This window comes from Manis javanica, chromosome 13 (assembly GCF_040802235.1).
Source record: "Manis javanica isolate MJ-LG chromosome 13, MJ_LKY, whole genome shotgun sequence".
Lineage (NCBI taxonomy): Eukaryota > Metazoa > Chordata > Mammalia > Pholidota > Manidae > Manis > Manis javanica.
This window is the reverse complement of record NC_133168.1, coordinates 28,088,679-28,377,036: the sequence shown is the minus strand read 5'-3', so window position 1 is coordinate 28,377,036 and position 288,358 is coordinate 28,088,679. Positions and strand designations below refer to the sequence as shown.

At 38.0% G+C, this 288,358-nt stretch overlaps 2 protein-coding genes and 1 long non-coding RNA gene across 16 annotated transcripts; 1 reads left to right on the top strand and 2 right to left on the bottom strand.

The window, feature by feature from the left end:
* The first annotated feature begins 46,674 nt into the window (after nucleotides 1–46,674).
* On the top strand, nucleotides 46,675–67,696 carry PRSS35 (serine protease 35). Of its 4 annotated transcripts, XR_005057728.2 has the most exons (4): nucleotides 46,675–46,814; nucleotides 47,404–47,440; nucleotides 48,555–48,597; nucleotides 49,432–50,269. XR_005057728.2 is itself a non-coding variant. In XM_037004954.2 (2 exons), exon 2 carries the CDS (start codon nucleotides 65,017–65,019, stop codon nucleotides 66,259–66,261), a length of 1,245 nt encoding a protein of 414 aa, XP_036860849.1. In that variant the 5' UTR covers nucleotides 46,682–46,814; nucleotides 64,998–65,016; the 3' UTR covers nucleotides 66,262–67,696. The 4 variants fall into 4 exon arrangements, 3 of the variants coding, with proteins under 3 accessions (XP_036860849.1, XP_036860848.1, XP_036860847.1); XM_037004954.2 differs by lacking the exons at nucleotides 47,404–47,440; nucleotides 48,555–48,597; nucleotides 49,432–50,269 and adding an exon at nucleotides 64,998–67,696 and having other exon boundaries at nucleotides 46,682–46,814; XM_037004953.2 differs by lacking the exons at nucleotides 46,675–46,814; nucleotides 47,404–47,440; nucleotides 48,555–48,597; nucleotides 49,432–50,269 and adding exons at nucleotides 57,426–57,635; nucleotides 64,998–67,696.
* On the bottom strand, nucleotides 64,002–66,124 carry LOC118969918 (uncharacterized). Its single transcript, XR_005057730.2, has 3 exons — nucleotides 65,986–66,124; nucleotides 65,298–65,525; nucleotides 64,002–64,719 (listed from the first exon to the last, which is right to left on the bottom strand). It is a non-coding gene; the product is annotated as an uncharacterized lncRNA (long non-coding RNA).
* Nucleotides 67,697–88,923: 21,227 nt separating the features above from the next.
* On the bottom strand, nucleotides 88,924–262,556 carry SNAP91 (synaptosome associated protein 91). 11 transcript variants are annotated; one of them, XM_073219395.1, is made up of 30 exons: nucleotides 261,899–262,115; nucleotides 261,687–261,752; nucleotides 260,934–261,093; nucleotides 206,133–206,275; nucleotides 205,393–205,468; nucleotides 204,530–204,632; nucleotides 202,650–202,743; nucleotides 200,167–200,278; nucleotides 189,287–189,393; nucleotides 185,234–185,275; nucleotides 179,600–179,670; nucleotides 173,924–173,951; nucleotides 170,996–171,105; nucleotides 168,760–168,884; nucleotides 158,513–158,527; nucleotides 158,200–158,367; nucleotides 152,292–152,399; nucleotides 151,452–151,679; nucleotides 151,140–151,220; nucleotides 150,908–150,979; nucleotides 150,479–150,562; nucleotides 149,154–149,237; nucleotides 142,320–142,454; nucleotides 140,553–140,702; nucleotides 118,316–118,346; nucleotides 117,372–117,483; nucleotides 96,327–96,407; nucleotides 95,676–95,780; nucleotides 92,135–92,237; nucleotides 88,924–90,311 (listed from the first exon to the last, which is right to left on the bottom strand). In XM_073219395.1, the coding sequence occupies exons 3-29, from the start codon at nucleotides 261,061–261,063 to the stop codon at nucleotides 92,145–92,147; spliced, it is 2,688 nt and encodes an 895-aa protein (XP_073075496.1). In that variant the 5' UTR covers nucleotides 261,064–261,093; nucleotides 261,687–261,752; nucleotides 261,899–262,115; the 3' UTR covers nucleotides 88,924–90,311; nucleotides 92,135–92,144. The 11 variants fall into 11 exon arrangements, with proteins under 11 accessions (XP_073075496.1, XP_073075497.1, XP_073075498.1 ...); XM_073219396.1 differs by lacking the exons at nucleotides 261,687–261,752; nucleotides 261,899–262,115 and adding an exon at nucleotides 262,424–262,556; XM_073219397.1 differs by lacking the exons at nucleotides 261,687–261,752; nucleotides 261,899–262,115 and adding an exon at nucleotides 262,180–262,376 and having other exon boundaries at nucleotides 140,553–140,687.
* Nucleotides 262,557–288,358: the final 25,802 nt, after the last annotated feature.

Genomic DNA, 288,358 nt, shown 5'->3' with positions numbered 1-288,358 from the left:
CATTTTCTGCAACCTATGGCAGCTTGTGCCTACACTCCTGCCACTTGCCTAAAACTACGACTTTCAAGGCCTCCCACAACCTCTTTGTGGAAACCTTGTAGTCCTTACCTGTCCGGAGTATAGACAGCACTTTACCTTGTGGGCCACACCCTCCTTGGTTTCAGGGACACTATAATCCTTTGTTTTTATTCTTGATTAATCAGTTGCCCTTTTAAATACTCAACTTCCTCTACCTCATAGCTTCCTGAAAGGCAGGAAGTAAAGAGAAATAGATTGCCTCACCTAATCAGGGCATGGAATTACAGAACCTCCTAGCTGACGGCCATCGTTAGAAGCCTTTTTATTCTGTTCTCCTATGAGGGCCAACTAAGAAGGTGGATCTGAAAGTGTGCCTCTCTCCTTCCCACAACATACAGAACCCACTGCTTTGTTGAAGAGCTTTGGGAGAGGTCGAGTTGCACATCAGTTAATAGCCTGGGAAAGGATTTCAATCTAAAATGGAACCAGAGAATATAAAGTGAAAAATCCATGTGTACTCAGGAAAACAAAATTTGAAGACTGAGAGACTGATTTCCTGTAAATGCCTGATTTAGAGAAAACTGATAGTACTGGAATTTTCTTAAATGATAGGGGTTGCCTCCTATCAACTGAGGGAAATTTTACCTACAGTTTCCAGAGGCATTAACAAGAAATGACTCAGGTCGGGCTTGCTTCACAAAATAAGCTGAATTGAGCTTTGCTTGTATGACTGGATTAGTTTTGTCTGCTTGGGAATCTCAAGGCTGGTCTCTCTTTGTTTTTTATTTTAACAGACTCTAACTGAACCCTTCCCTTGCCCATCAATACAGCCTACCCCAGACCCTCAACAGCCTCGCCTGTAGCCTGCTACAGTCTGTGTATCCCAAGTGGCAATTCCTCTATTATTTCCAAATAAGCTCAACTTTTTGACAAAATTGAGCCTGCCTCAGTATTTACCACTTTATTTTTGTCAACAGCCAAAATAGGAGAGTGCACAGTTCAAGATACAGCGGGAAGCAGTGGTGAAGCCAAGTCGGGATTCCTTTCTATTGGAGCAACGATCAGAGGATGGGATTGTCTTCAAATATATTAGTAGCAACTACACTTTTAGTAGTCTCCAAGTCCACTGCAGGATGATTATCCTTACAATACATGCTTGTTCATCAAGAGAAAATTTGCATTGGATTCAAAAACAATTCTCATCTTTGCAAGAAATTTGCTATTACATTTGTCAATGAAAGAAAAAGGAAGTGCTGATAGATTCTTTGAATATAATTTCAACTGTCATGAATTTTTGAGTGGTTACAAAAATGTTCTTACATTTTTTCATTACCTATTTGTGTGACTTTTCTCACCAATGATAGTAGTCAAGAATTTAGAATCAGATTTCCCTGAGCAGGAGAAATCATGTATATTTTTAGACTAAAGCGCACATGGATACACCCAGAACCCTGATCCCGCCAAGCAGCAGCTGAGAGGCCCTAAATCCACTAAGACCCCTGTCTGCCTGTTACTGATTTTGATTCTCAAGCCAATGTGCCACAAGTCACAGAACTGGCAGTGTTCAGCTCCAGCAGGTCTGTGCGGGCCATGTGGACAAGGGGTTCCAAGAGAACCAGGACCCTGGCCTGGAGTAGCAACACTGAGTTTAGATGCAAACGCACTTTCAACCAGACCTTCTGCTCCAGCTCAGAAATTCCCTGTAATGCCAAGTTGGTAGAGAAAAGCTTGGAAACAGACATGAACCTAAACTTTCAAAACCTGTCAGTAATCGGACTGTGCATCCTCCTCCTGAAGGTGGCCAGTTCACCCTGCTCGTGATGCCTCAGCTGTGGTCCAGCGGAGACCGCTGAAATCGAGAGAGCCCTGGGCTCCCTCACTTCTTGCTCCTCTCCTCCCTTTTCAAGCAGAGAGGCGCCATCTTTCTGCCTCCCTGGCACCACTGGCAATGCCACCCACTGGATACTACGAGATACTTGTGATAAAGAGGCAGGAAGAGCTGCCGAGCACTGCCTCCTCTGTCCTGGCACTGCGGCTTGGTGCTGCCTGCCTTCCCCAGCAAAGGCAGGAGCTGCCGCAGCCTCTCCTGGCTGTGGGGAAGCTCTCTCCTTCCCTAGAGACCGCCTCTGATGTCCCACCAGATGAGGTCTCCCTAGTGGCTTCTCTTGGGCTCTAGCTCCTGGAGAATATTGTGAGGCATTTCTATTTAATGTTCATAAAGAAACTTATTTCACCCTTTTCCCCAAGATGTGAGAAATATTATCTTATTATCTGGGTCCTCTTGTGCTGTATATCTGAGCCATATTGTCTATTTTTTTGCCCTTGGCTTCATTAAAACCAATTTGGGAGAGAAAAGAAACAGGAATTTAAGAAGAATTTGGAGAGATCAGACATAATTAGAAAGAAGGTATATCCATTTTAAACATAAATTTTGACATTGACAAGTCAGCTTAAATATTATATAAATTCAACATTTAACATCCCTACTACTTTCTATTTTATTTTCTTATTACTGTTATGGAATATAAAAAAATTTTATGGATTGAATTATGTTCTCCTCAAAAAACATATATCAAAATCCTAACCATCAATACCTCATATTTTGTGATCTTAAAATAGGGTCATTGCAGATGTAATTAGTTCAGATGATGTCATACCAGAGTAAAGTGGACCCCTTAATCCAATATGACTGGTGTCTTTGCAAGGGTGAAGTCAGAGAGACACGTGGGGAGAACGCCAGTCGCTGGTGGTGAACCGCGAGAAGCAAGGAGGGACAAAAGAAAGGTTTGCTTCATGGCTTTCAAATGCAGCACAGTGCTGCTATCACCTGGAATCTGGACTACAAATGACCCTCCAGAACTGGGAGACAATCCCATCTGCTGTTTTCAGCCACCCAGCTTATGGAACACCCCTCACATACCAAAGAATGTTATTTCAGTGAGCTTCATGTATATATGCATTCATTCTCAGACCTTGCTTAAAATCTTTCACGAGTTTCCACTGCATTTACAATAAAACCCAAACTCCTCATCACTGCCTATGGAGTTCCGTGTGACCTGGCTCTCCTCCTCTGGCCACATCCAACCACTCCCCGCTACTCACTATGCTTCACCCACTCCTTCCTGTTCTGTAAATTCACCAAAACTGTTTCCACATCAAGGCATTTGCACATGTGCCTTTTCTCCAGTATGCGCTTCCCTAGGTCTTTGTATGATTTCGTGATCATTCAGGTCTCAACTCAGATGTCTGTTGATTTGAGACTAGGAGACTAGTCTCAGGGAGACTAGGAGGCAGAGGCCCTGTCTTTCTTAATGATTACATTTCAAAGGGATGGTTCCCAGATCCTTGAGAAAGAGATTCCTGGATTGTAGAAGATATAATCTCAAGGAGACAGAGAAAGGATTTATGACTGCATATTTTCTAAAGTAAATGCTCCAAGAAAAGGGAGGCCAGGGACCTATAGTCAAGTTTTGTCTGGAACAAACAGTAAATTCTGTAGGAAACATCAAGCTTTCCCAGGCGTGGCATGTTAAGGGGGCTGGGGTCATCGTTCTAGGAACACAGCCTTGAGATGACAGAAGCTGTGTTCATGTTTGCTCAGGTCTCCCAGTGTGGAAGGTGAATGGAATCTTTTGTGCTGAAAGCGACCACCCTCTGAAGCAAAGGCTGAGGTCCAGTCAGGAATGGGGGTCAGAGGAGGCTCACCAGGAGTTCGGCGAAGGAGAGAGTGTCTGCCAGTGGTTGAAGAATTAATATAAAGCTCCTCGTGACACCAGTGTTCTTAAGAATAAAGTGAAAGCTATTGATTTTCCACTGTCTTAAAAATACCTAATAGTCCATACCTATGTGAATGTCCAAGAAGCAGAAATTTAATTCATATTAGTGGACTATGAGGCTGAGAAGGAGTTTATTAGAGAAGCAAACTATGAAGCCTCTAATATCTCTCTGTCTTTGGGTTGTATTGCTACCATAAGGAAGCAAATGAACTCTGCATCCTACCAAGATGTCTTACTCGGAATCATGTTTTGTGCTCTAAGGAAAAGCCAAGTACTCACTGTGCTACGCATTGAAGATACAAAACAAACGATCTCAGCCTTTTGGAGCCACATATTTCAATGGAGGGAGACAGACAATGAATTAGTGAATGGTTAAGATATTTTAGTTAGAACATTGTATAGAAATTACTATAAAATAATCCAAACAGGGAGATGTGATAAAGCTGGGAGGCACCTGCTTCAGAGGCAGAGGTCAGGGAAGCTCTGTGAGCATTTTATATTTTGTATGTTCAGTGTGCCTACAGGCACACCCATATATATCGTGGGAGAAGGGAGAGTGACAATGCCATTACGTTTTATCTTTTATGGTGGTGTAATCCTCAAAAGCATATATGAATTTTTCAAGTCAGCAGTGCTCCACATGTTAATAATAAAAACAGCACATCCGTGGGTATACAGGCAGAGAGTAGAAGTACAGGTAATATCTCCTGGTACATTCCTGCATTATTATGCAATGATTGTAGTGAGGGCAGTGACTCATAGATGTCACTCACTTCTAGAGATAGGAGGGTGGGGCAAAAGAGCTCTAAATAAAATTGCTCTGAAGCAATGCCACATTGTGTCATTTATGATTACTGCATAATTGAAGCAAGTTTTTCATGGCACATCCCCAAAAAGGGTCAGGGCCTGTTGCAACCAGACAGTTTGGCCATGGTTTGCTAATGCCTAATCTCCATTACTCATATACTCTGATAAATTCTTTTTATGAGATTGCATATTATCTCGCAGCAGGTCAAACTCCAGAATTCAGCCAACACTATTCAGCTATTGGAGACACTCATTTGGAAAAGGGGTTTTTCTTCCCTGGCTTGTGTTCAGCCACAGAATAATGACACCCAGTTTCCATGGTAGTCAGCATTACTGCAGTTTCATCAGTATTACTGTGCACTCAAAGATTAATAAACATTTTGTGGAATTAGAAGGAAAAATTATGTTTCTGATTCATGGGTGGTTGGATTAAGTGATTATTTCCTTCAGGCTTAATTGTACTTATTTGAAATGAATGCTACAGATTACTGTACAGTAGAATCTATCTTGGCCAAATGGTCTTCTCATCTTGTCTGAATGTATCTGGTGACCAGGAATTTTCAACTCTCTGACATAGTCTACTCTAAAATAGCATAGTGGTTTAAGGCTGATGTATTCCTAGTGTACAGTGCAGTGGATAGAACATAGAACTAAAGATATTAACTCACAAGCTTTGGATCAGGCAGTTATGGTTTCAGATATTGGTTCTACTTTAAAGCTGTAATATTAGAGATGTTAATCTTATAAGACTCACTTTCATCATCTACAAGATGCAATTAAAATACTTACCTCTTTCCGTTGTAAGGATAAAATATAAAGTATGTAGAACAATGTTTGGCAGTACTGGGCTTAATAACTGGTATTTAGGTAAACTGTGCCCCCTGTGTCGGGCTGTCCCCGGTACCTCTCACTCTATGACTCACCCATTTGGGCCACTAGAAATGCAGTCGGAAGCTTCAGTTGCCTCGAATAAAACAAAACTTCAAATCAAACAAGACTTCAAAATGTCAAATTCAAGAGGAATCTGGATGAATAAGTGGCCCATTTCCTCCCTACCTTGCCTCTTCTTATCCTCTGAATACATAATGATCCTCTGAACCCAGGGAGGGGAGAGGGAGAGTTTGAGAAGAAGGAGTGTGAGACAGTAAGTGTGGCCTGGACCTGCCCACCCGCCTCTCCCCTGCCCAGGAGCTGCCACAGACAGCTGGCAGTTCGTGCCTGCCAGCTTGTGACTCCCTAAGTCCTGTGCCCTGGTGTGCCGTGTTCTTGTAGGAAGAAAAAGGTTCCTGTTCTGGGGAATCTTGAACTGACCTCATTTACCCTGAAATGACTTTTTTTTCCAACTAGCCATAGGAACTTTTATCTTTATATTAGTCAAAATGTTTCTCCATTGTAATTTATTTCTCATATTTCTACCCCCTGGTGCCATAGAAATACAATTTATCTTTTATCCAGCAACTCTTTACATATTTTTAAATGGGAATCTTGTCTCTCAAATTTTCTCTAAGTTACTATCCTTAGGTTCATTAATCATGTATCATATTTGTCTCTCTTAAAGACCAATGCTCAAAATTAGGTTTTCCATTTTGTTTAAAAATGTTATTCTACTTAATGGGATTAATTTTTCATGACACTAAAGTGAGAAATAACTTTTAAGATAATGGCAATAACTGCCTTAAAAAAAACCCCACAAAAACCCATAGCAACAACTCTGAGAGTGTAGCAGGAACTCAAGTTTTAGTCACTGAAATGAATTTCTCATCCTTTCATTCTGAGTTTTGTCATCTCTCTTAGATTGTTCATAAGTGCTATTTATGTTTATAATAAAACAACTTCAGCAGTATGAAAAACCATTACTGATCATATCTGTTTATAAAATTTTAAAGTTAAAAATATGTAATAAGGTGAATTACATACTATCTTATTATGTCTTTGAAGATTACAGAGTGTCCATAAAATGTTACGAGCAAATGGCAGATGGCACAAACCTTAGCAAAATCCAAATGGATAATCAGTCCATGCAGGGGTGTAAAACCATTTTCCAAGGGTTTTGTAATTCTCATTTCCCTGTGTCCTCACACCTCAGGCAATGACTTTTGGTTTCTGATGGATGTCAGACATGATTGCATGTTAGGCAACATAATTCTAGCATTAGGAGTATGATTTAGTGCATTAGCCACCGCCAGAGTAACCACCTTTCCAGATTGTCCAATTTGCTTGAATAGTTTGTAAGTTGACATCCTTATGCTGTTCTCATTACTAACTTAAGTACAACGCTCATTAGAATCCTGCTCCAGTCATTCCCAAAGGGAACTATCCTGGCACAACAGTAGCAGAGGAGCCCCTAGGCCCCTAGGGATGCTTCTTGGCATCGATCTTGAAGTGCATTGTCTGATTCTCAGCATTATGCAGCATGGCCTAATGAGCGAAGCCTGGGGAGGAGACCAAGATTTACAGAGTACTCTCCTGCCCTTTCAGCAGATTTCTGGGAAACCAAAAAGGAAACACTTAACACATATGTTTGTATAAGCAAATTTAGTAGTTTAAAACATCCCTGTTCAGTAAAAAAGTAAAAAAAGAGTTTAAAACGTTCCACTTGTTTATTCTCATTCATCCCCTTACCTAGCTTTTCACACATTTTCTGATGGTTTCCTCCTGTCAGCTTCATAGCTCTTTTTTGTTTAATTTATTTTTAGTTGTAGTAAAATATGCATAACATGAAAGTTACCATTTTAACCAGTACACAGTTCTGTAGTGTTAAGTATATTCACAATGTTGTACAACTGATCTCCAGAATTCTCTCAATTTGCAGAACTGAAATTACATTAAACAACAGCTCTCCATTCTCTCCTCCTCCTCCCACCCTACCCCTGGCAACCACCCTTCTACTTTGACTCTTTGAATTTGCCTCATATGACAAAATCATACAGTATCTGTCTTTTTTGTGTAGCTTATTTCACTTTGTGCAATGTCCCTCAAAGTTCATCTATGTCATAGCCTGTGTCAGAATTCCCTTCCTTTTTAAGGCTGACTAATACTCCATTGTATGGCTATACCACTTTTGTTTATCCATTCATCTCTCAACAGACACTTGGGTTATATCCACCATTTGGCTATTGTGAATAGTGCTGCTAAGAACATGTGCACGCTAATTTTTTTTTTTTTTTTTGAGAGGGCATCTCTCATATTTATTGATCAAATGGTTGTTAACAACAATAAAATTCAGTATAGGGGGGTCAACGCTCAATGTACAATCATTAATCCATCTCAAGCCTAATTCTCGTCAGTCTCCAATCTTCTGAAGCATAACGAACAAGTTCTTACATGGTGAACGAATTCTTACATAGTGAATAAATTCTTACATGGTGAACAGTACAAGGGCATTCATCACAGAAATTTTCGGTTTTGATCATGCAATATGACCTATAAACAATCAGGTCAAATATGAATATTTGTTTGATTTTTGTACTTGATTTATATGTTGATCCCACATTTCTCCTATTGTTATTATTATTTTTATTTTTAATACAATGCTGAAGTGGTAGGTAGATGCAAGATAAAGGTAGAAAACATAGTTTAGTGCTGTAAGAGGGCAAATGTAGATGATCAGATGATCAGGTGTGTGCCTATGGACTAAGTATTAATCCAGGCTATACAAGGGCAGCAAGACATCCACGGATGCAGAAGATTTCTCTCAAAGCAGGGGGGGGTGAGGTTCTGAGCCTCACCTCTGTTGATCCCCAAATTCTCACCTGATGGCCCCCCTGCGACTGTGCCTGTCTTAGGTTGTTCCTCCCTTGAGGAATCTTACCCGTCTCTGGCTAACCAGTCATCTTCCGGGGCCATACAGGGAAATGTAAAGTTGGTAAGTGAGAGAGAAGCCATATTGTTTGCAAAGGTTAGCTTTTTTACTTCTTTGCAGATTTATGCCTTGTGGCTTCTATGCCCAGCACTTGTCTCGAGGTATCTTTACCACCTGGAGGAATTATGATACTCGGTAAATTCGATATGAGGCACGAATTCTATTTAAGGGTTGTAATTAGGAAGGAAGAAGAAAAGCTATAGATGTAGCATATGAAGGAAACATGGGAGGATTGATTATTTCTTTGACATATCTTCTTGTATAGTACCTTAAGTATGTATAGGTTTTAAACTACTAACTAATTTGCACACACACATATTAACATAATAGGAATACGGTGACATAAACAAAGCAAATCTATAATTACCATCCATCTCCAGTGAAGCCAAGAAAACCATTTAGGCACCCTAGGCATTTGTGAAAATTTATCTATGATATGATGGATATTGTCCAACTGTACTTGAACCATCAGACAAATTAAAGCAGCCCATTTCTGGGATCTGTTCACATCCCATATGTTCTTTTAACCATAGATAGTCTATAGTCATGAGATTTTGGAGTGCTACAACTTGCACCCCTCCCCACTCCTGGTTGAGTTCCAACAGTACAGATCCGGTCAAATTCGTTGTCTCACTGTATGCACATGCCAGCCTAGACATCTCCCTCCTCATTCCTATGGCAAGTCCAGGAGACGGTGGGCTGGATGCAGCCACAACCGCAGCATCGTCCGGATCCCTGTAGAGGCAGTTTTGATGATCATCCCCCAGCACAAGTCCTCCAGAGAGTGCTGATGCCGGAAGCTCCTCCTCATATCGTATCTTAGTTCATTTTCTGGGTGTCCAAGCTAGGCCTTGATCTTCTGCATAGAAACAAACAGACCCTTTGCCCACACTTTGACATGCCCTCTATACCACTGTGCAGAACTCATTGGAGGTCAGCACACAGTAACTGCTTTTTTTTTTTTTTTTTTTTAATTAAGAGAAAGGAATATTATCAGAAAAGAGTACCTCCATAGCTGATCATCTGACACCCTTTAAGTGAACAACATTAAGGATATTTAAAGCATGCGTTGATCTTTGATTTACCAATAGTTTTATCCTGTTAAGGAGTAATCCCCCTTTTCTTTCTTTCTTTCTTTTTTTTTTTTTTAATTTTTAATCTACACTTACATGAAGAATACTATGTTTACTATGCTCTCCCCTATATCAGGTCCCCCCTAACAACCACATTACGGTTACTGTCCATCAGCTTAGCAAAATGTTGTAGAGTCACTACTTGTCCTCTCTGTGTTGTGCAGCCCACCCTCCCCTTTCTCCCTCCCCCCATGCATGCTAATCTTAATACCCCCCTTCTTCTTCCCCCCCCTTATCCCTCCCTGCCCACCCATCCTCCCCAGTTCCTTTCCCTTTGGTACCTGTTAGTCCATTTTTGGGTTCTGTAATTCTGCTGCTGTTTTGTTCCTTCAGTTTTTCCTTTGTTCCTATACTCCTCAGATGAGTGAAATCATTTGGTATTTCTCTTTCTCCGCTTGGCTTATTTCACTGAGCATAATACTCTCCAGCTCCATCCATGTTGCTGCAAATGGTTGGATTTTTCCACTTCTTATGGCTGAGTAGTATTCCACTGTGTATATGTACCACATCTTCTTTATCCATTCATCTACCGATGGACATTTAGGTTGCTTCCAATTCTTGGCTATTGTAAATAGTGCTGCGATAAACATAGGAGTGCATCTGTCTTTCTCAAACTTGATTGCTGCGTTCTTAGGGTAAATTCCTAGGAGTGGAATTCCTGGGTCAAATGGTAGGTCTGTTTTGAGCATTTTGATGCACCTCCATACTGCTTTCCACAATGGTTGAACTAATTTACATTCCCACCAGCAGTGTAGGAGGGTTCCCCTTTCTCCACAGCCTCGCCAACATTTGTTGTTGTTTGTCTTTTGGATGACAGCTATCCTTACTGGTGTGAGGTGATACCTCATTGTAGTTTTAATTTGCATTTCTCTGATAATTAGCGATGTGGAGCATCTTTTCATGTGTCTCTTGGCCATCTGTATTTCTTTTTTGGAGAACTGTCTGTTCAGTTCCTCTGCCCATTTTTTAATTGGGTTATTTGTTTTTTGTTTGTTGAGGCGTGTGAGCTCTTTATATATTCTGGATGTCAAGCCTTTATCGGATCTGTCATTTTCAAATATATTCTCCCATACTGTAGGGTTCCTTTTTGTTCTATTGATGGTGTCTTTCGCTGTACAGAAGCTTTTCAGCTTAATGTAGTCCCACTTGCTCATTTTTGCTGTTGTTTTCCTTGCCCGGGGAGATATGTTCAAGAAGAGATCACTCATGTTTATGTCTAAGAGGTTTTTGCCTGTTTTTTTCCAAGAGTTTAATGGTTTCGTGACTTACATTCAGGTCTTTGATCCATTTTGAGTTTACCTTTGTATATGGGGTTAGACAATGGTCCAGTTTCATTCTCCTACATGTAGCTGTCCAGTTTTGCCAGCACCATCTGTTGAAGAGACTGTCATTTTGCCATTGTATGTCCATGGCTCCTTTATCAAATATTAATTGACCATATATGTTTGGGTTAATTTCTGGGGTCTCTAATCTGTTCCACTGGTCTGTGGCTCTGTTCTTGTGCCAGTACCAAATTGTCTTGATTACTATGGCTTTGTAGTAGAGCTTGAAGTTGGGGAGTGAGATCCCCCCTACTTTATTCTTCTTTTTCAGGATTGCTTTGGCTATTCGGGGTCTTTGGTGTTTCCATATGAATTTTTGAATTATTTGTTCCAATTCATTGAAGAATGTTGCTGGTAATTTGAGAGGGATTGCATCAAATCTGTATATTGCTTTGGGCAGGATGGCCATTTTGACGATATTAATTCTTCCTAGCCATGAGCATGGGATGAGTTTCCATTTATTAGTGTACCCTTTAATTTCTCTTAAGAGTCACTTGTAGTTTTCAGAGTATAAGTCTTTCACTTCTTTGGTTAGGTTTATTCCTAGGTATTTTATTCTTTTTGATGCAATGGTGAATGGAATTGTTTTCCTGATTTCTCTTTCTATTGATTCGTTGTTAGTGTATAGGAAAGCTACAGATTTCTGTGTGTTAATTTTGTATCCTGCAACTTTGCTGTATTCCGATATCAGTTCTAGTAGTTTTGGAGTGGAGTCTTTAGGGTTTTTTATGTACAGTATCATATCATCTGCAAATAGTGACAGTTTAACTTCTTCTTTACCAATCTGGATTCCTTGTATTTCTTTGTTTTGTCTGATTGCCGTGGCTAGGACCTCCAGTACTCTGTTAAATAACAGTGGGGAGAGCGGGCATCCCTGTCTGGTTCCCGATCTCAGAGGAAATGCTTTCAGCTTCTCGCTGTTCAGTATAATGCTGGCTGTGGGTTTATCATATATGGCCTTTATAATGTTGAGGTACTTGCCCTCTATTCCCATTTTGCTGAGAGTTTTTATCATGAATGGATGTTGAATTTTGTCAAATGCTTTTTCAGCATCTATGGAGATGATCATGTGGTTTTTGTCTTTCTTTTTGTTGATGTGGTGGATGATGTTGATGGATTTTCGAATGTTGTACCATCCTTGCATCCCTGGGATGAACCCCACTTGGTCATGGTGTATGATCCTTTTGATATACTGTTGAATTCTGTTTGCTAATATTTTGTTGAGTATTTTTGCATCTACATTCATTAGGGATATTGGTCTGTAATTTTCTTTTTTGGTTGGGTCTTTGCCTGGTTTTGGTATTAGGGTGATGTTGGTCTCATAGAATGAGTTTGGGAGTATTACCTCTTCTTCTATTTTGTGGAACACTTTAAGGAGAATGGGTATTATGTCTTCTCTGTGTGTCTGATAAAATTCCGAGGTAAATCCGACCGGCCCCGGGGTTTTGTTCTTGGGTAGTTTTTTGATTACTGTTTCAATGTCTTTGCTTGTAATTGGTTTGTTTAACTTTTGTGTTTCTTCCTTGGTCAGTCTTGGGAGGTTGTATTTTTCTAGGAAGTTGTCCATTTCTTCTAGGTTTTCCAGCTTGTTGGCATATAGGTTTTCATAGTAGTCTTTAATAATTCTTTGTATTTCTGTGGAGTCTGTCGTGATTTTTCCATTCTCATTTCTGATTATGTTGATTTGTGTTGACTCTCTTTTTCTCTTAATAAGTTGGGCTAGAGGCTTATCTATTTTGTTTATTTTCTCAAAGAACCAGCTCTTGGTTTCGTTGATTTTTGCTATTGTTTTATTCTTCTCAATTTTGTTTATTTCTTCTCTGATCTTTATTATGTCCCTCCTTCTGCTGACGTTAGGCCTCATTTGTTCTTCTTTTTCCAGTTTTAATAATTGTGATGTTAGACTATTCATTTGGGATTGTTCTTCCTTCTTCAAGTGTGCCTGGATTGCTATATACTTTCCTCTTAAGACTGCTTTCACTGCATCCCACAGAAGTTGGGGCTTAGTGTTGTTGTTGTCATTTGTTTCTATATATTCCTTGATCTCTATTTTGATTTGTTCATTGATCCATTGATCGTTTAGTAGCATGTTGTTAAGCCTCCATGTGTTTGTGAGCCTTTTTGTTTTCTTTGTAGAATTTATTTCTACTTTCATACCTTTGTGGTCTGAAAAATTGGTTGGTAGAATTTCAATATTTTGGAATTTACTGAGGCTCTTTTTGTGAGCTAGTATGTGGTCTATTCTGGAGAATGTTCCATGTGCACTTGAGAAGAATGTATATCCTGTTGCTTTTGGATGTAGAGTTCTATAGATGTCTATTAGGTCCATCTGTTCTAGTGTGTTGTTCAGTGCCTGTGTGTCTTTACTTATTTTCTGCCCGGTGGATCTATCCTTTGGGGTGAGTGGTGTGTTGAAGTCTCCTACAATGAATGCATTGCAGTCTATTTCCCTCTTTAGTTCTGTTAGTATTTGCTTCACATATGCTGGTGCTCCTGTATTGGGTGCATATATATTTAGAATGGTTATATCCTCTTGTTGGACTGCGCCCTTTATCATTATGTAGTGGCCTTCTTTATCTCTTGTTACTTTCTTTGTTTTGAAGTCTATTTTGTCTGATATTAGTACTGCAACCCCTGCTTTCTTCTCACTGTTGTTTGCCTGAAATATGTTTTTCCATCCCTTGACTTTTAGTCTATGCTTATCTTTGGGTTTAAGGTGAGTTTCTTGTAAGCAGCATATAGATGGGTCTTGCTTTTTTATCCATTCTATTACTCTGTGTCTTTTGATTGGTGCATTAAGTCCATTTACATTTAGGGTGACTATTGAGAGATATGTACTTATTGCCATTGCAGGCTGTAGATTCGTGGTTACCAAAGGTTCAAGGTTAGCCTCTTTAGTATCTTACTGCCTAACTTAGCTCGCTTATTGAGCTGTTCTGTACACTGTCTGGAGATTCTTTTCTTCTCTCCCTTCTTATTCCTCCTCCTCCATTCTTCATATGTTGGGTGTTTTGTTCTGTGCTCTTTTTAGGGGTGCTCCCATCTAGAGCAGTCCCTGTAGGATGCCCTGTAGAGGTGGTTTGTGGGAGGCAAATTCCCTCAGCTTTTGCTTGTCTGGGAATTGTTTAATCCCACCATCATACTTAAATGATAGTCGTGCTGGATACAGTATCCTTGGTTCAAGGCCCTTCTGTTTCATTGCATTAAGTATATCATGCCATTCTCTTCTGGCCTGTAGGGTTTCTGTTGAGAAGTCTGATGTTAGCCTGATTGGTTTTCCTTTATAGGTGACCTTTTTCTCTCTAGCTGCCTTTAAAACTCTTTCCTTGTCCTTGATCCTTGCCATTTTAATTACTACGTGTCTTGGTGTTGTCCTCCTTGGATCCTTTCTGTTGGGAGTTCTGTGTAATTCCATGGTCTGTTCGATTATTTCCTCCCCCAGATTGGGGAAGTTTTCAGCAATTATTTCTTCAAAGACACTTTCTATCCCTTTTCCTCTTTCTTCCTCTTCTGGTATCCCTATAATACGAATGTTATTCCTTTTGTATTGGTCACATATTTCTCTTAGTGTTGTTTCATTCCTGGAGATCGTTTTATCTCTCTCTATGTCAGCTTCTATACGTTCCTGTTCTCTGGCTTCTATTCCTTCAATGGCCTCTTGCATCTTATCCATTCTGCTTATAAATCCTTCCAGGGATTGTTTCACTTCTGTGATCTCTTTTCTGACATCTGTGATCTCCTTCCGGACTTCATCCCACTGCTCTTGCATTTTTCTCTGCATCTCATCCCACTGCTCTTGCATTTTTCTCTGCATCTCTGTCAGCATGTTCATGATTTTTATTTTGAATTCTTTTTCAAGAGGACTAGTTAGGTCTGTCTCCTTCTCAGGTGTTGTCTCTGTGATCTTTGTCTGCCTGTAGTTTTGCCTTTTCATGGTGATAGATATAGTTTGCAGAGCTGGTACAAGTGACCGCTGGAAGAGCTTCCCTTCTTGTTGGTTTGTAGCCTTTTCCTGGGAGAATAGCGACCTCTAGTTGCTTGTGCTGGGCAGCTGTGCGCAGACAGGGCTTCTGCTTCCTGCCCAGTTGCTTTGGGGTTTATCTCCGCTGTTGCTGTGGGCTTGGCCTGGCTGGGGCTGTTCCTCCAAAATGGTGGAGCCCCGTTGGAGGGGGAGCGGCCAGGAGGCTATTTATCTCCGTAAGGGGTCTCTGTGCTCCCTGCTGCCCAGGGGGTTAGAGTGCCCAGAGATCCCCAGATTCCCTGCCTCTGGTCTAAGTGACCTGTCCTGCCCCTTTAAGACTTCCAAAAAGCACTCTCCAAACCAAAACAACAACAGCAACAATGAGAGAGGGAACAGAAAGAAAGAAAAGCAGGACTATCACTGGTCCTGCTGCCCTGTCTCCCTAGCACCAGGGTCCCTGTCCTTTCAAGGCTTCCAAAAAGCACCCACCCACCGGTCCCGCAGGGAAGGAACGCTCGATATTCTTTGTCCTCAGGCACTAGTCCCAGGCACCCGCTCACCAGTCCCGCCGCCCTGCCTCCCTAGCACCGGGGTCCCTGTCCCTTTTAGGCTTCCAAAAAGCACTCGCAGAAAAGAGAAAAAAAAAAGGGGAAAAACGAGCGATTTCCTCTGTCCTCAAGTGCCGGTCTCAGGCACCCGCCCACCGGTCCCGCAGGGAAAAATGTGGGATATTCTTTGTCCTCAGGTGCCGGTCCCAGGCACCCGCTCACCAGTCCCGCCACCCTGCCTCCCTAGCACTGGGGTCCCTGTCCCTTTAAGGCTTCCAAAAAGCGCTCGCCAAAAAGAGAAAAAAAAAGGGGAAAAACATGCGATTTCCTCTGTCCTCAGGCACCGGTCTCAGGCACCCGCCCGCCGGTCCCGCAGGGAGAAACGCGGGATATTCTTTGTCCTCAGGCGCCGGTCCCAGGCACCTGCTCACCGGTCCCGCCACCCTGCCTCCCTAGCAACGGGGGCCCGTCCCTTTAAGGCTTCCAAAAAGCGCTCGCCAAAAAAAAAAAAACCGCTCCGGTTTCTTTCCAGTCGCCGGGAGCCGGGGGGAGGGGCGCTCGGGTCCCGCTGGGCCGGGGCTTGTATCTTACCCCCTTCGCAAGGCGCTGGGTTCTTGCAGGTGTAGATGTGGTCTGGATGTTGTCCTGTGTCCTGTGGTCTCTATTTTAGGAAGATTTTTCTTTGTTATATTTTCATAGCTCTATGTGTTTTTGGGAGGAGATTTCCACTGCTCTACTCACGCCGCCATCCTGGCTCTGCCCCGCTAATATTTTTTTAAGAATGTGTTTTCAATTTTTCTGGGTATATACTTAGAAGTGAAATTGCTGAATCATAAGGTAATTCTCTTTTTAATTTTTTGAAGATTGACATATTGGTTTCCATAACAGCTGCATCATTTTACATTCCTGTCAACACTGAACAGTGTTTCAGTTATTCCATATCTTCAACAACACTTGTTATTTTCTGTTTTTTCTGATAGTAGTTATGGACTGAATTGTGTGTGTCCCCTGCCAAATTCATATCTTGAAGTTCTTACCCTCCATAATTCAGAATGTAACCACGTTTTGAGTTGGGGCCTTTAAAAGGTAATTAAATTAAATGAGGGCATTAGGGTAGCCCTAATCCAGTCTGGTGTCCTTATAAGAAGAGATTAGGACATATAGAGAGAAGGCAGGGATTTCTTGGAATCCTGGGAAATGGAGACACAGCACTCCACACACAGAAGCCCACCCACTTTATCAGGAGCAAGTCTTAGCTTGCTATCTGTCTTATGATGTCTGTCCTAGCCTGGGTTCCCTGGAAAACAGAGCCTGAAACCAAAATTTGTGTGATTGTTTATTTGAGAATGGAGATTCGATGAAGCAGCAGGGCAGACAGGTCAGTCAAGCAAATGGAAGTATCATTAGCCTGACTACCACAGAGGAAAGGCCATGTGAGGACATGGAGGAAAGGCTGCCATCTGCAAGCCAAGGAGAAAGGCCTCAGAAGCACCAGACCTGCCAATACCTTGGGACTTCTAACCTTCAGAACTCTGAGATAATAAATTTCTGTTGTTTAAGCCACCTATTCTCTGCTGTTTGCAGAGAATAGCATACTAATGGCGGCCCTAGCATACTAATACAGTAGCCATCCCAACAGGTATGAGGTGGTATCCCACTGTGGCTCTGATTTGCATTTTCCTAATGATTGGTGATGAGCATCTTTTCATGTGCTTGTCGGCTATTTATTACCTTCTTTCGAGAAATAGCTCTTCAAGTCCTTTGCCCATCTTTAAACTGAGTTGTTGATGTCTTTGTTGTTGAGTCGTTGAAATTCTTTTCATATTCTGGATTTCAATCTCTTATCAGATACATGATTTGGAAGTATTTTCTTCCATTCTGTGTCGACTGCCTTTGATGCACAGAAGTCCTCAATTTTTAAGTAGTCCAACTCACCTTTCTCTTCTGTTGCCTGTCTTCGGTGTCACGTTCAGAGGTCATCGCCAGATCCAGTGTCACAAGTCTTCGCCCCTGTGTTTTCTTTGAAGAGCTTTGTAGCTGTAGCCCTTATGTTTAGGTCTTTATTCAATTTTGAGTTAATTTTTGTATGTGGTATAAAAAGGGCACAACTTCATTCTTTTGCATGTGCATATTCAGTTTTCCAAAGCTGGTTTTATAACCAGTTCTTTTTTATACCCAAGTTGAGTATGAGAAACTAACACTTGGAAAAGAGTCTGAGTCCATAATTCTGAGAGTAAAGTTTCCAGACTCTTCGCCTGGGCCTGGCTGTGACGAAGCAGGGTCCCAGGATACAGGGTGGAAGTATGGCTTTCAGAAAGGACAGCCCCACAGCAGACAGAGCTTCTGCTGATCATGCTACAGACACTTCAGGTGGATGTTTCTGTTTCCCAGGATTCCAGGAGCTGGTCCGAAGAGCCCATCCGGAGCGCCCCCAGCCTCCCACCCCAGTCTCAAGGACTATTACCTTTCAGGCACCGCCTAATAGTTCACTCAGCCTCACCTCTTGCTCTAGTGCCCCCTCACAGATTCTACCTGACTCTGATGTAGTGAGGTCCTTCGGGAGCTCTGGGCACTTGGATCTGCAGTCCAGAAGGTTGGGGAGTCACGAGCCTTGGGCCCACCCTTGACAAATGGGGTACTGGAGGTGATGACTAAATCTGTCTTCCTTCCGTCCTCCCGTTAGAGCAATCAGGTGCACCTCATGGGGCTTCCCGGACGGTCCAGGCAGACTCCAGCACCCATGGCAGTGGTCAGCTTAATAGTGTGCCCTCGCTGGGCTTCCCCTCATTCTTTGCTTGACTGTCCTGTCTGCCCTGCTGCTTCTTCGAATCTCCATTCTCAAATAAACAATCACACAAACTTTGGTTTCAGGCTCTGTTTTCCAGGGAACCCAGGCTAGGACAGACATCATAAGACAGACAGCAAGCTAAGACTTGCTCCTGATAAAATGGGTGGGCTTCTGCCTTATTTCTTCAGCTGAGAAGTCATGGAGTGAACCAGAAAAGATAATAGAAACTAGAGAGCTGATTTTCTATAAACACTAATTGAATTCTCTTATATCTCATTGTTTTATCACCACCAGATTTGGCCCTGTCTCAAAATCTTTCCCACCAACACACTTCCAAGTGACGAGGATGGAAAAAAAAAATGACAGCAACTCTGTGGGAACAAAAAATATGCCATTTGTTACATGCTGCAAGGATTCTCAACATTGTGCTTCAAACAGGAAGTTGATCCATAAGGAAACTTCTTGCTGAAGCACAGTGGGTGGCAATTTCCTGATAAGTTAAATGGATGTACTGAGTGACACATGGTTCCACTGAATGGTAGGAACAGGAAGGGAACAAGAACACAGGAGACTGCGGAGATCTCTGAGCAGGGAGTCAGGAATCACTGGCTCTGCTTGGCTCTCTCACCAGGACAGACTGTGGCCCTGGTCTTCCCCAGCCCCCACCCACCTCTGCCCTTGGTTTTGGTCTCAGCTCGGCTTCCAGGGACTGCAGCTGAATAGGTGAGGGCATAGACCACAAGGAAGGACCACACATAAAGCTGGGCTCTGGAAACAAAAAAACAGTCTGTGCAGAGCAGCAAAAACAGCTTTTGCCATCAGGTCACCCAGGAGAAGGTGCAGATGAAGGCAGAGTCCCCAGGGCAAAGCCAGGGCAGATCTCCTGAGAAGCTCATACATAGAGAAGGTAGTTTTGTGACTTCTGTGGCATTCTGCAGCCCCAACTCTGGGTGGAAAATGAACTGGGAAGGACACCAAGACCGTTCCAACATCCTCTCAATTAGGTCCCTGGCCCGTTACTACTCAAAGTGGGATCCATAAATTAACAGGCTTGGTACCACCTCTAAGCTGGTTAGTTCAACTCTAACCTAGACGTACTGAATCAGAGTCTTCATTTTAAACAAGATTTCTGGTTGATTCTCATGCACAGTAAAGATTAAGAAGTGTTTTCCAATGGAAACAGTCACAGAGACTAACCCTAATAAACAAATTCATATCACTTCCTGTTAAATATAACTTGCCCATTCTAGTTAGAATTCAAAGAGCCTTTTTAGTCAATTTAATGTATTTGTCATTATGATGCTGATGACACAAAATAGTGTAGAAATATTACGGTCAGCAAAGTCTTTTACCAGTTAATAGATAAAGCAATCATTGCACTGTCCCATATTAGCTGAAGAGGCTCTCTCCACTCTCACAATCTCAGTCTATTTGGATTAACTGAAAGCCTTGCTGGGATGGTATCAAAGTAAGAACACTGGTGGAGATGCAATTCTCCAGTAGCTGTTTGACATTGCCTTTAAAGAGAGAGCAACAGGCAGTGAACACATGGAAGGTCGTAAGCAGGGCCTGGCCCACCTGATGGTGGGCTTGGTAGAGGAAATTAAGTAGGACTGGAACTGGTGAATCATAGGAGAATCTGAGCAAACAATTGGACAGCTCCTGGGTGCCATGGCATACCTATTTGAAAATAACATGAATTAACTGCTATTTATCCCATTGTAGTGCCATCAGAACAAAGGAAAGCATCTATTGAAAAATGACCTTCTTGACAGAAAAGACAAGTAATGACTCTGTAACATCCTACTATGCTGATAGACAGTGACTGCCAATGGCGGGGTGAGGACTTAGTGACATGGGTGAATGTCAAAACCACAGTGTTGTGTATGTGACACCAGAATAAGATTGTATATCAATAATACTTTATTAAAAAAAAAAAGAAAACTGAGCTTCTTGAATGAAAGGTAGTGTCCACCTCCAAAATACTATTAGGATTATCATTGTGGTTTACTTGACACACACTATAGGTACAAAGCTTAAGAAATTAAGGTCCCTTTAATCACTACAGCTTAGGGAAAAATTTTTAATCCTAGGAGAGGTTATTTTCCTAGGATTGTTTCCCCTGGGATTCTGTGTAGTAGTATCTGTCAGTGCACTTACCACGTTATCTTGTGGCTTCAAACATTAATGGTGTGGATGAAAAGCACAGCCTTTTGATAGTTGGCGCTTGACGTACCTCCTCTCTTCATACATGTTGATGTCTGGCTACTGAGCTAAGTAAACAAGAGAGACAGTGTTGAAGAATAGAGTTTTGTCCATGGCTTAGACTCTAAATCAATCTTGTACTAATTATGCCCAGAAATAGCCCTGGTCAGCAGTATAAGTTTTTTGTAAAATGATTAGGAAAAATAATTGGGTGCTAAAGGCAGTTAAAAATAATAAAAATATGCCTTAACATTTTATTTTAATATAAAATATATAAATGCACATGATGTGCCAGCCCTTATTAACTATATTCCTTGAATCTGCCTATCTCAGAGATTTCATGACCATGTGTTTTCATACACAATGTATATAATGCATTTCTTACAGTATCCAGTTTCGGTTTCTTTAAAGCGAAAAGGGTAGAGGAGGAGAGTGGGAAGGAACAGAGAAAGATGGCGGAGTAGAACAGCAAGGCAGAAACCTCCTCCCATGCACACACCAAGGAATCAACTACAGTAAATGCAACTAACCTTGAAAATGACCTGAAGGCTGTAGATGAGACCATCTACACCTGGTGAAGAAGAGAAGACCACAGTGAGAAGAGTAAAGTGGTAAAGTCTGGATTAATAGGTATCTAAGCCCTTTCCCCATCCAGCCCACAAATGGGAGGGAGAGGAATGGAGTAGGGAGGGGATAAGCATGCAGGAATCTGGCACACCTGGCCCTGGAGATCTGCTGCAGGAACATGAGTCCACATTGCACTGGGCTTCAGTGATTAACCCTGGACACCAGGGAGAGTTGGAGCACTGGGAGAGGCTGGGACTCCTGCTGCTTGTGGAGGAAAAGAGCGCTCCTTCAGTCCCTCTGAGACCCAACACAGGCAGTGGTTCAAAAGATTCACCAGCAGCAGGAAGTGTGCCAGAGGGGTGGGGGCTGGAGGGAGCTTTCTCCAGATGAGAAAGGGCAGGGGAACAACACTTTCCTAGCCTTCTCTCAACACAACTGGTGAGTGCTCACAGGAGCCAGTTATATGACACTCTAGCTTTCTCACTGACAGCTCAGCCCTGTGGAGGCATCCCCTGCACATGTGTCCCTCCCTGCCTGCTCAGCCACCAGCGGTCTGATTTTGCTGATTGGCAAGAGGAGGGTAGATGACACTTTACCAACATTCCCAGCCCTCCCTTGGCCCAACTGGTCAGGTGCTTGCAGAAGCCAGCTCTAAACTTTCCATCAACCTCACTGAGCTCAGCCCAGTGGCAGCATTGCCCTGCATACTCACCCTGCTCAGCCCCTGCTCAGCACACTTGCCCAGCAGCAGTCCAATTTTGTTGACTGCCAGGCAGAGGGCAGATTACACTTTCCCAGTTCTCCCTGCCCTCTGTCAGTTCAACTGGCCAGACACTTGAGAGAGCCAGTTTACACACTCCACCAGCCCCATGGTGTGCCCATCCTTCCCAACACACTCAGCCTAGTAGTGGTCTGCCACAGCTGATGGGAAGGCAAAGGATGACCCCACCCATGACAAATCCCAGAAGAAGAGCATCAGGTCATGTAGAAAAAACATGCAGAGGCTCGCTGTGTGGACGGCCACTGTCAGCAGGCTGGCATAATGGCAAGCACTGCCCACAGCCCAGCAAGTGGAAACCACAGCTCAGCCACAAAAGAAAGACCAAGCATTGGTAGTCAAAGAGCCTTGAGCTTCTGGGCATTACAGGACAGCCATTTCATAAAATCGTTACTTTCAAGAACCAGAGCAGAGCTGATCTATCTACTACAAAGGAAGAAACACAAAAACCCAGGCAAAATGAGGAGACAGAGGAATGTTCTGAGCAAAGAACAAGATAAAAAGGGAGCTAAATGAAATGGAGATTAGCAATCTACTTGATAAAGAAATCAAAGTAGCAGTCATAAAGATACTCACTGAATTGAGGGAAAGAATTAATGATCTCAGCAAGAACATCAACAGAGACAGAAAATATGAAAAAGAGCCACTAAGAGCTGAAGAATACAGTAACTGAAATGAAAAATACAATAGAGAAAGAATAGCAGTCTGATAGAAATAAAGGAAAGAAGGAACAACAGAGTAACCAATCTGAAAAACAGAGAGAAAAAAGAATTTCTAAAAATGAGAAGATGCTAAGAGAGAGCTATGTGACAACAACAAATGAAATATCAATCACATAATGGGGGTCCCAGAAACAGAAGAGAGAGACAATGGAGTAGAAAGTCTCTTTGAAGAAATAATAGATGAAAACTTTCCCAACCTGGGAAAGGAAATAGACATCCAGGTCCTGGAATCACAGAGAGCCACTGACAAGATGAACCCCAAGAAGATGACACCAAGACATATAGTAATTAGAATGGCAAGATTAAAGATAAAGAGAGAAACTTAAAAGCAACAAGGGAGGCAGACAGTTACCTGTAAGGGAAACTCCATAATGCTATCAGCAGACATCTCAGCATAAACTTTAAAGGCCAGAAGGGAGTGGCATGAAATATTTAATATATTGAAAGGAAAGAACCTACAACTAAGAATCATCTACCCAGCAAGGTTATCATTCAGAATTGAAAGAAAGATTAAATGTTTTCCAGATAAATAAAGGCTATAAGAATTCACCAACCACAAAACCAATCTTACAGGATATGTGAAAAGAACTTCTGTGTATGGAAATATTATGAAGTCTAAATACTTTTCATCAGTAAAAATAAACCACAGTAAAAGTAGTAGACCATTTACTACCTAAGCAAGTATGAAGTTAAAAAAACATGAAATTAGTCAAGGGATACACAAAAGATGTTAGATCATAACTTCTCATACATAAGGAGTGTAAGAGGAAGAAGAATAAAAACAAGTACTTTTACATTGTGCTTGAAGTACAATTACTTCAAATTAATATTGATTGCTATAAATTTTGGAAAATACCTATGAACCTTATGGTAACCACAAACCTAAAGCTTATATATAGTAGGTGAACAAAAAATAAAAAATGGCATCCAGCATAACACTAAAGAAAACCATCAAATAACAAGAGAACAGTATAAGGGAAAAAGAAAGGAACAAAGAGGAACTACAAAAACACCCAAAAAATAATAAAGTGTCAATAAGTACATACATATCAATAACTACCTTAAATGTAAATGGATTGAATGCACCAAACAAAAGACATAGGGTGGCAGAATGGATAAAGAAATAAGACTCATCTATATGCTGCCTGTAAGAGACTTATTTCAGACCTAAAGATACACAGACTGAAAGTGAAGGGAATTGGAAAAGATGTTTCATGCTAATAATAGGGAGGAAAAAAGCAGGAGTTGCAGTAGCAGACAAAATAGACTTGAAAACAAAGAAAGTAAGAAGAGACAAAGAAGGACATTACATAATGATAAACAGGTCAGTCCAAAAAGAGGATATAACAATGTTAAATATCTATGCACCAAACATAGGAACACCTAAAAATGCAAAACAAATGCTAACAGAATGAAATGGAGAAATAGACTGTAACTTGTTCATATTAAGTGACTTTAACACACCACTTATATCAATAAGCAGAGCAAACAGAAAGAAAATAAATAAGGAAACAGAAGCACTGAATAACACATTTGATCAGATGGACTTCACAGATATTTACAGAACATTCCACCCAAGAGCAGCAGATTAGACATTTTTCCAAAGTGTACATGGCACACTCTCCAGCATAGATCACATACTAGGCCACAAAAGGAGCCTTAATAAATTCAAAAAGTTGAAATTGTATCAAGCATTTTTTCAGACCACAATGGTGTGAAACTACAAATAAATGATTTGAAGAAAGCAAGGAAACCCACAAACACATGCAGTCTAAACAACATGTTTCTAAATAATCAATGGATCAATGGAACAAATCAAAGAATAAATCAACCAATACATGGACACAAATGAATACAAAAATACAACAGTTCAAAATTTGTGGGATGCTGCAAAAGTGGTTATACAAGGGAGGTAGTAGCAAAACAGGACAGCCCTAAGAATGAAGAACAATCCCAAATAAACATTCTAAACTCACAGATAAAGAAACTAGAAAAAGAACAAATAAAACCCAAAGTTAGGGCAGAGGGAATCTCCTCCCAAAAACATATATATTTTTGAAAATACAAAAAATACAACTATTCCTAAAAGAGAGACCAGAAGACACAGGACAACAGCCAGACCACATCCACACCTGTGAGGACCCAGTGCGTCGTGAAGGGGGTAAGATACAAGCCACAACTGGTGGGACCCGAGCGCCCCTCACCCCATCCTTCTGGCAGGAGGAGGAGTTGGAGCGGGGAGGGAGAGGGAGCCCGGGACTGCTAAACACCCCACCCCAGCCATCCGCACCCAGAGTGCAGACACATAGTGTGAGGGGCGCAGGAAACTAGTGAAATGGGACAGTAAAAACCTGCGAGCAGGTCCCTGCAGTACCCCAAGGAGAAAGAAAAGCGAGTGCTTTTTGAAAGTCTTAAAGGGACAGGGACCCCACAGCTGGATGGAAGCATTGCGGACACGTAGTACAGCTGCTGGGAATCCTGGGGAACTCCGGGTGCACTAACACCCTGGACAATAGCTCTGAGATCCCTCATAGCGATAAACATCCCACTGCCCCTTCCCCCTCTGGGGCGGCCCCACCATAGCAGAGAAGCTGCCTGAGGCTGGCCATGCCCACAGCAAGGGAACTTCCTCCATAGCGGCCAGGCAAGAAAGAGACCCAGTCTATGCGCAACTGCCAAACACAAGCCGCTAGGGGTCACCGTTGTCCCAGTGGAGAAAGGACAGGAGAAAGTGGAAAGGGTCTTGGCTTTTCCAGCTGAAAGATGAGTCAACAGCATACCACTGCATCAATCAACATGAAAAGGCAAAAAAAATTTGATACAGATCAGACTAAACCAGACATCCTCCCCTGAGAAGGAAACTGGGGAGATAGATATAACCAATTTTCCTGAAAAAGAATTCAAAACACAAGTCATAACCATGCTGATGGACTTGCAGAGAAATATGCAAGAACTAAGGAGGGAAAATACAGAAATAAAAGTCTCTGGAAGGACTTCAAAGTAAAATGGATGAAATGCAAGAGACCATTAAAGAACTAGAAATCAGAGAACAGGAATGCAGAGAAGCTGATGCTGAGAGAGATAAAAGGATATCCAGGAATGAAAGAATATTAAGAGAATTGTGGGACCAATCAAAATGGAACAATATTCACATCATAGGAGTACCAGAAGAGGAAGGGAGACAGAAAGGGATAAAAAGTGTCTTTGAAGAAATAATAGCTGAAAACTTCCCCAAACTGGGGGAGGAAATGGCCTCTCAGACCACAGAGGCACACAGAACTCCCATGACAAGGGACCCGAGGAGGTCAACACCAAGACACATAAAAATTAAAATGGCAAAGATCAAAGACAAGGACAGGTATTAAACGCAGCCAGAGAGAGTAAAAAGGTCACATACAAAGGAAAACCCATCAGGCTGTAATCAGACTTCTCAACAGAAACCTTACAGGCCAGAAGAGAATGGCATGATATATTTAATGCAATGAAACAGAAGGGCCTTGAAGCAAGAATACTGTATCCAGCACGATTATCATTTAAATATGAAGGAGGGAATAAACAATTCCCAGACAAGCAAAACTTGAGGGAATTTGCCTCCCACAAACCACCTCTACAGGGTATCTAAGAGGGACTGCTCTAGATGGGAACACTCCTAAAAAGAGCACAACACAAAACACCCAACATATGAAGAATAGAGGAGAAGGAATAAGAAGGGAGAGAAATAAAGAATCAGCAGACAGTGTTTATAATAGCACAATAAGCAAGTTAAGTTAAACAATAAGATAGAAAAGAAGCTAACCTTGAACTTTTGGTAGCTACTAACTTAAAGCCTGCAATGGCAATAAGTACATATCTTTCAATAATCACCCTAAATGTAAATGGAATGAATGCACCAATCAAAAGACACAGAATAAAACAATGGATAAAAAAGCAAGACCCATATATAGGCTGCTTACAAAAGACTCACCTCAAACCCAAAGCCATGCACAGACGAAAAGTCAAGGGATGGAAAAAGATATTTCATGCAAACAACAGCGAGAAAAAAGCAGGTGTTGCAATACTAGTATCAGACAAAATAGACTTCAAAACAAAGAAAGTCACAAGAGATAAAGAAGGACATTACATCATGATAAAAGGATCAGTCCAATAAGAGGATATAACCATTCTAAATATATATGCACCCAATACTGGAGCACCAACATATGTGAAAAAAATACTAACAGAATTAAAGGAGGAAATAGAATCCAATGCATTCATTTTAGAAGAGCTCAACACACCACTCACCCTAAAGGACAGCTCCACTGGACAGAAAATAAGTAAGGACATGGAGGCACTGAACAACAAAGTAGAACAGATGGACCTAATAGCCATTCAAAAGCAACAGTATACACATTTTTCTCAAGTGAACATGGAACATTCTCCAGAATAGACCACATCATACTGGGCCTCAAAAAGAGCCTCAGTAAATTCAAAAAGATTGAAATCCTACCAACCAACTTTTCAGACCACAAAGGTATAAAACTAGAAATAAATTGTACAAAGAAAACAAAAAGGCTCACAAACACGTGGAGGCTTAACAACATGCTCCTAAATAATCAATGCATCAATGGCCAAATTAAAATGGAGATCCAGAAATATATGAAATAAATGACAACAACAACACAAAGCCCCAACTTCTGTGGGATGCAGCGAAAGCAGTCTAAAGAGGAAAGTATATAGCAATCCAGGCATACTTAAAGAAGGAAGAACAATCCAAAATGAATAGTCTAACATCACAATTATCAAAACTGGAAAAAGAAGAACAAATGAAGCCTAAAGTCAGCAGAAGGAGGGACATAATAAAGGTCAGAGAAGAAACAAACAAAACTGAGAAGAATAAAACAATAGAAAAAAATCAATGAAACCAAGAGCTGGTTCTTTGAGAAAATAAACAAAATAGATAAGCCTCTAGCCAAACTTATTAAGAGAAAAAGAGAATCAACACACATGAACAGAATCAGAAACGAGAATGGAAAAATCACAACAGACTCCACAGAAATACAAAGAATTATTAAAGACTACTATGAAAACCTATATGCTAACAAGCTGGAAAACCTAGAAGAAATGGACAAATTCCAAGAAAAATACAACCTTCCAAGACTAACCAGGGAAGAAACACAAAAGTAAAACAAACCAATAATGAGCAAAGAAATTGAAGCGGTAATCAAAAAACTACCCAAGAACAAAACCCCTGGGCCAGACGGATTTACCTTGGAATTTTATCAGACGTACAGAGGAGACATAATAGACATTCTCCTTAAAAGTTTTCCAAAAAAAATAGAAGAGGAGGGAATACTCTGAAACTCATTCTATGAAGCCAACATCACCCTAATAACAAAACAAGACAAAGACCCCACCAAAAAAGAAAAACTACAAACCAATATCCATGATGAATGTAGATGCAAAAATACTCAATAAAATATTAGCAAACCGAATTCAAAAATATATCAAAAGGATCATACACCATGACCAAGTCGGATTCATCCCAGGGATGCAAGGATGGTACAACATTCGAAAATCCATCAACATCATCCACCACATCAACAAAAAGAAAGACAAAAACCACATGATCATCTCCATAGATGCTGAAAAAGCATTTGACAAAATTCAACATCCACTCATGATAAAAACTCTCAACAACACGGGTATAGAGGGCAAGTACCTCAACATAATAAAGGCCATATATGATAAACACACAGCCAACAACATACTGAACAGCGAGAAGCTGAAAGCTTTTCCTCTGAGATCGTGAACAAGACAGGGATGCCCACTCTCCCCACTGTTATTTAACATAGTACTGGAAGTCCTAGCCATGGCAATTAGACAAAAGAAAGAAATACAAGGAATCCAGATTGGTAAAGAAGAAGTTAAACTGTCACTATTTGCAGATGACATGATATTGTACATAGAAATCCCTAAAGACTCCACTCCAAAAGTAATAGAACTGATATCGGAATACAGCAAAGTTGCAGGATACAAAATTAACACACAGAAATCTGTGACTTTCCTATACACTAACAATGAACCAATAGAGAGAGAAATCAGGAAAAGAATTCCATTCACAATTGCATCAAAAAGAATAAAATACCTAGGAATAAACCTAAGCAAAGAAGTGAAAGAGCTATACCCTGAAAACTATAAGACACTCTTAAGATAAACTAAAGAGGTCACTAACAAATGGAAACTCATCCCATGCTCCTGGCTAGGAAGAATTAATATTGTCAAAATGGCCATCCTGCCCAAAACAATATACAGATTCGATACAATCCCTATCAAATTACCAACAGCAGGAACTGGAACAAATAGTTCAAAAATTCATATGGAAACACCAAAGACCCCGAATAGCCAAAGCAATCCTGAGAAAGAAGAATAAAGTGGGGGGTGGGCATCTCACTCCCCAACTTCAAGCTCTACTACAAATCTACAGTAATCAAGACAATTTGGTACTGGCACAAGAACAGAGCCACAGACCAGTGGAACAGAATAGAGACTCCAAACATTAGCCCAAACATATATGGTCAATTAATATTCGATAAAGGAGCCATGAACATACAAAGGGGAAATGACAGTCTCTTCAGCAGATGATGCTGGCAAAACTGGACAGCTACATGTAAGAGAATGAAACTGGACCAATGTCTAATCCCATACACGAAAGTAAATTTGATATGGATCAAAGACATGAATGTAAGTCATGAAACCATAAAACTTAGAAAAAACATAGGCAAAAATCTCTTGGACTTAAACATGCGTGACTTCTTCATGAACATATCTCCCTGGGCAAGGGAAACAAAAGCAAAAATGAACAGGGAGACTATATCAAGCTGAAAAGGACAGCACAGGACACCATCAATAGAAGAAAAAGGTACCCTACAGTATGGGAGAATATATTCATAAATGACAGATCCAATAAAGGGTTGACATCCAAAATATATAAAGACCTCATGCACCTCAACAAACAGAAAACAAATAATCCTGTTAAAAAATGGACAGAGGAGCTGAATAGACAGTTCTCTAAAGAAGAAATTCAGATGGCCAACAGACACATGAAAAGATGCTCCACAAAGCTTGTCATCAGAGAAATGCAAATTAAAACCACAATGAGATATCACCTCACACCAGTAAGGATGGCTACCATCCAAAAGACAAACAACAACAAATGTTGGCGAGGTTGCAGAGAAAGGGGAACCCTCCTACACTGCTGGTGGGAATGTAAATTAGTTCAACAATTGTGGAAAGCAGTATGGAGGTTCCTTAAAATGCTCAAAATAGAAATAGCATTTGACCCAGGAATTCCACTTCTAGGAATTTACCCTAAGAATGCAGCACTCCAGTTTGAAAAAGACAGATACACCCCTATGTTTATCGCTGCACTATTTACAATAGCCAAGAAATGGAAGCAACCTAAATGTCCATCAATAGATGAATGGATAAAGATGTGGTACATATACACAATGGAATATTATTCAGCCATAAGAAGAAAACAAATCCTACCATTTGCAACAACATGGATGGAACTAGAGGCTAGTATGCTCAGTGAAATAAGCCAATCGGAGAAAGACAAATACCAAATGATTTTACTGATCTGTGGAGTATAAGAACAAAGAAAAACTGAAGGAACAAAACAGCAGCAGAATTACAGAACCCAAGAATGGACTAACAGTTACCAAAGGGAAAGAGACTGGGGAGAATGGGAGTGTAGGGAGGGATAAGGGCATGGAAGAAGAAAGGGGTTATTATGATTAGCATGTATAAGGTGGGGGTGGGGGAAAAGGGAGGGCTGTGCAACACAGAGGAGACAAGTAGTGATTCTACAACATTTTGCTATGTTGATGGACAGTGACGGTAATGGGGTTTGTGGGGGGCACTTGGTGTAGGGGAGAGCCTAGTAAACATAATATTCTTCATGTAATTGTAGATTAATGATAAGAAAAAAGGGGGGAGTACTCCCCGATAGGGTAAAATTAACTGCAAATTAACCATTAATGCACCCTTTACATACCCTTAATTTTGATCTTTTAAAGGGTGTCGGATGATCAGCTATGGAAGTATATTTTTCAGATATTTCTTTCTCTTAAAAAACAAAAAAGTAGTTCCTGTGTGGTGGTCTCCAATGGTATAAAGGTCATATCAAAGTGTGGGCAAAGGGTTTGTTTGTGTTTATACAGAGGATCAAAGCCTAATTTGGCTACCCAGAAAACGAAGTAAGATACAATATGAAGAAGAACTTCCAACATCAACATCCTCTAGAAGAGTCATTCCGGAAGATGATCATCAAAAAACTTCAACAAAGATCCTGGCGCTGTTGCAGTTGTAGCTGCATTAATCTCGCCGGTTCCTGGACTTGCCATTGGAATGAAGAAGGAGATATCTAAGCTGGCCTGTGCATACAGTAAAACAACAAATTTGACTGGATCTATATTGTCGGAAGTCAACCAAGAACCAGGAGAAGTGCAAGTTGCAGTGCTCCAAAATCGTGCGACTATAGACTATCTACTGTTAAAAGAATGTATGTGATGTGAACAGTTCCCAGGAATGTGTTGTTTTAATTTGTCCGATTTTTCTCAAACTATTCACATTCAGTTAGACAATATCCATCGTAATATTGATAAGTTTTCACAAATGCCTAGGGTACCTAACTGGTTTTCTTGGTTTCACTGGATATGGCTGGTAATTGTATGTCTGTTTTTGTTATGTATCTGTATTCCTATTCTGTTAATGTGTGTACGCAATTTAATTAGTAGTTTGTTAAAACCTATACATGCTTATGTTACTCTACAAGAAGATATGTCAAAGAAATAATCAATCTTACCATGTTTTCTTCCATCTGCTACTTCTATAGCTTTTCTTCTTCCTTCCTAATTACAACCCTTTAGTAGAATTCATGCCTCATATCGAAAATTACCAAATATCATAATTCTTCCAAGGGGTAAAGATACCTCAAGACAAATGCTGGGCATAGAAGCCACAGGGCATAAATCTGCAAAGAAGTAAAAAGCTAACCTTTTCAAAGAATATTGCTTCTCTCTCACTTACCAACTTTACATTTCCCTGTATGGCCCCGGAAGATGGCTGGTTAGCCAGAGACAGGTAAGATTCCTCAGGGGAGGAACAACCTAAGACAGGCACAGTCGCAGGGGGGCCATCAGGTGAGAAACTGGGGATCAACAGAGGTTAGACTTAGAATCTCACCCCCCTGTTTTGAGATAAATCTTCTGCATCCATGGATGTTTTGTTGCCCTTGTCTAGCTTGGATTAATACTTAGTCTATAGGTACAGACCTGATCATCTACATTTGCCCTCTTACAGCACTCAATTACCTTTTCTACCTTTATCTTGTATCTACCTACCACTTCAACATTTTATTTAAAAAAAAAATAAGGGAAAAATGTGGGATTCACATATAAATCAAGTATAAAAATCAAATGAATAATCATATCTGACTTGATTGTTTATAGTTCATGATGCATGATCAAAACTGAAAGTTTCTGTGATATGACTGTCCTTGCACTGTTCACCATGTAAGAACTTATTCACTATGTAAGAACTTGTTCACCATATATGAACTTGTTTGTTATGCTTCAGAAGATTGGAGACTGTTGAGTATTAGGCTTGGGGTTAATTAATGATTGTGCATTGAGTCCCCTACACAGAATTTTATTGTTGTTAACAACCATTTGATCAATAAATATGAGACATGCCCTCTCAAAAAAAAATACCTAGGGATAAACCTAACCAAGGAAGTGAAAGACCTATACCCTGAAAACTACAAGGCACTCATGAGAGAAATTAAAGAAGATACCAATAAATGGAAATACATCCCGTGCTCATAGCTAGGAAGAATTAATATTGACAATATGGCCATCCTGCCTAAAGCAATCTACAGATTCAATGAAATCCCTATCAAAATACCTACAACATTCTTCAATGAACTAGAGCAAATAGTTCTAAAATTCATATAGAACCAGAAAATACCCCGAATAGCCAAAGCAATCCTGAGAAGGAAGAATAAAGCTGGGGGGAATTACGCTCCCTGACTTCAAGCTCTACTAAAAAGTCACAGTAATCAAGACAATTTGGTACTGGCACAAGAGCTGACCCATAGACCAATGGAACAGAGTAGAGAGCCCTGATATAGACCCAAGCATATATGGTCAATTAATATACGATAAAGGAGCCATGGATATACAATGGGGAAATGACAGCCTCTATTATTATTTTTTAGTTTAATTTTTTAATGCTTACCTTGAGCCCAGCATGCCTAATGCTTCAACAGGATTCTCTCTCTCTTTGATTTCCTGTTATTTTTTGGTTCTTGGAAACATTTATATTCTGTTGAGATTGATTTTTGTGTTTGTCACTGTCTCTCCACATTGTACAGAATTTCTGTGCAGAAATCTTTGCTATCTTTTAAAAGTACATATTGACCATCAAAGCATTAACTCATTGCATAACCTGGAGTGGAATTTAGCCATTTAACTATTCCTTCCTTACACTACAAGTTGGAGATCCTTTATTTTTCTTGCCCTTTTTATTTTAGGTAACAATTTCTCAGAAGTCTATATTTACATAGTTTTTACATTATTTTTAATATACCACATATCCAACATACAATTTACTTATTATATTTTATATATAGTAAAACAAATCTTAAAAACACAACTTGATAAACATTTACATACTTATATATCCTTATAATTACTACCACTTAAGATGTAGAACATACTCATCTCCCCAAGAGTTCCCCCATGGTATGTTCCCAGGAGGTAAAACCAATACAGAGGTAACCATTAGTCTAACTTTTTTCACTATGGAATGGTTTCTCTGTCTAGAACTTCACATAAATGGAATGACAGTTTATTCTCCTTAGTATCTGTCTCCTTTGCTTTCAACATGTTTTTCAGTATCATCCATGTTGTATGTATCAGTACATTTTTTATTGTTGTGAGGCATTCCATTGCATGAATATACTATAATTTATTCATTCATTCTTAAGATGAATATTTGAGTGGTTCCTAATATTGTAAAGCAATATTCTATGAGCAGTCTGGTATAAGTATTTTTTGTGTACATAGCCATGTCATAGAAAAGACACTTGTTATACCTTTGAAACAAACAGACCAAGAGTGATGTATAGGAGTCTCATTTACTCCGTATCTCATCAACACTAGAAACAGTCAGTCTTTTATTTACATATAGCTGGCATGTAATATATTAGTTTCAGGTATATAACATAGTGAGTCAATATTTATATACATTAAATATAATGTATATTATATGGTGGTGTATAGAAGTATCTTACTATGTTTTTTTAGTGAATTATAGTTCATACACAGTATTTGTTTCAAGTATTCAACACAGTGGTTTAACAGTTACACACATTAATAAATCCTCAGCCCAACTAGAGTAATTACTATCTGTCAACGTAGGAGGATGTTACAGAACCATTGACTATATTGCCCATGCTGCACTTGTATCCCTGTGACCAACTTATATTATGATTGAGATTTTGGGGCCCCTTTGTCCCCCAAAACCTCCCCAAACACCATCCCAATGCTTTCCCCATGGTCACCCCCAGTCACTTCTCAGTGTCTATGAGTCTGCTGCTGTTTTTGTTCATTTTGTTTTGTTTTGTTTTTGGATTCCACATATAAAGCCTGGCTTATTTCACTTAGTTTAATGCCCTCTACGTCCATCATGTTATTGTAAAAGGCATTATTTCTTTTTTATGGGTGAATAATATTCCATGGGTATAAGTAACACTTATTTATTCACTCATCTATTTACAGACATTTTGGTGGCTTCCATATCTTGGGTATTGTAAATAATGTGGCAATAAACATAGGTGTTTATATATATTTCAAATAAGGAATTTTGCTTTCTTCTCATAAATTCCTAGAAGTGCAGTTATTGGGTTATATGCTATTACTATTTTAAGTATTTTGAGGAACCTCCTTGCTGCCTTCCAGAGTAGCCGTACCAATTTACATTCCCACCAACACTGTAAGAAGGTTTGCTTTTGTCCACATTCTCACCAACACTTGTTATTTCTTGTCTTTCAGGGAGTGATCATTCTAACTAGTGTGAGGTGCCATTTCATTTTGGTTTTGATCTGCGTTTCCCTGATGATTAGTCATGTGGAGCATCTTTTCAGATGACTGTTGGCTTTATGTACTTCTTCTTTGGAAAAATGTCTTTTCAGGTCCTCCTTCCATTTCTTTATTTTTATTTTGGTATCATTAATCTACAATTACATGAGGAACATTATGTTTACTAGACACCCCCATCACCAAGTTCCCCCACATACCCTATTACAGTCACTGTCCATCAGTGTAGTAAGGTGCTGTAGAATCACTACTTCTCTTCTCTGTGTCACACAGCCCTCCCCGTGACACCCACCCCACATTATACATGCTAATCATAATGCCCTCTTTCTTTCCTTGCCCCCCTTATCCCTCCCTTCCCACCCAACCTCCCCAGTCCCTTTCCCTTTCGTAACTGTTAATCCATTCTTGGGTTCTGTGAGTCTACTGCTGTTTTGCTCCTTCAGTTTTTTCTTCTCCATCCATTTCTAATTGGGTTATTTGTTTCATTAATGTTGAGTCGTATGGGTTCTTTAAATATTTTGGATTTTAAGCCCTTATCAGGTAATCATTTACAAATATATTATCCCATCATACTGTAAGCTACCTTTTGTTCTAATGGGTACAGAAGCTTTTTAGTTTGATGTAGTCCCATTTTTTAATTATTTTATTTACTTTCCTGAAGAGATGTATCCAGGAAAAAATTGCTCGGGCTTGTGTTCAAGAGATTTTTGCTTATGTTTTATTCTAAGAGTTTTATGGATTTATGTCTTACATTTAGGTCTTTAATACATTTTGAGTTTACTTTTGTGTATAGAGTTACACAGTACTCCAATTTCGTTCTCTTGTGTGTAGCTGTCCAGTTTCCCCAACCCCAGCTATTGAAGAGACTGTCTTCTCTCCATTGTGTATTTATGGCTCTTTTATAGTATATTAATTGACCATATATGTATGGGTTTATATCCAAGCTCTCTATTCTCTTCCATTAATCTATGGGTCTGTTCTTGTCCCAGTGCCATACTATATTAACTACTGTAATTTTTCAGTATAGCTTGAAGAAAGGGAATGTGATACCCCAAGCTTTATTCTTCTTTCTCAAGATTGCTTTCACTATACAGGGTCTTTGTGGTTCCATATGAATTTTAGCATTATTTGATCTAGTTCATTGAAAAGTGCTGTTTGTGTCTTGATAGGGATTGCACTGAATCTGTAAATTGCTTTTGGCATGGTGGCCATGTTGGCAATATTAATTATTCCTATCTGTGAGCATGGGATGTGTTTCCATTTATTTGTGTCTTCTTTAATTCCTCTCATGGGTGTCATATTTTTCAGAGTACAGGTCTTTCACCTCCTTGGTTAGGTTTATCCCTAGGTATTTTATTCATTTTAGTGCATTTGTAAATGGAATTGTTTTCCTGATTTCTTGTTCTGCTAGTTCATTGCTAATATATATGATTGCAACAGGTTTCTGTGTATTAATTTTGTATCCTACAACTTTGCTTAATGCTGTTATTAGCTCTAATAGTTTTTTGTTGGAGTCTTTAGGGTATTCTATACATAGTATCATGTCATCTGCCAAGAGTGACAGTTCTACTTCTTCCTTACAAATTTTGATGCCTTTTATCTCTTTTCTTGCCTGAATGCTGAGCTAGGACCTCCAGTACTATGTTGAACTAAAGTGGAAAGAGTGGCTGTCCATGTCTTCTTCCTGATCTTAGAGGAAAAGCTTTCAGCTTTTTGCCATTCAGAATGATGTTAGTGTGATGTTAGCTGTGGGTTTGTTCTATATGGCCTTTAGTATGTTGAGGTGCATTCTCCATATACTCATTTTGTTGAGAGTTTTTATCATGAATGGATGTTGAATTTTGTCAAATGCTTTTTCAGCATTTATAGAGATGATCACATGGTTTTTATCCTTCTATTTGTCAATATGGGTGTGTCACATTGGCTGATTCACAAATATTACACCATCCTTTCATCCATGGAATAAATTCCACTTGGTTGTTATTGATGATCCTTTTGATGTGTTTTTCAGTTTAATTTGCAAACATTTTGTTGAAGATTTTGGCATCTATGTTCATCAGGGATATTGATTTGCAATTTTCTGTTCTTTAATCATGTCTTTATCTGGTTTGGTATTAGAGTGATGCTGCCCTCATAGAATAAGTTTATAAGTATTCCCTCTTGTTTTTACTTTTTGGAATACTTTAAGGAGGATCGATGCAAGCTCTCCTTTAAATGTCTGGTAGAATTCAGCTGTGAAGCCTTCTGGTCCTGGATTTTGTTAGCTGGGAGCTTTTTGATTGCCAATTCAATTCCATTAATGGTAATTGATCTGTTCACATTTTCTGTTTCTTCCTGGATCAGTCTTGGAAGGTTATACTTTTCTAGAAATTTTTCAATTTCTTCTAAGTTGTCTAATTTATTTGCATATAATTTTTCACAGAATTATAATTCTTTGAATTTCTGTAATGTCAGTTGTAACCATTCCTTTTCATTTCTGATTTTGGTTGGTTGTGTACAGTCTCTTTTTTCGTTGGTAAGTACGGCTGGGAGTTTGTCTATTTTGTTGACCCTGTTAGAGAACCAGTTCTTGGTTACATTGAATTTTTCTATTGTTTCACTTTTCTCTATGTTGTTTATTTCTGTTCTGACCTTTATTATGTTTCTCCTACTACTAACTTTGGGTTTTATTATATTTATTTATTTATTTATTTATTTATTTATTTATTTATTTGGTATCATTAATCTACAATTACATTAAGGACATTATGTTTATTAGGCTCTCCCTTCACCAATTCCCCCCCACATGCCCCTTCAGAGTCACTGTCCATCAGTGTAGTAAGATGCTGTAGACACACTACTTGTCTTCTCTGTGTTGCAAAGCCCTCCCCATGCCCCCCCACTATACATGCTAATTGTAATGCCCCCTTTCTTTTTCCCTGCCCTTATCCCTCCCTTCCCACCCATCCTCCCCAGTCCCTTTCCCTTTGGTAACTGTTATTCCATTCTCGGGTTCTGTGATTCTGCGCTATTTTGTTCCTTCAGTTTTCCTTTGTTCTTAAACTCCACATATGTGTGAAATCATTTGGTACTTGTCTTTCTCCACCTGGCTTATTTCACTGAGCATAATACCCTCTAGCTCCATCCATGTTGTTGCAAATGGTAGGATCTGTTTTTTTTCTTATGGCTGAGTAATATTCCATTGTATATATGTATACATATAGCACATTTTCTTTATCCATTCATCTACTGACAGACATTTAGGTTGCTTCCCTATCTTGGCTATTGTAAATAGTGCAGCGATAAACATAGGGGTGCATCTGTCTTTTTCAAACTGGAATGCTGCATTCTTAGGGTAAATTCCTAGAAGTGGAATTCCTGGGTCAAATGCTATTTCTATTTTGAGCATTTTAAGGAACCTCCATACTGCTTTCCACAATTGTTGAACTAATTTACATTCCCACCAGCAGTGTAGGAGGGTTCCCCTTTCTCTGCAACCTCGCCAACATTTGTTGTTGTTTGTCTTTTGGATGGTAGCCATCCTTACTGGTGTGAGGTGATATCTCATTGTGGTTTTAATTTGCATTTCTCTGATGACAAGCTTTGTGGAGCATCTTTTCATGTGTCTGTTGGCCATCTGAATTTCTTCTTTAGAGAACTGTCTATTCAGCTCCTCTGTCCATTTTTTAACAGGATTATTTGTTTTCTGTTTGTTGAGGTGCATGAGGTCTTTATATATTTTGGATGTCAACCCTTTATTGGATCTGTCATTTATGAATATATTCTCCCATACTGTAGGGTACCTTTTTCTTCTATTGATGGTGTCCTGTGCTGTCCTTTTCAGCTTGATATAGTCTCCCTGTTCATTTTTGCTTTTGTTTCCCTTGCCCAGGGAGATATGTTCATGAAGAAGTCACGCATGTTTAAGTCCAAGAGATTTTTGCCTATGTTTTTTCTAAGTTTTATGGTTTCATGACTTACATTCATGTCTTTGATCCATATCAAATTTACTTTCGTGTATGGGATTAGACATTGGTCCAGTTTCATTCTCTTACATGTAGCTGTCCAGTTTTGCCAGCATCATCTGCTGAAGAGACTGTCATTTCCCCTTTGTATGTTCATGGCTCCTTTATCGAATATTAATTGACCATATATGTTTGGGCTAATGTTTGGAGTCTCTATTCTGTTCCACTGGTCTGTGGCTCTGTTCTTGTGCCAGTACCAAATTGTCTTGATTACTGTAGATTTGTAGTAGAGCTTGAAGTTGGGGAGTGAGATGCCCACCCCCCACTTTATTCTTCTTTCTCAGGATTGCTTTGGCTATTCGGGGTCTTTGGTGTTTCCATATGAATTTTTGAACTATTTGTTCCAGTTCCTGCTGTTGGTAATTTGATAGGGATTGTATCGAATCTGTATATTGTTTTGGGCAGGATGGCCATTTTGACAATATTAATTCTTCCTAGCCAGGAGCATGGGATGAGTTTCCATTTGTTAGTGACCTCTTTAGTTTATCTTAAGAGTGTCTTATAGTTTTCAGGGTATAGCTCTTTCACTTCTTTGCTTAGGTTTATTCCTAGGTATTTTATTCTTTTTGATGCAATTGTGAATGGAATTCTTTTCCTGATTTCTCTCTCTATTGGTTCATTGTTAGTGTATAGGAAAGTCACAGATTTCTGTGTGTTAATTTTGTATCCTGCAACTTTGCTGTATTCCGATATCAGTTCTATTACTTTTGGAGTGGAGTCTTTAGGGATTTCTATGTACAATATCATGTCATCTGCAAATAGTGACAGTTTAACTTCTTCTTTACCAATCTGGATTCCTTGTATTTCTTTCTTTTGTCTAATTGCCATGGCTAGGACTTCCAGTACTATGTTAAATAACAGTGGGGAGAGTGGGCATCCCTGTCTTGTTCACGATCTCAGAGGAAAAGCTTTCAGCTTCTCGCTGTTCAGTATGTTGTTGGCTGTGTGTTTATCATATATGGCCTTTATTATGTTGAGGTACTTGCCCTCTATACCCGTGTTGTTGAGAGTTTTTATCATGAGTGGATGTTGAATTTTGTCAAATGCTTTTTCAGCATCTATGGAGATGATCATGTGGTTTTTGTCTTTCTTTTTGTTGATGTGGTGGATGATGTTGATGGATTTTCGAATGTTGTACCATCCTTGCATCCCTGGGATGAATCCGACTTGGTCATGGTGTATGATCCTTTTGATGTATTTTTGAATTCGGTTTGCTAATATTTTATTGAGTATTTTTGCATCTACATTCATCATGGATATTGGTTTGTAGTTTTTCTTTTTTGGTGGGGTCTTTGTCTTGTTTTGTTATTAGGGTGATGTTGGCTTCATAGAATGAGTTTCAGAGTATTCCCTCCTCTTCTATTTTTTTTGGAAAACTTTTAAGGAGAATGTCTATTATGTCTCCTCTGTACGTCTGATAAAATTCCAAGGTAAATCCGTCTGGCCCAGGGGTTTTGTTCTTGGGTAGTTTTTTGATTACCGCTTCAATTTCTTTGCTCATTATTGGTTTGTTTTACTTTTGTGTTTCTTCCCTGGTTAGTCTTGGAAGGTTGTATTTTTCTTGGAATTTGTCCATTTCTTCTAGGTTTTCCAGCTTGTTAGCATATAGGTTTTCATAGTAGTCTTTAATAATTCTTTGTATTTCTGTGGAGTCTGTTGTGATTTTTCCATTCTCGTTTCTGATTCTGTTCATGTGTGTTGATTCTCTTTTTCTCTTAATAAGTTTGGCTAGAGGCTTATCTATTTTGTTTATTTTCTCAAAGAACCAGCTCTTGGTTTCATTGATTTTTTTCTATTTTATTCTTCTCAGTTTTGTTTGTTTCTTCTCTGACCTTTATTATGTCCCTCCTTCTGCTGACTTTAGGCTTTATTTGTTCTTCTTTTTCCAGTTTTGATAATTGTGATGTTAGACTATTCATTTTGGATTGTTCTTCCTTCTTTAAGTATGCCTGGATTGCTATATACTTTCCTCTTTAGACTGCTTTCACTGCGTCCCACAGAAGTTGGGGCTTTGTGTTGTTGTTGTCATTTATTTCATATATTTCTGGATCTCCATTTTAATTTGGCCATTGATGCATTGATTATTTAGGAGCATGTTGTTAAGCCTCCACGTGTTTGTGAGCCTTTTTGTTTTCTTTGTACAATTTATTTCTAGTTTTATACCTTTGTGGTCTGAAAAGTTGGTTGGTAGGATTTCAATCTTTTTGAATTTACTGAGGCTCTTTTTGAGGCCCAGTATGATGTGGTCTATTCTGGAGAATGTTCCATGTTCACTTGAGAAAAATGTGTATGCTGTTGCTTTTGAATGTAGAGTTCTATAAATGTGTATTAGGTCCATCTGTTCTACTTTGTTGTTCAGTGCCTCCATGTCCTTACTTATTTTCTGTCCAGTGGAGCTATCCTTTGGGGTGAGTGGTGTGTTGAGCTCTCCTAAAATGTATGCATTGGATTCTATTTCCTCCTTTAGTTCTGTTTGTATTTTTTTCACATGTGCTGGTGCTCTTGTGTTGTGTGCATATATATTTAGAATGGTTATATCCTCTTATTGGACTGATCCCTTTATCATGATGTAATGTCCTTCTTTATCTCTTGTGACTTTCTTTGTTTTGAAGTCTACTTTTTTCTGATACTAGTACTGCAACCACTGCTTTCTTCTCTCTGTTGTTTGCCTGAAATATGTTTTTCTATACCTTGACTTTTCGTCTGTGCATGTCTTAGGGTTTGAGGTGAATTTCTTGTAAGCAGCATATAGATGGTCTTCTTTTTTTTCCATTGTATTACTCTGTGTCTTTTGATTGGTGCATTCATTCCATTTACATTTAGGGTGATTATTGAAAGATATGTACTTATTGCCATTGCAGGCTTAGATTCATGGTTACCAAAGGTTCAAGGTTAGCTTCATTAGTATCTTACTGCCTAACTTAGCTTGCTTATTGAGCTGTTATATACACTGTCTGGAGATTCTTTTCTTCTCTTCCTTCTTATTCCTTCTCCTCCATTCTTTATATGTTGGTTGTTTTATTGTGTGCTCTTTTGTGTTTCCTTTAACTGCTTTTTGTTGGTAGTTGATTGTACTTTTTGCCTTTAGTTAGTATTTGGTTCATCTGCTTTCTTTGCTTGATTTTATTTTCTCTGGTGACATCTGTTTAGTCTTAGGATTGCTCTCGTCTTGAAAAGTCCCTCTAAAATTCCCTGTAGAGGTGGTTGGTGGGAAGCAAATTCCCTCAACTTTTCCTTGTCTGGGAATTGTTTAATCCCTCCTTCATATTTAAATGATAATCTTGCTGGATACAGTATTCTTGCTTCAAGGCTCTTCTGTTACATTGCATTAAATATATCTTGCCATTCTCTTCTGGCCTGTAAGGTTTCTGTTGAGAAGTCTGATGATAGCCTGATGGATTTTCCTTTGTAGGTGACCTTTTTCTTCTCTCTAGCTTCCTTTAAAACTCTTTCCTTTCCCTTGATCTTTGCCATTGTAATTATTATGTGTCTTTGTGTTATCCTGCTTGAGTCTTTTCTGTTGGGAGTTCTCTGCACTTCTGTGGTCTGATCAATTATTTCCTCCCCCAGTTTGGGGAAGTTTTCAGCAATTATTTCTTCAAGGCACTTTCTATCCCTTTTTCTCTCTTCTTCTTCTTCTTCTGGTACCCCTATAATGTGGATATTTTTCCTTTTGGATTGGTCACACAGTTCTCTTAATATTGTCTCATTCCTGGAGATCCTTTTATCTCTCTCTGTGTCAGCTTGTATGCGTTCCTGTTCTCTGGTTTCTATTCCATCAATGGCCTCTTGCATTTTATCCATTCTGCTTATAAATGCTTCCACAGATTGTTTCACTTCTGTAATCTCCCTCCAAATGCCATACTTTAGCTCTTGTATATTTCTCTGCATCTACGTCAGCATGTTTATGATTTTTATTTTGAATTCTTTTTCAGAAAGACTGGTTAGGTCTATCTCCTCAGGGGTTGACTCTGTGATCTTTGTCTGCCTCAAATTTTGCCTTTTCATGGCGATAGAGATAGTTTGCTGAGCTGGCATGAGTAACGGCTGGGAAGACGTCCCTTCTTGTTGGTTTGTGGCCTTCCTCTCCTTGGAGAACAGCGACCTCTAGTGGCTTGTGCTAGGCAGCTGCACGCAGACAGGGCTTCTGATTCTTGCCCAGCTGCTAAAGAGTTTATCTTTGTTGTTGCTGTGGGCGTAGCCTGCCTCCGGCTGTTGCTCCATTATGGGCGATCCACATTGGTGGTGAAACGACCGGGAGGCTGTTTATCTCCATGAGGGGCCTTTGAGCTGCCCTGCTATCCAGGGTATTAGGGTTCCCGGAGTTCACTGGGATTCCCTGCTGCCTGGCTAAGTGTCCCGGGATGCTTCCGCCCAGCTGTGGGGTCTCTGTCCTTTTAAGACTTTCAAAAAGCACTCGCTTTTCTTTGTTCCCGGGTTGGCGGCTGCAGGGACCCATTCACAGGTCTTACTGTCCTGTTTCCCTAGTATCCTGCACCTCACACATGCACTGTGTCTGCACTCTGTTGCGGATGGCTGGGGTTGGGTGTTTAGCGGTCCTGGGCTCCCTCTCCCTCCCTGCTCCAATTCCTCTCATCCTACCAGGAGCTGGTTTGAGGGGCGCTCAGGTCCCGCTGGGTCAGCGCTTGTATCTTACCCCCTTTGTGAGGCACTGGGTTCTTGCAGCTGTGGATGTAGTCTGGCTATTGTCCTGTGTCTTCTGGTCTCTCTTTTAGGAGGAGTTGTCTTTGTTGTATTTTCGAAAATATATGTGATTTTGGGAGGAGATTTCCGCTGCTCTACTCATGCTGCAATCTTGGCTCCGCCCTCCTCCCTAGGTACTTTATTCTTTTTGATGCAATTGTGAATGGAATTGTTTTCCTGATTTCCCTTTTGGCTAGTTCATCATAATTATATAGGAATGCAACAGATTTCTGTGTATTAATTTTGTATCCTGCAACTTTGCTGAATTCAGATATTAGATCTAGTAGTTTTGGAGTTGATTCTTTAGGGTTTGTTATGTACAATATCATGTCATCTGCATACAGGGACAGTTTAATTTCCTCCTTACCAAGCTGGATGCCTTTTATTTCTTTGTGTTGTCTGATTGCCATGGCTAGGACCTCCAGTACTATGTGGAATAACAGTGGGGAGAGTGGACATCCCTGTCTTGTTCCTGATCTTAATGGAAAAGCTTTCAGCTTCTCCCTGTTAAGTATGAGGTTGGCTGTGGGTTTGTCGTATATGGCCTTTATTATGTTAAGGTATTTGCCCTCTCTACCTATTTTGTTGAGAGTTTTTATCATGAATGGATGTTGAATTTTGTCAAAGGCTTTTTCAGCATCTATGTAGATGATCTTGTGGTTTTTGTCCTTTTTTGTTGATGTGGTGGATGGTGTTGATGGATTTTCAAATGTCGTACCATCCTTGCATCCCTGGGATGAACCCCACTTGGTCATGATCTTTTTGATGTAGTTTTGAATTTGGTTTGCTAATATTTTGTTGAGTATTTTTGCATCTATGTTCATCAGGGATATTGGTCTGTAATTTTCTTTTTTTGATGTCTTTGCCTGGTTTTAGTATTAGAGTGATGTTGGCCTCATTGAATGAGTTTGAGAGTATTCCCTCCTCTTTTACTTTTTGTAAAACTTTATGGACAATGACTGTAATGGGGTATGTGGTGGGAACTTGATAGTAGGGGTTGTCTAGTTACCATAATGTTGTTCATATAATGTACATTAATGATAGAAAAATAATAATAATAATAATAAAACTAACAATTGAAAAATAAACCTTATCTTCTAAAGTTTCTGAGGGCATAAAACATATATAGAAAACTTTACCACTTAGTGAGAACATGGGAAGAGGAAAAAGGAATTAAAGAGCATATTAAACAGAAAACCCAAAATAAGAGTAGATGTAAGAAAACTTCTAATAAATTTTAATGGAGTATATTCACCCATTAAAAGATAGAGATTATTGTATTGACTGAAAAAATAAGTTTTGGTATATGCTGTATACAAACCAACAAAATTACTAGAAAATGGTCCAGAAAGTTTGAAAATAAAGTTATGGAAATAAATATACTCAGCAAGTACTAACCAAAGAATGCTGATATAGGGATGAAGAGGAATACTATATGGAAATTAAAGGATTCAAGGAGATAGAACAATTATAAACTTCTATATATATTACAACAGAGCTTCAAAATACTATATATAGCCAAAACTAACAGAATATTAAGGATAAAATGACAAAATCACAATAAAGATAGAATATTTTAACTCTCTTCAAGAACATTTAAACAAGTAATTAACAAGAATGCTCTTTCAAAGGACTGACATTATACTAGAGTGACTTACCATTCTGCTTTGCCAGGGACCAAAGGGTTCTTTGGGATAAGGTATTTTCAGTGCTACCCTGAGGACTTCCTCACACAGAGAAAGACAGAGTGCTGTTGTCTCCTCTCTCATAAAGACACTAGTCCTGTGGAATTAGAGCCTAACATTTATGACCTTGTTTAACTTAATTACATCCCCAATTGGCCTTTCCCAAATATAGTCAAATCAGGCTCTAGGTTTTCAAATTATAAATTTTGAGAGGGTCACAATTCAATCCATGACATACCATATGTAGCCTTTTCAAACTGGTTTATTTCACATTGCAATGTGCACTTTTCTCATCTTTTTTCATGGTTTAGTAGTTCATTTCTTTTTATTGATGAATAATATTCCATCATTTGGATATATAAGAGCTTGTTTTCCCATTCCCCGACTGAAGGATATCTTGGTTGCTTCCAATTTTTGGTGATTATGAATAAAGTTGCTACAAACATTCATGGGCAGGTTTTTGTGTGGACATATGTTTTCAACTCATTTAGTTAAAGAGTTAGGAGCTTGGTTACTGGATCTTATGGAGCATCTGTTTATTTTTGTAAGAAATTGCTGCACTGTCTCCCATTTCACATTCCCACCAGCATTGACTGAGACATCCTGTTGCTCCACATTTCCACCAGTATTTGGTATTTTCTGTGTTTTAGGTTTCAGCTATTTTAACAGGTGTGTAGTGACTATTTTAGTTTGTCATAGTTAATGACATATGATGTTGAGCATCTTTTGACATGCTTATTTTGCTATCTGTATATCCTTTGGTGAGGTGTCTGCCCAAATTGCTTGCACATATTTTAATTGGTTGTTTTCCTATTACTGAGTTTTAAGAGTTCTCTGTTTATTTTTGACACCTGTTCTTTACCAGATATGTGCTTTGCAAATATTTTCTCTCAGTCTGTGACATATATTTTCATTTTCTGAACAGTGTCCTTCACAGAGCAGAAGCGTTAAATTTTATAAAATACAACACAAATTTTTTTCTTTTCTTGATAATTCTTTTGGTGTTGTACCTAAAACTCATCACCAAGCCCAAGACTACCTAGGTTTGCTCTTATTCATCTTTAGAAGTTTTATAGTTTTGCATTTACATCTAAAATCCATTTTGAGTTCATTTTTGTAGAGGGTGTAAGATCAGTCTCTAGATTATTATTATTTTGCATGTGGATATCCAGTAGTTCCAGCACCGCTGGTTGAAAAGACTCCTTTCTCCACTGAATTGCCTGTGTTCCTTTGTTGAGTATATTTATATGGTTCTATTTCTGGGCTCTCTATTCTGCTCTGTTGAGCTGTCTATTATTTCACAAGTAGCTCACTGTCCTAGTGTAGTTTCATAGTAAGTTGTGGAGTCAGGTTGTTGTGTGGAGTCAGTGTTTTCTTTGAGTGAAATGAGAGAACAAAAAACACAGACAACACAGACAGACAGACAATGGCTGCAGCCCCAATGTGGCGCAGCACCTTTATTTTTATACTGCCTTTCTCGGACCTCAGCCAAGTGCTATACTCATCTTTCTCTTCTCAGGGGGGACAGGCCAGAGCACTTTGTCTATTTTCTTAAAGTCTACCCAGTAAGCAGGGGCGGTGTTTTTACACATCCTCAAGGTCTCCCTGTTTTCAGAGTGAGGCTTCCTGGCTTGTTTTCAAAGACAAGATATGCTTCAGTGGGCAGATAATGTCCAAGGACTGTACCAGTTGTTCTCAAGCTGGTGCTTCCCGTGCTGCATTCAGACACAGGGGAAGGTGCTTTCCCATTCTGCCTTCAGATATTTGAGAGGACAAAGGCCGTCCCCATCACAGGTAGTGTCAGTCCACGGATTTTATTCCTCTTTAGTGTTGTTGTGTTGGCTATTACGGGTCTTTTGCCTTCCCATATAAACTTTTGAATCAGTCTGTTGATATCCACAAAACAATTTCCTGGGATTTTACTGAGAATATGTGGAATCTATAAATTAAATTGGGAAGAACTGAAATCTTGACAATATTGAGTCTTCCTGCACATGATCAAGGAATACCTCTCTATTTATTTAGATATTATTTGATTTCTTTCACTAGGATTTTCTAGTTTTCTCATATAGATCATATACATATTTTGATAGCATTATATCTAAGTATGTCTTTAAAGTTTTTTGGTGTTAATATAAATGATGTTCTTTTAACTTCAAATTCCAATTGTTTATTGTTGGCATATAGGAAAAAAATAGACTTTTCATTCTTCACCTTGAATCCTGCAACCATGTAATTGCTTATTAGTTCCAGCAATTTTTTTATTTTTGGTGTTTCTTTGGTATTTTCTATATTGATATTTGTGCCATCTGTGAACAAAGACTGTTTTATTTCTTCCTTTCCAATGTGTATACTCTTTTCTTTTCTTGTCTTATTACATTAGCTAGGTCATCCAATATGATGCTGAATGGAAGAAAGAGGTAAGAAGAATCATCCTTGTCTTGTTCCTGATTTGGGGTGAAAAGCATCTAGTTTCTCAACATTAAGTATGATTTTAGCTATGGGTTTGTTGTAGATGCTCTTTATCAGGTTAAAGAGGTTCCTCCATATTTCTGGTTTCCTGGGAGTTTTTATCATGAATGCTGTTAAATTTGCTAGGCATCTCTTCAGTATTTATTGATATGACATGATGTTTTTTCTTTAACCTATTGATATGATATATTGCATTACTTGATTTTTTAATGTTGAACCAGCCTCAAATACCTGGAATAAATCCTATTTGGTAATGGTGAAATACACTGATATATGCAACTTTGAAATGTATTTAAAAAAAATAAAATGGATAGTGATGTATTTGAAAAATTTCATAATAGAATGTTGGATAGAATAATAAATCTGTATTTGCAAGGACTATAGAACTACAGACAAATTTTAAAATGAAAGTGATTTGACTTGTGGTGTTTTTGTTAGGGTGTATAATTATTTTCTCTCTTCAATTCAGAACATTCTGAATGTTGCTGGAAAGTTTTTTAAAACATCAGTTTTAAAACAAAATCCCCACTGAGTTTTTAAAAGCTCCTTATAACTTCCTAAAAACATGTTTCTGTTTTGAAAACCACTTTGGTTTTCAGCCTAAAGGTCAAAATTCCATCCAATATAATTGTTTTTCACTAACAACAGAAATACTCCTTCTCTGAACCCTGTTGTGCTTTTTCCCTTAATGACCTTTTTAAACGTCTAATTAAACACATAATTCAATTTTTTCTAATTTTCTAATATTAGCAGAGCATACTAGGCCTTACGGGCAGAAGTGAAGGAGTTAAACTTGTAGTAAAAAAATTGTCTGCCAGTTACTCACCACATGTCTATTTATCACCACTTGGATTTAGGAAATGACTTCTCTGATCTTGAAGTTTCATAAACAAAGTCAGAGTTCTGTGTTTGGGTTGATCTTTTAGTACAACTCTGAGAAACATTTTTTAAGAGAAAAGAGGACTAAATCACCCAAAAAAAGATGTTTTCATTGACAGTTTAAATTCAAACATTTAAATCCAGAAATATCAAAAAATAGCTTATTGTTGCCTATCTTTTCAGATGTTTTTGCAACCTTATTGAGAGAAAAGATTTGACATTTCAAGTGAGTAAGTTTAATTATCGACATTCAAGTTATATTTTAGAAACATAACAATAAAATAGATAACTTCCTTGTTTCGCAGTGTAGAAATCCCAGCATTTCAAATATCTTCTTATGAGCAATATCAGCAGAAAAGGGACAAGAGGAAAGCAGAGTTGACTTTATGGAAAAGTTGAACATAGATGCAAAACAACTTCAGGGCAAAGGTTTTTTAGGAAAGGGGGGTTTATAATGGTTCTCCAGAGAAATAGAACCAATAGGATGTGTGTGTGTGTATATATATATATATTTATGATTGTGGAGGCTTTCTTCAGGGTAGGCTGACAGGTTAGAGACCCAGGCAAGAGTTGCAGTTTGAATCCTGCTGACAAAATTCCCTCTTCTGCCCGAGATCAACCTTTCACTGACTGGATGAGGTCCACCCACGTTATGGAGAGTAATCTGCTTTACTCAAAGTGTACTCATTTAGTGTTAATCTCATTTTAAAAAATACATTTTAAAAAACACAGAAATATGTAGATTAATTTTTTACCAAATACCTGAGTACCATAGCCTAGTCAAGTTGACACATAAAATTAGCCATCACAAAAGAATTTTGAGGTGAAGAGAAAAAAGTCAGAAAATACTCATGTCAGATGATTTCTCTCTCTCAGAGAAAAAGGAGATATTTGTTGGAAAGGAGGACTGGAGATTGGTGGCAGCTAAACTCATATCTTGGGTATAAGGATGGGGTTTGAGTATGTAGAAAGTATAAGGAATAGCACTCAGAATACCCTTTGTATTTTAAGAAATGTTGAACCTAAGTCAGGTTTCTTCCTTTTCTTTCTTTCTTTCTAGCATAATATCTAAAAAAGGAGGGACTGTGGAATTATACCAACTGGAATTTGGATCCCAGAAACCAACTCACTAACCCACTATGTGACATTAGGAAAATTATTAGTAAACTCTCATAGTCTGTGTTGTAAAGAGTAAATAAAATTACCTGCATAAAAGTGGCCAGAACAGTGAGTGGTACTTAACTGGGGAATGATTTTGCCCCTTCAAGTATGTCCAGAGATGAGCCCTTGGTCTTGTTGTGAGAAAGAATTCAAGAATGGATGCAGAAAAGCTGTTGAGTATTAAGAGTTTATTTGGAAAATAAAGTTCAGAAAAAGACAAGAGTACATGCCCGAGGGTTGGGGCACCGGCATACACAGTGTGGGTTGTGCAGAGAACAATAGCGAGCCTTTTTTATATGAAGGAAGATGAATAGTCCCTAAGTGAGATTAGGTTTTAAAGGAAACAGATGGAATCTTCCTGAAATTCAGGCTTTCTCCACCTTCACATTGGGCAGAGGAATTTTTTTTGAGCACCCATCATTACACCAGGCCACAGCTCAGGACATTTACATACATTTTCACATTTATGCCTCATGACCACTCAGGTCATGGCAAGGTTTACCATGCCAACTTTTCAAGTGGGAAACAAGGACTCTGAGAAGTTGAGTGGTTTGCATCATTAGTAGGTGGCAGTGCTCATCTCCAGATCTTAGTCTTCCAACCCAAATACATCTCCACTGGGTGCACTGCTGTCACAGGCCCAAGGCAGATTCCGTGCCACATGCAGGAGGAGGAGGAGGAATCATTTTCAGCCTCCCTGATTGGATACATAATTGAAAGTGTGTATCATTTAACTCTGGAACATTTGACTCTGATAAAGATCTTTATTAAAGGCTTGCTGATGTCCTCTAGTTATTTATTATCGCTTCCCGCCACCTAGGGCGACAGCAGGATAACGATCACCGAAGGCCTGGTTCGTTAGGAATCTTTATTATGGGCGTCCGAGCATCCATCTAGCGAAAGGCAAAGCAAAAAACAACCACCACCCCCACTTCCTTCAGGGCAGCAGCTTATATAGCATATCCCAACCAATCAGCTGACTGATCACATGCCAGTCTTATTGGAAACATGTGAAAAGCATGCTATGAGCACGAGCACCGAAATGGGGACAAGCTAATCATGGAGACTTCCTTATGCTCTGAGCTGTAGGGCCAGGAAGGGTGGTGTCTGACCCGACCTGCAGGACTATCAACGGGGGTCGACAACCTGGAGGAGAGAATTGAAAAATAAAAAAAGAATGGGGCAAGGGACACAAAGAACGACCAGCAAGACAGGATGTCTGATCAAGCTGGCACAGTTTATTGTTTGCAGGCTCAATTTATACAGGTAGCAAGTAAGGGGTGGGTCAGGAGATAATTGGACCTTAGGTGGCACCAGCAGGGAGGTGTAGAAGGGTGATTGGGTCTTGGTTGGCGCCAGCGGGAACGGAGGACCCGGAAGAGAAGCGGCGAGTTCGCCATTTTGGGGGTGGGGGCCCTTGGGAGGGAGGTTTTAAGGGAGGGGCTTTCCCCTGGGGCAGAGGGTGTTTCTTGCTTAACAAAGGACAGAAAAGGCACATGCTGCAAGGTAGCCTAACCACTAGCTCTAACTTAGAAATGCATATGTTGCTAGGTAACCTAACCCCTAGCTCTAACCTAGGAGTTCACTAAATGCACTTCTTGGTAATAGAGGAAAACTTGTTTCTGACGCGTGGATGGGTTCATTGTTGCTGACTTTACAGGAAAGATTTTTAGCTGACTTTACAGGAAAGATTTTTACTCAAACGTTGCTGTTGTCTTAAGGCTTTTGTGACCGAGTCTGCCTAAAGGCCCACAGATTTGCTCCCAACAGGTGTCTAGGAAGCAGGCGCCATCTTTAGGGCGTTGTCCAGCTAGAGTGGGGCTCAGCCTCGGCCGTAGGCTGGGCCCCCACAATTTATCACTGTTTCCAGACCAAAAACTATGTAATAATAATGGACAAAACGCTATCATGGGCTTCCAAGTTTGGAGCATAAATAATTCTGCCCCATCAGCCTCAATTTAAGTTCCTATAAATCTAGCTTTACAAGAGTCTCCGTCCTCCAGCAACGTGCTGTGAGATCCCATCTGTGGGAGGGCCCCTGGGGGCCGGTGCTCCGTCCTGGCCGCACTCCTTGGCGTTCAGGCCTTCCTCGGGCTTTTTATTAGCACTTGTGACGGTTCTATGTTAAGCCTCAATGATTTCTGTGGAGAATCCAGTTTTTCCCGATGACCTCTCTACTTTCTCTAAACTACAGATGAAAGGGGCAGAGAATCTCTGAATTCTGGCCAATTTTTGGAAACATTTTTGTTTTTCCCAGTAACATTCATCACACATCCTAAATTTCAAGTAACGCACTTAGTGCTGGAGATGTAGAAGTTGTTCTGCCCTTGATGCTCTCACAGTCCAGTTTGGGGAGCAATCATGGAAACAATTCCCAAAGAGTGTAAGTGCCCAGGTCCAGTGCTGGCACCGAGGAGGGAGAGATCCACGCCGCCTGCCCGGGAGAGCAGGGCCACCGCAGAGAAGGGGCTCCAGCGCGGCTGCCATCAGGGGCTCAACTTGGATTTCTCTTGGGAATGCATCATTGCTTCTCCTCAGGTCTCACAGAAAGATGGAGAAAGGCAATGGTTCTGCAGCTCTGCGGAAAGCCAGCAACTGTTCCTCAAGCGAACTAATCTTAGGTGGCTTCTGTCAGAGCAAATTTCATGTGAGGACAAATATCTTTTTATTTTTTAATTTTTCTTATCATTAAACTTGCCTAATTGTCCCAGTTTGTCTTAACCAAGAAGCTGTGGGTTTTTAAACGTGCAGGTCTATACTGCCTAATGAGTAAAGGGTTTTGATGAAACCTTGAAATTAAAAGTTACCAGAAAAGATTCCAGCCACAGCCAAGCCACGCCCCCTCACAAGGCTGAGTCACCACTCAGACCTTGGCCGCAGGGCAGGGGGCATCTCCTCCCGTCCTTCCATTGCTAAAACTTTCCGAGTACATTTCCATGAACAATACAATTTATCCTTGGAAAAGAAGCTGGTGTATTTTGGTCTCAGTCACTTGGGAAATAAATTCTAGGAAAAAAGAAGAAGCTAAGTGGTCTTAACTATGGCCAGACCCGACAGGGGCCACAGCTTTTCCTGAGGCCACAATATCCCTAATGACCTGAAGTGTAACAAGAGATGTGTCCAGGTCTCTGGGTCCATTTCTAAAGAGGTGTATAAATGTCCCCATTAGGCAAGGGACCCCACACAAGAAGGCAGGTATCAATCCTATTGATGCATTAATGAAGACCTTGGGTTGTATTAAAAAATAATTTGATAAAATCTTTAGTCATGATTGTCACACTATTGGAAGATCAAGTCTAGGAGTACTGGAGAAAGAAAACTAGAAACTTCATTATTTTTGTGTGTGTCTTTAAACTGATAACATTTCCTACAATGCATGTTTACTAAAATGGTAGGAATCATATTGTTCAAAGTGTTCATTCTTACATAGAAAAATGGTTGAGGAGCACTGGAAAATTGTAGGATCAGAATGGGGAACTTGAGAGAAGGGGGCCTTTTGTGATGGGTATGGATTCTGAATTGCTCATACACAGTCACCGAAAACCTGAGGGACTGACTGCACTAGGCTCAGACAAGGAAGCCTAGCTGAGAGAGGAAGCCAGAACTCTGGAAACACAGAAACAGTGATGGCCAAGCATCAGGGTCAAGTGATGTGGAGGTACAAAGTAATTAATTAGTTAATTAGTTTTTAAAAGTCATTGATGATAAGACAACTCAAAAAGACCCAGACATAGAGTGCAGTAGGGCTGGGGTAGACTGGGGGGTGATGGCACCAAGGTGGTGGAGTAGGAGGCCCTGGCCTCTGTTCCCCACAAAGATCAGTAATTAGGCAGCTGTTCTTGAGCAAAGACACATCTGGAGGAGCTCTGGTTTCCCCTTTAACTTCAGTGACAGGTGGAAGAAAAAACTTGAAAATAACAAGGCAAGAAAGGAAGGACAACACTTCACTTTGCCTGCATCATCCCACCTCCCAAGTCGGCACTGCTCAGCACTGAGAGGGCACCTCCCATCTAGAAAGGATTATCTTTACAGGGAGAGGAAGAGTGTGGTGAGTGAGCCATTTCCCCAGCCTTCAGGGAGACACTGGACAAAGGTCCTGCTTTGGTTTCACCCCACCCCTTGGCCAGCAAGCCGAGATGTAGAGACCTAGAGAGACATACGGAAATATCTAGGAACAAGGAAATAAAGCAGTGGCTGCATACAGCATCCATACAGTGGGAGTAACTAGGGCTCCCAGTGACCTTCTCTATAGACAAACCAGTAGCTTTCCCTACAAAAGAAACCTCACACCCTCTGCAGACCACCTGCAGTGTTCACCAACGAGGTCAATGCTGTAGACCCCAGGGGCCTGAGCTGCTGAGCCACCATGCCCCAGCAGACCTGGAGCCCCCACACACCTCTGCACTTGACCCTCGGGGGATTTCTCAGCAGAGACCTTGCAGACCAGGAGAGAATGGGATGATATTCTAAGGCTGAAAGAAAGAAACTGCCAACCCAGAATCCTTTACTTAGCAAAGTTATCCTTCAGAAGTGAAGGGAAGATAAAGACTTCCCCATATGAACAAAATCTGAGAGATTTATTACCATTAGACCTGCCTTACAAGAAATACTGAAATGAAAGGATGCTAACTAGAAACATGAAAATATATGAAATGGAAACACAATATGCCAAAACCTATGGATGCAGCAAAAGCAGTGTTAAGAGGAAAGTTATAGAAATCAATGCTTGATTGATTTATCAAATAATCAATATCTCAAATAAACAACCTAACCTTACACCTCAAGGAACTATAAAAACAAGAAAAAACCAAGCCCAAAGTTAGTACAAGGATAAAAATAAAGATCAGAATAATAGAAATAAAAGAAATAGACAATAGAAAAAAATTAAAAAGGTCAGTGAAATGGAGTTGGTCTTTTTAAAAGATAAAACTGACAAACTTTAAGCTAGGCTAACCAAGGAGAAAAAAGAAGAGAAGACTCAAATAAAATTTAGAAATGAAAAGACATTACAACTGATATCATAGAAGTATAAAAGATAAGACACTACTATGAGTAGTTACTGATATACCAACAAATTGGACAAGTAGAAGAAACAGATAAATTCCTAGAAACATATGACCTACCAAGTCTGAATCATGAAGAAATAGAAAATCTGAACAGATTAATAACAAGTATGGAGATTGAACCAGTAATCAAAACTCTCCCAGTAAAGAAGAACCCAGGACTAGAAGGCTTCACAGGTGAAGTTTACCAAACATACAAAGCAGAATCAATGCCAGTTTTTCTCAAACTCTTAAAAAAAAATTGCAGAGAAAGGAAACACTCCTAAATTCATTTTACAAAGCTAGCCTTTCCCTGATACCAAAGTCAAATAAGGATATACAAGAAAAGAAAATATAGGTGACTAACCCTAATGAATATGGATGCAAAAATTTTCAACATAATTACTAGTAAACTGAATTTAATAGCACACTAAAAGTATCATACATTATGATCAAGTGGGATTTATTCCTGGAAAACAAGGATGGTTCAACATATGTGTATCAATACATGTGACATACCACATTAGTAGAATGAAAGACAAAAATCATGCAAGAGATACAGAAGATTTAGCAAAGTTCAACATTGTTTCATTATAACAACTATAAAAAACTTGGCTACAGAAGGAACACGCTACAATATAATAAAAGACATATGATAAGCCCACAGTTAATATGCTCAATGGTAAAAGGTTGCAAACCTCTAATATTAGGAACAAGACAAAGATGCCCACTCTCATCACCTCTGTTCATCATAGTACTCAAAGTTTGAGCCAGAGAATTAGGCAAGAAAAAGAAATAAAAGGCATCCAAATCAGAAAGAAAGAGATAAAATTGTCTGCTGATGACATGATATTGTATATAGAAAATTCCAAAGACTCTATCACAGAACTGTTGGAACTAATAAATAAATTCAGTAGTTTCAGAATCCAAAATCAGCATAACAAATCAGCTGTGTTTCTATACACTAAAAATGAATTGTCTGAAAACAAAATAAAGAAAATTATCCTATTTACGATAACATCAAGAACAATAAAATACTTAGGATAAACTTACCAATCCAGTGAAATATTTATACACTGAAACTACAAGACATTGAGAGAAGAAATTGAAGAAGACAAAAATAAATTGAAAGATACCCGTGTTTTTGGATCGAAAGAGTTAATATTGTTAAAATGTCCATACTATCCAAAACCATCCAGATTCACTGCATCCCCATGAAAATCCCAATGGCATTTTTCACAGAAATAGAAAATATGATCCAAAAATTCTTATGGGACCATAATTAAAAAACCCAAGTAGCCAAAGGAACCTTGAGACAAAGCTGGAGGCATCATAGTTCCTGATTTCAAATGATAGCACAAAGCTATCATTTGAATGGTGTGGTGCTGGAATAAAAACAGGCACATATTCCAATGGAACAGAACTGAGAGCCCAGAAATAAACCTGTACATATACAGTCCACCAATATTTGACAAGGGAGTCAAGAATACTCAGTGGGGATTGGATAGTCTCTTTAATCAGTGGTGCTGGGAAAACTGGATATTCACAGGCAATAGAACAAAATTGGACCCTTACCTTATACAACTCACAAAAATTAACACAAAACGGGTTAAGGACTTAAATTTAAGATCTGTAACTATGAAACTCCTAGAAAAAAGAAAACATAGAGAAAAAGCTGCTTGCCATTGGTCTTGGATTTAATGTATGACATGGTAAGTATGGTTAACAATATTGTAATTTTGAAAGGTGCTGAGAATAAAGCTTGAATGGTCTCAAGGTAACAACAATTTAAAAATGGTAATTATGTGAGGTAAGGGATGCATTCACTAACCTTATTGTGGTAAACATTATATACCTGTTAGAAATCATCACATTGTACACTTTAAACTTACACAATGTTATATGTCAATAACATCTCAGTTGATCTGCACGGGTTGGGGGGTGGGAGCTGGGAGAGCGGGGCAGTGCTTGGGGTAAAAGGCTCAGGAAGAGGACCCTGATAGTGTGAGAACACTTGAAGTCAGCTTTACGTGGTCCTGGTGTAGGGTGTGGAATGTGCTAAAGGCTCAAACCTGGGTCCACACTAAATCCTTCTGCATTTATGCAGTGTTACAATCCCCAAAATGTTTGAGACATACAGACTGTAGAACTCTTCCAGCTCAACCTTACTGATGAAGAAGGTGAGGCCCAGGGAACAGCTTCTTAGTGTTGGGGGAATTTCCCATTCTGAGGTTCTGGCTTTCTCTATGACTTCCCCACACTCCGTTTCATTGGCAAACTTTTTTAGTACAATACATAGTCAATACCCATTATGTACCAGATCCTATGGTGATTCAAAGATGCATATAAAGGCTATGATCTAATTAGTGAGAAAGAGAGTTTCAGAACTAATTATATAATAACAGATAAAAATGATCAATAGATTTTTTATGATTAAATACACATATGAAAATGCTAAGAGAAAAACACAGGAGACAAAATTGAACATATCATTGTTTTGTACATTGATATACAGTGTTAAAAATATCATTTAAAAAAAAGGTATCATTGTTAAGGAAAAAAAAAAACAGGACCTGAGAGATGCGGCAACCCAGTAAGGAGCCGAGTGCTGTGGGACGTGCGAGGACCTTGTGTTACGAACACCCGTGCACTTGTTTGAAGTCCCCTCCTTGAAGTCCAGGACAAAGGGTGTGTTTTCATTGCTGTGTCAGGGCATGCAGCCCCAGACCTGCCAGTAAGAGTGCACTACACGTTGAATAAATGAAGCTCCCTTCCTCACAAGGCAGCCACGCAAAAGGGGCACCTCTCCTACGGAGGAGAATAAAGGAGAGCGAGAAATTAGAATTCGGGTGGGAGTGAGGAAGGCGAAGATCCTATAGGACACTCCCGGGAGGCACAGCAAGCCACCAGCCCCGGGACCGAAGGAAACCGACGCCCCGTGGAGGCGGCACGGGGTGTTGCTCCCAGGGAGCCGGCGGTTCGGCTGTGGGGTCAGCGGGACGAGGGCAGCAGGCGGCCCTGGAGCTTGGCACTTGCACAAGGCTGCTTGGCCCTGTGGCAGGTGAGATCCCCGACAGAGAAGGGCTGTGGATGGGGTCGGGGACGCGCCCCCGGCTCTCCTAGGTGGCTGGGGTCTGAACGGCGTGCCGTCGAATGACACCCAAAAAAACTCTCGCGCACCCCATCCTGTCCCCCAGACACACTGCGATCTCTGCCTGAGACTGTTGAGGGGCGCCCGCTCTCGCAGGGACGGACACGCTCCGGGAGCCCACTCACAGTGCCCCCGGGCGCAGGGCTGCTGGGGCCAGGGCACACCCCTCCCGCGCCCCCGCCCCGCCCCGCCCCTCCGCCCCTCCGCCCCGCTCCCGCTCGCGCCGCTCGGCCCCTCGGCCGCAGTCCGAGCCGCGAGCTCTGGGCCGCTGGGCAGTGCGGCGGCGGCCGCTCGGGCTCTTGGACTCCAGCTGGGCAGCGCCCCGGGACCGAGTGAGCTGTGCAGGTAAGGATGGAGCCCCGGGACGGGCAAGACACTAGGGCCTGGACGCTCCCCCGAGTGAGGCGGGACCCACGAGGACAGCCTCTTGGAAGGCTCTGAGATAGACTTTACTCCTTTAGTCCTTAAAGAAACGAACTACCCCTTCAAACAGGCCACCGTGTGCCGGCCTCTGCAGTTGAATATTAACAGTAAAAATGTTTGCATTGGAATACCAAAGGCATTCTTTCTACTTCAGCAGTGCCAGGGGGGACTCTTTTTATTTTTATGATTATTAACAGATGTCATTGAAAAAGGTGTAAAATGCATTCCTGGAAAGTCTACTTTTGTTGAAAGCCTCTTTGGCAGGGTTACTAGGAAAGCTAGGATCCCCTCCTTTCTTCTTCCCAGTACCCCTTCTCTCACCAACTTGGCTGCACAGGGCAGCAAAAGGAGCGGTGTAAACATTTTTAAAATGAAAAGGGGAAATGAAATAGAAAAGTTTTAGACTTACTTTAAGATACTCTAGCAAAAAAAGGGGATAGATGAAACAAGATTGGCAAAATATTGATCACTGTTGATGGGCACATGGGGGTTATACATTTTTTCCCCTATGTTTTTATACTTTTCTCTCTACTTTTGTGTAGTTGGGAAATTTTCAATAATAAAAAGTTTCGAAGCTGTAGAAACACTTCCGCTAGATTCATCTTTTTACACTGTCGTTGATTTGAAAATAAGCTGCATGTCCTAAGTGTTCTTCCCTTTTATTAATCCTTCTCACTTCTAAAGTTAACCCTTTTTTTATCCCAAGTGCATTGGTCTGTACAGAGGACTCTGAACGTCATATTTTGCTGTTTGGAGAATTATGCGTAGAATCTGGTTTATAATGTAGAACAGAGAACGTTAAAACTCCAGCCAAATAAGACGTCTAGGCTTGAAAGTAGTGGTCAAGCATCACAGGGAATTTTATTTTTATTAGGAAATGTTAGAGGAGCTCCTTTAGTGTGAGAAGAGCCTGAATGTGGATACTTGCCTCACTCTTCTGCCAGACAAATTGGAAACCTGTTTGCTTTTAAGAATCTTTTTCATGCTTTTAAATGTGAGAATGTTTAGCCTAGTGCTTGGCACATAGTATGTGCTCATTATACGTTAAAATAAACAATTGCTAAGTTGACTTAATTTTCCCCGAGGAAATCTTTCTCAGCCCAGTGCTCAAATACCCAAGGCAAGCATATTGTGTTTTAACAGTAGGATCAAAATCAAAATTTTGGAGGCTCACCTAAACACTCAGTTAACTTTGCAGATGAGAAATATGAGGTGCAGGGTTAGGGAACAGCCCAAGTCAGATCAGTGGCACAAAAGTGTTATAACTTTGTTTAACTGAAGTTGTTTCAAAAGCTTCAAATAGGTTAAACTGATGTGATTAGCTAAAAACATTCTGATCATAAAATACTTTAAAGGCTGAAGAGTGGCAAACCTAATACATATACAGATATTCTTTGCTTTCAAAGGCCAACTTGCAAGATAAAAAATAAGTCAGGAGCCGTATGCTCTGCACTTCCTAAGACTGTGTGAAAGAGCCAGCGGACAGTCCCCTTGGGGCTTGCTTAGTGCCATTCACCCCAGAGTTGGTTTACATACAGGATATCCATTGTGAAAATGGAAATATACCTGTCCTGGAAAAATAGCTAAAAACAAAGGGGGGATTCATTTTTTACTGTGACGAGAAACAGAAGTGGGTTACTGTAAAATAATCAACTGTGTGGCTTTACCATCTTCCTTTCCCTTAAGCACTGCCAAAAGTTTTAAAGCAGACATTACTTTGTCTCCATTCCTGAAACTAAACTTGAAAATAGTGCTGAGGTATGCTATTTTGAATAGGAATTGGCACATTGTCAATGAACTTTCTTGCCATTTATTTTCAACATGGAATCAGTGGAGACTTTATCCTTTGGTAATAGATAATGAAATATTTCATACACATGTGAAACATTTGGCAGGTTTAGGATTTTCTTTGTGCTGAAATGAATTGCAGCACATTTGGGGGACTCTTTAGCAGTGCTGTAGGTCATAGTGGAAGTGTGTTGGCACTAAAATGGTTTTTGGAAAACTACCTGCCAGAAAATTGTCTGGCTGTAGACAGCATTATCAACTGTCAGTTCATCAGGATGGGCTCTGTGGCCTGTGGGTGGGTTTTCTAAATGTGACAAATTCCATATGTGACAGCCATTTAATATATTATTAGCCAGTTAGGCTTCTCTACTGTTGATCTTACATGCTTTGAAAATAAATTGTATTTCATAGCTCAGTGAATGTAAACAATTTAAATGCAGAAACCTAGATTTGCAGTCCCCTGGCTAGCTTTGCCATCTAGTGGTAGCAATGTGGATAGCAGGCAATTTCCTGCCTCCATCGGGCTAGGAATTGAAGCTCTTGAAGATCAATGAGTTAATTACTTGTGTTTTCTCATTTGTGGTTTAATCTAGGACTTTACAGCTGAAAGACACCTTAGAAATTTTCAGGGCCAACACAAGACAGGAGCACCATCACAGAGATTCTTAAATAAGGAAAGAGGCTTGAAAGTGATGCATAGGGTAGTAAGCACTCGGTATGCATTTGTTGAATAAACAAATACATTTATCTGCCGTGTTTAAGCTCTCTCATTTCTCTCCAGCAATACTGCTCCACGCCACTGTGAAGTTTTATCATGATCTTCTATTTTTAGTCCTGAAATTGTGTGTCTATATAATTTTCCTTCAATGAAACTTTCATTTATGTTTAGTCTCTGAATCAAACATTCTTTTATGCTTTATAGTACTCCCTGTTATTTTCTTTCATTGTAAATATCCAGGGAAGAAATTTGGAAAACTAGATTCTTACCTTTCTAATATTTTTTGTTTCATATTGCTGTTGTAACAAATTATGGGACTTAAAAAAATTACTGACTTAAAACAGCACATTATCTTACAGTTCTGGAGTCCAGACGCCTGAAGTGAGTCAAACGAAAAAAGTAACAGTATGTAGCTCTTGTAACTATTATCTCTGGTCATTTTTATTAATATAGCTCAGGTACCAATATGAAATAATATCTGCTCCACAAGGAACAGTTCATCTTCAGGTCCTGATATTCTTGCTTCCTCATTTGTCTCCATCACCCAGCCCGTACCAGCCATGTGTGCACTGACTCATGGTGGAGCGTGATGGCTGCAGCCGTGCTTCCATTAACCAGGACGGGAATCTGAAGCCCCAAATCCAAGCCATCTGGAAAGTGACAGTGAAGGTTACAATTATAGTGGAAAACAGGAAAAAGGAGGAGGAGGAAGGAGACAAGGGGCATTAAAGCTTTCAAAGTATCATAGCTGCCCCACCAACGGGGACGGCCTCTCTCCATCAGTGAGTCAGTACTTTGCGGATGACAGGCCTGAGCAGATGTACCCACTAAACCATGGCCTACTGTTATCGGGTGGGCTGTCATTTACATTACAAACTTAGATTTTCCAAAAGAAAGTGCCCTTAAACGTTTGTCCAATTTAAAATTACAGTCCGAATTTGACAGTCTACCTAAATCCATGTCCTCTTATTACTGTGATTCTGAGGTTGAATTACAAGGCTCTGCCCTTGCCACGCCCCGGGGTAGCTGTGGGCATGACTTTTGTCTGTCGTGCACGGCAGCCAAGCTCCCTCACAGGGCACTGGACAGAGCTGGCAGACCGATGCCCTTGCCTGATCTGTGGCATCAGATGTTGGAGGCATTACATACAAGCCTACTGAATTTGAATCTTTTCAAACATATTACTAAATCTTTTTTATGAAAGAAAGTTCTGTTTTTTTCTTTACTAAATGGCCTAACCATTCGATATTAACAGGTGCTAATACAGTAAAAGCAAAGTTCAGAGTAAATTTATTTTGTACACAAGGATGAAACAGAGGTCACTTGAAACCCGATTAAGGAATCATCTCTGGAAAGAATGCCTTGTAGGGTATGACCCCAGGGCCTTGGCTGCTGCAGTAGTTCTCAGACTGTACTGGGAATCAGATAGCCTGGAACGCTGGTTAAAACGTTCAGCTGGAGATGTGGCCCCTGCCTTCAGTTTGGGATGGTAGGTCTGGGTTGGGCCCCAACAATTAGAATTTTTTAACAAGTTCCCAGGAGACACTGATGCTGTTGATCTGAGATGAGCGTTTGGGCATCCCTCAATATGACAGAGTTAATCTTGCCATACATAAGCACAGAATTTTATTAACAAACTAATAACATTCTTTCGGGTTGTTCAGGTTTCACTCTGAGTTTTACATTACTTGGTAAAGTGTAAGGGAACTTCCATATTTGCAATTCATATCCTAATTCAATGATTTTTACAGTAAAAGATCACCTTGTCAATTACTATTTAATATTTGCATTCTAATCCCTAACTAGCTAAAAGTGACAAAACTACATTAAATAGTACTGGAGAAAAAAAAACCTAATTGGGAAAACAATATCACAGTACCATGATTTAGACATCCTCTGTTTTCCTAGGAATGCTTTTCATACATTTATTACACCACAGATCATTAGTAACAAGTGTTAAAATGCGTAAAGTGATCCTATGTGGTTCTCAGTGTGGAAATCTGGCTGACTTTCAGTCTTTGATGTAGTCATATATTGAGTACACACTATTGTCCATAAAGGGCTAAAAGAAAAAAAATCAATTAAAAAAATTTTGTTTCCATCACCAAAAAACCCCCTTGATTGAAATTTTGCTAAGAATCAGGTAGATAAAAGAAATACATATATATCTAGATATAGTAGATAAAAGAAAATACACATATATATTATGTATCATATATATTATATATATAATCTCTTTTGGTCTGTTGATAACCTAAGAGGCAGCAAATAACTCTGATTTTAGTAACTTTTTTATTTTAGGCAGACATAATTTTTCATCTTGAGAATTACTCACCTAAACATACAATTTCAAAGTTTCAGTAGAGATACTAAGATGTTATCGTTTTGCACTCCAACCCAACTGAACAAAATCAATAAAGTACTCGTGAAAAAACTGCATAGAAAATAACAAAAGATACCAAGTGGCTCAATAAAATCATTACCAATATAATTATTGCTTTGTATAAAGTGAAATTTTTCATGGTGATGATTAGAAAATATTGTGATCTGAGTGTGTATTTTTCTGAACTAGTTCCTTATTTTTTGACAATGTCCATCATTTTCTACAGAAGAATGCTCCAAAGTAAAACAAACTACAAATTATTTAGCAAACAAAGCAGTCTATTATTAACCAAGAGCACCATCACTCAGCATTTAAATGTGAGCAGTTGAAAAAACGGAAACTGCAAAGCTTCTATGTAATTTTTCTGATGCCAAATCATGGTAAAGTTATTCTAAACTTGCTTAATATGTTCAAATGCATGATGATGTTTTGGTGGTATATCATGTCTAAACAATAAAGAGGTTAATGTGGTATACATTTTTATTAGAAGAATGTTATTAGTTTGTTAAAAAAATTCTGTGCTTGTGTGTGGCAGTGAACTCTGTTGTGTCACTGAGATGCCCATATTCACCTCTGCATCAGAGGCAGGGCTTGCTTTGTATGCCAGTACAGGGAGTCTTACAGGTGTGCCCTGGGTTGTGGACCATTGCTGACATTCCTCATTAGCTTTGTCTTCAATGCAAGAAAAGCTAATCATTAAAAATTGGGCGTAAAGGTATTTCAGAACTAATCTAACCTTAAGTTGTCTCTGCTCTCTATAAAATGCGTATGATTTGCCAAGCCTTGATACGTTAACTAATAGTTAAAAATGGCTTGGAGCATAGCCCACAAGTAATTGTGACACAGAGGTTCAAAATGCTGCTGTGAAGAGTGCCGCCATTCCTCCCCTGGCCCCCCACTACAAGGCAACAACGGACAAACATCAGTTCTACGAAGTCTAGACTAACAAGAGGCAAGAAGAGTACACAATAGAAGTATTTTATTTATTGAGTAGGGACAACTTTAAAAATATTTAACACAAAAGCACTGTTCTCACATGATAAAAGCCATGACGAAAGGGACTTTATTTAATCGTGATCATGTTCCCCCAAGTGGCAAATCAAAACCATATATAATCTTAAATTCTTAGAGCTAATTTTAATATACAGTCAAATCTCACTGTGAAGTATTTCTGTATGTTGTTTTGTTTAGATGATAGTTTCAAGCACAAGGTTGTTTTAACAAAAATCTATGGTACCTTTTTTTTTAAACATAAACATACCTGTTTTAATATTTAACATAAAATGGGCTGTGTTGTATATTTTCTTTTTATGATAAGGAATTCTGCTTATAAAAAAGCAGATCAATAGCAGATCAACTCATTTATTTCTAAAATTTCTAGTGCTTTTAGAATACTGTCTGGTGATTTCACCTCCACCATCAGTGAGCTTGGTCAGCAAACCACGGTTCAGGGAAATTCACTGTATCCCAATGAACATTTTTTGAGCTGTGTGCTAGCATTTATGCTCTAAAGATGATCCCAGATGTTAAGAAGCTGAATGCCAGGAAAGCGCAGGTCATCTGCTGCTGTCTTTAGTTCTGAAATGCCTGGAAGTAAGGTTGTAGGAGACCTCGGAAGGAAATGTGTGACCCCAGAGGACCTCAGTTGGCCCCCCATCCTCCTCTTCCACTCATTGGGGCATCTGGGGAGATAGAGGATGCTGATGACAGGTGGGTGGGGAAGGTGGGTTAGGGCTGGTGGAAGGAAGGTTGGGTGAAAAATAATTTTCAGATTTGGCAAGTCTGTATGAGCCTACTTAGCAGGGTGTTAATCTAATCTCAGTAAAATCTAAGTACAGTGAAAATAAGGGCTCCTAGTCGTGCTGGATACATCTGGGACCCAAGGCCTAAGTGAAATGGATACGAAACAGATTTAAAAAGAAAACATTGTAACACTTCTCTCTGTTTTCCTATGTTTAAGGGCAAAATAGAAGAACAAAATGGAAAACATGCTATTTTGGTTGATATTTTTCACCCTTGGGTGGACCCTCACTGATGGATCGGAAATGGAACAGGACTTTTCGTGGCACTTGAGCAAAATACCCCGGCTTGTCAGTGAAAGGACCTTCCATCTCACCAGCCCCACCTTTGAGGCAGAGGCTAAGATGGTGCTAAATGGAGCGTGTGGCATTGAATGCGAGAGAGAACTTCCAGCTCCCAGCCTCGCTGACCTGGAAGACTCTCTTTCCTACGAGACTGTCTTCGAGAACGGCACCCGCACCTTGACTAGAGTGAAAGTTGAAGGTCTGGTCCCTGAGCCAACTCAAAATGCCACGGCGCAAGGAGCGCCTGCTCGGAGGAGGAGGAGGCAGGTATACGGCACAGACAGCAGGTTCAGCATCTCGGACAGAAGGTTCCTGACCAGCTTCCCCTTCAGCACGGCCGTGAAGCTGTCCACGGGCTGCAGCGGCATCCTCGTCTCCCCCAGGCACGTCCTCACGGCCGCTCACTGCGTGCATGACGGCAGGGGCTACCTCCGGGGCAGCAGGAGGCTGCGGGTGGGGCTGCTCAAGGGGAGGAGCAAAGGCGCGGGCAGGCGGCGCGGGGCCTCCGGGAGGGGCCGGCGGGGCGCGCGCGGCCGCGGCGGGGGCGAGGGCGCCGGAGGGGAGCCGGGGGCGAGCGCGGAGGCCGCGCGAGCAGGACGGGGGCCGGTCCGGGGCCGGGGGGTCGCCGAGGGGATGCCCTCGTTCCAGTGGACCCGGGTCCGCCGCGCCCACCTGCCCAGGGGCTGGACCGCGGGCGGCGCTATGGCCGCTGCCCTGGACTATGACTACGCCCTCCTGGAGCTGAAGCGCGCCCACAGGAGGAGATTCATGGACCTCGGGGTGAGTCCGGCCCTCGGGAAGCTGCCCGGGGGCCGGATCCATTTCTCGGGCTTCGATCGGGACCGGGCGGACCAGCTGGTGTACCGGTTCTGCAGCGTATCCGACGAGTCCAGCGACCTCCTGTACCAGCACTGCGACGCCGAGCCGGGCTCCACCGGCTCCGGGGTCTACCTCCGCCTCCGCGAGCCCGGCGGCGACAACTGGCAGCGCAAGATCATCGCCGTCTACTCGGGCCACCAGAGGGTGGACGTGCGCGGCGCGCGCAGGGACTACAACGTGGCGGTGCGCATCACGCCGCTCAAGTTCGCGCAGCTCTGCCGCTGGGCCCGCGGGCCCGACGCCAGCTGCTCCCGTGGCTGACCGCGCCGGCCCGGGGCCGAGGCCACAGCCCTGCGTAGGTTATGCCCGGGCTGGCACCACATCCGTAGCATTTCGACCTTCTTACACATTTACTTTTTCAAAATGAGGAGCTTTTCATACGTTTAAAAACCGTTGGGGTGCAGATGGGAAACTAGATGGGCACTTCAATGCCAATTATATAGTCTTTACATGGTGATAAGTTTCGTTTGTGGGAAATTTTTTATTTCTTTTTGTCTTCTTAAAATTGGACATTCCTTAAAACTTCAGACTGGTACTATAAATAATACCTAATTTCTTAATGACTTATTCTCAGGGTCCTACTCTAAGAAGAATCAAATAGGCTGCCAGTTGCATTTTAATGTGAAACTGCGTATATGGAGGTAGGCAAGAACACTACAGAGAGAGAAGTCTACGACCCAGTTTGTACTACTCAGACCCATTCACCCAATGCCCTCTGTTTATATTGTGTTTTCTCTTGGATCTGAGAAGCTAGTTTTTGGGTTTTTTTTTAAGAATTAAAAGGAACAGCAAGCTTTGTAAACAAAACTATCAGTGATTTTGCTGCTTTAATCATTTTAAAATGGGAGAAACACTTTTCTCGTGAAATAAATTTAGTTTAAAAATGAGGAGACAGAAACATTTTAAGACCTCGTCCTAATGTTCAAAACATGGACTTATCATGTATGCATAGAGAAGACAATTCAAAAGTTGTAAATGACGGTGTACCTAAAGCCACATCATTTTTGCTATCCATTATGTATGACGTGGTATAGTTTTAGGAAAAGGAATTCTAGTCTTTTTCAACAGAGAGCTATTTTACCCCTTGACAAAGTTCAATTTCTTAATAGGGACATGGGCATATTATTTTGTATTCTCTTATTAGTATAAATGAATATAATTTACAAATGTATTTTTTAAAAGAAAGTTCTGATTATTTTCATTAGAGGGGAAGGCTGTGCATTCACCTTGGCCATCGTGGCAGCCTAAGCAGAGTCCACTGGCTACCCTGGCGCAAAACACAGAGTAGATACTCAGTACATATTTTTTGAATGAACAGATATTTGCTGAATAGGGTTAGTTAAGGCCATTATGTTTAAAGGGTTTTAGTGATTTGTAATTGAATGCACCATAAAATTCAGCAAATGCCGGCCTAAGGTCTGCTCTTCCTGGCAGTTTCTGGGGCACACATTCTCTTCTCTTAGGGACACATTAGAGTCACTGATTCTGCTGGCGTTCAAATTTATTTTACTTGTTATTATTATTTTTAAGCATGGGGAGTTATACACTTGACAAGTATGCAAAGGAATATTTGATTAAGTTATAATAAAGGATAATTTTGTAAAATCCAAAATAGCTGAAATTCAACAGAAGTATACATTCTTTTATAGTGTGACTGTCAAAAATCAATCAATAAAATGAAAAAAATCAACTATAACTTACTGTATCTGCAGATAGGTTTTATATCAAATATTATCTGTGTTGTTTAATTTTAAAAATGATTCTGTTTAATTCTAAATACATTTCACTGAGTAGTATTTTATCATTGGTGCTGGTAGAAGAGGGCTATTGACTCAAAAGTTTTGATCGAATCTTTTTTTGGGAAATATGTATATGACCACTGCAGCTGCGAGTGTTTCAGTGTTAATTTTGCACACTTACTGTACTGCAAGCATACACATATAATCTTAGATTCTTAGAAGATGATTCCTGGGATTTGAGTAAGTTCAGAGTAATTTAGGGTGTTGGGGTCAATAGTTTGGAGCTTAAAGTTAAATTATGAATATAAATGATTTCCTTAAAATCATTGTACTTTTCAAAAATATAAAATTTAGTTCATTTTATTTGATGAGGTTTATTTGACTCTCATTTTCTTCTCTCTCCCAAATGAATCATGAATCTTATATTTTGGATGACTAAAATGTGCTGAATTACTCAGAAAGTTTTACTTTATAAATTTTTTTGTTATGTTTATCAGATTTGAAATAAAAAATTATTCACTTAGATAAACATACTCACATACATGATTTCTACAGTGTGCAGAAGCCTACTGACTTACTACTTAAAATTTATCAGTGGTTAAATACAAATAACTAAAAGACAATTGACATTTAAAAGGTTTCTTTACTCAAATAATCTATTTCATTTTATTTATGTTTTTTCTTGCTCAAATGAGTAAATGTATAGGCATAAGAGACACTTCTTATTCCCTTTTTGATGTGCTTCTTAATTCTTTTATTGAAGTACCAGTGATACACAATCTTATTTTGGTTTCACATGTACACAATGGCTCAATAGTTATCCATATTATTAAGTCCTCACCACCTCTAGTGTGGTTACTATCTATCAACAAAGAAAGATATTACAGAATCACTAACTCTATTCTCCGTGCTGTAGTACTGTCCCTGTGACCAACTTACATTGTGACTGTAAATTATTGTGCCCTTTTATCCCCCTCAACCTCCCCACACACCTGCCTCAACCCCTCCCCCTTGGTAACCACAAGTCACTTCTCAGTGTCTATGACTCTACTGCTGTTTTGTTCCCTTTATTTTGCTATGTTTTTATATTCTACAAATAAGTGAAATCATATGGCATTTGTCTTTCTCCACCTGGCTTCTTTCACTTAGCATACTACCCTCTAGATCCATCCATATTGTTGCAAATGGCAGGATTTCTTTTCTTTTTATGGCTGAATAATATTCCATTGTGTATATGTACCACCTCTTTGTCAATTCATCAATTGATGGACACTTAAGTTGCTTCCATATCTTGGCTATTGCAAATAGTGTGGTGATAAACATAGGGGTGCATATATCTTTTTGAATCAGGGATTTTACTTTCTTTAGGTAAATTCCTAGAAGTGGAATTACTGGATTGAGTGGTATTTCTATTATTAGTTTATGAGGAACCTCCATACTGCTTTCTACAGCAGTTGCACCAATTAACATTCTCAACAGCAGACTAGGAGGGTTCCCATTTCTCTGCATTCTTGCCAAAATTAGTTATTTCTTGTATTTTGGATGGTGGTCATTCTAACTGGTGTCAGGTGATATCTCATTGTGGTTTTGATTTGCATTTCCCTGATGACTAGCAATGTGGGGCATCTTTTCATGTGCCTGTTGGCCATTTGTATTTCTTCTGGAGAAATGTCTGGTCAGGTCCTCTGCCCATTTTTAATATGGTTATTTATTTACTTTTGGCTGTTGAGATATATGAGTTCTTTATATATTTTGGAAGTTTACCCTTATCAGATGAATTGTTCACAAATATATTCTTCCATACTGTAGGTTGCTTTTTTATTGTGCTGATGGCATCCTTTGCTGTAGAGAAGTTTTTAGTTCGATGTAGTCCCACTTGTTCATTTTTTTATTTTGTTTCCCTTGCCCAAAGAGACGTGTCCAGTAAAAAATACCTCGTATTTATGTTCAAGAGATTTTTGCCTATGTTATCTTCTAAGAGTTTTATGGTTTCATGACTTACATTCAGGTCTTTGATTCATTTTGAGTTTACTTTTGTGTATGAAGTTAGACAATAATCCAGTTTCATTCTCTTGCATGTGGCTGTCCAGTTTTCCTAATACCATTATTGAAAAAGCTATCATTTCCCCATTGTATATCCCTGGCTCCTTTATTGTATATTATTTGACCATATATGTGTGGGTTTATATCTGGGCTCTCTTTCTGTTCCATTGATCTATGGTTCTGTTCTTGTGCTAGTACCATACTGTTTTGATTACTATGAGTTTGTAGTAGAGCTTGACAGACAGGGAGCATAGCATTATCCCCCCAGCTTTGTTATTCTTTCTTAGGATTGCTTTGGCTATTCAGGGTCTTTCATGGTTCCATGTGAATTTTAGAACTATTTGTTCTAGTTCACTGAAAAATGCTATTGGCATTTTGGTAGGGGTTTCATTGAATCTGAAAATTGCTTTGGGCAGGATGGCCATTTTGACAATATTAATTCTGACTATCCGTGAGCACAGGATAGGTTTCTATTTATTGGTGTCTTCCTTAATGTCTCTCATGCATGTCTTAATGGTTTTCAGAGTACAGGTCTTTCACGTCCTTGGTTAGATTTTTTCTATCCCTTTGTATCTCTCTTCTCCTTCTAGTACTCCTATTATGCAAATATTATTTTGTTTGGATTGGTCACACAGCTGTCTTACCATTATTTCATTCTTGAGATCCTTTTTTCTCTCTGTTCCTCAGCTTGTGTTCCTGTTCTCTAATTTCCATCTCACTGAAGATCTCCTCAACTTGCAGTAATGTACTCTTTAATCCCTCCACTGTATGTTTCATTTCAGTTACTGCATTTTTCAGCTTTGAGTAGCTTTTTTCCAGCTCTTCCATCTCTTTGTTGAAGTTTTTGAGATCTCAAATATTTTTCTGTAAATCAGTGAGCATGTTTACATCTTTTACTTTGAAATCTTTGTCTAGAAGAGTGGTGATCTCCATTTCATTTAACCCTCTTTCTGGTGTCTTGCCCTATACCTTTTTTTGGAACACATTTCTCTGCCTCGTTTTGTCAGGGTTTCTGTGTTTCTTACTTTGTATTAGATCGATCAGCTCTATGGCTTTATGAAGGAGCTGTCCTGTGGTGCCCAGAAGCTCAAGACTCTACTCTCCAGTGCCTGGTTCTACTTTGCAGGAGCCCCAGCTGCTGTCAGTCGGTGTGCAGTGGGCAGCACCTCCTTTCTGTCTGCAGCACCAGCATTTTGCCTTGGCTGCCTTTGCGATCAGAGCGGAGCCTCTGCCTGGAATCGCTTGGGGCCGGGCTGCTCTCTGTCTGCCCTGCAGGCAGGGTGTGGCTTCAGGGTGACCGATCTGGGCAGCGGTGTGCGGCTCCAGGGCAGGGTGGCACAGGAGCACCAGGCTTGGACGCCTGTGGGGAGGAAGGGACCCTCAGGCTGGCTTCTGCAGGCAGCACCCCAGTAGGGATGAAACGGGGCAAGAAAGCTGGGAGAGTTCCCCTCTGCCCGCCAGGCGGCCAAGTTGCTACTGCTGGGCTGAGCGGATGGGCTCCTAGCGGTGCGCGCAGGGAGGGCTCTTGGGGCTGCGTTTCCAGTGGGAGAGATGGAGCCTCAGGGTTAGATATATTTGCTGTATTTTCTTCATGTATGTGATTTGGGAGGAGGTTCCTGCCTTGCCTTTCTACTCTACCATCTTCTCTTCTCTGCCCCCTTTGATGTGCTTCTTACTTAAATTCCAAATGTCCCTTTTGAAAAGATTTCAGTGTATGTATGACCAAGATCAGTGTTCCAGGCAAACCATTTTCCTTTTAATTTATAGATAAGGGAATTCTTTGAAATTCTTATATCATAGAAAGAATCTCAGGGTTAGAAGAGACCATAGAAACCATTTAGTTTAACTCCATAATTAGATTTTAATTTTCCTTGATATCATTCCATTTAAGTAATTGTCCCATGACAAGAAAAACTTCTCACCACTGTTATTCAGTTATGTTTATAAATGTAGTTGTATTAACTATAGTTATTAACTCTACTATATAATTAATAACTATAGTATATTAAATATAAATATAGTTATTAAAATTAATTCAGGAATATACTTCATTTTAAATTATTAGTTCAGTTTGCTACACACTGTTTTGCAGTTTATCCCAATGTTGACATTTTTATTATTCATAGTTCTTTGGTCTTATATTAGTAAATCAGATGTTTCCTTTCATCAAAAATGAACTGTGATCAAGAATATTGGGGTAAAGCAATTGAACTAAGCACTGGGCATTACAAGGATGTGGATGTATAGCCATAAAAAGAATGGAAATAGCATCATTATTCTTTAATGTGGTGTCCCTATACCAGTTAAATACATTATGGTTACTAAATTTTAAAAGTACCTGCCAAGGCTTCATATATAGTTTTATAAAAACTGCTTTCTAAATAAGAGAAGACTCTCTAATAAAATTTTTCCAGCTTGAATTGTTCATTCTTCAATGGTCAAGTAATAAGGTTCAGAGATATCTAGGAGATTTGCTCTAATTGGTGAAATCACGTTCTCATCAGATGGAGTCAGTATACAGGCAGATTCACAATTTTTTATTGATTCACTGTTCAACCGGGGGAAAAAAACAGCCTCAGATAGTTTTCTTTTCTACTTCCAAATAGTCTAGGAAAGGAAATTCTCTGTCGACTCCTTTCTGTATTAAGTAATCGGCAATCTGACCAGTTAGCTTAACTGTCTATAGCCCTATCCGAATGTAAGGCCGTCTGCTTTCCCCACAGGTAAGGTGTCTTAATCCGTTCGGGCCACCATGGCAAAGTGCCACAGAAGGGGCGGCTTGAGTGGCAGGACTCTGTGTTGCACAGGTCTGGGGGCCTGAAGGCTGGCAGGGCAGGTCCCACCCGAAGCCTCTTCTCGTGGCTTGTTGGTGGCCGTCGTCTTGCTCTGCGCTCACATGATCTCCTTTGTGCATTCTCAGAGGTTGAGCGAGCCCTTGGTATCTGCTCTTAGAAGGGGGCTAATCCTATCACGCGTGACCTGCCCTTGCGCTCTCATCCAACCCGTAACCTTACTAAGCCCCCATCTTCAAATACTATTAAACCAGGGCTAGGGCTTCAACAAATGAATTTTGGTGGTACATAATCAGTCCGTGACAGATCTGTATTATTAATTCACAAGTCATACCTTGTGCCAGGCCCAGGAAACCTTGCAAACACCAGTCACATTAAAATTAGGCACCTGGGTGTGAATGGTAGCTCAGGCCAGCCGACTCCAGTCTTGCCACTCCTGTCACCACTGTCTCAAGAGCGGCTGGCCCTGGCCCAGAGGACGTGATCAATACATGCTAAAAAAAATCAAGTATTGCTGGAGGGCTTACTCTCTCAGGGCATTACTTATTCTGTGCTACATTATAAGGCTCTGAGATGGTACAGGTGTTGTCTTAATTGTACATTATGTTAAAGAAAGAGGTACATATTTACTTAATAGGAATGTTTATTAAAAATGAAAATTTTATTACTGGAATACTGTAGCATGGTGCTTGAACAGTCAGATATTTGCCATATTCCCTACTGACATGTGTGTGTGTTTCTGAGAAAGGAGCCTACAGATTGACAGGTGCTCAGCCCCTGTAGTTACTTTTCATCCTTTCCAGCTGCCATGTAAACCTTTAATCAGATTATCTCTGCATCAAAATTTGCCACCAAATCTTTTTGCTTTAGTAATATTTAATATTTCTCCCAAAGATCTTAAAATCCATTTACTTTTCTCAAACACTGGGCTACTTAGAATATCTAATTCAACTTACATTGCAATCAATGTGACTATATGATCGATTATCATCTTCCAGTGTGGATTTTACCAAACTGAGACTATAACATTGTGATCCATATTTGTAAATGTTTGCTAAAACTCAAGCTCGCACTTATGTTATTGAAATCCTCGATGTATTCCTATACTAAAAAGTGTGTATACTTCACACATGTGGCACAAGTAGAGGGAGTACTTTGGAAACCATTTGTACAAATGAATACAGGTGAGTTTGGAGACCCCCCTAGGCTTTTGCTCAGCCTAACTACCACTCATTTCCTTACTCTTCTATGTATTTTACATTTAATTTCATCAGTGATTTGTAATATACCGTAGATTTAACATCTCACTTATCCAGAATTTCCTTTGCTGGTGACTTCAAGTATCCAAAGTATAACGTAAACACTGAGCCAAAAATATTATTCTCTGATAACCAGAAAGAATGACATGAAATTACCTTTACTCTAGAAATAATTTCAACAACTTTGGCAATCTGATTCCCCAAACTATAATTGGAACACAGCTGCTAAGGCAAATCTGCAACAGTTCCCAAGAACTATCAGACAGAAGGATGCAAACTACTAAAGGACTTCTTAAAAAAAGGTATTAAAAACTACAAAGTTATAGTATATTGAGGCTATTCAGTTTTGGGTGCAGGTAGCTTTGTGAACTCCACTTGCATGGGAAGGCATATCAATGTATGTCATGTTTATAACAATGACTGCATGCTCTTATGTTAAATTCAGTTATGTCCAGTAGAGTTCAGAAGGCATTATATTATAGAAAAATTTCATCAAAAAAGCTTAACATTAAAAAAATCTTATTTAAAAGAAGTAAAACTTCTGTGGTGTATAGAATTGACTTGTTTTTATACTCAAATGAAATTGTAATCTCAAAAGCCAAGAAAAAATATCTTTCCCAAATATTTTATTAAACCTCCCCCAAACCCTTGTTAAAAGTATTTGTGTAATTTGAATGTAAAGGTGTTTATTGTAAGTTCAGAATTTGTCACAAAGCGACACCCAACTTATGCATATACTTAACACTATGGTTTAGAGATACCACAACCCTAGTATAATGGAGAAAATTCAAGATGTAGAATAAAATACCTTTGCCTGACCATAGTGGGCTGCCCTGTATAAAGTAAATGCTCATCAGATACAATATACTGATAATTATAATTAGTATGATAAGATCATAGCAATTACCTAATATAATTGAAAGAAAGGAAGACTGGCATTTCCTAAGAGCAGAGACCAGCAGTAATTTATCCTTGAAGAACCAGTGTGTGTGTGGGAGCTGGTTCATGAGTGTGGGGGCTGTTGCATGAGTGTGTGTGGGGAGGAGTTGGTGCATGAGTGTGTGTATGGGAGCTGGTGCATGAATGTGTGTGAGTGTGGGAGCTGGTGCATGAATGTGTGTGTGGGAGCTGGTGCATGAGTGTGGGAGCTGGTGCATAAGTGTGTGTGTGTGAGCTGGTGCATGACTGTGTGTGTGGGAGCTGGTGCATGAGTGTGGGAGCTGGTGCATAAGTGTGTGTGTGTGAGCTGGTGCATGACTGTGTGTGTGGGAGCTGGTGTATGAGTGTGCATGTGGGAGCTGGTGCATGAGTGTGGGGGCTGGTGCATGAGTGTGTGTGTGTGAGCTAGTGCATGAGTGTGGGGGCTGGTGCATGAGTGTGTGTGGGAGCTGGTGCATGAGTGTGCATGTGGGAGCTGGTGCATGAGTGTGGGGGCTGGTGCATGAGTGTGTGTGTGTGAGCTAGTGCATGAGTGTGGGGACTGGTGCATGAGTGTGTGTGTGTGAGCTGGTAAATGAGTGTGTGTGTGTGGAAGCTGGTGCATGAGTGTGTGGGGGAGAGCTGGTGCTTGAGTGTGTGTGTGAGTGTGGAAGCTGGTACATGAGTTGGAAGGGTTTGGGTGATGCTCATGTTCTCTGAAACTAGCCATTCTCCTCTCTTCACCATTTACTTCTGACCTCTCGGCTTAGTAGGGTTTAGCTAACAACAGAGTTTTACTAGGAAATACCCATTAAGGAGTTTATTTCTGCTCAGCTAGATAAGCAGTTCAGACGTCACGAGTATAATCCTTAGAGTACTGAGACTTCTGGAAGGTAAGGAAGAGAAGCCTGTTTCTATTCTAAGAATCCTCCCCTTACCAGCCCTTCCCCTACCACTACAGTGACAGGACTCAAGGCTGCAATTTTTGTTTAAATTAGAAGTTCAACCACTGCTACTGACTCAGATACCAGATCACAAAGCAACACAAATCTCAGGGCACGGATGAGGAGAATACACTAGTACATAGCGGAGCGATCTAGGGGACATATGGATCTCTCCTCCCTCGAAACTACTTTAAATGGACCAGCTGTTAGAAAAACTTACAATCTTAGAAGATACAACTTTTAACACTTTCAAAATTTTTTCTTTGAAATACCTACAAAAGTGCTGTTTGCTTTATTTATTTCTTTTAAAAATCAGGGTCATCTTGGTGCCAAGATTCTACTGCCAAACAAAAGTACTACTTTATCAAGCAATTGCCTAAAAATAAGAATGTTATTTCTGAGACAGAACTGAATTTAGTATTCTGCCAACGCACTTAGAACATTTATTTTAAAAGAGCTTCTTTGTGGCCTGAGAAAATAAGCGACACTGTGGTACCCACCAAATAGGCAGTTGTGCCACTGCATGCAGCTGGTAGATGACTGACGTGGCTCCAGGAGGGGCAGTCCAGGGCGGTCATCGGCGCATGCGCTGTGGCCTCTCTCCTAAACATGTCTCCAAATTCAAGCGTGGGTTTTGGTGGAAATGTAGCATAATGCCATATGGACCACCTTCTTATGATTAGTAACTAAATGTCTCAATTTTTAGGCTAGGTGAAAGAAACTATTCTTTGTGGCTTTCCTATTTTGAAATATTTAGAAATTTTCTTTTTGCTGGAATCAACTATAACTTTCAAAGAGAACCATGCACTGTGAGTTCACCAGATCTATGATATTTTAGTGGCTTCCCTCAGCCTAGTGGTTTCCCTAGGTTTCCCAATGAGCATTTGGCTGCTCATTGGAAGGGCCTAGGGAATCATTTCAGGAAGCCCGTTCTAGGGCCTCCTTGAGATCTACCCTAGAATCCCAAAGGCTGAGGCCCCAAAATCAGATTTGATAAAGCTCTCCAAGCAATCATGATGATCACCCAGGTTTGGGAACCGGTTATAACCTCTTTCCTAAACGAACTGCTTTCCCACCTCCCACATCTCTCTCTCCATGCACAGTGTTTTTTGTGCACAATAACTTTTTCTTCCAAGTTAAATGTTTTCTCAGTTTTACCTGCCTTTATTTTTTTCTTGTAAACTAGCTCAAGGACTTTGGTAAGGAAAGTGGTAGGTAACAAATTACCACATACACAGATGGTATTCTCTTCAGTATTTTTATAAAATGAAAATATATTTTAGCAATAATATTGTTATAATGATATTTTATGAAGTAAGAAATGAGCCAAATTAAAAAAATAATTCCTGAACATACGTGATCATTTTACAATCTGTGACAAAATCTAATTTTACTTATTTCTTGTAAATCAGATACTATGCACACTTTTATTCACAATCCCCTTTACAGTGTAGGTTAAATTAGTTCATTATAGCTTAACAAACTTTTACTGAGTCCAATCTTAGTCACATAAGGCTACTGAGTTAAAAACTTGATTTTACTCCTCCTCAAAGAATTCATAATATTCTAGGAAAGTCAGACACATATTAAAAAAAATAGTGTGGAGAAGGTGATGCAAGCATAAGGTACTGAGAGAACACATCGGGGAAGGGTCTGTTCCGCCCGGGTGTGCGGCCAACGAGGGAAGGAAAGGCCTCTGGGAGGAGGCCACGTTTACGCTGGGTTTGCCAGCCTAGCAATGGGGAATTTGGGGGAGTGGAGCATCCGTGGGAGTAGAAAAGCCTGTGCAAAGGTATGAAAGTGTGTCGGCAAGGTGTGCTCAGGTGCAGTGAGGATGGAGGGATCGCTGCTGTAGGAGGCTAGCGCCTCCAGCTGGTGAGGGTGGATAAGAAACGAGGTTTCCAAACTAGATTTCTATCTGAATAGAGACTTTTGGCCTTGAAAACCATGGTAAAGACAATGGAATGTAACTTTTAGATAATCAGGAATTAACGCAGAGAAATGTGATCAGCTAGGAATTTTGAGATGGGAACCTGGCAGCACCGTTCAGGCCGGACTGAGGTGGGTTTGGGTGGGCATTAGATTAGAGGCTGCTGGCGCTGCTGTCCTAAGGCAGCGGCGGTGGAAACAGCGGGAAAGCAATTCGGGAGACGTTCTAAGAGCAGCATGTCCAGTGCGCTTAGTAGCCCACCCAACGCAGGAGAGAAGAGTTGAGGGGTCGTGTCACCCGAGCTTCTGTCTTGGGGACGAGGCCGACAGTGAGGCCACCCCCAGAGAGCACAACGAGGCTCGAGGGAGAAGGCAACGACTCATTTAACCATTTTGTTAAACATACATACTTAACATTTTAACTCCAAACTGAATATTTATCAATAAGGTTAACACCCATACATAAAGAAAGCAGTGACAGGAAAGTTAAATAATAAACATTATGTGGTTTCATAGTGAACTAACCCATTAACTAATATATAACCAACCAGTGTTATATGTCTATTTATGCTGAAGCCTATCAAATAGCAACCACACCTTGGTCTGTGTGTTCTAAACTAAATGCTCCTTTTAACTATATACATATGTGTGTATACATATGTATATATATATATTTGCTGTTGAAGTATAGTTGATTTACAATATTATATTGGTTTCAACTATACAACAGAATGATTCCACAGTCATGTACATTATTAAATGCTCACCCCAATTGGTGTAATTACTGTCAACATGGAAAGATGTTACAGAACTCCTGGCTATATTCTCCATGCTGTACTTTCATCCCCTTGACTAATTTGTATTATGATTGAGATTTTGTGCTTTATCCTCCTCACCTATTTCATCCACCCATCCCAACCCCACCCCGATGAACCACCAATCACTTCTCTGTATCTGTGAGTCTATTGCTATTTTGTTCATTCTGTTTTTTGTTGTTGTAGATTCCACACAAGTGAGATCATATGGTATTTGTCTTTCACCACGTAGCTTATTTCACTTAGCATGATATACTCTAGGTCCATCCATGTTGTCATAAATAGCAGGATTTATTTCCTTTTTATGGCTGAATAATATTTCATTGTGTATATGTACCACATGTTCTTTATCCATTCATCTAGAGATGGACACTTTGGTTGCTTCCATATCTTGGCTATTGTAAATAATGTGGCAATAAACATAGGGGTGCATATGTCTTTTCAAATCAGGGATTTTGTTTTCTTTGGGCAAATTTCTAGAAGTGGAACTACTAAGTTGTATGGTATTTCTATTTTTAGTTTTTTTAGGAACTTCCATACTGCTTTGTAGAATGGCTGCACCAATCTTCATTAGTGTAGAAGGGTTCCAATTTCTCCACATTCTTGCCAACCCCTGTTATTTCTTGTCTTTTAGACAGTGGCCATTCTAACTAGTATGAGGTCATATTTTATTGTGGGTTTTATTTGCATTTCCCTGATGATTAGTGATGTGGAGCATCTTTTCATGTGCCTGTTGGCCATCTGTATTTCTTCTTTGGAGAAATGTTCATGTCCTTGCCCCTTTTTTAAGGGGGTTATTTGATTTTTTGGGGTTTGAGTCTTATGAGTTCTTCATATATTTTGGATGGTAATCCATTATTGGATAAATAGTTTATGAATATACTCTCCTATAACATAGGCTGCCATTTTGTTCCATTGATGGTTCCTTTGCTGTACAGAAGCTTTTTAGTTTGATGTAGTCCCATTTATTTATTTTTGCTTCTGTATCCCCTGCCCAGGGAGACATCTCCAGAAAAAAATTTACTTATCCTTATGTTCATGAGATTTTTGCCTGTTTTCGTGTAGGAGTTTTATGGGTTCATATCCGTATTTAGTTCTTTAATAGATTTTGAGTTCACTTCTGTGAATGGAGTTATACAGTAATCCAGTTTCATTCTTTTGCATGTAGCTGTTGAGTTATCCCAGCATCAGTTATTGGAGAGAATGTCTTCTCCCCATTGTTTATTTCTGGCTCCTTTATTGTATATTAATTTACCATATATATGCATGGGTCTATATCTGGGCTGTCTGTTCTGTTCCACTGGTCTGTGGGTCTGTTCTTGTGCCAGTGCTACTCTGTCTTGATTACTGTGGCTTTGCAGAACTTGAAGTCAGAGAGCATGATGCCTCCAGCTGTTCTTCTTTCCCAAGATTGCTTTGGCTATTCAGGATCTTTTAAGGTATCATATAAAGTTTAGGATTATTAGCTCTAGTTCATTGTTACTTTGATAGGGATTGCATTGAATTTATAAATTGCTTGGGTAGGATGGCCATTTTTGACAATACTAATTCTTCCTATTCATGAGCATGGGATAGATTTCCATTTATTGATGTCTTCTTTAATTTCTCTCATGAGTGGCTTACAGTTTCTAGAGTAAACCTCCTTGGTTAGGTTTATTCCTAGGTATTTTATTATCTTTGATGCAATTGTAAATAGAGTTGTTTTCCTGATTTCTTTTTCTGCTAGTTCATCATTAGTGTATAGGAATATAACGGATTTCTATGCATCAATTTTGTATCCTGCAACTTTGCTGAATTCAGATATTAGTTCTAGTAGTTTAGGAGTGGATTCTTTAGGGTTTTTTATATCTAATATCATGTCATCTGCAAACAGTGACAGTTTAACTTCTTCCTTACCAATCTAGATGCTTTTTATTTCTTTGTGTTGTCTGATTGCCGTGGCTAGGACCTCCAGTACTATGTTGAATAAAAGTGGGGAGAGTGGGTATCCTTGTCTGGTTCCCAATATTAGAAGACAAGCTTTCAGCTTCTTGCTCTTAAGTATGATGTTGGCTGTGTGTTTGCCATATATGGTCTTTATTATGTTGAGGTACTTGCTCTCTATACCCATTTTTGTTGAGAATTTTTATCATGAATGGATGTTGAATTTTGTCAAATGCTTTTTCAGCATCTGTGAAGATGAACATATGGTTTTAGTCCTTCTTTTTGTTGATGTGGTGTATGCTGTTGATGGATTTTTGAATAGTGTACCATCCTTGCATCCCTGGGATGAATCCTACTTGTTCTTGATGGATGATCCTTTTTATGTATTTTTGAATTTGGTTTGCTAATTTTTTGTTGAGTATTTTTGCATCTATGTTCATCAGGGATATTGGTCTGTAATTTTCTTTTTTTGTGGTGTCTTTGCCTGGTTTTGGTATTAGAGTAACACTGGCCTCATAGAATGAGTTTGGAAGTACTCCCTCCTCTTCTACTTTATGTGTATTTGGTCAGATAAAATTCAGCAGTGAAGCCATCTGGTCCAGGGATTTTGTTCTTAGGTAGTTTTTTGATTACCAGTTCAATTTTGTTGCTCATAATTGGTCTGTTCAGATTTTCTGTTTCTTTCTGGGTCAACCTTGTAAGGTTGTATTTTTTTAGAAAGTTGTCCATTTCTTCTAGATTATCCAATTTATTAGCATATAATTTTTTATGGAATTCTCTAATAGTTCTTTGCATTTCTGTAATGTCAGTTGTAACTTTTCCTTTTTTGGTTCCTGATTTTATTTGTATCCCATTTTTCTTGATAAGTCTGGCCAGGGGTTTGTCTCTTTTCTTTATCTTCGCAAAGAATGAGCTCTTGGTTTCATTGATTTTTTTAAATTGTTTTATTCTTCTCTATTTTCTTTATTTCTGGTCTGAGTTTTATTATGTCACTTCTAACTTTAGGCTTTGTTTGTTCTTCTTTTTCTAGTTCCTTCAGTTGTGAAGTTAGATGGTTTATTTGTGATTGTTCTTGTTTCTTGAGGTAGGCTTGTGTTACTATGTAATTCTCTCTTAGAATTGGTTTTTTGCATCGCACATATTTTGAACCACTGTTTCTGTTTTCATTTGTCTCCATATATTGTTTGATTTCCTCTTTGAATTTTTTATTGATCCCTGATTATTTAGGAGCATGTTGTTTAGCCTCCTAGTGTTTGTGTTTTTTCAGGTTTTCTTCATGTAATTGATTTCTAGTTTCATACCACTGTGATCTGAAAAGATGCCTGATACAATATCATTCTTTTTGAATGTATTGAGGCTGGTTTTGGAGTGGTGAATTCTTTTAGCCTTTATTTATTTGAGAAACTTTTAATCTCTCCTTCAACTCTGAATGATGACCTTAGTGGGTAACGAATTCTTGTCTGTAGGTTCTTTCCTTTCAATACTTTAAATATTTCATGCTACTCACTCTGGCCTTTAAAGTTTATGCTGAGATATATGCTGATGGCCTTACAGAATTTCCTTTCTAGGTAACTGCCTCTCTCTTGCTGCTTTTAAATTTATTTTTATCTTTAATCTTTCATATTTTAATCACTGTATGTCTGGTGTTGTTGTCCTGGGGTTCACCTTGTTAGGGGCTCTCTATGCTTCCAGGACCCGGGTGTCTGTTTCCTTCCCCAGATTGTGGAAGTTTTCAGCTATTGTTTATTCAAAGAGACTTTCTACTCCTTTGTCTCTCTCTTTACCTTCTGGGGCCCCAAAGAGACTTTCTACTCCTTTGTCTCTCTCTTTACCTTCTGGGGCCCCTGTTATGTGACTATGGTTTCATTTGATGTCATCACACAGCTCATACCATCTTCTCATTTTTGGAAATTCCTTTTCTCTCTGCTCCTCAGCTTTGTTACTCTTCTCTTCTCTGTCTTCCATCACTTTATTTCCTCTACTTCCAGTGGTCTGCTATTCTTCCTATTGTATATTTTCATTTCAGTTATTGTATTCTTCAGCTCTGAGTGGCTCTTTTTCATATTTTCTATCTCACTGTTGAAATTCTCACTGAGATCAACTCTCTGCCATGGTTCAGTAAGCATCTTTATGATTGTTACTTTGAATCATTTATCAGGAAGATTCTAATCTCCATTTCACTTAGTTCTTTTCCTGGTGTTTTATCTTGTTCTTTTGTTTGGAATGTATTTCTCTGCCTACTCATTTTGTCTGGGTTTCCGTTTCTTCCTTTTTATTAGATAGTCTGCTATGCCTCCTGGTCTTGAAAGTAATGGCTTTTTGAAATGGGCATCCTGCACAGTGCCCAGAAGCTCTGGACTCTATGCTCACCAGGGCCTTGTTCTCTTCTGCATCTGAGCCACAGTTGCTGTTGTTGAGGTGTGTGCAGGGCCTGCCTTTTTGCCTGTCTGCCAGCAGAGGCTGATCACCACAGCTTGCCTCTGCATGCCCTTTGTGCGACGTGAGGTGCTTCTGCTGGGATTCATGGGTGGAGCTGTCCTCTGCTATCAAACGGTGGCTTGCTACGGGGCCAAGTGTGCCTGGCTGGGTCTGTACACAGGGGAGCACAGCTACAGGGCTTTGCCACTAGTGAGGGAGCTGAACAATTTCAGAGCTGGCTGCCATAAGCAGACCAGTTGGGCTGAAGAAGGACCAGGAATGCTGGGAAAGTGTGGTCCACCCTCCACCTGCCAGGCAGCAAAGTTGAACTGCTGATGGACCAAGTGGGCTGGGTTGAGTGGGTGTGCAGTGTATGCCTCCACGGAGTTGAGCCATCAGTCACTGCCAGGTGTGCCAGATTTCTGGGTATTTATCTACTCCCCACTCTTTTACTTTCCCTTCCATTTGTGGGCTGGGATAGGGGAAGGGATTGGATCCTAACTAAGAGTGACTCTACCACTTACCCCTCTCAGGTGGTCCTCTCTTCACCCAATGTAGGTGGTCTGTTCTGCAGTCTTCCATTCATTTCAGGGCTGGTTGCTCTTGCTGTATTGCTTCCTCAGTGTGGACATGGGAGGAGGGTTCTGCCTCATCATTCTACTCCACCATCTTTTCACCTACTTTTAACTTTGAAGCCATAGTTTTGTTTTCTCCTCTCTCAGAGAAGGGATAGTTTTCCTAAATATCTCGACCTATATCTGAAATATTACATACAGGTCACAACTCCATTTCCTGTTTTCAATAGTGTGCCAAAATCCATGTGATCCAAAATAATAGATGTTTTAAAAAATAAGTCCAAATTTCCATAGGACATATTTGTAAGGCTTCTAGGCTATAAAGCTTAACTTTCTGTTCAGGTTTTACAAAGACAATTATAAATTATAAAGTTATTTGATTTACCTAAGGATGTTCCCTACCCTGAAAGAGTGATGAACCACAGGATGTTTGGGTGTCTGCAGATCAATCTAGTATTAAATATTAACAGCTGAGAATGCATTTGCTAAGAGATTATTTTTCTTCCCTCTCCCTTGCTGGGAGGGGGCCTGTCCAAGTCTTGCCTCTGTGCAGCTGTTGTCCATAGTCCTAAGTTTTATTTCAGGCTCTAGTCTCTTGTAGCCATAGACTTTTGGCTTCCTACTTCAGGCCTGATGGCTGCAATGTGCACACACTGTGGACGTTTTTAACTTCAACAGCATCTTTCATGTCATTCAAATCATCATTAAATATTTCTATTTTTAAAAAAATCTTGTCAAAGTATATTTGTTAAACTTCATCTCAAGTAGAAACATTTAAATTTTTATTACTAAAAGTATCTACCATATCAGCATCTTTCATTTGTTCTTAAAGTGTCATTAGATATTGAAAACTATGTCTAAGAACAAGTCTCTAGGAAGTTGGTGGTGGAAGTTGGTTGCCTTGCTCAGGCACACTTTCCTAGCTGATGTATTCATCCTCTAGCTCTGTGCTGATTGTGAGTTCTATTTATATGTGTACCAGGCACTAATATTTACCCAATTTTTAAACACATTTAGTACTGGTGGTTGTACTTTCATAAGGAACATTTCTATTACTGACTGTTTGTATACTTCTGTGCTCTCTGTCCATTAGTGCTCTTAGAATTGTGGACAAGTGGCAGAATCAATAGCAAATAATAACCATGATTTAAGACTAACGATATTTATCAAGAACTACTTTGTGCCAAGTAAGTACATCGATGACAATTTACTCTCTTCTACAGACAAGAAAGCTACAGTTCAGAGAAGCCAAGTAACTCGCTTAAGGTCACAGCGGCTGGCTGGCCAGGGTTCCCTTCCAAGAAGTACGATGCAGAGCTCACATTCTCGCACAAGTCTCAGCATCACTTGAAAAGTCATGTGGGGATGGTGGTAGGGGGCATTTGGAAAGACACTGAACAAAAAATGATGGTGGTGGGGTTATTATGTTCACACATACACAAAAAATGCAATCCGTTAACTAGTAAAATTTTTCTCTCAAAGAACATGAAAATAATTTTTAGATCTAAAGAAGCTGTCCTCAAAATGTGGTCTGAGGACAGCTGAGGATCCCAGAGACCCTTTTCAAGGGGGTCTGTGAGGTCAAAATTATTTGCATAGTTACACTGTGAGGTCGAAGCTTCCCGTAATAGTACTAAGATGACTCTTTTCTCACAAGTGTGCTCACAGTGGAATTTTCTAGTGACAGACAGTACGACATGGGATATCGCCACACACTGAATGCAGAAGCAGATTTAAGAATGCAAGCCGTCTTCTGTTAAGATGAACATTAAAGAGATGTGCAAAGAGGGAAAAACAAGGCCACTCTTCTAAATTATTTTTATAATTTTTCATAAAATATATTTATCATGGTTTTAATATTTTTATTTTTAAATGAATTAAACATTTAAAAATTTCTTAGTTTTAAGTTCTAACACAGTAAGTATTGCAGACATACCCATATGAACAAAGGTGTTCTGAAGTCAGTACAAAGTGCAAAGGGTCCTGAGAACAAAGAGCTTGGAAAATTCTTGTCTGAAAATTAGTTCCAGAATACCTACTATAGACTCAATTATAGAATCAAAATTGTTTGAACATGCATGTTGTAAGTGGGAATGAAGTCCAGTGATTGAGCACTGCAGCTCTGGGGGTTTAGCTAAGGGTAATTCTCTGTCACTAAATCGCAAAACATAGCTCCCTATACATTTATATTCACAGAGTAGATTTGAATAAAGTATGAAAGCAGTAAAATCTGGTGTCAGCAAGGTCATGAGAAACTGAAATCTTCTAACAGCCCAACAGTGTTAAAAATACACCAGCACAAAATTTGTTGCCTTGAAAATACAGACTGACTTTTCAACTAATTTAACACTCTTTTTGATTTTCAACAAGGACTTCCACACAAGAAACACTGAAATCACTGCTACAAGAGGTGCATCTTTTTCCATCCATCAGCAAAAACTTGGGGACATATTATTAAAGGTATCTAAGAGGCAGAAAGAGGTCTTTGCACAATTTATCTTTCTGTGAATTGAGTTCTCATGTCCACTCTTTCCTTCTTCTGAAACCCATGATTCTTCCTAAAAGTCTTTGGTCTTTCTTCTTTTTTAAAAGTACAGTAAATAACATTAGAGCTAGAGAACAAAGGAGATACTTTAATACTGAAAACACCACTTGCAATCATACTCTACAAAAAGTGATGCAAGTTTTCAACTTGACAGGTTTTCAATCGGTGTTAATTTTTCTATCACAATGAGTTGACAGAGAACTATTAAAACTCTAATAACATTTACCCAAAATGCACTAAATATGTTACTATTTAGTAGTCAGAAATAACGACTGAAGCCGAGCAGTATCCTGGTAAGTGAAGAGACCCCTCACTCAGCACTAATGTGCTCGTATTTATCCCTCAGACACTACCTGGCGCCTACTGAAGTGCTAGTTGCTGGGGATATAAACAGGAGATGCTTCCTGCTGTTAAGATTCACAATTGGCCACAGCAGATGCCACCGTCACAGCTGATAATGCAACATTTTAAGTGAACTAAAGGTTGATGCTGTGCTCTCAGAAGAGTAGGGTGGGCAGACATGACGGGTAAGTGGAATTTAGCTGCTCTGGGAGTGTTAGTGAGGCGATTTAGGGCGGCAAAGTGCTTGGTGTCTCCTCACGGGTAGTAGTGGGGTTACATACAGAACAGTGTATGTGTGCATGTGTCCTAGTGCATGCAGAGGGTGTGTTTGATGCAGAGGTGAAGCCAGAAAGGTACACTCACCATGTGTAAAAACACCAAAGGTAAGTTGGGTCTGCATGGAAAATTATCCAGAGAGAATAATTTTTGAATATCCAGAGGACCTCATCTAGCATCTCATCTATAAAAGAATTATTGCCTTACAGGGACCTCAAGAACCTCACCACAGCAAGGTTTCAGTTTTGATTTAAAAATGTTCTTGTAGCTTTGTATATATATATAGAACATGGGCCATTTATACCACATGCACCATTCAATGAAGAGAAAAAGCTTATTAAAAATGCAGTATTAAACTTAAATTATTTATCATCTAAAATACATTTTTATTAAAAACTTGTATGGAGCCATAAAAGACCCAAAATAGCCAAAGCAATCTTGAGAAAGAAGAACAAAGCTGGGGGTATCATGCTCCCTGACTTCATGCTGTATTATAAAGACACAGCGATCGAGCAGTGTGGTACTGGCATGAGAACAGACCCACAGATCAATGGGAATAGAGTGAAGAAATAAGCCCATTCATATATGGTGAATTAATATATGACAAAGGAGCCACGAATATACAATGGGGAAAAAACAGTCTCTTCAAATAATAGTTTTGGGGAAAACTAGACCACTATGTATAAAAGAATGACCCTATTTCACACTCTTATACCATACATAAAAATGAAGCCAAAAATGGACTAAACATCTAAATAGAATACCTGAAACCATAAATCTCCTAGAAGAAAACATAAGCAGTATACTCCTGAATATCAGTATTGGTAATTTTTTCTGGATATTTCTCCACAGGGAAGGGAAACCAAAGCAAAAATAAACAAGTGGGACAAAATCAAACTTAAAAGCTTCTTCACAGCAAAGGAAGCCATCAACAGAACAAAAAGGCAACCTACTATATGGCAGAATATATTCAGAAATAACATATCCAACATAGGACTAATATCCAAAATATATAAAGAACTCATATAACTCAACATGGAGAAAACAAATAATCTAATTAAAAAATGGACAAGGAGCTGAATAGACATTTTCACAAAGAAGACATGCAGATGGACAACACATACATGAAAACATGTGTCTTTCACATTCTCTTAATTAGGAAAACACATTTCAAAACCACAATGAGGGATCCCCTCACACAAGTAAGAATGGCTACAATCCACAAGAAGTAACAAGTGTAGGCGAGGAAATGGAGAAAAGGGAACCCTCCTACACTGTTGGTGGGAATGTAAACTGATGCAGCCACTGTGGAAAGCACTATGGAGGTGCTAAAAAACTAAAAATAAAAATACCATATGACCCAGCAATTTTACTTCTGGAGATTTTTCCAAAGAAAACAACTAATTCAAAAAAATATATGCAACCCTTTGTTTATTACACAACTATTTACAATAGCCAAGATACAGAAATGACCTAAATGTCCATCAATAAGTGAATGGATAAAGGTGTGGTACATATATATGATGGACTATAAAACAAAACAAATGAATGAACAAAACAGAAATAGACTGAAACACAGAGAACAGACTGGTGGCTGCTACAGGGGAAAGGGATTAAGAGGTGGGTGAAATAGGTGAAGGGGAAAAAAATTAAAATGCTTGATATCTTAATCTGGATTACAGTTACATGATGTATACACGTCAAAATGCATCGAACTGTACACTATGTCATTTTATGTGTATCTTGATGAAAATTTTTAATTACAATATTCCCATAAAGCAGTATATGATCAAATTATAGTCTATAAAAGTCATATTATACAATCATATACTAGCTTCTGAAAGTTAGTTCTCAATTTATAAATCCCAGGTAAGTATGGAAAAGAGAGTTTTTGACATAAGAATATGCTTCTATTTGAGAAACAGCTCTCTTTGAGATTGGACTACTTTTTGAGTCACTGTAACAAACTCGTTATAGGCGTAGTCACTCGATTTTATTAAGATAGGCTAATCTAGATTTTGTGTCTGAGTGTATGTGAGTGCAAATGTGTGAGTAAACTATAATTTAAAGTCTTATTATTCTTCAACTTTCATAGAGAATTCTTATGAAACTATCATAAGAATTTAGCCACATATTTTAAAAGATAGTTCACCCTCTTCTTTTTTAGAGCACGGAATTTCAGTTTCACGGGAGCAGCCATGGAATCCAAGTTTAATGATGGCTGATTAAAATAGCTATTTTCCTTGAATTTAATTTCTCATAAAATAATCAAACTATGTTTTGTGGAAATGGACAGCATTTATTACTCTGAATGATTTTAGGTCTTCAATATTTTGTATATGCTATGTGTATCATTTGAAAAGGACTTCTCTAAGAAGTAAAAAGAGAGAAAGATTATGTTTGCATTTTCTTTGTTCAAGGTGTTTATTGCATCTCAGAGGGCGTACATGCACTGGGTTTTTAAACTGAAATACAAAGAAATGCCATTTTGAAATTGGTTTTAGGTAATTTTCCCCCATTACAGTGTATGTTATCCCCACAGTAAATTCAGATACAACCACTTTTAAATGGTACCATACATCTATTAAATAATTTGAAAAATAGGCAAACACCTTTCCAACCCATATGCTTTTATGAAGAGTGGCCAAGCCATAGCAACACTGATCAACAGTGACCTCATGTATGCATTGAAACCGTAAGCCATCAGCACAGACTGTATGACAGCAAATTAAAAATTAAAATACAGTATGTACAGTAAAGAATACAATTCTCTGAATTAGTTTAAATTCTAATCACAATGGTAACAACAAAACCTACTTTGAGCTCAGTTGAGGGATGGAAGAACACTAGTCTACAGAACACACAAAAAATACTTAATTAACAGATGTACATAAAACCCACAATAAAATAAAATTATTTGCAGTGATCTTTAAATTTAAGTATCTTGAGGTGCCTTCACAATCATTTGAATAGTACATCTCTAATTGCATGTTCATGGACATGACAGAAACAGACACTTTACTTTTAGTTTTCAGTGCATTTCATCAAGAATGAATAAATAGGTCAATTTAGGGCAAAACCTGTCAAATATAATTAAAATATATTTTACTATTTTAATACAGCAGTGATTAAATATGGAATTCTTCCCATATGTTTTTCATTCTTGGTAAGGTAGCTTCAAGGAGAAATATTTATTGTGATGTTAACTTTTATATTTTTTTAAAACAAAGTTTCTTAGCATATACAGTGCCACAAAAATAAACATTTCTCACAACAGTTGAAGTTCCTGTGATTGGAAAAATGTACTCCACACTGAAAAAGTTTGTATATTTGAGTGTTTTCCTTGCTATTTGATATTATTACACTATGTTTGTAACAGAGAAATAGAGAAAAAGAATTTATGGGGAGAGTTTAGGTTTGTCCAAAAGTTATATATACATTGAAACCTTCAGAAACACAGACATATCTTTCCAAATGGCTCAGCACACGACAGCTGCGTCATCCATCCGTGGACGAGGTCCAGAAAAGCACAGAAGGCATCGGAAACATCCATTCATTGTTTACATTGTACAACACACAAATAGTCCAAATACACTACAGTTGTGAGATCAGGGATAACAGCTAAGGTAGTACACATTCCTAACGTTCACTTTCACAGCTGTGCTACACGTTTTGGAAGAGAAGTTACGGGTAAGCGTTGGGTCTGGTACTGGAGGCTCACTTTGGAACTCTGAGCATCAGTCTTATAAGTCTCCAAAGTCATATTTTTCCTATTCAGTCACAAAAATTGCAGCTGTAAAGATAAAAAGCATGTGAATTAGGAAACAATATTACATACTCCTCCAACACTGCACTCCCTTGCAATTTTATATTACAGTTACTATGAAAAATCTTCACACGAAAGTTTTCTGTATTGACAAATTCACATTTATATACTTTCATAATTCTTGAAAATAAGCTTAAATTTTCAGCCAGTGGGAAAAAGAAGCTTTTAATGTATAGTTTCATTTTAGACAAAAATTTTATCAGAAAGATTTTGAAATATGGGTACTTACTAGAAATCTTTGTATTAAGATGTTTCATCTCAAGAACACCTCAACTTTTTAAAAAGGGCAGCAAAAATAAAAAGGGAATGGCAATGACTGCCATCTGTGCTGCTTTCCAGTCACGGTGCTCAGTGGGTCACTAGGCGGTTGAACAGCTGCAGAACAGGAGGCAGGGGGATGGGGGGACGAGTCCGCGGCTCTGGCCCCACCCCCCACTGATGCGGCTGATGCAGGCTTCACCAGGCATCTGGGCCGGCCGGCTGGAAACCCTCCTGGGGCCTCACAGCTTAGCCACGAGGATAACTCCTGTCCACAAGACTCTGTGTCTGTCCCCCTGCCTGTGAATCTTTGAGGGCAGAGACAGTTGAGTACCCTGTTTCAGGCACCTACCAGAGCTCCTGGCATGAGAGGAGAGCAATGTTTACTGAGTAAGAGGTGGTAAAAGGCTGTCCTCTGGAGTGTCCTTGGTCACCCCTGAAACTGCAGTCGCTAAGAAGAAAGTACTCATTGTCTTACTGGTGCCTATGTCAGCCCAGTCCAACCCAAAGCGGAATAGAAAAGCTGGGCACCAGGAGAAATTACTTGGCTGGGATGTCAAGACCTCAAAATGATACATTATTAATCTTGTGTAAGAAAATTGTCATAAAGCAGGAATCCACAAAAACTGCAGTAGGCATTAGAGAAAGTTTAAAGAATATACAGGTAGTGGGTATACAATAAAAATAATACTGGACAGTGTTTTTTGACAGTCTTACTGCTTCTCAGTGTGACCTAGGGCAAATCACTTAATGCCAAGGATCTGTTCCTTGAGCTGTGAAATGGAGATGAGAAGTATCTGGCTAGTTTATTTCACAGGGTTTGACCTCCTACAGAGACACTCAAAGGAGTTAATGACTGGAAAGTAGATATGAAAAGTACTGTGTAAATGAAAAGCAGCATTACTGTCCACCCACATTGAGCAAGTATTTACTGAGAACTTATCCACTAGGTTAGGTGCTGGGATTTGCAGTGAACTATTTTCTTTCTCTTAAATCCACTATTAATTATTTTGTAAATTATATTAGAAATTTAAAACCAGAGTGTTAAAATTTTTAAATTCTGCTTAACACAGAAATGTAAAGGTAAGTATTTAGGCTTTTTCTGATGAGGCTGAACAAGGGTAAATGAAATAAAGATGTGATTATATAGCCAAATACATTCTTAGATGATTTCTAAATGCAATACTGTAAATATTAGTTTCCTATAAATTCTAGTTATCATGCAATAAAGTGATAATTTCCTAATTACCAAGTAGCTCGGGCAACTTTTTGCTTTGTCAAGGTGATCTCCGTGCTTTCCAAGTGTAAGGACAATTTGGAGGTTCCTCTTAGTTTTATAAGATTTAAAACAATTTATTGATAATTCATTGATAGCTTTGAATATTGATTTAAAAAGTATAAACACTCGAATTACTATTGTTATTAAACAAATGTATTAAAAACACAGAAGTACAAATATCACATACTACAAATAGCTAAGCAGTGCATAGGTCATTATTACAAGGCCACAGGAAAAGCTCAATATTAGATACCTTAAATTGTTTACAAGAAATCCTTGATGTTAAGATCCGCTAATGGGTCCTTTGCTGGAGGTTTCTTGGGACTCTGAGTGGCAGGTGTAGGGCTTGGAGAATGCTAATACGGAAAAGCCAGCCCATGATAGCAGGTAGAAAGCAAACAGAGAGACAGGTAAGCATCGGGCAGAGCACATGCTACAGCAAACCAACCGGCAGAAGATTAGATGGCTAAAGGTTCACAACATTTACTTTGTTCTACATAGTCATGGTGCTGTTTTTAATTCTGGATTCAAAAAATACACTTTAAATTATGTTTGGCTCTCTTGAAATTCTTTGACATCCGGTTTAGCCCAAGTAAAATTTGAGGACTCTGGTAGAACAATATGGATATGAGTTAGAGAAGATATGAAAAACTAGTCACATAAAGATATTATTAATATATAGTAGAAAAACCCAAACCACTAATTTCTCTATACAAAAGCATTTTTACTTTGAGTTATTAGCATCACTAAACTAATAAAGGAATTTAAGTGACTTTTCAGTTTGAAGGAAAAATGGAAAGGAAACAGTTTGCAGAAGGTTGCTTAAGAAATTACTTAAAATTATTAGCATATAAAGTATTTTAAGTGAAAACCAATCAAGTTTTCAGGTACTCTTTTGTTCTGGATGAGCAAATAGTTTCCTAGTTGTGAATGCCACTAAATTCCAACACTGCCTGTCCAGCTCACAGCGACTACTAATTATTAAACACTACAGGAACTCACAGCAAAAGCAGAAAGCATCAACTTACCTCGTTTCTCTTTAATTAGTGCCTAAGTTACTGAATTGTGTGATAGAAATAAGTTCTTGGAGTGGGCTTTCCAGGAATGTTAGGATATAAAGCCTCAAAAAGGTGATGTAATCTATAGAGGGTAATAATTGAAATAGATCCTTTGAACCTAATTAGACTCCTATGTTCATAACATGATGTAAATCTCAGAAATCTGGGACTGTGGGGCAAGGACGTTATGTTTTTATTGGTTTAATAAACAGCTCCAAAAGCAAGGACTTTTAGATTTGTTCCTATGTCCTGAAACTATTTGCTGATGGCAGTATCTATCAGTCAACCTTCCATTTTAAAACTAAGACCATTATTTCATAGAAAGATTAGGAGAAAAAGAAATGTAAGAGTTGAACTTGTTTGGGAGATAAGAAACTCAGGAATTGGACCATAATGAATAATTAGGTGAAATGACAACATATGACACCAGCCAACTGAAGAACAGTGGGGCAGTACAGGCATCATTAATAAAAATGCTAATTTGTTTTCTGAAGCTACAAACTCTTGTTTATTTTATTACCTAGTATAATTGGCTATGCTTCTTCTCTTACACAGGAAACAAAGAATTATATAAATATGGCATACCATTTCTTAAATTCTTAAATTACTATAAATTCAATCAAATATTTAAAACACTGTTTTTATTACATCTATTTTTCATTCTCATTCTTTGAATTACATAAACAAACTGATGCTATGTAACACTGGTATTGTGCAAAAAACTACCTTAAGTAATCAAATTGCATTAATTTATTTCTAAAGCTTTCAGCATACTAAACAAAATAAAAAATTTTTTAAATCTCAATGATTTTTAAATTTTGATTGAAGTTCATTAAAGATAGAAACATTCTTCCTTTTTTCAAAAAGGTGGTAGTCATGGGTAGTCAATCACCCCAAAACATTCACAATAAATGAGATCCTTAGAATGTAAATGTATTTAGATTAAATTTAGCCCCAACAATTACCCCTAAAACCATCCTCATTCCCCACCCAAACAACTCCAGGCATGGTTCATTAGTCTCAGAGCAGTCTAGAAAATTTCTCATGAAGACAGTGCTTTGGTCATGCATGGCCTTGGAGGCTAAGATTTCTCATATTCTAAATTTATTTCTTTGAACACCCATCTTCCTCTCTCCTGGTCACTGTGACTTTTGAGGGGTTAAAATAAAGAAGCTGAAAGCACATTTTGGGAACAGATAGAGGATGGATTTAGAGATGATTTAGGGAAGCAGAGAGGATTAAAATACATTCAGAAAGTTCACAACAGGAACCCTATGGATGAGAATATAAACACCCATATGGTGAGTTAAAGATACTACAGAAGTGAAACCATTTCCTGATACTGTTAAAATATACATGAGCTATTTGTTTTGGTTTGCTCAGCATGTGGGAGTGAAGCTACAACTTGGTGTTCTGTCTCCTTCCAAGCCAACTTCTTATGACGAAAACCTGTTTTGTTCTACATATACCTCCACCTTGGCTGGGCAGTTTGTAAGAGGAATCCAGGGAGGGTGACTTATTAGTGTAATTGTCACTATTAGCAGCAAATCGTTCAACACAGTGCACATATTTTAGCATCTTTGTAAGTGAAGGTAGTACATTGTTTAGTAAGAAAGTTGGCCTCACCTAAAGAGAGGTTTGCCCTTTGTCCTGGATCCTGGTAGGCAAGCTCTAAACCCTGGGCATTTCCTGAGTGACAGGCATGTCCTCATTACTCGGGGTGCGTTCTTAGCACCACACCTGATAGTTCATGCTGACAAGGTGACTCACGGTGGGGCGGGCCATGCCAGGAAGACCAGCCATGTGATTTAGAGGGTTGGGTTTTGGGGCCGCATGATATCAGTTTGACTTCTAGGGAGGGAGAGAAGCTGGGGGCTGAATTCAAATGAATGAACAATTATTCAGTCAATTACTCCTATAAAACAAGACCTCAATAAAAACTCTGCAAACTAAAGCCCAGAGGAAATTCCCAGCTTGGCAATACTGCACATCTACTAGCACACATTTATGCCAGGTGGGTGATACATCCCAAAGAACAAAGAAGCTTCAGGCTTAGGACATTCCCTGACTTTGCCCTATGCACCTTTTCTTTAGGCCTAATTTGTATTCCTTCACAATAATAAAACTGTAACTGTAAATTTAGTGCTTGCCTGAGTTCTGTGAGTCATTCTAGGAAACTGTCTACACTGAGAGTGGTTCTGGGAACTCTCAAATTTGCAGGCAACTGGTCCAAGTGAGGATGGCCCTGGGGACCTCCAAACCTGCGGCTGGTGTCTGAGGGGAGGGCGGTGTGGTGGGGACTAGTCCCTTGGGCTCTGCGGTCTGGAAAACTCACTTGCAGTTAGTGTCACAGGGCTCGGGTAAACTTGGCAGTCTGGAGGACTGTGATCTAGCCTTGAGTTTGGCTAACTCTGGAAACATATGATAAAACTACGGATCAGAACTACTCATTTTTCTGAAATACATGACTTGATACTTTAAATGTCTGTTTGTTTTCAGGAGCCATTCTGAATTAAGTAGGAGAGGAATAAAGGGACCTTAGAATAGTTAGTGATTTCTAAAATTTTCCTCGAAAACTTAACACCATTGCTAATCTGTCCTCGATGTTCCTTTTTACTTATGAAGCAACAGATATGAGGGTTATATCAGGTGACAACATTTTTATTAAAGAATTAGCCACATGGCAGTTTATATTGATAAGTTAATGCCACTATCTGGTGGACATTTTAAACTGACCTGTGTGCCAGGGGCAGCCGCGGCTCCGAAGGGTGGCCGCATCACGGGCTGTGCGAACATGACCGGCTGCTGAGGCATCAGGGGAGCGCCAGTCCCAGCAGGAGGCTGCAAGGGAAGAGCGGTTCACAGCCTGAGGGGACCCACTACGCACCCTGACCCAGGTCTGTGAGAGAGTCTAATTCACAGATGGGCAGATGGCAGGGAATCAGGAGGTGTGGCTGACACCTGGTTGGCCACACAATAGCCTCATCCCAACTAGGCTTTGTTGTTTGTCTAATGTAAGTGTAACTCTTGAAGAAATAAAAGCATGTTTCTTCATGGAAGATGGTCCTAAAATTTGTTAGTGATAAAAGTGGTAAGTGGGAAGTCCTAATATAGTGGTTAAGAGTTGATTTTGACGATTGAGCTAAGAATATGTTTGGTAAATATTAATTCAAAAATGACATAACTATGTACTATAGAAATTGTTTTGATGGCAGAATTTATTTTAAGTATTTTATAACTGATTTTATCCTGTTATGTATGGACGATTTAATGTCTAAAGCAGATGACTTAACTTTTTAAGTTTTACTTTACTGCATTTAGGGAAGAATCACATTCCACAGGCCTTAGAAATGTCAATCACAATTTTTAACAGAGGTGGTCACTCACCATTGCAAATCCAGCCCCAGGCTGCCCGACAGATGACCCGGCAACAGGAGGGACTGAGCTGGATGGAGGCACAGCTCCTTGCTGCCAAGCAAACAAAACATACCACACACACACAACAGTAACAAACAAAAAGAACCAACACGTTTTAAAGTGACATAATATAATTTTAAAGTGCATGCCCCTTAAGTATGTGTGGATATATATAAAGAAATCCTAAATTTCAATTTTAAATTAAAGAAAAAAAAAATGGCCCTAGCACCAAACTGAAGATACCAACAAGATCTCTAGCTCGATGTTCACTGTGTGGCGCTCTTTGGGCTCGATGGCTTGCGGCTGACGCACAGCACCGGACTTCCTCTCTGCCTCACTATATGCCTCTCTTCCAGTCTCACCACAAACAAAGCAAACTTCTTCAAGCTTGTCTATTTTTGTCGTTATATCCTGTGAGAAGTACTGGGTTAGACATCCAAGGAATGTGTTTTCATTTATATTTGCAATGCATAGTTTCCCTTTTTTCCCCCATTTTTAGATTATTCTTTTTTGTGTTATACTTGCTTCCCTCTGATTTTTGACTGTTGTACTTTTGCAAGGGTTAAAATTAATTTCAAGTTTTAGGCAGCACTTTGAAGACTACACATAATATAGCACACATATCCTATTTCAGGTACAGATCTGATAGTTTTCAGTCATACACCAAACTTCCTAATATTTCACTTATGTTTAAAATTAACCTTATTGAAATCCCTTAAATTTAAGTTAATCATTAGAGCAAAATACAAATTAAGAAAGAAAATACTATAGTAACATCAGCAAAAGTGGTGAAGTAAGGAACTCCAAACGTCTCCCCAATCCATAAAAGCAATACAGAAACAGGCAAAACCTGTCCGAACCAACTACTCTGGAACTCTGGGAACTAACAAAAAGCTTGCAGCAACCTAGAAAAAAGTACTTACTGACAAAAACTAGATGACTCTTGGTAAAAATAGTGTTCTCTGTAGCACCTTAACTTACCCTAGTTCTATTCACTGTTCTCTAGCTCAGCTGTGTCTTATGAAAACATCATCACACATTCCTAGTAACAGTACCAGAGGGTACAGAATATATTTAATTATTTGTTTTGTCTCGTCTGAGTGGCTCCCTGCAAAAATTGGCTCAAAAGGCTTGTCTTTGTCTCATCAAACTGGGAATGCACCAGGTGCTAAAGTTGTTGCCTGAAGTCATTTGTGGAAAATATTTACATGCAAATGTTCTGGTTGTTGCTTTCTGAGGCAACGGATAACCGGAGAAATAGTAGACTAAATCAATAGCTTGAAAGGAAAGGCTGGAGAATGAGACCCTGAAGGGATTAAGAGTTTGAAAAGCTCATATATACTTCTGGGGATTTAGAAGGCCATGCACTTGCCCAGGGCTGTGTGCATGCTCAGGGAAGAGTTGAGAAGGTTCTGACTGACTGCGAGACTTGGGGCAAGCAGCAAGTAATTGCTAAGGCAGAGCTGCACGCTGCCGGCCTGAGTTTGAAGACATGCCACAGCACACTCAGAGCCTCTCTGCAAAGACTAGGATGTATTTTTAGTTCCAGGAGTTAAAGTAATGTCTGCTTAATCATTAGCTGACCACTAGCTAAAAGAACAGAGACCTCAATGGTTCACATGACAAAGAACACAGACTTACAGATTAGTTCAGGATGGTCACTAAGCAAAAAAAAAGACAAAAAATAACAACAAACCTTTGGGGAGGGGGTAGAATCTGACTTCAGAGTTGCTACATTATAATATTCAGAATGTCCAGGTTTCAACAAAAAGTTATGAAGCATACAAGGAAAAAAGAATGTATAGCCCAAATGCAAGAGAAAGATCTCAAATCAATAACCTAAACTTCCACCTTAAGAAACAGAGAAAAAAAAACCCAAAACTAAACCAAAGTAAGTAGAGGAAGGAAATACTAGGTATTAAAGTGCATATAAATGAAATAGAGAATGGAAAAAACAAAAGAGGAAATAGAAGAAACCTAAAGTTGGTTCTTTGAAAAAAAATCAATAAAATTCATAAACTTTCAGGTAGACAAACAAGAAAAAAAAAAGAAACTTAAATGATCAAAATCAGGAAAGGAAGTGTAGACATTACCACCCACTTAACAGAAATAAAAAGGATTATAAGGAAAAATTATGAGAACATATATGTTAAAGCATTAGATAACCTAGATGAAATGGTCAAATTCTTAGAAAGATACAACCAAAACTAATTCAAGAAGAAATAGAAAATCTGAATAGACATATAACAACATGTAAGGAGACTCAGTCAGTAATCAAAAAACTTCCATGATAGAAAAGCCCAGAACCAGACGGCTTCCTTGGTGAATTCTATTAAATATAAAGAAGAATTAATCTTTCTCAAGTTCTACAAAAAAAAAAAAGAGAAGGTAAACACTTCCTAATTATTCTCTGATGCCAGTATTACCCTGACAACAAAGCCACACAGGAATATCACAAGAATACTACAGACCAAATATCCTTTAGGAATAATGAATGATGCAAAAATTCTCAACAAAACACTAGTGTAACAAATCCAGAATTTTTGAAAGAATTATACACCATGACCAAGTGAGATTTATGCCAGGAATGTAATGTTGGTTCAATCAATTTAATACATATTAATAGAATATAAAGAAAAAAAACCCTCAAACACAAGATCATCTCAATAGATGCAGAAAAAGCATTTGACAAAATCTAACCTTCTTTTAAGACCAAAAAAAACACACAAAAAAACAAAAAACAAAAACACCCTTCCACAAAGTGGGAAAAGGAGGGAAATTCCTCAACCCGATAAAGGGTATGTGCCGAGAATCCATGGCTAACATCACACTTCATGTTTAACAACTGACAGCTTTCTTCTTAAGAACAAGACAAAGATATTCTAGAAGTTCTAGCCAGGGCCATTTAGTAAGAAAAATAGATAAACAGCATCCAGATAAGAAAGAAAGAAACAAAATCTCTATTTGTAGATGATGTTATAATAGAGAAAATCTAAAGAATCCATATACAAAAAACTGCCATCAGTTAATAAACGAGTTCAGCAAAGTTGCTGATGCAAAATCAATACACAAAAAACAGTGTACTGTTCATTGCACACTCACAATGAACATTTTAAAAATGCAATTATAACCCCTATGTTTATTGCAGCACTATTTATAATAGCCAAGATATGGAAGCAACCTAAGTGTCCATTAGCAGATGAATGGATAAAGAAGAGGTGGTACATATACACAATGGAATATTTATTCAGCCATGAGAAGAAAACAAATCCTACCATTTGCAACAGCATGGATGGAGCTAGAGGGTGTTATGCTCAGTGAAATAAGCCAGGCAGAGAAAGACAAGTACCAAATGATTTCCCTTATTTGTGTAGTGTGACAATGAAGCAAAACTGAAGGAACTAAACAGTAGCAGGCTCACAGACTCCAAGAAGGGACTAGCAGTTATCAAAAGGGAGGGGTTGGAGAGGGTGGGTGGGGAGGGAGGGAGAAGGGGATTGAGGGGTATTATGATTAGTACACATGGTGTGTGTGGGGTCACAGGGAAGACAGTGTAGTACAGAGAAGACAAGTAGTGACTCTGTGGCATCTTACTACACTGATGGACAGTGATTTCAATGGGGTATGGGGAGGACTTGATAATATGGGTGAATGTAATAACCACAATGTTTTTCATGTGAAGCCTTCATAAGAGTGTATATCAATGATACCTTAATAAAAAAATGAAATTATAAAAATTTATTTACATAGCATTAACAATAACAAATAGAAATAAATTTAACAAGAAAAGTACAAGACTTGTATACAACTATCAAACATTGTTGAAAAAAATTAAAGACAACTTAGATAGATAGAAAGACATCTTGGCTCATGGACTGGAAGAGTTAATATTGTTAAGATGGCAATACTTCCCAAGTGCTTTATAGATTTAATACAGTCCCTACCAAAATTTCAACTGCTTCTTATGGAAAAATGGACAACATGAACTTAAAATTTATATGGAAATGCAAGGAATCCAGAATGGCCAAAATAATCTTGAAAAGGAAGAAAAAATTTGGAGGACTCATACTTCCTGGTTTCAAAACTTACTACATTAATTAAAACAATGTGACACTGGCCACGACAGACATACAGATCAACACAACGGAGTAAAGAATTTGGAAGTAAACCCATTCATCTGTGGTTAATTGGTTTTTTTGACAAGGATGCCAAAATTAATGAATGAGAACAGTCTTTTCAACAAATGGTTCTGGGACAACTGGGTTTCTACATGCAAAACAGTTAATTGGGACCCCTATCTCATACAATATATGAAAATGAGCTAAAATAGGTCAAAAAACCTAATGTAAGAGATAAACTATAACTCTTAAAAAGAAGCACAGGTATAAATCTTCAAGACTTGGATTAGACAGTAAGTTTCTTAAATATGACACCAAAAGCATAAGCAAAAAAAATAAATTGGAGTTAATCAAAATTAAAAACTTTTGTGCATCAAAAGACACTATTAAGAAAACTAAGAAGACTCACAAATGGGAGAAAATATCTGCAGATCATATATCTGATAAGCTTCTAGTATCCAGAATATATAAAGATCTCTTTGAACTCCACAATAAAAAGATTATTATAAAGTTTGTCAACTATAAAATGTGCAAAGGATGTAAATAGACATTTCTAGAAAAAAAAAAAGACATACAAATGGTCAATAAGCATATGAAATGATGCTCACCATTAGTCATTAGGGAAATACCAAACCACAACCTAAGCTAAGCACTGTTGGTGGGAATGTAAGATGATGCAGCCGCTGTGGGAAAGTTTTGCAGTTCCTCAAAGAGTTCATCACAGTCACACATGACTCAGCAATTTTACTTTCAGGCATACAGCCAAGAGAACTGAGGACATATACTCATATAAACATTTATATACAAATAACAGAAATATTTTTCATAATAGCTGAAAAGTTGGAACAGCAAAAATGCCCATCAGTTGATGAATGTGGTCTATACAAACTGTGGAATATTCAGCCATAAAAAATGAAGTACTAATGCATGCTACAACATGGATGGACCTTGAAAACATTATTCTGAGTGAAAGAATCCGGGCACAAAAGGTTCCATATTATATGATTTTGTTTATATGAAATGTCTAGAATAGGAAAATCTAAAAAAACAGGAGTCAGTTATTGGGTGCCATGGGACAGACAGGTAAATGGGGAAGGGCCACGTTTCTTTTTGGGGTGATGGAGATATTCTGTGACAGAATCCAGACAGGAGTACTGCCTTTTTGAATAAGCCCACCCGCCATCTCAGCGAGGCCTAGGTGTCATCTTACCTAGGCTACAAGCATCCTCCAGAGGACAGGTTGGCAAACCACAAGCCGCCCTTTTCCCTGACCCCACCCCTAAAAAAGCACGCCAAAAACCCAGTCATAAAAAGCCTCTTAGCCTGTAAGAGATACCTTCTTTGTTCTGCTGGCCAGAACAGAGGGTCCCTCTCAGGTTTGGCAGTAAACCTCCTGGGACTGTGGAGTTTGCATCCCCTTTCCCTTTCATCTGGAGCCAAAACCCGGGAGCGGGAGCCGAGAGCAGGGGTTCCACAGCCTGGGAGGCATGGCAGCGGCAGCTCGTCCCGGGCTCACTCCCAGATCCTGGGAGCCCCCTGCGTCTGGCCCCGTTTCCCTTCCCTCCCTCACCTAACATGCCCCTCCTGAACTCCATCCAGTCCAGGGACTGTCCTGCCAGACCTCAATCTACACACACACCACCGGCCACTAATCCATTGCCATTCCAAAGAGGGTGAGATTCTGGCCTCATTGGCTTTCCCTTGGCGTCCAGACAGCTCACCCAGCCCCCGATCTCTTTCCCCTCCTCTCTGCTCTCGGTGAGAACACCGCTTGGGGGACCCCTGCGCCCTTCCGGGTGGCGACCCTATTCGCGGGCGGACAGTCCCCTCTGGCTTGGGATGGATGGATCTGTGCCCCTCTGGCATGGATGACGAGAGGGAATGCATTTGGCATATGGCCAAAAATCATGCTGATGAGTTGCACCACCAGCATCCTGCTAATCATGCACCAGTGGCTCGTGTGGTCCCCAGGGCTGAGCCCCAAATCCCCGAGTGGACATACCAACTCAGGGACCCTGGTAGGGCAAGTTGTGATCATATGATCACTTGCCTCCTGGCAGGGGTGGAAAGAAAAAAAAAAACAGGTCAACTATGAGCACCTCAAGGAAATTACCTGGGGGGCAGATGAAAACCCACTCCTTTTCATGAACCACCTTTCAGAGGCCAAGATCGAATACACAAACACCAGCCCTAACTCCCCTGAGGGCTTATTCTCCTACACCTCCACTTCATGTCCCAGTCTTACTCATACTCGTAAAAAGCTCCAAAAATTAGAAAATGTACCCCAAACACTCAAAAAAAGTGCTTATAGACCTTGCCTTTAAAGTTTCAACAACTGGGATAAGGAACAAAAACTCAGAAAGAAAAACAGGCTAAAGCCGACTATCAGATTCTGGCCTCCCTAGTTTGCCCTCCCACTGAGGAGCCTGTTTCCACTGTGGCAGTTCCGGCCGCTGGCCAAAGCTTACTCTAATCCAAGGCCGCCTCCAAGCCATGTGCAAACTGAGGACGATGGGGTCACTGGAAAATGGATTGCCCTTTGGGGAAGTCAGCCCCTCCCTTGAGTCCTCTCCCCTCCAGGTGACCAGACGCATCTAGACAGGACCTGGAGGCCCTCACAGCCTTGTCTCAGTGACCTATTGATGGCCTGGATCCCAAGGCCCCCATCCACAATGACACCAGCAGATCCACGGGTAACTGGTGGCAGCTGGAAGTCAGGCTTCTGTCCTGCTTGACCAGGGGGCCAGCCTCTCTGTGCTCAGTGAATACTTGGGACCTTTGCTCCCCTCCCAGTTGTTGGGATGAAAGGCTTAATAGAAACACCAGCCCAAACCCCTCCTTCATATTGTTCCCTGGGCCATATTACTTTCCCTCACTCCTTTCTGGTAATGCTCCACTGCCCCACACCCCTTCTGGGAAGAGATATCCTCCACCACATGGGGGCAGCCTTACCCATTCCCTCATTTCCCTTGGAACCCTCCCTCATTCTCCCAGTCATACCCCCTAAAGAGGTCCTCCCTTCTGAGGTGGTACAGCCTATTAAATCACAAGTTGACCCTATTGTTTGGGACACAAAAAACCCTTCTATAGCCTCACATCACCAACCCCTCAGAAGAGCCCTGAAGAGCCTACTCTAGCTGTTGCAGTTCACCGGTACCCCCTGAGCCCCGACAGCCATCTTGGCCTCCAGCCCATCAACCACCTTCTCAAGGCCCAACCATCATCATCCACCTTCTCAAGGACCAAATCCTCATTCCTACCACTCTGTTAGGCAGAAGAACAGATATGAGCAGGGTGGAAAGAGAATAAGGCCACTAAGGCCCAGTAGAAAGGAATCAAAGAGTTAACCAGTTAAAATCAGAAAGCCAGAAAAGACTCACAGAGTTAATGAGTGAATCAGTTAAAGCTCAAAAGGCCAGAAGCAACTGGCCCTGGAATGTCTGAATATTCCCCAAAGAAAAGTGTCTGAGCACAGCCCATGTCCTCACTGTGTCAGTTAGATCATGCCACTGTAAGATTTACTTTAGCCTGCTAAAAGGCACAGCTTATTTTTTAACTTAACCTATCTGCTGTTTTTTCCTTCTCCAGCCCCTAAATCAAGTAATGTGCAACCTGGGCAAGAGATAACCATCATGATTAATTTAATGCAAATAAGCCCAGCTATAAACAGAATAGTAAAAACAGGAAAGACTCCATCTTAAAGCTAAGATAGCATTTTAAAACCCAGGAAGTTAAGAAGTCAGATTCTTAACATACTCTTTAGCAAAAATAATAACCTAGCCCATCTTGGGGGCAGGGCAGATGGTCTTGAGTGATATTCTCCCAGAGGGAAGCTGCTAACCTGGGAAGGAATCAAAGCAGTAAATTTCTTGTATTAAATTGATTTTACAGAATTATCTGGAGGACTGATAAGAGAACAGACTTAATGTCTCATCAAAGATGAACATTTTGGGACCACTTAATAAGTCTACATCCTTAGCCCTTTGTCACATTCCTGAAAAATCCTTAAAAGGGGGAACCCCCAACCTTTTAGCACATGCCTCTCTCTGAGGTTGCATGGACTTTCTAAGTGCACAGCCTTAAATAAAGCTTAAACCTTCTGGTGCCCCTTCTCTGAGGGAGCCCACATTCTCCTTTCTCCAAGTGTGCACCTTTTTGCCTTAAATAAACTTCTTACTGGTCAACTTAAAAAGTTTTGTCTCTGAACACTTTTCCAGTGGTAAGTGTCTTTGTTACTTTGCTTTTTCATTCTAATCCTCTGAATTTAAGCTCAAACCTTCATTCTCTGTTCTATTTCAGATAAGTAGGGAGGGGCTTCTGGGAACTCAGATCTGGGCTTTCAAATTACCATTGCCTGGGTGACCCAGATGGAACTGCAGCTTACAGTCATGCTCTTTTAGTAGCCTACCTGAAAGTCTTCTTTCTTTGCCTCTAGGAAGCTCCCAGAACATAATTTCACTCCATCCAGTGCTCTGCAGCTCCCTCAAATCCTGGGGTGGTAGGGACTCAGTTCCCACACTGTGCAGATCCAAGGGGACACTGGACACCAGGTGATACTGGCTTAAGGAGTTAGCAGGGGACGTGCCCCATGCTGAGTAGCACTTCGATGAATTTCCTTTATTACTCTGTCTGCCACTCCCTGACACTCTCACTTTAATTCCTTCCTTACCTTGTACTCTGACTTCCCTGCATCTCGGAGCTGACCTCCTCCCAACAGTTCCCCCCACAGTACTCCCATCCTTCCAATACTCCTGATAGCTCTTTCCCATGGGTCCAAGATCTCCAAAAGATTCATGAGGCTGCTGTTCCCACCCACCCAGCAGTCCCCAGCCCCTACACACTCCTCTCCCATATCCCCCCAGCACTCAATACGTCACTGTCCTGACCTCAAAGACACCTTCTTTTCTATTCCCCTCATCCCTGATTCCCCACAACTTTTCGCCTTCACCTGTGCAGGCTCCTTATCTCTGTTCACCCAACAAATCACTGGACGGTTCTTCCCCAGGGGTTTCAGGACAGCCCCCACTTCTCTGGCTGAGCACTACAAAAGGACCTCCAGTCTCTCGACCTCCCCCTAGCTGCCTGCTCCAGTATGTCGATGACCTCTTGCTTTGCAGCCCCTCAAAAAATGATTCTACATCCCACCCTATTTCCCTTCTTATATTCCTAGGGAAAAAGGGATACCATGTCTCAGAACACAAAGCTCAACTGGTAACAGCAAAAAGTCACTTCCCTTGGTCTTGACCTCACCCCAACCACTCACTGCACACTCACCTTCTGAAAACAAGCGATTAATAATCTTCCTTTCCCCACCATAAAATGACATCGTCTTTCTTTCCTGTGGATTCTTAGCTATTTTAGACTCTGGATCCCGAATTTCTCACTCATTACAAAACCCCTATACGAGGCCTCCCACAGGGATCCCCAAGAAAGGGTGCCAGAGACAGACTTAATTCCTGCTTCTTTCTGGGCCCTTCAGTGGGCACTCCTCAAGGCACCTGCTTTGACTCTACCTAACCCTAATAAACCTTTCTTTCTATTCTTAACCAGCAAAAAGGGACAAGCATTAGGGCTACTTGCACAATCAGCTGGACACTCCCTCCAGCCTGTTGCCTATCTGACCAAACAACTCGACCTTGTGATAAAAGCCTGGCCTCTCAGCTTACAGGTTCCAGCATCAGCTGCGCTCCTTATCCCGGAAGCCCAAGAAAATTGCCCTATAAGTACACTCCTCACACAACCTCTGTGACCTTCTCAGCCACTGGGCTCTAACCCTTCTCTCCCCGGCCCGAGTTCAAGTCTTATACTCTCAGCTTCTACAACCCTCGGTTACCTTCTACCTCTCCTGGCCCTGTTAACCTCTATCACCCTCCTCCTCCTTTTCCTGCCCTGCTCAATTAGCCTATTCCAAAGATTTTTACAGGATTGAATGGCAGCCACCTCCCAGCCAACTACTCAAGAACACGTCCAAATGGCCTTCCTTCTTCAAAATATCAGAAAACTCCCTTCATTGCCCCCTCTCGGCAGGAAGTAGCCAAGAAAAGAACAGCGACCCATCTTTCTAATCCCCTTTAGAGCCAGAAATGATAAGAGCCGGGACAAGAGGACCGCTTTTTTGAATAAGCCCACCCACCATCTCAGAGACTTCGGTTTCATCTTACTTAGGCTACAAGCATTCTCTAGAGGACCTGTCAGCTGGTCCCAAGCCCACCTTTACCCTGACCTGTCCCCTCAAACGCCCGCCAAAAAAACCCAGCCATAAAAGCCTCTTAGCTTGTGAGAGACAGCTTCTTTGTTCTGCTCGCCACAGCAGAGGGTCCCTCTCGGGGTTCAGCAGTAAACCTGCTCAGACAGTGGAGTTCACGCCCCTTCTTTTCCTTTCATTCTGGAATTTGATTATGGTGATGGTTTTTACAACATCATAATTATACCAAAAGTCACTGAATTGTACACTTTAAAATTACAAAAGTGGTTAATTTAATGTTATGTGAATTTTATCTTATAAAAATTTCTAGAAGAAAGATTTGGGAGCCAAGATGGCAGCATGAGTAGAGCAGCGGAAATCTCCTTCCAAAACCATACATACTTTTGAAAGTACAACAAATACAACTATTCCTAAAAGAAAGACCAGAAGACACAGGACAACAGACAGACTACATCCACACCTGCAAAAACCCAGCGCCTCGCGGAGGGGGTAAGATACAAGCCGTGGCCCAGTGGGACCCGAGTGCCCCTCACCTCAGCTCCCGCAGGAGGAGAAGAGTCGGAGTGGGGAGGGAGAGGGAACCCAGGACGGCTAATCACCCAGCCCTAGCCATCCACACCAGAGCACAGACACACAGTGCGTGCGTGGGGTGCTGGAAACTAGGGAAACAGGACAGTAACGCCTGTAAGCAGGTCCCTGCAGCTGGTGCCCCTGGGACAAAGAAAAGAGAGTGCTTTTTGAAAGTCTTAAAGGGACAGGGACTGCATAGCTGGACGGAAGCATCCCAGGACACTTAGCCGAGCAGCTGGAAATCCTGGGGAACTCCAGGTGCCCTAACCCCCTGGGCGGCAGCGCAGCTAGAAGGCCCCTCACAGAGACAAATAGCCTCCCAGCCGTTTCCCCTCCGATGTGACTCTGCCATATCAGAGCAGCAGCCTGAGGCACACCATGCCCACAGCAACTGCGGAGCTAAACTCCATAGTGGCCAGGCAAGAATCAGAAACCCCGTCTGCGTGCAGCTGCCAAGCACAAGGCACTAGAAGTCACTGTTCTCCCAGGAGAGGAAGGCCACAAACCAGCAAGAAGGGATGTTCTCCCAGCCGACACACAGCACCAGCCCTGCACAACTACCTCCATCGCCATGAAAAGGCAAAAGAATTTGATACAGACCAAAATCACAGAGTCAACCCCTGAGGAGAGAGACCTAACCAATCTTCCTGAAAAATAATTCAAAATAAAGGTCATAACCATGCTGACGGAGCTGCAGAGAAATATACAACAGCTAAGGGATGAGGACTGGAGGGAGACTACACAAATGAAACAATCACTGGAAGGATTTATAAACAGAATGGATAAGATGCAAGAGGCCATTGATGGAACAGAAACCAGAGAACAGGAGTGCATAGAAGCTGATGCAGAGAGAGATAAAAGGATCTCCAGGAACGAAACAATATTAAGAGAACTGTGTGACCAATCCAAAAGGAACAATATCCGCATTATAGGGGTACCAGAAGAAGAAGAGAGAGAAAAAGGGATAGAAAGTATATTTGAAGAAATAATTGCTGTGTACAGAAGTACACAGAACTCCCAACAGAAGGGACCCAAGGAGGACAACACCAAGACACATAATAATTAAAATGGCAAAGACCAAGGACAAGGACAGAGTTTTAAAGGCAGCTAGAGAAAGGAAAAAGGTCACTTACAAAGGAAAACCCATCAGGCGATCATCAGACTTCTCAACAGAAACCTTACAGGCCACAAGAGAATGGCATGATACAGTTAATGCAATGTAACAGAAGGGCCTTGAACCAAGAATACTGTATCCAGCACGATTATCATTTAAATATGAAGGAGGGATTAAACAATTCCCAGACAAGCAAAAGTTGAGGGAATTTGCCTCCCCAAAACCACCTCTATAGGGTATTTTAGAGGGACTGCTCTAGATGGGAGCACTCCTAAGGCTAAACAGATGTCACCAGAGAAAATAACATCACAGCAAAGAAAGCAGACCAACCAAATACTAACTAAAGGCAAAAAATATAATCAACTACCCACAAAAGCAGTTAAAGGAAAAACGAAAGAGCACAGAATAAAACAACCAACATATAAAGAACGGAGGAGGAGGAATAAGAAGGGAGAGAAATAAAGTATCAACAGACAGTGTTTATAATAGCTCAGTAAGCAAGTTAAGTTAGACAGTAAGATACTAAAGAAGCTAACCTTGAACCTTTGCTAACCACGAATCTAAAGCCTGCAATGGCAATAAGTATGTATCTTTTAATAGTCACCCTAAATGTAAATGGACTGAATGCACCAATCAAAAGACATAGAGTAATAGAACAAATAAAAAAACAAGACCCATCTATATGCTGCTTACAAGAAACTCACCTCAAACCCAAAGACATGCACAGACTAACTGTCAAGAGATGGAAAAAAATATTTCACGCAAACAACAGGGAGAAAAAAGCAGGTGTTGCAGTACTACTATCAGACAAAATAGACTTCAAAACAAAGAAAGTAACAAGAGATAAAAAAGGACATTATATAATGATAAAGGGCTCAGTCCAACAACAGGAGATAACCATTATAAACATACATGCACCCAACAGAGGAGCACCAGCATATGTGAAACAAATACTAACAGAACTAAAGGAGGAAATAGAATGCAATGCATTCATTTTAGGAGACTTTAACACGCCACTCACCCCAAAGGATAGATCCACCGGGCAGAAAATAAGTAAGGACACACAGGCATTGAACAACACACTAGAACAGATGGACCTAATAGACATCTATAGAACTCTACATCCAAAAGCAACAGGATACACATTCTTCTCAAGTGCACACGGAACATTCTCCAGAAGAGACCACATACTAGGCCACAAAAAGAGCCTCAGTAAATTCCAAAAGATTGAAATTCTACCAACCAACTTTTCAGACCACAAAGGCATAAAACTAGAAATAAATTGTACAAAGAAAACAAAAAGGCCCACAAACACATGGAGGCTTAACAACATGTTCCTAAATAATCAATGGATCAATGACCAAATTAAAATGGAGATCCAGCAATATACGGAAACAAATTACAACAACAACACAAAGCCCCAACTTCTGTGGGATGCAGCAAAAGCAGTCTTTAGAGGAAAGTATACAGAAATCCAAGCATACTTAAAGACGGAAGAACAATCCCAAATGAATAGTCTAACATCACAATTATCAAAACTGGAAAAAGAAGAACAAATGAGGCCTAAAGTCAGCAGAAGGAGGAACATAATAAAGATCAGAGAGGAAATTTACAAAATTAAGAAGAATAAAGCAATAGAAAAAATCAATGAAACCAAGAGCTGGTTCTTTGAGAAAATAAACAAAATAGATAAGCCTCTAGCCAAACTTATTAAGAGAAAAAGAGAATCAACACACATCAACAGAATCAGAAATGAGAATGGAAAAATCCCGACAGACTCCACAGAAATACAAAGAATTATTAAAGACTACTATGAAAACCTATATGCTAACAAGCTGGAACACCTAGAAGAAATGGACAACTTCCTAGAAAAATACAACCTTCCAAGACTGACCAAGGAAGAAACACAAAAGTTAAACAAACCAATTACGAGCAAAGAAATTGAAGCAGTAATCAAAAAACTACCCAAGAACAAAACCCCCGGGCCAGATGCATTTACCTGGGAATTTTATCAGACATACAGAGGAGACATAATAGACATTCTCCTTAAAAGTTTTCCAAAAAAAATAGAAGAGGAGGGAATATTCTGAAACTCATTCTATGAAGCCAACATCACCCTAATACCAAAACAAGACAAAGACCCCACCAAAAAAGAAAAACTACAAACCAATATCCATGATGAATGTAGATGCAAAAATACTCAATAAAATATTAGCAAACCGAATTCAAAAATACATCAAAAGGATCATACACCATGACCAAGTGGGATTCATCCCAGGGATGCAAGGATGGTACAACATTCGAAAATCCATCAACATCATCCACCACATCAACAAAAAGAAGGACAAAAACCACATGATCATCTCCATAGATGCTGAAGAAGCATTCGACAAAATTCAACATCCACTCATGATAAAAACTCTCAACAACACGGGTATAGAGGGCAAGTACCTCAACATAATAAAGGCCATATATTATAAACGCACAGCTAACATCATACTGAACAGCGAGAAGCTGAAAGCTTTTCCTCTGAGATCGGGAACAAGACAGGGATGCCCACTCTCCCCACTGTTACTTAACATAGTACTGGAGGTCTTAGCCATGGCAATTAGACAAAACAAAGAAATAATTGGTAAAGAAGAAGTTAAACTGTCACTATTTGCAGATGACATGATACTGTACATAAAAAACCCTAAAGACTCCACTCCAAAACTACTAGAAGTGATATTGAATACAGCAAAGTTGCAGGATACAAAATCAACACACAGAAATCTGTGGCTTTCCTATACACTTACAATGAACCAATAGAAAGAGAAATCAGGAAAACAATTCCATTCACAATTACATCAAAAAGGATAAAATACCTAGGAATAAACCTAACCAAAGAAGTGAAAGACCTATACCCTGAAAACTACAAGTCACTCTTAAGAGAAATTAAAGAGGACACTAACAAATGGAAACTCATCCGATGCTCTTGGCTAGGAAGAATTAATATCGTCTAAATGGCCATCCTGCCCAAAGCAATATACAGATTTGATGCAATCTCTATCAAATTACCAACAACATTCTTCTATGAACTGGAACAAATCGCCAAAGCAATCCTGAGAAAGAAGAATAAAGTGGGGAGGGATCTCACTCCCCAACTTCAAGCTCTACTACAAAGCCACGGTAATCAAGACAATTTGGTACTGGCACAAGAACAGAGCCACATACCAGTGCAATAGATTAGAGACTCCAGACATTAACCCAAACATATATGGTCAATTAATATATGATAAAGGAGCCATGGACATAAACAATGGGGAAATGACAGTCTCTTCAACAGATGGTGCTAGGAAAACCGGACAGCTACATGGAAGGGAATGAAACTGGATCACTGTCTAACCCCATACACAAAAGTAAATTCAAAATGGATCAAAGACCTGAATGTAAGTCATGAAACCAGAAAACTCTTAGAAAAAAACATAGGCAAAAATCTCTTGGACTTAAACATTAGCTACTTCTTCATGAACATATCTCCCCGGGCAAGAAAAACAAAAGTAAAAATGAACAAGTGGGGCTACATCAACCTGAAAAGCTTCTGTACAGCAAAGGACACCATCAACAGAACAAAGAGGCATCCTACACTATGGGAGAATATATTCATAAATGACAGATCTGATAAAGGGTTGACATCCAAAATATATAAAGAGCTCATGCACCTCAACAAACAAAAAGCAAATAATCCAATTAAAAAATGGGCAGAGGAGCTGAACAGACAGCTCTCCAAAGTAGAAATTCAGATGGCCAACAGACACATGGAAAGATGCTCCACATCGCTAGTTGTCAGAGAAATGCAAATTAAAACCACAATGAGATACCACCTCACACCAGTAAGGATGGCTACCATCCAAAAGACAAACAACAACAAATGTTAGTGAGGTTGTGGAGAAAGGGGAACCCTCCTACACTTCTGTTGGGAATGTAAATTCGTTCAACCATTGTGGAAAGCAGTATGGAGGTTCCTCAAAATGCTCAAAATAGACTTACCATTTGACCCAGGAATTCCACTTCTAGGAATTTACCCTAAGAATGCAGCAGCCCAGTTTGAAAAAGACAGACGCACCCCTATGTTTATTGCAGCACTATTTACAATAGCCAAGAAATGGAAGGAAACCTAAATGTCCATCAGTAGATGAATGGATAAAGAAGATGTGGTACATATACACAATGGAATACTATTCAGTCATAAGAAGAAAACAAATCCTACAATTTGCAACAACATGGATGGAGCTAGAGGGTATTATGTTCCGTGAAATAAGCTAAGCGGAGAAAGACAAATACCAAATGATTTCACTCATATGTGGAATATAAGAACAAAGAAAAACTGAAGGAACAAAACAGCAGCAGAATTACAGAACCCAAGAATGTACTAACAGTTACCAAAGGGAAAGGGACTGGGGAGAATGGGAGGGTAGGGAGGGATAAGGGTGGGGAAGAAGAAAAGGGGTATTATGATTAGCATGTATAATGTGGGGGGTGGGGGAAAGGGGAGAGCTGTGCAACACAGAGAAGACAAGTAGTGATTCTACAACATCTTACTAAGCTGATGGACAGTGACTGTAATGGGGTTTGTGGGGGGGACTTGGTGAAGGGGAAAGCCTAGTAAACATAATGTTCTTCATGTAATTGTAGATTAATGATCACAACAAAAAAATTTTCTAGAAGAAAGAAAAAATATTTAAAAGAAAGAAATAGGTGAAGGGGATAAAGAGGCACAAAATCTTAATTATAATATAAAGCCACAGGGGTGAAAGTACAGCATGGAGAATATAGTTAATAATATTGTAAACCTTTTTTATGTTGCAGATAGTAACTACAGTTATTGGGGTGAGCATTTAATAATGTAGATAACTGTAAACAAAGAAAATTTAATTTAAAACAAAATACTGAAGGGTAGCAGACAATGTCACCCCCAAATATGTCTCTTTGGTGTTAAGTATTATTTTGAGCTTATTATTTTGAAAAACAGGAGATGCAGGAGAGGCTCTGACAACAGAGTAGAAGTTAAACTTTGTAAGGGACAGTTACACTTACAAAGGAAATTTCCATTTGTAAGGGTGTCCTCCCTCTAAGGAAGAGAAGGATGATTAAATCACATGAGAGCTTATCCGTTACTTAAATCTGCATGACAAACCTTACCTTGCTTTTCCTGGTACCCTTCCCCACAACTGGCCACTGTGCACCTTTCTTTGTTTTGTCTTTAGCCGAGATGGTATTTAAGCCAGTGGCTTAGGCCACCTCAGGGAGTTACTGTATTTCCCTGGGCCTCTCCCATGTATAACTGAGGTATACGTGTTAATCAACTTCTGGTTTACTTTTGTTAGTCTTTTATTATGGAGTCTCAGCCAAGAACTTAGAAGGACAGAGGGAAAGTTATTTTTCCTCCTCTACAATTCTTGTATTATAATTCAGGTTCACGCCTTATCATTTCAACAGGCTAGGTGCTAGGCTATTCACCAGGCCCAGAATTGTGTCATTTGCCAGAATTCTATCATTTAATCAGAATTGTTTCATATAGTAATAATTGTATCATTTACCTGAATTGTATTATTAGAACTTAAGCCTATTAAAGAAAACAGGTTTGTATAGTTATCAAAATAAAATGAACTTGCATAAATTCTTGACCAAATAAATGGGTGAAATAAAGAGAGCCTAAATTTGTCATTTTGCTCAAATGGTAGACTAACTTTTAATAATTTACTCCCTCCAAAATCATTTTTTCTAAGGGTTTTTTGTTTTCTTAACCCTGAACTGAATATTTTATAGGCATACGAAGATTAGTTGTTTTTAGGAAAGGAATTGTGGATTCTGTGGTCTGAAATATGTATGTATTTTTGAACTGCAGCTATCTTCCCAGTTTGTATGACAGAAATCTAACAAGTCTGTTGTATACAGGAAAACAGGAGTAAGAAGCCCTGGAAACATGGGGCTCTTGATGGCCATGATGACAGAGCCCTGCCAGCAGACATATTTCTAAAAGTCTTGTTAGATTTTTAAATCTAACTTGGGTTCTGTGATCTGAAAAGTTTTACAGCTCCAAGCAGCAAGAAAATTTGAAAAAAATTGAGACAAGTAACTTTAATTCTTGTCTATTGATTAAAACATTAAAAGGTAGCAAAAGGACCCTCACTCTCACCTCTGCCCTTTCATCTCCTACTCAGAGGCCTACAGATCACCAGGAAAACCAAGAAACGCTGTGTTTTGCTGTTTCTGAAGCACAGGTTTTGGCTGTCTCTCTTCTTTTTCTTGACTATATTCTCAGAAAAAGAAACTCAAACATCTTTTAAGGAATAGGAAAATCGAAGATGTTTTTATGAGAGAACTGGGTAGACACAAGCCAGAGGCCCTCAGGATCATTTCATGAGTGAAAAAACAAAGCCAGAGCTTTGTTAAGGAAGAAGAGTTTTGCAGTTAAATGGAGTAAATGGCAGTGAATTTATACAGATCAAATATATAATTGAGAGGTAATAAAGATAAAGTAACTGTGCGATGACGACCTTTATATTGTTGCCTAAAATGTTAAGGAAGATAAACAAAAAAAATAAACTGTTCATAATTCTGCCCTTCTAATGAATTATTTCTGTGGTTCTAATTTCTCTTTCCACAGATGCTGTGGATACTTTAATTTTAAAGCCTACTGTCTTTAACTTTCTGGAGTTTAATTACTAACAATTTAACAATTTAAAATGTTCTGCTTCATAAACAAAGATAAGGAGTTTGGGGTTTTTTAAATGATGAGAATATTAACCTCAGTCTCGGAGATGATGCCTGTCAATCAGATTATTGGTGGCCTTGTTGCCCTGAAGAAGCAAAACAGTTCTTAACAAACAGTTCAAAACAGTATTTGATGAAATCTTAGCCTCGTATGGTTAAAATCATGATCTCAGGGGAGGTGATGGCCAAGAAGGGTCTCCAATTCAATATCATTTTTAAAGTACTTTTCCCTTTTTTCCTTCTTGCTTAATGGCCTCATTATTTAGCAAACTGCTCCACACAGAAACATGGGCAAGTACTGTCCTAGTGGCTTCACTCACAACGATTCCCAGTTGCATGGATTCTACCAAAGAATTTTCTTTCTTATCTTCCTTCCACGATTACCTCAGGTCCTCACCCCTCCCCCACCCGGTTTTAGCCTACAGCCGATCTGCCAGGTAATAGTATTCTCACTGTCCTTTCTTCCACTCCTCTTCACTCCACCTTAGACTCTGCCATTACCATGACTGTCCTGAAACTAAACTGTTTAAAAACAATTATAAGATTTATCCTGCTTTCAAGGGCAATGCTGCTAAAGTAGAAACTCAGAAAGGCACATAAGGCCTAATTCTCCAAATAATAGGCTAATGAGTTCCTTGATTTGGTAATGCTTATATAAATGGTGAGACTTAATGTCAACATGTAGTATTAATAGATTTATAAGATCAATTTTAAGGAAGTCTTTTCTTTCTAGGGATTTTATTTACATTGACTTTCTCTCCCTCTAACAAGAGAGTGATTCTCAAATGTTTTTGTATCTGAATATGGAGTGCAGTCCCCCAGGCTTAAGTGCCACCTGCTTATGCTTGGGGTTCCAGGGTAATAATTATGTTCCCTTCACCTTCAAACAAGTTCTGGTTTGGACAATAAATTATAAGGTCATCCTGGGCATAGGTCAGTTTAAAAGAGATATGTAGTTTTCTACTAAGTATCCTTGGTAAAAATTAAAATGGTACATTTTATTTCATAGATAAATATAAGAAATGGTCTTCTTACTAAGCATTGTTTTTAAATAATGCAAAGAAAGATTTAAACAGATAAATACCTAGATATAACAGGCAATTTTCTCATTGTTATCTGTTCAAAATCACTTCTTAAAATTAAGTTCTTTTAGACTCTGAACTCGCCAAAGGCACAGAATATCAGTCCCTGAATTTCCTACTCTGTTACTAACCCCATGGGGTGGGATGGTGCAGAGACCAGAGGAAGAGGGTTTCAAGAACCAAATCTGAACACAGAATGTTTCCCTAGAGAAACTATGATAAAAAATTTGTAACTCAATTAATACTATTAGTACTGTTTAATAACAAATTTTGGTTCAAAAATCCTTCAAACTTTTTAAAGTTAGATATTTAAATTAATTTCTGGAACACATTTTTAATGATGTCTACCTAAAATGCTTATATTCTAATTTAGATTAGTTCATTTCTGTGCATATTTGTTTGGCTGAGGTGGGTAGGTCATAGTTAGGAATTAATTCAGGCAACAAAGAGAGGGTAGCATCAGGAAGAACAGACATGGGTGTAATTTAGACAGGTGAAGGTGATAAGCAAAGGTTAAAAATTGCTAGGTTAGAACATGGGGCATATATAATAAAAGTAAATTTTGCTCAGCTGGAAATGTCTTTTTTTGTGGTGGTAAATTTTACAAAATAGTAATTAGTCTTTATTTCCAGTGATACACTTTTTCACAGAGTGAATAGTGATATTAAATATATTAATAGAAATTTAATATACCGAAATGAAACTTATTTACATTTTATAGAAAAGATGGTGTTAGTAGTTTCAGCTTAAAGAAAGTTGAACAGAATTAGTAGGGTTTTAAAATAAAGTTCACTTACACGATAGAAAATGCCCAGTCTTTCTGATAAGAAAACAGTTTTCACCACTTATTCACACAATCAGAAAATTTGGGCAGGAAAGGTAATAAAAATACAGGTAATAATCAATGATGTTGAATGCTTTTGAAAAACTGTTCCCATAATTGTACAATTATAGAACTAGCATCTGAAGAAGCACAAATACTGTTTGTAATAATTAAAATTTAAAAAAGGCTATAATCTTTATCAAATGAAATTTGCATCTTGGTAAATTCCATCTTGCTTATATATCTTCAATGTGGATGAAAAAGCATAATGTCAGTAGCAGCATTAAGTGAAATGCACCCTGTTATGCTCATTGCCTACACTGCCCTGCCCTCTGGTGGCTACGTACCAATGGTGCGCTTGGCGGGACCCCTGCCGACCAGGTGGCTGGGGCTACTTTAGGCTGCCAGTTGGCTCCACCAGTCAACTTTCTCTCTCCAGCATTCCACTGAAGATCGCCCCTAAAATCAGGCATGCAAAACAAACAAAAAACCCAGAAAACACACTAATCAGAAAAAAATGGTGTGTGGCTCCTTAGATACTTTTATTTGAGCTTAGAAGCAGTCTACTGGAGTCAAATGGTAACAAAGAGAAGAGGTTAAAACTTAGAGCCGCGTCTTACCATACTATATCTAAGAAAGCTTAAAATCATTTGAAAATCATTTAGAGTTTGGACCTCAATGATAACAGGAATTTCCTATCACTTCTAATAGAATATGCCATAAAATTCAACTGAATTCCTCACTGGTTATAAAAATTTCCAAATAAGTATATCATAAATACTGTATATCTATACTTTGTTGAATTTAAGATACATCCATGATGGCACTTTCTGGATCTAGTTTACCATCTATTGTAAAATGCATTCCGATTTCAGAGATGTTAAAATATGCATCTAAAAGGAAGGGTACATTGTTTATCATTCTTTTTATTCTTACTTAAAATGGATCCTCCATGAGAGACTTTTTAAAATCAATGTTTATTTGGAATATTGTAATGAATCCAGTACTTAAAGCTATTAAAATATTCAAACCACAATTTCCAAATATTTCTAGGTATAACTTAGTGACAGTCTTGGAGACTGAAAGAGATTATTCCTTTTCATTGCAGAGCCAACAGTTTGGAGGTTCCAGTATTACTAACAACAAAAACAGAAATCCAGAATGAAATGAAACCATTTTGAAATTACCTAGTCTGAGAATGAGTAATTACTTCAATGAGACAACGTTTGATAGTTGCAAATAAATACAAATATATTGCCAAAAGAAAACAGATAATTTCAAAAACACTTACTTTTTGGATGTCGTACCAGAAATTCCAAGATCTATAAATGGAAAAAAGAAAAAAAAATTTAAACCTCTATACTCAACTTAAATGATATGACATTTAAAAGATCAAAGAATCAGAGGCCTAGAAAATGTCCATATTTTGTCCAGGAATGACTATCTGCAGTTCTACAAAGGAAAAACTATGTCAGGAAACATATTCAGAAATCTAACATTTTTTCTTACTTCAGGTTATATTTAAGGATTGCCTTTTAATGTCAACTGGTGTCTAGAAAAGAGTAAACACTGCAGGCTTGAGAACACAGCTGGCATCTGGGAACCTGGCTAGTAAAACTGTTCTCTACACTGAGATAAAACTTTTCCTAGTGATAAGGAAGGCTTACTGTGTCTAAACTGTTTGTACAAACACCATGGTTTATGCTGAAAACCTGCTTTCCTTCCGCGAGATGGAAATCTCAGTTCACACTAGGCAGAGAGTGCCTCCAGGACCAGCATCCAATAAAAACCCTGGGTGCTGAGCCTCAAAAGGGCTTCCTTGGGCACAAATATCACACGCACGGCCACATCTCTGTGTGTTCCTCCCCTCATGGGGAGGAGAGAACATAAGAAAGTCTGCGTGTGGATTCCGCTTATGCCCTTTCCCCTGAGAACCCATCCGTGTATCCTTCTGTCCTGCTGTTAAGTCCTAGTTGTGAGCACAACTGCATAACGAGGCCCGTGAGTCCTTCTAGTGGATCTATGAGTGTGAGGGTGGTCTTGGGGACCCCCTACACAACTGGCGTAAATCATTCTACTCTTATCTCCATTCATTTATTGCTTCATTTATTGAGCTCTACCTTATGCCAGACACTGTTCTAAGCACTTGGGATGCAATAGTGAAGAAAACAAAGACCCCAGTACTGGAGGAACTTGCCTTTTAATGGGGTGAGATGGATAATAAAATAATAAATAATGTAAATTATACACGTTGCTAGAAGGTGATATGGCAAGCCTAGCCTATGGAAAAATAGGGAAAAATGAAAAGGAAGAGCAGGCTGTGGGAGGTCTGGTGGAACAGGATGACAGTGAGGGGCAGAGAGTATTAAATGCTCAGGGAAGGTGACTGGACTGAAGATGGCAGTGTGACAGGTGAGACAGAGGCTTCCTCCCAAAACCGCATATAATACAAAAATATGATTAATACAACTAATCCTGAAAGAGCAACAGGAAAGAGGGCTGCGCCACACTGCATACACCTGGGGAAAATAAACCTCATGGAACAGAGTAACATACCAAAGCCATGGCCCGGTGGGACCCAAGCTCTTCCCCCCCACCCCAGCTCACCGGCGGGAGGATGAGGAACAGAGCAGGGAGGAGGGAGTGGAGGCCTGAGACTGCTGAATACCTAACTCCAGAGATCTGCTCTGGGAGCACAAACCTATACTTCATGGTGCTTTCATGATACTCTTGTGATTAGGGGATTGGAAAGCTGGGACAGGCAGAATTCCTGGAGAGACTGAGATTCTGGCCGCTTGTGGAAAGCAGGGATCCATATCCAGCCACTCTGGGACAAAAGAAAGGCAGGCAGTCTGAGAGACTTCCTAACAGCAAGAGGGCTGCTAAAGGGGCAAGGATTGCACAGAACATGCTGCTCAGGAGAAAGGACAGGTAGACAAAAATGTCCGGGTGCACTCTGCCCATCAGGTTGGGAACTTTCACGAACTTCAGACGCTCCAGCTCCCTGGCTGGCTACACAGCTCCAAGGACCCCCTCTGTGATACACAGCCTACTGCACCTTTCTCCTGGCCAGCCCCACCTGGCTCACAAACTGGTAAACCCCACCCTGGCATTAGGTGAGCCAGAGGTAAACCCTGCCTAAACCAGCTACAAACACCAAGCATAGAGGATTATACCTGTGTGTTTGGCCCACTGGTTCTGGCAGTGGAGACAGGCATAGCAGCAGGGAAGCAGGAAACAGCTCTTTCCTCACTCCAGGTACCAACACCGTTTCCCTGCAACCCCCAACATTGCTCCAGGGACTGAGCAGCTCCAGAAAGTAGAGCTTCTGGCCACTAGAGAGTGCCACATACAGATATGAAACATCAAAGGAACCTGGTTCAAAGCAAAATTATGAATACACTAGAGAAAGATTCGAATGAAATCAACCTCATGAATCTTCCTGAAAGAGATCTCAAAATAAAAATTATTAACATGCTTATAGAGGTACAGAAAACAAGAACTCAGGAATGATTCTAGTCAGAGATCCAATCATTATGGAACACAGTATCAGAAATGAAACATACAATGGAAGGTTTTAAAAGCAGATTAGATACAGTGGAGAAGATGGTAACTGAAATAGAAACTAGAGAAGAGGAATACAAAGAAGCTGAGGCACAGAGAAAAAAAGGATCTCTCAGAATGAAAGAATATGGAGAGAACTGTGACCAATCTATATGGAACAATATTTGTATTATAGGGGTACCAGAAGAAGAAGAGAGAGAAAAAGGGATAGAAAGTGTCTTTGAGGTGGTCATTGCTGAAAACTTCCCCAATCCGGGGAAGGAGATAGGCTCTCAGGCCACAGATGTGTACAGATCTCCCAACACAAGGGACCCAAGGAAGACAATACCAAGACATATAATAATTAAAATGACAAAGATCAAGGATAAGGACAGACTATTAAAAGCAGCCAGAGAGAGAAAAAAGATCACATACAAAGGAAAGCCCATCAGGCTATCAGACTTCTCAGCAGAATCCTCACAGGCCACAAGGGAGTGGCATGATATATTTAACGCAATGAAGCAGAAGGGCATTGAACCAAGAATACTCTATCCAGCAATATTATCAATTAAATTTGAAGGAGGGATTCAACAATTTCCAGATAAGCGAAAGCTAAGAGAATTTACCTCACACAAACTGTCTCTACAGTATATCTTGGAGGGACTGCTATAGATGGAAGTGTTCCTAAGGTTTAATAGCTGTCACTAGAGGTAGTGAAACCACAGTAAAGAAAGTAGAACAGTTAATTACTAAGCAAATGCAAAATTAAATCAAGTATCCCAAAAGTCAATCAAGGGATTACTTACAGAATATGATAAAGTACAGAAATGTACTTTACAAAAGTAAAGAAAAAGTACAGAATATGATACATAATATATAAAGAATGGAGGAGGAATAAAAAGGAGGAGAAAAAAGAACCTTTAGATTGTGTTTGTAAAAGCATACTAAGTGCATGAAGTTAGACTCTTAGATAGTAAGGAAGTTAACCTAGAACCTTTGGTAACCATGAATCTAAAGCCTGCAATGGCAATATGTACATACCTATCGATAATCATCCAAAATGTAAATGGTCTGAATGCACCAATCAAAACACACAGAGTCACTGAATGGATAAAAAAATAAGACCCATCTATATGCTACCTACAAGAGACTCACTTTAAACCCAAAGACATACACAGACTAAAAGTGAAGGGATGGAAAAAGATATTTCATGCAACTAATAGGGAGAAAAAAGGAGGTGTTTCAGTACTTATATCTGACTAAATAGATTTCAAAACAAAGAAAGTCACAAGAGACAAAGAAGGACATTACATAATGACAAAGGGGTCAATCCAATAAGAAGATATAATCATTATAAATACCTATGCACCCAACACAGGCGCACCTACATATGTGAAAGAAATACTAACAGAATTAAAAGAGGAAATAGAATGGAATGCATTCATTATCGGAGACTTCAACACTCCACTCACTCTGAAGAACAGATCAACCAGACAGAAAATAAGTAAGAAGACAGAGGCACTGAAGAACACATTAGAACAGATGGACCTAACAGACATCAACAGAACTCTACACCCAAAAGCAGCAGGATATACATTCTTCTCAAGTCCACACAGAACATTTTCAAGAATACATCATATACTAGGCCACAAAAAGAGCCTCATCAAATTCAAAAATATTGAAATTGTACAAACCAGTTTCTCAGACCACAAAGGTATGAAACTAGAAATAAATTATGCAAACAAAATGAAAAATCCCACAAATACATGGAGGTGTCACAACATGCTACTAAATAACCAATGGATCAATGATCAAATAAAAACAGAGATCAAGTAATATATGGAGACAAAGGACAACAATCACTCAGCATCTCAAAATCTTTGGAATGCAATGAAGGCTGTGCTGAGAGGAAAGTATACTGAAATACAGGCAATGTACAGGCCTACCTCAGGAAAGAAGAACAATCCCATATGACAGTCTAAAGTCACAATTAACGAAACTAGAAAAAGAAGAACAAATGAGACCCAAAGACAGTAGAAGGAGGGACATAGTAAAAATTAGAGCATAAATAAATAGAATTAAGAAGAATAAAACAACAGAAAGAATCAATGAAAGCATGAGCTGGTTCTTTAAGAATATAAACAAAATAGGTAAACCCCTAGCCAGACATACCAAGAAAAAAAGAGAGTCTGCACACATAAACAGAATCAGAAATGAGAAAGGAAAAATCACTACGGACACCACAGAAATAAAAAGAAGTATGAGAGAATACTATAAAAAATGATATGGTAACAAACTGGATAACCTAGAAGAAATGGACAACTTTCTAGAAAAATACAACCTTCCAAGGCTGAACCAGAAAGAAACAGAAAATCTAAACAGACCAACTGCCAGCAATGAAATTGAATTGGTAATCAAAAAACTACCTAAGAGCAAAACTCCTGGACCAGATGGCTACACCACTGAATTTTATCAAACATTTAGTGAAGACCTAATACCCATCCTCCTTAAAGTTTTCCAAAAAGTAGAATAAGAGGGAATACTCCCAAACTCATTCTATGAGGCCAGCATCACTCTAATACCAAAACCAGGCAAAGACACCACAAAAAAAGAAAATTACAGACCAATATCCCTAATGAACATAGATGCAAAAGTATCAGCAAACCAAATTCAAAAATACATCAAAAAGATCATCCGTAATGATCAAGTAGGATTAATTACAGAGGTTCAAGGATGGTACAACATTAAAAAATCCATCAACATCATCCACCACATCAACAAAAAGAAGGACAAAAACCACATGATCATCTCCATTGATGCTGAAAAAGCATTTGACAAAATTCAACATCCATTCATAATTAAAACTCTCGACAAAATGGGTATAGAGGGCAAGTACCTCAACATAATAAAGGCCATATATGACAAAACCACAGCCAACATTATACTTAACAGTGAGAAGCTGAAAGCTTTTCCTTTAAGATCAGGGAACCAGACAAGGATGCCCACTCTCCCCACTGGAGGTCCTAGCCATGGCAATCAGACAACACAAAGAAATAAAAGGCATCCAGATTGGCAAGGAAGAAACTAAGCTGTCTCTGTTTGCAGACAACATGATATTGTACATAAAAATCCCTAAAGAATCCACTTCAAAACTACTAGATCTAATTATGTGAATTCAGCAAAATTGCGGGATACAAAAATACAAAATTAATACACAGAAAACTGTTACATTCCTATATACTAATGATGAACTAGCAGAAAGAGAAATCAGGAAAATAATTCCATTCACAGTTGCATCAAAAAGAATAAAATAGACTTTCTGGAGCGGAGCCAACATGGCGGCGTGAGTAGGACAGTGGGAATCTCCTCCCAAAAACATACATATTTTTGAAAATACAACAAATACAACTAATCCTAAAAGAGAGACCAGAAGACACAGGACAACAGGCAGACTACATCCACTCATGCGAGAGCCCAGCGCTTGGTGAAAGGGGTAAGGTACAAACCCCGGCCTGGCAGGACCCGAGCACACCTCCCCCCAGCTCCAGGCAGGAGGGAGAGGAAGCCCAGGACTGCTAAACACCCAGCCCCAGCCACCCGTACCAGAGCGCAGACACAGTGCATGCATGGAGGGCTGGAAACTAGGGAAATAGGGAAGCAAGACCTCTGAGCGGATTCTGAAGCTGATGCCCCTGTGACAAATAAAGGCGAGTGCTTTTTGAAAGTCTTAAAGGGACAGGGACATAACAGCTGGATGGAAACAACAAAGGTCACAGTCCAGTGGCTGGAAATTACAGGGAAAACCGGGTGCACTAACCCCCTGGGCAACAGCTCTGAGACCCCTCATGGAGGTAAAAACATCCAAACAACCCCGCCCCCTCCCCCCCCCATCCATTACCCTTCCGGGTGCTGTGAAAGCAGAGAAGCAGCCTAGGCAAGCCCCACCCTCAGAAAGGGAGTTATCTTCATATCGGCCGGGCAAGACACAAAGACCCAGTCTACATGCAATTACCCAACACAAGCCACTAGGGGTTGCAGTTGTCCCAGTAAAGAAAGGCCAGTAGCAAGTGAAAAGTTTGGCCCTCCCAGCTGACAGTCAATAGCACCTGTCAACATGAAAAGCCAAAAAAATATGATCCAGACAAGACTAACCCAGACAGCTTCCGCATCTGCTTCATCTTCCCCTAAGAAGGAAACTGGGGAGATAGATTTAAGCAGTCTTCCTGAAAAAGAATTCAAAACAAAAGTCATAACCATGCTGATGGACTTGCAGAGAAATATGCAAGAACTAAGGAAGGAGAATACAGAAATAAAACAAGCTCTGGAAGGACTTCAAAACAGAATGGACGAGATGCAAGAGACCATTAATGGACTAGAAAACAGAGAACAGGAACACAGAGAAGCTGATTCAGAGAGAGATAAAAGGATCTCTAGGAATGAAAGAATTCTAAGAGAGCTGAGTGACCAATTGAAAAGGAACAATATATGCATTATAGGGGTACCAGAAGAAGAAGAGAAAAAGGGATAGAAAGTGTCTTTGAAGAAATAATTGCCAAAAACTTCCCCAAACTAGGGGAAGAAATGGCCTCTCAGACCACAGAGGTACACAGAACTCCCATGACAAGGGATCCAAGGAGGGCAACACCAAGACACATAATAATTACAATGGCAAAGATCAAAGACAAGGACAAAGTCTTAGAGGCAGCCAGAGAGAAAAAAAAAGGTTACCTACAAAGGAAAACCCATCAGGCTATCATCAGACTTCTCAACAGAAACCCTACAGGACAGAAGAGAATGGCATGATATACTTAATACAATGAAACAGAAGGGCCTCGAACCAAGACTACTGTATCCAGCATGAATATCATTTAAATATGAAGGAGGGATTAAACAATTCCCAGACAAGCAAAAGTTGAGGGAATTTGCCTCCCACAAACCACCTCTACAGGGCATACTACAGGGACTGCTCTAGATGGGAGCACTCCTAAAAAGAGCACAGAACAGAACACCCAACATATGAAGAAGGGAGGAGGAGGAATAAGAAGGGAGAGAAATAAAGAATCATCAGACCACGTTTATAATAGCTCAACAAGTGAGTTAAGTTAGACAGTAAGATAGTAAAGAAGCTAATGCTGAACCTTTGGTAACCACAAACTTAAAGCCTGCAATGGCAATAAGTTCATACCTCTCAATAATCACCCTAAATGTAAATGGACTCAATGCACCAATCAAAAGACACAGAGGAATAGAATGGATAAAAAAAGCAAGATCCATCCATATGCTGCTTACAAGAGACTCACCTCAAACCCAAAGACATGCACAGACTTAAAGTCAAGGGATGGAAAAAGGTATTTCTTGCAAACAACAGAGAGAAGAAAGCAGGTGTTACAATTCTGGTATCAGAGAAAACAGACTTCAAAATAAAGTAACAAAAGACAAAGAAGGACATTACATAATGATAAAGGGCTCAGTCCAACAAGAGGATATAACCATTCTAGATATATATGCACCCAACAAAGGAGCACCACCATATGTGAAACAAATAGTAACAGAACTAAAGGGGGAAATAGACTGCAATGCATTCATTCTAGGAGACTTCAATACACCACTCACTCCAAAGGACAGATCCAGCAGACAGAAAATAAGTAAGGACACAGAGGCACTGAACAACACACTACAACAGATGGACCTAATAGACATCTACAGAACTCTACATCCAAAAGCAACAGGATACACATTCTTTTCAAGTGCACATGGAACATTCTCCAGAAGAGACCACATACTAGGCCACAAAAAGAGCATCAGTAAATTCCACAAGATTGAAATCCTACCAACCAACTTTTCAGACCACAAAGGTATAAAACTAGGAATAAACTACAAAGTAAGCAAAAAGGCTCACAAACACATGGAGGCTTAACAAAACACTCCTAAATAATCAATGGATCAATGACCAAATTAAAATGGAGATGCAGCAATATATGGAAACAAATGACAACAACAACACTAAGCCCCAACTACTGTGGGACACAGCAAAAGCAGTCTTAAGAGGAAAGTATATAGCAATCAAGGCATATTTAAAAAAGGAAAAACAACCCCAAATAAATGGTCTAATGTCACAATTATCGAAATTGGAAAAAGAAGAACAAATGAGGCCTAAGGTCAGCAGAAGAAGGGACATAATAAAGATCAGAGAAGAAATAAATAAAATTGAGAATGAAACAATAGCAAAAATCAATGAAACCAAGAGCTGGTTCTTCGAGAAAATAAACAAAATAGATAAGCCTCTAGCCAGACTTATTAAGAGGAAAAGAGAGTCAACACAAATCAACAGTATCAGAAACGAGAAAGGAAAAATCACGACGGACCCCACAGAAATACAAAGAATTATTAGTGAGTACTATGAAAACCTATATGCTAATAAGCTTGGAAACGTAGGAGAAATGGACAACTTCCTAGAAAAATACAACCTTCCAAGACTGACCAAGAAAGAAACAGAAAATCTAAACAGACCAATTACCAGCAACAAAATAGAAGCGGTAATCAAAAAACTACCAAAGAACAAAACCCCTGGGCCAGATGGATTCACCTCAGAATTTTATCAGACATATTCTCCTTAAAGTTTTCCAAAAAATAGAAGAGGAGGGAATACTCCCAAACTTATTCTATGAAGCCAACATCATCCTAATACCAAAACCAGGCAAAGACCCCACCAAAAAAGAAAATTACAGACCAATATCCCTGATGAATGCAGATGCAAAAATACTCAACAAAATATTAGCAAATCGAATTCAAAAATACATCAAAAGGATCGTACACCATGACCAAATGGGATTCATCCCAGGGATGCAAGGATGGTACAACATTCGAAAGTCCATCAACATCATCCACCACATCAACAAAAAGAAAGACAAAAACCACATGATCATCTCCACCGATGCTGAAAAAGCATTTGACACAATTCAACGTCCATTCATGATAAAAACTCTCAGCAAAATGGGAATAGAGGGCAAGTACCTCAACATAATAAAGGACATCTATGATAAACCCACAGTCAACATTATATTGAACAGCGAGAAGCTGAAAGCTTTTCCTCTGAGATCGGGAACTAGACAGGGATGCCCACTCTCCCCACTGTTATTTAACATAGTACTGGAGGTTCTAGCCATGGCAATTAGACAAAACAAAGAAATACAAGGAATCCAGATTGGTAAAGAAGAGGTTACACTGTCACTATTTGCAGATGACATGATACTATACATAAAAAACCCTAAAGACTCCACCCCAAGACTAGAACTGGTATCGGAATACAGCAAAGTTTCAGGATACAAAATCAACACACAGAAATCTGTGGCTTTCCTATACACTAACAATGAACCAACAGAAAGAGAAATCAGGAAAACAACTCCATTCACAATTGCATCAAAAAAAAAAAACAAACCTAGGAATAAACCTAACCAAAGAAGCGAAAGACTTATACTCTGAAAACTACAAGTCACTTTAAGAAAAATTAAAGGGGACACTAACAGATGGAAACTCATCCCATGCTCATGGCTGGAAGAATTAATATAATCAAAATGGCCAGCCTGCCCAAAGCAATATACAGATTTGATGCAATCCCTATGAAACTACCAGCAACATTCTTCAATGAACTGGAACAAATAATTCAAAAATTCATATGGAAACACCAAAGACCCTGAATAGCCAAAGCAATCCTGAGAAAGAAGAATAAAGTAGGGGGGATCTCACTCCCCAACTTCAAGCTCTACTATAAAGCCATAGTAATCAAGACAATTTGGTACTGGCACAAGGACAGAGCCACAGACCAATGGAACAGACTAGAGACTCCAGACATTAACCCAGACATATATGGTCAATTAATATTTGATAAAGGAGCCATGGACATACAATGGCAAAATGACAGTCTCTTCAACAGATGGTGCTGGCAAAACTGGACAGCTACATGTAGGAGAATGAAACTGGACCATTGCCTAACCCCATATAAAAAAGTAAACTCAAAATGGATCAAAGACCTGAATGTAAGTCATGAAACCATTAAACTCTTGGAAAAAAACATAGGCAAAAACCTCTTAGACATAAACATGAGTGACCTCTTCTTGAACATCTCTCCCCGGGCAAGGAAAACAAGAGCAAAAATGAACAAGTGGGACTATATTAAGCTGAAAAGCTTCTGTACAGCAAAAGACACCATCAATAGAACAAAAAGGAACCCTACAGTATGGGAGAATATATTTGAAAATGACAGATCCGATAAAGGCTTGACATCCAAAATCTATAAAGAGCTCATGAACCTCAACAAACAAAAAACAAATAACCCAATTAAAAAATGGGCAGAGGAACTGAACAGAGTGTTCTCCAAAAAGGAAATACAGATGGCCAACAGACACATGAAAAGATGCTCCACATAGTTAATTATCAGAGAAATGCAAATTAAAACTACAATGAGGTATCACCTCACACCAGTAAAGATGGCTGCCATCCAAAAGACAAACAACAAATGTTGGCGAGTCTGTGGAGAAAGGGGAACCCTCCTACACTGCTGGTGGGAATGTAAATTAGTTCAACCATTGTGGAAAGCAGTATGGAGGTACATCAAAATGCTCAAAACAGACTTACCATTTGACCCAGGAATTCCACTCCTAGGAATTTACCCTAAGAATGCAGCAATCAAGTTTGAGAAAGACAGATGCACCCCTATGTTTATCGCAGCACTATTTACAATAGCCAAGAATTGGAAGCAACCTAAATGTCCATCGATAGATGAATGGATAAAGACGATGTGGTACATATACACAATGGAATACTACTCAACCATAAGAAAAGGGCAAATCCTACCATTTGCAGCAACATGGATGGAGCTGGAGGGTATTATGCTCAGTGAAATAAGCCAAGTGGAGAAAGAGAAATACCAAATGATTTCACTCATCTGTGGAGTATAAGAACAAAGGAAAAACTGAAGGAACAAAACAGCAGCAGAATCACAGAACTCAAGAATGGACTAACAGGTACCAAAGGGAAAGGGACTGGGGAGGATGGGTGGGTAGGGAGGGATAAGGGGGTGGGGAGAAGAAGGGGGATATTAAGATTAGCATGCATGGGGGGGTGGGAGAAAGGGGAGGGCTGTACAACACAGAGAAGACAAGTAGTGACTCTACAACATTTTGCTATGCTGATGAACAGTGACTGTAAAGGGGTTTATAGGGGGGACCTGGTATAGGGGAGAGCCTAGTAAACACAATATTCATCATGTAAGTGTAGATTAATGATGAGAAAAAAAAAAAAGCAGTTCCTGTGTGGTGACCTCCAATGAGTTCTACACAATGGTATAAAGGGCATATAAAAGTGTAGGCAAAGGGGTTGTTTGTGCTTATACAGAGGATCAAAGCCTAATTTGGCTACCCAGAAAATGAACTAAGATACGATATGAAAAAGAACTTCCAACATCAGCACTCTCTGGAAGACTCATGCCAGAAGATGATCATCAAAAAACCTCAACAAAGATCCATGTGCTGCTACAGCTGTAGCTGCATTCATCCCACCGGTTCCTGCACTTGCCATGGGAATGAAGAAGGAGATATCTATGCTGGCCTGGGCATACAGTAAAACAACAAATTTGACTTGATCTATACTGTTGGAACTCAACCAAGAATTAAGAGAAGTGCAAATTGTAGCGCTCCAAAATCTTACAACTACAGACTATTTACTGTTAAAAGAACATATGGGATGTGAACAGTCCCCAGGAATGGGTTGTTTTAATTTGTCTGATTTCTCTCAGACTGTTCAAGTTCAGTTGGACAATATCCACCATATATCATAGATAAGTTTTCACAAATGCCTAAGGTGCCTAACTGGTTTTCTTGGTTTCACTGGAGATGGCTGGTAATTATAGGTCTGCTTTGGTTATGTAACTGTATTCCTATTATGTTAATGTGTGTGCACAATTTAATTAGTAGTTTAAAACCTATACATGCTGAAGTTACTCTACAAGAAGATATGTCAAAGAAATAATCAATCTTCCCATGTTTTCTTCCACCTGCTACTTCTATAGCTTTTCTTCTTCCTTCCTAATTACAACCAATAAATAGAATTCGTGCCTCATATCGAATTTACTGTGTATCACAATTCTTCCAAGTGGTAAAGATACCTCAAGACAAATGCTGGGCATAGAAGCCACAGGGCATAAATATGCAAAGAAGTAAAAAACTAACCTTTTCAAACAATAAGGCTTCTCTCTCACTTACCAACTTTACATTTCTCTGTATGGCCCCAGAAGATGACTGGTTAGCCAGAGACGGGTAAGATTCCTCAAGGGAGGAACAACCTAAGACAGGCACAGTTGCAGGAGGGCCATCAGGTGAGAAATTGGGGATCAACAGAGGTGAGGCTTAGAACCTCCCCCCCCCTCTGTTCTGAGAGAAATCTGCTGCATCCATGGATGTTTTATTGCCCTTGTTTAGCTTGGATTAATACACAGTCTACGGCACACACCTGACCATCTACATTTGCTCTCTTACAACACTAAACTATGTTTTCTACCTTTATCTTGCATCTACCTACCACTTTAGCATTTTATTAAAAATAATAATAGAGAAATGTTGTATCTACATATAAATCAAGTATAAAAATCAAACGAATATTCATATTTGAATTGACTGTTTATAGTTCATAATGCATGATCAAAACCGAAAGCTTCTGTGATGACTGCCCTTGTACTATTCACCATGTAACTTATTCACTATGTAAGAATTTGTTCTCCATGTAAGAACTTGTTTGTTATGCTTCAGAAGATTGGAGACTGATGAAAATTAGGCTTGGGGTGGATTAATGATGATACATTGAGCATTGAGTCCCCTGTACAGAATTTTATTGTTGTTATCAACCATTTGATCAATAAATAGGAGAGATGCCCTCACAAAAAAAAAAAAAAAAGTACACACTTCCAATTGTAAAATAAATAAGTAACCGGGATGTAATGTATAGCATAAGGAATATAGTCAAAATATTGTAACAACTTGGTATGGTGATAGCTGGTACCTAGAATTATCATGTATATAAATGTTCAATCACTGTGTTGTACACCTGAAACTAATGTAATACTGTGTGTCAACTACCCTTCAATAAAAAATAATTATCTAAAAAAAAAAAGAATAAAATACCTAGGAATAAACCTAAGCAAGGAAGTGAAAGACTTATACTCTGAAAACTACAAGACACTCATAAGAGAAATTAAGGAAGATACCAATGGAAACACATCCCGTGCTCATGGATATGAAGAATTAATATTGTCAAAATGGCCATCCTGCCTAAAGCAATCTACAGATTCAATGCAATTCCTATCAAAACACCAACAGCATTATTCAATGAACTAGAACTAATAGTTCTACAATTCATATGGAACCACAAAAGACTTGGGATAGCCAAAGCAATCCTGAGAAGGAAGAATGAAGCTGGGGGTATTATGCTCCCTGACTTCAAGCTCTACTACAAAGCCACAGTAATCAAGACAATTTGGTACTGGTACAAGAACAGACCCATAGACCAGTGGAACAGAATAGAGAGTCCAGATATTAACCCAACCATATATTGTCAATTAATATATGATAAAGAAGTCATGGATACACAATGGGGAAATGAAAGCCCCTTCAACAGCTGGAGTTGGCAAAAGTGGACAGCTACATGCAAGAGAATGAAACTGGATTATTGTTTAACCCCATACACAAAAGCAAACTTGAAATGGATCGAAGATCTGAATGTAAGTCATGAAAGTATAAAAGTCTTAGAAGAGAACATAGGCAAAAATCTCCTGAATATAAAGATGAGCAACTCCTTCCTGAATGCATCTCCTTAAGCAAGGGAAACAAAGGCAAAAATGAACACATGGGACTATATCAAAGTAAAAAGCTTCAGCATAGTACACCATCAACAGAACAAAAAGAACACCACCCTACAGTATGGGAGAATAGATTCATAAATGACATATCCGATAAGGGATTGACATCCAAAATATATGATGAGCTCATGCAGCTCAACAAACAAAAAGCAAATAATCCAATTAAAAAGTGGGCAGAAGATGTGAACAGACACTTCTCCAAAGAAGAAATTCAGATGGCCAACAGGCACATGAAAAGATGCTCCACATCGCTAATCATCAGAGAAATGAAAATTAAAACCACAATGAGATATCACCTCACAGCAGTTAGGATGGCCAATATCCAAAAGACAAACAACAACAAATGTTGGTGAGTATGTGGAGAAAGGGGAACCCTCCTATACTGCTGGTGGGAATGTAAATTAGTGCAACTATTGTGGAAAGCAGTATGGAGGTTCCTCAATAAAATAAAAATAGAAATACCATTCGACCCTGGAATTCTAGTCCTAGGAATTTACCCTAAGAATGCAGGAGCCCAGTTTGAAAAAGACATATGCACCCCTATGTTTATCGCAGCACTATTCACAATAGCCAAGAAATGGAAACATCCTAAGTGTCCCATCAGTAGATGAATGGATAAAGAAGGGATGGTACATATACACAATGGAATATTATTCAGCCATAAGATGAAAACAAATCCTACCATTTGCAACAACATGGATGGAGCTAGAGGGTATTATGCTCAGTGAAATAAGCCAGGCAGAGAAAGACAAATGCCAGATGATTTCCCTCATTTGTCATGTACAACAATGAAGCAAAACTGAAAGAACCAAACAGCAGCCAAGTCACAGACTCCAAGAAGGGACTAGTGGTTATGAAAGGGGAGGGGTGGGTAAGGGCGGGTGGGAAGGGAGGGAGAAGGGGATTGAAGGGTATTATGATTAGTACACATGGGGTGAGGGGTTATGGGGAAAACAGTGTAGCACAGAGAAGGCAAATTGTGAATCTGTGGCATATTACTACAGTGATAGACAGTGACTGCAATGGGGTATGAAAGTGGGGACTTGATAATATGGATAAATGTAGTAACCACATTGTTTTTTCATGTGAAACCTTCATAAGAGTGTATATCAATGTCTTCAAACATTTTTTAAAAATGCTCAGGGAAGGCCTCATGGAGAAGGTGAGACTTGTACAAAGCTGAGCAGAGATCTGGGCAAAGAGTTTTCCAGGCTGTCACATGGTGTGCTCTTTGCCTAATGGTAACTGTGTTTAACATTTCAAGAAATTATCAAACTGCTTTTTACAGTAGCTACCCAGTATTACCTTCTCACCAGCAATGTTAGAGAGTTTCCATTTCTATATATCCTCATCAACACTGGCTATTATCTGTCTTGTTTTATTATAACCACCCTAATGGGTATGAAATGTATTTCACAAATGATTCATGTTAAGCATCTTTCATGTGTATATATTCTTTGACAAAATGTCTATTTAAATCATTTGACCATTTTAAAACTGGATTATTTGTCCTTTCATTATTACATTGTAAGAGTTCTCTATTTATTCTGGGTACAAGTACCTTATCAAACATGTTTTGCAAATATTTTCTCTGGTCTGGTGGGTTTTCATTTTCTTGGTGGTATCATTTTTAACACAAGCTTTTTTAGTTTTGATGCAGTCATATTTATCTATTTTTTTCTGTTGTTTCATGTGCTTTTGGGGTCATATCTAAGAACATTACCTAATCCAAATTCATGAAGTTTCCTTATACATTTTCTTCGAAGGGTTTTATAGGTTTGCTCCTACATTTAGTCATATGATCCATGTTGAATTAGTTATTTTTAAATAAGTGAAGAGTCTGACTTCATTTTTTGCATGTGGATATCGAGTTGTCCCAGCACCATTTATTGAAAAGACAATTCTTCTCTTACTGAATCGTGTTGGTGTCTTCATTGAAAATCAGTTAGTCGGTGTATAGATTTAACTCCAGATTGTTACTCTATTCCATTGATGTAGATGTTTATCCCTATGCAGTACCACTTGTCTTAATTACTCTAGCTTTGTAGTAAGTTTTGAAATCATGAAAAGTGAGTTTTCCTTCTTTATTCAAGATGTTTTGTCTATTATGGTTTCCTTGCATTTCCTTATGGTTTTTAAGTTCAGATTTATAAAAAAGCAAGCTGGAATATTGACAGGGAGTATATACATTTTTTTTTCAGCTTTGGAATATATTTTAAGAAAAAAATACAGTGAAATTCAGTGGGCCTTTTGGGGGGGTGCATTTCTATAAATTTGATAAATACATGGGTTTATGTAATTATCACTACAATCAGGATACATAGCAATTAGCCTACTTAAAAATATTCTTTCTTGTTGCCCTTTGTAATCAAAACTTACCCTTATTCCTAACCCTGGCAATCACTGGTTTATTCTTGGTCCTTGTAGTCTTGTCTTTACAAAAATGAAATAAATGGAATCATACAATATATAACATTTTTGTGTCTGGCTTCTTTCACTTAGTATATTTTGATACCATTCATGCTATTGTGTATATTAATAGCTCATTCTTTTTTGTTTCCAAGTAGTATTCTATTGAATAGGTTTACCACAGTTTGCTTATACATTCACCCAGTGAAGGACATTTGGGTTATTTCTGGCATTTTTTAACAATACTGCTATAAAGATATGTGAACAGGTTTTTGTGTGATCTTATGTTTTCATTTCTCTAGGATAAATGCCTTGAAATGGGTTTACTGAATCATATAAGATTAGGTTTAGCTATTAAGAAACTGCTAAGTTGATTCCCAAGTGCCCAGACCATTCTGTATACTCACCAGCAAGGTGTGAGAATTCCAGTTACTCCACACCCTTGTAAGTACATAGTATTACCAGTTATTTTTTCCTTTTTAAAAATTTAGTCATTCTAATGGGTCTATACTCAGGGTGATATTTCTAAAAAAACTGATATATAATTCACATATAAAATTCATACTTTTAAAGAGTAAACTTCAGTGCAAAATGTATATTCACCAAGATTGTGAAATCATCACCACACACTAATTTCAAAACATTTTCCTAACCCCAAAGGATCCCATACCCATTGGAGCAGTCACTTCCACTCCCTCCTCCTTCCCCAAAGCCCTGAGCACTACTAATGTACTTTGTCCTTCTGAAGATTTCCATTTGGGATATTTCATATAAATGGAATCATATAATATGTGTTTTTTTGTGTTTTCACTTAGCAACCCAGCACATATGAATAATTTTATGCATATACCACATTTTGTTAATCCATTCACAATTAGTTAACGTATATTTGGGTTGTTTCTACTTTTTGGCTATTATGAAAACTGCTGCCATGAATATTTGTGTACAAGTCATGTGGACATATGTTTTCGGTTCTCTTGGGCATAGACCTAGGAATGAAATTGCTGGGTCATGTGGTAACTCTCTGTTTAATTTTTGAAGAACTATAAAATCATTTTCCAAAGTGGCTTCATCATTTCACATCCCTTCTAATGTAGATGAGTTCTAATTTCTCTGCGTCCTAGTCAGTACTTGTTTTAGCATCTTTTTCATTACAGTCTTCCTAGTGAGTGTGCTGTGGTCGGTTGTGTGCTTTTGATTTGCATTTCCCTGATGACTAATGACAATCAGGATCCTTTCAAAACCTGGCTAATTGTGTATATATACACAATTGTATATTTTTTTGAGAGATGTCTATTCAAATCCTTTGCCAATTTTTAAATTATTTGTCTTTTTTATTATTGTATTATAGGGAAGTTTATATATATATTACGAGTATAAGTCCCTTATGAGATGTGGTTTGGAAATATTTTCTCCCATTCTTTGGGTTGTTTTTTCATTTGCTTGATGGTATCATCTGTAACACAACAGTTTTTAATTTTGATGAATTCCTGTTAGTTTTTTTCTTCATCAGTATTTTAGGTATTGTACCTGAGAAGCCACTGCATAATCCAAGGTCATGAAGATTCACATGTAATTTTTTCCCTAAGAGTTTTATTGTTTCATCTCTCAGATATTTTATTCATTTTGAATTGATTTTTGTGGATGGTATAAAGAAGAGACCCGATTTCTGCATGTGGCTATCTAGCTGTCCTGATACATTTTTTTGAAGAGGCTGTCTTTTGTCACTTTGAATGGTCCTGGTACCTTTGTAGGTAATTGTTTGATAATGTATGTGAAGTTTATTTCTGGGCTCTTTATTCTATTCTATTGGTCTTTCTTTCTATCCTTTTTGCAGGTACCGTTTTTCCTGATTACTAGAGCTTGGTAGAGGTTTTGGGACTGAAAAGCGTGGCTACAAGTTTTCTCTTCTTTATTAAGATGATTTGGCTGTTTCTTTAGTGGGTTAGCTTTTTTCAGCTGAGATAATTCTCAAAAGTGCTTGATACCCAAGGCCGGTGGCACTCTCTGGAGCTGCAGGTATAAACCCTCTATTTCTGAAGGAAGAGTGGGGAGTACATTACAGTGTCCAGCAAATGCAGTTACCACTGCAGACTATCCATGAGGGAGATTAAATTGTTTTTATTAAGGTATTATTGATACACACTCTGATGAAGGTTTCACATGAAAAAACAATGTGGTTACTACATTCACCCATGTTATCTTGTCGCCCCCCTACCCCACTGCAGTCACTGCCCAACAGTATAGTAAGATGCCAGTCACTGTCTGTCTTCTCTGTGCTATACTGTCTTCCCCATGACACCCCCACACCATGTGTGCCAATCATAATACCCCTCCGTCTCCTTCCCCCTCCCTCCCCACCCACCCTCTCCCACCCCTCCCCTTTGGTAATCACTAGTCCCTTCCTGGAGTCTGTGAGTCTGTTGTTGTTTTCTTCCTTCAGTTTTGCTTTGTTGCTGTACTCCACAAATGAGGGAAATCATTTGGTACTTTCTTTTTCCATCCTGCTTATTTCACAGAGAATAATATCCTCCATCTCCATCCATGTTGTTGCAAATGGTAGGATTTGTTTCTTTCTTATGGCTGAGTCTCTTGTAGGCAGCATACAGTTGGTTTTTTTTTTTTATCCATTCAGTGACTCTGTGTCTTTTGATTGGTGCATTCAGACCATTTACATTTAGGGTGATTATAGATAGGTTTGTACTTATTGCCATTTCAGGCTTTAGATTCGTGGTTACCAAAGGTTCAAGGGTAACTTCCTTACTATCTAACTTAACTCACTTAGTATGCTATTACAAACACAATCTAAAGGTTTTTTTCCTTCCTTTTCTTCCTCCTCCATTTTTTATATATTAGGTATCATTTTCTGTACTCTTTGTCTATCTCTTTTTATTACCTCTGGTGATAGCTACTTAACCTTAGGAACACTTCCATCTGTAGCAGACCCTCCAAAATACACTGTAGATATGGTTTGTGGGAGCTAAATTCTCTCGGCTTTTGCTTATCTGGAAATTGCTTAATCCCTCCTTCAAATTTAATTGATAATCTTGCTGGATAAAGTATTTTGGTTCAATGCCCTTCTGCTTCATTGCATTAAATATATCATGCCACTCCCTTGTGGCCTGTGAGCATTCTGCTGAGAAGTCTGATGATAGCCTGATGGGCTTTCCTTTGTATGTGATCTTTTTTCTCTCTCTGGCTGCTTTTAATAGTCTGTCCTTATCCTTGATCTTTGTCATTTTAATTATTATATGTCTTGGTGTTGTCTTCCTTGGGTCCCTTGTGTTGGGAGATCTGTGCACATCTGTGGCCTGAGAGCCTATCTCCTTCCCAGACTGGGGAAGTTTTCAGCAATGACCTCCTCAAAGACACTTTCTATCCCTTTTTCTCTCTCTTCTTCTTCTGGTACCCCTATAATACAAATATTGTTCCATTTGGATTGGTCACACAGTTCTCTCAGTATTCTTTCATTGCTAGAGATCCTTTTTTCTATCTGTGCTTCAGCTTCTTTGTATTCCTCTTCTCTAATTTATATTTCATTTATCATCTCCTCCAACATATATAGTCTGCTTTTAATACCCTCCTTTGTGTTCCTCAACAATTGGATCTCTGTTCTAAATTCATTCCTGAGTTCTTGAATACTTTTATGTAGGACTCCAGGAGCATGTTTATGATTTTTATTTTGAAATCTCTTTCAGGAAGATTTATTAGTTCAGTCTCACTCGACCTTTTTTCTGGCGTTGTTGAGATTTTGCTCTGAACCAGGTTTCTTTGATGTTTCATATTTGTATGTGATGTCCTCTAGTGCCCAGAACCAGTGGGCTGAACACACAGTTAAAAGCCTCTATGCTTTTTGTTTGTAGCTGCTGTAGGTGGGGCTTCCCTCTGGCTGGCCTGACACCAGGGCAGGTTTTGCCGGTTTGTGCGCCAGGTGTGGTGGGCTGGCTGGGAAGAAGGTGCAGCAGGCTGGATATCATGGTGGGGGTGCGCCTTGGAGCTGGATACTCAGCCAGGGAGCTGGAGTGCCTGAAGATCGTGAAAGTTCCCAACCTGCTGGGCAGAGTGCACCCGGACAATTTTGCCTACCTATCCTTTCTCCTGAGCAGTAAGCTCTGTGCAATCCTTGCCCCTTTAGCAGCCCTCTCGCTTTTAGGTAGTCTCTCAGACTGCCCACCCAGATCATCTGGATATGAATCCCAGTTTTCCACAAGCAGCTGTATCTCAGTCTCTCCAGGTATTCCGCCTGTCTTAGCTTTCCAACCCCACTAATCACCAGAGCACCATGCAATGTAGGTTCCTGCTTTCAGAGCAGATCTCCAGGGCTAGGTGTTCACCAGTCCCAGACCTCCACTCCCTCCCCCTTCTGTTTCTCTTCCTCCAGCTGATGAGTTGGGGTGGAGGAAGGGCTTGAGTTCCACCAGGTCACAGCTTTGATATATTACCCAGTTCCATGAGGTCTGTTATTTTCTCCAGGTGTATGCAGTCTGGTGCAATCCTTCTTTCCTGTTACTCTTTCAGGATGAGTCATATTAATTATATTTTCATACCATATGTGGTTTTAGGAGGAGGTCTCTGTCTCACCTCTCATGCCGCCATCTTTATCCCAATCATGAATTGAGTGAGATGAAATTATAGGGTAGGAAGAAATATTCAAATAACTTCTCCATGGGTGTTATCAAATCATTTTCATGGACGCCCAGACCACAGATAAATGGGAAACAAAAGTATGTCCATAGGAAATGCACAGGAAAAAGTCTGTATCAATGATCTGCTACACTTATGTTATAGCCTTGAGTAAAATGAAAGGTATCTGCAATGTTTAACCCAGTCACCCTGATAAAAAATCAAATTCAGAGTTAAAAGGTCAATCTTTATTAAAAGCTGCCCTCATCTCCTAGGAGCCTCTCCTTTGCTTACTCATTTCCAGCCAGTAGTGTCCTTGATGTTCCTTGAATATGCCAGGTGATCTTCTATCCTAGTGCCTTGGCACTGGCTATGCCCTTTGCCTGAAAATGTTTCATATCCATATGGTTCATTCCTTTACCTCCAAATCTTTGCTCGGATTTTCACTTCTCAATGAGGCCTATTCTAATTTCCACTCTGTACCACTTCCCAATCCTACCTTGTCTGTTCTGTTTTTCCTTCTTTGCATGTATGTCCTAACATACTACAGAATTTTTTTATTTGAATATGTTTAACATTTGTCTCTGCTCTTCCTGAGCACCAAAAGAACAGAAATTTATACCTGTTTTGTTCACTGATTTATCTTTAGACCCTGGAAGAATGCTGGTACTTAATAAATATTTGTTGAATGAGTAACTGAAACTCACTTGGATATTTAGTTGGTAAATACATGCATTTAAGTTACTCTATATTCTTATTCCACGTGAAATGAAAAACTAAATGCTTATTATACATAATGTACTTGGTTTCATACTTGTATGTGCTTTCTAATTATGTCATTTTTAATTTAGACTAAAAATGGCATGCCTTTAAGACAACAGCATACTGACTGCTTATGTTCCAAGGAGTTATACTGGGTAAGCACAAGAATGTCAGTCCACTTTTTGATATGCTCATTCATAAGTGTATTCAGAAACAATACAGAGGAAAAAATAGGGAGAAATCACTCACATACAATTCACTTAAAGAAAACTATGTTACTCACTGCCTACTAAGCTGGCAAGAGATGAGTCAAGATCACTGCCAAGGGCTTTGCTCACTGCCATTGCGGGACTTGGTGGCACCACTGAGATGGGTGCAGGCTGCCCGGCTGGTGCCATGGTTGGCATCAGAAGATCACCTAGGCCATCAAACACTGGAAGTCAAATAGACCAGGTTCAGGTTCAGAATAATTGGGGAAAAAAGAGACCATATGCAAAAGTAAAGGGAAACTATGTTTTGAAAAACTATGGAAACAAGTGAATATAGGATCTTATAAAAATGGCATATAATTCACATTTTTCATGATTATAATACCAAGAAAAACATCTCTACAAATATCTACTCTTAAGGTATGAAAATACTAATGAACATGAACAAAGATGGAAGAAAAACCTACATAATGTACAGGAAAGAGCACAGACTGGATTCAGAATTGGGCTCAAATCCAGCCGCACACCTCATTAGCTGTGTGACTTTGAGAAAATTACTGTCTGAGCTTTAGTTTTTCCTGAAGAGGGAGAGTACTATACTACTACTACATAAGCTTTGTTGTGAGGACTAAATCAGATTATATGTCATGTCTTTACTATGCTTGGCCTATATAGGCACTAAATGGTAGCCATTGTTACTCTTATAAAAAACAATTACTAAAACACTTTTTATTCAAAATGGTAGTGATTTACAGCAAAGCCTAGAATATTTACTCTCAAGTTCTACAAAGCTATGTTTAAAATAATTCTTACAGTTTAAAGATTCAGCCTAGTTTCCTATGAAATCACTGTCAGAATAACCCTGATGGAATGGTCAGTACCTAGTATTAAGTATCTGAAAACAGTTGACCATATTTGAGAAGTAAGAATTTTTATTTTTTTCCTCTCATTATAGCAATCACTTTTGGTTCTAACTGTAAGGGCATATTTAAAGTAAACATTATTTTAAGTATTAGGAGCCATGCCATTATTAATGGGTTCCTGATCACCATATAACGAATTACTACTTATTTAGCTCCTAGAATACAGAAAGACCATTAAAATGCAGACTTATAGGGTTTGTATAAGTTATTGCTAATATCTTGTCCATGTCAAAAATTATGTGGTCATTAATTTTATCAAAAAACTATGCAATCCACCATAAATGCTACTATGAATAATTCTAAATTGAAAAAGGACAGCATTCAACTATGCACTGGCAATCGAAGCAACCAAACTGTCAGGCAGGGGATGTAATTAAGGTGTTTCTGAAACACATTTAATTGCCAAAAACTCACCAATTGAAAATTTGTAGGAAGGACCCAGCATGGGAAGAGTAGAATGGAAGAGAATACAAACAAAATGACAGCAGGATGAAAGGTTAAAGGCAAGCGAAGAATACTATTTGTGTCTCAACTTCATAAAACTGAGGGCCATGCAAGCTTCAGAGAGGGTAAGCAACAGCAGTGGGAGTGTCCACACATTCGGATACTGTACGCAGTATTTATTTTCACTTAACCATCTATGAACCACGTGCATGGAAGCTTATGCAAACAGATGGTGTGCATGATAAGTTAGATTTCTGCTAAAAATTAAAAGCAGAAACACAGAAAGGGATTGCAGATTGTTGTTAAAGCTACCAAAATTTACTTAAGTTACAGAAAGAAAGATTTGTTGAAAAGTTTTAAAACCAGGTCATCATTCAATATTAGCTTGTAAGTTTCCTGATATAATACTAACCTCAGGTAGTACATTTTATAACTAGAACAAATGAAAAGGATGTTTGGAAATCACTGTCTCACCTGATGGATCAAAGGAGCTGCTGCTGGATGTTGAAGGCGTTGTTCCAAAGGCTGCCTCAAAATTGGGCTGTAGCAGGTTATTCTGAGCTGGGGTCACTGGTGATGGAGAAGGAGCCATGAAAGAACCCCCAAATCCTAGAAAAATAAAAGTTACAGAAAAATATAAGCAGAAGCAACTAAAGATAGGTAAAGGCCATAAAAACACAATCAGAAAAAGTTACAGGGGACTGAAAAGGAACTGAATGCATGTTAGATGAGAAGCCAATGAGACAAGGAAAGCTATCTTCTTAAAAGTTTTTCAAGTATCTTGTTATCTGTCATGTATTTGATGAGAGATTTAACTTAACTAGAAATAAGCACACCAGAATATATATACCCTTGTTAAGAGAACCTGTGGCAACCAAATCTATTATTATATTGGAGAACAAAAAAAACCCACAAAAATCTCATTAGGGTTAAAATTCAGATAATTCTTTAAATTTTGTTTCTTCTAATCACAATACCAAACAACTAGAAAATGTTTAGCTGTATACATTGGCTCAGTAGTAATAAAATACAAATCAGAAAAATATGCGCACTGTTACCAAATCCTTCTTCATATCTCTCATAAATGTTCTAGTCCCATTGCTGTTACTGCCAAGTTTAGGTTCCCCCACCAGGGCTCTCAGGATTCATCAACAGTCACACAGTGGGGTTTCCTGTCTTTAATCTGGACCTCCTTCAATCTAGTCTCTGCAGTGCAGCCAGAGTGATCTTTCTGAGTGGAAAAAGCTACTTGTTTAAGTCTTTCATTGGCTCCCCATAATTTTCAGATTCATATTATGCATGTTCCTTTGCATAGCAATCAAACTCTTCTGTCTCTGGTTTCCTCCCCGTCCCTGGGAACTCCACTGTTGCTGTAATACATCATTCCAGTGAGTCAGATGCCGCCAGGGGAGGGCTTCTTTTCCTTATATTGCCACCTACTGCTGGCAGCCACAGAACCCCATCCCTTCCACATCAAGTGACTTATGCGCTCTACCTCTGGGTCCTCAGCACCTGGTACATATATCCATCCTATTCCCACCATACTTCTTTATTCCCACCCCAAACCCCAACTTGAGGGATGGGTTTTTGGTGTCAAGAACTGTGTATTCTTTGTCTTTCCACTAATATTGAGCACATTGCCTAGAACACTGAACATGTATTTATTGAATAAAAACACTTCTGAATATAGAAGGTGAGGAGAAATCAAAGACTACTGTAATGTGGCCAAATCTCAAATGAAATATTTATCGTTTGAATGCTGGAAGCAAGTAATTTATCTCAATCAACAGACAGAAGCAGAAGCAGAGCTTACTCTGTATTGCTTCAGTACAAAAATATGCAATCTGTGAAGAAGGTGATCTCTTAATAAGATATTAGATGATGTTCTATTATCAAAGATTTTATTACTACAGAAGTTTTTTTATACTCAGTTTGGGTATATACACTCCTTTTTAATCTACCATATCTTCTCTGCTTTATAAACTGCTCACAAAAACAAAGAATGCTTCCAAAAAATATCCTTAAGCTTAAATTCTATAAAACCAATTTGTAATTTTGAAAAAAAACTTACATTGAAATTCTCTGGTTACCATTTCCTAAAAGAGGCTATAACATTCAAGTCATGTGCCTGGAAATTGACAGTGACATGGCTTTCCTTACACATGTATGAAAAAACTGCTATTTGGAGAATTGTTACCTGTTAGAAGATGGTCTTTAAAGTGGCCACTTTACATAGTTTTAGTATTTGAGTGACATAAGCATCATGTAACTTTCCTGAGAAAAGACATTCTCCAGATTTTTAAGAACTATTATATTATGAAGCAAAGATGGGTTGAAAGTAATTGTTTTTGTGGATGTGACCATTTTCATTTGAGAGAGACTGATGAATGTGTTAACACTGACTTTTTTGAAACATCCCACACCTCAAATCAGAATATGGCTGTGGTTACTGAGGGAACTGTTCTATGGCGTGGCTCTCTCTATTACAAAGGTTAATGTGGAGACAACAGTACTTGGCTCTCAGTTACTCAAAACTTGGCCAAAAAGAGACACTTCATTCTAGAATCACAGCATATTAGTGTTGTAAAGGGACCTAAAATCATCTGATTCAATCTTATCTTTCCATGCTAGAAAAAGTGATACAAAGAGAAGTTAACACACCTACCCAAGATTCAGTAGTAGAAAGAGAAAAACATATGCATTTATACAGGGTTCATCTGCTTAGCACTACTGAGTTTCAAAGGTTAAGTGGATCACACCCACAGGTGAATAAATAGCACCATTCAATGAAAAAAAAAAATTGGTGCTTCTTCTAAGAAAGTGAAGGGAAAAGCCAATATTGGAATGAGGCTTACCAAGTGTCAGGCACTGTCCTAGGCATTTTTTTCACATTGAACCATATGAACCACATGGATTTCCAATACTTGGTCATTTTAATCCTATAAAAACAGCAATTTTATATTGTGAAACCTAAAACCCACATAGCTCATTTAATCCTTACTCACAACACTGAAGTTACACAGATGAGGAAACTGCAGCCAGAGGGTTAAAAAACTTGCCCACCATCAGACAATAACAAACGCAGGGCCGGGATGCACACCGGAGCCCTCCAGCACTGGGGTGCTTCAGCAGAGCACTCCACAGCCCCTTCCCCATGGCCAGGAGTCTCACCAGAGTCATACTCTTCCTATAGGTTTATAAATTTGAGAGACCTGGAAAGATGACTTTTCCCCATTATATCCAGTTCTGATAAAGCTGGTGCCCTCACAGACCAAGATGAATTAAAAAGCTATGAAGTGATATCAAATAACCAGCTGGTTATCTTAAAAAAAATTCTACTGCTATATTCTTAATAGAGAGCCAAACAGGAAAATTATAGACATTAATAGGGACTTTGGGTAACTCCTCCTATTAAATCAAAAGTTTTAGAGCCCTGGATTAGAGGTAAGCAATAGGAAATTCTACACCATTAATCTTTCCTTCTATAACATGGTTCTAAATTATATAAAAAAGGCATTATATGGAATTAAAAATCAGTTAGACTTCTAGATGTACTACAGGCATATTGTAACTTCGGGTGTTCAACCATCTACAGACACACTGCTTTTTATCACAGATATTAGTCTTACAAATGTTTCTCTCTAAAGGGGAGCAGCCTACATAATGAAGTTCTCTTAATACACATGTGTCAAAACTGACAGCCATAGAGTACAGAACATCATATCACTTGGGTTGAGAGAAATTTTAAAACTATTAGTAGATAAACACACTCCCACATATGTACCTCCCCATAATCAAATTTGCTCCATTATGCTAACGATGATGTAATTTCAGTTATTCTCAGTGCTACAGTCAGTTAACACACTCCATTTACTAAGACTAAGCTGAGGTAGTTAATATTTCTAGGACAAATAGCCCAAGAGCCTTTTGTCTAACACTGTTTCCCACCTACACAGAGGATGAAAGAATTAACTGTATCTGGATCTTCACATTTAGTGGAAATTTTAGTTGTAAATTCACACTGAACATTTTTGTACTTTAAATCAATTTATGGACTCCTGTGGCTCTTATGAAAAGTCATCTGTGTCAAACAATTTAACAGAGAACGCAAAACTACAAAGTCACCTCATAAGGCTGGTGCATATTCTTTCTTACCTTTGGAATTAAAGATAAGATAAAGGCACATTCCTTTAACTAGTACAGATTTATGGTGCAGTCACCCCAGAACTGTGTCTGTTATGGAGGAACATGGTTTTCCTGCTTGATGTCAACCTCAGAAGTATATCCATCCATATTCTTCAACAGCTCTGATCTCCTTTAACAATCCATTTTTATAACAATCATCCAGGAATCTGTCTGTATCTTTCAAACATCTATATTTTCAGCTGGTACATCTTGAGAGAAGTTTGACAGCTTTATTCTTCCTTGTATGGAACACTTTTATTTGTTATAACCTTAAATCTCAAGTTTCCAGCCAGACTCTATCTGAGATATGGACAATATCTGTGACTTGGAGAGAATTAATATTTTAGTTTGTCCTCATTGGCTACAAGTTGGCTTTTAAAGAATTTTCTCTAGTTTTGCCACATGGAGTGCACCAAAAAGAACTTGAAATGTTTACTCAAGGAATAGACGATGGCTAAGATGATATTTCACACACAGTTAAGTTCTGGAATTGGTATTATTTGACAGTTCTGGAATTTTAAATGAAGAGTAACCAGTTTGTATGAAAAGGCAGCCCAAACAATTAAGACCTAGAGAAATTAGAATGTAAAATTTCTTACACAAGGAAATAAGATGAAAGAATAGTTGGCCTTATGCCAAGTAAATCAGACATTCAGATATGTACAACTTAAATTAAAAGATTTGTTTGTAAAGCAGACATTAAATCCCACTTATACCTGTTTACATTAAGATTAATTTAAATAGAAAAAACAGAGAACAAAGAAAATGTGCACAAATTACTCTTCCCATCCCTGAAAGTCATAAGACAGTGCAGTGAAAAAAAATGGGAAGTACACAATCAATAAAACCCTTGTAAATAACATTGTCACTTTCATCACTGATTTTTCCCTTTTCTTCTCCATTTTAATAAGATTTCAGCATGAACAACATAATTGAGTAATTTAAGATCCTGCTCTTCCTCTGCAGGACCTGTCTGTGCACTGAGCTGTGCATCCGAGGCTCAGGTGCCCACTGTAATATTTGGAAATAGGGGACAAAACCTTTTCTGCCTGTTCCAGGTGTATTTTACATCTTATCTTATCCCCCAGGCTCTAATTTGTCAATGACTTCTGATTTAGAATTGGAAGGGAACATTGCCTTTTCCCACAGGCTTTAACCTGCCTCTCTGCTCCTATTTCTAGTGTCCTAGGCTCCTTTGGAAACACAGTATCTCAGGTTCTAATCCTGGAAGCAGCCACATGGACTGCGACAATGAAGAAGACAATGTGGCTCTGTAGCACTAGAAGCAGACCATGGTGGCTGACTACTCTGCCAGGCTTCTGCCTGGTAGGCTTCAAAAGCCCTCTTTGGGGTCTGTGACAGGGGAAGAGGATCACCAGAGGGAAGACTAAGAATTCTGCAAAGAAAGCCACAATATTTGATTTCACATGCCATCTCAACCTAATTATAACCTCAAAGCAAAAGTTTTATAATCAGCAATTTCATTTTAAAATTAACAAGGTCATTTCTCCCAAACAGCCATTTAAAACCAAGCTATTTATGTTGTCTTGTTAAAATCCTACTGCTGAACCTTGAAAAACTGAAGTTCACTGGTTTAGAAAGAGCTTGAAAATTTATGTGACCAATACAAAGCTGCTGTGAAGAATACTTAGGCCAGGTGAAAAGCCAGGCAAGTAGTATTTTTTTCCCCCAAGTAACCAGCTGTGGTTTGAGTAAAGCATATTGCCTCTTATCATAATTGCAACTTCCAAAATCCATAGCAACATCACAGTGGAACCCTGGTTCTTCATTACTCAGGAAAACTCCAGCTGGCAGTCACTGGTATGAAGTGGATTTAACCAGGTTAAACTGGAAAGGATGGGAAAGACAAAAAAGAATAGCCACTGCCCCTGGAAAGACTATTAAATGACCAGTCTGAATGATGTAAGGAGACAGCACGAGCTGGGCCGTGAAGACCCCTCCAGCCACTTAAAGAAAGATTTGACCTCCTGTCAAACTTTCTACGATTCTGAAAGTTGATAAGGGTCCTTTAATGAGGTCATTACTCATTATTAATGCAAGAATGAATGCTCCTTAGTCTGCTGTACCTGGTGTCAGGATTGTTCATTACACTAAGAACAAGAACTAGTCACCAGCCCTATCAAGGGCTCCATGGCTAGCAGAGAATTTAAGCTGCAAAGGTCTGGACATGGTGGCTTCCCTATCTATGCTGGTGTGACCCATACCCTCATCAATGCCCTGCCAAACTTACGGCCATAATGCATGGTGACCAGGGAGGGACATCAGAAGCCAAGTGTCTGGGGCCTCTGTGAGGCTCTTGTTATACTTCCTGTTCATGTGCCCTCCTAAGAAAAGTCAGAGGTAAACCAGCAGTGTCTGTGAGTTTGGCTGATCACCTGAACTTGAAACTCACTATTGCAATCTTGAAACTGGCAAATGCTTTGCCTCTAAAAATAATAATTTCTAGGTCTGGCTATCATTAATCATAATTTGCCCTCCCCCAAGGAAGGCTGGCAGTTAGCTCTTACTGTCTTTGAGTCCTAGAAATACTTCCTTTTATTCTAGCTATCCCATCCTATAAGCAACACTCCCAGGCATCTTGTGCCAATCTATTTCACATTATGACCCTGCTGAACTGGGATCCTTCTAGGGGTTTTCAGATAGAAAAATGATCAGCTAGTTTAGAAAGTAGCATATAGTAGTGGCTTCAACCCAATGGTGGAAATCTCTAACAGTTTCTCCTATAGTGATTCATATATTACAGAATCAATTGCTAAACATCATGCTAACTTTCCCCACAAACTCCTTAAAATGGTCATGAGTGATACAAAAGAAAATTTGCTACATAAGCATATTATCTCTTTGGTAAACAAAAAGAACTGTGTTAACTGAAAGCAAGGTGTATTAGGAGCATCCAAGGAGCCATAGAATTGGCTTGTACACAACTGGACTTTGAGTAATTTCATAAAGTCTTGGGAAATAATCAACCTTTTACAATATCCTATTCTTCAATTTTATGTCTCAAAAAAGAAGGAAAACATGCACCTTGAAATTCATATAATATCTTTTACTTACAAAAATTATCCAAATTTATCTTTCACAAGATATAACTTAATTAATTACCAGCTAGTAGGTCTGCCGATGCTGATGAACTAGAAGCCGCCTGAGGTGCAGGTTGGGGTTCAGAAGCACTACTTCCAAATGCATCTACCCATTATCCATTGTGCAGCAAAAAAATAAGAGTGTAGACAGTAAGTACAGTAAGTGATTTGCTGAGAAATGTATATACATGACATTCTGTGTATGAGCCTGTCTCCTGTGGATATGTGAAACAACTGAGTAGTTGAATTATGCTCTGATCAGTTTATTCTCTCAAAAAAGAGTTCTAGAATATTTAAGAACTAACACCCCTCACCTCTTTGTAAATAATTTTTTTTAAAAAAAGAATAAAACTGTTGCACTAAATCCTGTCATTTACCAAAACAGAATCAAGGTTTAAAACAATTTTGCCCAAAGGTGATGCAATAGAATTTTCCCACTTAGAAGTCTATTCAACGTAAGTAAATTGACTTAATTTAAGCAGCAGCAGCCCTACTTGTATCTCTTTATCAAGGTTCAGTGTTTATTTGCCACAAGTTTTAGGCTCTTGAACATCAGAGAGTGTGATACCTTTGTACCCCTCATGTATATATCATGGCACATACTATGAGGCTTCAATGTACAGCAGGCACTCAATGGTGGGTTAACTTGCTAAGGATGGTATTGTAGCCCACAGCATATGTATTTATGGATATTCGTGAATAAATCACTTAAAACTTGTACTTTTCCCTATAAATTTACTGCTAACAGAATACTTTAGATTTATCATCCAAATGGGTAGTTTAAGAGTTAATTTATACACCTTCATGCCTCGAGATAACATATAAAGGAAGAGGACAATACATTTAAATCAGTGAAACACTTCCCAATTCTCTGGAAGGGTTTTAAAGCATTAAACTCAACATAAACAAACCCTACAGAATAATGTACGACATCTGGAGTTAATGCTTTCAGTTTTGACTGGCTGATTTGTTTTCAATTCTGAATTATCTAGTTAATGTTCATATCACTTCTAAGAACTTAGAAATATTGATTTAGCCAGCAGATCCCCATCACCAAGGATGAACAGTAGATGGAAATTCCCATCAGGTGATTCTACATGATGAATGAAAAGTTAGAAACACAAAGACATGAAATGAAACGATCTGGTTTCATTAGGCCATGCACTGAAAATTATGATGAACTGATGAAGATGGAAATGACGATGGCAGAGACAGAAAGGATCTTAAAAATGTCAGTTTATGTTTAAGAGATGGAAATGATGTCACAGTCAAAGAAAAAAATGATGATGTAAAAACCACTCTGAGGAGAAGGGACTCCATAAGCACTGAAGGAGGAGATATACGCACCCCCAAAAAGGTCTATCCCAGCTGGAGGCTCCACCTGCGCGGGAGGGGCGGTGGCTGCAGGGGGTGGTGCCGCGAACGCGTCCCCTGCAGGTAAGCACACGCGTGGGGGGGGGGGGCGTGTTACCCAGAGCCAAGGGGAACGGGGGCCTTGACGGACGGCTTCCTGGCATTCCGTACTTAACAGTGGGCCGTAAGGAAAAGCAAATGGTTTTGAGTTACATACTTCCCAGATGAAAATAAAATTTGACTTTCTGAGAGCAGAGGTTTCAGTGTGGAAGTTTTCTCTTTTCACCAGTGTTAGATTTGAAATCCCAACCCTCATCAGTGTGTGATGGGCCAAAAATGTGGTTTTCTTAAGTGAATTTTTAGTTTAGAAGACCAGACCAGACCCCCATGACCGCATCCACCGTCCTGGGGCACAGCACTCACCGGATAGGAGGTCCGCGGTGAGCGCGCCCTCGGGCGCGGGAGAGGCCCCCGGCGGCGGGGAGGAGAACACATCTTCCGGAGGGGAACAAACCAAAACCAAGCAGAAGTGAGTAGAGAGCTGAAATCAAAGCCAAAAATCTAACAAATGCGTTATCACAGGTGAGTGAGTACAAAGAGTTTAACCACGAAAACATCTCGGAAAACGAATGTAAAGAAAAGTTGCTGAGTTTACCTGTACCGAACAGGTCTATGCTAGGGGCAGCAGCATCTGGCTTAGGCGCTGCGGCAACTTCAGGGGCAGACTCAAATAAATCTAAGACCAAGAACACACATACCTTTACTCAGCTTGACAAACCAGCCCGAAACAGCACATTTTCCAGTTCTGATGGGCACTTGGGCGGACTCTGAAACGAGCAGCAAATGGTTTCTAGAGAACCATTGCATCGCCCAGTACACATGCACTGATAGCTGTGTACGCAGTAAGTTTCAGGTGCCAGAATTCAATGCACCAGATGGACAGCGTTTAATAACAACGGAACGTTACCACCGAAGATATCTAGTGCAGCAGGAGTGGCGGGGGCGGCGGCGGCGGCTGTATGGACAGCCGGGGCGGCTGCAACGGCCGGAGCAGGAGATGGCGCAGTGGCGGGAACCGGAGGGGCGGTGCTAGCTGTAGGGGTGACTACAGGAGCGCTGGTCTCAGGTGGTTTCATTGCAAAGAGGTCCAGCTCGGGTGCAGCCTCTGCACTACCTTCAGATGGGGCAAAGGGGTCTTTTGGAAAGGGAAGTGGAGACACATACAGCATCGGTAAGGAAAGAGACGATAGGGGAGTCAAGACTTCCATTAAGAGACACCTGACACAGATACTCACACACACTAGCTAGGCAATAGGCTGGCTGGACTGAACTGCTATCCTGTTAGCAGGCGGCAGTGATTAGCATGATTTTCTAAAGAAGAACATTTAGTAGGTAACACAAATTAAGAAACCGAAACACTTGCAAGTTCTCTAAGATTAGCCCACAGTCTAGAATCACAGACCGTTATTCTTCAACTCCTTAATCTGGTCAATTTGGTAACTTGGAAAATTCATTAAATGTATTTGAACTCAGGAAAGAATACAATAAGCATTAGAAGGGAAAAAAAACATTAAGAGAGAGCATACTTGCTCTGACAAAAATTGTCAATCTTGAGGAATTGTCAATTTTGATAAGTATGCACTCCATTGTCTTAATGTTTTAAGAGCTAGCGTTATTATTCAGTTTTGCTGAATGATGCTTTACACTCAGAAAAAATTAAATTAGAAAAACATAAGGCCACACCTAACTACGGGAGTTTCACACTAGGACAGAAAAACAACAGTCTGGCTCATGACTTTAAACCCACCATTTCCTGAACATGCATCAACTGCGGCGGCTACAGGGGTTGGGGCAGCTGGTGCGGCGGCCCCTTCCGATGCTGCAGGGGCCTCCCCGGGAGAAGCTGCAAAGGCATCTTGGGTGCAGTTTTTAGCATAACAGAAATTAAAGGAATAAAAAGAGAAGAAAATATAGTAAAAGAACCAAGTTAAATTGCAAAGAAGGCTCCCTTATACAACATGTATTTATTAAAAAGCATTTTATGGCCCATGCACTATTGCTGCTCACAAAACAATGATTCTTTGTGCCTCTTCATGTCAGTTACATGCAAGTGGTACAGTGTTGATACTGCTGAGGCCTGTGAGGATCCAAAAAGTAACAAGATCTCATTGTATAAGGGCTCTGAGAAGCATGTTTTATGTATTAGAAATTAATGGATGTGAAAATTAAAAGAGAAAAATAACTTTTTAAGGTAATTTAAGACATTTATCTTTCACGTCCAGATAACACTTATTCACTATGTTACTATGAAGTCTCTGGCTAGGGGTTTCTAGTAAACATGAATGTGTTCTTTAATATCAATAAAGTTAAATATATGATGGTAGTGTGAACAAACGATTCTACTTCGACAATTTTTGTAGTACAAAATTATACACTGTTAACATGAAACATTTACCAAGTACTCGTAAAAGTTAAGCCTCCATTATCCTTGAAAAGTATTTTCAGATACAACGAAGCATTTGTTTTAAAGAAATATAGAAATACCAAAATTAGGGGATGACACTATTATGCCATAATTTTGACTTAAATTTACTGCTGTTTCCAAATATTGTATTACTCTGGTTATTTGGAAAATGATCTATTTTCAATAGATTAAAAATAAACTTTCATGTTTTAAATCTACAAGTGTACTACTATTTTTTGTATTATTATCTATAGTAGAGAATACCATTAAGATATAGGTAGCCCCAGTTTATAAATGCCCAATTTATAAATGGACTGATGTGTACAAATGGTACCCAGTATGTTTCTGCCAACAAACTATGTTCATTATGGTAAAACAAAAATCCTGCAGTTTTCAAAGAGACTCTATAGTTCCAAAGCATAAAAGAATGAATCCATCTTAAGTATGACTTCTTAGGAGAAGAAACTCTTGGAAAGTGGGGCCAACACCCACCTACAACCTGCCACTTACCATGTGACTTCCCACTCTGAAATACTGCCTTCTACCATATCTACAAGCGTTCCCTAGAATACTGTTCCTTTGGCCATTAAGAAGAATTTGTCAAATATGCATGTGAAATGCTACACAATATATCCTCTTTCTTGGAGATGTATGTAATTTAATAGGCTGTAGGAAGGTCTACAGTCAAGACACTTGTTTCTCAGTTTAACTCAGCATCCTCCAAACAGATCTGAGGATGAAACACACTTTCCTGTTTCTGTCCTGAGGCATATAGTTAAGTGGAATAATAAACATTAAATCAGACACTCACTTGGGCTAAAAGGTCCCTCACAATAACAGAAATATTCCTGGAAGTGACAATGGGTCAGTTACTCATATCTTACAGAATTATTTGAAATGTTCATTTACTGCAGCTACATTGAGGAAATATATATTCTGAGTAGAGGTCAGTTAGGGGAAAGGCCAAATAATTGTACTGGAGTATGAAACATATATCCAAGGATAAGGCAGGCCTGCTTCCCCAGATGCCATGTTAGGGATACGGTAACAGAGGACATAGAACAACATAAAAATCCTAAAAGCTAGGGCAGAACAACACAAGAAAAGTATCAGAGGAAGTCAGGAGGGCTGAAAATATTTTGTCAAGAGTCAGGTCTGTTTTCTTTTTTTATTCTTAGATAGTCTGGAAGTGAGGCTAATACAATTGGAAGCGTAGAAACAGTAATAGTAGTCAGTATTTAGGGGGTACTTATCTGCCAGTCATTGTGTAAATATTTCATGTATATTAAATTTAATTTTTACAATTATCCTGTAATGTAGGTTCTATGATGCTCAATTTGGAGATACGAGAGGAAGCTCAGTGAGCTGAGTGACTTGACCAGGGTCACACAGCAAGCAAATGGTGGAGTTAGGATTTGGTGGTAAATTGCCTGAAGTTTGTGTGTTTAACCCCTATATTGAAGTGCTGTGAACTGTGCCATATTCTACTACACTGTTTCCTTCTTGCAGGATGGAATAAACATTGGTTGTACCAGTGCTAGGGGTCAAATATGCACAGACTGGCCTCTGTCACTTATGAATGTGTTAGTGGGAAACCCACATATGTAGCTATATCTTCAAGAGAGGTGTTTATTTTTTTCCCTCTGTTAGCAAGACATCTCCTTTAATACTTCTATTACTTAAAACTAAACATTATAAACTTATCTATTCCCATAAAAACCTGTCTTACAGATAGATGCCCCAGCTGCTCCAGCTCCCAGCTGTTAAAGTCTTCCCAGCCCGGGAGCTGGAGATGTGGGTGAGTCGGGCTGCAGATGATCTCAGCCCCCAGCCACTGTCTGGCTGTAGCTACAAAAGGGACCCTGAGTGAGAACTGTCCATCTGAGCCCAATCCACACCCAGAACTGTGAGAGAATCAACATTTTGATGTTGTTTAAACATTTTTTTCTTTTTAATACCGAGCCTTCTTTCCATATCAAATGGCAGCATTATCCATCCAGTGTTGAAAACTAAAGTTCTCTTTTCTTTGTTACCCATTTGCAGTTCATTTCTGCATTCTGTCCATTTTCAGCCAGTGCTATTCCCTAGAAATGCACGTTTTGGCTGTTCGGCAATCCAGGACTCAGTCCACGCCTTCTGCAGCAGACTAGCCTCTATGGTGCTGCTGCAGACTAGTCTTTTTTCCTTCTAGCAATCTAGGAAGAATTTCCTCTCAAACTTTGTATCATGTGACTATCTGTTCAAAATTTCTAAAAGCTGTTTTTTCCTGAACTATTCTCCCCATCTTCTCCAGTCATGTAAGCCATCTTTTAATCACAAAAGTTTCAGCTGTTCTCAACATACCAAGAGTTACCATTCCTGTTCCTTTTCTTCCCCAAAGACCCAGATTATAAGACTCTTGTATGAAATCTAATTCTAAATGCTTATGGTTAAGTATGGTTTTAAGGGAGGTTGAAAACCTTAGTTTGTTAACCAACTTGTGCAAGCTGTGACTTCATTAAGTCAGTTTTGTGAGGTAAGTTCTTCAGTTTCATGCTCACAGACTGCCAGCTTCATGAATGCTTGCTCACAAATAGATACAGATGATCCAAAGGGTACGTTGGTGAATGTGTAAAGGAATTAGCATCAATTTAGCATTCTAGTGTTTAGAAATGCTGTGTTATTACAAATTAATGTACTGCTGTTAAGTGTGCACAAATGAAAAATAGAATGTCTTTAAGAATTTTGTTTTATTTTTATCAATATCTGTAAGCTTTACTAAATTTTTAAAGTGCATCACTCCCTTGGCAGTCTTATTCTGCACGGCTGGAAGATTTTATTTCTGAGAAGTCCACTTTAAAGAATAAAGTATTTAGTAAATACAATGTTTCTGAAAAAATTTTTAAATGACTTACATTGAAATGACTAAAACATTATGTGGGCACCAATCTGATGATTTAAAAAATAAAAGACATTTCCTATTTTTCAAATTTGTAATGAGAATACATAGAAAATTTTAGTGTTTTAATGTTATTTAATATTCATTAAATTAAATGATTAGCCATTTTTCAGAAATTAAAATTCATTAAGCTTATTTGTAAAGACAAATACTTAATGCTGCCATACATGCCATACAAAACCTCAAAGGGGCATGCTTTAAAGTCATGTAAGCAAACTACCTGATGCCCTTATTACTGATGGGTTCTAGCACCTGCCCATTTTAGAAATACAAAAAAAAAAAAAAAAAAAAAAGGCCACACAACATGGCCAAAGAGATTCTAGTTTAAGTTTTTATTTAAAATTCCATCTTTAAATGATTCCTTAGAAATCAATAAAGAGCATGAAAGAAATTAGGGAATATCACTGAAAACCAAAAACCAGATAGTGACACTTACAGACTCCTGAACATAAAAGATAGAAACTTTACAGCTGTCAGAGGCCAGGAGACAGTTTACAGAACTATACAGTGTGAAGACACTTGCAGATGTGCTTGTTTTCACTCCACTTCCAGCCAGATGACTAGAAATAATATTGGTGAAACAACTCCATTCTCTGACATTAAGTTATATGATTCTCTGGGTCCTTTAATCCTTTAATTCTGGGTTTCAGGGTAGAAAGAATGTCATCATGACAATATTCTGAACATACAGATTATTCTGCTTGACGAATATAGCCAATGCAGTAATATATAGTCACAAACACCGTGAGGGCACAAGGAATATTTCAAAGAAATACCTACACTTTATCATTATAGAAAGCCGTAAGGGAAGCAAGATGAAGTTGGTTATTTCTTAGAGGCAATTAAGCTCCTTACAAATGGACTGAAAAAAAAAATCCAAATAGCTAATCGTGCAGAAATGTTTAAGCACAAAACTGTTATCCATCCTGTTCATATTTTCCTTGAAGTTTTTCTGTTAACATAAGCCTATGGGAACTACCCACACCCAACACCAAGAGTGGGGGGTAAAATGGAGGGGTGAGAAATTGATTTTACAAACTTAAGCTGAAACTTTAATTTTTGGTCTCAAAAGTTATAAAGACATCAATGAAAAACTTTCTCTAGCAGATGACTGTTTATAGTAAAATATTCAAGAGTCTGATATTCCCTTCCTGAACATTTTACAAAACAGGTTTCTCCTGTAATAGGAATGGCAGTGCAGCAAGGTGGCAGCAAACTGTGTGTGTGAAACAGTGGCTGCAGTGCTGTGCCCAGCTGTGTGCTCCTTGACTCCCATAGTGCTGGCAAACCTCAGGCGGCAGGGCCCGGCAGGCAGCACAGGGACGTGTGACGGTGTGGAAGTATAGCAGCCAGGGAAATAGATTGGTTTCACCAGGATCTGCCAGCTCTCTCCTGCCCTTCCCAACATTGCTTCCTTCAGTTTCTTTACCATATCCTCAAAATGCCCTGGGAAAGACGTTATATTGTAATGAAGAAACAACTATGATGTATGTATTTGATATAAGCACTTCTCCAGGTTTTGGACATTAGCACCACTCAGTTGGGACTACGTAAATAAACTGGCTTAAGAAGGCTTATTAGGTCCAGGTTTATTATCCTGGCAGACTGTAGGATATTAGACTCAAGCCCCCAGCTGTAAATCAACTCTGTGTCAGAATTTACAAATGTAGGGAAAGCATATTTTCAGACAATAATTTCAAAGTCTGACCTAAGGCTGTTTTCAATCAGTTATTTTAATGCTGATTCAAATGATTTCTCAAAATTCTAAAGCCAAAGATGATCAAAAGTTGTGCTCACACAGAACAAACTTAACATTGCAAAAGTGGGCATATTGCTGAACTCTCTTCAGAGAGTTCCAAATCTGAACTACGCTTAGATGATTTTTTTGTCCTAAATCCTAAGAAATAACTTAGACCAGGATTTCCCCTCCCATATTCCCCAAACATTTTTCTCTCAACTAGTTCAAATCTGGTCAGAAAGCCAAACCTAAATAAGACAGAGAGAGGACTGGTACCACTCTTATATAGACACTGCAGAGCAGGAACATATATGGTACAAGAGTTTGAGTAACAACTTAAATTTCTATGTCCAATGTTCAATAAATGGAAGAATCAAATGGGCCTTAAGTGTGGCAACCTCTGCTCTATCCACTAAAATTGAGTAAAGATAAATATATATGGATAAACATTTAAAAAGCACTTCAACACTCTGACAAGCTGTTACAGAATGTAAAACTTTTTAAACACCTTAATGCTGGGGTAATTTTAGCAAGCGTGGAGGGAGGATTAAAGAGCAGTGATGTGACTAACTGACCTCCAAAGAGATCCACTTCTGCAGTGACGGCAGTGACAGTCGTGGTGGTGGAGGCAGAGGCCGAAGCGGTGGCGATCTCAGCAGCTGCAGGCGGAGGAGTAGGTTCTGCTGCAAATGGATCTGAAATCTGTGCTTCAGAGGTAACAGAGGAAAGTGCAGCCAAAGAGTCTAGGTTGCCCCAGAGACGGAGAACAAATTGAAAAGAAGAAAAGGAAAAGACAAGATATAGCAAGCTCCAAATGATCAAAATGAGGAGAGTCCTTAAGAGGTGGAAGTCTCTCAAAACAGAAGTTTACAATATAGCTGTACTCACCCTCTCCCAAGAGGTCTATCGATGTCCATTATGTGTCAGCATATGAAGAAATAAGAAAGAAAGCTGAAATATTCAACCACACCAATGTCCGAGCAGGGAGAGGCATTGACCAAACAAATTTTAGCTTTATGTACTTTTCTGGACCATTTGTAATTGTAAAATAAGCATATTGGCTATTATTATTATAAGCTAAAGGGAACCTTATGGATCCACTAGACCAAATTTCCGATTTTATAGATAGGAAAACAGAGCAAGTGAAGTCAAGAGACTTACCTTAAGTCAAGTTTAAATTGTGACAAATTCAATTTATTTCTTACCAGACTGACCACTGCATCCCCTTTGATAGTTTTCACTACCCTATAAATGTCAATTCTGAAGAGACTATAGCTTCTTTACTAAACTTTGCTGATCCTCTTTATTTGATGTCACTCAGTCCAGAACACCAGAGAATAAACAGAAGCTTTATGAAAACTATTGTTTGATTGCAGAATGTAACAAACACAAAGAACTGAATGCAAGTTTAGGGGTTGAAAAAGGAAACCCTAACCTAAAACATTTTTTTCTTCATAAGTTTCACATTGTCGGATATTTTTCAATTCAATATATAATATTTACATTTATAAACATTATGTGACAATATAAGAGAATTATTTTAAAGATGTATGAGAGAAATGATGTAGTATCAAGACTTTTCAGCCCTTCTGAGGTCAGCATTCTGTGGGGAGGTTCATAGTTTCTTAGTGTCCAAAAGTGGGATTACCACAAAAGCTTGTGAGGGATTATTCTTAACTATACTATGACTTTAGCTTCAATATTTAGAGTGTCTAATTGCATTCTTCTACTTTCAGTCATATGATGCAACTCAGAGCTCTTTTTCGAATTCATGAATGTTACTGGAAATTTATTTTAATCATGAAGAAATTTTATCAGAACTCATTACGGAGCTATTTTTTTTTTTCAGGGCCATAAAAGGAATGTGAGAACCCAATAAACAAAAAGTTCTAGAAGACACTTACAAAACTGAGAAATACAAATTTGACATTAAAAATAATCACATTCATTTAACTGTGCAATTTGTAAATCCAACATTATATAAAGCAATCTACAGATAATACTAAGATAATCAAGGGTCTTCCTAGCCAAATCTTAATGCTTTTCATAAAAACATTAGAAAATTGTAGCACTTAAGAGTACTTGGCATTAGAAATAGTCTTTAAATTTTAGACTGTATGCCTAATGAACAGCAGGCAAAAAAGATCTATGTTGACTTGGAGTTAGGGTATTTTCTGGTGTTTTTTTCTGTTAGGTGGCCAGATCCAAAATCCTGACAAGCAGAAGGTCCTTTTAGTAATTCCTCCAGCCAACAGCACCTGACCTAATACAACTGCTACTCTTTAGTCCACATCTTAAAAATATGAACTAGAAATCAAAATGGGTCATAAGAAGCCACTTAGACTTAGTTTATCTCTTCTCCTACACTGATGGGACTGTCCCTACCGCTGCCTCTATCAGTGGTTATTTCAAGCTGCAATGTGACTTAGCAAAAGAGCTGGGAGCTATGTGATTTAACAGTTTCCAGACCTGCGACTGTCTGTGGCCAGGAATGGGGAATTTATTTCATACTTTTGGTAAGTGAGAAAGAGACTATGTGTACCAGGAGGAAAGAGAAATAAAAAGATAAAAAAATAATTATAAAAGATTAAAGCATTAGTTTCTTGCTTTTGTTCAGATAAAGGGTTATGAAACTTCTTGCAATAATATGATGAAAGATGGAAAGAAAAATTTCCTAGGAAAAGGGATGATTAAGCATACTGATAGATAACTGATACTGAAAAACTTTTGCACTTCTGGAACAGGTTTTAGTCTCCAAAATCTTAATTTTCTAGATGAAATATTATTTATTTTGTTCTTTATTCCCTGTTTTATGGAAAATTTTCTGCCTTATTTTTTGGATGATGGGACAGTCATTCTCAAAACTTTTTATAAAGAATTAAGCAATGCAAAAAAGCAAAAAAACCCACAGCAGCAGAGTTCAGTTCATCTGCAAGTAGTACGTAGTCAGAAATTTTTTTGCTTTATAGAAATTGCTAGGAAAAATTCACTGCAACTATGGAGACAGAACTAAAACTAAATCAACAGGAAATCTATATTCTACACTGAGATGTACCTAACTTCTTAGGTTATTTTGAAGGTTAATTGTGTTAATATATTTTAAGTGCTCACCCATACTGGGAACATATCAAATATGTGATAATGATAGCTAATAATAGCAATAGCTAACATTTAACTCAAATCATAATTTTCATTATAGGACTGTGAATTTCAAAGCTTCTATTAATCTTTCTGTGTATGGGTACATCATGTGTATGAAAACAGTCTATAGATACACCCACCCCCCCACTAGATTCAATTAACAAGCAAATGGTAAATGAGTCAGAAAAACTGCTTGGGGTGTAGCTAATATTCCACATGGAACTAATAAAGTCACATGATCATGTAATACTGATAAGCCTTCAAATGCATATTGGCAGTTAATTTCTATTAGGTTCATTAATTCTAATAAAACTTCAGTAGTACTTCTTTATTCCTCAAAAAATAAAAATTTCACATCAAGCATTTATAATAAGAAATTATGATTTCCCACTTTTAAAATACACAGAAATACATCACACACCCTGAGAAGTTTGTGCTGAAAGATGAATTTATTATGAAGAAAAGAACACTCTCCCTATTATGGAGCCCAAGACAGAGATTAAAAAAACATTCTGTATTTTTTCAAACATGTTCATTATCAGTTTGCAGAATGCCAAATTCTTTATGCATTATTTAAATTTACCAAAATATGAATTTGCTAAAATTTTGTTCCATTACACCAACAGGAAAAAAAAACTATCATTTACAATATGTCCCCTAAAATGTCAGTATTTATCAGTACCTATAATCCCCAAGGGAAATTCACAAACACCTAAAGTGGCCAAGCTCACTGGAAAACAAAGTCCTTTCAGTATCATTATGGTCAGATAAAAACATCCAAGTAAACCTAAGGAGTTTTACAGTTTGTATTTTACTGTCTAGTTGTACAAAAGTAAAATTTGCTTCAATAATAGAAGTGGCCTGATCTTGTCATACAAGATTGAGATGTGATTTTATTTTATTTTTTGCTTAGTCAAATAAGAGACAAATATATTTGTTATAATTTAGCATCATCTTCAACTACCACTGTGTATCTGTAGGATAAGTGCAAGCTGAAGGTAACTATTATTTCTCAATTTCATATCATACTAGTTTACTTCAGTTTTTAAAGGCTTGTAATTTTTACTACTTAATTTAGGAATTAGAGAATTTATTAGTATTTTTCTTCCCACCTGACTTTTCTACTTCTCTGAAATACACAGTTGTAGATACTTGGTTGAAACAGAACACTAATGCTGATTAATCAAAAGGTGACCATCAGGTCCTAAGCCACAGCTTCTGCTAGCTTATAGGTGCTTTGTACTAATTATAAAAAAGTGCTCCCTGTGGACCAGCAGAAAAGAAAAGCATTTATTCCTCAATGATGAAAAAGGCTCACAGCCTTGGCTACCAGGAAGCAGGCTGGATTTCAGCCCCTCTCCTCCTTGCTTTAGAGCAGCCAGTAACTGCATGTCCACACTGGGCAACCCTACTCTGCCTTCCTCTGTATCCACTGAATATCTCATGTTTCAGTCATAACAGTTACTTATTTCTAACAAGACTGAAATGTATTCTAATAAACTGGTTTTTATAACTTATTTCTTACAATATTATATGTCTTTAAAAGTGCTTGAACATAAATGTGAATAAAAATATTACACTGCAATTTAATCTTTTTGGTGCCAAGTTAAAAAAAATAAAGACACATTTCTCTTTTTCCTGTCAGAGAATAAGGTGAAAGACAACAGTTTACAGTTTCACTGTTTATTCATTAAAATTCTAACTAAATCAGTAAATGTTTGAGAAGTCCTAAATATTGCAAAGTGTGGGTTTTAAATTACTAATAAGTTATTTTCATTACCATAGTGTCTTATACAATGTGGTTTCCTATTTATTTATTAATGCTTCAAATCCATATCCTTAAATCAGACATTCTACATCATAAAATTCATATAAATGACTTCCATAGAAATTTTGTATTTTAAAATTTAGTGTTAATTACAAATTTGTGGGTTATACAAAAATTTTTTAGCTTTATATAAATGGGTTAACTCTTAATTCTCTCAACTATTTAAATCAGTATTTCACACTTTGCAATATTTAGGACTTCTCAAACATTTACTGATTTAGTTAGAATTTTAATGAAGCTGAAAGAACAATTTTATTTCAAATAATTGGTAGCCGTAGGCTTAGGAGTTAAACATTTCAACATAGGAGAAGGTCTAAATATTTAAAGTGGAAAAATAACAAAATTTAAAATGCTTGTATTTATAGTTAGCAACTAGATCTATATTTTGTTACCAAAAATACAGATAAATAAAATCAAGAGATTATAGCATGTACTTCTGATGTCATATTGAAACATTGTTTACCAAGCCCACCAAGGATTATTTAATTATCAATAGGAATGTAAATTCATGTGGTTTGCAATTTAACTTAATTTAGGATGCTGATTTTGAAATGATTTATTAAATTACAGATCTTGTCTGCTAGCGATACAAATAACATTCAGTCTGGGAGTAAAGATAACCTCAAGAGATTATTTGTGTTGCCCTACTGGACATTCACCAGTTTTGTACCTAACGTAGATATCTTATTCTAAACATTCCTTTTCAAATGTCTGTAAATATCCAGTTCCTTAAAATGTTCTGTCAGCTAGCTTTATCATCTTACTGGTTTCCTTATCAGTGAGTTAATGTCTTTTATCTGTGTTGTTTCTTTTTTCCCCCAGGTTTCTTGAGGTATAACTGACATAAAAATTGTATATACTTAAGATATACAATGTGGGGATTTGATATACATATAATTGTGCATTGATTACCACAATAAGCTAATTAATATATCCATCATCTCACATAATTACTATATTTATTTTTGTGGTAAGAATACTTAGGATTTATTCTCTTAGCAAATTTCAAGCTTAACATACAGTACTATTAACTATAGTCACCATGCTGTATATTAGATTTGAAAAACTTACTCATCTTGTAACTGGTTGTTTGTACTCTCTGACCATCTCCCCGTCCCATGCTCCACCTTCCATCATAGCTACTGGTATGATAACCATCATTAAAGTAGACCACCATTCTACTTTCTGCTTCTAAGACTTTGGCATTTTTTAGATTCCACATATAAGTGAGATCATACATATTTGTCTTTGTGTGTCTGGCTTAGTAACTTAGCATAATATCCTCCATGTTCACCATATTGCAAATGGGGAGATTTCCTCCTTTTTAGGGCTGAAAAATATTTCATCAACCATATTATTACACATTTCCTTATCCATTTGTCTGTTGACAGACATTTTGGTTATCTCCATACCTTGGCTATTGTGAATAATGGTGCAATGAACATGGGAATGAAGATACTTCTTTGAGATATATATGCATCTATCATATAGATATATAGATATGTATCTCCATCCAGAAGTGGGATTGGTGACTCCCGTGGTAGTCTTAATTTTAATTTTTTAAGGGAATTCCATACTGTTTTCCTTAATGGTTACACCAAATCACATTCCACCAGCAATGTATAAGGGTTTCCTCTTCATACCCTCATCAACACTTGTTATATCTTGTCTTTTTGATAACAGTCATCCTAACAAGCATGGGATGATATCTCATTGTGGTTTTGATTTGTATTTCTCTGATTAGTGATACTGAACAACTTTTCATATACCCATTGGCCATTTGTGTTTCTTCTTTGGAAAAATGTCTATCCAGGTCCTTTGGCCAATTTTTAATTATTATTTTTTTGCTATTGATTTTTTGAGGCAATTATATATTTTGGATATTAACCCCTTATTATGATTTCCAAATATTTTTTTCCAATCTGTAGGTTGCATTTTCATTTTGTTGATTGTTTCCTTTGTTGCACAGAAGCCTTTTAGTTTGATGTAGTCCTACTTGCTTATTTTTGCTTTTGTTGCCCATGCTTTTGGTGTCATATCCAAAAAAACCATTGCTAGGACCAATGTCTAAGTGCTTTTCCCATTTTCTTCATGAGTTGTATGATTTTAGGCCTTATATTTTAGTTTTTAATCCATTTCAGTTAATTTTTGCATATGGTATAAGGTTCCAATTTCACTCTTTCACATATGGATATCCAGTTTTTCCAACACTTATCTATTATCTTTCCTCTATTGTATTTTCTTGGAGTCCTCTGTCAAAGGACAGTTGACTATATGCATAGATTTATTTCTGGGCTCTATAGTCTGTTGTTTTGGTCAAGCTATCTGTTTTCATACCAGTACCATATTGTTAAGATTACTCTAGCTCTGTACCATAGGTTGAAACCAGGAAATCTGATGTCTCCAGCTTTGTTCTTTCTTAAGATTGCTTTGGCTATTTGGGATCTTCTGTGGTCTGCACAAATAACAGGATTATTTTCTATTTGGAAGATGCCATTATAGTTTTTCTAGGGATTGCATTGAATCTGCAGATCATTTGAGTAGTATGGACATTTTAACAATATTAACTCTTCCATGAACATGGGATATCTTTCCATTTATGTTTTCTTCAAGTTCTTTCATCAATGTTTTATAGTTTTCAGTGTACAGATGTTTTACCTCCTTGGTTAAATTTGCTCCTAAGTATTTTTTTTGTGTGCTATTATAAATGTTTTTTTTAAAATTTATTTTTCAGATAGCTTGTTAGTGTAAAAAAATGCATTGATTTCAGTTTGTTGATTGTGTATCCTATCCTGCAACTCTACTGAATTAACTCATTAGTTCTAACAGCCTTTTGATGGACTATTTAGGGTTTTCCACATGTAAGGTTATGTCACTTGCAGGGACAATTTTACTTCTTGTTTTCCTATCTGGGTGCTTTTTACTTCTTTTTCTTACCTAATTCAGTACTGGCTATGACTTCAGTACTATGTTGAAAAGAGGTAGAGAATGTGGACATCCTTGTCCCTTATCTTAGAGGATTCAGATTTAGCTTCTAACTATTATGTTAGCTGTGCTCTTGTCATATATGGCCTTTCTTATGTTGAGGCCCACTCCTTCTACACCTAATTTGTTAGAGGATGGTGAATTTCATCAAATGCTTTTTCTGAATCTAATAAGATGAACATATTTTTATCCTTCATTCTGTAATGTGTGTATCATATTTATTGATTTGTGTATATTGAACCATTCTTGTATTCCAGAGATCAATCCCACTTGATCAATGTGTATGATCCTTTTTCTGTGCTGTTGAATTCAGTTTGCTAATATTTTTCAGGTCAGAAATGATACTTGATATGACTTCAATCTTATTTAGTTTTTGTATCTATGTTTGTCAGGGATACTGGCCTGTAATTTTCTTTTCTTGTAGTGTCCTTATCTGGCATAGATATGAGGGCAATACTACCCTTAAAAAATGTGTTTGGAAGTGTCTTCTTGTTGTCAAGTTTTGGAAGAGTTTGAGAAGGAATGGCATTAATTGTTGTTTACATATTTGGTAAAATTCCCCTGTGAAGTCACCTAGTCATGGGTTTTTCTTTGTTGGAAAGTTTTTGATTACTGCTTCAATTTTCTTACTCATTATAGGCCTATTTCTATTTCTTCATGATACGGTCTTGGTCAGTTGTATCTTTCTAGGAATTTATCTTTTTCTTCTAGGTTATCTAATTTGATGGCATGTAATTGTCTGTGTTGTTATACAAAGAGTTCTCTGTCCAGTGCTCTCCTGGAGGCAGAGATGGAGACAGATTACAGACTTGCCAGATGTGGACGTGATTCTACACTTGACCTGCCACCATGAAATTACAGCTTACCCTTTTATCCACAATGTTCCTTTGTCATTACTCAGCCAAACTGTTGTGCAGGAGGAAGATTTCAGCACTAGGCAAGTTTACTCTGGATTCAGTGAGACTGAATAACAACAACAGAATGTCTGGGGTAAAAGGCCATCATGGCCTTTACATCTTCCACAGCACCTTGCAGCAATGCCATCTCAGTCTTCAATAAATCTCTTACTTCCTCGTCTTATGTTCCTTTGTGTTTCTATAGTATCAGTTGTAATGCTTCCTCTTTCATTTTAGTTTTATTTTTTAGCCCTCACTCTTTTTTTGTTGTTGTTAATTTAGCTAAAGGTTTCTCTTTTGTTTACCTTTTTAAAAAACCAGCTCTTAGTTTTGTTGAGCTTTTGTCTTTCTGGTCTCTATTTCATTTATTTCTGCTTTAATCTTTATTATGTTCTTCTTTCTGCTAATTTTAGGCTAAGTGTTCTTTTTCTAGTTTCTTGAGGTATAAATCTAGGTTATTTATTTGAGATCTTTCTTTTTCTTAATGTAGGCATTTATTGCTATAAACTTCCCTTGTAGAACTGTTTTTGCAACATCCCACAGATTTGGGGTTTTTTTGTTTGTCTCATTTTTTTGTCTCAAGATCTTTTTTATTTCCTCTTTGTCCTATTGGTTGGCAAGGAATATTTTTTTATTTCCACATATTTATGAGTTTTCCGATTTTCCTTCTGTTACTGATTTCCAATTTCATACCACTGAAGTCAGAAATGATACTTGATATGACTTCAATCTTCTTTGTTAGGATTTGTTTAGTGTTCTAACATATGATCTATCCTAGAGAATTTTCCATATGCACTTGAGAAGAATGTTTATTGTGCTGTGTTGAATGAAATGTTCTATATATGTGTGTTAGCTCCATGTGCGGTAAAGTGTTATTCAAGTTCACAGATTTTCTGTCTGGATGATCTATCCATTGTTGAAAGTGGCATATTAAAATCCCCTACTACTATTGCATTGCTGTCTTTTTCTCCCCTCAATTCTATTAATATTTGCTTTATATATTTAGGCATTCTGATGATTAGTGTGTATGTATTTATGATTGTTATATATTCTCTTGTTGTACTGATCTTTTCAGCATTATATGGTGACCTTCTTTGTGTCTTGTGTGATAGATTTTGACTTAAAATCTCTTTTATCTGATACAGCCATTCCTACTCTGTTTTGGTTACCATTTGCATGGAATAACTTTTTCAATCCTTTCACTTGCCTATATGTGTTCTAAAAGTTAGTCTTGAGGTGGTGTATTGTTGGATTAAAAAAAAATCCATTGTACCGTTATGTGTCTTTTGATTGGAGTTTATTCCATTTATATTTAATTATTGATAGGTAAGGAGTTACTACTGCCATTTTGTTTACTGTTTTCTGGTTCCTTTGTTCCTCTCTTGCTGTCTTTGTGACCTGTTGATTTTCCTTAATGGTATGATTTGATTCCTTTCTCTTTCAGTATTCACTAGAGGTTTTTATCTTTGTGTTTACCATGAAGCTTACATAAAACATCTTATAAGAGTCTATTTTAAGCTGATAACCATTTAACTTCAATTGCATATAAAAACTCTACATAGTTTTACTCCTCACATCTTAAGCTTTAATGTCATACTCAATTTCTTTTTATATTGTGTATATATTAACAAATTATTGTGATTTTAGTTATTTTTAGTTTGTCTTCTAACTCTCATACCAGAGTTAAAAGTGATTTACCTACCATCAGTACAGTATTATTCTGAATTTGACTATATATTTGCTTTTACCAGCGAGTTTTATGATTTCGTATGTTTTTATGTTGTTAATTAGCATCCTTTTTTGTAAGCACTTAGATATAATTCTTCTCAATTTAGTATGATCTTTTCTGCCACAAAAAAGAATCTATCCCAGATTTCAACTGCATGAAATCAAATATAATGTGCATAAAACCAATTCAGGCCTAAGAGAATCCATGAAGAAGGCTCTACCTGAACAACGCAAAATAGAAACGGTGCCTTTGAGTAGTACCATAAGCTCATAGGAACACCCAAACAATTACTAAAAAAAATAAGAATTTGAGACTAGCAAAGAATAATACTGCCACTGTTCTTTTAAAATAGAATTATGTGACCACTTGAACATTTTAACTATATTAAAGGTGCTTTTTCCATCTCTCTCTCACTATATATATCAATAGATGCCACTCTTAAAATTTTTTCTCAAATTTCTAGCACAATTTCGGATAATCAGAAGGGAAGCATAAAAATTATGGTCCAAATAAAAATAACAATAGAAAAACAGCATGTTTTTCTGGTGTCACTCACCTCCCCATGCAGTGGCGCCTCCAGGAGGTGGCGGTGGTGCTGGTGCTGTGGCTGAGGTGGCAGCTGCCCCAGCAGAGGGAAAGTCTGGCTGGAGGTCTAGGAGATCGCTAGATGGTTTAGCAGTGCTGGAGGGAAAGTGTAATTTTAAAATCAGATTTTGAAGTTCTATAACGTAAAAATGCTTTTAAATAAAGACTTGTTCAGAAAACATCAAAGATTTTGGATATTTTAAACCCAGTAAGAGAATAATACTTTGGAAAGTGTAGTGGTATAGCCTATATTCTGCTACACCAAGGGTTGCCAAGAGCCAAATGCTAAGTATTTTGGGTTTGCAGGCTGGTCAGTCTCTATCACTACTTGACTCTGCCAAAGTAGCATGAAATAAGACTTGCATGATACATAAAAAATGAATGTGCCTTTGTTCCAATAAAACTTTATTTACAACAATAGACAGTGGGCTAGATTTGACCCACAGGCCATAGTCTGCCAACTCTTGCTCTAGACACAAAGTTAAACCATACCTGAAGCAATGGATTAGTCAACAAATCATAGAGCAGAAATTAAAAGGGAAAACCTAAATGGCTTAAACTAAGGGGGAATTTTCTTACACATATTATGGCCACTGGGTACCACTCATTAAATGCCAGTTATGAGGACTGCAATAAAAGGAAGCATACTCCAAATATTTAAGGTTTTAGGGTAAGAGAATTATGGGTAATTCTTACTTTATTTCTATTTTCTAAATTTTTTCCTGTGGATGGTATTTTCCTTATCTCTATTTTCTAAATTTTTTCCTATGAAAAAAATTTTCTATCTTGAGAAGAATTTACTTATAAACCAAGGAATATTAAAATGAATCACTAATGCACCTTTCTTCTAAATTAAACTACAACAAATCAAATTTGCCTATAAGAGGTGTCACCTAAAAATACTTTTATATTTTTATTCTAATTCAACTGGTCCTGTGCTCTTCAAAGTTCCTTCATGTGTCAAGGTCCCAAGGAGGAGCCTAGAGCTTTGCTGTTCAAAGTGTGGCGGCCGGACCAGCGTCATCTGGAGACCTTCCCAGAAATGTAAAATCTCAGGCTCACTCCATATCTACTGCATCAGAATCTTCATTTTGACATGACTCCAGGCATTTCACCTGTATATTCAGGTTTAAAAAGCACTGATCTCAAAAAGTTACCAGACCAGGTACCAAGCTATCATGGTTTGACGTTCCTTGCCCTTCTTCATACATGGCAGTTCCATCTTTATTTTTTTTACATACAAGAGTTCAAAGTCATATGCCTTTGGAGAAATAATCATGGGGCTTTTTATATAGAAGGTTTCAAAACCCCTGATACTTCCCTAGTTTTCGTGTCCATTTTAAAAATACAATGGGACTAAGTGCCAGGATAGGGAAACATATTTATTATTAAGACAGGAATTAGGGCTTTTATAAAATGTAATTGACCTTAGCATAGAGACAGAAAGGACTTGGTCTTACCAAGCTTGGGATTATAAAATGCAGAACTAAGCAAGTAGAGCACATAGTCAACTTGTGTATATTACAACAGATTTATTGCTCAGTTCAAAATTCAAGTCTCCAAATACATGGCATTCATAATCAGAGTCACAGAGAGTGCAAAATGAGACTAGAATCCTCTCGATGCAAAAGAACCAAACAAAAAGTTGACCTAAAATTACTATTTGAGGAAGCCTCTAGGAGTCAGGGCTTTGTTTTAGATAGCCCTGAGATTTTACAGAATGAGGAGTCATCCCCACCTTTCTCACTACTGTGCTCACCTAAGTTAGGTGCTGAAAGGCTGATTAGGGACAACCTGATGGTCTTTTCCTACTACCAGTTTTAGCTTCTTGTGTGCATCAGCTATTTGGCCTACAACTGCAAGCTTCTGAAACTAAATCTTCTTAGTTTCACAAGAAGAAACTTTTATGGAAAGATATTTTCCAACCATCTAATTTCAGAAGAACCTTAAGTATGTGCCTCATTCTTCCACTTCTTTTCCCAAATGTGAGAGCCGTAATGTGATTTCTACAGCATAGGTTTTATAATGCTTTGAGAGTACAGGCCTAAGGAACTGCACAAGATGTAGGAGAACTTACTTTGTATACATAAAAATAACCCCAAATATCACGTGACTAGGGTTAAATTCATTTTGTGAAATCATTTGGGTTCAGTACAGAACAAAAAAACTAATCAAAACATTAACAAACAATTCACTGCATAACTAACCTGACAGGGATAGCCGCAGATGCAGTTGCGAATAAATCAACTGGTGGGGATGTGTCAATAGTTTTAGCTGGTGTAGAATTAGGAGATGTAACAGTTGTGGCTGGAGAAGACTGGAAGTGAAAATGCACAACACACTCTAGTCAAACACAAACCTACAGGACACAAAGCAATAGGGCTTGCACTTTGCAGGCTCATGACATTCCCAGCAATTTTTTGGTAACTACTTATGGGAGAAAAAAACCCAAGGAAATTTGAAATTGAGAATTGTAATAAATGATCAACGTTGGACAAAACATCCTTCAAATTTGAAAAGCTAAATGTAATCTATATAAGATAATGATAAAAATATGTGGCCTAACATTGTCATAATTTCTATTCATGTATTTAAGAATCAAAGATAAATGTAATTTCCTAAACAGAAAATTACTGGGAAAGATCTTATCAGCTGTAAAAAATAAAGAAAAATTATCATTTGTAATAATTGCTATAAAACCAAGACCATATTTTTTTCTTGGTATCCTAAACAGACCTCCTGTGACATCTTCTCAGATGCCTTTAAAATCTAAAATCTAATTTATAAAATAGTTCACTTCAGCAAAGAACAATTCACAAACAAGATTTAAGTCACCGACAGTTTGAGGATATTGTGATTATATCCCATCACTAATATGACGTAGATAAAATTAAAAAGTGAAATAAAATCTAACATATATTTGTCCTGGACTAGTTTATTTTTAAGAAGGATTGATGGTTATTAAAAAATTAAAATTTTCATATAGTTACTATCTTATTTTATTTTATTTGGTATACTTAATCCTCCACATATTCACAAGAGAAAGATTAATGAACCATCTCAAACCAGTCCACTGATACTTAGTTCTGTAAGTAGATATGACAGCTAGAAATGAGGTATAACAGCAAGCAAAATACTTGGACACCAAGCAAAAGCTATCAGATACTGCTGTGACTGGGCATTTAATTTCAAAAAGACCATTCTTAAAGGAAATTTTTAAAAGAACAATTTAATAAAAAGGACTGAGGAGGTAAGAAATGTATTAGAAAGTCCAGACCTAGACAGTATTATTTGTCTAATACCTATTTGTTCAAGAATTTAACTAATCAAGAAATCAAAATTCAAGAGATACACAAGTGTCAAGCATTAAGCACTTTAAGAAAAGCAAACAAATGAGCAGCGTGGCTGCTATTGCTCATTGAACATCAATCAAGCCTCTCTCCTTGCCAAAAATTCACATTTTCTGAACGGAGTGTGAAAGATTATGAAGGGACTAGAATGGATTAACAAAAATTAATTTGCATGTCATCACTGTGGACACTACCAATTCTTCTAAAAGAAATCAGTGGGGCTTTTTTAACCAATACATATTAATAAGCTTAGAAAATGATTTTTATGCAGTACCACTAAGAACTTAATGACAGCAATGAATCTACCAACATAAGAGCAGAAATGAAGGTCTTCAAAGGCCATTAAAATCTGCCTTGTAACAATAAGCTTGGAAGAGATGAGGGAACCAGGAAAACAGAACCAAAATAATCTTGTGGTTACAAAAAGAAAAAGTAAATAAAATTCAATTTGGCCAAAATGTAGAAACAGACCATACCAAAGGATGCTGTAATTTTACCAAACTTTACTCAAAAGTCATATGTTGGAATTTTTCACATAGACATAATGATTTTAAACTAGCTTTGTATCAGAATCACTAAGGAGTTTTTGTTTTTGTTTTATTTAGCTGTTTGTTCTAGTTCCCAGAGAGAATCTTAGGCAGCCAAGCTAGGTATTGGCATTGTACAGGGTGTCTGGGGGCCACCAGTGTTGTCATAATGATATTATGTAATAACATGTGTATTAACATAATGTATATATAAATACAGCAGTTACATAGTGGAAATTTGTCAGAGGAAACAACACATTTATTATACTTTTGCCTAAACAGTACAATGACAAATGTGAACTAGAGATCTATAGAAGTCACTGATAACCTTACTCCTGTCCTTTAACATGCTAAGAAAAAAAGATACAGAGGTGAAGGAGTAATTAAAATTATCATACACTGTTTAAAAGGCATACTTGTGGAAAAATACTGAACAATTGATTTCTCTACCATCAAAACATAAATAATATTATGTGCTTTGTTTATCTCACAGAGCTGTGATTCAGAGTATTTGACAGTGCTTTGTGACTAGTAAAACATTACACTGATACTTTTCAGTTGTAATACAAATGTATGAAAATTGTTTTAAAAAAATTTAGTCTAAATAGAGAACTAAGTAGACATTGCTGTAGTACATCGGACTGAGAAACTAATATAAAGGAGAACACATAAAAACTAACCATACCATTCATCAAAAAATTTTTTAAAAAATGACCATATAATCCAGCAAGTCCACATCTGGGTATATACCCAAAAGAATTAAAAGAAGGAATTCAAACAGATATTTGTACACTGTTCATAGCAGCATTATTTACAATAGGCAAAGGGTGGAAGCGCCCCAAGTGGGCACTGGCGGATGGACGGATGCACCGAATGTGGTATATATGCACATTGGAATATTATTCAGACTTAAAAAAGAAGGAAATTCTGACATACGTCACAACATGGATGAATCTTGAATAGACTACGCTAATTAAAATAAGCCATTACAAAGCACAGATACTGGATGATTCCACTTGTTTGAGGTACTCAAGAGGAGTCATACTCACAGAGACAGAAAGCAGAATGGTGGTGCCAGGGGCTGGGGAGGGGGTTGGGAGTTAGTGTTTAAATGACACAGAATTTTAGTTTTAGAAGATGAAAAAAGTTGTGCAGATGGATAATGATGGTCACACAGCAATGTGAATATACTTAATGCCATTAAACTGGAGACTCAAAAAATGTTAAATGGTCAAAACAGAACAGAAAACAATCTTACCTTACTTAATGGAGAGGGAGCACCAGATCTAGAAGGCAATCAAAAAAATTAAAACTAAATATACATGAATACATTTGTAGCAGCATTTGAATTTGATATCACTTGTTTATACTAAGCATCAGCTTGTTTATATATAGATTTTTTTAGTGATATCCTTTAAAAATAACCTTTATCTTTTACTCAGTTGTGACATCCTCTTTCCAGCCACATAATAATCTAGTACTAGAGATTCTTACATTTTTTTTCTGTATCTCTAGCAACTCAATTCTTCTAGTTGATCATTATTTCTTTTGTCCATCAATAATAAACTTTCCAAAGTGGAATTTTAAAAAATTTTCCAATACTTGGAAAAAATAATGCTTTACAGAATTTAAAAAAACTCGTGTGATTTATTTTAAAAAGCTAGAATTCATTAAGATTAAAGTACATTGTGATTCATATAATCATAATTGTGATGCATTAAAAAAAAACCACTAAAATTAAAAAAATCTCTACAAGCTCTGCATGTCAAATTTGTTTCAGCTTCCCATATGGACACTCCTGAAGTTTGTCTGTTTTTTCCATGGCTATAAGGAAAACTTTCTATGAAAAATATTCCCATCTTTCTGTTAGAACTAGTGGGAGCTTGGAAAAGAAGAGTAACCTCAAAGCTTGTTTTTGAGGGAAGGAGGGATAATTAGGAAGAAGTGAATTATTTTTTAGTTAACATATTGGTAGCACTGACTGTTGTACATCATTTCTAGCCAAATGCTTCAGAAACAGCTGCCTAATCAGTACACATTTCACTAACCTGAGTTGGTAGAAAATAATAAAGCTTAATGAAGAATAAAATACATTTCAAGAGGAAGCCTACTGTTAGGGTCTGTAGAATGTCAGGGATGGCTTTCTACTCATCTACAGAGAAAATATCACTCCCAGTAGTAGCAAAACAAAATAAGCAGAGATCTAGTAACTGGAATTTTGTACAATATCATTAATTTTTGTTTTATTGGGTATAGCAAAAGAAGTTTAGCAACACCATATGCCAGATTAATACCTTTTATGTTCAACTTCATTTGCAAATATATGCTGCCATTTCCTCTTTAAATTTAGTTTTTACTTAAAATGAACATAAATAACATAAAACAAGGGCACATATATTTCTGATATATAATTAACAGAAGCATATAGATAACAATTCACTTGGTTATGTGTAGTTTAGCTAATGTTACCTTAAGAATAACATATCCTATGGGGGAAACGGTATGTATTTATCCATAGTGCTCATCAAAGTTCTACTGAAATGAATGGATTCACAGTATTTTTTGTATCTCTAGAAAGTTTTTTAGGAACTGAAAAATCTAGCACAGCATAAGATTGAAACTTTCCTTATAAGTTTTTGGCTAATTATTTCTCCACTCCCACCTTTTATTTTCTTTATATATATATGGGAAAGGGAGGGAGTTAAATTTAAATAAAAATCCTAGAAAATAGCCTCCACTCTGTAAAGAAAACATGGAAGCTATTTGACATGGTTACTTTTTAAGAAGGAATCAATTAAAATTAATTTGTTTTTCTCTCAAGTGATTTTCATGAACTAATTCTTCATGGTACTGACACAATGAGAAATACTAATACAGAAAAGAGAATTGAGGATAAGCAAGACCTTTTTGAAATATATTCCCAATACATAAAGATTTTTAACATATTCTATACTCTGTAATAATAAAGGTATAGAAAGATGACAGAATTACTCTACCAGCTGTTAAAGAATATCATGTTTAATCCTAAGTACAAAATATAATTGGCACAAGAATCAGTTTGCCAAGGTCCTACATGAACACTATTACTAAATGACACTTGTAGTTACCCCATGGATTAATCAAACAAATGAAAGTCTGCTGTATCTGGCTATTACCCTACTTATTGCGTTCTATCTTATTTGCCCCCCGTTTGGTTATCTGCCTTCTCCACTAGATGCTAAATGCCTTGAAGGAAGAGAATCCATCCCTTTGTTTTATACCCCCAGCACTTACACAGCACCTGGCATTTTGCAGGCACTGAAATATGTAATTCTGTACTATTTGAATTTTAAAATGAGAATATATTCATGTACTCTTTATATTAAAAAAACCCTGAAAATCCTAAAAATTAAAGCGTGTGAAACTATAAACTGGCAGGATCTGTGACCTCTGTTCCCATGATCTGGCCCAGATCCAGCCTTTGCCATGATTTCATCAAAAAGGGGACACAAGAGGTGCTCCCACTGGGGTCCTAGCATTAAGAAGCATCATTAATTACTGACTAAAATTGGTAGGCTTCAAGGCTCAGAGAGGTAAATAACTTGCTAGAGTCCCATCATTCTCTAGTGATGGACTTAAGACCCCCGGCCAAGCTCTGTGCTCATCTCACACCCCAGCCTGTCTTGACAAAACATGCACGAGCCCGGCACATTTGTTCCTCTTTTACACACACACATAAATTGCCTCTTTTTAGCTGTTCCTTAGTTGATTTTCTACTCTACCATTGGGTCTTTGCCCTTTATAAAAGAAAATGTCATTATCTTTTATATATAGATAACAACCTTTATTAAAGACCAATATACATTTTAACAATTTCAGCTAAAGTAATCTAGGACATAGGGGACTGGGCTGGAAAAATAAAGCACAAATATCATTTTAGAGGAGAATGAATTCTGTAAATTGCCACAAAAATTTTGTAAGATGCTACAAACAGATCTAGGGATTTTTATGATAAGCATAGCAAATGCCAAGGTTTACTTGCAAGATATTAATAATAAACTATCAAAAGGGGAAATTTCATTATGTCTCATTCACAACAGCAATCCCTATGTAGTTTGGGTTATAAATACCAGCCAGAAAAACAAAAAGCCAAAACAGATGTGAAAAAGTTATATCTTCTGAATAATTTAATTTCTACTGAATTAAATTAAAATTAAAATTTCTATTGACTTATCTTAGGTTTCCTACACCCTCAACACTTTCTAAACCAACATGTAAAATAAAATCAATTTTTCTCTTTAGTTTGGTGGAACCATAGAAACAGACAATATACAAGGACATATCTATAGTATTGCATAAAATTTCAAAAATTAGTATCAGTGTATATAAAGCAAAACAAATGTAAAAAAATATTTTTTTATAGTAGGCATTTGAAATGCTTCATTTTAAGCATTTCTCAACTTAGTAATTAGAATAGTTTGATACTGCTACTGGAAGACAAAGAAAACAACTTTAAGTAATTATTTTCTTTATAACACGGTCTTTTGGAACTTCTGCCATATCCACGGAAAATCTTCTGTTTATTAAACAAATGAAAAAAAATTTTGATTTCTAAAAGCTAAGAGGAATATACATGTATATACACTTGAGAGAGTGAGTGTTAGTCTTGATCCAAGAGGACTAAACAAGTAAAACCATTCACGCCAATCACCTTGGGAGATAAATTTTAAAAAGTATGATGAAAAAACACAGATGTATAAAATGGACAGAAATCAGTTTTAAATGTTCCAAATACCAAATGTAGATTCTTAAGAGTGCTTTTTGCACTTTTGGTAATAATCAAATGCAAAAAAGTCACTCAATATAGTACTCACCCTTCACTTAAGTTCCCAGGTTGGCACAAATATACAAAGAAGAAAATAGTTAACTATTACATAGTTCGTTTATTTTAAGAACAAGGAATAAGCAAAGAGAAGTTCATATGGGGTCTCATCCAATTCAGAAATGAAATCTGACAAGCATAAAATGATTTTAAAGGAGAGAGAAACATTATGCTCAGCAAAAGATAGTTCAAAACAGATCATTAAGTTTTTATTCACTCTTAGAAATGTAACTGAGTGTCCTGTTGGCAGCAGCCACAAGATTTAGATTTGGGCAAATTTAGATTTGAAGTTAAGGCCAATGAAATCCACTAAATTGTGGCTTCTCCGGTGATTGCAGCTCTGGCAGATTTAACAAGGGAAAAGTGTGAATCTGTGCAGGGTGTGGGGGACCCTGAGGGGAGAAGAGTGCAGAAAAGCTCACTTTTCATTGATATGCATCCTGTACTGCAGAAGGGAGAGTCTCTAACACTTGGGGATATGCATATTTCCTTAGCTAAAGAGGCCCTTCTGCCACAGGAGTAGGGCGATTTCTCAGATTTCCTGTCTCCTTTTGCTTAAATCCTAGGCAACTCATTTGGCTTCCCAGATTCTACAAGACAGGGTGGTCCCAGTGGTAACTGGAAGTGGGTATCTTCTATTGTGACTTAATGTACTCTTTTTACTTGACATCAATTTAGCCACAAAAGTCTGATCAGCCATGGCCACAGAGGAGCAAGGGTAGGTAGGTAGGCTTTTGGACTGTGGTAACAACCTTGAGAGCCCTGAGAGGTCCTGCATCCATCATTCTAAGTAGTTCTGCCAGAACTGTCTGAGAGATTCCTACCTTGCTACTTATCATTGAAAAATTAAAACATGCATTAATTTTTATATTAACTTGGACAAGATGACAGAATAACACTTAGCTAATGAAACAAGTGAAAAAGTAACATCAAGACATGAGTAGAGCTTCTTGGAGAATGTCCAGAGAAGAACTGCATTTTGATAGCTGTATCATAGGTAAAACCTATGGCTGGCCCACAGCCCTTCAGTGACCAGGTCATGGGCTGTCTCTGCTGACTTCTGCTGTCAATCTAAATGGAATAAACATAAAGCTGGGATCACCAGCAAAGACAGATTTCAAGCTCACTCTGGAGAGAGACCTAAACTATATGTCTAAGTGGAGATAATGAAGTATAAACAGTCAGTCCATGACCTCTAGCATCAGAAAATCTATTTAAGCCACATATGTGGGAAAAAAATCACAACTCAGGCAGTGTATGATAAGGGAAGGCTTTATGAGACGGCCCTCTCAGGGTGTGTAAGGGTAGGTAGGTAGGCTTTTGGACTGTGGTAACAACTTTGAGAGCCCTGGCAAGTGGGTGGGCATCTGCAATTAGCAGAATTATAGTCTGAGCAAGATCAAAGACTGAAGAGCACTGGGTCTTGCGGACAGACAGATTTGAAACCTGCTGGAGGGAAGAAAAGAAATGGAACACAGACCTCTTTTTGCATGCAATGAGGAAAAATAGTAAAAAATCTAAGTACCCAAACACAAAGGTATGAAAATCCAGTAAAACTGCAATTACTGCTGCTTGACTGCCACTCTCCCTATAAAAAGATTTCTGAGTGTCAAAATGTCAGCAGCATGTCATGCGGAACAGTTCAAATGAGGACAGTCTGGGGTCCCGAAAACTACTTGAGGGCTTTTTTCACAGTGGGGCTGGTAACAGAGTGTTCAAGGCTGCTTGTGAAATTGTGCTTGTTTTTACTCACGCATAATGATAATTTTAACATGAGCAACCCTTTTTCTGTGTCTTGTGAATCCCTTCCGAGGGCAAATATATAAATCAGCAAGTTCAGTCAACACAGGTGCATTTTGCTAATTTGCTGCATTGCCTGCAGAATACATGGGGCCGCACTGCTGTACATTAACGGGAAAGATGGGTGTTTTGAGGGAACCTAGGAGAATTACAATAAAGCATACCCTAAAACTATATAAGTAGTAGTGTAAGCTGTACCAGTATAAATCTCATTCTTATGAAGAACGACTCTGGTGTTTTTCATCTTATTTAGAACATACAACTAATGCATACTTGTTTCCAGGTTTCTTCCCCTCTAATGTATTTAGATGCTGTTCAAGGGTCTCCATAAGACTGCTGGGAGCCTACAATAAGAAAGTAAAAATAAATGTCTGCATTGTTTTCTTTCAAAGTAAAAACACTGGAACATCACTTTGTATGGTGGAGGTTTGTGTGTGAACCCCAATAAGTATGTTAGATAATTTCACCCCAGGTTCTTTTGGATTCAAATATTTAAATGCCATGGAATCACAGATAGGATCACCTTACATATACTTAACTCTGCTGCGTAACAAATAGGGTCACAGCATGGTTTCAGTGTAGAGATTATATTGGACAGACTTTTTCTAAGATACTACTGATATGCAAATTCACCAAATGTTTCCATAAGACCACAGTGAAAAAAGAATAGGTATTTGATTCCAAGTCAAAAATGTTAAGTGCCCAAAGACAAACTTACAGAAATTTGAAAATACAGTAAAATCTCACTTATTATCCATGTTTGACTGAAATAGTAGGGAAAATTGTTAACTATAATAAAAAGGGATGTAAGGGATAGTTGTGAGGAAAAGAATACAACTTTAATAGTCAACAATAATATTTTCTTATTACTGAGCTCTTTATATACATAGTAAGTAACTTTAGCAAATTTAATAATGTTATGATAGACTTCAGCATTTTGGCAAATTTAATATATTTCCATCTTTTATTAAAAAGTACTTGAGTGTTGTTTAATAATCTTTTAGGCAATACAAAGTGATGGCATTTTACTGTATATTAAAAAGAGAAATAATATGTTCAGACATATATTCCACCTCATCCATTCCACAAGCATTTGAAATTTAATTTCACCTCATAATTTTAACCCAAATTAGACCTTAACAGCGTATAGACATTTCAATAACATTTCATGAATGAAATATATAGCTACATTTATAGATATATCTAACAACTGTTCTTGAAATTAATATGAAATTAATCTTGAAAGACTTTAAAGTAACTGCTAACTGATAAAATAGCCCACAGAATTCAAGGAAATTCATATATAACTATACATTTCATATTGTACCTATACTGACAAAGTTAAAGAAATCTAAATGACAAGTTTTTTCACTTTGAAAATAAAGATATTGTTTTAATATTCATTTTAATTTACTAATAGACTCACAAGCTTAATAACAGTGACTGTTATATATGTTATATATATCATGTGATTATTATAAGTGTAAATTAAATTACAAAGTGAACCAAACATGTAAACCTATAAATACAAAGTGCTAGGTGAACAAAAATACTAACTTGATCAAAGTGATGAAGGCAGAGTAGGAAGGGACAGTCCTATGAGCATTATCTAAAAAGTTACGCACTATAGCATAAAAAAGTTAATGATTATCAAAGTGATATAATAAGCTTAGAAAATTATAAAAATTAGAATTTAAAAATATAACTCAGGTGAAAGTAGCCTTACTCAACAAATTCCAGTAAACTACAACTAAGAGTATACCTCTAACTTTTTAAAAAATGAATTTTTAAGAAATAAGGGAAAGTTTGCATTACAGAATAGTAAACTACAAAGATGTGCTCACGTAATAAATAGAATGCACACTGTAACTTTAAAGAGAATAAAATAGAAATGACTTCACAATTTTTAGGTGAATTCACACCTGGTAATCTAAAAATTACACTGTTAACTCTCATAATAATTATTGTAATTGTCATACTAGTAAAACTGAGGAGGCCAAGGCATAGGACTTTTTGTATTTCCTATTTTTTTCATTGATATCACAGTAAAGAAAAAATACATGAAGCAACAGAACCTCTCTTCCCTTAGAACACAGGGCCTCCAAATGTCAAATGCAGTGTGAACAGAATGTGAATCTGTGCTAAACTCATTTTTAAAAAAGACAAACACTAGAGTCACAAAATAGAGACGAGTAACGGGTAACAAGAAAAAGAGGTAGCATTTTCTCCTATAAACTTCCTTAGTTTTCTAAAAAAAACCTAAAACCAGGAAGATACTTTACAATTTTATTTTTTGCAAGGTTTCTTAATAATTTAAAGAAGAAAACTTTAAAATAAAGTAATAGTCACAAAAATCACAAGAGTTGGGATAAATCTGACCAGGAACAGAGACTACAAAACTGACTTTTGTCTTTAAGGGGAGTTTGTTTTGCAATATGTTGTACATAAAATTAAGTTTGGAGCATTTTGAAAGTCCATCATTTTTAGTTCTTATGAGGACATGCAAAATCTAATAGAATGAATTTCTCAAATGTTTTTGGAGGGAAAAACTATTTCGATAGTAATGTTCAGGAGTGCTGGAGTATGGGATGCCTCTCAATTGTATCCATGGCACTGAACATGTCTTGGCATGTAGTAGACAATAAATGAAAAGTGTCTCAAATTTCCAAGGAGCAAAACTCTTGAGAATGCCTCTGCTCTTACAAAAGGAAGATAACAAAATATAATTGACAGTGTTTTGAGTTGTTTATTTTTTTAAAAAGCCAAAGTTTAATAGACTAGTAAGACAGAAACACTAACTCAAAGAACAAGAGTCAGCCTGTGAAAGCTAATAAATAGATAATAGCAGTATGCCACAGTTACTGATTTATCAGTGGCACCATATTTAAAAGGAGACTTTTCTTTACCAGTGGTTTTCAGATCAACAAGAATTCCTGACATCAAAACCTAAAATGCTTTTCATTAATGGAGATATTTTAAATTTGGAGTTAACATACAGACACACACCAAATAGGAAATAATATTTTGAAAATCCTTTTTCTTAGAATAAATTCACAGCTGATTTTGAGTCCCGGATCAAAAAAGTAGCACCCATCTACAATTCAGATACTTTAGATTCTAAAGCAACATTAAAACCAAATGGGAAAAAAAGCAACCAAGAGATCATTCAAATTTTTGATCATTGTGTGTAAGAAACCATTTGAAAGTGCTCAGAAGAAATACTTCAGTTCTGGTATCACACTCACTTATTACCCAATACAGCACTTGAAATTGTTTTTGAAAAAAGCTTTTTAAATCCCTTAAATGCAGTTATGATGATATTATACACACAATTTTAAAAGGGCCATAGATGACCACAGTGGTGTTTATTGTGCATTTCCTAACCTAAGAGATATCCATTAAATTCCTCTGTTCCATCTGGCTGCGAGAGGAATTCTAATCCTTTTTCAGTTAGGAGCAGCCTATTTCTATTCCCAGTCAACAGGTAGCCCTCTGGCCTTCATCTCCTCTTTAATCCTCTCCCAGTTGAGTAATTCTGTTCATTGCCATGTCTAGATTCAGTGGCCATGGTGGCCACAGAGAAGCCTGGCAGAGAGCAGAACCTAATTGAAAGGTGTTAAACTGAGTCCACACACCCTGGCATTTCTGATCTGTTTCCAGATTTATCCTGGTTTGATAGCGTCTAAAGGACTAACACATTCCTGCTTAGACCTGGCCATGTATTTCATAGTGGGTCTAAATCCACAGACCAATGGAGGCCTCTATCGGACCTGGAGGGGCTTTAAACAAGGATTAGGGAGTGTGTTTAGCTCTGCTGCTTACAATCCAAATGGCAATCACCATTTGATTACTTATTAAGAAATTTCAAAAGCGCACAATACTCTTATATTGAGATTTAAATATACACTGTGAAAGTGAACTATAAATTTTTCTTTATGAGGAGGCAATTTAAAAATACATGTTAATACCGAAGTTTATGTGTCTCTTAAGGTCATAACAAAAGTAGAGGAAAGAGACATACCAGATTCTATGAATCTTACCAAGAACAGTTTTCTATTAAACCCAGGGTAAGATTTTACCTTTTTAAATGATGGAGTCTCTGCTTCTCAAATTATGATAACATACAATATACATAATGAAATATTATGTCTCTGGACTTCTTTAGAGAAAGAAATTATATAAACTATAATGAATATTATAGCATCATTAAAAATTAAATCCAAGTATGTGAATCCTTCTTTCAGTAATATACTATAAGTTTCTAATTTTAAAAATGAAAACATATTTAAGTATTCTTGTAAACCTTTCCTTGTTTCTTAGACTGCCCAAACTAAGTGAGACAAATGAGGACCTATTTTCTTCTTAAGAGAAAGTCTAACAATATATATAGTATAATTTACATACATATAGTCTATACTTTTGAAATAAAGATGATTTACCATTTCCTAAAGCTATTCATTGAGCTAAATATTTTAATATATATATATTTTAATTAATGTATTAATTATCTGGGTTATTTTACAAAACTGCAATGTAAATGTTTATTATAATTAAATAATTTAAGATGAAAACTAATTTTCTTTTTTATTAGTGTTACAAAATTCAAATTTATATCTAATAAAGAGATCTTTAATAGTATTTTATGCACTTCATTTTTAGTCATAGCCAAAATGATATCTTTATCTTATTCAGGTATGTACCTGATCAAAGAACATTATCTTCTCATAGTAGCAAAAATATTTTATACTAATATTCTATCTACTGGAAGCCTGTATCTCCCAACTTTTAAATATAAAATTACAATGCCATCATGTTCTGAATTGTTCTGTGAATTTTATTTATGAAGAATTCTTGGTATTTAATTAGTATTTAATAATATAGGTACAGAGACCACTACTTTGGGTTTCTCTTATTTTAATAAAAATTTAAGATTAACACTATTTAAATATGGAAACATTTCAAGGGCATAGTTATAAGGCTGTAAACTATTAAATGCACTTTGATAGTATTAAAAACTGGTAATCTTTCATTATGACAATTTTCCTCTATTACAATGACTATTTACAAAGACAGACAAAACTCATTCATTACTAGTATGTAAGACTGCAGCTCTGTATTCTCTATCATCTGACTATCTCTAGTTCAAGGACATGTTTGAGACAGAAATTTACCATAACAGTGATTTTATTAAATAAAAACAGTTTGTCCATTATGAGAAAGGTCATACAGTTGTTTGGCAAATATTGAGTGATCTTGATTTTGTACCTTAGGAGCTGTACAATATCTCCTCTTGACAGATAAAAGGACTGATAAGGAAGCACTACTATTATTTTTGCTTACTATATGGTCCTCAGAAAAACCATGCATCTACAACTGCTACTTGTTTTTAAAAAAGGTTCTTTTGTATATAGAAATTCCTCCACTTTATAGGGGAGACTAGAGTCAGTGCAGTAGAATTATGACATTAGAGTTCTCCCCATTCATACCCCTCCTTCATATCTGGGAAATATAGAAAACTAAGAGAACGTGCAGGAAGAACAATTCAAGCACTCTGATTACATGCCTAAGAAGTTACTTTTCATTGATAAATCACCTTTTTAAACCTTCTTCAAGGCTTCCTTTTGATTCAAGTTCAAGGGGGAAAAGATGAGCTCAATAAATAAATTCAGCTGCCTTTAAAGAAGAAACTATGCTTAGGAGGTAGGAAAATCTTCATATTATCTCCAGAAATACATTCAATAACTAGAAAACATAAGCAAGCTAGAATAATTTCCTAGAAAGCTGGTTGGCCTAAATTCAAAATGCATTAAATGCTTATAAGATGATGTCCTATGTAAGACCTTTTATGGCAAACTATAGAGTAATAATTTCATGCATATTAAATTTTTCACTCAGAGAATCACTTACCTGTGTGAGGTCAGGAATGTCACCTTTATCAATGCCAACTTGCTGTGGATTAAAAAAAATAAGTCACTTATGGGAATTAAAAAATTTTTTGTATTTAACAGATCACCCATAGAATTAGTTAAAACCACAGCTCAATCTTGCTGTAAAAGAATTCTTTGTATCAATCTCACTTTGAACATACGCTCTGTGTTGTTTTCCATGCAATATAATAAAGCTATGACTTTGTTATATAGCTACACATAACCAATGTACAGAATGTTGTTGGAATTCAAAAAAGAACTTAAGAAACTGAAGTGTGAAATTTACAGGTTTACTCCATTGTTAATAGCAGCCAAAACTAAAAAACTGCTTAGACTAAATTTAATTTTTTAATTATGCTCAGTCCTCTGGAAAAGGAATATTTACTTTTAATAACTTGTTCAGGGTGCAGTTTCTATCCTTTCTCTTGCAAAGAGAGTCATTTTGTTAGTTTCTTACATATCCTTCCAGATTTTCTTTATGTATATCCAAGGAAATATGATATACATAATACATATTTGCCATATTATTCTATAATAATCATGTACTACATACACTGCACTTCTAGATTTTCATCTGTCTTAGAGCTTCATCCATATTAATGCAGAGTTTTCTCATTTTTTAAACAGCTTCCTTGTCCTATAATTTATTTAATAAGCCACCAATTAACAGATGTTGAAGTTACTTCCAAGCCGCCATTGCAGGCAATGCTGCACACATCATCTTGCACCTGGCGGACACACCTGTAGGATACATTTGTAAAAGTAGAATTACTAGATAAAAGCATTTGTGAATTTTTAATTGTGGTAGCTTGGGGAAGGAAAGGAGGGGAGAGAGGGGAGAGGCAGAAAAAAAGAGTGCAAATATGGTAATATGTTAATAAAGGTGAATCAATGAAGAGAGGTGCTCACCATACTATGTAGGTGCTCACTACTCTATCGACTCTTGTAGGTTTGAAAATTATTCAAAATAAAAAGTTGAGGAAAAATACAAATCATAACTTTAATTCTCCCATTTTATATAAATGATGACATTGAGGCTCAAGGAAACAAAGCAGGTTAGAGCGGACTGGAATACTTCAATCATGCTGATGGAGATGTAGAAGCAAATATATGAAGTGTAAGTGTTGGGCTCCTACAAAGATAATAGGTAAACTAGAAACTGGAAAATCCCCTTGTGTGCCAAAGGCTGAGCTAAGTTCTCTCTCCTTTGCCTTTCCTATGTCTAGAGCAGGGCTGGGCATGACTGACATTTTGGGATGACAGTTACTTGCTCGGGTCTGTCTTGTGCAGTGTAGGATGTTAGCAGCATCCTTGGTCTGTCCATGGGATACCAGTAGGACCTCACCCGCCACTGGCTGTGACAACCAAAAATGTTGCCAGCTGCTGTCCTCTGGGGAGGAGAGTGGGGCAAGATGCCCACTGTGGGGGACCACTGGTGTAGAGCACTGGCCCTCTTCCCTCTAGACCAACTTAGGCTGCGGAGTCCTCTCAGAAGTACAGATATTAATTGCTTATGACTGATCTCCAGCTTTAGGGAAGCTACTGAAGCTGACATAAGCTCACTTATATTATTACAAATTATGGAAATTATAAACTAAGGTAAATTCATTCCACTTTTTCCATATTTTAATACATCTTTAGATGATCCATTAAATATATTAATATGAATGAAATCAGGATTTTTGAAGTTAAAGTATTATGGATCCTTAGTATTGGAATCACCTTGGTAAAATGTGATTTGTTTCTATTAAATGGAAAATTCTGTTAAAGACACTACTCAGGAATTCTTCCTCAACATTGCTATTTTTATATTTATCCTGAACTTCTGAACTCAATGTAATTGGAGGATGGAGCTGTGTGTTTGTACTATAGAAATCTCATCACTTTCTGTCTGCAAATACCTGGGAGGCATAACTCCTACAACTCGGTATTTACTTTGGAAGAACAAATTAGGAATAACTCGGTTCTATAAAAAGAAAGTGTGTTTAGCCTAAAAAACATGCCTATTACTTATAAAACAACCATTTCAAAAAATTTCAATTGTCTGCATTTGGAGACTTCAGTATAAGAATTCAAAATGTGGGAAGTCTTACACACTTCAAGAAATTCCTCTGGGAAATTTGAATATATCATAGAAAATCTTTACATTTCTTTTAACAGTAAATTGCTGGACAACTTACTTTTAACACTTGCCAAATAGCTGATACATATACTTGTTATTTTAAAAATGACATCTCAAAGTCTTCTATGCATTCTTCAGGCCAATGTACTAGCTACAGGGTAGCTACTGGATATGAATCTATACATCTGTACATCACACAAGCACTAACTGGTTGAGAGAGAAGCTTTGTATATTTGTTGAAAATTTTTGGTATTTGCTAATCATAACCAAACCACTCAACACTGGTATTCAAACAATTAGTGCTCAGATAATGTACAATGTGATTTAAATGTGAAAGAAAACTCAAATGGTTATGGCTAGCCCATTATGGATTAATGTTTATTCTATTAAAAATAATTTTGTAAATTAGTATCCATTCTATAAAAAAGTCTTAATCATTATGTTCAAATAAAAGTAAAATGTTTATTATTCAGCTGTTTAAAGAAAAACTCTCAAAATGATATCATTTCTGTCTATCTCCTACTCAACAGCCTAAAATGGGTTTGTGCTAACATGAGATTATCAAAAGACACAAAGTAAAATTTTACATGTAAAAAGAAAAACATTAATAGAAAATATTAACAAATAAATGCCCCTTTTCTCATGGAGACCTTGAGCCCAGACTTATCATGCTGATCAGTTAAGTGTGTAGCCCAGCTCCCTACTTACCTAATGTATACAGTAACAAATGTGAAAATGGGGAGCATGCGTACCAGGAATTAGTGGAAAAGTGAAATGCTCTACTGCTCTGGATGCTTAGGCATAATCTTTTCACAGAGAGAAATTAGGCAAATTTTACTAGATTACATTGATGATTATTGTTGAAGCATGGGAAAATCATATCAAATACAAAAAATAAAACTTATGTAGCAGCAAAAGCAAAAGTTTCAAGCAGTTCTATCCTTCCATAAATACCATTAACATAAAAAAACCCAAGGAAATACTCATGAAAATGCTTTAATGTACATGTAATTCATATAAACTAATCTTTACCTTTCATTTCCCATACTGTATTAAAAAAAAGAATTTTATTCTGATTATAAACTATACATCAAAGCTCAAGATAGCATTTTGCAATGTTATATTGGTCTCAGAATTTGAACGTAACAATTATTCTTATGAATATAAATGATATTTTGTCCCATATCCAAAGCACTGTACATTGTGAGGCTGAGCTTCAGAACCCTTCACACAGCACTCTCATCAGTCCTAGCAATTATTTGACATGTAAGATAAGAACCCATTTGTCAACCTGTGAAAGGACTGAATAACAATGGCATAATTTCCAGTATCAGTATGAATCAATAACTGTATTTCATAAGAGAAAACATCAACTCACAGGTAACCTCAGAAACACCAACTGTATAGCTGCATAGTTACTGTGATTAAGAAACAACTTATCCTTAAGGAATAATTTGTAAACTTTATAAAAGTAGTTACACTTTGATTTATCTTTTCATTGTGTTTAAATCATTGATGAAGTAAGTTCAGATTTTATGATTTATCATTTACATACTAAGAACAATGGACAGACTTTTCTAAGGGCTTTTATCCAGTGTTCAATAAAAAGGAAGCACTTTCTTACAAAGACAGCCATTAGGTGGAATGGAGGAAGAGACACTTGCAAAGCTGCAAATGAGGTCACTGTCCATGAAACTGATATTTGAACACAGAATCATCATTTGGGAACACACGAGTGCAGAGCACAACTCTGTGAAGTTGGATGAGATGACTTCTAAGGTCACTTCTAACTCTAATACACTGTGACTCTGTGGTGGAACGTCTTGTCATATTATAAAATCTACTATGTACTCCAGATAGAAGAGTTAATAATTTTAAGTTATATTCCCAAACAGGCGTACTATTACTTACCTCTGCAACTTTGAGAAATTCAGACACTCGTGTCATTCTAGTTAGAAATCGTTTGTAAATTTCTAGAGCGTCTTTACATTGTCCTTTCTTCATTTCAAAAAACTTTTCTAGAGGAGACAGATAAGCAATTTGAAGAATATTATATTCAATTTTTCTTCCACATTTATGTTAATACATTACTTAAAATATAATGTTTAAATCAAAACACGACACTAAAACATGTATGAGGTGTTAAAGCACCTAAACAAAGGAGACCTGAGAAGTTTAAGGTGTTATGTTCTATGTGTCTCAAATGAAACCATTTAAATAATGAAAATACATGTATCACATGTATCACAGCATTGTGTTTTGGAAAACAGCATTAATTCTTGCTGATAATCTCAAAAGTTACGACTGCACTTTACAGCACCCTTATTTTCTTACTAGCTCAATATAAACCGATAATCTATGTATCATAAAGCAATAATCTATAAATTTATCTGAATTAAAGAATTCTTTAAATTGTCTACATACAGCATAAATTGATACGTGCTTTTACTGGTCATAAATTATTTCTTTCAAACATTATAACTTGTCTTTTAGTTATAAAGTAGTCGAGCTTTGTGAAAAACACTTGGTTTACCAAACTCTTTACAACTTTCTTGTCTATATCTCATCTGGGATTAGATACGTATCTTGGCTGAATCTGAAGGCAGTGATGACCACCTTCATGGTAATACAGGATTTTAAATTATTGGCTTGAGGCACCAGTTAGACTGAGGTACTCCAAAATGGCCCTAAAATAATCTCATTTCTTATTTCTGATGTAGACACAGGGCTGTCATCTGTGAAAGTCAGAGAGTCTAATCTTGTGAGTTGCTGAATTATAACATACGCAGTGCAGTTAAATTTCCAGTCTCACCATGGCCTCCTTTGTGAAAGGTAGGATGTTTATTGAGAAAGAAAACTGGAAAGGAGATTACTTGGGTAGATTCAAACCAAGGTGAGATCTTCTCACTGGAGGAAATTTTCCCTTTTCAGTCTGAAGAGAGGTCCTGCATTGCTTGGAGATTCTATAATCAACCTACCTTTCTTTTCATTAGGGATTGAAAATTCTCCTCATGCCCTAATCCCTCTACTTCTTACCACCTCTGTTTGCTAAGTGCCTCAATATTAGAATGAAATTTAGAATCTAGCATTCTAGCATGCCCTAGGGAGTTTGACCCAGAAGGAAAAAATACACATGCCAGAAGAAGTGTAAGATTTTTCAAATTTATGTTGGCAGTAGGGTAGCCAGATGAAATGTGATTCACTGGGTTAAACTTAAATATCAAATACATAATTTTTAGCATAAGTATGTCTCAAATAGTGCATAGAACTCATTAATATTATAAAAATTATTCATGTTGATCTGGAAAAAGATGGCAGAGTAGGAAAGCAAGGCAGAAACCTCTTCCCACATACATGCCAGAGTCAACTACAGCAAAAACAATTAAACCTGAAAACATCCTGAAGACTGCTGAACAGACCACCTATACCTGGCACCTCCAAATGCTCCTTCCTCCTTGCTGGCAGCCCAGCCCTGTGCTGCACTTCTCTGCATCCCCCACTCCCAACACATACACTCTGTTGTCCCAGCAGCACAACCATCTCTGCAATGCTGGTAGAGATGGCCCCACCCACAACCATCCCAGCAACAGCACTGCTGCATGGCTTACAGACAGCTGGCTGAAGTGAGCTGCCATTAGTGGACTGAGATCGCCACTGCCAGAAGACAGGCAGAAAGGTGGCCCTGCCCACAGCCCACCAACAGAAACTGTGGCTGTGCTGCAAAGGACAACCAGGCACAGGTGAGCAAAGAAACCTGAGCTTCTGGGCACCATAGGACGCTTTGTTCATACAGTCATTACTCTCTAGATTAGGAGGCACAGCAGATCTGTCAATGCAAAAGAAACACAGAAACCCAGAAAAAATGAGGAGGCAGAGGAATACGTTCCAAAGACAAGAATGAGATAAGACACCAGAAAGAGGGTTAAGTGAAATGAAGACTACCAATCTTCTTGGTAAATATTTCAAAATAACAGTCACAAATATGTTCACTTATCTGTGGAAAACTATTGAGGATCTCAGGGAGGATTTCAACAAAGAGAGAGAAGATTTGAAGAAAGGTAACTCAGAATTGAAGAATACAGAAACTGAAATGAAAAATATACAATGGAGGGAATGAATAACAGATTGCTGCAAGTAGAGGAGACAGTCAAGGAGATGGAAATTAGAAAACAGGAAAACAACAAAGCTGAGGAACAGAGGAAAAATCTCTGGAAGAAAGGATGCTAAGAGATCTGTGTGACAACTCCAAATGAAACAATATTCACATTATAGGGGTGCCAGAAGGAAAAGAGAGAGACAAAGGAGTAGAAAGAGTCAGAAGATATTGCTGAGAACTGCAGTCTAGGGAAGGAAATAGAAACCCAGGTCCTGAAAGCACAGAGGCCCCTAACAAAAGGAATCCCAGGAAGACAACACCAAGACATACAATGAATAAAATGATAAAGATTAAGTATAAAGAGAGGGTACTGAAAGAAGCTAGAGAAAGGCAAAAAATTACTTATAAGGAAAATCCATTAAGGTTATCAGCAGATTTCACAGCAGAAACTTTACAGGCCAGAAGGGAGTGGCACGAACTATTTAATGTACTGAAACAGACCTTCAACCAAAAATCTACCCAGCAAGGTTATCATTCAGAATTGATGAAGAGATTAAAAGTTTCCTAGACAAAAGATAGTTAAAAGAATTCATCACCACTAAACTGGCTTTACAGGATATGTTAAAGGGACTTCTGTAGATAGAGATGTTCTAAGTCTAAATATTTTTCATCAAATAAACCCATAGTAAAGGTAGTAGACCAATTACTTAACATGCAAGTATGAAATTAAAACAAAAGCAGTAAAATCAACTATCCAAAATCAGTCAAGGGATACACAAAAAGTGCAGATTATGACTTCTACATAAAGTGGGAGGAGGAAGAAAAATAGAAAAGAAGTACTTTTAGACTGTGTTTGAAATGGAGTAACCAAATATGGACTGTTATATATTTAGGAAATTATCTACGAACCTTATAGCAACCACAAGGCTAAAGCCTAGAAAAAAATTTAAAAAAAAGAAATCCAATCAAAGCACTAAAGAAACCATCAAATTAACAAGAGTATGAAATAAGAGGAAAGGAATAGAGAGGAACTACAAAACAACCAAAAGACAATTAATAAATGGCAGTAAGTACATAACTACCTTATATGTAAATGGATTGAATGCACCAATTAAAGGACACAGGGTGGCAGAATGGAAAAGAGACAAGACTCATCTATATGTTCCGACAAGAGACTCATTTCAGACCTAAAGATATATATAAACTGAAAGTGAAGGGATGGAAAATATATTTCATGCAAATAATAGGGAGAAAAAAGCAGGAGTGACAATACTTATATCAGACAAAATTGATTTCAAAACAAAGAAAGTAGTGAAAGAGAAATAAGGCCACTCCATAATGATAAAGGGGTAGGTCCAACAACAGGATATAACCATTATAAATATCTATGCACCAACACAGGAACACCTAAAACCTAAAAACATAAATACTATCAGAATAAAGAGGGAAATAGAGTGCAACACATTCATTTTAGGAGACTTTAACACACCACTCACATCAACAGACAGATCAACTTGAAAGAAAATATGGAACAAAGGCTCTGAACAATATATTAGATCAGACTGACCTAACAGACAGTTACAGAACACTCTACTCCAAAGCAGCAGGATACACATTCTCCTCAATAAATTAAAAAAGACTGAAATAGTATCAAGCATCTTTTCAGATCATAATGGTAAGAAATTAGAAATGAATTACATGAGGAAAACAAACCCACAAATACATGGAGGCTAAACAACATGCTTCCAAATAATCTATGTATCAATGGAACAAATAAAAGAAGAAATCAAACAATATATGGAGACAAATGAAAACAAAAACACAATAGTTCAAAATATGTGAGATGATGCCACAAAAGTGGTTCTAAGAGGGAAGTACACAGCAGTGCAGGCCTATATCAAGAAACAAGAATAATCCAAATAAAGTCTAAATTCACAACTAAAGAAACTAGAAAAAGAACAAATGAAACCCAAAGCTCGTAGAAGGAGGGATGTAATAAAGATCACAGCAGAAATACATAAAATAGAGAAGAATAAAACAACAGGAAAAAAATCAATGAAACCAAGAGCTGGTTCTTTGAGAAGATAAACAAAATAGATCACCCCCTAGCCAGAACTATTAAGTAAAAAAGAGAGAGGACACACATAAAATCAGAAACAAAAGAAGAATAGTTATAACTGACACCGAAGAAATACAAAAAATTATTAGAGAATTCAATAAAAAATTATATGCCAATAAATTGTACAACCTAGAAGAAATGGAAAAATTTCTAGAAAAATACAAACTTCCAAGACTGACCCAGAAAGAAACAGAAAATCTGAACAGACCAATTACCAGTAATGGGACTGAGCTGGTAATCAAAAATCTTCCAACTAAAGTCCAGGATTAGATGGCTTCACAGTTGAATTCTATCAAATATATAAGGAAGAGCTAATACCCATCCTACTTAAAGTATTCCAATAAATAGAAGAGGGAATACTTTCAAACTCATTCTATGAGGCCAGCATCATTCTAACACCAAAAGTAGACAAAAGACACTACAAAAGAAGAAAATTACAGACCAATATCCCTGATGAACACAGATGCAAGAATCCTCAACAAAATTATCTGCAAACCAAATTCACAAGTACATCAGAAGTACATCCATCATGACCAAGTGTGATTCACTCCAGGGATGCAAGGAAGGTATAATATTTGTAAGTCAATGAATGAGATACACCACATTAACAACAAAAAGGATAAAAAAACCATATGATCATTTCAATAGATGCTGAAAAAGCATTTGATAAAATTCAACATTCATTCATGATGAAAACTCTCAACAAAATGGGTACAGAGGGAACATACCACAACATATTAAAGGCCATATAAAACAAACCCACAGCCAACATACTCAACTGTGAAAAGCTTAAAGCTTTTCCTCTAAGATCAAGACAAGTATGTCCACTCCTACCACTTTTACTCAGTACAGTACTGGAAGTCCTAGCCATGGCAATCAGACAAGATAAAGAGACAAAAGAACCAAATTGATAAGGAAGAAGTTTAACTATTTGCAGATGACATGATACTACACATGGAAAACCCTAAAGACTCCACCAAAAAACTATTAGAATTCATAACTGGATTCAGCAAAGTTGCAAGATACAAAATTACTACACAGAAATCTGTTGCATTCTTGTATACTAACAACAAACTAGCAGAAAGAAAAATCAGGAAAACAACTATACTTACAATTGCATCAACAAGAATAAAATACCTAATAATAAACCTAACTAAGAAGGTGAAAAACCTGTATTCTGAAAACTGTACAATACTCATGAGAGAAATTAAAGAAGACACAAATAAATGTAAATCTATCACATGCTCATGGAAAGGAAGAATTAATATTGTCAAAATGGCCATCCTGCCCAAAGTAATTTAAAGATTCAATGCTATCCCTATCAAAATACCAACCGCATCTTTCAATGAACTAGCACAAATATTTTTAAAATTCATATGGAACCACTAAAGACTCCAAATAGCCAAAGAAATCCTAAAAAGAACAAAGCTGGGGGTAGTATGCTCCCTGACTTCAAGCTATACTACAAAGCTACAGTGATCAAAATAGTATGGTACTGGCATAAGAAGAGACCCCTAAATCAATGGAATAGAGAGCCCAGATAAAAACCCACACATATATGGTCAATTAATATATGATAAAGGAGTCATGAATAAACAGTGGGGAAAAGACAATCTCTTCAATAACTAGTGCTGCCAAAACTGGACAGATGATGCAAGAAAATGAAACTGGATTACTGTCTAACTCCAACTGGATTACTGTCTAACTCCAGACACAAATGTTAACTCCAAATGGATCAAAGACCTAAATGTAAGATGAAATTATAAAACTTTTAGAAGAAAACAGGCAAAAATCTCTTGAACATGAGCACAATTTTTTTTCTGTACACATCTCCTTGGGCAAGGAAAACAAAATATAAAACGAACAAATGGGACTACATCAAACTAAAAAGGTTTTGTATAGCAAAGGACACCATCAAAGGAACTAAATGGCAACCTACAGTATAGAAGAATATATTTGTAAATGATTTATCTGATAAGGGATTACCATCTGAAATATATGAAGAACTCATAAGACTCAGCACCAAAAAAACAAACAACCCAATTAAAAAATGGATAGAGGACATAAACAGACATTTTTCAAAGAAGAAATACAGATGGCCAACAGGAACATGAGAAGATGCTCAACACTGCTAATCATCACGGAAATGCAAATCAAAACCACAATGAGGTACCATCTCACACTAGTCAGAATGGCCAGTATCCAAAAGACAAGAAATAACAAGTGTTGGCAAGGATGTGGAGAAAATGTAACTGTCCTACATTGTTGGTGGGAATGTAAACTGGTACAGCCACTGTGCAAAGCAATACAGAGGTTCCTCAAAAAACTAAAAATAGAAATACCATATGACCCAGTAATTCCAGTTCTAGGAATTTACCCAAAGAAAACAAGATCCCTGATTCAAAAAGGTATCTGCACCCTATGTTTACTGCTGTATAACTGACAATAGCCAAGATATGGAAGCAACCAAAGTGTCCATCCATGGATGAATGGATAGAGAAAAAGTGGTACATATACACAATGGAATATTATTTAGCCATGAAAAGAAAGAAATCCTGCCATTTAAGACAAAATGGATGAATCTAGAGGATATTATACTCAGTCAAATAAGCCAGGTGGAAAAAGACAAACATCATATGATTTCACTTATTTGTGGAATCTGTAACAAAACAAAACAAAATGAACAAAATCACAGTAGAGTCACAGACACTGAGAAGTGACTGGTGGTTACCACAGGGGAGGGTTAGAGTGGGGAAAGTGAGGGGGCATAAAGGGGCATAAAAATTCTCAATCATAATAGAAGTTGGTCATGGGGATGGATGGTAGTACAGCATGGAGATTATAGCAAATAACTCTGTAACATCCTTCTATGTTGACAGACAGTAACTGCACTAGTTGGGATGAGGATTTAATAATGTAGGTAACTAGTGAGCCACTTTGTTGTATACTTGAAACTAATAAAAGAATGTATATCAACTATACTTCATCAAAAAGTTATTCATGTGGCTCTGAATACAAATTTAACTGGGTGTCTCATATCTTCCCCTTGAATCTGGCAGCCTTCATTGATATAAAAATCTAGAGATTTGGAATGAATTCTAAATGTTCCGAGCAGACAAAAAGGAATAGTGCATTCGATTTTGTGATACAAATATCAATTTGGGTGAACAGGCCAAAAAGCATGGATTCAAAGTGCTAGTGTGAACATCTAGAAATGGATCTAACATAGTGGTTCCCAAGCTGAACTCCCCAAACCAAAAGCAATAGCACCACTCAGGATCTTAATAGAAATGTACATTCTCAGGCCTTATCCCAGACCTACTAAATTAGAAGCTCTGGGTTAAGGTCCAGCAATATGAATTTTAACATGCTCCCCAGATGGTCTTGAGAAGGGTCCTTAAAACATAGCCCAAAGCACATTTTCCTAGCGGTCTGCAAAGGATTTTACCAGAGTGATTATGCCCAGGGGAAAGGGAATATCCAGACTTTTCAGGGATACTGACTCTAAGCTGTTGCTACTCCCTGGGTGTCCCAAATGTCACTATACATCCTGCCAATCTGAGTGAGCCTTTTTAGGGATTAGGTGACCAAAGAAAGAGCCAGTGGATGCATACGTGGTTATCTCCCTAGTTCCTGAATATATAGTTGGAAAAGAAATTCAGTTGATTGATTCCTGAATAACATAGGGGTTAGGGGAGCTGACTTCCTGCACAGTTGAAAATCCATGCGTAACTTTTGACTCCCCAAAAGACTATTAATAAATAGCCTACTGTTAACTGAAAGCCTTACTGATAACAAGATTAATACATTTTTATATGTGTTATACACTATATTATTAAATAAAGTAAGCTGGAGAAAAGAAAATGTTCAAATTGCAAATCTCCAAAAAATTTTACTGTTCATTGAAAAAAAAATCCATGTATAAGTGAATACAAGTAGCTCAAGCCTGTGTTATTCAGGGGCCAACTGTACTTTGAAACCAGCAGAATCCCCACACTGGTATCATTTCTGCAAAGATACACAGGGGTAGTAATTCCATCATACCCCCAGTTAACTTGTATATCTGGTTTGTGCAAAAGATGAATGGTTTGAAGAGATTAACAATTATGTTACTGTAAACTTAATCAGGTGATGACTCCTTGCAGATTTCCAGATATATCCTTACCAGTGTAAAATCAGCACAGCTCTTGACACCTGGTAGAAAGCTATCAAACTAGCAACTTCTCTTATGTCTATTCCAATAAACAGAGCCCATCAGGAGTACTTTGCTTTCATCTGGCAGGGATGCCAATATACCCTCTCACTGTCCTATTTCAAGGACAGCAACCTCTTTGGCTGTCATAATCCCACGGGATATAACTTTGATAACATCAGGCTGATTGTACATAGGGGGCAAGAATTTCAGATATGCTAGGTGCCTTGAAAGTCACATGCCTGTGTATCTTCGCAGAGATGAAACCACTGTGGGAGACAGACTATGAAAAGTTCAGGGACCTGCTACCACAATGAAGTTTCTGAGGGTCCAAAGGTTCCCTCTGTGTGAAGGACAAATTGTTTCTCCTTGCGCCACCTGTAAATAAAATGCAGGCAAATGTTTGCTAGGTCTTTTCTTGGTTTTGGAGGTGACATACACAACATGTGTGTATGCTACTTTAAACAGAATATCCTGTATGGTGTGCAATGTAAGTAGGGTCCAGATCAAGGGAAGGCTGTGCACCTTCTCCAAACTTGAGCTAAATGGGCCTTTGTCCCTACAGATCTAAAGGTACTCAGAATTCTCTGCAGCAGATCCTAATGTAAGACAATGGCTTTGGCATACTCTAGTAGGAAGTACAGTATAAGCCTCTAGTGCTTGGGAGGACAGCCATGTCTTCTTGAGACAGTAACTCATTTCCTTTGGAAAAACTGCTCTTGACTTGCTTATAGAGATTGAGATTCTGACCACAGAATATCAAGAGATCATACAAACTCAAGTGTTACCTAATGTATGAAACCATAAAGTTGGACAAGTGCAAGAATACTCCATCATCAAATGGAAGCAGTGTATAAGAGATCAGCAGTAAGTAGATCCTGAATCCCCATGCAAGTTGTATGACAGATGGCTAATATTCCTAGTGCACATTCTCATCTGTATTTCCTTTGTCCCTCAAATCACATTTATGGTCTCTGGGTAGTTGCCTATGACCAGCTGACTGAGCTAAAAAAGAATTCATGCTCAGTTTAGACATGGTTTCTTATGCTGGCACAAGTTGGAAGTGGTTGCTGAATCACTATACCCCCATAAAGAGGTGACCTTGAGAGTAGAATGAAATCTACTATAGGTAAAACTTTAACCACTATTATCTATCTGATTTTGTACTGTATGTTGAAGAAAAGATGATGAGACATGGAACTATACAAAATTTGAGGAGCAACTCTAACTGTTGGCATGGATGACCAGGGTCTTGGAAAAAATGAAATTGGAAGACTAGTGACAAAAAGATCCAGAGAAAAGGTAGTGGATGGAACTCTTAGAATGAAAAGAGCATGAGACTATTTTCACCCATACAAATGCAGAGCAAAGGGCACATACCACCAAAAGGTTCTCAGTAATCAGGGGATAAGAAGACTCCTTACGGTGATGGACAAAGTGTCCACTGTATCAGCCGTGGAGTTGATGAGTAGGTTCAGCAACACGGGCAGGTACACCTGCCATCATTGCTAAGTCCTCTGTCTGCTAACACCCAAGATCAATATTGGCTTCCACCATGACACCATACTCCAGGGACTATGGAGTTATCCACCAAGTAACAGGTGAAGGACATTCCTTTACTAGAGAGGAGGGCAGCAGTCTCTCTGCATCCTAACAGACAGTTTACTCTGTGCACAGACCTATCATCTCTGTCCATACTGCTTGGCCAGTACCACCATCCGTGGAGTCACTCACCATCATGGTGTCTCACACAACACAGCTTCTACTTTACTGCATAAGAAGTGAGACAAAAGACCCCTCCCCGGGTTTGTGAGTCTTAAAATGAGTCCCATCAGTCCAAGAGTATCTGGCCTTATATAATGATTGAATGGCCTACAGGAGAATTCACTTTAAACCTGCTCTAAGAATATACCTTAAGAAGTTAGGGATTCTAGAATACGCTCTGAATTATTCATTGCTCAGGATATGGTGCACTTCTTACCACAGCTAGAGCACACGGGTTCAGGAACCTAGGAGCTGGAGTAGCCCTTTTCATTATTACCCTTCACAAGGTGGCTTCTTGTTTCCTGTGCATCTCCAGGGGTGGCATTAGAGATAGCTGTTAGCGTAGCAGAGCAGTTATGCATTGTTATGGGACTTACTCCAAAGGGCAAAGCCTAGAACCTATTCCTTCAGTCATTCTAAAATATTGTAAGCACCAAAATCCCTCCCTACTGCAAACATTCTCTGTTTCCTGCACTTAATTTTGATTGACAAGAATATGTAGAGAAATGTGACTCAAATGAATAATATATTTAGATTTTTATGCATTACATCTATGGTATTCAAATCTTTATATTCTGATACAGCCTTTATTAAAGACACCATTCAGTAGTTCTACCTACCAAGTAAGTTAATAACTCCATCATTGTAGCAAGCAAAAAGTTTGATAAGATCTTTGAAAAGAAGCATAAATGCAGCATTTATGACACCATTTGTTAGCTCATTTGGATGCACCTGGAAAAAGATAAGAATTTAAGTATGTTACTGCATATTACTGAATGACAGTTCTCAGAGCACATGAAAATGCCGCAAAGAAAATCATTCATATTCTACAAATGTTCTATAACTCTTTTAGGGACCATACCAGCATCAAAAGATGTATTGCATTTTAAAAAATTTAAGTCAGTGAAGTTAGTCCTATTAACTATAAGACATACAGTCTATTTACCAATGATCCACAGATCTATCAAATCTACCTTTTGGATATCTGGTCTTTTGTCGCTTTTACTATGTTATACTACATTCTTCCACTTTCCCTAGACAATGGTCTCTGTGGAAGGGTTTAGGCTCCAGAAGCCTACAGCGATTCGGTGAGGGAGCACAGCATGGAGAATAAATACTTTAGCCAGCTACCTCTATAATAATTTCTTGAGACTCACAGTATTCAGCAGCCCACTAAATACTTTAATTGCTAACACAAAGAATAATAGTTTCTCCCATTCCTAATTCCCGTGTTCACTCAAGTGCCATTCTTTTTCTATTTATGACTTCTTTTGTCCTTCAAGACAGTACCATTAACGACAAGAAAAGAAAATTAAATGAATAAAAATATTAAAAAGTTCTTTCTAATAGCAACTGCTTCTAAGAGAAGCAATTCAATAAATACCTAGTGATGTCTTTAGTGGAAAATTTGTCAAAAAATGTGTAGATGAATGGAAAAAGAAGATGTGGTACATACAGACAATGGAATATTACTCAGCCATAAAAGAAGGAAATCTTGTCATCTGTGACAGTGTGGTGTCATGTGACCTATTGGGTGTCATGCTAAGCAAAATAACACCAGTAGAGAAAGACAAATACTGTATGATTTCACTTACATGTGGAATCTAAACAAAACAAAACAAACAAAAAAAATAGAGCCATAAATACTGACAACAGATTGTTGATTACCATAGGAAGGGAGGTAAGGGGATGGAAGAAATAGGTGAAGGGGATAAAGAGGTACAAACTTCAAATTATAATATAAATTAGTCATTTTATATTACAATTTATATTATTTATAATAATATAATATAAATTAGTCATTATATATTGAAGTGTTACACAGAGAACATAGACAATAATATTGTAATATCTTGGTATGGTAACAGGGATCACTACACTTAACCATGGTAAGCATTTAATAATGCATATAATTATTGAGTCACTATGTTATATATCTGAGACCAATATATAATATTGTATATCAACTTTATTCCAATAAAAAAACCTGTATGTGCTGCTTTTACTGAAATTTCACAGGAGCTGGGTATTGTGACTAGGACTCAATTACAGATTAAGCCATGTAGTCTTTCTTTTTTCATAGCAGTATTATTTTTAATAGTCCCAAACTGGAAACACCAAAATGTCCACCAACAATAGAATGGATCAATACATTGTAGTGTATTCAGATGAAATACTACACAGTGACAAAAACAATGTGCTGCACTCTATAAACCACTTAATCTTAACAGAGATTTTAGGTTACTAGTATTTGAGGAAAATCTTTGTATTAGGCAACCACCAAAATAGAGGAAAGCTCACAATGTGAGTTAAGAACCTTCCTGCATGTCAGAATATTTTATTTTCATGAATCAGATAAGTTTATTTAATTAAATATTTTTTATTTTAAATAACTGTAAGTCCACATACAGTTGTAAAAACAAAAAAAAGAGATCCCATGTACCATTTACTCAGTTTCACCCAAAGGTTAACATCCTGCAAAACTACAGTACAATATCACAGCCAGGATATTGATACAATCCACCAATCTTATTCAGACTTCCCCTATTTTACTTGTACTCATTTGTATGAGTGTGTGAAGTTCTCTATAATCTTATCATACATGTAGGTTAGTGTATTTACCACCAAAGTCAAGATAGAGGTATGGTTTTAAGAGACAAGTCATGGTGGTATTGCCAGGAGGAAAGGATGACAAAACAAAAACGGTTCTCTTTGGTGGATCGTGTCATTTAAGCAGTCTATATAAAATAGTTTCTAATAGCAGGCTAAGTTATTTAGTTGCCATAAGGTACATTTTTGCAGCTATATCATCCTGTCAAACACAACAGGAGACCACCATCCTGCTCTGAACGTAGAGTTCCAGGAACACATCTTCATATCGTTCCACAACTTAAGTAAGTAACCTGGCAAACTGCTCAGACCATCTGGGCAACCAAAATCATCTCCATCATACTAAGAGCCTAAACTAAGTGTTCATCTAATTCATCTAATGAGGGAGATCTAAATCTTCTTCCTGAGGATATTCCCAGCTTTACCTTTAGCTCACCTTCAAATAAAAGACAATATTGCTCGTGCAAGAAACATTTTCTAGTGAGATACATACATCAAATTCAAGCAGTGCATCAATTTGTCCCTGCAGTATTGGCATACTCTTCAGTAGCTTTTCAGGAGCCATTGTCCTCATTACACCATCAGCCCTACAGTTTTTTAAAAAAGAAAAAAATGAAACTTCCTTGTGGATGGGAAAGTTAAGACAACATGCATTGTTCTAAGATGTTTTTCCCCCTATTTTCTTGTTAATCTTGTAGGATGGATGATTTTGAGGTAGTAGGAGGCTTGGTTGACTCCCCTCTCTGTACTACTACCTCTTATCCATTCTCACTCCTTGACCACACAGGCAATGCTTTCCTTCTGTGTGCACTGCCCTTAGGAAGAAAACACGTGACCTGGAGACACAAGAGGTCAACTGAATTTCCGAATGGACTTTCCCAAATGTACAACAGAGGCAACAGTATTAAAAATACAAGTTTCCAAAATGAGAGTTTGTTTTGAGAGAGAAAACATGTTTTGGAAGCCTTCAAAATCTGTAGGACTGTAAGTAGAGATCATACACTATTAACCATCAAGAGAAGAAAAATATATGCCGACATGCATAATTTGGCAAAAGGAGATACTAATTTAACTGTCTAAGGAGCTGCAGAAGATGCAACTGGAGGTCAGTGCTGAAGAGGGTGTCAGAGAGGACCCTAAACTCTGTGCTCGTCCACAGGCCTCTCAGGGACCCCCATCAGCCTGTGATGGTCAACGAGCAGCTGTACTGAGATAGCTGAGGAAAATACCCAGGCCAATAATGGCAACTTTCAGGGTCTCTCCCACTTCAGTGGTAGAGAAAGTATCCCAAAACATCCTTATACATCCATAACGATATGCAGAAGTTTTAAGAATGCTGTGAACCTACTAGGGAGAAGCATGATGCATCCTGGAACACCAACAATGGCTGCCCAGGGCCATGTAGAACATCAGAAGAAAGTGTATGAACTAGAATCATATCTGATGAGGAGATGATGAAGTAAAACCTTAACTTATAAAATGTTCACCCAAAAGAAAGAAACTTATTTTGAACAGGCAAATATATATTTGTTCACCACCATGTTAAAAAAACATAGTTCAAAACTAAGGGTAGGGCAGCTTTAGAAAAACAGGTATCTTTTAGTGTAGATTGTTGAGACTATAAAGTATTAAGCCTTCTACGATACCTTGGCATTATTGCAAGTTAGGAGGAGACACAAGATTTGCACAAATCTATGGCTGTATTAAATTTAAACATCTAGTTAGAGGGAAATAAATGACAATTATGAATTAAAATGCAAGTGTTTCTTGCATTTAAAAATGCGCTTTTCTTAACCAATGGTTAGTATTAACAATTAGTTCAATTATGGGTGTGTGTGTGTGTGTGTGTGTTATGGGGTGGGTGTGTGTGTGTGTGTGTGATACTAGGATTATATTATCTCCCCAAAACAGACGTGTGTGTGTGTGTGTGTGTGTGTGATACTAGGATTATATTATCTCCCCAAAATCCCCACCATGTATATAGTTCAGTTTCACCTCAGTCAAGATACAGTGAAATAACTATTGTCAATTACAGCTACTGTACTTTTAAATAAACTTTAAATTCTCTCCATTTAAAATTATTTAAAGGTATATATGCATTTAAGAGTCCTGAGTTGATTTTAACAAATAAAATATTATACCATGTCAACTCTGAGCAGCCAATCAGATCTTCTGCAAGAAAATATAAATAAAATAATGCATATTAAAGCCTCAAGGTTAACTTTAATACTATTATTAATTGAAATTCTTTTTTCAGGTGATTGTGAACTGGATTTCATGATCAAGATTAGGTGACATTTAAGATAATGTGAAAATATATTCAAGTATACCCCAAAGACATTCTGCTCAAATAAATATAAGAAAAAAACATACCCCTTCTTCACTCTGGCAAAATCAAATGCCATCTGTCTATAAGAGAAAGCTTTTTCATTCAAATATCTACTATAGCGCCTTATGAAGGTAGACATATCATAACCTGGGGGAAGGGGCAGAGGAAAAAAACTAATTAGTAAGATACTTCAACGGTGCTTTGCTTCCTGCCAATTTTTTTTTAACTCCCCAAATGTAAATAATTCTAGGATGAGGTAAGTATATCAGAAAGGCCTATTTAACACCCTACTGCAGGAAAATATATTTTTGGCATGAGACATTCCAAGACTATGCAGTTGAGTTATGCTACCATCCTTGTACAGAATATCCTTTCTGGTTTTTCCTTGCATTTCTGTTTACTGTTTCAAACAGCAGACTGTTTTGGGCTTACTACATGTAGCTATCTGAGAACTATCCACTTACATGGGATGCTTGCCTCATACATAATAGGCAACCAGTAAATATGGTGGATGAACAAATGATCAAATTCTATTAATTTACAATGAATATTTCTTTAAGACTGGAATCTTTTTTTTCTGGCAAAGTATCTTTCATTTCATTGCCTCTTGCACCTTTATAAACAAACAACTTTGGTTTAGCACGCCTTCTATTACTTTTTAAGGTAAACACTGAAAAATACAAAAATAAAATTAATTTATATGTTAATTTATACACTGAGCTGTCTAACAATTAAATATTTTAAAGCTGCTACAAAATAACTATATAATTACATTTACATTTTTTTCTTAAATACCCAAAAGAGCTCTCAGTGACACTGATTTTGCATTAATAACCTCACTTCAAAAATTAAAAAATTCAGCTTCAAAAGCATTAACCAAAAAATTGTAAGACATAAATATTCTCACCATGGGATCCACTTTTGTCCAAAAAATTGCTGAGATTGAATAGTGTATTTCTAGAGGCCAAATACTGAATAAATCTCTGAAAAAGAAAAATTGGATTTAAACACTAATATTCTCAAATCATACCTTTAAACAACTTCTGATATTAAAGGGAAGTTTTGTTTTGTTTTCTTTTATTTTTTACAAATTCTCATTATGATCTCTTTTACTCAGTCAGAAAGGTTCCTGATCTGCTCCTTGGTGGAGGTAAAAAAAAGTGAATAATTATACTCACTGAATTAGAATTAGATTTTATTATCTTCAGATTGTATATATAACTGTAATTTAACAGCATTCAGTAGGCATCCCATATAAAATAGGTAATTTTTATTTTATTAATATTTTCCAAAATTAAGCATTTTTTGAAAGCAATTTTCACACAAAGGAATGTTTCTCATAGGAAAAATAACTTTGTGTTCTTTCCTCCTTAAACTTTTGCCCCTTAATACATTGACATGGTCTTTATACATTTTAGGTACAAATAATATTTAATACTTCAATGTCTCTAAGAAAATGTCTAACTTAGCATTTATTTTTCTGATAAACAGCTTAAGTAGAAGACTAAATTGTAGTCCAGATTACTTCAAAAAATAGATTTCCTCTTTTTTTTTCTAATTAGTAAAAACTCAAGGGCCTTCACTATGCTCTTCCATAAAAGCCTCCCTCCCCTGCCAAAAGAAGAACAGCCAATTTGCTTGGTTTACCTCATTTCCATGCACCATGAGATGGTGTGTTGTGACTAAAGCTTTAAACACAACCACCCAGCTACTGTTCGTCGCTCGTTCAAAGAGCGTGTCGGCCATCTGAGGGATGTTAACATTGGTCTCATTGGTAGCCTGGATCAAATCTACAAGAACAAATGACATAAAACAATGATATAAATCATTACATATAAAAATTCATTCCAGGTTTTACATATTTAAACTTGTTTACTAAAATATGAATCCAAAATCGTTTTGACAATAGCTAACAAAATTTAAAAAATTAAATGACATCTTTAACATATGAACACATCAATATATTATTTACCCAAAGTATTTACTTTTTCTTGAGCTTTTTTCTATTGAATTCTCTTCTGTACCATCTTCTGAATTTATCTGTTTTCTGGTGCCAGTGTCATTTTTTAAAACTACAAACTCTAGGAAAGCTAAGCCTCATGTTAATCTGTTATCAAAGTGTATCAAATATGTGTATGAATTCTACACATGAATGTAGAATATAAATGTATTTCTTGCAAACACTATAGCTAAAGGCACACTTCACTTGGATTTTAATTCTGACAGGTGCTAACACATACACTTTCCAGAGAACAATCAGTAACAGAGAAAGAATTCCATTTATGCCCATCTCAGCTTTCATAGAACATTATACATTCATTAAATTACTATGATTTAGTGTGAGTTTACAAGAGAATGAATCTTTATAAATACATTCACTGTCCATATCTACATAATATCAGGATGATTACAGATGTACATCAGGAAGAAAAACATTTTATATAGTGGCCAAGATGGGCTGCCCAGCTTTCAGAAAAAGTGGTGAGTGCTGTCAATATATGTTAGTTGAGGCAATCAAAGACCATGTGCTAAAGAACAGAAGCTAAGCCACATTGTGGCAGTGCAGACTTCAGAGAAGCACAGAATGACCTCCTCAGGACACTATCACATGACTTCTCTTAGAGGCCACACCCACGCTGCAGATATCGGGATGTGATACTCAGTTCCTAAGAAATCCCATGCTTTAACAAATGCAGACAAACCCATCCTTTTCCTTAGTGAAAATCCATTCATTAATCTCTAAGCTATACATTTGTTTTATGTATGTCTCTATTTCATAATAAAAAAGGTTTACAAAGTTAATAATCATCACTAGAATAGCTCTTAACTTCTAAGATAGAGTATCAAGAATTGTTCTGATTATACATGGACCAAACCAAGCTTACTTCTTACTTGATAGTAATTTAAATTCTAGTCGTCTTCCTTGTCCCCTCAACACCTCTCCCTCAAATATCTCCCTTCACTGGAATTCTACTGATTTTTCAGGAAATCTTTCCTGGTCCCTTTTAAAAGCAATCCCAGGTGACCTCCTCTGCTTTAAAACCTTTTTGTTCTTACTGGGGGCTCAGATAAGATGCGTGTCTGTCGTAAGTTCCTGCCGTATCAAAGCTCCTTGAGGTCAGTGGACACTGTCATACCGATGACTGTTCTCCAGAGCACTGTGCACAATACATACTTAAGCCCAAAATATAAACACAGTTGTTTAAGAGAAAAATCACTATGCTGGAACATTGTTGTCAACACTGTATCATGGGAATACTTTATACCTGAAATTCTGCATTAGTCACTGCTTATTCTATGCCTCTATTTATTAACTGGACTCTGGGGATATAGAAGTGCATTTCTGATCAGAGGTGACAAATACATGTTCAGGTAATAGAGAAATCCCCATAAGAAATGAGTAAAGAGAGAGGCAATATAAAGCATAAAAAGCTAAGGTCCAGAGCCCAGCTCAATCCTGTCCAGATGTGTAACTCTAGGCAAATAATAATATCTCTTTGACTCAGGCTCTCATCTTTAAAATGGGGGTAATTATTACTACCTTTTAGGGCGTTATAAGGATTGCAAACTTTCTGAACAAAGTAGGCTCCCAAAGTAAACATTTGTGAATACTGTGGTACACACACTACCTATGAGAACACAGTGGAGTATTAGGAAAGACTCCACAGGGAGAGCCCTGAAGTCAGCTATGACATGGGAGAGAGGAATGAGAAGGACATTTTTAGTGAATGTACAAAGTATGGAGCCCTAAGAGGTGGTGTGTCTTTGGAGAACTATGGTGATCTGGGGGCTAGGTATGTGTGAGCAGGTGGTGGGTGGCAAGGAAGTTAACTGCAGAGCTAGGGAATGACCAATGGGGGATCTCACACATGGCATGAGAGTTTAGACTTCACCCTCTGGACCAAGGTGAGCCCCAGGAAGTATTTTAACAGAAAAATACTGGTAAGATTTCACTTTCATAGACAAATGCATTATCCAGCAACTACTAAATACTTTCTGCAAGGTGAGCAGAAGCATAGGCTGAGGAATAACCAATCACCTTTGCCCAGAAAGTTATGCTAGAAGACAGGAGAAGGGTCCATCAGAAAGCCCAGTTGAGAGTCAGAGAGTAGGTGAACCTGAACTAACAGAAAGGCAGTGGAGCCAGAGGGAGGTAATGAATGGGGCAGTAAGATGTTCCTGAGGCACAACTGACAGGATTTGCAAGTGAGGAAGTGGATATTAGAGGTGAAGGGAAAAGGAAACTCCAGATTTCTGGTTTGGGGTTCAGTAAATGTGTTTTGCTGAAAGAGGGGGAAAGTTAGTTTCCAAGGAGATATAAACTATTTTGGACATGATATAGTTGAAGTAGCTGTTGGAGCACTAAGTTGCAATTTCTGATTGGTGACTAGAAGCACGTTCTAAAGCTCAGGGCAAGCAATTGGCCTAGATACAAATCTGGAAGTCATCAGAAGTGAAACAGGAGCTGAAATCACACAAGGAGAATAGGTAAATCAAAGATCATACAAAGAACAATGGAAATTACATGTTACAAAAAAATTAGAATCAAAACTAGGAAAGATCAACATTTAAGAGATGAATGTAAGAAAAGTGAGTGACAGAAGAGTTATAATGGTAAAGAGAAGGTAAAGAGAAGTTTCACTCCAGGATAGTGAAACTGTGGAGGCCAATTAAGAGAGCTTCAAAAATTTCAAGAAGCATGTGGTGATCTCCAATAGGTTCTTCACAATGGTATAAAGGTCATATCAAAGTGTGGGCAAAGGGTTTGTTTGTGTTTATACAGAGGATCAAAGCCTAATTTGGCTACCCAGAAAACAAATTAAGATACGATATGAAGAAGAACTTCCAACATCAACATCCTCTGGAAGAGTCATTCCAGAAGATGATCATCAAAAAACTTCAACAAAGATCCTGGCGCTGCTGCAGTTGTAGCTGCAGTCATCCCACTGGTTCCTGGACTTGCCATTGGAATGAAAAGGAGATATCTAAGCTGGCCTGTGCATACAGTAAAACAACAAATTTGACTGTATTTATACTGTCGGAACTCAACCGAGAATTAGGAGAAGGGCAAGTTGCAGTGCTCCAAAGTCGTGTGACTATAAACTACTATTAAAAGAACATATGGGATGTGAACAGTTCCCAGGAATGTGTTGTTTTAATTTGTCTGATTTTTCTCAAACTATTCAAATTCAGTTAGACAATATCCATCATATCATTGATAAGTTTTCACAAATGCCTAGGGTACCTAACTGGTTTTCTTGGTTTCACTGGATATGGCTGGTAATTGTAGGTCTGCTTTTGTTATGTAGCTGTATTCCTATTACGTTAATGTGTGTACACAATTTAATTAGTAGTTTGTTAAAACCTATACATGCTTAAGTTACTCTACAAGAAGATATGTCAAAGAAATAATCAATCTTCCCATGTTTTCTTCTGTCTGCTACTTCTATAGCTTTCCTTCTTCCTTCCTAATTACAACCCTTTAGTAGAATTCGTGCCTCATATCCAAAATTACCGAGTATTATAATTCTTCCAAGTGGTAAAGATGCCTCAAGATAAATGCTGGGCATAGAAGCCACACGGCATAAATATGCAAAGAAGTAAAAAGCTAACCTTTTCAAAGAATATTGCTTCTTTCTCAGTTACCAACTTTACATTTCCCTGTATGGCCCCGGAAGATGACTGGTTAGCCAGAGACGGGTAAGATTCCTCAAGGGAGGAACAACCTAAGACAGGCACAGTCGCAGGGGGCCATCAGGTGAGAAATTGGGGATCAACAGAGGTGAGGCTTAGAACCTCACCCACCCCTGTTTTGAGATAAATCTTCTGCATCCGTGGATGTTTTGTTGCCCTTGTCTACCTTGGATTAATACTTAATCTATAGGCACAGACCTGATCATCTACATTTGCTCTCTTACAGCACTAAATTATGTTTTCTACCTTTAACTTGCATCTACCTACCACTTCAGCATTTTATTTAATAATAATAATAATAATAATAATAATAATAATAATAATAAGGGAGAAATGTGGGATTCACATATAAATCAAGTATAAAAATCAAACGAATAATCATATCTGACTTGTTTATAATTCATGATGCGTGATCAAAACTGAAAGTTTCTGTGATATGACTGCCCTTGCACTGTTTACCATGTAAGAACTTATTCATTATGTAAGAACTTGTTCACCATGTAAGAACTTGTTCATTATGCTTCAGAAGATTGGAGACTGTTGAGAATTAGGCTTGGAGCTGATTAATGATTGGGCATTGAGTCCCCTATACAGAATTTTATTGTTGTTAACAACCATTTGATCAATAAATATGAGAGATGCCCTCCCCCCAAAAAAAAAATTTCAAGAAGCAGTAAGGGGTCAGCAGTGTCAGGCACTACAGTAAGTCTTCACAAGATGAACCCTGAGACAGAAAGCATGATGCGGCACTGCTGCCGTGCGAAGGAAGCAGAGCTCACTTGTAGACCAGGTGGGAGACAGAAGGTCAAAGGCAGGCCTTTTATGGTTTAAAGATGGGAGACATTCAAGCATTTTTGAGACTAAGCAAAAGCCAGAAAAAGGTGAAGTTGAAAAAAAAAGTAGAGATAATTTAAAGGAAATTCTAGAGACAGGATTAGCTGTAGAATCTAAGGCTCAGATGTCAGCATTAGCCTTAGAGACAAGAGGGTCAGACAATGAAGAGAGGTAAGGACAGGTGCTCTTGAGGGGACACAAAATGACAACAGACAATGCACTGAGAAGCATGCCCTTGATGAAGCAGCAAATTATTCTGTTAAACCTTGACTTTAAAATACTCGTCTTTTTAATATTCTGCCAGGGATTGGCAAACTACAACTTTGTGGGGGTAAATCTAGTTTGCTTCTTGTTTTGGTAAATAAAGTTTTATTGGAATACAGCCATGCCCATTTGTTTACATTGTCTAAGGCTGCTTTGGCACTACAATGACATAGTTGAATGATTACAACCCTCAACTCAAACTTAGTTCTGTGGTCCACAAATCCTAAAATATTACTCTCTGACCCTTTAAGTAGAAAATATTTGCCTACCCAACCCTGTTCTGTCATTAAATTGCAAGTACACATGAAACACTTCGATGCATAACAAATATCAATGGCTGTCTCAGAAAAGCAATTGTGTGTTTGAATTATGCACTGAAACTAACCACTTCTTTGACAAGCCAGTGTTTTTATTTGAAAAGACGACTGACAGACTCAAACCATGGTGATTCTCATGGTTTGAGTCTGTGATTTTCTCAAAATTAAAAAAAAGTAAGCCTGTTATCTCAAAGAAAGACAGTACTGGTTGTCAGTGATAAAATTTAATCTTTCAAGTAAAAATTAAAATTTTAGAAAACTTGGGTCTTCCACAGTAAGCGTGAAAGTTTTCCAATTCCCTGAGACTTCTCTGGTAAGATCACTTGGTGACACTGAGTATCATTTGTTGATATTGTAAAACATGTCAACATTTTGGAAGATGTGAATAACTCAGTGGACCAGTATTTTGCAAGTGAGTTGTGCATAAAGTTACAAAATAACACATTCAATTCATTAGAAGTACAGATAGACCAATGCCAATGGCTTTTAATATAACAGACCAAAAAGTTCACTAATGTAGTTTCAGAGTCAACTTTACAATTTAAATTTAAGAAATTACTACTTAGTTATAGAGCAGTATCAAAGAATATCCACAATCTTCTGAAAAGATTATTAAAATAGTTATCTTTTCCAACTGTAAATCTGTATGAGGCCATATTTTCTTCATACACTTCAACTTCAACTTCAATAATATAGCCCAACAGATTGAATATAAAAGCAGGCATGAGTACCTGTCTACTATGGAGCAAGATGTTAAGAGACACGTTAAAGATAGAATACAACAGTCATCTCATTACATTTTTTTGTTTTGGAAAATAATAATTTTCTCTAAAAGCATTATTTGTGTTAACATGTCAATAGCTCATTATTGTTATTCTTAAATGAGAAAGATTTTTAAACTTTCTCAGTTTTGATTCCTAATACAGTAAATATCTAAGGATATAACTCACATCAAAGCTCTTTGAATTCCTCAATTATTTTCATCTCAGAGTCCTGAGATCAAATGGTTTGAGAGCTGCTATTCTTTGTCTATACCTGAAAAGAACTGCTAGGTTGTAGGATATACATACTACAAACTTTACAAAATATTTTAAAATAGTGATTGCACCCATTTATATTCTCACCAGTAGTTTATATGCGTGTCTGCTGCTTTGCTTTCTCACCGAGGGTTCCATTTGAAGAATTTCAAAAAATTAAAGCACAAATATGCACAAAAATGTTCTTGAAAACTGTGAGAATCTAAATGTTAAATATTTGTCACATTTGAATTCCTCAAATTTCAAAGTGTAGTTGAACTTGAGGAGACTGATCTGCTATGTGTTTGGTAATTTTAAAAACAGCTTTATATAAGTATAACTGACATACAAAAAACTGTGCATATTTAAGGAATGCTATAAGTTTTGACAAACATATGCACCCATAAAACTATCACACAAATCAAGATAATGAACATAACCACTATCCCCAAAGGGTTCCTTCAGTCCTTTTATAATTCCTCCTACCTATTCTCTCCCACTGCTGCCTCTTAAGCAACCACCAATTTCCTGTCAGCTAATATACATTAGTTTGTATTTTCTAAATGTTCTATGAAGAGAATCACTTTATTTGTGTGGGGGAAGGGTACCCAGGGAGAGGTCTAGCTTCTTTCACTGAGCATAATTATTTTGAGATTTATCTGGTTGTTGCCTATATCAATAGTTCATTTCTTTTTATTGCTGGGGTGTATTCCATTACATGGATATACCAAAATTGTTTATCCAATCACTTGGACATTTGGGGTGACTCCACTTTTTTATTATTACAAACTTCTTTGAAAGTTTGTGTACAAGTATTTGCATGGACATATGCTTTCGTTTCCCTTGGGTAACTGCCTAGAAGTGGAATGTTTAAGTTTTTGGAAGTAAATATTTAAGAAACTGCCTAAATACATCCAAAATGGGTGTATCATGTTACATTCCCACCAACAGTGTCCGGACATTCCAGTTTTGTCTTTTTATTTTGCCATCCTAATAGGCATGACATGCTATCTCAAGGTGGTTTTCTTTGCATTTCCATGATGACTAGTGAACATTTTTTTTCCTCAAGCACTTTTTATATTGGTGTATTTGCCACTGGTATACATCTTTGCATTTTCATTGGATTGTATTCTAATTACTAAATTAATCTGAATCAAGTACTCTAGCAGATATATGATTTGCAAATATTTTCTCCAAGTCTATAGCTTCCTTTTTCATTCTCTTAACAATGTCTTTCAAAGAACAGATATTATTCCTTACAATGAAGTCCTATTTATCAAGTTTTTCTCTTATGGGTCATGTTTTTGGTGTAATATCTAAGAAATCTGTGCGTAACTCAAGGTCAGAAAGATTTTTCTCCTGTGTTTATTCTAGGAGCTTTATAATTTAAGGTTGCACATTTAGGTCTATAATGTATTGGTCATTTTTGTAAATGGTATGATGTCTGATGTATGGTCTTTTTGCACATGGATGTCCAATTGTTCCAGCATCTTTGTTGAAAAAAAAACTATTCTTTCCCCCTGAATTGCCTTTGAACCTTTGTCAAAATTCAACTGGCCACATACCTTTGGGTTTATTTCAGGCTATCTATTCTGTTCCATTGATCTACTTATGTATCTTTACATCACTACCACATTATCTTGATTAATGTACATTTTAATAATTTTTGAAATATCAGGTAATGTTGGCCGTCCAAAATTATCCTTTTTCAAAGTTGTTTTGGCTTTCAATCCTTTGTATTTCCATGTTTTAGACTGAGATAATCGACCTTAACAAAAAATGTCTGCTGGGATTGAGATCACGGTTAAAATATTGATCAGTTTGGGTTAATCTGGTATCAATGTTGGAACAATATTGAGTTCCAATCCATGTACATACATGGTCTGTCTCTCCATTTATTTAGATCTGCTTTAATTTCTCTCAGTGGTTTTTTTGCAATTTATGGTATATAAGTCTACATGTATTTTACCAGATGCACCCCTAAGTATTTCAGATTTTTAATGATATGGTAAATGGTATTTCTTTCTCATTTCAGTTTCCAATTGTTCATGGCCAATATTGAGAAATACAACTTATTTTTGTACATTGACTTTGTATCTTACAACTTTGCTAAACTTACTTATCAGTTTTTTTGTGTAGATCCCATCCTATTTTCTGCATAGATGATCACACTATGATAAAGTCAGTTTTAACTTCTTTGCAGTTTCAATTCTTTTTCCTTTTGTTTCATACTGGTTAGATCTCAAGTGCAAGGTGAACAGAAGTGGTAAGAGAGAATGTAAGGGGAAAGCATTGTCTCTTGCTAGTAAGTGTAGTGTTAGCTGTAGGTTTCTTCATAGATATCCTATGTCACATTTAGGATGTTCCCTTCTAATCCTAGTTTGCTGAGTGTTTATCATAAGTAGACACTAGATTTTGTCAAATATGTTTTCTGTATCTAGTGAGATGATCATATGGCTTTTCTTTTTCAGTCTATCATTATGATGGTTTATACTGATTAATTTTCAAATGCAAAACCAACCGTGCATTCTTGGGATACACTCCCTTGTTCCTGATGTTTCAACTTTCTCTTTTGGTATTCAATTTGTTAAAATTTTATAAGAATTTTACATCTATGTTTCATGAGGGATATTAGTCTATAGTTTTTCTTATAATATCTTTGTCTGGTTTTGCAATCAGAGTAATGCTGGTCACATAAATAAGTTGAGACATATAATCTTGTCTTCAGTTTTCTGGAACAGTTTTTGCAGATTCTAATTATTTTCTTTTTACATTTTTGGTAGGCACCTGGGCCTGCAGTTTTGTTTGTTATTGGAAGGTTTTTAGCCATAAATTCAATTTCTTTAGCAGACATAGAGAAATTCAGATTATTTATTTATTTTTGAAAGAGCCTTCGTAGTTTGTGCCTTTCAACAAAGTCACACTTTTCATGTAAGTTGTTGTGTTGGCAACAAGTTGTTAGTAGTATTCTCATATTGTCTTTCTAACATCTGTAGAGTCCATAGAGATGTTACCTCTCTCATAATTACCTGGTATTGGTAATTTATGTTTTCTTTCTTGTTTTTCTGCTCTGTGTAAAGGCATTTTAATTTAATCAGTCTTCTCGAAGGACAAACTCCATCTCCACAATGCTAGGGCTCTCCGCCCTATCCTACAGCCTGGCACCTCTCTCCTAGCAGTAAGCTAGGAAGATTCTAGAATTCAGCTCATTTGCTCTCCACCTCTCAGGGATCATTCTCCTTTACTGCCTGATGTTCAATATATTGAGAATAGTTATTTGATTTGCTTTGTCCAATTTCTCAGTGGTTTCAGGCAGGAAGGTAAACACACCCGGTTATTTCATCTTACCACAAAGTATAAGTACTCTCTTTTTGGTAGTTTTAAGCAAATCAAAATATGTTAGGAAAATCTCTTTGAGGTAAGATAATACCAAAATAAAAGAAAGAAATAGATGTAAGTGGGAAAACAACTTTATCTTGGAGTTGTAAATAGCTGTTTACTAAAACAAAGACAGCAAACTTGAATAGCTCTCACATTTGTGATCACCTACATTTTCCACTACTATGTGAGAACTCACAATCATCTGAACCACATGTAAAGACAGCACATGACAGCCCTAAGTGCCTCTTGCTTAGACTGCCTGGAAACCTGTTCTCTGGATCCTCTCTAGCCCAAGTAGATATATTTGTGGAAAATAACTGCCCAAGTGTCCTCTTCTGATCATAGCAGTCACCTGTTCAGAAACTCCCTGGGACCTCCTACTTTCCATTGAGTTAAATACAAACACCTCAACTCTGAGCACAAGGCCTTTCATCAGACAGCTCAGCTACCTTCCTAAGCTTTTTTCTGCTACAAATTGTGTGCCAGCCATATTGCACTAATAGCTTTCCATGCTGTTCATTATTGCCTAGAATCTCTGTGCCCTCACCCTTTTTCGATCTCGTCTCTAAGGCCAATATCAAATACTATAACCTTCGAGAAGTCTTTTCTGATATTGCCCTCTAATGGGAGAGCAGCTTTGATTTTCTCTTCCAGGCAGAGTGTGGCAAAGGACATTGGACTTGGGGCCAGAGACCTAGGTCCAACCTAACTCTGTTACTTATGGGTGAGGTAACTTGACACTCTGCACATGTGGTTTTTTCCCACCTGGAAATGACAGTAGTATTAACTACTTTACAGGATAAACATAATAATTTGGGCTGTTACTTATCTTGCACACTTCCACTGTGGCCCCTTTTACACAGAATTATAACTATAGTTTACATGCCTCTGCTCCATTGGAGCTCAAGGTCCAACAGGTAGAAATGAGGTCTTATCTGTATCTTTGGATCCCTGGTACCTAACACAGGCCCTGACATAGAAAACACACTTTATAAATGAGATGGCTATGACTGGCTCAGCCTTATCTGCCTCAATCTAAACTATTTTAATACTAAACCTAAGAGTTGGTATTGGAGGTCTATTTCTTTCCATAACTCTTCCTGGACACAACTGAGTCACCAAATTAAACAGGAAGGTTTACTTTCTGTTTCATTGATAGATACACTTATATCAGCAACCTAAATTTAGAAAGGCATCTTCTTCATTTAAAAATCTCTAAGTTTAATTACAAGAGTCTGTCAAACCCCACTAGGACAGCGGTGCTCCTTAGACTCAGTGCCAGAAAGGCAGACTGGTCATCCTCTTATCTTACAATCATCTAAACTTGAGAAAATGAGAAGATATAAAACATCATCTAAACAAAAAGAAAATGGGAAGGTATAGATCAGTGTCCAGCAGTATACTCTACAGTTTTTAAACATTCCTGGTGTATAATAACATCTGAGTATTTGCCGCATGAACTGATATATATGCAAATTTATTAACCATTCTTTTAAACTTTATCTTTATACTTCCTTTCTTTTTTTTCCCCTCACTCCCTTTCTTCCTGCTAATTAACAATATCAGAGCATGCAAACATTTGTAGACAGAAACTAATCTTTGCAGTGTGGGCAGTAGAAAAGGCTATGGTGCAGATGGTTCAGAAGGTCTTGTCAGGTTCAGTGTGCATGGTGGGCCTTTACTGGCTGCCCCACCAATAACTGTTTCCTTCTCTTCTTTTACACCAGAAGAATCCCCACCCCCTGCTCGGCCCATCCAACAGAAAAGCCAAAAACACCAGATAAGTGCAATCCCTTCTCCCCTTGTGCTACACATGGACATACAAGTGGCAGTCTGCTGGGTCACCTGGGAAAACTTTTTCTTTTGCAATAAACAGTTGTGTAATTAATATAGTGGAAACACGTCTCCTCTCCTTCAGTGGATGTAGTTGTGCACGCAGGGAACATCATTGCCACCTTGAAACAGGAGGCTGGTCATTACCAACACAATGAATATAGCTCAGAGGAAATATGGAAAACACCTGGGTCTGTGGAGATGCTATGTAGCTGCTATAGTCAAACCCTTGGACTGTCCTGCTGCCACACTTCTTGTTAAGGAAGATAGTAAATAATCTTATTACTTCTTTACTTGGGGTGTTCTGTTACTTGCAGCCCAAAGCATCCTAAGTGATACAAACTACAAAACAACATAACACAAAAAAGGAATCAGGCCCACGACCTCTACAGTGTCTTCCAACTCTGCTATCCTTTGCGTATGAACTGTTCTCAAAGTCACATTGCTTCTGTGCTTTTACAGAGTGTTCAACAATCCCCAGCAATGCCTTCCCTTGAGATAAGGGCCCTTTGCACAGAAGTTCTGCTCCAGGTGAGTTACCTATAAGAATTAGGATAGAGGGCACAGCTGAAAGGGTACAACTTTGGGAAGGAGAAAGTTCTGAGGTTACATGGAGAAGACTGGAAAAAAATCAGAACAAAAATATGAAGGAGGGGGTTAGACATCCCAAAAGAAGAAAGGCTGAGGAGAGGGGTCTGTGAGAACCGTGGCAAGCCCAGACAGGGATGGGCATGTAAAATGAAATGACCTAGTGAGGGTTTAGGTGGGAGTGTGCCTAAATGGGAATGCCGAGAGCTACTTAAATGATAGCAAAGGTGAGCCAGCAAGAGTAAGAAGTGATGACCTTCAGTTGTTAACTGTAACTAATGAGGGTGAATGAAGCAGTAAGTAAAAGAATAAACACGTGAGGTTTACAGAGATCAAGGGGGAGAAGGTTGTAAATGTGACTAATATGATGAATAATAGGTGCAGAAATTAACAACAGTATTCTTAAAATAAATTCTTTAAATAGAAAGGTATAAAATGTGAGCTTTTAAGTATTTTGCACTTAATTTAGTCAATTAGCTGAATGAAAACTTTGAATTTTTATATTACTACATGTCAACTTTAGTTTCTATTTAGGTAACTTCTTTCATCTCAAAGAAAAATATGTATACTGTGTAATGCCTTTGTACTCTTTTTACTACAAAACCCCACTTCTTGTTCTATTTATTCTTTTATAGTATTTTGGCAGATACAAAATTAGGAGATGCAGTATACAGCATAGTCTAGTCATTCAGTTAAGATTTTGGAGCCAGACCAGACCCAGTTCAATTACCATCTGTTATTTGATAACTCTGTGACCTTGAGCAAAGTTCCTTTTTTGAGCCTCCATTTCTGCATTATTATGGTGGACATAATAACAGCACCTATCTGTTTTATTAAAGTAGATAATGCAAGCAAAGTATACAGCATACAGCCTGATACACTACAAAGCATCCATGCCTTATAGTGTATGTGCTAGGTATTTTGCTTGACATATACACACACACACACACACACACACATACACACATACATACACACACATACTCTATACATAGTATATATACTCTTTATATAGTATACATTAAAAGGAATGATTATACACACACAATTATAATTAGATTCACACTTTGGCTATCTGTATCAAAAAGGACTTAACATACTTTTTTAATTCATTCATTCATTAACAAATATTTACTGAGTGCTTGTCATATACCCCACAGGGATAAGTACTATGATGAGAAGTAAGATAAGGGGATAGAGAGTAGTAGTGGGTACTCTAGTAACTTTAATATGGTTTCAAATAGGGTGACTGGAAAAGGCCCTCTCCAAGGGAATGACATTTAAAGAGACCTAAACACAGCCCAGAAGGTGTGCTCCATACAGAGCAAACAGCAGGTGCAAACATCCTGAGAAGAGAGCATGCCTGATGGGTTCAAGAAACAGCAAAGAAGCGAGTGTGCCTGGAGAACAGCAAGCAAGGGAGAGAGTGGAAGAGAACTGATCAGGACCACATAACTCAGTGCATGGAAGGACTTGATAACTCATTAAAATGCAGTGGAAAGTTGCTAGAGGGTTTTGATCAGGGGAATGACATGATCCAACTTACATTCTGAAGAATTATATGGTGGTTATATAGATCACAGACTGTGTGGAGGGAGTGGAATTAGGAAGACAAATACAGGAGGACCAATATTAATAGTTCAGGTGAGAAGTGATAATGAGTTTATGTTAGTGTGGCAGTGGGATAAAGGCTGGAAAATAAAGGTAGGATTCTGGACATTTCAAAGAGAGAGAGTCCAGAAGATTAGCTGATGGATTTAATGGGATACATAGGACACAGAGAAGAATCAAGATTATAAGCTTGTAGCATCTGAACATTTGAATGAATTGCCTCTTATACCCTCTGGGAAAGAGAAGCAGTGTAGATGAGGCATGTTCTTGCTTCTTCTCACCCACTTTTCACATATTTTGTCTCTCTCTTCTTTGACTTCATTCCCAACTACAGGGAGTCCCATGCCCTGTGAAATGTTTGAGCTATATCCAAAGGTATGTCTACTGTCTGTGGAGCACATAAAAGTAGGTGGTCAGAACTATGTCATTTATAAGCATCATGGTAAACCATACCCAAAAGTACTCTAAACATAGGTCAATTTCATGTGTAAGCATCAGCAATTATTCAAAATGAATATTGTAACTATTATGATTCTTCTGACCTACTGGAGTAGAGGAAATGCTGACCATGCTTCCTCTCTAAAATGCTGCATCATGACTCACAGAGCTTTAAGGAGCCAGCCTAAATGCCCGACCACCTGCCTGCATGACTCTGAATCCACCATGAGACACTCACTATTGTGGGGACTGGCGGGGGTAGAGGGGGTGGGAAGCAATCCATATGCCAACTAGTGCACCTTCAGTTAACTCTAGGGTGGCAGAAAATTATTAGGACAAACACTGGAAGTTTATAGTTTTGTCTTTTAGGACCTGTACATAGAGCTAGTTCTGGCATTAACAACATAATCTTTCAGCAAGTCATTGGATTTCTTAGTCTAGAGTCTTCATCAGTGAGGTAGAAATAAACACCTACTTCCACCAGCCATAATACTACATCACTTTTATATTTTATCTTCTAAGTATTTTCTTATAAATTATCATGGGGATCTCAAAAGAACCCTATGCTTTGAGAACCAGATGTCAATTTATATCAACAGAACTTTAAAAGGATGTCTAGAAAAGTAGACAGTGCTATAGAGGTAGACGATGACATCTGTCCTGAAACAGAAGACCTTCGTGCTGCAGGCGATCCACAGGCTCTCAAGCCAGTCCTCTAAGCTGGCAGTATTTGCTGGAAAGGTGGCCTTTGCTGATTTCATTGCCAGGGAGACTTTAGAAGATACGTGTAGGTTGGGTTTCTGGTTTCCTGCTGCTTCTGTACAATGATTACCTATCTGGGTCTAATCTCCAAGTACATCAGGTGAATTAACTCATGTCCTATTCACTCGACATCTGTAAGATTCACTTCAGTTCTCTTCACAAAGCCTTGGGTTAAAAATAAACTTAAGGGGTTTACATTTACATTATCCCCAACAATATTTAAGGGATCTCTAGAGAAAAATTTGCCTTATTAGTAAATTTACCATATCTCAACACTAATCAACCCTGATCTTTTTAAATATCTAACTAAGTCCCTCATGTTCTAATGATGGCCCATCACTTCCTATTCTGTCCTCAGAAAAGAATGGCCACTTCATCCTCAGTTAACTCCATATTCTACACCTCCTTTCAGAGTTTTCTCAAGCCATAAAGAAGAGCAGTTTCTCATAGTTAGGACCCAGGCAGCAGAAACAAGGCATCAGTTTTCTGTTCCAGTCAAGCTCCTATCCACATTATGAAAATTATGCTTCCCCAAAATAAACAGTATCCTAAAATGGCAACTCCTGCAGATATTGTGGACATTGCCCCTTGGCTGTATCTACGGCCTGATCTCTAGAATGTCTCTCATATTCTTACTCATTTTTCATTTCAAGGCCAGTAGGTGATCTTACCTGCTTTCCGCTCCTGCTGGTCCCCTAGGTAAGAATCCTTGGCAACACTTCCCAGGATTATCTCACCTCCTTCACCTTACCCAGTCTTACTTTTTTTCTTCAGAACCTTCTATAGAACTTCTTAGAAGGAAATTTCCAAGAAGGACCAAAGCCTGTTTTTTTTCTGATATACCAAGGAATAAAACTTTAATTCTTAATACATTTTGTCATCTATTGATCAACTGATAGATAAAACTTCATCTTTATTGCAGAGAAAAAGAATAAAGTGAAATGAAAAGAATATATGAGCCTCTTTCATATATATCCTTAATTCCCAGGGAGAAAAAGGAAAAAAAATCAAAGGAAAAACTGGAAAGGGTTTAGAAACACTGAAGAGTTGTTGAGACTATATTTACTGATGAGTGAAGAATGGTAGTTGCAGAAATGTAAGCCAAGAAGTCAACCTCTGAGACCCCAAGTCCCCTCCCTCCCTTTCTCCGCATCCTGCAGACCTAAGAACCCTCACCAGGCTACCCTGCACCACTCTCTTTCATTCAACAAGTAGAAAAAAGAATCAAGTTCCTAGTTCCACTATAGTTTAGGGAGCCAGGAGGGAAAGACCTTTCTGATGTCCCAGAATGGAACTTGTGCTTTTAATCCTAAAAATATAACAATGATTAGTTTCCTTAGTAGTTTGGTCCTAAGCCTCACTATACTTCAGGTACATTAAGATTAATTCAGGCTCTGTGAGGTACCACGAGAACTTAAATACTAATAAGAACATTGTTCTGGAGGAAAATGATCTAAGATTTACAAAGCTTCAGTGTTCATAATTGGCAACACAAAAGTTACATAATATCCATGTTCACCTATTATATTTTTTCATAAAGATAAGATTTGTCATTACATAGATAATGCTTTGTTATTATTCGTTCTTTATAACTCTTTATAAGGACATCTCATCTCTTTATAGCTCTCAGAGCTAAAAGCAATTCAAGTCAAATATATTTACAAACTCTCTGGGGTCACACAGTTATTTATGCCAAAAAAAAAGCTAAACCTCTCTCATGTGCTTCAAGAGACTCTAGAACTTAGAACTGAAAGAGTTTATCTATCATGTCCCTTTTTCCCTTTCATACCTGTACCACTATCTGGGTCTAGAACTTCATGCACATTAGTAATCATAGTAATAGACACAACAACTATACAACCCAAAATGAACAAGTTAGTTTTAAACTTCAAACTTTCTGTTGTGGTTATTTCCCTCTTACTCTATTTTATGTTATCTGACCCTGTTTTCATTTCCCTTTATTCCAATGGTATAAGAAAGTTGGCACTATTACATCCTATCAAAACTCACTCTTTGGTTATCCATCTTCTGTAAACCACTCCATGTCCAAATGCTCTTGAGCATGCTGTGCAGACAAGCAGCTTCACAAATGTAGGATATTTTGGCCATCAGATTTGTTCCATCATGTTCTCTCCAAATTTAATTCTTCCCAGTTCTGCCTATCTCCTTATGAACTTTTTATGCTGATGACTAAGAAGTATGATATATAATTCTGCATGTGTTTCCCTAAGTTCCCCGGTGCTCAGACAAGAATAAGTTTCTTAGCCTTGGCATTACTGACATTTTGGATGAGATTAATTCTTGTTTTAGGGGTGTAAGGAAAGGGCTGTCCTGTGAACTGCAGGATGTTTAGGAACATCCCTGGCCTCTACTTACAAGATGCCAGTAGCCCCCACTTACAAGATGCCAGTAGCCCTCTCCCTCCCCTAGTCAAGACAGTCAAAACCATCTGCAGACATTGTCAAATGTCCCCTTGGGACAAGTTTGCCCCCTGTTAAGAACTGCTTGTCTAAAGTATGAGTTTAGAGAATTTAGGAGCTAAGGTCAGGCTAAAGTTAGGGCCCCAGAGAAGCTGTTCCAGCTTGTAACCAATATTTTCTCCAGTTTCAGTTACAGGTAAATGGCCGTGCTGCATGAGTAACAGTTTTTAAGAATGCAATACACACATATAGCATTACTGTTGTAACTAAATAAGGTTTACAGAAAAGGGACTCACATACATAATCAAGTACAGCAGTTCCCAGTTTTTGAAGGGTTACAATCCAAAAGTTTATGCAGGTATTTAGAATGAGGAGTACATTGGTCTGTACTATACAAAATTACCATTGTTGTCAGTCAAAAAAATTGTTTAACCACATCAGCAATTTCATGTAATTTAACCTAATAATTTCTTTCTGTAGCAACAGTAGGTTCTCACAAAATCCTACTGAGCTATTCCACTCCTGAAGCCTCCTTCATCTCTTGAGGTCCTTGGTGCTACCAAGGACCTTGCATTTTCATTGTCACCAATAGTAGTCACTGCTGCTGTTGAGGGTTTCCACCTCTCCAGGCCCTGTGGAACAATACACAGTCTGACAGCTTTCCTGATGCTACAGTCCAAAGAGACAGATGTCTATTTCCTATGCTTCTCCTCAGCTCTTTTCTCCCATTTATTTAGATCCCCAAGATAAAGACAAATGATGGGTCTTTGTATATACAGACGTTCACAGATGATTTATCTATAGTTTACAATATCACAAAGATTACTAGCCAGCTCAGGGAAAAAAAGTTAGAAAGCACCAGGGGAAAAATAAACAAGGAAAGAAAAAGAAATGCACTTGTTGGAGGTAAAGAATACTAAAGAAGGGTGAATACTTGGAGCAGCAGCTATCACAGATGAGGGCAAGGGGTGAGAGGTTTATCAGACAGCCATTGATCAACGATCAACGCTGGGCACAGTAACTTGTACCAAAGATGACTAATGATGGTCTACCATTCCTGCCGTGTGTTCCAAAATGGGGAGCAGTGGCAGAAATCCTGAACAGTTGAGACAGAGAGCTTGAATTGGAGGCTCTATGGGTCAGAGAGCTTCCATTATCAAGTCACAGGAGCAGAAGCAAGAATTTAAATTACAGGGGAACAAAAACTTCCTTGAATTCTGCTGATTCTAGGCCTACAGATCTCCCTCTGTTTTGGTAACACGACAGACCACTGCATTCATTCCTCAATCCCAGAGAAAGATGAGCTCCCCGCTCCTTCCTAAGTCTGCACCTCATCCTGAGCTCTCATTCCCCCAGGCCTGTCTACTCTGCCTACATTTTTATTCTTTGTTATACCCTCTCCTCCCTATCTTCTAAATACATATTTAATACAGTCCATTTCTGAGGACAAAGGAACATGAATCCCCTCTCCTGACCATGTGTTATATTCTAGACTCCCTAAACTCACACCTTCTCTCTGTCTCCATTTCTTCTCTTAAGCCTTTGGAATCCATTAAAACTCAGTCCACCTCTAGGAGCCTCTACAAAATGACAGTAATCTCCACCATGCTACTGAATCTGTTCTGGGGTCAGCAGTGACTGCTAACCTACCAAAACCAATGGACACACGCTAGTTGCCACCCTATTCCATTTCATGTGCCATTGGACAATCCTGACCTAGTTTTTAGTCACATTTCCTGGGATTTGGGGTAACATCCTTTTCTGGCCCTTTTTTTTTCTTTGCCTTTCCTTCTTAGCCTCCATGACTAACCCTTCTTGTCAATCCCTTAAAATTGGGTGTCCCCACCTGTTTTCTCAGTGGAGACTCTCTTATTAAGCAACCTCTTCCATGCCTATACTTCTACTAGACCTGGATAATAAAAAATGGACCAGCAAGACAAAAATGGAAATAATGACCTGCTCTTCAAACCCACTTTGCCTAGCCCAGAAACTGGTGCTGCCATCGACACAGGCATATCAGTTTCCTAGTTCTGCATCATCCTTGTCTTCTCTCTTGTCCACCATATTCAATCAATTACCAAGTTATATAGCTCCTAACTCCTACATGTCTCTGAAACTCTCTCTGTTCTGCCTTAATCACCTCACTATCTTCTATTTGGGTCACTGTCACACTTACCTCATAACTTGCTTCCCTACACTTGTTTCTCTTTATTTTAATTAGTTCTTCAAAGTATGTATCTAGATACAAATGTGACCATATCATTCTACTAACAAAATCAATATTTCATATCATTAAATCCTTCTTAACCTGGGTTTCTCAATACTAAAATATTAGTTAAATACCATCCTTAGAATTGAGAAAACAGTCAGTTAAATCATGCTCTATGTTCTGTGGTTCATGCGAGGAATCCCAGCTGAGAAAGGCTGGCAGTGGCCTCCTGCTTCCTGACTTCTATCACAGCCTGCTACTTCTTCACACACAGCCTGCCTCCGGACAGGAATCCCCCAGGCTCTCTCACACCATGTGCCTTCGCACGTGCTGCTCCCCTGGCCCTGCATTCTCTCCCTGTACTTGTCCACTCAAGGGCCCCCATTCATCCTGGATACTCAGGCAGTATTTTGTGGGCTTCCTTGGACTTTGCTAAACACAGTTCCCCCCAAGGCACTCTGTACGCATCTTCAGAGCTGATACCATGATATCATGCGGGTTTGTTCACGTATCTGTGTGCTTTACCACAGTGTAAGCTCTGTTTCACCAGCAAAATTCTTGAAATATAGTGAGTTTGAAATAAAATTTTTTTGAGAGAATAATATATTTCCCTTTTCTCCTTACCCCAAAAACCTGCCACTGTATAACTCCAATTCTTGAAACTCTATCCATTATTTAAAAAATCAGAAACTCTTTAGTATCGCATTGACATTATTTACAGTTCAAAGAAACCCTTGTGCTACCATATAAAGACTCCTCTTTCTCAAAGGAAATGGAGAGGGAGAGAAAACCAAGACAATCATTCTTAAAATGAGCAGCAAATGAGTGTGACCTTTAAGGGGAATTTTAACAAGGTCTGTGCAGATATTACTTGTCCTCCCTTTATTGCCACATGCTGATTACCTTCTGGGAAGGAGGCACAGATCTTGGCCATCTAATGAATTCCTACATCTACTCTTCCATCTCTCCTTTTTGATAGCAATTTTTTGCCTTTAATATCTCACTCAATTTACCTATTGTGTTTACTGAATAACTGACGGTCTTATGCCCCAGCCTCAAATATAAACTCTACCAGCAAAGCAATTTCAACCACTTTATTCACTGATGTGCCCCCTGGCACCCAGAACAGTAATTGGTGTGGTGCAGACATTTCTTAAGTACTTGTGAACCTGGAATGCACTCTGCCTCTCTCTTAACTGCCTAATTCTTGCTTCTTTCATATCCCATAGTCAGCACCACTTTTTTTCTTAAATCTCTTACTTAGGTTCTTCCTGTGTCAGGCCTGCAGAACCGACAAAATCAGGTGGAAGTCTCTCAGGTGTAATTGGTTTCTTAAGTAAGCACTATTTTCATTACATTAAGTTCTGAATAAGTTAGTCATTTTTATACAACTCATAATAAAATTCACCATTTAATCTTTAAGAGTTACTGGCCACAGAGGTATAAAACAATAGGGGGTGGAGTTTATCATAATTTAAATATTAAAGAGCTTTTGTTCAAAGCACTGACAAAGCTGAGGCTAGTGGGTGTTTGGGGACTAATCCAACAAAAAAATTACTTAACTTTAGGGCCTAATTTGGGCACAGGCCATTATATGGAGTCAAAATCACTTTCATACTTTACTTTTATATTATCTGGTGTGTTAGGTAGCCTACTCGAATTGCCAGTGTACTATATTAGAGCCTAAACATCCTTTAGGACAATGGCTTACAACCATTTGGATTAATGGAAGGATTCAATGGCTCACACTAAATTTACCAATTCTAATTTCAATTAATAGACCTTAATCACACTTTTCTTTAGTGCTGCTTCACATTGGGGTATGACTGAGTGAGGATGAGATGAAAGCCAATATCTATACAGCTCATTAGAAGCAACTAGAGCATTCTTACCAGGGTTCTCGTAACTGCACAGTTTTGCTGATTAAAATTAATGTCTTTTTTTTGTCAGTGGGCATGAAAGTCCACTTAGGCATTTATAGTGCCTTCCTTTAAGAATAAGTTATGTTCACTATATTTTGGCTTTCTTGGATTATTTTTATATAATCACAAGGCCAATTTTACTGAAGAATGGACATAACACAGGACTTAACATGGCTGATCCGATTGCAGTTAGGTATTCTATGCCTCATTTAATCTAGCTGCCGAGCTCATACTGGGGTTTGATGAGCTCTGGTAAATTTAAGTAGAGTAAAATGTTTAGGGGGATTTGTAGAAAAATATTACTCACTTCAAATGAATATGTTTGTTGTATGGATTTAGTTTTTCTTACCTAATACTGTGACAATGAAAACCATTGTTTTAAGAAAAAAATACTGGCAAATTATTCCATGCCCTTCAGGAAATGATATCTTAAATGGGTCATATGTTCTATGCTGGTGATGAAGTTCACTTGAAATTCAGCTACAATGTAACTGTAGTTGAACTTCCCAATCATACCTGTTATCATAAGGCACCAAGAATTTAAATATAATTAATAATAATACAACTATCATTTTCTTTCTACGTATATATAGCTCTTTTTCTCCTACTATTCTGTAAGCTCATCTCAGGCAGAGATCGTCTTGCTTATCCATGCAGGTATCTGGGAAAGGGCCTGTGAGGCAGCAGGAAGAACTGGTGCCAAGGTAGGGGCCTACATGACTTAGGATATGGAGAGACCAGTGTGTCTGGGACCCAGTGTGAGGTAGAGGGGGCAGAGGCCAGACCCCATAGGGCCCTGAATGTCATTATAATGGGCTTTAGATATTAGGGTGAGTGAAATGTAGGTTTTGAGCAGAGCAGTGCCATGACTAGAATTACATTTAAAAGGATCACTCTAGCTGCTGTGTTGAGAACACACTGTCAGGGATCGGGGAAGGATGGAGGCAGAATTAAGCAGCAATTTCAGCAATCCTGCTAAGAAATGCTATTGGCTATGACTGGATGGTGCAAGTGGACGTGGAGATGAGGGATCAGATCTACCTATGTTTTGCAGAGAGAGAGAGCCTGACTGACTGAAGAGGGGAGGAAGAGAAGAGAAAGAAAGGAGTCAAAAATGACTTCATTGACTTAAACAACTGGAAAGATGAAGTTGTTATCAACTGAGATTCAGATGACTGACAGGTTTGAGTGGAAGATAAAGAGTTCAGCCTTGGATGTGTTGAGTTTAAGAGTCTAAAAGTGTTTTCAAACTCTGTCATGAATTTTGCCTCTGTAGTAGAATTTCCTTTCAAACTTAGTCTCTTCATTTTGTCCCCTTGGTAATTTCCATATTCTGACCCTCATTATCACTTGACTCACTTCAGTAACTTTGTGTGGCTCCATTCTCCCTAATTTAGCCATTTTCTGCATAATCAGATGTACATTCCTAAAAAATAAACCTGATGACAGTACTCTCCTTATTAAATTTCTGCGCAGGCTTCTCGCTGCTTTATAAAATAAAACTTAGGCCTTTATAAAAGAATCTATGATTCTTTACAACACTGCCCCACCTTACCTCTCTTTTCTTTTCACTAAACGCTAAATATGTCATGCCTAGTCATGCTCCTTTTGCAAACTCCTATTCATCCCCCATATCCAGCCAAACACCATGACTTCAGAAAAACCTTTCCTGGCTCTTTTTAGGCAAAATTGGCCATTCTCTCCTCTGCACTCTCACCATACCTTCACTATGTCACTTGTAATGGTGTATTAGTATTGGTTTGCTTATAGGTCCACCCTATTAGGCTCTCAACAGAGGCTGCTTGTCTTTCCTCTGCTCTCTCACAGCCATCTCACTGACAGGTTCATGGAAGACCCTCTGTTTACTAAGCCCCTGATGAAATTAAGTGTTGCTCAGGAGCAAAGGTACTTGCTCTTCATCACCTTTCACCTTGAGGTGTGCCACCTACCATGGCTCAGGGCAGGGCCTAGAACACCCTCTACCAGCCATCTACAACACTAGGGAGAAAGACATTTAGGACCACCCAAGGGAAGGGAAGCTGGAAGCAGGCCAAAACAGCCTGATGACAGAGCAGCCTAATGGTAACTGAAATGTGAGGCAACCCTGTATATCTGAATATACTGAAGTCTTTGTAACATGCCTGAGACTACACAGCACTGCTTTCAAACAATCATCCAATTAATTCCTTGAAATTTAAAACTCTACTTTGGCTCTCCTACCAAATTTTAAAGCTAGAAGAGCAAGAAAACCAACCCCTATCAGAATATACTATGAACTCAGTAAAAGTGCATTGAATATAGCAATGATGTGTAAGCCTTAATACATTTTGTTCATCCTAGGAATGGTAAAAAAATTTTTAAAGGTAGATTACTAGAAAAAATAAAACAAAAAACATGCACTAAAAAATGGAAACTTCCAAATAACTTCCAAATAAATATTTTAAAAATCTGGTATATATTAGCCCAATTTCAGTATGATGATGCTCCCCTTAATCTGTCATCTAAATATAAAGACCAAGAAAGAAGAGAGTGAAGAATAAATTTCTAAATTTGAAACTGCATGAAACAATTTTAGAAATTTAGAAAACAATTTTCACATCTCTCCTCAAAAAAGTATGGATATAAATATCACAGATTCAATTTCCTATTAATCTATGCCAAATACTTGTCTTCAAGCCTCCTGTATCTTCATGTCAGTTACCTCATCTTTGTTTTCTGTCCTACAAATTCTGTATCAATATTTAATTCTCCATCTTTTCTTCAGGGTATACATTTTATCTTCAGTAGTTTTCCTATAATTATCTCATTTTTTTCCCTTCCTCCTCATTTCTCATCACTTACTTCATTTTCATTTTATATATTGAAAGTTTTTATTAAACTTAATCATTTCTTCCTCCTATCTCTGAACAACTAAAACTTTCTTTGCAATTGTGATTAATATAAGAATACTCTAAGTTTTCTTGAACATAAGGAAAAAGAGACAATCATATATCTAGGTTTTCCTAATGATTATAAACACAGAACAATACTATAATTCGGGTATTTAAATTTTTTCCAGGAAATACTTCCTAATACTATTACAATGAGCAAACCTCTACTTGAGGAATATTGTGATTACATATGATTCAAGACAAATATAACACGTTTTTGAAGAACCTCTCCTTTAGCACAGCTTTTGAAACTGTGACCTCATTATCTTTCTTTTGCTGTATAACTCAAAAGACACTAGCACATATTTTGAGATTTCAAAATTAGTTAGGAAGCACTTGTTGAAAGTTTTGTAGGTCTAAGAAAATACAATTCAGCTTAGTTACACATTAATAATAAAATACTCAATTCTGTTAAAGCAATGGATACACAGAACAAGTTCCTCTGTTTGTTTGGTTTATCCATGATGACGGAGATACCCCCAAGGGCAGAGAACGCTGACAGTACAAACCTTACATTTTTTAACAGCCCTAGTTTGGAAATAGGAATAGTGTATGCTTAGCTCTAAAGAGACAGCTAAGTCTAGTAACTGGCAATTCTTGCTTTTCTATCTCATGTCCTGACACCCTTCAATTTTATCTCTTCTGCTATGTACCCTAAAAATGAGATGAGTAGTATTAATTAAGTGGCCAAAAGTAATTATTAAATTAGGATGGGAAGACGGTAATTTTTCTAAGACTGTCTATATAATATAAAGAAAACTATTTAAGCTATAATATCATGGGGTTTTACAAAAGATAACCAAGATATATACAATAAGACATATGGGAATGCAGAAATTGCTGATACTCGATTTCTTACACATTTCAACTCTGTCTACTACTGATAATTAATTATTGGGTTTCTAAGATTAAAATTTTAACTAAAAAATGATACCCCTAAGTCAAGGCAAACATTTGACTTTGCACACATCTAACAGAGTGTGGTCAAATTTAGCAATTTAAAGAAATACATAACAAAAATCCCCAAATAAAAATGTGTAAAAATAAAATAGCTCATATTTCTGACCCATTTAAAAATTTTGAGAAAGTCTGTGAAGTATGACCTCCCTGAAGTTATTTTGTACCTGGTCAATTAGTTTACCATCACAGCTACATACCTTACTGTTAGTTATAAGGACTAAATTCTTAAATGTAAAATTTTTAATGTAATTATCCAGTTAAGAGTTTTTCAACATGTCTTCAATCCAGGAAGAGGCTTAAAGATGCTGGCATGAGAAGAGAGACAGAAACCTCCTCCCAAAACCACATATAATATGAAAATATAGCAAATACAACTAATCCTGAAAGAGCAACAGGAAAGAAGACTGAGGCAGACTGACTACACCTGGGGAAAACAGCAGCTCTCAAGGAAAAGGGTAACATACCAAACAAAGCCATGATCTGGAGGGAGGGACCTAAGCCCTTCCCCTACTTGAGCTCACTGGCGGGAAAAAGAGAAACAGCGGGGAGGGGGTAGAGGCCTAGGACTGCTGAACACCCAGCCCCGGAGATCTGCTCAGGGAGCATGAACCTACTTTACATGGTGCTCTGGAGATTGGTGGGGTTGGAAAGCTAAGACAGGCAGAATACTTGGAGAGACTGCAATTCCAGGGCTTGTGGAGAATAGATAACCACAACCAGCAGCTCTGTGACAAAAGAAAGGTAGGCACTCTGAGAGACTTCCCAACAGCAAGAGGGCTGCTAAAGGGGCAAGGATTGTACAGAGAAAGCTGCTCAGGAGAAAAGATAGGTGGGAAAAATTGTCCTGGCACACTCAGCACAGCAGGATGGGAGCTTTCAGGAGTTTCAGGCGCTCCATCCCCATGGCTGGCAACACAGCTATAAGGCCCCCCACTGCGATACACAGCCTGCTGTGACTGCCTCCCAGCCGGCAACAACCCACAAACCAGCTGCACCCACCATTATGCCAGGCCAGTCAGAGGGCAGCCCCACCTATGGCAGCTACAAGTGCAAAGCAGAAAGGTTTCTCCCTGTTCTCCCTGCAAGCTTGGCCCACTGACCCTGGCAGTGGAGGCAGGCACTGCAGCTGGGAAGCAGGAAAGAGCTCTTTCCTTCCAACAGGCACCAGTGCTGCATACCTGGAACCCCTGCCATCACTTCAGGGACTGAGCAGCTCCAGAGAGTAGGGCTTCTGGACACTAGAGGGCACCATGTAGAAATATGAAACATCAAAGGAACCTTGTTCAAACCAAAATCCCACAAACACCAGAAGAGGGCCAAGTGAAACTGAACTCACCATCTCATTGAAAAAGATTTCAAAATAAAAATCATAAACATGCTGAAGGAGCTACAGAAAAATATTCAAGAACTCAGGGAAGAATTCAAGAATGAGATACAAACTTGAAGAATACAGTATCTGAAACAAAACATACAATGGAGGGATTAAAAAGCAGATTAGATGAAGCAGAGGAGATGGTAAATAAAAAAGAAAAATGAAGCTGAGGCACAGAGAGAAAAAAGGATCTCTAGGAATGAAAGAATATTGAGAATTGTGTGACCAATCCAAATGGAACAATATTCACATTGTACAGGTACCAGAAGAAGAGAAAGAAAAAGGGATAGAAAGTGTTTTTAAGGAGGTAATTGCTGAAAACTTCCCCAGTCTAGGGAAAGACATAGTCTCACAGGCCATGGAGGTGCACAGATCTCCCAACACAAGGGACCCAAAGAAGACAACACCAAGACATATAATAATTAAAATAGCAAAGATCAAGGATAAGTACAGACTATTAAAAGGAGACAGACAGAGAAAAAAGATCACATACAAAGAAAAACCCATCAAGCTATCATCAGACTTCCCAACAGAAACTTTATAGGCCAGAAGAGAGCAGCATGATATATTTAACTCAATGAAGCAGAAGGGCATTGAACCAAGAATACTCTACCAGGAAAGATAATCATTTAAATTTGAAGGAGGGATTAGACAATTACCAGATAAGCAAAAACTGAGAGAATTTACCTCCCACAAACCATCTCTACAGTGTATCTGGAGGGACTGCTATAGATGGAAGTGTTCCTAAGGCTAAATAGCTGTCATCAGAGGTAATAAAACCACAGTAATGAAAGTACAACAATTCATTACTAAGCAGAAGCAAAATCAAATCAACTATCCCCAAAGTCAGTCAAGGGATACACAAAGAGTACAGAATATGATACCTAATATATAAAGAATGGAGGAGGAATAAAAAGGAGGAGAAAAAAAGAACCTTTAGATTGTGTTTGTAATAGCATACTAAATGAGTTAAGTTAGACTCTTAGACAGTAAGTAAGTTAACCTTGAACCTTTGGTAACCATGAATCTAAAGCCTGCAATGGCAATAAGTACATACCTATCGATAATCACCCTAAATGTAAATGAAATGAATGCACCAACCAAAAGACATAGAGTTACTGAATGGATAAAAAAACAAGACCCATCTGTATGCTGCCTACAAGAGACTCACTTCAAACCCAAAGACATACACAGACTAAAAGGGATGGAAAAAGATATTTCATGCAACTAATAGGGAGAAAAAAGCAGGTGTTGCAGTACTTGTATTAGACAAAATAGACTTCAAACAAAGAAACTCACAAGAGACAAAGAAGACATTACATAATGATAAAGGGGTTTATGTCCCCAACACAGGAGGACCTTCATATGTGAAACAAATACTAACAGAATTAAAGGAGGAAATAGAAGGCAATGCATTCATTTTAGGAGACTTCAACAACCACTCACTCCAAAGGACAGATCAGTCAGACAGAAAATAGGTAAGGAGACAGATGCACTGAACAACACATTAGAACAGATGGTCCTAATGGACATCTATAGAACACTTGATCCAAAAGCAATAGGATACACACTCTTCACAAGTGCACATGGAACATTTTCAAGAATACATCATATACTAGGCCACAAAGAGAGCCTCAGTAAATTAAAAAAGATTGAAATTGGGCCAACCAGCTTCTCAGACCACAAGGGTATGAAACTAGAAATAAATTATGCAAAGAAAACAAGAAGGCCACAAACACATGGAGGCTTAACCACATGCTCCTAAATAATCAATGGATCAATGACCAAAAACAGAGATAGAGCAATATATGGAGACAAATGAAAACAACAACTGAACACCCCAAAACATGTGGGATACAGTAAAGGCAGTTCTAAGAGGAAAGTATACTGCAATACAAGTTTACTCAGGAAAGAAGAACAATCTCATATGAACAGTCTAAACTCACAATTAATGAAACTAGAAAAAGAAGAACAAATGAGGCCCAAAGTCAGTAGAAGGAGAGACATAATAAAGATTAGAGCAGAAATAAATAAAATTGAGAAGAATAAAATAACAGAAAGAATCAAAAGCAAAGCTGGTTCTTCAAGAAAATAAAATAGATAAACTCCTAGCCAGACTTATCAATAAAAAAAGAGAGTCTACACACATAAACAGAATCAAAAATAAGAAAGGAATCACTATGGACACCACAGAAATACAAAGAATTATTAGACAATACTATGAATAATTATATGCTAACACACTGGATAACCTAGAAGAAACAGACAACTTCCTAGAATAAATACAACCTTCTAAGGCTGACCCAGGAAAAAACAGAAAATTTGAACAGACCAATTACCAACAATGAAATTGAATTGGTAATCAAAAAACTACTTAAGAACAAAACCCCTGTACCAGATGGCTTCACCACTGAATTTTCTCAAACATTTAGTGAAGACCTAATACTCATCCTCCTTAAAGTTTTTGAAAAAGTAATAAAGGAGGGAATACTCCGAAACTCATTCTATGAGGCCAGCATCACTCTAATTCCAAAACCAAACAAATATACCACAAAGAAAATTACAACCAATATCACTGATGAACATAGAAGAAAAAATACTCAATAAAATATTAGCAAACTGAATTCAAAAATACATCAAAAAGATCATCCATCATGATCAAGTAGGATTTATTCCAGGGATGCAATGATGGTATAATATTTGAAAACCCATCAACATCATCCTCCACATCAACAAAAAGGAAAAAAAATAGATGATAATCTCCATAGATGCTGAAAAAGCATTTGACAAAATTCAACATCCATTCACAATAAAAACTCTCAACAAAGTGAGTATAGAGGGCAAGTACCTCAACATAATAAAGGCCATACATAACAAACCCACAGCCAATATCATACTTAACACTGAGAAGCTGAAAGTTTTTCCCCTATGATCGGGAACAAGACAAGGATGCCCACTCTCCCCACTTTTATTCAACATAGTACTGGAGTTCCTAGCCACGGCAATCAGACAACACAAACAAATAAAAGGCATCCAGATTGGTAAGGAAGAAGTTAAACTGTCCCTGTTTGCACATGACATAATTTTGTATATAGAAAAACCTAAAGAATCCACCCCAAAACTCTCAGAACTAATGACTGAATTCAGCAAAGTTACAGGTTACAAAATTAATACACAGAAATCTGTTGCATTCCTATACACTAATGATGAACTAGCAAAAAAGGAAATCTGGAAAACAACTCCATTCACAATTGCATCAAAAAGAATAAAATACCAGGAATAAACCTAATCAAGGAAGTGAAAGACCTATGCCCTGACAACCATAGTGCACTCATGAGACAAATCAAAAGAAGACACCAATAAATGGAAATATATCCTATGCTCATGGACAGGAAGAATTAATAATGTCAAAATGGCCATCCTGCCTAAAGCAATCTACAGATTCAATGCAATTCCTTTCAAAATACCAAGAGCATTCTTCAACAAACCAGAGCCAACAGTTTTAAAATTCATATGGAACCACAAAAGACCCTGAACAGCCAAAGCAATCCTGAGAAGGAAGAACAAAGCTGGGGGGATTATGCTTCCCAACTTCAAGCTCTACTACAAAGCCAAAGCAATCAAGACAATTTGGTACTGGCACAAGAACAGACCCATAGATCAATGGAACAGAATAGAGAGCCCAGACATAAACCCAAGCATATATGGTAAATTAATATACGATAAAGGAGCCATGGACATATAATGGGGAAAGGGCAGCCTCTTCAATAACTGGTGTTGGCAAAACTGGACAGCTACATGTAAGACCATCAGACACCATCAGAACAAAAAGGCATCTTACAGTATGGGAGAATATATTTGTAAATGACATATCCAACAAGGGGTTAACATCCAAAATACATAAATACGTCATACTCCTCAACACCCAAAAAGCGAATAACCCTATTAAAACATGGGCAGAGAATATGAACAGACACTTCTCCAAAGAAGAAATTCAGATGGCCAACAGGCACATGAAAATATGCTCCACATTACTAATTATCAGGGAAACACAAATTAAAACAACAATGAGATATCACCTCACACCAGTTAGGATGGCCGGTATTGAAAAGACTAAGAACAACAAATGCTGGTGAGGATGTGGAAAAAGGGGAACCTCCTACATTGCTGGTGGGAATGTAAGCTAATTCAACCATTGGAAAGCAATATGGAGGTTCCTCAAAATACTAAAAACAGAAATACCATTACCCCAGAAATCCACTCCTAGAAATTTACCCAAAGAAAACAAGATCTCAGATTCAAAAAGACATATGCACCCTTATGTTTACTGCAGCACTATTTACAATAGTCAAGATATGGAAGCAACCTAAGGGTCCATCAGTAGATGAATGGATAAAGAAGATGTGGTATATACAATTAAATACTATTCAGCCTTGAGAAGAAAACAAATCCTACTGTTTGCAACAGCATGGATGGAGCTAGACGGTATTATGCTCAGTGAAATAAGCCAGACGGAAAAAGAAAAGTACCAAATGATTTCCCTCATTTGTGGAGTGTAACGACAAAGCAAAACTCAAAGAACAAAATAGCAGCAGACTCACAGACTCCAAGAACAGACAAGATGTTATCAAAGGGGAGGGGTGGGAGAAAATGGGTGGGGACGGAGGGAGAAGGGGATTAAGGGTTATTAAAATTGGTACATGTAGTGTGGCGGGGGACACAGAGAAGACAAGTAGTGACTGTGTGGCATCTTACTACACTGATGGACAATGACTTCAGTGGGGTGTGGGGAGGACTTGGTAATATTGGTGAATGTAGTAACCACAATGTTTTTCATGTGAAAACTTCATAACAGTGTATATCAATGATACCCTAATAAAAAAAAGTGTTTGATCCAGGCAGTGAACATCAGTACTTTTAATATTATTTATTGACTATATTTGGTTATATGGTACTAAATTTTGTTTACGTTTCTGTTAGTACTAAAAATTATCAAAGTCCTTCAACTGTATTTCACTATTAGTATATACAATATAAACTGAGATTCATCATGAAACTGATCTCACTTTTAAATCAATTTTGCTATCAATTGTTCATATTTTCTAAGTATAAAAAACCTTTCCTCGAGGGCAATTCATTAATGCTTAATGTAAAATAATAAACAATAAAACAGTCTATCCACAGACTGTTTTTCATGTCTCCAACTATAACCTGAGAATAGTACTGTGGGGACAAGCACTGCCTCCTTGTCCCAGAATAGCCATGTGTCTACATGAGCCCCTCTGTCGTGACATGCTATCTGGAATACTGATGGCCTGGGACTGGCCAAATCCAGGCTCACCTTATCTATGGAAAGATCTTACTGGGAGGCAGGCCACTCTGACCAAGGTTTTGTTCCTTGGGGTGCTGGTGGTACAACAATGATCCTCCTAGCAAAGCACATAGTCTTTGACCCTCGCCTCTGGCACATGTAGTCTTTGTCCCCCCACCCCACTTAAGCAGTTCCCTCCCTGTGCACAATAGCAGTGCACAACCTTGTCTAGCCAGCAGCTCCTGGACTCCCTGTACGCAAGTCCCAGTAAACCCTCGTGTCTCATTCGCTGTCTCTGGGTGTTTCCTCCCATCTCTTGAGTGCTTTCCCATCACACCTTGCCCACTTAGGTGGGTGATCGGACTTGTGATCCCACAATTACAAAATGCTAACCGTGAAGAATCGAGGCCCAGAAATAAAGTCACTTCATGTATTTTAGTTTTAGTACTTCTTACATGTCTTAAACATTTCAATGGACAACAACCATTACTTTTCTTAAAGAAGCAAAACCCTCTTTTACTAAAAGACTCTATATCTCTATTTAATATCTCAAGAAGTGCTAAGTCTAAACCTAGACCATCAAGTCTCAATAATTTTAAGAGATGGTTTTAATCAAACACAAGTTATACTTATATTTTGATAATCAGTACTAACATTTGTCAACAGAACAAAAACAGTACCATGCAACAATATCGTGAGGGTTTATTTGCCCCATTCACTTTTCAGATCTATTAGAAATATACTATCATCTCTTACTTCAGTAGATGCCAACGATAAAGCACAGAGGAGCTGAGGGTGGGTTCGCTTTGAACATTTACTGCTGCATGAAGTACCTGAAAGATACCAAGGAAGCTAACTTGGGGCCCAAAAGGATTTTTCCTCTAATAACAATAATTTGTACAGTAATTGAGGGTTGACGTTTGTTATTGCTATTGCTGTTTTTAAACAAATCTCTTCATTTAAATATTACCATAACCCCATGATGCCTTAGAAAAGAGGCTGAAGCCTGAGGCATTGAAGTTAATCTGGCCAAGAGTGCAGCCAGAAAGCAGAGAGCCTGGAACTATACTGCGTCTTCTGATCACAGGTCAGTCCCCCTGCTGTGCCCTCCATCGCCTCCCAAAGTCCTTAATTAACATGTATGTTAAAATAAAGGCTTCAGTAGCAAGTCATGAAAAGACATAAGTGACGAGGTATAAAATCAGCAAAAGAATAGTCATATGACACAGCATTTTTTTCCCCATTAGCCAGAGGAAGGCTTTTGTACCGTTTTTGCCCATCTAGCTATGAAGTAATGAACTGCCTTTAGATTTAACCCCTTTTATTTTACCTAAAATAATCATGTGGTGTTTTAACTGGTTTGTTTTGGTTTTGAATTATTGCTACTATGACACTAGGGACACAGACAACAAACAAAAAACATGATGCAAAGGAAAAAAAACCACCATAAATCTGGCAGTTAGAACCCCTAATGAAATTCTGCCTCCTCCCCTCATTGGCTGTGGGGCCTTGGATGAGTTCCCTAACCTCTTTGCACCTGGTTTTTCTCCTCTTTTAAGTTAGGGATGAGAGTAGTTACTTCACAGAGGTCTGTGAGAATGACAGCAATTGATAACATACATGTACCAAGCACAATACTTATGTGTTAGCCTCTTCTTCACCCCTAGAAAGCCCTTTATTTTTCTTCAGTATTACATAAAAGACAGACTGCTAATGTATTATACATCAAATAAGTGAATCAAGAATTGTCCTACATTAAAAAAGAACCATATGCATGTAGGTGCCTAAGTAGCAACTCCCAAGAAAACTTCTTGGCACTAAAATTCAAATATGCTTTGTGTAACATATTTTAAGGCATTTGATTAATGCCAGGTTTGACACCTGAAGAAGGCTTAGAATTTTAAGTGTAAAAATCAAAACATCCTTTCTCTGTCTCACAACAGCTATAAATGTCTCCATTAAAGCAAAATATAAAATAAAGAACACCCTTTGGCTATTAAACAGAACAAGGACAAACTCCTCCTTATGGCCTAACCACACAAATCACTGAATTACTAGCTTTTAAAGACATGGTCACTGGCAGATGATTCCTGGGATTGGGACTATCGAAGTTGAATACCAGTTCTGGGTGTCTAGGTAGATCCAGTGAGCAGTTTGCCTTAATATCCAGCATAGACAAATTGCCTAGACAAGTCATGGTAAATAAATTTCATCTTCGGTGTCACTATGATTGACAGCAGAAATCCTAAGCATGTGGTTTCACAAGGAGGTCAAATCAAAGCTTTGAAGAAAAGAATGCCAGGATCCATCTGCAATGTCTGCCAAAGATGGAGGAATATGCAGTGACTCTACTAGCCAGCCATTAGTCGTCCATTTCCAGAATCATCTGGCCTCATCAAAAAAAAAAAATTAACAGCAACTAACTTACTGCTAGATATTAATGAACACATTTATTATTTGAAAACTCTGGAGATCTTAGTGGCAAAATATAAGTGTTTTTAAAATATAAGTGACAAGCCATAATCCAATTTCTTTTTCCATGGGCACGGTCAATGCCATGTATACATATCTTATACCCTTCTCCTCCTGGACTCAAAGCCAGACTTCATTTCCCAACTTCCCTTACATTTTGGTAAGCCCAATTTCTTGCCAACACAATACCGGTGAAATGATGTCTAGGCCTCTTCCTAAATTCTCCTCTGCAGTATTTCCCTTTCTGTCTTTCTTCCTGTCTGCAGTATTTCCCTTTCTGTCTTTCTTCCTGTCAGACAGAGGCATAGAACCCACTGGAAGGCTCTGAAACTCTAGGTGATAGAGTCCCTAGATGGAAGCAGCCATCCACAGTAGACAGCAATGTGGTCAAGAAATAAAGCTTTTATCAAACCACCAGCTCTTGGGATTCCCAACAGAGTGGTTCTGGTTGAGACTAGCAAGCATAGTACCATGCTACATACTCACACAGGTAAACAATGACACAGGCAAAGCAGATCAGAATACTTCCCTATGATTCTATGTAACTCTAGCTCTAGGAAGAGTCCTTTTCCCTTGGTGAGGCTGTGGTGATGTGAACATGGGAGCTTTAGTTCACCATGTTTTCAAACTCATTGAGAAAGTCAGCAAGAATGAAGCAGGTGCTCCACCACTGCTGTGAGAAACAGGAGGCGGAGGGAGAACCCAGAACTAGTACCAGAGGGCCCAGCTTCATTCATCTGTGCCTTTCCCTCCGGCTGGTTACGAGAAACAAAATGATCCTCTCTTTGCCCAAACTAGCTGGATCTATTTTCCTGTAACCTGTAATCAAACAGTCATGATTAACATGGATACAAAATAGAAAGTAAAAATCCTTCAACTCACAGCCAACATTTTGGCATATATTCTACCAAAATATGTATTATGGACATATAGATATTTTTAAAAAATGAAAACAGATCATATCTCATAAACTGTCTTTCTATGTCAAATATGTTTTAACAATCTCATCTTCCAGGGTTGCCCAGTATTTTATTGTTTGGTTACACCACCAATTTCTAATCAAGTATTTAAGTGTATTCAATTTTGTACTCATATATACATTGCTGCAACAACTACCCTTGAATGCATACTTTTCTCTATTTTTCCAATTATTTATTGGAAATAAATTTCTTACAGTCAAACTTCTGGGTCAAGGGATTTTCAAAAGTTTTCATTAATATTGCCATGTACCTGCCCAAATATTTGTACCAATTTACACTCTTGCCAATTGAGTGCCCAATTTAAACTCTTCCTTTTCCACCTGAAAAAGTAGTGCTGAACCCAAGTGAAGAAGCACTTTTTCCCACGTGCACAATGTTACTGAATGAAATGATTAGTACAAGTTGTAAGAAGGAAAAAACCCACATCTCTGTCCCACTAAGGTATGTGTATAGAACCAACCCTTGGCTGAGTAATATTATGACAGCACAGTTTTTCACAAAATGCAATGAAGTAAATAAATAAAAGTTAACTGACCCTTTTGGAGTCATGATGAGAGCTTTATGGGGAAAAAGGACAAGTAGAGGACCTCATAGCATTGAGGAAATGCAGGTGTTAAACAGGTGGTTCAGCCTGTTCGCTAGCATGACCTCAAATCTGCCTTCCATGGGCCCTTCCAAGGGGACATTCATGCTCATTCAAGGGCGGCCAGAACCAGGATGGTAAATGTCACATACTCAGTGAGGACCGGAAAAACGAACACACTGCAACCCTCTTGCACGAGAGAGACAAAAATAACAAAACTTCATTAAGCCACAGTCTAACTGAATTATTAAGTTAGATGATCGAGGGTCTGTTAAGCTGTACAGTTTGATGCTAATCAAGCCTATAGTGACAGTAGGAAGTTTTTAAAATCTTTATTTCAGTTCTTCAGGAAGAATTAATAGAATATTTTCTGGTATTTTTTTAATACTTGTCTTGAAAAGACTTAGAGATGATGGTAATGTGGAAACAACTGGCTTTGGAAAGAATAGAAGAAATATAAAATTCACTTGGGTATTTTCTTAACCTAAACTTTAATAACTTTAGGTTTTGGGGTGGGTTTTCTTTGGTGTTAACGGGGAAGTATGGCCTGTATACACTTAGAGACACTTGATATATGTGGGGGTTTGGGGGGTTATTTTTGTTTTGGATTTTTGACGCAAGAACCAAGCAACAGTCAAGAAGGAAAAGACAAAAAGAGGTCAGGCAAGCAGGAGGAGCCCTGCAACACCACCAGGGCCTGCTTCATGACAGTCTACTGCGTCAGACTGGGTTAAGTTTGCATTTATGGTGACTCTGAATTCAGACTATTAAAGTTATGTGTGTGTGTATATACACATACAAACACAAGTACATATGTATAAATATACACACATATACATATATAGGTTCAAATATTTTTACTGTTCTCACATGACCCACATGGAAGATATTTTCTGGCATAGATACAGCAATCGGAACTAGGTAAATAAAGCAATGACCCATTAGGGTACCTGCTCAAGGCAGACAAGAACTACTCAGTATTAATATATACACAACGTGTGATTTTGCCTCTTTGGGATTTAGCATCTTCATCTGTAAACATGAAGAGGTTGGACAATTTCTAAGATTCTCTCAAGCCAAGAAGGCCCTTCAGATTTAGCCCCCATCCACAACTCAGTTCTCATCTCTTAACATTCTTTCTTGACCTTCTTAAATTCAGGTTTTCACAACCCTTAACTTCTTTAAATTCCTACATTGTGCCTTCCTCTGGGTCTCTTTCTAGACTATAGCCTGCAGCAGCTGTTGTTCACAACTCACCTAGGCAAGTCAACTCATTCTTCAAGTCTGGACTTAAACATCACTTCCTCCACAATGTATCTCTACTGTAGTTTTCACCTCCTGTTAAAAATGAATTCTTTTTGAACCACCTGTAATAATTTTTTCACTTTCTGTCTACTGCACTAAGTAGCAAGCTCTCTGATGCCAAGAGCTGTGTGTATATTGCTCACCATGGTATCCCTGCCTGCTGGAACAATTCCTGGCATTTATAAATACCCAAATATTTATTAAATGAATAAATAATAGGATTGTGCTAAATAAGCTCCTGAAAGCCTTAACACTGAAAGTAATTTCTAATTTCTCCAAACAGGTCATTAAAAGCCAAATTAAATATGCTAACATTTATTGCTTTCTTTATAAAGGCAAAATGATCCAAAGTTTTAGCTTAAGCTGGTCTTTCCTCACTGCTCTTCTAAAATCCTCAAGTTGCAGCTACTTTAAAATAATGCTTTTGTTCAAAACGACCCTTACCATTCACAGTATATGTGACTTTTTAAATAGATATTGAAAAGCAATGCTACCCAACTCTATCCAATGTAAAACAAGCCAAAGGGGTGTACACATACACACACACAAAATGTTAACTAAGAACTTTCTCTAATATCAATACCTAATTATCTACTGTCTAATCACTGAAGATTTGCACCAAGAGAAGCACATATATCATTTAAATCTACAACCAAACACCTTTCATATCAGGGATATAAAAGGCTTAAGTTTAATTCCTTACTCTTCTGAAAGTTTAATAAGTAAAAGTAAAATCTTTAAATATAGAGTTTATAAGAAAAAAAGGGTCTGAATTTGGGAAATGGGATATGTGTAACAAAAAATCATTCAACAGATGTTTATCAAACCTGTTCCTATGGTATGTTTGGCATAAGGCAGCCTCAATGATACTGAAGACTAGAGTAAGAATGGAACACTAAACAATACCACCACAGCTCTGCAAGTGATATACCAGAGAGAGACTAGGTTTTACAAGTGAGACATAAAAAATATATTAAAGGTCCAGGAGCCAAGATGGCGGCATGAGAAGAGCAGCAGAAATCTCCTCCCAAAACCACACATATCTATGAAAATATAACAAAGACAACTCTTCCTAAAATAAAGACCAGAGGACACAGGACAACATCCAGATCACATCCACACCCGTGAGAACCCAGCCCCTCGCGAAGGGGGTAAGATACAAACCTCGGCTGGGCGGGCTCCAAATGCCCCTCCCCCCAGCTCCCAGCAGGAAGAGAGAGATCTGAGCGGGAGGGAGAGGGAGCCCAGGACTGCTGAACACCCAGCGCCAGCCATCCGGACCAGAGCGCAGACACAGTGCATGCGAGCAGTCCTGGATACTAGGGAAACAGGGCGGCAGGACCGGTGAGCGGGTGCCTGAGGCCGACGCCGGAGAACAAAAAAATGGGAGTGGTCATTTTTTTTCCCTCTTTTTTTTTCTGCGAGTGCTTTTTGGAAGTCTTAAAGGGACAGGGACCCCAATACTAGGGAAACAGGGCAGAAAAACTGGTGAGGGGCTGCCTGAGACCTGCGCCTGAGGACAAAGAATATTGTGTGTTTTTCTTTCTTTTTTTTTTAAATTATTTATTAAATTTTTTTTTGTTTTTGTTGCTATTGTTTTGGTTTGGAGAGTGCTTTTTGGAAGTCTTAAAGGGGCAGGGCAGGACACTTAGTGCAAAGGCAGGGAATCTGGGGATCTCTGGGCACTCTAACACCCTGGGCAGCAGGGAGCACAGAGGCCCCTTACGGAGATTAACAGCCTCCCAGCCGCTCCCCCTCCAACGGGGCTCCACCATTTTGGAGCAGCAGCAAGAGCCAGGCCACACCCACAGCAACAGCAGAGATAAACTCCATAGCAGCCGGGCAGGAAGCCAAAGCCCTGTCTGCGCACAGCTGCCCAGCACAAGCCACTAGAGGTTGCTACTATCCCAGGAGAGGAAGGCCACAAACCAACAAGAAGGAAACCTCTTCCAGCCATCACTTGTACCAGCTCTGCAAACTATCTCTATCACCATGAAAAGGCAAAACTACAGGCAGACAAAGATCACAGAGTCAACACCTGAGAAGGAGACTGACCTAACCAGTCTTCCTGAAAAAGAATTCAAAATAAAAATCATGAACATGCTGATGGAGATGCAGAGAAAAATGCAAGAGCAATGGGATTTAGTCCGGAGGGAGATCACAGATGTCAGGAAAGAGATCACAGCAGTGAAACAAACCCTGGAAGGATTTATAAGCAGAATGGATAAGATGCAAGAGGCCATTGAAGGAACAGAAACCAGAGAACAGGAACGTATAGAAGCTGACATAGAGAGAGATAAAAGGAACAATATCCATATTTTAGGGGTACCAGAAGAAGAAGAGAAAGGAAAAGGGATAGAAAGTGTCTTTGAAGAAATATTGCTGAAAACTTCCCCAAACTGGGGGAGGAAATAATCGAACAGACCGCGGAAATACACAGAACCCCAAACAGAAAGGATCCAAGGAGAACAACACCAAGACACATAATAATTAAAATGGCAAGGATCAAGGACAAGGAAAGAGTTCTAAAGGCAGCTAGAGAGAAAAACGTCACCTATAAAGGAAAACCCATCAGGCTATCATCAGACTTCTCGACAGAAACCCTACAGGCCAGAAGAGAATGGCATGATATACTTAATGCAATGAAACAAAAGGGCCTTGAACCAAGGATACTGTATCCAGCAGGACTATCATTTAAATATGATGGTGGGATTAAACAATTCCCAGACAAGCAAAAGCTGAGGGAATTTGCTTTCCACAAACCACCTCTACAGGGTATCTTACAGGGACTGCTCTAGATGGGAGCACTCCTAAAAAGAGCACAGAACAAAACACACAACATATGAAGAATGGAGGAGGAGGAATAAGAAGGGAGAGAAGAATCTCCAGACAGTGTATGTAACAGTTCAATAAGCGAGCTAAGTTAGGCAGTAAGATACTAAAGAAGCTAACCTTGAACCTTTGGTAACCATGAATTTAGAGCCTGCAATGGAAATAAGTACATATCTCTCAATAGTCACCCTAAATGTAAATGGAATTAATGCACCAATCAAAAGACACAGAGTAATAGAATGGATATAAAAGCAAGACCCATCTATATGCTGCTTACAAGAAACTCACCTCAAACCCAAAGACATGCATAGACTAAAAGTCAAGGGATGGAAAAACATATTTCAGGCAAACAACAGTGAGAAGAAAGCAGGGGTTGCAGTACTAATATCAGACAAAATAGACTTCAAAACAAAGAAAGTAACAAGAGATAAAGAAGGACACTACATAATGATAAAGGGCTCCGTCCAACAAGAGGATATAACCATTCTAAATATATATGCACCCAACACAGGTGCACCAGCATATGTGAAGAAAATACTAACAGAACTAAAGAGGGAAATAGACTGCAATGCATTCATTTTAAGAGACTTCAACACACCACTCACCCCAAAGGATAGATCCACCGGGCAGAAAATAAGTAAGGACACACAGGCACTGAACAACACACTAGAACAGATGGACCTAATAGACATCAATAGAACTCTACATCCAAAAGAAACAGGATATACATTCTTCTTAAGTGCACATGGAACATTCTCCAGAATAGACCACATACTAGCCCACAAAAAGAGCCTCAGTAAATTCCAAAATATTGAAATTCTACCAACCAATTTTTCAGACCACAAAGGTATAAAACTAGAAATAAATTCTACAAAGAAAACAAAAAGGCTCACAAACACATGGAGGCTTAACAACATGCTTCTAAATAATCAATGGATCAATGAACAAATCAAAATAGAGATCAAGGAATATATAGAAACAAATGACAACAACACAAAGCCCCAACTTCTGTGGGATGCAGCGAAAGCAGTCTTAAGAGGAAAGTATATAGCAATCCAGGCACACTTGAAGAAGGAAGAACAATCCCAAATGAATAGTCTAACATCACAATTATCGAAACTGGAAAAAGAAGAACAAATGAGGCCTAAAGTCAGCAGAAGGAGGGACATAATAAAGATCAGAGAAGAAATAAACAAAATTGAGAAGAATAAAACAATAGCAAAAATCAACGGAACCAAGAGCTGGTTCTTTGAGAAAATAAACAAAATAGATAAGCCTCTAGCCAAACTTATTAAGAGAAAAAGAGAATCAACACAAATCAATAGAATCAGAAATGAGAATGGAAAAATCACGACAGACTCCACAGAAATACAAAGAATTATTAAAGACTACTATGAAAACCTATATGCCAACAAGCTGGAAAACCTAGAAGAAATGGACAACTTCCTAGAAAAATACAACCTCCCAAGACTGACCAAGGAAGAAACACAAAAGTTAAACAAACCAATTACGAGCAAAGAAATTGAAACGGTAATCAAAAAACTACCCAAGAACAAAACCCCGGGGCCGGACAGATTTACCTCGGAATTTTATCAGACACACAGAGAAGACATAATACCCATTCTCCTTAAAGTTTTCCAAAATATAGAAGAGGAGGGAATACTCCCAAACTCATTCTATGAAGCCAACATCACCCTAATACCAAAACCAGGCAAAGACCCCACCAAAAAAGAAAATTACAGACCAATATCCCTGATGAATGCAGATGCAAAAATACTCAATAAAATATTAGCAAACAGAATTCAACAGCATATTAAAAGGATCATACACCATGACCAAGTGGGATTCATCCCAGGGATGCAAGGATGGTACAACATTTGAAAATCCATCAACATCATCCACCACATCAACAAAAAGAAAGACAAAAACCACATGATCATCTCCATAGATGCTGAAAAAGCACTTGACAAAATTCAGCATGCATTCATGATAAAAACTCTCAGCAAAATGGGAATAGAGGGCAAGTACCACAACATAATAAAGGCCATATATGATAAACCCACAGCCAACATTATACTGAACAGCGAGAAGCTGAAAGCATTTCCTTTGAGATCGGGAACCAGACAGGGATGCCCACTCTCCCCACTGTTATTTAACATAGTACTGGAGGTCCTAGCCACAGCAATCAGACAAAACAAAGAAATACAAGGAATCCAGATTGGTAAAGAAGAAGTTAAACTGTCACTATTTGCAGATGATATGATATTGTACATAAAAAACCCTAGACTCCACTCCAAAACTACTAGAACTGATATCAGAATACAGCAAAGTTGCAGGATACAAAATTAACACACAGAAATCTGTAGCTTTCCTATACACGAACAAAGAATCAATAGAAAGAGAAATCAGGAAAACAATTCCATTCACCATTGCATCAAAAAGAATAAAATACCTAGGAATAAACCTAACCAAAGAAGTGAAAGACTTATACTCTGAAAACTACAAGTCACTCTTAAGAGAAATTAAAGGGGACACTAATAAATGGAAACTCATCCCATTCTCATGGCTAGGAAGAGTTAATATCGTCAAAATGGCCATCCTGCCCAAAGCAATATACAGATTTGATGCAATCCCTCTCAAATTACCAGCAACATTCTTAAATGAACTGGAACAAATAATTCAAAAATTCATATGGAAACACCAAAGACCCCGAATAGGTAAAGCAATCCTGAGAAAGAAGAATAAAGTAGGGGGGATCTCACTCCCCAACTTCAAGCTCTACTACAAAGCCATAGTAATCAAGACAATTTGGTACTGGCACAAGAACAGAGCCACAGACCAGTGGAACAGATTAGAGACTCCAGACATTAACCGAAACATATATAGTCAATTAATATTTGATAAAGAAGCCATGGACATACAATGGCAAAATGACAGTCTCTTCAACAGATGGTGCTGGCAAAACTGGACAGCTACATGTAGGAGAATGAAACTGGACCATTGTCTAACCCCATACACAAAAGTAAATTCAAAATGGATCAAAGACCTGAATGTAAGTCATGAAACCATAAAACTCTTAGAAAAAAACATAGGCAAAAACCTTTTAGACATAAACATGAGTGACCTCTTCTTGAACATATCTCCCCGGGCTAGGAAAACAAGAGCAAAAATGAACAAGTGGGACTATATTAAGCTGAAAAGCTTCTGTACAGCAAAAGACACCATCAATAGAACAAAAAGGAACCCTACAGTATGGGAGAATATATTTGTAAAATCCAGATCAGATAAAGGCTTGACATCCAACATATATAAAGAGCTCACACGCCTCTACAGACGAAAAACAAATAAACCAATTAAAAAATGGGCAGAGGAACTGAACAGACAACAGACAGTTCTCCAAAAAAGAAATACAGATGGCCAACAGACACATGAAAAGATGCTCCACATCACTAATTATCAGATAAATGCAAATTAAAACCACAATGAGGTATCACCTCACACCAGTAAGGATGGCTGCCATCCAAAAGACAAACAACAACAAATGTTGGCGAGGCTGTGGAGAAAGGGGAACCCTCCTACACTGCTCGTGGGAATGTAAATTAGTTCAACCATTGTGGAAAGCAGTATGGAGGTTCATCAAAATGCTCAAAACAGACCTACCATTTGACCCAGGAATTCCACTCCTAGGAATTTACCCTAAGAACGCAGCAATCAAGTTTGAGAAAGACAGATGCACCCCTATGTTTATCGCAGCACTATTTACAATAGCCAAGAATTGGAAGCAACCTAAATGCCCATCAGTAGATGAATGGATAAAGAAGATGTGGTACATATACACAATGGAATACTATTCAGCTGTAAGAAAATGGCAAATCCTACCATTTGCAGCAACATGGATGGAGCTGGAGGGTATTATGCTCAGTGAAATAAGCCAAGCGGAGAAAGAGAAATACCAAATGATTTCACTCATCTGTGGAGTATAAGAACAAAGGAAAAACTGAAGGAACAAAACAGCAGCAGAATCACAGAACTCAAGAATGGACTAACAGGTACCAAAGGGAAAGGGACTGGGGAGGATGGGTGGGTAGGGAGGGATAAGGGGGGGGGGGAGAAGAAAGGGGGTATTAAGAGTAGCATGCATGGCGGGGAGGGAGAAAGGGGAGGGCTATACAACACAGAGAAGACAAGTACTGATTCTACAACATTTTGCTATGCCGACGGACAGTGACTGTAAAGTGGTTTATAGGGGGGACCTGGTATAGGGGAGAGCTTAGTAAATATAATATTCTTCATGTAAGTGTAGATTAAAGATAAAAAAAGAAAGAAAAGGGGGATTACTCCTTGATAGGATAAAACTAACTGTAAATCAACGATTAATGCATGCTTTAAATATCCTTAATTTTGATCACTTAAAGGGTGTCAGATGATCAGGTATGGAGGTACACTTTTCTGATAATATTCCTTTCTCTTAAAAAAAAAAAAAAGCAGTTCCTGTGTGGTGACCTCCAATGAGTTCTACACAATGGTATAAAGGGCATATCAAAGTGTTGGCAAAGGGTCTGTTTGTGTTTATACAGAGGATCAAAGCCTAATTTGGCTACCCAGAAAATGAACTAAGATATGATATGAAGAAGAACTTCCAACATCAGCACTCTCTGGAAGAGTCATACCAGAAGATGATCATCAAAAAACCTCAACAAAGATCCAGGCGATGCTGCAGTTGTAGCTGCATCCATCCCACCAGTTTCTGGACTTGCCATTGGAATGAAGAAGGAGATATATAAGCTGGTGTGTGCTTTCAGTAAAACAACAAATTTGACTGTATCTATACTGTTGGAACTCAACCAAGAATTAGGCACACACCTGATCATCTACATTTGCTCTCTTACATCACTAAACTATGTTTTCTACCTTTATCTTGCATCTACCTACCACTTCAGCCTTTCATTAAAAATAAAAATAAAAATAATAATAAAGGGAGAAATGTGGGATCCACATATAAATCAAGTATAAAAATCAAATGAATATTCATATTAGACCTGATTGTTTATAGTTCATGAAGAGTGATCAAAACCGAAAGTTTCTGTGATGACTGCCCTTGTACTGTTCACCATGTAAGAACTTATTCACTATGTAAGAATTTGTTCACCATGTAAGAACTTGTTCGTTATGCTTAAGAAGATTGGAGACTGATGAGAATTAGGCTTGGGGTGGATTAATGATTGTGCATTGAGCATTCAGTCCCCTATACAGAATTTTATTGTTGTTAACAACCATTTGATCAATAAATATGAGATGCCCTCTGAAAAAAAAAAATTGAAGTCTGTAGAAACAGACACTAGCCTTTCCTAACAATTACATGAATATAAATAATGTTCATGATGAATGAAGCACTTAAATGGCCAGATTTATTTAAGTAATCATAATAAATTTTTCTATTTTGTGCATGGTAAAAAAAATATATATATGTATTAAAACACAGAAACAGCCTGCATAAAGGTCCAAAAGTAATGAAGAGTATAGTGAATCTAACCAATTTCAAAATTGCTCAGGAATGAACTGTGGTATGTTTGCAGGGTTGGGGGAGAGGTAAGAGCAGAGGAGAGGAAAACAGACTGGTCTACATCTAGCATTCAGATAGACAATCAAAAAAAATATCTGATAACTTAGATAAATACTGCAGGATCCTTCCACCCATTTGGCTGAATTGACAAGAAAATAAAAACAATCCCCGGGGCCAGAAGAGAAAGCAGATGAAGAAAAGCACATGGAAAACTGATGATGAAAAGAAGGGTCCTGAGGCCACATGTTAACCAGAACCACCAGAAGCTTAGATTGCAACAGCCCTGTGGGGACAGAAGACAGGCCTTTGGGACTAAGCAGGGTGGCTAGGTGGAACCAAAAGCACTACATAAAGCTGGAATCCTCAGAGGGGTACTCACTCAGTAAAATTAGAAAGAACACCTCCCAGCAAAAGAAGACAACAGGAAACCTCTCCTACTCAGCCTAGGTGCTGGGTAGAACTCTCTGGGGCATTTGTAACCACAGCTTTCCTCTTGCCCAAGTTTGTGATTCAGATTTAGACTACAGATTCATACTCCTCTATCCAAATTCTCAGCACCATATATGTTTCAGAGTTCAGGAATTTCTCAGATTTTGCAAATGTAATATGGTACATACACCCCAGTATGTATTATACATAACACCCCAGTATATGCACAACATAACAGATGACCATATTTCTATAGTTCAACATATAAACCTTCAACATACAGCCTTCAGGTTGTTTTTCTACCAAATGATTTACAAAAAACAATTTTGGTCTTCTGAGCTTTTTGGATTTTCAAATGAGGGACTAGGACCTGTAATATATGGGAAACTTCAACAGCAGAAATCAACATAAGGTGTGCCCGGAAGGGTAGCACTTGTGGGACCTAGCAGAGAAAAGCACAAATCCTCTTCAGGATTCCCACAGATGAAGTCTTAGCCAATGTGATCTCAGAGCCCAAAATTACAAAACATCTGAGAAAACCAATCATATATGGGGGTCAGGCAAAAATAACAGCAGAAACATTACTTCATGTAACAGATCTATGAGAAACAGAACATAAAATGAGTTTTGTTCAAAATGGTAAAGATATAAAAGAAAAACTCAAAAATGTAAGCAAGAAATATAAGTTATCCAAAAAAAGACCAAATTTCAAAAGCTTCAAAAATGAAAAATACAAATGAGTAAAAGCAGAAAAGACACAGCTAAAGAGAGAATTAATAAACTGGAGGACATCTGAAAAACAAAGCATGCTGAGCAGTAAAGAAAGCATTAGAAACTTTGAAAGGTATATTTTGAGATTTATGGGTATAATGTATACATATAATCATATTTGAAGGAGATATAAAAGAGAATGGGTATAGGCAACTATCAGTAATAGCTGAAAGGTTAAGAATTTCCCAGAACTGGAGAGAAATGAATTCTCAGATTCAGGAAACCCAGCAAGTACACAAGGACAAGATTTAAGCAGCCACAAAAAAAAAAAAAAAGATTACCTGAAGGTAGAGAGAATAATAGATAACTCCTTAAGAGCAGCAACAGAAGCCAAAAGATAAAATTATCTTCACAGAGAAAATAATTGTCAATCTAGAGTTGTATGTACCTTCAAAAATATGGGTAAAATACAGATTTTTAAATTATTACTTTATTTACTTTTTAATTTTATTTTTTTATTACTAAAGAGCCTCACTGAAGGAGTCTCAAAAGAATATAGCTCAGGAAAATCTGATACATAATGATGTAATACTGAGCAAAGAAGGTGGATAAATCTAAATAAATATTGCCTTTATCAAATAATGCCTACCTTTAGGGATTAAAACCATGGCAGAATTAAAACACTGGATGATAGCAGGTAAGTAAGAAGTGGGGGATTGGAGTTAAAGGTTTCTAAATATCTTTTCTTTGGGAGGAAAAAAGATACTGATCTATGTTACACTTTAAGAATGCATCTTAAATTTTTAAGAGTATTCACTAAAACAACAAAAATAATATATATAACTTTCAAACTACAGAAGAGAAAGTTGGAATTAAAAACTGAAGCAACAGAAAGGAAGGGACAAAACATAAGCATGGAGAAGTGGTAAAGATAAATCACTACGGTTCACATACCAGTTGTTAGAGGAGTGGTAGTAGGAGTAATGGTACTAGCAGTAGCAACCATCAGCAACTATACTAGTAATGGTTAACTATAGTAGTGGTAGTAATACTGCTGTTGGTCATGTTTGCGTGTCAAGCTCTGGCCTAGGTATTTTACATGCATTATCTTACTTATTCCTCACCAAAAGTCAAGTAGGTATTATTAGTAATGCTCATTTAACAGATGAGGTTTATTACTGATCTAAACCAAGGCAGAAGACAGACAGTAAGAAAAGGTTTACAGAGAGTTTTAATAATTAATCATCCACTGGATTTGAGAAATTAGGGATAACGCTTAGATTAGTGGCTTGGGCAACTGTGTGGGCAATCCCTGGCACCTAGTAGCAAGTCTAACATTTCATGCATTTATTAAAGCACTCAAAGACACAGAATAACCAAAGAAGGGTAGAATTGTGCTTGTTTTCTTTGGAATGGTGAGTTTTTGTTTCAAGAAGCATGACTGTGAAAGAAAAGCAAGGGGTGACAGGTTGGTTGCTGGAAAAGGTCACAGTCAAAGGAGAGTTGTGTGAAGGTGGTTTTGTTTGAAATGGAGATACTTAAATATGCTTATAAGGGAGAGAGAAGGAAAGGTTAAAGTCATATGAATAACAAAGAGAATAGCTCACACAGAAAGGAGAGTTATTGAAAATAAAAGTGTTGACAATCCTAGAAGAAGAATCAAATCATCAGGCCAAAAAAGCAAAACTCCACAACGTAGGCAAAGATCCAGCTTCTCTCCTGACCAGCAACAGCACATCACAGAATCCTTCAGAAGACATTAGATCCTCCTTAATGATGCATAATAGAGAAACCTTACACACACAAGGGAGGGCGGTGGGGTGGGAGGAAGTGGGGATGTTCCTCACATATTTGCGACAAATAAAGAGAGAGCAGGAACATGGTTATATAACGGCTGTGGGCTTTGGGATACAATTCTTTCCCTGGTTTGTGCTTTCACACTGCTCCAAGGACAATTCCAACATTTCTAACTTATAGGTCACCTACAATGGGCACTGGGTATACCATTCAACTATTCTCCCCTTTATGAGAAAGAAAAGATAGAGCACATTACATAAACACTTAAGAAAAAACAGACAGCCAACATTTCCCTTCATAAGCAAACAATGTATTTCTCTGTAAGGAGAAAGGAATTTACAAGGTGAAAATGAAGAACAACTATTTTTCATGGCAAGAAATGCAGCTTTTCAACTTACTGAACTACAATATGATTTTATTTGAAAGTTCTCCCAGTAGCCGCTGGCTCAGGAGTTGAGTCACCTAAAGGACAACTCTGTAAGGAAAGCATCTTTGGCCCTCGGGAAATAGGGTTATATGCTACTTCTGACCTTCTTTACAAAGTTATTGAAACCATGATAAACTCCAAAAAACACCTCATCGCAGCATCAGTCAATTTGAAGAGGAGGTAAGATACTTAAAGGACATTTATTTGTGAAAAGCTGAGAGAGAGATCCATGGCAACTAGGTGCACAGATTACAAGTAAGACTTCAGCAGTCACTTATTAAATGTTAAAACTAATATGGCAATGTACCAAAAATGTAGATTTTAATTTAAAATGCTGCAAGCTAATACTGTGATTAAGATATGAATTTACCTACTACATAGATAATTGTATACATTTTCCACATATACATTTTTTTTAATCACTAAGCAACTTACAAAAAATTAATTTGAATTACCAGTTTTATACTGGTTTTAAGAAAGTATTTGCTAATCAAATTGATCACCAAAGGAGAAAGAAAAATCTAAAGTGACCTAAATATATTTCACTTTATACCATAAAAAAAGATATCTCTGAAAATGTGGAGGTAAAAAGATCCAGGAAAAAATCCTTATTGTTCCATTAGCTAATAAAAAGTCCGCTTATTTTAAGTCATTTCTAAAGCATGCTCCCTACCTAAAACCCTTTGTCGCTCCTCTGCTTCCCCTGCTTCTCCCATTGATTGTTTATTTAATTAATAACAGAGTTAAATGAGAACTGAAATCAAAATAAAATATATTTACATCAAGGTAGTATACTTCTTATATTGAAAGTTAGCCTAGGGTTCAGTAAGCTTTTATACATCATTCCAATTAATTTTATTCAATAAGCTTTGTTTACTTTTTGGATCTTGGCACTATATATACAAAGTACTATTCAGTGATCACAAGTATAGATATGGAATTAACTGAATTAGTATGTAAATAGCATTTCTATAAACCAGAATTTATTTTGTATATATTAAATTTATGTGAAGCAAATAAACTTTAAGATTTAAATTTTCATTCTATGTTTACTCACAAAATTTCTTACTTATTTGCAGATGTTTTCTGAATTAAAGTGAGGAGTTTTGTGGTAATTTACCAATTTGAATCAAAACATAGTCTGTATCTCCCACTACCTTTACCAGATATTCTTAAAATACAGTTTTTTTTCTCACTGTGGGAGGAAAATAATCATTTATAAAATACCAGTACCCTTCAAACATAAGATTCAGAACTTGAATCACTTGTTTATCATGTGGAATAAGCTCATTATTAAAAACCCTCAAGAGGTTTAGAATGGGAAAAAATAGGATTGCTGATAACTAATTTAACTCTTCATAAGGTTTGATGTTAACAGTAATGTCTAAGTTTGAATTTTGATAGTTAAATAGGATATTTTAACAATATGTATAGATACTGATCATAAGCACTATTAACCAAAATGAATCTTATACCAGCACTGCCAAACTTTCCAATTTCTCCCTGAAGGTGTTACTTGGGGCCAACTCTGTATTTTGTTTTGTTTTGTTTTGTTTTCTGGGGGGCTGGGAGGGGGGAGGGTTGTTCTTTATGACACATCACCTGGGTATGAGGTGTCCCACTGCATCTTATTACTTTATTATTTGACTTGGGCTATACTCTAGGCATTCAACTACAAAATAGGAAAGGAAAAGCAACTGAAATGTAAGACAGTTGTAACCAAGAAGGTAAATACTTGCTGAGTACTGGCTGTCTCATGTGCTTTCACATAGGTACACAGATTATAAGGGAAAGGAAGTGAGGATGATGCACAAATGGACCCAGAGGAGCTAATGTCAAACTGACATTGGTCAGGTGCCTAGTTTCCATGTGCAAGGGACAACATTATTATAGTAGGGTAGAGAATGGAAAAGAAGTTTTACATAATTGAAAATACCTTAAAAATATAATCATTATTTAGATTACTAAGGTTAACCATATCTTTCAAACTTAATATATCACTGCTGATTAGGGTGAAGCTTTTGAAAATATATTTTTCCTCCAAGAAACATACTGTTATTAAAGAAAAAGGGAAAAAAAATTCTGAGAATATGTCTAGTGTTTATTTCTACCTTCTCACTGTATTTTATTCTGTCTCAGATTTTAACAAATCATTTCTTCAAATGTTTAAATCATATACCATTATACATCATTTTATAAATCACCATAATAGTAATTTTCTTGGCCTATCAACCTACAGACAAAAAAATTCATCTTTTAAGCCACTACTTTATATAATATTAATTTACATTTCATAAAGATTTTGAGCCCATCCAATTGACCTAATATTTAAAAAATTCACAGAACCATAAACTCTAATCTTATAATCTTCCAATCTAAACTCCAAACTAAAACTTATACATACAGTAGTTATAAATTAAAATTTAACTGGATGCAAATCCCCTACTCTAAAATGGTGCTTTTCCTCCTGTGAAAATAAAAGGACACCTCACTCGAGTCAAGAGGTTAGAAGCAGCAGCAGCCAGCAGCTCTACCTCAATTACAAGAATTGTCAATTACAGAACCCATCAGAAGATCCTAACAGGAAGAAATCATCAATTACAGCTTGACCATGGGAAGATGTATATTGCATCTCTTACAAGAAACAGACTACTGCAACCCAGCCAAGGAGAAGCCAAGATCACCCACGAACTTTTGTTTTTCTCCAATGGACTTAAGTTCAAAACAACCCCTTCTAGTCCCTCCTTTTTCCTCTATAAAATAACCTTCCTCTCCTTTGACTGCTGGGTATGCCTATGGTTTTGCTATAGTTTGCATGTCCCGAATTGCAATTCTCTGCTACTCCCCAATAAACTAATTTTTGCTGGTGAAATAGCTCACAGTTTTATTTTTAAAGTTAACATTTCCAACTAGTATTTAATATTTTCAAAACTAAAACATTAACTACCTAAGAATACTTCAGGACCTACAGGGAAATGTGTTTGCATATCATAACAACAGGTGTAATTCACTTTTATAAATGGTTATGTTGCTGAAAAACCTATGAATAAATTAGTAAGGTAGTCTACTGTTACTTAAAGGAGCTTTACAAGGAATTCTGAGCAAAGATAACCTTTTACAATGTATATAACATTATTTACATATTCAGATTCTCCATATCATCTTTTCTTGAAATAGGACATATCAGTAACATTTCTATCTTTCCAAACTCTACCCTAAGGTTAATTTTAGTGCAGGTAATTTATGACTACTGGAAGAGTAAAGAGTTCAAAAAAAAAAAAAAAGAACTGATACCCCCTTAGCGCTTGTCTTCTCTAAGTGACAGAATTTAAAATTTTTCACACATATCACAGAGATTTCAGTAAGTGTGAGCTGTGGTCCTCAATTTCACACAAAGCCATGCAAACAGATGGGTGTTTAGGAGATTATACTGGTCAGGCTAATACCACTCCTTTTTCCCCCCCTCTCAGAAGAGAATATTACTAAATAAACCACAGATGGCAGTTAAAGGCAGTGGTTAACAGCTATGGAAGTTAATTATACTCCTTGAACCTGTTAAGTACTGATAAATAAATAATGTAAAAATTAATGATGCAAAGCCCAATGCCTGGCATATAGTAACTATTCAATAAATTTCAGCTCTTAATTAATATTATTCATATTAATAATTCAATACCAATTCCTACTGCAGCTGCTTTCTGAATACAGAATCTCCCCTCTATGTTGTACATCTTCAAAATCACCCCACTCGCTAACATATGCTAAAGACACTGGAAAACCTCCCACCTTGAAAATGTTTAAAAACTTCATCAGATCTAAAAGAGTAAGGTGACTAAACATTTAGATATGGAAAAGTCAGTCTTTATTTGAATAATGTTTAATGAAATTCTCAAATCTGTGAATATTCTCTGAAATATACCAATAGATTGATCTATCATTTTCATAGCTTTTAGCAAATCCATAACCTATAGCATTTTTTTGTTACGAGGATTTGCTATACTGACACATATACCTTTAAGCCATGAGTATTCCATCCTTCCAGAGTTGGGTAAACTGATGGAAAGATGGCTAAATGATTCAGCATGCTGCAGCAAAATGAGCTGGTCATGAATTTATAATTTCCACTTCTGTTAGGTGCTCTGGCCCTGGTGGCCTCTCTGACCGTGTACTGCATATATAACGAATGATAGCACAATCGACAAATTTCGTTAAACATTCCCTCAGGAAAGGAGTAATGGTGTTTTCCCCTCAGACAAGCTTCTAGAAGTAAAATTATTCAATTTTATGTGACAACAGGTTCACAAGGCTGGACAACCCTTGTATTGCCCAGTTGTACACTCCATAGAGTAAATTCTAACACCGGTGACGTTTTCTCAGCTGCACAAGGCAGACACTGGGAAAGCCCTGAAGCAAAAGAAAACCAGAAAATGGGCAAAGGAAGCCAGACAGGAAATGGGTATGGCTGTTCCTGTGTCTCTCATGCCAAAACTGACCTTTACCAACAAACATCATAACAGGACAGACCATAAGAAAATCATAAAAACTGAAGAGCAGTTACAGAATATATTCTAATGAAGCTTTACTTGTAAGGACTCTCCCAACCCAAAGCAGGTGAAAAGCCTTTTTCTAAGTGTCCCTATTTGCCCTTCAACAACAGATTTACTATGTTAATCATATGAAACATTTATTCTAGAAATGTACAGATTCCAAACTAGATGAAAACCTTTTTACATCACATAAGCAAGACGCAAAAAGCGGCGGCGATCCGATTCGTGAATTAAATGTGTTCATCAAAACTGCACCATCTCAAATGCTGGGAAAGCACATCCATTTTGTGATCACAGCATACTCATTCCGCCCAGCATTTCCTGAGACTGGGCCAAAGAAGTGTGCCAGGATGTGTAAAACGAAATCGCCATTATCTGCAAAATCCAATTTCCTCATTCAATACCTTGAATTTATTTTTATTTCCCTTTGATGTGGTTACACACTCACACACCAAAACCTGAGACACTGAAACAGTTGACACTATCTTAAAACTATCCAAATGTATTTAGGAAACAGCTAGGGTGACAAATCTGACCTTTCATGAATCCACCTTTTTTTTGGTTATGACTGCAATCCCTAATTTCCTCTAACCTGAGAAGTAGTGGGATTGTGGAGAAAGAAAAAAAAAGAGGAAAAGCGCCTAATTCGAAATGTACAATTTCTACGTATCTTATAGTATTAATACATACGTTTTCTTTCTCCATCAAGACCTCGGAGGTCAACAGTAGGGAAAAAAAAAAGGGGTTGGGGTGGGGGTGAAAGACAAGATTTCAGAGCTGACCCAAGGCGACACCTCCACGGTTGGAGGTTCTGAGCTCAGGGGCAGTCCAGCCGAGAGTTCTGAAGGCTGCAGAATTAGCGACAGCAAGCCCAGGCCGCGCCGCCAGTATTGGGCGCCTCTGCCTTGCGCATGTCCCACTTATATAAAGAGATGCTTACAGTCCAGGTGCTTTTTCTTGGGCCCCATCACTTCATGAGTGGTGGCTTTGCAGACCGCTCTTGCTACAGCGGAGCCTGTCACGCTGTACTGAGCGGCGGCGATCCGATCCGTGAGCGTTTGGCCCGACATCTTCGCCAGTCGCGTCTACCGCCTCCTTTTCTGCAGGGAAGAAGGGGAGACGGTGCTGCTTTAACCCGCAGACCCTACACTTCGAGCACCCAGGCCTCGCCTCCTCCAGCCAAACGGCAGCTCTCTTTTAGTCCCCGCCCTCGTAGCCGGCAACGCGCTGAGCCCTGCACCTGCGACTCCGTCTAGGGGGGTCGTAAGAGTCGGTCTGTCACCGAACCCCAGGGCAGGCTCCGGTTCCAGCGTCGTGATACCATCCCGACCCCACCCCCCGAGCCGCCCGCTGCAGCCCCCCGGCGCTCCAGCGTCAATCAGCCCTTCGCCTGCACCCTGGTCCCCGGGTGCCGGGTCAGCCCGGCGGCGCACGATGGGGTTACTCCCTGGGCGCCGCGCCCACCTCGTACCTCCCTGCCGCAGCGCTGCCTCCTCGCAGCCCGCAGGCATCGGGGAATGGATCGGACCCCGAGCCCCGGCCTCCTCCCCCCTCCCAGCGCTGCTGCAGCAATGGGCTCGCCCTCCCTGGCCGCGGCGGCGATTATCCTAGCATTGCGCCATGTTATGCCCTCCCTCCCCTGCCTTCCTCGCTGCCGCCTCCAAAGCCCTCCGCCCGGGGCCCCTGCCCTCACCTCCGAGTCCCCGCCGCAGGGGCCGCCCGGGGCTCTGCGGAGGAGCCGGAGGGTCCGCGCCGCGCCCTGCCGGGCAAAGGAGCAAACAGACCGACAGTAGCCCAGCCCCCGCCCGACCGCGAGCGCGCCGCCGCCCCGCTCCGCGCCGGAGGATCATCCTCCCCGCTCCCCGCGCGGGCCCGACACCGGGGGGAGGCCAGCCGGGTACTCACCCCGCCCCAGGATGCGCGGAGCCCGAGCCGCCGAGGGAGGCCGCTTCGGGTGGGTCTGAGCGGCCGTGCGGGAGCCCGGTGCCCCGGCCGCGAAGCCGCCAGCCCGGCCCGGCTGCCGCCCTCAGCGCCGCGGTCCCTGCGCCCGCCCGCGTGGCCCCGGAGCCAGCACCCGCCCGCCGCCGGCGCCGCCGCGTCTCCCGGGCCCTCCGCTCCGCGCTCCCATCCCCGCCCCAAATCAGCGGCGGCGGCCCCGGCCAGTCAGGTGACGGCGGCGGACTAACCCGGGCGAGCTCTCCGTGGAGCGGCTCGCGGCCGCCTCCCAGCTACTCACGCTCGCCGCCCCCGGGGCCGCGAGCTGACGGGCAGGGGACGCCGCGCGCGCGCATCCACGGCCAGCGCGAGAGGAGAGGCGGGAGCCGGGAGGCCGTCACCCAACCAGCCAACTGCCCTCCGCGCGTCCCGCAGCAGCCCCTCCGCGCTGGCCCCGCACCCGGCACGCACTGCGTGCGCGCGCACCGCACACACCTGCCCGGTGCCGGCGGGAGGCGCAGGGGCCGCGGGGGCGTTAGCGCACCCGGCCGGGGTCTTCTGCAGCCCTACCCTGTGCAGGCCGACGCCCGGCCATCGTCGCGCGCGCCTGGCAGAGCCCAGCCCTTCCTCTCCTACATCTGTTTGTGACAAGCCCGCCTGTCAAAGGCAACCGCGGCCCAGAAGGGCAGGGCGATTTAAAATGTCAGAGGCTGCTGGCCGACCAGGCCCGTCAGCGGTGCGTCCCCCACTCCTTTGAGCTCCTTTGCATGTCTCGGTTACAGCTGGGAGCCAGGGTGGGCAGGTAATTACAGCCACTTTGGTCTTAAGCGGATACTGAGGTCTGCTGCAAATTCATACGAAAAACGAGCAAAGCCAAATATCGAGGCCCATTATATTCACAGTGGTCATTTGGGTGTGAAAGGAAAACACTTTGTACCCTTAAAAAGTAATTTCTGTCAATTAAACATAGTGTCTGAATGTCTTCAGCATATTTGAATTGCATACATGAATATCTATTTGGGCTTGGTTAATAGTTTTACGTATTGACATTTTCATAGATTATTGTTACCTAAAAAAATGTTTTAAATTCTCAAAGTAGAGTCAAGATCAGAACTTCAGTTGTGTGTTTTCTTCATTTTTTTCCTGGGTATGGATGATCTCTATTCGGCCTTGAGGCAGTAGAATGTCTACCTGTGGATATCAAATTTTTGTTGTGTATTTCTTTTACCTGGTAAGGTGTTCCAGAATGAATTCATGATTTATAACTGTTGAGACTGGTTCTGGCACTAATTAGAAGCGTGATGGCTAAAGAAACATAGTCCAAGACCACCACAGTCAGGTTTCAAATACTTGTCCTACCATATTATAGAGCAATACCTCACCTGGATATTTATCCAAGAAAAATAAAAACACATTTCCATTTAAAAAAATTGTGCTCAAACTTTATACTAGCTTTACAAAATGGCCCCAAATTGGAAGAAACCCAAATGTTACTCTACTGGTACATGGATAAACAAAATATGGTATATATACACAATGGGCTTCTACTAGCAATAACTAGGAAAAAAAAACTACGTGGATGAATCTTAAATGCATTATGCTAAGTCAAAGAAGCCCAACCCACAGTGCTACTTGTTGAAATTACATTTATGTAACATTATGAAAAAGGCAAAACTATAGAGAAAGAAAGGATGTCAGGTGCCAGGAGTGAAGCAAGAGATCGCCTACAAAGGGACAGAAGGCAACTTTTTGGAGTGATGGAAATGTTCTATATATCATGATTCATGATTGTGATGCTGTTCACATAACTGCATATATTTCTCAAAACTTATCAAGGTATACACCTAAAATTGGTGAGTTTTATTATGAATAAATTATACCTCAATAAATCTGATAAAAAGAGCTGAAGTGGCAATATTAAATATTGCACAAAGTAGACTTCACAAAAAAGGATGTTAGTAGAGATAAAGAGGCACATTTCATAATGATAAAATGCATCAAGCATATGTAACAATCCTACATGTTTATATATCTAGGACTAGAGCTTCAAAATAAGGTGAAGCAAAAATAGCATAAAAGGAGAAATAGGCAAATTCGCCATTACACTTGAGGATTTCAACTCTCTTCTCTCAGTAATTGATTGGGCACATTGAGAGAAAACCAGCAGTGGTAAAGGTGACTTGAAATAACTGTAACCAATTTGACCTACCTGACATTTACAAAGTACTCCACTCAACAACAGTGGAATGCATTCTTTCCAAGTGCATATAGAAATTTAACAGGATAGACCATATTCTGGGCCATAAAGCTAATCTAAAAGAATTTTAAAAGATTACAGCCATACAAAGTATGTTCTCTTACTACCATGGTATTTAACTAAAAATTAGTAACATATCTGGAAATCCCTAAATATTTGATAATTAAAGCATCGCATTCTAAATAACCCATGGGTCTAACTTTCTTAGGAAAATTAGAAATTACTTTGAACTGAATAATAATGAAAATGCAACATAAAATATGTGGGGTACAGGTAAAGCAGTAGTTAGAGGAAAATGTATAGTACTAAAATGCTTATCTTAGGATTGAAGAAAGACCTAAAATCAACTATTTAAATTTCAACCTTAAGAAACCAGAAAAAGAACAAATCAAACTCAGCAGCAGCAGAAAGAAGAAAATAATAAAAAGAGTAAAAATCAGTGAAAAAGAAAATAGACAAATAATAGATAAAATCAATGAATCGCAAAACTGGTTTTTTGAAAAGATCAATAAAATTGATAAGCTCCATAGCCAGACCGATGAAGGAAAAAAAAAGATGACATAAATTTCCAATGTTAGAAGTGAGAGCAAGTATAGATCCTATGGACATTAAAAGGATAAAACAATGTTATGAACAACATATACCAATAAATCTGGCAATGTACATGAAAAATTTCATGGAGAATAGTCATTCTCCAAGAATCCAATAGTGATGTCATGTCACATATATTAGTGTTAAGAGGTTGTGAGCAAGCAACATGTTTCTAATAATGGTCAAGAGAATCCAGTCTGATTTAATTTTTTTAAATATATTGAAGTAGTTTCATGCTCAATCATAAAGTCTTGTGAAATTACATATAGTTATTTGTATGCAGATAGGACTGGGAAGGATGAGAAGCCAGTTTGTCTTTGGTGAGCTACTTATGTCTCTGGTAATATGCATCGGAGAGTATCCCACAGGACATCCTTCTGTCATGGGTGGAAGAAAATATTTGAAATCTCTCAACTATAAAAATATATACAAATAAGTAAATCATGTCAAGAGTAGAACTAACTCTTGAAATGTTGCTGATGTTTTGAAAGGTCTAACAGGGCTTTGAAAACAGTAGCATATTTCCAATGGCAAGGATTAAGAAACACTAGGTTCTTACATCCCAGAAAACCTAGAAATACAACCATAAATGTCATACACTAAGGTGAAAGAAAGTTTATTTAAAGAAAGAAATACACCAAAAGAAAGATGATTCCTTATCAATATATTCCTTTTGAAGGCCAGGTACATAATATATAATATCCAATAAATCTTAGTCAAGTATAAGCATTGACCTTCAATGTTTTTACAAATTTTTTATGTTTTGATCTCTCTCAGTGGTCAGACAGGAAGGCAAATACAATTGACAACTCAAAATACTTAAAAAAACATATTGAAACTTTTTTTTCTGAGCCAATATACATGTATTCACTATACAGATTGATTTAATGTACACGTTTTTCTCTGAGTATCAGATTTAATAGAGAAAAGTCAAACCAACAATAATGACACGTCGATTGGCAATTTATGTGAACACATGAGGGCAAATGTCTTCAATTTACAAGAAATAAGATAGAACAAGAGTACAAAAAACAGAAGTAAAGTATTGCCTCAGGCAATAGTAGAGTTAGAAAACTCTAACTCTACTATTTCACTAATAAAAATTCACTAATAAAAACATTAGCTGTGAAATGACTGTACCTGCTTATGTTTTCAACTCTAGCTTCCTAGGAATAATAGGAGCTTGGTCCTATCCATGATGGTATTTGAGGTGTCTTGTTTCACATCTCAGGAACTAGGTAAATTATTAGTTTATTTTCTTAGTTTAGATCTTAGAAAAAAGAAATTTCACACCTAATGTTGCTGTTCTGGTTACGTATTGTTATACAACAAACTGGCTTAAAACATTTTTTTAAAAATTTCTCTCTCACGGTTCTGTGAACTAACTGCTGGATAGTCCCCTCTGAAGTCTTTTGTTTGGTTGAAATCAGATGGCAGCCAGAGCTCTAATCATAAGAAGTCTCTCCTGGACTCACTGCCCAAGATGGCTTATTCACCCACATGTCTGGCAGTTGATGCTGGCTGTTCACTTAGGGCTCTGCTGAACATTTAGCCAGAGCCCCTCCTCAGAGCATCTTTGTGTGACTTATGCTCCTCATGACAGAGTGATCCAGGGGAATTATTTTCTTGCACGGTGGCTGGCTTCCAAAACGGAACAGCCCAAGGTGGAGTGTTCCAAGAAACCTAGCTTCCAAGAAATCTACGAAAGTGTTTTCAGAACCTGGTTCTAAGAATCCAAGAACTGTAAGGTTCTTATGACCTCACTCTGAGGTCATGCAGCATCAGTTATATTATTTATCAGTCAAAAGCAAGTCACAGAGACAACCACAGTTAGGAGGAGGAGACTATTCCTGGGAAGTTTATTGGCAGACCAACTACCACAGTGACACACAAAAGTAAACTGTTGAGAAGAACCTATAGAAAAAAACCTATACTCTCAGGAATATGAGATTAAGGGATCCACTTAAGATTCATTGAGAACTACCCCCAAAACAATTGGCAACTGATCAAAAATGACTTGGGCATAAATTAATACAACACAATGAATTATTGTGTCTGGTTGGAATATTCTCACTTACATACCAGTTAAATTCCTATTCACCCTTCAAGACCCCAAATCAAGTTGTACATGACCTGCAAATCTTTCCCAAATCCTCTATTTTAGCCTCTTCTTTTTATAAATGAGGAAACTTAAGACTAGAGAATTTAACTTTCTATCACACAGTGAAATAGCAGCATAACCAATTTCAACTCCAGTTTCAAATTTCCACTCCAGTGTTTTCTCCACTTTGCTCATTGCTTCTGATAAGGTATAATAGTGGTATGACAGTCTCTCATTCATAATACAGTGTTAATAGCCTTTTAGTCAGAAAAGTCCTCTTTCAAAATGTATGTGCTAGAAAGTGTGGTAGCTAATATCTTAGGTTATGGAATTGAACAAGCCCTGGTTTGAGTCCCTGAAATTACACCTTACTAGCTGTGTGACTTTGGGCAAATTCTGTGGCCTTTAAGGCTTACTTTGCTCATCTATAAGATGGGCATCATCAACTCATCACCATCAAAGAAGATAATGTCATATAGAGCCAATAGCACAGTGTATGGCATACAATAAAAGCCCAGTAAATGTGATTAGTGATGCTCAGTGAGTAATTGTTGATGGAGTGAATTATTTTTTTATTAATATATGGTTATATTACATCATGTTATTATTAGTTGGAACTACAAGTTTATACAATTTTCTGATAAATATGTTTTTCTACTAATATCATTTCTAAACTAAGAAAATAAACTAATAATTTACCTAGTTCCTGAGATGTGAAACAAGACACCTCAAATACCATCATGGATAGGACCAAGCTCCTATTATTCCTAGGAAGCTAGAGTTGAAAACATAAGCAGGTACAGTTATTTCACAGTAATGCTGTTAAGGCCAGCAGTTCTTTCTTTCCTTTTATCTAATCTAAAGGCTGATTTCCAAGGACTTCTTGAGATGAGAATATTTTTCTTTGAAAAAGGAGAGGATTCATCAGGAAAGTCTGTCTGGAGAGGAAGGTTCTCCAGATATAACTTAAAATCATGTAAGCCTGCAGCAATGTGCCTCACCTTTCAGTATCTATCTCTTTACATTTTTCTCTCAGTATTTTACTTTCTCCTCGATTTTCAGTTGTTGCCTGTATTTGTCAGCGGCTAAGTTTACATTCTGGGCTCCTTAGGATGAGCAGCTGAGGCTCCACTTGATGGTTCACTGCAAGAGCACTATACAAGGTGCCGCGTAGGGGAAACAGAGAGAAGCCAAATGTACGGTTCTGGATGTATATTTATATATCAACACCTGCTACTGAAAAATTCTTAAGGGCTTATTCCATGCATGCCATACTAAAAGGAACCATTTCATCACATGTGCATTTGAATTGTTGGTGCATTAGATAATACTCTTTTATTCACTTGCTTTCTACACTCAAAGATTCTTGAGAGTGTGAAGTGTCACTAATCATGGTGTATGAACACGTGGTGATTCTGTCAGCACACAGCAAAGGGCAAATTTGTTTTATTCAGTTATTTGTATTGCCGCAAAATTTACTCGTTACTACAATGTGAGGATTTAACATTTTCCATCGCACTCATCACTCTAGAATATGTGTAAATGAAACATCAATGTTTTCTTAAGTGTACGCAAATATTTTTTTGACTATATGTTTTCATTTTGTTTTTCTTGATGCTTACATTAAAATAATGTTAATTATGAAAAAATGATTAACATAATGAAACTGGCTCTTTAGCTAAGTATGCAAAAGTGTTACTCATTTATAAGCATTACTAAACTGAACGCAAATGTGTATGACTACAGAGGGAGTCACATATGTTGTTGGTTTACTTTTATGATTAGATTTTGAAGGAAAATGGCCTAGAGTCCACACAATACATGAAATCACACAAATGAACTAGTATTTGATAATTAAAACTGCAAGAGCAGGCTCTGAGCACGTTACTCTAAGATGACATATCAAAGTAAAAGGATGCCTTTCATATCAGGAAACAGTAGTTCACTTGGCATTGCCAGTGGATCACTGAAAACAACCACACGGATTTAAGGAACTCAAACGTGCTTTCTCATTTTATGCTTTCTAATAGTCATTGGGGGCAGTTACTGAATTTCCTAATTATAAAATCTTCATTCTTTTCAGTATTGTTCTCTGGAATGAGAGATAACCAAAAGCCACAACAAATGGGGTAAACATTTCCTCAAAAACACATCAGCCTAAAAATAAAAATCTGTATTATTTTCTGTTTTCAGAATAGTGAGGGGTTAAACTAACAATTCTAGCTCTGGAATACTAGAAAAAATATGCAAGCTTGCTAAGGAAAGTACTAATTTAAAGTTGCATGTGTGCACTCAGCTAAGAAAATCCCCATAGCAATGGGAAAATGTCAAGAATTTCATAGGGGTGGTAAAAGGTTTTCCTTTCTATTATGCTTGCCCTGTTGCTATAGTTAATGTTGACAGGTTGGAATTTTTTACATGCAGTCATGTCAGGACTTTCATTCCAGATTTGCAGATCATGGCTGTGAAACTTTCTTATGTCTGAGCCATTGTAATACAAAATAATGTTGAAGGTTCAAGCTGAATTCTGTAAATGATCAGGCCACTGAACTGTCGGTTAAATGTGCCTGGAACTGAGTGTTTCCAGTTTCACAAGAAAGCAGTTTTAAACAGGTCAATGAAATGATAGACTAGAAGTGGCAAGGGTCTTTCATGGGAAGACACAAGTCATCTAGGATAAAGTGGAAAGAAATCTATCCTTAACAAATGATTGAAATAGCTTAATTGTGAAAGCAACATAATTATTTTTTTTTATCAAAAAGTCTCCATTGTATTATTTTCAAAATAACTCCTACTATTTCTGGATGATTGTAAAAAAATAATCTGCCTACTTCTAACACTTAACAGAAAGCTATTTTTATGCAAATCTAATGATCAAGAAGTATCTGATAAGCCAAATAAAGTAACAGTCAATTCTGCCTTCTGAAGTATCTACAGTTCTGCTGAAAAAACTTACCAGACTTAAGAGGAACCTTAGGAAACTGTAAGACTAGGGACCTTAGCAGTAGATAGTCTTACTTCTGAAACCTATAGGGACCATTAGAAGGGATGGAGATCAAGATCAATAGTCATTTAGCGATATCCTGCATCAACTTACAACTTCTGAATATGGAAGAGAAATATAATTAACTAAGGCGAAATAATGAAACGTGTATCTCACAAAATCCCTAGGGACATCTTTTCTTTTCTTAGCACAAATACATTGTTTTATCAGGCAGATCTGTGTAAACAATCTACTTGGATTTCAGGAAAGGATTTTTCAAAGCCTCTTATGGTAACATAATGGACAAGAGAGAGAAATGTGGTCAGGGTTACAGTATAGCTTATGGATCCTTGGGTGTTCAAATGAGACAGGAGACCCTGAGTGTATTAAGGAGACTTGTATTTGACTATAGTTTTGAGCCAGTAAATTGGATGAATAAATGAGAGACATTTATGTCAAGTTTTAAGTCATGCATTTGCTGATGTGAATGTATTGAGAAGCAGAATTCATATTTAGAAGTATGCTGAAAGGTGGATTAATAGTCAAAAATAATGAGATTAACTTTAGGGGAGGGAAGTGACACTTGCCTTTCAGTCCCAAGGTTTTTAAAGATTTGACAGGTTTCTAAACTTTGAAGTAAGAACAAAACATGAAGAAAAAGACCAGTGGATTCCATGCAGAGAGGCAGGCTGGAATCCCTACAGAGGGGAAGTTGCCAGTGGGAATGAGGCCAAGAAATGGCAAAGGATGCTAAAGCCGGCATGGAGGCTTGTGTCTGTGCTGTGCCTGGGAGGGTAAGGGTCTGTGTTAGACCCCTAAGGGAAAACCATGCCCCCTGTGGGTGTAAACAGTTAAAGTTCATGATGGTCTGCCATGAAAGATGATGAACTGGTTTAATTAAATGATACAACATGTTGGAGATATTATAGAAGAGGTGAGAGTGTTTCAGGCTCAAGGAAACCTTTACTGTCACTAAGGATTCTATCTGATAGTTGAGGCAAGGCAGTGGGAGTTTCTGAGTGCAAGCTGGTCTGTCTAGGGGCATCCAGGTAGCCCCATGTCCAGGCGAAGCAACAGTACAATGTCTAGCAGAGCGGGTTGGCAAAAGCTGTGGAAAAAGTCAGTCCTATAGATGAGTGGATCTCAGTTCTAGTAGGGAAACTGAATTATATTCTGGAAACGAAGGAAGAATTTCCACATTCAAGATTGCATGTGTTGGGGAGGGACAGAGGGAATCAGTGGGTATGACTCTTCATTTCCTAACATTAAGAAGTTAAACCCAATATCCACTACTCTGAGGGAAACAAAGATATCCTTAAATGGCCATTCCTGGAGAGTTAGGGATAATCTAGCACAAGCATCTCTTTCCATTTGGAAACACATTGGCAATAGTATTGTAGATTTGTAGAGGGGTCATCTAACCTTGTAATTCATGGAATTTATTTCAAAAAAATAAATAGGGTTATTTATAATAAAAACTGGAAATGCTTAATGACGCCATAGCATATCAACTTGATGGAAAATTTTGCAGAAGATTTAAAAAAGATGAAAAATTTGGAATCCATGTAGAAATATGGAAATATAACATAATGTAAAATGAAATAATCCAAAATGATATCTATTATATGATTACTATTAAGCATATGGGAAAGACAAGAGAAGTTTTTAAACAATTGACTTGACATGCTTAGACCAGTGGAATTGCAGGCATTTAAGTATTTTTTGGATGCTTTTTTTGACAGTTTTAGTGCAAAATAAAATAATGAAAATTTATTCATATAGGGTCAGAAAGATAAATATTGGATTAAAGAGACTGGGTTGACAACACATCAGATTAAAAAGCCCAGAGGGTTGAATTACCTCTAAATTTAAAAATAAATAACAATTTTGACATCACTCCTAAAAAATCAAATCCTGTATTAAGAAGCAAAACCACAGGAAGTAGATAGCCCATTTCAGTCGCCATTGATTAGGCTACATCTGAAACTTTTTTTTCTCTGAAAGCACACTGTAAGAGGGATAGAGGCAAGCTGCAGTACACTCAGATAAGAAAGGGTGAGGGAATGAAAGCAAAGAAGGTGTCAGTGCTTGACAACAACAAGGGGGCAGGCAGGTGCAGCTGCACTGAAAACCATGAAGTTCTGTCTTGGAGAAGACAGAATAGACTTTCTTTAGGTAATTCCAGGAGTGTCTGTCAGAGGACATAACAGAAAGTGGATCTGGGTTTACAGAATGAAGGCCATTTATAATACACTTTAGTATTATTCCAAACAAAATGGTCTGCCATGAAAGATGATGACTTCCTTGTAGTTAGACTGGTTTAGTTAGATGATACAACATGTTGGAGATATTACAGAGGAGGTGAGAGTTTGGACTAAATGTTTGTTTAACATCTATCCCAATCCTGAAAGTGAATAACTCAAATTGTCCTCTCAAAAAGTCCTCAACTTGGCATGCTTTCCTGAGCCTGCCAAACCTCCTTGTTATTTCTTTTTTGTACCATGCTCATGATTAACTTGAGATGCTATGATCAGGAATGAGTAAGGGCTGGGTAGGATGTTCGAATGGCAGCTGAAATGAAGAGAGTTGGTATTTAAGGATGAAAGGGGTGACTTGAGAAAGGTGCTACTCTCAAAGCCTTTAGGAATGGAAAGTTGGATGAAAAGCTGGAAGCTTATGTTACAGTAACTATTCCAATCCCTGACATTTTGCAATGAGGAATAGTTTTTAAATTTCACTCCACTAAAAATTAAATCCATTTAAATCCTCAGGAGGAGTGTTGGAGGGACATTGAAGAATCTAGAGAAAAAGCTATGGAATCACATGATTTCTTACATAGAAACCCACATAGTTTCTTTGAAAAAGAAAGATATACCTAACACATATTTTAAAATGAATTATTTTTATTCTTAGAAAGCTGGCTTCTCAACTAAGAATTTTCTGTGGTTGATTATTAAAAAATTTAGTCTCAAAAATTTCCAGTAAAATAGCATATATATAGCTTCCTGCTTCAGTGATTTTCACAGGACAACATTCATTTCTTGAGAGTAAGGGTATAAACAAAGTCGAAGATTAGGTTTATTATTGGAATCATTCAAAGCTCTTTGTTTTAAATGAATGATTTGCGCCAAACTCTAAGGACATAATTTAACCCAAGGCATGTCTGAATCCCGTTTGGTTTGTCTTCTCATGACCCTTGAACTGTTGCACAGTGTAATCAGCAAGGATTTCAGAAGTTCTTAAGTTCCTAACTATGATAACCTTTTTTTTCCCAACAGATTAATTTTTTTCAAAGGAATGGATTTTGAGGAGGAAAAAACATAAGGCAGATAGTATGGAATAGAAAATAAATACAAATGTAAGCTGTTTCACTAAATGTTTTCCAACCACAAGTTAATAGAGAATGCCCTGTACAAAACAGCCCAATAAAGATTTAAAGATAGAGGTCTTCCCTCCAAGCCAGGCTGCAGATTTCTGTCTCTGGTGTTTGGAATTTAGGCTGCAGTCCTTGCTTTTGGATGGCTCGCTGCTAGTGTGGCACAGTCCATGCTTTTAACCAGATGTGAACCAAAGAATGGCCACTTGGCGCAAGTAGAAATAGAGGTAACTCACTTTAATCTATTGAATTTTAGGATCTTTGTTTTAATGTGTGATTTTAAGTGTAATTGTTGGTATCTATTTTTAAAGTTCTTAAGAAGTGACTATAAATATGACGTTTAGTTCTATAATTAGGGTAATGGGGTGCCGTAGTAAAGTAGTTTAAGTAAAAATGCATGACTGAAACCATTTTATCTTGTGGCAGATTGATTTTGTGGTTTCAAAAGAGATGACACATGTAGGATGACACATGTAGCATACATTTCATTTCAGGACAATTTTACTTTGTCCTTCCTGTATATTGAGGTTTCGTTTGTTTTATTTGTTTGTTTTGTTTTGGGCGGGGTTCTGTTGTTCCTGTTATCAGGTATTTTTCAGATGTTGAAACTTTGATTCAGTTAATGCTTTAGGATCTTTGTTTTGAAAGAATAGATGATATATGTATTCATATATATATCATACATAATATTTATAATTTTTCATTTTAAGAAATAGTTTAGAAATTATTCTATTTTGTACACATATTTTTTTGGAAAAATCTCATAACAAATTATTTCTATTTTAAATCTACTTTTCCTTTGTGAACGGTAGGGAGAAGTGAAATCTCTTTTGAAAATAGCAGACATAAGTAAACTAAAATGAAAATGATTAAGTAGGTTCAAGAATATGACATGTTGTTATCCAAAAAACATTCAAAAGCTCCCATTGTTGAATAAACACTTTCAAATTTAAAGAGACTAATATGAACATAATGTCACATTTATTTATCAGATTTATCAGATTATCCTCTCCCCCTGCAGCAAGATAATTAACATTCAGAACAAATACTTTATAACCAATAAAATACAGTGTAGGGGAAGTAGAGCTTGACAATTATGAGAAAAGATTCCTTTCTCCAAAGATTTACAAGCAGGTGTCCTTAGCATTCACAAATACACACAACCCTTCCACCCCTCATGCCTTCCATCAACAACTGCTGCTGCTTTACCCTATAGACCAATTCTGTTCTTGGCTGATGGCCATGTGTTTCTGGCCTTGAGCCTTGACATTGTCCCTAAAAAAGGAAACAGATGACTGTAGGAAACTAGTCCAAGATGTAGATCTAAGTGATCAAAATAGCCAGAAATTCCAGGGAAAGAAAGGCACTCATGACCCTAGAGAGCCTGAAGCATTGTTCATAGCATCCTTTGGTGGCAAGAAACAAATAAAAAGTGGCATTAATTGATAGAAGAGACTCTGTAGGGACTGAAGAGTGTCTGAATGTTCCTGCATCTTGGACTTCCATAAGGTCTTACAGTCAAGGACTTCAGAGTTATTACTATCAGTCAAGAACTCTGTTTTGAGTACTATGGGTTTAACTACCAGAAGGTATTAGAGTATGAAAGTTTACTGAGGAATAGAAAAGAGGACCTGATTAAATGAAATTCACTTAATATCTTTAAAGTGCTGAAAGAACACACCTGCCAAATTAAAATTGTGCATGTCACATTTGTCTGATTGGGAAGTTTAAAGATGATGTCACTCCCTCCCAAATTAATTTAGAGTTTTAGATACAGTGTCAGTGACATTTGAGTGAATTTATATCAATATTAAAATAAGTAAAGAGATGATTTATGACAGAATTAACTGTTGAGGACCTGTTTTCCCCCTCCCACCCATTTCAACATATAGAAATTCTGGATAAGATGTAATTCAAAGAACAAGTAAATAGCTAAAAGAAGAAAGTGAGAAAAAACCAACAACTTTGCATTCAAATGAGCTTACAAGCCAAAAAATTACCTTACATGAAGAAACTTAATTTCAGAAATATGAGCAAACTTCAACAGTGTATAAAGAGACAATCTCAGAAGGCCATCTAAGAAAATCAGCAACGGATTTAGCTCAGATTAAAATAGTATTATATATCAGTTAGACAAAATTTTAAAATAAATATACATAGACTACTCAAAGAGCTAAATAAAGGAATCAGAATAACAAAAATATGGAATATATTAAATGGACATGAAAAAATAAATATTTATAATTATGAAAATAAGAGATAGTGATTGAAATTAAAAAGTGTAAAAATAGAATATAATGTAGACTGGATCTAGTCAAAGAGAAAATTAGCAAATTGAAAGATGGTACTGAAGAATTTGCTCAGAGTGATAAAGAGATAAGATACATGAAAGAGCAGCGGAGATATGTATAATGTATATAGTAGCTCCCACACACATCTAATAGACGTTCCAGAAGAAAAGAATGGCAGAAAAATAACATTTGAAGAAAAATACTTAAATGAAATAAGATATGAGTTCTCATAACAAAAAAAGTTCACTATGAATATTAAGCAGGATAACTAAATTCAAAGCAAGATGCATCATTGTGAAACTGCAGAACATCAAAAAATAAATAAATGAAATTATTAACCAAGGGAACAAGGCAAATTATACTGAAAAGAAATTCTTTGGAATTGGCAACAAACCTTTTCTGAGCAACCTCAAAGAGATGCTAGAAAACAATAGCATAATATCTTTAAAGTGCTGAAGGAACACACCTGCCAAATTAAAATTGTGCATGTCACAAAACTATCACAAAAAAGTAGGGTAAATCTTAAAGAAGAAAGTCAGATATACTAAGAAAAAGAGTTTTTTTAAGTTGCAAAAGTATTAATAACACAAAATGGATGGGGGAAGTATGGAATCCAGGAAAATATGAGGACTTATAAATTGATTTTTTAAACAGGCCTATTAAATGTAATTGTCTAGCCTCTTCAGCAGCTGGTGTTGGCAAAATTGGACAGCTACATGCAAGAGAATGTAACTGGATTATTGTTTAACCCCATACACAAAAGTAAACTCAAAATAGATCAAAGACCTGAATGTAAGTCATGAAATCATAAAACTCTTAAAAGACAACATAGGCAAAAATCTCCTGAATATAAGCATGAGCAGCTTCTTCCTGAGCACATCTCCTCAAGCAAGGGAAACAAAAGCAAAAATGAACTCATGGGACGACATCAAACTAAAAAGGTTTTGTACAGCAAAGGAGGCCATCAACACAACAAAAAGGCATCCTACAGTATGGGAGAATATATTTGTAAATAACATATCTGACAAGGGGTTAACATCCAAAATATATAAAGAACTTACACACCTCAACACCCAAAAAGCAAATAAGCCAATTAAAAAATGGGCAGAGGATATGAAGAGACAGTTCTCCAAAGATGACATTCAAATGGCCAACAGACACATGAAAAGATGTTCCACATCACTAATCATCAGGGAAATGGAAATTAAAACCACAATGAGATATCACCTCACACCAGTAAGGATGGCCAGCATTGAAAAGACTAAGAACAAATGCTGGCAAGGATGCAGAGAAAGGGGAACCCTCCTACACTGCTTGTGGGAATGTAAAGTAGTTCAACCATTGTGGAAAGCAGTATGGAGGTTCCTCAAAAAACTAAAAATAGAAATACCATTTGACCCGGGAATGCACTTCTTGAAATTTACCCAAAGAATACAACTTCTCAGGTTCAAAAAGACATGTGCATCCCTATGTTTATGGCAGCACTTTTTACAATAGCCAAGAAATGGAAGCAACCTAAGTGTCCATCAGTAGATGAATGGATAAAGAAGAGGTAGTACATATACACAATGGAATACTATTCAGCCATAAGAAAGAAACAAACCCTACCATTTGCAACAACATGGATGGAGCTGGAGGATATTATGCTCAGTGAAATAAGTCAGGCAGAGAAAGACAAGTGCCAAATGATTTCCCTCATTTTTGGAGTATAACAATGAAGCAAAACTGAAGGAACAAAATAGCAGCAGACTCAGAGACTCCAAGAAGGAACTAGTGGTTACCAAAGCGGAGGGGTGTGGGAGGGCAGGTGGGGAGGGAGGCAGAAGGGGACTGAGGTGTATTATGTTTAGCACACATGGTGTGAGGGATCACGGGGAGAACAGTGTCGCACAGAGACGGCACATAGTCAATCTGTGGCATCTTGCTGCTCTGATGGACAGTGCCTGCATTGGGGTACGGGTGGGGACTTGATAATATGGGTAGATGTAGTAATCACATTGTTTTTTCATGTGAAACCTTCAAAAGAGTGTATATCAATAATATCTTAATAAAAAAATAAATAAATGTAATTGTCTACTTAAATATAACTTTTGCATTTAAGAATAAAAAATAAAATTCTAGTAACATTAACAAGATTGTAAGTGGGATGGCTGAATAGGTACTTATATTTGAAAGGAAAATAGAAGTATTAAAAGAAGTAGACTTTGTTAGAAATAATTACATATATATATAAATACTTAACACTAAAAAAGGTAGAAATACAATCTGTAGCTTCCAAATCAACATAGGAAAAAAAAGGGGGAATGTGAAAAACATCAATTCAAAAAGAAGGCACTAACAGAGGAAAAAAGAAGTAAATAAAAGGATGATAAAAAGAAAGCTCCAAATAAGTCTTATAAATAAGTCTAAATATATCAATAATTAAAACAAATACCAATGGATTAAACTCAAGGTAAAAGAAAATATAATTATCTAAATAGATTCTTAAATGCAATGATATACCACTTTCAATAGACACAATTTAAACAAAGGCATACAAAAAGTTGAAAATCAAAGGATGGAAAAAGTTACACACTACTGCTACTTTAATTAGAGTATCAATGTTACAAAGAGAATTTGAGTCAAGGTATTAATGGAATCAAGAGGCATGGCATAATAATATAAAAACAAACAAAAAAAATGTCCCATAAAAACTCTCCTTTATCAAGAACATAAATTACAAAGTTGTAGGTATTCAACAAAATAGTCATGACATGTGTATTTAAAAAAAACTAAGAAAATAAGCAAACGTGACAAGTCCACGATCATAGTGGGTAACTTAACACAGCTTTCAAAAATTCATAGATCAAGCAGACGTAAAATTAGAAAGGATATGGAAGATGTCAACAATGAAATAACAAGCTCGATTCAGTGGATATATATAGAACCTCATACCTGCCAATAAAACAATACTAATTCTTTTCAAACCCATATTGAACTGTTATCCAAATTGGCCCTATACAAGGCAAGGAGGAATTCCGGTAAATTCCATAAAATCAAATAAATACCATCCTTTTCTCTCACCGTAATAGAATATTAGAAATTAGCAATTAGAAAGCTAAAACCTTGAAAATACATAGGAAAACAGCAAGAGTTGTCAATCATGTATATGAACATAACTTAGAGCTAAAACAATAATAATGATAAAACACATACAAATAAATAAAATAACATATATATTAAAAATAAATTATATATTTGTGTAAGTGTGTGTGTATGGCTGTGTATGTGTGCTATATAATAAGTAGAAAAGTGAAAGATTCAGTAAATTGTATTGAAACAATTGGTTCATAATTTGGAAACATTCCTTTATATTCTCTTCTCATACCAGACACCAGAATCAATTCCAGATGGATTAAACAGTTGAATCTAAAAGTCAAGACAGAGAAGAACTGGACAATTAATAAAAAAAGTGTATGTCTAAGTAGAACAATATTTTCTAAGCCTAAAAGCAAACAAAGATTTAGTGAGCAAAAGATAGATTTGGCTGTATAAAACTTTTCTTAGAAACTCTCTGTACCTTAAAATGTCTACAATTAAAAAAAAAGAAACACTTGCAATATATATTTAAATAAAGACAATGTCTGTAACTATAAACAGCTCATACAAATCAAAGAGGAAAATGCCACGAACTTGAGAAGGTAAATTGGGCATTGAAGAACTGAATTATTCAAAAAAGGAAGAAATGTGATATAAATTCAAAATTATTTAAACAATGAGATTTGATTTTCCCTAGTCAAATTAGTCTTAAGCTTCTGTGAGGTTTTGAGGCAATGGTCAGTTTTGAAAAGAGCCGGTTTTATTTGGCAGTCTATGTCAAAGCTTTTGTAAACCTTTTGTGCCAAAATACAAACAAAATTTTATTCACAATGATGATTTTCATCTTTTCATCTGAAAAGTAAAAATTGCTAATAGTTAAAGTGTCTGGCAACAAAGGAATGTTTAGATAAATTATTATGCAATCACTGAAGGTATGATTTTAAAGGATCTTATTGTGATTATAGAGTATAATTACATGATGTCCCTATTTATATCCCAGGTAGTAACATGATAATATGCTTTGTCATAATTTAAAATAAATCAGCATTTCAAACGATAGATATAGTAGCATTTTAAATACATTTTAAAAATTGGAAGAAAATACATGAACAGGTTAACTATATTTCTTCTGGGTTGGAACTGTGGGTCATTTCTATTCCATGAAATATTCTCCTGTATTCTCCATGTAGAACATGTAATTAAAAAATAAAAGGATCTACACACAGCTATAGGTGGAATAACAGACCAGGTAGAAACTTCAAGGATGAAGGGAGTATCATCTTTAGAAATCCTATAAAATCCTAGAAATCTTGCCTAATAACCAAGATCTTTGCTTTTTAGCATCTGTATGACCTACCTCAGACAAAAACAAAACAAAACAAAGCAACAAACACATAAAACTAATATTTTTATTTAATTTAATGTAAGTATTTACTGAGTAGTTCTAATGATGGTGCTTAGAAATATTGATACAGTTATTCTTTCATGTACTGTCATGTACTTGGATTTCTCATCCAAATATTGGTAATATTTTACTAGTGGAAGCCCTGCTCTTACTAATGTTTATTATACATTTTGATGTTATTGCTTCTCCAGGGTCAGTGAATTAAGCGGCAACTATTTATTAACAGCTTTTGTTTACATACCTAGCTTCTCTCAAGCTCAGTTTTCTGGTATACATAATTAAGGATATTTCAGTGCTTTTGTGAATGACTTAGATATCTTTTTAAACCATGTCAGTTGGAAGGGAGTGGAGCCCGAGAGTCTGCATTTCTATCTAACTTATTTTTAGTAGCAGGGTTCTAGAGAATTTTGAGGCTCCCAGCAGCTTTAGAATACTATAATTTGATCCCTTACTTACTATTAAGGTGATTCCTACAGAAGTGTGAGACTTAGGGCTAGTTATGATGCAAAGGGCTAATTCTTCATCCTCTCCCCTACCAATGATTTTATCAACTTGAGTCGTTTGGCTGAAGGGCGGAAGGGGGAAGAAGGAACTGCCAGATTGTGACTATCAGTGCGGAAAAGATGGTTGAATGGTGTCAGCGGTGGGAGGATGAAGGGGAATTAAATGCTGACAGGAGTCACACTTGCTGATTGAGTTCTGTTTTATTGAAACTGCATCCTTTTCCTGCCTTCTCACTGGAACTAATTAAATAGGCATGCCAGGCTGATATGTGATGTAACTTCAACCCTAACAACTTGTAAAATCACTCCGAACTGTCCCACTCCTCCAGGCTTTTGGGACTGTTTTACCTACTGGACTAGTGCCAGGCACTGAAGGCAGTAGAAACAATAAAGCTTGTTTTTTTCTCCGTAGGAACTTATACTCTAGTTTGGGAGGCAAAAAAGAGGGAGAAGAAGCAGCAAAAGAAAGTGAGAAGGATTGGGTATTGTCACCTGAGGACATAATGTCAATCTTGCCTTATTTGAAGAAAGTTTTCGCTGGTGTGAATTTATTAAGAGGAAAATTTGCATCTGAATTGTTCCTAATCAAGTTAATTGAACAAAGGGAGCAGTTCCAAGAATACCTGCAGTACTGAAGGAGAAGATCTATTTTCATTGCAAGACATACACCCTAAGAAACCCTCCAAACCTTTCTTGAGTGAAGTGTGAAGTCTTTCTTGAGTGAAGTGTAAAATCTTACCAGAAAGATTTTACATCATTGATAGGAAGAAACCATAGTATTTAGATTATTAATTAATGACATGTCTTTAATTTATAATACTAAACTATATTTTTTGTTTTTATTTCAAGAAATATATTTGATACAATTCTTATTGGTCACCAGAGAAACAAAGCAATTTGGTTTGACAGCTGGTAAAGTAATCAAAAACAATATAGTTTAGCATTCCTGTTGTTAAAACTATTCTTGAAAACACCCTTACTGGCCAGATATCAGAAGTGTATGGTGTGGCCTTGTGAAGGCTAATGCATAGGAAACTGATTTCAGGTTAGTTTACAGCAAAGCTCTGGTGTCCTTAGATAACATCCGCGCTTTGCCTAGTGGACTTTCTTCTGTTTTATTATAGGCTGCTCTGATGGTGAATGACAACTGTCTCATGAAAGGAAAGCTTCGCGATAATGGGGCGCTTAGTTTTGTGGTGACGCAGAACAAAGACAACCCTCAAGAGAGAAAGGGATTAGTTCCCTCAAGTTATGAATTTGTAAATGTCTACTAGATTTAATGTTTAAAGATTTTTAAGTACCCAGAATGGAATTTCAATTTCAAATTCAGGGGATCCTGGTCTGCATTTAGGGATATTGAAAAGTCTAATGAGGTTTTTGGGAAATGGTCCTTAGAACTCTCAGATCTGGCCAACCCTTATAAACTCAGAAATTAATATCCAAAGTAGAGCCTAAGGTAGAACATACTTTTGAGGAGTTTTCTTTTTCCTCAATCCTTTTTACCCTGTTGACATTAAATCTCTTTTTGTTAGAGTTATATTCATTTCCCTCCAAAAGCTTTTTTCATGTTCAGTCTTTCTTGAAAACCAAATTGGATATCTCTTCAAAGCTGTATTTTAAAAAGCCTTCTTAGTGACCTTACCGTGCACCAAGTATTTAGGTCAGTGAGATTTTGGAGTATTTTCCAAAGTAAATGTGAGAAGTTTTGGCATATGCTCTGGGCTACAAACTAGATCAGGCCTGAATACAACCTATAGTCTTTCAAGTGAAATCTGGGGTCATTTGGGGGGTTGGGGATCCTCTTCAGACACGACCTAATCTGCACTCTGTCCTCATGGATCTCTGTGGTGGAGGCGGCCCCCTCCAGGAGGGACCTGACATCTCAGCTGTCAGCACCTGCTGGGTTTGCCTCGGCTGCAGACAACCTCCTCCCTCAAAGGTGCTCCCTTCCCAGAGGCCCGAACCCAGTGACTGGTGGTGGCAGATATATAAAGGCCCAGTGAGGCATCATGACAATGAAGAGTATATGCTCTAGCTCCCTGCACAGTCTGACATTTCCCTATGCCCAATCTGCCCCTCCCTTATATATATATATTGATGAATCCAGAGAAGCCAACCTGGGACAGTAGCAGAAGTGGTCCTAGTAAGGCAACAAGATGGGCTTTGGAGCTGCATCATTTGCTACCTAGCTGACAAGGAAGACTCCAGCACTGCCGGTGGGCAGAGCATAGAGCCCCCAGCTCTGGCCAAGGATCGGGATGGTATACTGGTAAGAGAGAATCCATCAGCGGGTGTGATCTATCAGCCACGTGGAGAGATCTGGGGAAACAGTAAACATAAACAGAATGTTGTTGGATGACTGTAGCCTAGCACTATTGACACACTAGAAAATAAAAGCTGCTGCTTAACAACCAGAGTTCTCACCAAAAGAGAGTGAGCTGGGATTCAGATAAACTAAAAAGAAAACATACTTCCAGTCCTACAGAGCATTTTGCATAGGTGACAACACTTTGGAAGATATAAAAGAATAAAAAATTGGAGGATGAAGAGAAGAAAGAGAGAAAGAAGTTTAGAAGGAATAAAGACTTCAGAAAAGCAAAAAAAATGTGAGGAGTTATCTGCACAAATACAACTTGTTGCAATAAAGCTAATTGCAGCAAAGATTATTTTTGGTCACTCTCTTTGTTAGTTTTTCTTACCTTCCTACCTTTCCATGTGGTTTTCCAGGAGTTAGCTGTATCTACATTTGTGAATTTCAGCTGTGAATATTCAAATCTTTTTTCACACATAAATGTGCCAATTGACTTTACTGAGCTATTTGTCTGGATCACTAAAAACTAGATGTGCAACTTAATAATATATCTATTGTTTATATTGGTGATACTCTTGATTTTATTGATCTGAATGCATTTCACATTGCTCACAGAAAAAGCAGAAAATAAAAGCATTTTTCTGCCTTTATTGTCTTGTCATATGAATTAAGGCATTAAATGAATGCACTATTTTTAAATTGAGATATAATTGAAATATAACATTATTATATTAGTTTCAGGTATACAACATAATGATTCAATATTTCTATATATTATGATATGATCACCAATAAGTCTAGTTGATATTCATTACCACACATAGTTACAATTTTTTTCTCATGATGAGAACTTTTTATATCTACTCTTTTAGCAACTTTCCAATATGCAATACAGTATTACTAACTATAATTGCCATGTGACATTATATTCCCATGACTTTATTATTTAATAACTGTAAGTTTGTACCTTTTGGGCACCTTCATTTACTTTGTCCATCCCCACCTCTTATAAACACTAATCTGTTATCTGTAGCTCTGCATTTGTTTGTTTTAGATTTTACATATAAGGGAGATCATACAATGCTTGTCTTTCTGTCTGCCTAAATACACTTTTCTTTATATTGTTAAGGTACGATTACTTGAACAACATTATGGTTACTAGACTCCTCCTATTATCAAGTCCCCCCCACACCCCATTACAGTCACTGTCCATCAGTGTAGCAAGATGTTATAGAACCCCTACTTGTCTCCTCCGTGTTAGACTGCTTTCCCTGTGCCCCACCACCCCCACCACCTCACGCCTACATTATGTGTGCGAATCATAATGTCCCTTTTTCCCACTTATCCCTCCCTTCCCAACCATCCTCTCCAATCCCTTTCCCTTTGGTAACTGTTGTCCATTCTTAGGTTCTGTGATTCTGCTGCTGTTTTGTTCCTTCAGTTTTTCTTTGTTCTTATGCTCCACGTATGAGTGAAATCATTTGGTACTTGTCTTTCTCCACCTGGCTTATTTCACTGAGCATAATACCCTCTAGCTCCATCCATGTTGTTGCAAATGGTAGAATTTGTTTTCTTCTTACGGCTGAATAATATTCCATTGTGTATATGTACCACCTCTTCTTTATCCATTCATCTACTGATGGACACTTAGATTGCTTCCATTTCTTGGTTATTGTACTTAGTGCTGCAATAAACATGGGGGTGCATATGTCTTTTCCAAACTGGGCTGCTGCATTCTTAGGGTAAATTCCTAGGAGTGGAATTCCTGGGTCAAATGGTATTTCTATTTTTAGTTTTTTGAGGAACCTCCATACTGCTTTCTACAATGGTTGAACTACTTTACATTCCCACCAGCAGTGTAGGAGGGTTCCCCTTTCTCCACAACCATGCCAACATTTGTTGTTGGTTGTCTTTTGGATGTTGACCATCCTGACTGGTGTGAGGTAATATCTCATTGTGGTTTTAATTCGCATTTCTCTGATGATTAGTGATGTGGAGTATCTTTTCATGTGCCTGTTGGCCACCTGAATTTCTTCTTTGAAGAAGTGTCTGTTCAGATCCTCTGCCCATTTTTTAATTAGCTTATTTGCTTCTTGCTTGTTGAGGTGCATGAGCTCCTTAAATAATTTGTATGTCAACCCCTGATTGGTTATGTCATTTATGAATATATTCTCCCATACTGTAGAATGTCTTTTTGTTCTACTGATGGTGACCTTTGCTGTACAGAAGCTTTTTAGTTTGATATAGTCACACTTGTTCATTTTTGCTTTTGTTTTCCTTGCCTGGGGAGATATGTTCATGAGAAGTTGCTCATGCTTTTATGTTCAAAAGAGTTATGCCTATAATTTTTCCTAAGAGTTTTATGGTTTCATGACTTACATTCAGGTCTTTGATCCAATTTGAGTTTACTTTTGTGTATGGGGTTAGACAATAATCCAATTTCATTCTCTTACATGTAGCTGTCCAATTTTGCCAACACCAGCCGTTGAAGAGGCTGTCCTTTCCCCCATTGTACATCCATGGCTTCTTTATCATATATTAATTGACCATATATGCTTGGGTTTATATCTGGGCTCTCTATTCTGTTCCATTGGTCTATGGGTCTGTTCTTGTGCCAGTACCAAATTGTCTTGATTACTGTGGTTTTGTAGTAGACCTTGAAGTCAGGGAGCATAATTCCCCCTGCTTTATTCTTCCTTCTCAGGATTGCTTTGGCTATTCAGGATCTTTTATTGTTCCATATGAATTTTAGAACTATTTGCTCTAGTTCATTGAAGAATGCTGTTGGTATTTTGATGGGAATTGCATTGAATCTGTAGATAGCTTTGGGCAGGATGGCTGTTTTGACAATATTAATTCTTCCTAGCCAAGAGCATGGGTGAATTTCCATTTATTAGGGTCCTCTTAAATTTCTTTTAAGAGTATCTTGTAGTTTTCAGGGTATAGGACTTTCACTTCCTTGGTTAGATTTATTCCTAGGTATTTTATTCTTTTTGATGCAGTTGTGAATGGAATTGTTTTCCTGATTTCTCTTTCTGCTAGTTCATCATCAGTGTATAGGAATGCAATATATTTCTGTGTATTAATTTTCTATCCCACAACTTTACTGAATTCAGATATTAGATCTAGTAGTTTTGGAGTGGATTCTTTAGGGTTTTTTATGTACAATATCATGTCACCTGCAAACAGGGAGAGTTTGACTGCTTCCTTATCAGTCTGGATGCCCTTTATTTCTTTGTATTGTCTGATTGCCATGGCTAGGACCTCCAGAACTATACTGAATAAAAGTGAGGAGAGTGGGCATTCCTGTCTTCTTCCTGATCTCAAAGTAAAAGCTTTCAGCTTCTTAGTGTTAAGTATAATGTTGACTGTGGGTTTGTCATATATGGTTTTTATTATGTTGAAGTACTTGCCCTCTATACCAATTTTGTTGAGAGTTTTTATCATAAATGGAGGTTGAATTTTGTCAAATGGTTTTTCAGCATTTATGGAGATGATCATGTGGTTTTTGTCTTTCTTTTTGTTGATGTAGTGGATGATGTTGATGGATTTTCGAATGTTGTACCATCTGTGCATCCATGGGATAAATCCCACTTGATCATGATGGATGATCTTTTTGATGTATTTTTGAATTCTGATTGCTAATATTTTGTTGAGTTGTTTTGCATCTATGTTCATCAGGGATATTGGTCTGTAATTTTCTTTTTTTGTGGTGTCTTTGCCTTGTTTTGGTATTAGAGTGATGTTGGCTCATAGAATGAGTTTGGAAGTATTTCCTTCTCTTCTACTATTTGGAAAACTTTAAGGAGGGTGGGTATTAGGTCTTCACTACATGTTTAAAAAAATTCAGCAATGAAACCATCTGGTCCAGGGGTTTTGATGTTAGGTAGTTTTTTTTATTACAAATTCAATTTCATGCTGGTAATTTGTTTATTCAGATTTTTGGTTTCTTCCTGGGTCAGCCTTGGAAGGTTGTATTTTTGTAGAAAGTTGTCCATTTCTTCTAGGTTATCCAGTTTGTTACCGTATAATTTTTCATAGTATTCTCTTATAATTCTTTATTTCTGTGGTGTCCATAGTGATTTTTCCTTGCTCATTTCTGATTCTGTTCATGTGTGTAGACTCTCTTTTTTTCTTTCCAAGTCTGGCTAGGGGATTATCTATTTTGTTTATTTTCTCAAAGAACCAGGTCCTGCTTTAATTGATTCTTTCTATTTTATTCTTCTCAATTTTATTTATTTCTGCTTTAATCTTTATTATGTCCCCCCTTCTACTGACTTTGAGCCTCATTTGTTCTTACTTTTCTAGTTTCATTAATTGTGAGTTTGGACTGTTCATTTGTGATTGTTGTTCCTTCCTGAGGTAGGCCTGTATTGCAGTATATTTCCCTCTTAGCACAGCCTTTACTGCATCCCACAGATTTTGTATTGTTGAATTATTGTTGTAATTTGCCTCCATATATTGCTTGATCTCTGTTTTCATTTGGTCATTGATCCATTGATTATTTAGGTGCATGTTATTGAGCCTCCATGTGTTTGTGGGCTTTCTCATTTTCTTTGTGTAATTTATTTCTAGTTTCATACCTTTGTGATCTGAGAAGCTGGTTGGTACAATTTCAATCTTTTTGAATTTACTGAGGTTCTTTTTGTGGCCTGGTATATGATGTATTCTTGAAAATGTTCTATGAGCACTTGCAAAGAATGTGCACCCTATTGCTTCTGGATTGAGTGTTCTGTAGATGTCCATTACAACCATCTGTTCTAATGTGTTGTTCAGTGCCTCTGTCTCCTTATTTATTTTCTGTCTGGTTGTTCTGTCCTTTGGAGTGAGTGGTGTGTGGAAATCTCCTAAAATGAATGAATTGCATTCTATTTCCCCCTTTAATTCTGTTAGTATTTGTTTCACAAATGTAGGTGATCCTGTGTTGGTTGGTTGCATAGATATTTATAATAGTTATATCCTCTTGTTGGACTAACCCTTTTATTATTATGTAATGTCTTTCTTTGTCTCTTGTTACTTTTTTTGTTTTGAAGTCTATTTTGTCTGATACAAGTACTGCAACACCTGCTTTTTTCTCACTATTAGTTGCATGAAATATCTTCTTCCATCCCTTTACTTTCAGTCTGTGTATGCCTTTGGGTTTGAGGTGAGTCTCTTGTAGGCAGCATATAGATGGGTCTTGTTTTTTTATCCATTCAGTGACTCTATGTCTTTTGATTGGTGAATTCAGACCATTTATTTTTAGGGTGATTATCGATAAGAATGTACTTATTGCCATTGCAGGCTTTAGATTTGTGGTTACTAAAGGTTCAAGGTTAATTCCCTTACTATCTAAGGGTCTAATTTAACTCACTTCATATGCTATTACAAACACTACCTAAAGATTCTTTTTTATTTTTGTCCCCCTCCTTTTTCTTCCTCCTCCATTCTTTGTATGTTATGAATCATATTCTGTACTCTTTGTCTATCCCTTGGGTGACATCTATTTAACCTTAGGAATACTTCCATCTATAGCAGTCCCTCCAAAATGTACT

Coding starts and splice junctions, on each gene's coding strand:
- PRSS35 (XM_037004954.2), top strand. CDS start 65,017: ATGGAAAACATGCTATTTTGGTTGATATTTTTCACCCTTGGGTGGACC.
- SNAP91 (XM_073219396.1), bottom strand. CDS start 261,063: ATGTCGGGCCAAACGCTCACGGATCGGATCGCCGCCGCTCAGTACAGC. Junction 202,744..204,529: donor TTTGCCAGAGTGAAGAAGGG/GTATGTTTTTTT, acceptor AAAAAACTGTAG/GGCTGATGGTGTAATGAGGA. Junction 142,455..149,153: donor ATCGGCAGACCTACTAGCTG/GTAATTAATTAA, acceptor TTATTTTTCTAG/GATTTGGGGGTTCTTTCATG.